The sequence below is a fragment of the Aspergillus novofumigatus genome (assembly GCF_002847465.1).
Source record: "Aspergillus novofumigatus IBT 16806 chromosome Unknown P174scaffold_8, whole genome shotgun sequence".
Taxonomy (NCBI): Eukaryota; Fungi; Ascomycota; class Eurotiomycetes; order Eurotiales; family Aspergillaceae; genus Aspergillus; species Aspergillus novofumigatus.
In genome coordinates, this window is record NW_020194281.1 from 651,303 (window position 1) to 868,615 (window position 217,313).

The 217,313-nt window shown below is 48.4% G+C and overlaps 83 protein-coding genes and 2 non-coding genes across 85 annotated transcripts; 45 read left to right on the forward strand and 40 right to left on the reverse strand.

The window, feature by feature from the left end:
- The first annotated feature begins 20,795 nt into the window (after positions 1–20,795).
- P174DRAFT_445117 (sulfurtransferase) lies at positions 20,796–21,644 on the forward strand. The gene is made up of 2 exons (XM_024828259.1): positions 20,796–21,342; positions 21,438–21,644. Exons 1-2 carry the CDS (start codon positions 20,818–20,820, stop codon positions 21,534–21,536), a joined length of 624 nt encoding a protein of 207 aa, XP_024678738.1. The 5' UTR covers positions 20,796–20,817; the 3' UTR covers positions 21,537–21,644.
- On the reverse strand, positions 21,561–22,711 carry P174DRAFT_377808 (alpha/beta hydrolase; the record flags this gene model as incomplete). The annotated part of the gene is made up of 2 exons (XM_024822784.1): positions 21,561–22,439; positions 22,487–22,711. 2 exons carry the CDS (start codon positions 22,709–22,711, stop codon positions 21,561–21,563), a joined length of 1,104 nt encoding a protein of 367 aa, XP_024678739.1.
- A 106-nt stretch (positions 22,712–22,817) lies between these two features.
- P174DRAFT_412878 (uncharacterized protein) lies at positions 22,818–24,407 on the reverse strand (the record flags this gene model as incomplete). The annotated part of the gene is made up of 1 exon (XM_024824326.1): positions 22,818–24,407. One exon carries the CDS (start codon positions 24,405–24,407, stop codon positions 22,887–22,889), a length of 1,521 nt encoding a protein of 506 aa, XP_024678740.1. The 3' UTR covers positions 22,818–22,886.
- A 664-nt stretch (positions 24,408–25,071) lies between these two features.
- P174DRAFT_515315 (Zn(II)2Cys6 transcription factor) lies at positions 25,072–26,726 on the forward strand. Its single transcript, XM_024832162.1, has 3 exons — positions 25,072–25,158; positions 25,208–25,858; positions 25,906–26,726. The coding sequence occupies exons 1-3, from the start codon at positions 25,099–25,101 to the stop codon at positions 26,683–26,685; spliced, it is 1,491 nt and encodes a 496-aa protein (XP_024678741.1). The 5' UTR covers positions 25,072–25,098; the 3' UTR covers positions 26,686–26,726.
- Positions 26,727–27,110: 384 nt separating this feature from the next.
- P174DRAFT_463608 (uncharacterized protein) lies at positions 27,111–28,109 on the forward strand (the record flags this gene model as incomplete). Its single annotated transcript, XM_024830288.1, has 5 exons — positions 27,111–27,182; positions 27,218–27,248; positions 27,303–27,441; positions 27,495–27,756; positions 27,810–28,109. The coding sequence occupies 5 exons, from the start codon at positions 27,111–27,113 to the stop codon at positions 28,107–28,109; spliced, it is 804 nt and encodes a 267-aa protein (XP_024678742.1).
- Positions 28,110–28,119: 10 nt separating this feature from the next.
- On the reverse strand, positions 28,120–30,094 carry P174DRAFT_445120 (inorganic phosphate transporter). The gene is made up of 3 exons (XM_024828260.1): positions 29,323–30,094; positions 28,955–29,293; positions 28,120–28,901 (listed from the first exon to the last, which is right to left on the reverse strand). Exons 1-3 carry the CDS (start codon positions 29,932–29,934, stop codon positions 28,209–28,211), a joined length of 1,644 nt encoding a protein of 547 aa, XP_024678743.1. The 5' UTR covers positions 29,935–30,094; the 3' UTR covers positions 28,120–28,208.
- Positions 30,095–30,927: 833 nt separating this feature from the next.
- Positions 30,928–32,154, reverse strand: P174DRAFT_289839 (NmrA-like family protein). The gene is made up of 2 exons (XM_024821590.1): positions 31,084–32,154; positions 30,928–31,015 (listed from the first exon to the last, which is right to left on the reverse strand). The coding sequence occupies exon 1, from the start codon at positions 32,032–32,034 to the stop codon at positions 31,090–31,092; it is 945 nt and encodes a 314-aa protein (XP_024678744.1). The 5' UTR covers positions 32,035–32,154; the 3' UTR covers positions 30,928–31,015; positions 31,084–31,089.
- Positions 32,155–32,400: 246 nt separating this feature from the next.
- P174DRAFT_454262 (cation:proton antiporter) lies at positions 32,401–34,409 on the reverse strand. Its single transcript, XM_024829224.1, has 7 exons — positions 34,346–34,409; positions 34,119–34,292; positions 33,914–34,039; positions 33,815–33,865; positions 33,644–33,764; positions 33,057–33,591; positions 32,401–32,999 (listed from the first exon to the last, which is right to left on the reverse strand). Exons 1-7 carry the CDS (start codon positions 34,380–34,382, stop codon positions 32,571–32,573), a joined length of 1,473 nt encoding a protein of 490 aa, XP_024678745.1. The 5' UTR covers positions 34,383–34,409; the 3' UTR covers positions 32,401–32,570.
- A 914-nt stretch (positions 34,410–35,323) lies between these two features.
- Positions 35,324–36,477, forward strand: P174DRAFT_424342 (uncharacterized protein; the record flags this gene model as incomplete). The annotated part of the gene is made up of 5 exons (XM_024825191.1): positions 35,324–35,524; positions 35,591–35,910; positions 35,963–36,181; positions 36,230–36,380; positions 36,433–36,477. The coding sequence occupies 5 exons, from the start codon at positions 35,324–35,326 to the stop codon at positions 36,475–36,477; spliced, it is 936 nt and encodes a 311-aa protein (XP_024678746.1).
- A 2,629-nt stretch (positions 36,478–39,106) lies between these two features.
- On the forward strand, positions 39,107–40,003 carry P174DRAFT_377369 (uncharacterized protein; the record flags this gene model as incomplete). Its single annotated transcript, XM_024822746.1, has 2 exons — positions 39,107–39,419; positions 39,486–40,003. 2 exons carry the CDS (start codon positions 39,107–39,109, stop codon positions 40,001–40,003), a joined length of 831 nt encoding a protein of 276 aa, XP_024678747.1.
- Positions 40,004–40,603: 600 nt separating this feature from the next.
- Positions 40,604–42,427, forward strand: P174DRAFT_506940 (putative histidine acid phosphatase; the record flags this gene model as incomplete). The annotated part of the gene is made up of 3 exons (XM_024831345.1): positions 40,604–41,255; positions 41,305–41,954; positions 42,160–42,427. Exons 1-3 carry the CDS (start codon positions 40,644–40,646, stop codon positions 42,425–42,427), a joined length of 1,530 nt encoding a protein of 509 aa, XP_024678748.1. The 5' UTR covers positions 40,604–40,643.
- A 1,535-nt stretch (positions 42,428–43,962) lies between these two features.
- On the forward strand, positions 43,963–45,001 carry P174DRAFT_463615 (uncharacterized protein; the record flags this gene model as incomplete). Its single annotated transcript, XM_024830289.1, has 4 exons — positions 43,963–44,033; positions 44,145–44,178; positions 44,676–44,832; positions 44,868–45,001. The coding sequence occupies 4 exons, from the start codon at positions 43,963–43,965 to the stop codon at positions 44,999–45,001; spliced, it is 396 nt and encodes a 131-aa protein (XP_024678749.1).
- Positions 45,002–47,367: 2,366 nt separating this feature from the next.
- Positions 47,368–48,954, reverse strand: P174DRAFT_463617 (class I SAM-dependent methyltransferase; the record flags this gene model as incomplete). The annotated part of the gene is made up of 10 exons (XM_024830290.1): positions 47,368–47,610; positions 47,663–48,017; positions 48,072–48,102; positions 48,166–48,191; positions 48,248–48,366; positions 48,436–48,471; positions 48,529–48,573; positions 48,690–48,743; positions 48,769–48,831; positions 48,886–48,954. 10 exons carry the CDS (start codon positions 48,952–48,954, stop codon positions 47,368–47,370), a joined length of 1,041 nt encoding a protein of 346 aa, XP_024678750.1.
- A 2,819-nt stretch (positions 48,955–51,773) lies between these two features.
- On the forward strand, positions 51,774–53,232 carry P174DRAFT_424346 (putative C6 finger domain protein; the record flags this gene model as incomplete). Its single annotated transcript, XM_024825192.1, has 2 exons — positions 51,774–51,830; positions 51,910–53,232. 2 exons carry the CDS (start codon positions 51,774–51,776, stop codon positions 53,230–53,232), a joined length of 1,380 nt encoding a protein of 459 aa, XP_024678751.1.
- Positions 53,233–54,116: 884 nt separating this feature from the next.
- P174DRAFT_463619 (uncharacterized protein) lies at positions 54,117–55,514 on the reverse strand (the record flags this gene model as incomplete). The annotated part of the gene is made up of 6 exons (XM_024830291.1): positions 54,117–54,384; positions 54,405–54,855; positions 54,905–55,002; positions 55,050–55,114; positions 55,161–55,372; positions 55,418–55,514. 6 exons carry the CDS (start codon positions 55,512–55,514, stop codon positions 54,117–54,119), a joined length of 1,191 nt encoding a protein of 396 aa, XP_024678752.1.
- Positions 55,515–56,941: 1,427 nt separating this feature from the next.
- Positions 56,942–58,537, forward strand: P174DRAFT_377050 (glycosyl hydrolase family 7 protein; the record flags this gene model as incomplete). The annotated part of the gene is made up of 1 exon (XM_024822725.1): positions 56,942–58,537. One exon carries the CDS (start codon positions 56,942–56,944, stop codon positions 58,535–58,537), a length of 1,596 nt encoding a protein of 531 aa, XP_024678753.1.
- Positions 58,538–58,853: 316 nt separating this feature from the next.
- On the forward strand, positions 58,854–59,921 carry P174DRAFT_463621 (uncharacterized protein; the record flags this gene model as incomplete). The annotated part of the gene is made up of 3 exons (XM_024830292.1): positions 58,854–59,096; positions 59,128–59,457; positions 59,829–59,921. The coding sequence occupies 3 exons, from the start codon at positions 58,854–58,856 to the stop codon at positions 59,919–59,921; spliced, it is 666 nt and encodes a 221-aa protein (XP_024678754.1).
- P174DRAFT_454268 (uncharacterized protein) lies at positions 59,804–62,745 on the forward strand. The gene is made up of 2 exons (XM_024829225.1): positions 59,804–61,589; positions 62,358–62,745. Exons 1-2 carry the CDS (start codon positions 60,058–60,060, stop codon positions 62,731–62,733), a joined length of 1,908 nt encoding a protein of 635 aa, XP_024678755.1. The 5' UTR covers positions 59,804–60,057; the 3' UTR covers positions 62,734–62,745.
- Positions 62,746–64,386: 1,641 nt separating this feature from the next.
- Positions 64,387–65,725, forward strand: P174DRAFT_395601 (glycoside hydrolase family 28 protein). The gene is made up of 2 exons (XM_024823692.1): positions 64,387–64,716; positions 64,771–65,725. The coding sequence occupies exons 1-2, from the start codon at positions 64,498–64,500 to the stop codon at positions 65,644–65,646; spliced, it is 1,095 nt and encodes a 364-aa protein (XP_024678756.1). The 5' UTR covers positions 64,387–64,497; the 3' UTR covers positions 65,647–65,725.
- A 437-nt stretch (positions 65,726–66,162) lies between these two features.
- On the forward strand, positions 66,163–67,251 carry P174DRAFT_463624 (uncharacterized protein; the record flags this gene model as incomplete). Its single annotated transcript, XM_024830293.1, has 1 exon — positions 66,163–67,251. The coding sequence occupies one exon, from the start codon at positions 66,163–66,165 to the stop codon at positions 67,249–67,251; it is 1,089 nt and encodes a 362-aa protein (XP_024678757.1).
- Positions 67,252–67,532: 281 nt separating this feature from the next.
- On the reverse strand, positions 67,533–68,106 carry P174DRAFT_463625 (uncharacterized protein; the record flags this gene model as incomplete). Its single annotated transcript, XM_024830294.1, has 2 exons — positions 67,533–67,765; positions 67,998–68,106. 2 exons carry the CDS (start codon positions 68,104–68,106, stop codon positions 67,533–67,535), a joined length of 342 nt encoding a protein of 113 aa, XP_024678758.1.
- A 247-nt stretch (positions 68,107–68,353) lies between these two features.
- On the reverse strand, positions 68,354–68,936 carry P174DRAFT_463626 (ankyrin repeat domain-containing protein; the record flags this gene model as incomplete). The annotated part of the gene is made up of 3 exons (XM_024830295.1): positions 68,354–68,424; positions 68,451–68,760; positions 68,823–68,936. The coding sequence occupies 3 exons, from the start codon at positions 68,934–68,936 to the stop codon at positions 68,354–68,356; spliced, it is 495 nt and encodes a 164-aa protein (XP_024678759.1).
- A 1,447-nt stretch (positions 68,937–70,383) lies between these two features.
- On the forward strand, positions 70,384–73,018 carry P174DRAFT_515329 (Zn(II)2Cys6 transcription factor; the record flags this gene model as incomplete). Its single annotated transcript, XM_024832163.1, has 6 exons — positions 70,384–70,518; positions 70,595–70,689; positions 70,762–72,083; positions 72,149–72,709; positions 72,781–72,922; positions 72,952–73,018. 6 exons carry the CDS (start codon positions 70,384–70,386, stop codon positions 73,016–73,018), a joined length of 2,322 nt encoding a protein of 773 aa, XP_024678760.1.
- Positions 73,019–73,094: 76 nt separating this feature from the next.
- P174DRAFT_395604 (NAD(P)-dependent alcohol dehydrogenase) lies at positions 73,095–74,335 on the reverse strand (the record flags this gene model as incomplete). Its single annotated transcript, XM_024823693.1, has 3 exons — positions 73,095–74,057; positions 74,130–74,258; positions 74,312–74,335. The coding sequence occupies 3 exons, from the start codon at positions 74,333–74,335 to the stop codon at positions 73,104–73,106; spliced, it is 1,107 nt and encodes a 368-aa protein (XP_024678761.1). The 3' UTR covers positions 73,095–73,103.
- Positions 74,336–75,340: 1,005 nt separating this feature from the next.
- Positions 75,341–77,148, forward strand: P174DRAFT_506947 (sugar porter family MFS transporter; the record flags this gene model as incomplete). Its single annotated transcript, XM_024831346.1, has 4 exons — positions 75,341–75,557; positions 75,612–76,309; positions 76,370–76,610; positions 76,667–77,148. The coding sequence occupies 4 exons, from the start codon at positions 75,341–75,343 to the stop codon at positions 77,128–77,130; spliced, it is 1,620 nt and encodes a 539-aa protein (XP_024678762.1). The 3' UTR covers positions 77,131–77,148.
- Positions 77,149–79,954: 2,806 nt separating this feature from the next.
- Positions 79,955–82,243, forward strand: P174DRAFT_424357 (glycosyltransferase family 2 protein; the record flags this gene model as incomplete). The annotated part of the gene is made up of 4 exons (XM_024825193.1): positions 79,955–80,688; positions 80,755–81,655; positions 81,707–81,898; positions 81,962–82,243. 4 exons carry the CDS (start codon positions 79,955–79,957, stop codon positions 82,241–82,243), a joined length of 2,109 nt encoding a protein of 702 aa, XP_024678763.1.
- A 203-nt stretch (positions 82,244–82,446) lies between these two features.
- Positions 82,447–83,589, reverse strand: P174DRAFT_506948 (uncharacterized protein; the record flags this gene model as incomplete). The annotated part of the gene is made up of 2 exons (XM_024831347.1): positions 82,447–83,388; positions 83,427–83,589. 2 exons carry the CDS (start codon positions 83,587–83,589, stop codon positions 82,532–82,534), a joined length of 1,020 nt encoding a protein of 339 aa, XP_024678764.1. The 3' UTR covers positions 82,447–82,531.
- Positions 83,590–84,736: 1,147 nt separating this feature from the next.
- och3 (glycosyltransferase family 32 protein) lies at positions 84,737–86,028 on the forward strand (the record flags this gene model as incomplete). The annotated part of the gene is made up of 5 exons (XM_024830296.1): positions 84,737–84,896; positions 84,948–85,327; positions 85,384–85,539; positions 85,590–85,800; positions 85,853–86,028. 5 exons carry the CDS (start codon positions 84,737–84,739, stop codon positions 86,026–86,028), a joined length of 1,083 nt encoding a protein of 360 aa, XP_024678765.1.
- P174DRAFT_445135 (glycosyltransferase family 69 protein) lies at positions 85,973–87,553 on the reverse strand. Its single transcript, XM_024828261.1, has 3 exons — positions 86,391–87,553; positions 86,205–86,322; positions 85,973–86,183 (listed from the first exon to the last, which is right to left on the reverse strand). Exons 1-3 carry the CDS (start codon positions 87,341–87,343, stop codon positions 86,046–86,048), a joined length of 1,209 nt encoding a protein of 402 aa, XP_024678766.1. The 5' UTR covers positions 87,344–87,553; the 3' UTR covers positions 85,973–86,045.
- Positions 87,485–89,066, forward strand: P174DRAFT_463634 (PIG-L family deacetylase; the record flags this gene model as incomplete). Its single annotated transcript, XM_024830297.1, is given in 4 exon segments — positions 87,485–87,490; positions 88,021–88,549; positions 88,599–88,708; positions 88,728–89,066. 4 exon segments carry the CDS (start codon positions 87,485–87,487, stop codon positions 89,064–89,066), a joined length of 984 nt encoding a protein of 327 aa, XP_024678767.1.
- Positions 89,063–90,517, reverse strand: P174DRAFT_445136 (glycosyltransferase family 32 protein). The gene is made up of 3 exons (XM_024828262.1): positions 89,818–90,517; positions 89,543–89,774; positions 89,063–89,495 (listed from the first exon to the last, which is right to left on the reverse strand). Exons 1-3 carry the CDS (start codon positions 90,284–90,286, stop codon positions 89,168–89,170), a joined length of 1,029 nt encoding a protein of 342 aa, XP_024678768.1. The 5' UTR covers positions 90,287–90,517; the 3' UTR covers positions 89,063–89,167.
- Positions 90,518–91,038: 521 nt separating this feature from the next.
- On the forward strand, positions 91,039–91,470 carry P174DRAFT_290283 (uncharacterized protein). The gene has a single exon (XM_024821591.1). It carries the CDS (start codon positions 91,151–91,153, stop codon positions 91,382–91,384), a length of 234 nt encoding a protein of 77 aa, XP_024678769.1. The 5' UTR covers positions 91,039–91,150; the 3' UTR covers positions 91,385–91,470.
- Positions 91,471–91,946: 476 nt separating this feature from the next.
- On the forward strand, positions 91,947–93,509 carry P174DRAFT_445137 (putative nucleotide-sugar transporter). The gene is made up of 4 exons (XM_024828263.1): positions 91,947–92,374; positions 92,423–92,452; positions 92,502–92,746; positions 92,815–93,509. The coding sequence occupies exons 1-4, from the start codon at positions 92,285–92,287 to the stop codon at positions 93,368–93,370; spliced, it is 921 nt and encodes a 306-aa protein (XP_024678770.1). The 5' UTR covers positions 91,947–92,284; the 3' UTR covers positions 93,371–93,509.
- Positions 93,510–93,661: 152 nt separating this feature from the next.
- P174DRAFT_395615 (beta-glucosidase) lies at positions 93,662–96,139 on the reverse strand (the record flags this gene model as incomplete). Its single annotated transcript, XM_024823694.1, has 2 exons — positions 93,662–95,946; positions 96,004–96,139. The coding sequence occupies 2 exons, from the start codon at positions 96,137–96,139 to the stop codon at positions 93,662–93,664; spliced, it is 2,421 nt and encodes an 806-aa protein (XP_024678771.1).
- Positions 96,140–99,412: 3,273 nt separating this feature from the next.
- P174DRAFT_340572 (lipopolysaccharide biosynthesis aminotransferase) lies at positions 99,413–100,534 on the forward strand (the record flags this gene model as incomplete). Its single annotated transcript, XM_024821703.1, has 1 exon — positions 99,413–100,534. A coding segment is annotated over one exon (1,122 nt), but the record flags the coding sequence as incomplete, so codon positions are not given.
- Positions 100,524–101,814, reverse strand: P174DRAFT_515339 (uncharacterized protein; the record flags this gene model as incomplete). Its single annotated transcript, XM_024832164.1, has 3 exons — positions 100,524–101,073; positions 101,136–101,229; positions 101,528–101,814. 3 exons carry the CDS (start codon positions 101,812–101,814, stop codon positions 100,912–100,914), a joined length of 543 nt encoding a protein of 180 aa, XP_024678773.1. The 3' UTR covers positions 100,524–100,911.
- A 1,070-nt stretch (positions 101,815–102,884) lies between these two features.
- P174DRAFT_515340 (uncharacterized protein) lies at positions 102,885–103,455 on the forward strand (the record flags this gene model as incomplete). Its single annotated transcript, XM_024832165.1, has 4 exons — positions 102,885–103,165; positions 103,220–103,297; positions 103,353–103,384; positions 103,423–103,455. The coding sequence occupies exons 1-4, from the start codon at positions 103,036–103,038 to the stop codon at positions 103,453–103,455; spliced, it is 273 nt and encodes a 90-aa protein (XP_024678774.1). The 5' UTR covers positions 102,885–103,035.
- Positions 103,456–104,702: 1,247 nt separating this feature from the next.
- On the forward strand, positions 104,703–106,503 carry P174DRAFT_463641 (glycoside hydrolase family 72 protein; the record flags this gene model as incomplete). The annotated part of the gene is made up of 6 exons (XM_024830298.1): positions 104,703–104,780; positions 104,827–104,864; positions 104,914–104,939; positions 104,987–105,748; positions 105,795–105,934; positions 105,955–106,503. 6 exons carry the CDS (start codon positions 104,703–104,705, stop codon positions 106,501–106,503), a joined length of 1,593 nt encoding a protein of 530 aa, XP_024678775.1.
- Positions 106,504–106,983: 480 nt separating this feature from the next.
- Positions 106,984–107,935, forward strand: P174DRAFT_290739 (uncharacterized protein). The gene is made up of 2 exons (XM_024821592.1): positions 106,984–107,304; positions 107,354–107,935. Exons 1-2 carry the CDS (start codon positions 107,248–107,250, stop codon positions 107,810–107,812), a joined length of 516 nt encoding a protein of 171 aa, XP_024678776.1. The 5' UTR covers positions 106,984–107,247; the 3' UTR covers positions 107,813–107,935.
- A 4,041-nt stretch (positions 107,936–111,976) lies between these two features.
- On the reverse strand, positions 111,977–112,461 carry P174DRAFT_496652 (uncharacterized protein; the record flags this gene model as incomplete). The annotated part of the gene is made up of 1 exon (XM_024830889.1): positions 111,977–112,461. The coding sequence occupies one exon, from the start codon at positions 112,459–112,461 to the stop codon at positions 112,108–112,110; it is 354 nt and encodes a 117-aa protein (XP_024678777.1). The 3' UTR covers positions 111,977–112,107.
- A 2,757-nt stretch (positions 112,462–115,218) lies between these two features.
- P174DRAFT_463644 (F-box domain protein) lies at positions 115,219–116,825 on the forward strand (the record flags this gene model as incomplete). Its single annotated transcript, XM_024830299.1, has 4 exons — positions 115,219–115,312; positions 115,404–116,129; positions 116,156–116,643; positions 116,697–116,825. 4 exons carry the CDS (start codon positions 115,219–115,221, stop codon positions 116,823–116,825), a joined length of 1,437 nt encoding a protein of 478 aa, XP_024678778.1.
- Positions 116,826–117,975: 1,150 nt separating this feature from the next.
- P174DRAFT_290752 (uncharacterized protein) lies at positions 117,976–119,521 on the forward strand. The gene is made up of 2 exons (XM_024821593.1): positions 117,976–118,270; positions 118,346–119,521. Exon 2 carries the CDS (start codon positions 118,365–118,367, stop codon positions 119,511–119,513), a length of 1,149 nt encoding a protein of 382 aa, XP_024678779.1. The 5' UTR covers positions 117,976–118,270; positions 118,346–118,364; the 3' UTR covers positions 119,514–119,521.
- Positions 119,522–119,978: 457 nt separating this feature from the next.
- P174DRAFT_424373 (GNAT family N-acetyltransferase) lies at positions 119,979–120,849 on the forward strand (the record flags this gene model as incomplete). Its single annotated transcript, XM_024825194.1, has 3 exons — positions 119,979–120,187; positions 120,267–120,442; positions 120,557–120,849. The coding sequence occupies 3 exons, from the start codon at positions 119,979–119,981 to the stop codon at positions 120,847–120,849; spliced, it is 678 nt and encodes a 225-aa protein (XP_024678780.1).
- Positions 120,850–121,543: 694 nt separating this feature from the next.
- P174DRAFT_395621 (oxidase ustYa family protein) lies at positions 121,544–122,424 on the reverse strand (the record flags this gene model as incomplete). Its single annotated transcript, XM_024823695.1, has 3 exons — positions 122,295–122,424; positions 122,014–122,232; positions 121,544–121,956 (listed from the first exon to the last, which is right to left on the reverse strand). The coding sequence occupies exons 1-3, from the start codon at positions 122,392–122,394 to the stop codon at positions 121,544–121,546; spliced, it is 732 nt and encodes a 243-aa protein (XP_024678781.1). The 5' UTR covers positions 122,395–122,424.
- Positions 122,425–124,078: 1,654 nt separating this feature from the next.
- On the forward strand, positions 124,079–124,270 carry P174DRAFT_377778 (uncharacterized protein; the record flags this gene model as incomplete). Its single annotated transcript, XM_024822782.1, has 1 exon — positions 124,079–124,270. A coding segment is annotated over one exon (192 nt), but the record flags the coding sequence as incomplete, so codon positions are not given.
- A 922-nt stretch (positions 124,271–125,192) lies between these two features.
- On the reverse strand, positions 125,193–126,885 carry P174DRAFT_496666 (neutral amino acid permease). The gene is made up of 6 exons (XM_024830890.1): positions 126,711–126,885; positions 126,230–126,648; positions 126,039–126,179; positions 125,774–125,988; positions 125,514–125,711; positions 125,193–125,464 (listed from the first exon to the last, which is right to left on the reverse strand). The coding sequence occupies exons 1-6, from the start codon at positions 126,848–126,850 to the stop codon at positions 125,294–125,296; spliced, it is 1,284 nt and encodes a 427-aa protein (XP_024678783.1). The 5' UTR covers positions 126,851–126,885; the 3' UTR covers positions 125,193–125,293.
- A 1,016-nt stretch (positions 126,886–127,901) lies between these two features.
- Positions 127,902–128,792, forward strand: P174DRAFT_377680 (dihydrodipicolinate synthase family protein; the record flags this gene model as incomplete). The annotated part of the gene is made up of 1 exon (XM_024822771.1): positions 127,902–128,792. One exon carries the CDS (start codon positions 127,902–127,904, stop codon positions 128,790–128,792), a length of 891 nt encoding a protein of 296 aa, XP_024678784.1.
- A 185-nt stretch (positions 128,793–128,977) lies between these two features.
- P174DRAFT_395624 (Zn(II)2Cys6 transcription factor) lies at positions 128,978–131,442 on the reverse strand (the record flags this gene model as incomplete). Its single annotated transcript, XM_024823696.1, has 3 exons — positions 131,152–131,442; positions 130,085–131,088; positions 128,978–130,024 (listed from the first exon to the last, which is right to left on the reverse strand). Exons 1-3 carry the CDS (start codon positions 131,384–131,386, stop codon positions 128,978–128,980), a joined length of 2,286 nt encoding a protein of 761 aa, XP_024678785.1. The 5' UTR covers positions 131,387–131,442.
- Positions 131,443–131,790: 348 nt separating this feature from the next.
- P174DRAFT_424379 (uncharacterized protein) lies at positions 131,791–133,027 on the reverse strand (the record flags this gene model as incomplete). The annotated part of the gene is made up of 5 exons (XM_024825195.1): positions 131,791–132,048; positions 132,113–132,567; positions 132,622–132,693; positions 132,741–132,946; positions 133,002–133,027. The coding sequence occupies 5 exons, from the start codon at positions 133,025–133,027 to the stop codon at positions 131,791–131,793; spliced, it is 1,017 nt and encodes a 338-aa protein (XP_024678786.1).
- A 383-nt stretch (positions 133,028–133,410) lies between these two features.
- Positions 133,411–134,866, forward strand: P174DRAFT_424380 (alpha-hydroxy acid oxidase; the record flags this gene model as incomplete). The annotated part of the gene is made up of 8 exons (XM_024825196.1): positions 133,411–133,504; positions 133,559–133,592; positions 133,642–133,979; positions 134,033–134,185; positions 134,239–134,313; positions 134,376–134,629; positions 134,681–134,757; positions 134,806–134,866. 8 exons carry the CDS (start codon positions 133,411–133,413, stop codon positions 134,864–134,866), a joined length of 1,086 nt encoding a protein of 361 aa, XP_024678787.1.
- Positions 134,867–135,454: 588 nt separating this feature from the next.
- On the forward strand, positions 135,455–137,077 carry P174DRAFT_515345 (aldehyde dehydrogenase ALDH; the record flags this gene model as incomplete). The annotated part of the gene is made up of 3 exons (XM_024832166.1): positions 135,455–135,582; positions 135,644–135,843; positions 135,891–137,077. The coding sequence occupies 3 exons, from the start codon at positions 135,455–135,457 to the stop codon at positions 137,075–137,077; spliced, it is 1,515 nt and encodes a 504-aa protein (XP_024678788.1).
- Positions 137,078–137,340: 263 nt separating this feature from the next.
- On the reverse strand, positions 137,341–138,428 carry P174DRAFT_515346 (SMP-30/gluconolactonase/LRE family protein; the record flags this gene model as incomplete). Its single annotated transcript, XM_024832167.1, has 2 exons — positions 137,341–137,570; positions 137,597–138,428. The coding sequence occupies 2 exons, from the start codon at positions 138,426–138,428 to the stop codon at positions 137,341–137,343; spliced, it is 1,062 nt and encodes a 353-aa protein (XP_024678789.1).
- A 521-nt stretch (positions 138,429–138,949) lies between these two features.
- Positions 138,950–140,692, forward strand: P174DRAFT_395631 (sugar porter family MFS transporter). Its single transcript, XM_024823697.1, has 4 exons — positions 138,950–139,066; positions 139,120–140,200; positions 140,259–140,463; positions 140,511–140,692. Exons 1-4 carry the CDS (start codon positions 138,996–138,998, stop codon positions 140,621–140,623), a joined length of 1,470 nt encoding a protein of 489 aa, XP_024678790.1. The 5' UTR covers positions 138,950–138,995; the 3' UTR covers positions 140,624–140,692.
- Positions 140,693–145,681: 4,989 nt separating this feature from the next.
- On the forward strand, positions 145,682–146,884 carry P174DRAFT_412935 (acyl-CoA thioesterase). The gene is made up of 2 exons (XM_024824327.1): positions 145,682–145,922; positions 145,974–146,884. Exons 1-2 carry the CDS (start codon positions 145,809–145,811, stop codon positions 146,748–146,750), a joined length of 891 nt encoding a protein of 296 aa, XP_024678791.1. The 5' UTR covers positions 145,682–145,808; the 3' UTR covers positions 146,751–146,884.
- Positions 146,885–147,361: 477 nt separating this feature from the next.
- On the reverse strand, positions 147,362–148,124 carry P174DRAFT_463655 (uncharacterized protein; the record flags this gene model as incomplete). The annotated part of the gene is given in 3 exon segments (XM_024830300.1): positions 147,362–147,646; positions 147,725–147,998; positions 148,018–148,124. The coding sequence occupies 3 exon segments, from the start codon at positions 148,122–148,124 to the stop codon at positions 147,362–147,364; spliced, it is 666 nt and encodes a 221-aa protein (XP_024678792.1).
- Positions 148,125–148,632: 508 nt separating this feature from the next.
- On the reverse strand, positions 148,633–149,681 carry P174DRAFT_515349 (uncharacterized protein; the record flags this gene model as incomplete). The annotated part of the gene is made up of 5 exons (XM_024832168.1): positions 148,633–148,974; positions 149,071–149,217; positions 149,247–149,342; positions 149,397–149,450; positions 149,526–149,681. 5 exons carry the CDS (start codon positions 149,679–149,681, stop codon positions 148,633–148,635), a joined length of 795 nt encoding a protein of 264 aa, XP_024678793.1.
- Positions 149,682–152,286: 2,605 nt separating this feature from the next.
- Positions 152,287–154,086, forward strand: P174DRAFT_376945 (glycosyltransferase family 2 protein; the record flags this gene model as incomplete). The annotated part of the gene is made up of 1 exon (XM_024822722.1): positions 152,287–154,086. One exon carries the CDS (start codon positions 152,287–152,289, stop codon positions 154,084–154,086), a length of 1,800 nt encoding a protein of 599 aa, XP_024678794.1.
- Positions 154,087–154,812: 726 nt separating this feature from the next.
- P174DRAFT_463658 (putative endoglucanase) lies at positions 154,813–157,260 on the forward strand (the record flags this gene model as incomplete). The annotated part of the gene is made up of 1 exon (XM_024830301.1): positions 154,813–157,260. The coding sequence occupies one exon, from the start codon at positions 154,813–154,815 to the stop codon at positions 157,258–157,260; it is 2,448 nt and encodes an 815-aa protein (XP_024678795.1).
- A 21-nt stretch (positions 157,261–157,281) lies between these two features.
- On the reverse strand, positions 157,282–159,429 carry P174DRAFT_424390 (uncharacterized protein; the record flags this gene model as incomplete). Its single annotated transcript, XM_024825197.1, has 4 exons — positions 157,282–157,799; positions 157,954–158,284; positions 158,986–159,095; positions 159,174–159,429. 4 exons carry the CDS (start codon positions 159,427–159,429, stop codon positions 157,282–157,284), a joined length of 1,215 nt encoding a protein of 404 aa, XP_024678796.1.
- Positions 159,430–164,450: 5,021 nt separating this feature from the next.
- Positions 164,451–170,030, forward strand: P174DRAFT_377165 (non-reducing polyketide synthase spyA; the record flags this gene model as incomplete). The annotated part of the gene is made up of 2 exons (XM_024822736.1): positions 164,451–165,080; positions 165,144–170,030. 2 exons carry the CDS (start codon positions 164,451–164,453, stop codon positions 170,028–170,030), a joined length of 5,517 nt encoding a protein of 1,838 aa, XP_024678797.1.
- A 368-nt stretch (positions 170,031–170,398) lies between these two features.
- P174DRAFT_463660 (acetyltransferase spyB) lies at positions 170,399–171,759 on the reverse strand (the record flags this gene model as incomplete). The annotated part of the gene is made up of 4 exons (XM_024830302.1): positions 170,399–170,660; positions 170,712–170,927; positions 170,983–171,537; positions 171,623–171,759. 4 exons carry the CDS (start codon positions 171,757–171,759, stop codon positions 170,399–170,401), a joined length of 1,170 nt encoding a protein of 389 aa, XP_024678798.1.
- An 801-nt stretch (positions 171,760–172,560) lies between these two features.
- P174DRAFT_424393 (FAD-dependent monooxygenase spyC) lies at positions 172,561–174,166 on the reverse strand (the record flags this gene model as incomplete). The annotated part of the gene is made up of 4 exons (XM_024825198.1): positions 172,561–173,046; positions 173,108–173,478; positions 173,542–173,816; positions 173,871–174,166. The coding sequence occupies 4 exons, from the start codon at positions 174,164–174,166 to the stop codon at positions 172,561–172,563; spliced, it is 1,428 nt and encodes a 475-aa protein (XP_024678799.1).
- Positions 174,167–175,182: 1,016 nt separating this feature from the next.
- P174DRAFT_377106 (terpene cyclase spyD) lies at positions 175,183–175,969 on the reverse strand (the record flags this gene model as incomplete). The annotated part of the gene is made up of 2 exons (XM_024822732.1): positions 175,183–175,384; positions 175,458–175,969. 2 exons carry the CDS (start codon positions 175,967–175,969, stop codon positions 175,183–175,185), a joined length of 714 nt encoding a protein of 237 aa, XP_024678800.1.
- An 894-nt stretch (positions 175,970–176,863) lies between these two features.
- P174DRAFT_377607 (geranylgeranyl pyrophosphate synthase spyE) lies at positions 176,864–178,099 on the forward strand (the record flags this gene model as incomplete). The annotated part of the gene is made up of 4 exons (XM_024822761.1): positions 176,864–177,070; positions 177,131–177,285; positions 177,339–177,665; positions 177,715–178,099. 4 exons carry the CDS (start codon positions 176,864–176,866, stop codon positions 178,097–178,099), a joined length of 1,074 nt encoding a protein of 357 aa, XP_024678801.1.
- Positions 178,100–179,353: 1,254 nt separating this feature from the next.
- Positions 179,354–180,476, forward strand: P174DRAFT_377497 (prenyltransferase spyF; the record flags this gene model as incomplete). The annotated part of the gene is made up of 3 exons (XM_024822753.1): positions 179,354–179,477; positions 179,531–179,825; positions 179,879–180,476. The coding sequence occupies 3 exons, from the start codon at positions 179,354–179,356 to the stop codon at positions 180,474–180,476; spliced, it is 1,017 nt and encodes a 338-aa protein (XP_024678802.1).
- An 853-nt stretch (positions 180,477–181,329) lies between these two features.
- P174DRAFT_t163 lies at positions 181,330–181,409 on the reverse strand. Its single transcript has one exon. It is a non-coding gene; the product is annotated as a tRNA-Arg (tRNA).
- A 110-nt stretch (positions 181,410–181,519) lies between these two features.
- Positions 181,520–182,423, forward strand: P174DRAFT_445145 (uncharacterized protein; the record flags this gene model as incomplete). The annotated part of the gene is made up of 3 exons (XM_024828264.1): positions 181,520–181,798; positions 181,851–182,065; positions 182,089–182,423. The coding sequence occupies exons 1-3, from the start codon at positions 181,600–181,602 to the stop codon at positions 182,419–182,421; spliced, it is 747 nt and encodes a 248-aa protein (XP_024678803.1). The 5' UTR covers positions 181,520–181,599.
- A 40-nt stretch (positions 182,424–182,463) lies between these two features.
- On the reverse strand, positions 182,464–183,759 carry P174DRAFT_445146 (NAD(P)-dependent alcohol dehydrogenase). The gene is made up of 4 exons (XM_024828265.1): positions 183,493–183,759; positions 183,175–183,436; positions 182,826–183,121; positions 182,464–182,768 (listed from the first exon to the last, which is right to left on the reverse strand). The coding sequence occupies exons 1-4, from the start codon at positions 183,667–183,669 to the stop codon at positions 182,472–182,474; spliced, it is 1,032 nt and encodes a 343-aa protein (XP_024678804.1). The 5' UTR covers positions 183,670–183,759; the 3' UTR covers positions 182,464–182,471.
- A 1,621-nt stretch (positions 183,760–185,380) lies between these two features.
- Positions 185,381–185,913, reverse strand: P174DRAFT_515352 (uncharacterized protein; the record flags this gene model as incomplete). The annotated part of the gene is made up of 2 exons (XM_024832169.1): positions 185,381–185,429; positions 185,450–185,913. The coding sequence occupies 2 exons, from the start codon at positions 185,911–185,913 to the stop codon at positions 185,381–185,383; spliced, it is 513 nt and encodes a 170-aa protein (XP_024678805.1).
- A 735-nt stretch (positions 185,914–186,648) lies between these two features.
- Positions 186,649–187,290, forward strand: P174DRAFT_445148 (uncharacterized protein). Its single transcript, XM_024828266.1, has 3 exons — positions 186,649–186,751; positions 186,806–186,876; positions 186,924–187,290. Exons 1-3 carry the CDS (start codon positions 186,701–186,703, stop codon positions 187,018–187,020), a joined length of 219 nt encoding a protein of 72 aa, XP_024678806.1. The 5' UTR covers positions 186,649–186,700; the 3' UTR covers positions 187,021–187,290.
- On the reverse strand, positions 187,284–188,545 carry P174DRAFT_454296 (sterol desaturase family protein; the record flags this gene model as incomplete). Its single annotated transcript, XM_024829226.1, has 3 exons — positions 187,284–187,613; positions 187,663–188,337; positions 188,392–188,545. 3 exons carry the CDS (start codon positions 188,543–188,545, stop codon positions 187,540–187,542), a joined length of 903 nt encoding a protein of 300 aa, XP_024678807.1. The 3' UTR covers positions 187,284–187,539.
- A 297-nt stretch (positions 188,546–188,842) lies between these two features.
- Positions 188,843–189,871, reverse strand: P174DRAFT_412943 (uncharacterized protein). Its single transcript, XM_024824328.1, has 2 exons — positions 189,750–189,871; positions 188,843–189,700 (listed from the first exon to the last, which is right to left on the reverse strand). The coding sequence occupies exons 1-2, from the start codon at positions 189,860–189,862 to the stop codon at positions 189,235–189,237; spliced, it is 579 nt and encodes a 192-aa protein (XP_024678808.1). The 5' UTR covers positions 189,863–189,871; the 3' UTR covers positions 188,843–189,234.
- Positions 189,872–190,882: 1,011 nt separating this feature from the next.
- P174DRAFT_463671 (putative MFS transporter) lies at positions 190,883–194,250 on the forward strand (the record flags this gene model as incomplete). Its single annotated transcript, XM_024830303.1, has 9 exons — positions 190,883–191,318; positions 191,363–191,495; positions 191,544–191,967; positions 192,021–192,382; positions 192,590–192,704; positions 193,035–193,236; positions 193,287–193,437; positions 193,489–193,720; positions 193,771–194,250. The coding sequence occupies 9 exons, from the start codon at positions 190,883–190,885 to the stop codon at positions 194,248–194,250; spliced, it is 2,535 nt and encodes an 844-aa protein (XP_024678809.1).
- A 1,093-nt stretch (positions 194,251–195,343) lies between these two features.
- Positions 195,344–196,661, forward strand: P174DRAFT_445151 (uncharacterized protein). The gene is made up of 4 exons (XM_024828267.1): positions 195,344–195,753; positions 195,807–196,054; positions 196,106–196,324; positions 196,380–196,661. The coding sequence occupies exons 1-3, from the start codon at positions 195,585–195,587 to the stop codon at positions 196,220–196,222; spliced, it is 534 nt and encodes a 177-aa protein (XP_024678810.1). The 5' UTR covers positions 195,344–195,584; the 3' UTR covers positions 196,223–196,324; positions 196,380–196,661.
- Positions 195,943–196,443, forward strand: P174DRAFT_445153 (uncharacterized protein). Its single transcript, XM_024828268.1, has one exon. The coding sequence runs from the start codon at positions 196,227–196,229 to the stop codon at positions 196,404–196,406; it is 180 nt and encodes a 59-aa protein (XP_024678811.1). The 5' UTR covers positions 195,943–196,226; the 3' UTR covers positions 196,407–196,443.
- Positions 196,662–197,608: 947 nt separating the features above from the next.
- P174DRAFT_359866 (uncharacterized protein) lies at positions 197,609–198,379 on the reverse strand (the record flags this gene model as incomplete). Its single annotated transcript, XM_024821745.1, has 1 exon — positions 197,609–198,379. A coding segment is annotated over one exon (771 nt), but the record flags the coding sequence as incomplete, so codon positions are not given.
- Positions 198,380–198,767: 388 nt separating this feature from the next.
- Positions 198,768–199,367, reverse strand: P174DRAFT_445155 (uncharacterized protein). The gene is made up of 2 exons (XM_024828269.1): positions 198,992–199,367; positions 198,768–198,934 (listed from the first exon to the last, which is right to left on the reverse strand). The coding sequence occupies exon 1, from the start codon at positions 199,280–199,282 to the stop codon at positions 199,112–199,114; it is 171 nt and encodes a 56-aa protein (XP_024678813.1). The 5' UTR covers positions 199,283–199,367; the 3' UTR covers positions 198,768–198,934; positions 198,992–199,111.
- Positions 199,368–199,694: 327 nt separating this feature from the next.
- Positions 199,695–200,291, reverse strand: P174DRAFT_412956 (uncharacterized protein; the record flags this gene model as incomplete). Its single annotated transcript, XM_024824329.1, has 1 exon — positions 199,695–200,291. A coding segment is annotated over one exon (597 nt), but the record flags the coding sequence as incomplete, so codon positions are not given.
- A 1,084-nt stretch (positions 200,292–201,375) lies between these two features.
- P174DRAFT_424406 (cytochrome P450) lies at positions 201,376–202,829 on the reverse strand (the record flags this gene model as incomplete). Its single annotated transcript, XM_024825199.1, has 7 exons — positions 201,376–201,562; positions 201,604–201,811; positions 201,868–201,949; positions 201,995–202,069; positions 202,131–202,191; positions 202,239–202,610; positions 202,669–202,829. The coding sequence occupies 7 exons, from the start codon at positions 202,827–202,829 to the stop codon at positions 201,376–201,378; spliced, it is 1,146 nt and encodes a 381-aa protein (XP_024678815.1).
- Positions 202,830–203,780: 951 nt separating this feature from the next.
- P174DRAFT_515359 (uncharacterized protein) lies at positions 203,781–204,575 on the forward strand (the record flags this gene model as incomplete). Its single annotated transcript, XM_024832170.1, has 2 exons — positions 203,781–204,096; positions 204,158–204,575. The coding sequence occupies exons 1-2, from the start codon at positions 203,789–203,791 to the stop codon at positions 204,573–204,575; spliced, it is 726 nt and encodes a 241-aa protein (XP_024678816.1). The 5' UTR covers positions 203,781–203,788.
- Positions 204,576–204,761: 186 nt separating this feature from the next.
- Positions 204,762–204,832, reverse strand: P174DRAFT_t162. The gene has a single exon. It is a non-coding gene; the product is annotated as a tRNA-Gly (tRNA).
- Positions 204,833–205,111: 279 nt separating this feature from the next.
- P174DRAFT_515360 (glutathione S-transferase) lies at positions 205,112–206,223 on the reverse strand (the record flags this gene model as incomplete). The annotated part of the gene is made up of 4 exons (XM_024832171.1): positions 205,112–205,487; positions 205,546–205,915; positions 205,979–206,107; positions 206,206–206,223. 4 exons carry the CDS (start codon positions 206,221–206,223, stop codon positions 205,138–205,140), a joined length of 867 nt encoding a protein of 288 aa, XP_024678817.1. The 3' UTR covers positions 205,112–205,137.
- A 2,123-nt stretch (positions 206,224–208,346) lies between these two features.
- On the forward strand, positions 208,347–210,317 carry P174DRAFT_395659 (glycosyl hydrolase family 43 protein; the record flags this gene model as incomplete). Its single annotated transcript, XM_024823698.1, has 10 exons — positions 208,347–208,415; positions 208,465–208,525; positions 208,581–208,672; positions 208,721–208,932; positions 208,994–209,081; positions 209,131–209,275; positions 209,379–209,514; positions 209,576–209,666; positions 209,734–210,142; positions 210,210–210,317. 10 exons carry the CDS (start codon positions 208,347–208,349, stop codon positions 210,245–210,247), a joined length of 1,341 nt encoding a protein of 446 aa, XP_024678818.1. The 3' UTR covers positions 210,248–210,317.
- A 394-nt stretch (positions 210,318–210,711) lies between these two features.
- Positions 210,712–212,680, reverse strand: P174DRAFT_515362 (sulfatase family protein; the record flags this gene model as incomplete). The annotated part of the gene is made up of 5 exons (XM_024832172.1): positions 212,326–212,680; positions 212,249–212,273; positions 211,870–212,195; positions 211,225–211,807; positions 210,712–211,175 (listed from the first exon to the last, which is right to left on the reverse strand). The coding sequence occupies exons 1-5, from the start codon at positions 212,614–212,616 to the stop codon at positions 210,712–210,714; spliced, it is 1,689 nt and encodes a 562-aa protein (XP_024678819.1). The 5' UTR covers positions 212,617–212,680.
- A 1,166-nt stretch (positions 212,681–213,846) lies between these two features.
- On the reverse strand, positions 213,847–215,538 carry P174DRAFT_434621 (putative extracellular lipase; the record flags this gene model as incomplete). Its single annotated transcript, XM_024825886.1, has 1 exon — positions 213,847–215,538. The coding sequence occupies one exon, from the start codon at positions 215,536–215,538 to the stop codon at positions 213,847–213,849; it is 1,692 nt and encodes a 563-aa protein (XP_024678820.1).
- Positions 215,539–217,313: the final 1,775 nt, after the last annotated feature.

Below are 217,313 nucleotides of genomic sequence, written 5' to 3' on the forward strand. Positions count from 1 at the left end.
AAGGCAGATATAGATGGACCTAGAGTGCATTGAGGTGTATAACTACCAATGGTAGATGATAGGCCAGTAGTAGATAGAGGAGAATCAACTAACATTAAATCTATAGAGAATGAAGACTGAGACATCTTATTAAAATAGATTTAAGATACCTCTACTCACTGCTCCTAAGTTGAACAGTTACCAAGCTTAAATAACCTTTTTCATTATAAAAGTAAATATAATACTCTTTAGGTCTGCTTTATTATCATAGAAAGAAAGTAATTTAGTCACTATAGAAATTATGATCTAACTCAAGTTAGATTATATTACATTCCAAATTCCAGCTCTCCATTATTGCGCTAACTAGTAATATTTTTTCTAGGCAAACCTCATTACACCACCAAGTCAAACTCCTTGCGCTAGTAGATATGAGGAATCTAACCAGAGTTAGATTCCATTTACATTCCAAATTCCAGCTCTCCATAAATGCGCCAGCTAATAACAGAATTCCAGGCTCTCATGGTTGCGCCAACTAGTAACATCTTTCCAGGCAAACCTCATTACACCACCAAGTCAACCTCCTTGCGCCAGCAGGTATAAGGAATCTAACCAGAGTTAGATTTTTGTCTCTTCTTGCCACCACCACCACCACCACCATTGTCATTCCTTAGTCTCTTGCGCGTAGCGTCTATATCACAATCACTATCCTCACTATCCTCACTCTCCTGACTCTCCTTATCTGTATCTTCTCTAGACATAGTTACAGCTACAGGAGTCACTGCAGGAGATAGTATAGGAGTTACTCTTAGAGTTAGTGCAGTAGATGTCTGGGCTGCAGCACCCTGGGGAGCACTAGTAATCTTCAGTGACTGTTTCTAAAAGTTCTGTAAAAGCTTCCGATTCCCCTTGTTAGGCATAAGGGTATCAGTGCTTTTTAGAAGAGCCTTAATGAATCCAGGGCGGCGCTTAATCTCCCTGTTCTAGTGGTTTTTAATATTTATTTGGAAGACTGATAAATCCTTATTTTGATCATCAAGGTTTGGGGTCCAGCCATGAGCATCCATTATCAGGGCATATTCATGTAAATAGTCCATGCACATTCTCCATTCATTCTGTAGATAGTTAGAATCTAATCTAACTTAAGTTAGAAATTACATACCTCATTGAGAATCAATGATTCACCACTTTTGGAACAAGTGGCTTATGAAGGGAACCCTTTATTAAGTGTATCCAACATAATTCTCTTCAGGTTGCGGTATGCAAAAATGGCTCTAAGCACATTTGCCTCTGCGCCAAAACTCTGCTTCAATGACTTATTGTTCAAAACATGTACCTGGCGGATCATTGGGTTTTGGTTCCAATTGACTTAGGCAGATAGATGTCCCCACGTAGTCCAGTTCACCAGGTCATTTTCCTAAAGCTATTAGTTAGCAGGTAGGTAAGTCTAGCCAAAGTTGTATTACATACCAGCCTTGTGAGGTCATTATAAATAGCCATCTTCCCAGCTAGAGCTGGGCCAGCATACTTAACAGCAATCTTGACCATTTTTGCCCAGTGTTTATACTTAAACTAAGCTGAGTATAAGATCTAATCTAGCGATGCCTCCGTATTCATTTTCTCATTTGGCAGGGTATTCAGCTATAATTAGTTAGTTTAAATCTAACTTAAGTTAGATTCCTTACTTACAGCTTTTACTAGCTCACTGTCTTTCCACAGCGGCTCATCTCAGACTTAGTCCCAAATTTCATGAACCAAGGAGTCAGCAATCTTGAATGTATCTGCGCTGCTGTCAAAGCTACGGACCCCTCCTGGAGCAAGAGTAGATTTCTCTAAGATCACTTCTTAGACCTCCTTAGTCTAGTTAAAGTATTGCAGGGCCTTCTTAGCCGCCTCAGGATACTTCCACTCAGGGTTAAACTAGTATGTTATGTGCTTAAGAACTTTCATAGTTGGCTCTAAAATATTACTAGTAATCATGCTCCATGACTGCCATGATAGGCACTTCAGATCTGGGTGGTTCTACAGATTCTTAAAGAGCTGGCAGAATTCCACATCTGAGAGCTCTTTAAAAAAGTTAGGTCTCTAGATCTTATATATCACACCACTCTTCTGGAAGGGAGTTATTAAAGGAAGACTCAAGGTTCCATTAGTGTATGCATCAGGAAGACTAAGCAGGTTCTGATTAAGTGTGCTATTAGTGTAGTCATCACTAGTAGGGAAAAATAATAGATAAAGAATGCTATGCTCCCTTGGTGTAGGGAGCAGCATTAGTATAGCCCAGTCTACCCCCAAAACTTTTGATGACAGGTCTCCAAAGATTATTACCTCAAAGTCAAAAAACTCATCTAAATGCTCAAACCAAATCTAACTCAAGTTAGATTTCTATATTAAGTATAGTATTAGATCACATACCTGATCGAGCTTGGATGAGGTAATTTTATTGGCAGTGGTGAAGTAGAAATAGAGAGCCCTATATAGAGTAGAGCAGTACTGCTTGAAATGTTTCTTAAACTCAGCATGCTTCAGGATGGGCAGAATGTGATTAACCCATAAGAGATCAATCCCTAGCATTTGCATGAGCCATTCTTTAAGATGAGTAGATGAGAGAAGACTTTTTTAGTCCGCAAGGGACTTACCCTTGAATACCTCAAGCATTCTAACCAGGAACACTCCATCAGAATCAGGATTATTGACCTCCTGCTAGTTGCTCTGTAGGACCATCCACATTTCCATATCAAATGCATCACTGCAGTAGACATCAACCGCCCAAAGGTAATCCTATATATATATGTCAGTAGTTGAAAATCTAACCTAGGTTAGATTTCACTTACTTGATCCGTGGGCATTGTTATAGCAGGAGGTGGGGTGCCATCATCAGTAGCAGGTGCTGGTGGTTTAGCAGCTGCAGCTGCTTGGTCCAATAACAGAGATTCAAGTGCAGCCTTTCGATGCTGGCCAGCATCAAGGATTATGTGAGGAATTTTATCCAGCTAATCAAAAATAACAATATCTCTGGCAGGAGAGGGGTTAACTATGGAATTCTGGATAATCTCCTAGAGTGTCTATATACTCTACTTCTTCACTTGCTTTCCTTTGTATGATGGGATAGGACTTGAATTTGCAGTTGAGTACTAAGCAACCAGATGCTTAAAGAGTTGATCAAAGTCTATCTGGCTTATATGTGCCTTCATACAGGTCTCTATGTTGAGCTAGTGAACTCCCAAGGCCATGCTCTAGCGGAGATTTTCAAGGTGGGCAGTATTAAGTTCTCAGTTCTTCCCATTGGGCCATGCAGGGTTTAGGAGGCGGACATTAATGATTAGCGTCCCCAGCAAGGCATCTCTGATCTTGTGGGATAATTAATCATTAACCACTAACGTGACAGTATCAAGGTTTTTCCTCTTAGACTTGCCAGATTTAGGCATTGTGGAATCTAACTCAAGTTAGATTGTAGATGGATGTAGTTAAAGAAATGAGGGAACACTGTACACTATCTAGGAGATCAAATCTAACCTGAGTTAGATTTGATTAAATTAATTAAGGCTAATCGTAGTGTTCTGTGCACACAGAAAAAGGGAAGACAGTGAGGCTCTGTACACAACAGGAGGTGTCTGTACACGAAGTAGGTGGTTTGTGCAGTAAACAGGGGGTCTGTACATGAATAAAAATAAATAAGAAGGAGAGTTTGATTGAGTATAAAGAATTATAAGATATTATTATATGTACATGCTTGCCTATTGTTCTATAACTACAGCTTATTCAAGGCTTGAAGTGAATAGAAGTGAATAATTTATAGGTAGTGGTGTGTTCTTTGTTTAACTTGGAGTCTTCAAGTTCAAGAAATATATACTTGATATTCACTATAAAGAACCAGCGATTCTAATGTATTCATCATAGATAAGGTTCCCCTCTGGAAACCTGCATGAAAATCTAACTTAGGTTAGACTTCTATACCTTATATATATTATACTACTTCATTGATGCTTTATAATAGAGGTTTAGCTCGATCAATATAATACTCATTTGTATGTTTATGTTTATTGAATATTGGTATGGTTTTACACGTTGAATATTACTTGGCGGGTTCGCGGGCCCAACCCAGCCCATACTAACTGGATTTAGTAGGCGGAGAATAACATCCTTGGCAGAATAGAACCCAGCGGGTTCTAGATAGTCAACCCGCCGGGTTATGGGCTGGGTTTAGGCCCTAGAAATCTACAACCCAAACCCGCCGGGTTGGGTTCAAAAGATGGCATAACCCGGCCCAACCCGCAAAAATAACAACCCTAATTAAGGGCATTAAAATGCTCTTTATTAGGATTGCTCATATACCTAGCACAGTAGGTAGTGCTGAAGGTAATATCAGGCCTAGTTTTAAGGGCAAGATATAGGATAGAACCTATTTGCTTTTGATATTCTTTGATATCATTCTTACTAGCTTGGCTAGTATTCTTTCTAAGCTTAATCCCAGGTTCACCAGGGATTAGAACAGGCTTATAAAGGTCATATATACTAAATTTCTTTAGAAGTTTTTTAGTATATGTGCCTTGGTGGATGAATAGTAATTTATCTTTATAGTTTATAGAGATATCATTCCCCAGAAAGGTTGCCACTGAACCAATTTCTTTTAGTTTCATATATTTTTGAGCCTTATTAGATATCTCTCTTATATAGGCTAGATTTTCATGTATTATAAGTATATCATCCACATGGCATATAATAATGCATATAGTGGCAGTATTTATAAATATTCCTTCATCATAAGGAAGGACATGAAAATCTAGTTCTTTTAGGACTTTAGTTAAATATTTATACCAAAGCCTTGGGGATTGTTTAAGACCATATATAGCCTTATTTAGATAGCAGACCTTGCCCCTATATTTAGGATCATTATAGACCCCTATAGGTAGTATAGTATAAATATCAGCATCAATATCAGCATGCACAAAGGCATTTTTAACATCATATTGCATAATATGCCATCCTTTATTAATAGCTATTATAAGGATTAGGTGCCAGGTTTCAGTTCTGCAGGTAGTAGAAAAAGTTTCTAAGAAATCAATTCCTAGCCTTTGATAGAAACCCTGAATCACCCATCTGGCTTTATATCTAATAGTTTTTTCACTATTAGTTATATAGTTATTATTTATAATAGCAGTATTAGTTATAGGCTTTTCTTTAAAAACCCATCTACCCTTTAGGGCAGTTTTCCCCTTAGGAAGATCAACTATATCATAGGTATGTTAGCTTTCCAGCTCATGAACCTCCTCTAAGCATGCCCTTAGCCATTCCTTAGAATTAGGGCTATTCATAGCTTCTAGGAAGGTATTAGGCTCATTTATAGTAGTAGTAGTTAGAAGAAAGTCTGCTATTTCTTCCTTCTTATTTAAAGAATTTAGATAATTCTTTAATGTAGTGTCACTAATAGTGAATAGGGCCCTATCTTCTCCTACTACAGAGAAGTTTATATTTTTATGTTCTTTTCTCTGGGGAATTTGAACTTCAATCCTATAATTAGGAATAGTTGATACATCCCTTATTTTAGACATAGTCATTGGTCTAGAATAATTAGGGCTAGCTGCTCTGGACTCCCTAATAGAAATATTATTCTTATTAGGGGTAGCTAAGCTAGACTCCTTTATAAGGCTATCATTAGCCTTTATATCAATATAGTCATATTGATTTGAATCCTTAGATATTAAGGATTTCTGGATTAGCTGAGGCTCTAGGAATTGATTTTCTAGGATAGTAACATCCCTAGACCATATAGCCTTATTCTTTTTCAGATCCCATAGTTTATAGTGATTATATTGGCTATAACCAATAATAATAGCTTTCTCCTTTCTGGGAGATAGCTTATCCTTAGGCATATTACTATGGTAGTATGCAATAGATCCCCAAGATCTAATATTCTGGATGTATGGCTTTTCCTTATGAAATATTTCATAAGGTGTTTTGAATCCTAAGGCATTATGGGGTGTTCTATTATATAGATAGGCACTAGCAACTAGTGCCTCACCCCATAGATATTTAGGAGCATTTGCCATTATTAGAAGGGATCTGACTTTACTAAGTAGAGTCAGCTTTATCCTTTCTATTAAGCCATTAGGCTCTTTAGTATAGATTGGGGTAGTATTATAAATAATACCATAGTTATTTAATGCCTTTTGGAAGCATTTATTAGTATATTCAGGCCCATTATCTGAAAAGAATTCTCTTATTCTTTTCTTATTATTATTATTCTCTGCCTTTTTTGCATAGTTTATAAAGGTCTGAAAGGCCTCATTTTTATGCCTTAGCAGGAATACCCATAGATACCTAGACTTCTTATCTAGGAAGGTTATATAGTACCTATATTTATCATAGGTGGGTGATAAGGGGCCTCCTATATCACTATAGATCCTTTCAAGGATATCATAATCCTTTTTATTCAGGGATTCTTTATTAATATATCTTTTATCCTTAGCAAGGATGCATGTAGGGCATTTATTACTTTTAAATTCTTCTAAGCCTTACTTAGATATAGCTATCCCCATATTGCCAAGTAGCAATCCTAGGGGTACAGCATTTATATGCCCTAATCTCATATGCCATTTCCTAAATTCAGATAATTCTGAATTAGTTAGGCAGGCATTGACATGTTCCTTAGGATATAAGATGGTGAATAGGATATGGTAAAGGCTGTTTTTCTTATTTCCAGCTATAATAGTCTAGTTTTTAAGATATAGGGATACTTTATCTTTAGTAAAGATAGTAGTTATCCCTAGTGCCTCAGATATTCTATCCACACTTATAAGGTTAATCCCTAATTCAGGGATGTAATAGACATCCTTTAGTATATTTATATATCCTGAGGGATATTTAATAAGAATATCACCCTGATATTTAGCCCTTAGGCTTTTTGCTTTGCCCCATGAAATTATTTTATTTATTTCTTTATATTTAAAGAAATATTCCATTCTGTAAACAGTATTTATAGTAGCAGCACTATCAATGATAAAATCCACTTTTGATCCTTTCTGAGGAAATAAGTGTTCTGGTATAACTAGATGATCTAGTTTATAAGAGTTATTAGTGACTGCCCTAGTAATAGGGGTTTTCAGAGGTGGACATACCTCATCTTCAGCTATATCAAATAGCTGATCATCAGGGATGTCCTTCATATTTAGCCATGGATCAGAATCCATAGTATGAAGGGTATATATTTCAGGATTCTTAGTCATATCTTGATCTGAATGATCAGATTCATGACTATTAGATGAATCATGATTTAGATGATTCATATTAGGAGAATCATTTAAGATATCAGAGTCTAGACTAGATAGGATTGCTTGAAAGGCATCCTTTTCTTTTAGTCCTTTCTGATTCTTTTGATTCTTCTGAACCTTTGAATACTTTTAATTCATCTTATTATTCTTATTCCCCTTTTTCCACCCTTTGGGTGCCTTATTAGGGAATAGGAAATAGCAGTTACTAATATCATGACTAGTAAGCTTGCAATGTTGGCAGTATTTGCCTAAGGAATGCCTTTTATAGGATTTACCCATAGCCTTAGTATATAATAGCCTATGGCTATCATTATGACCATTTTCCCTTCCTCTTGCCTCATCTGCAAGGCTAGAAAATAGGGATTCAATGGTGTAGGCTTTTAGGTCATTCCTTAAGGACTAGGTTATATTAGATATAAACCCTTCATATTCATGACCAAGGCTATTCAGTACCCAGGCTATAATAACCTGGTTAGGCAGAATGATATCTTTTTCCTTTAGGTTATCCACTAATCCCTTAACCTTATTAAGATATTCTTCCATCGTTTGGAAATCATCCAACGTGGTATTAAAGAAATCTTTTAGGGTGAGGTATTCAGTAGTGAATCCCTTAGGATTATAGAGATCTTGAAGCCTTATCCAGGCCTCCTTAGCCTTAGCTATATTATTTATGTGAAGAAGAGGTCCATCTTCACATAATAGTTTTATAATAGCTAGTGCTTTATCATTCTTTTTGCCCAGAACATCTTCCTCAATAGCAGAGGATAGATCTTCCTTTATAAGGGTGGCCTTAGTCCTAATAGACCAGGTTATATAGTTATCTGAGCCATGTAGCTTTGGCAAGCTAATCTTATCAATAGATGCCATATTAAATATAGCTTCTTTAGACTCAGAGTATCGATTGATAATCAATCAAGTACTAGGTTAGACCTAGTATATGGAAGGGTATTGATTAATGAATAATCAATAGTATAGATCCCTGGAAGAGATCTTGGTATAGGAGATTGCCTTAGAGCAAGGCCGGGCTCATAACCTGTGAATTGATAAGTAGTATGTAGTGTATAACTAACTAGTAGAGTTCACTAAAGCAAAGGGGAATAGATAGCTTGCCAAGGTAAGAAGGAAGAATAGTAGAAGGAAGTAGCTAAGGATATCTTAGCTGAATGTCTTAATTCCTTGATTTCTCTTGATTGCTTGATTGATTGTAAAACTAGGTGAGGAGTGACCTTGAGGACATATTTATAGGCAGTGGGTAGCTAGGTGATATCACTATGCTGTCATAGTGAGATCACTATTTGCCTCTTATTAAGGTTTAACCATACCATGGTTCTCACCAACAAGTTATCCCTCTACTACCTTTAAACTAATATCCTTTATCTATTCTATTTCTGTAATAAGGCATATAGTACTTAAGGTTATCTTTTATCTACTCTTTTAACTCTAGAAGCTTTATTTATTACTATTTCCTTTATTAGTTCTTAACTTATTGCTTTATTTCCTTAGGGATATCTAAACCTATATCTATTAGGGACCTTACCTATATTTTACTTATTCTTTTACTTTCCTTTCATGTTCTTATCACCAGGGGATTTAATGTCTTAGTACTAATAAGGGTGCTAGCTATAAACTAGGGGAAGAGAGGTATCTAAACTTAAACTTTAATTCTCCCTAAGATTATCTTTAGCCCTACTATACACTGGTAACTAAGAGCATGTGACTTTTATTATTTTAGATTATATAATCTTATTATTTAGTAGTAATATATTAAGTACTCCCTTAATTACTTCCTATAAGATATAAATTCTTACTTTTCCCTTCTATTCTTATACCTCTACAATTTCTCCTTCCTATTTTACTGAATTTCACTATTAATAGTATGTTATAAAGTTATATCTACTATAGATAATAGTTCCTATAAGTATAAGGTGCTGCCAGCTACTAAAAAAGGTAAGAAAGTAAAACAGACCTTAGGAGGCACCATAGACTAAGAAGTAGAGGAGGATATTATTTCTATTAAGGCTAGAGCCCTTCTATTAATAGGAAGCATCTGCACCTTAAGCTAGGTATTTATAAGAAACTAGTTCCTATATATAGATGAGGCCCTGCAGGAGTTCTAAGAGAAGGTAAACTAGTATAAGTTACCTAAGGAATAATATAAGCTATGCTATAATTTAGATGCATAAGTAATATTATAAAAGGAGGTGTTAGATACTTAGGTCTATATAGTATAGGAAACTATTAAAGGGGTTAATAGATTTAAATAGTATAAGATAAAGGATAAGGAGTTATAGGATAAGATTAAATATATTATAAAGATATTAGAGGTAATAGCTAAATAAATAAATAAGTACTAGAAGATAGTTAAGAACTATTAGGGCTAGGAGGTTATAAAATACCTATCTTATATTAGCATAGGACACTACTTTGCCTATATCTTAGCTAGACTTACTAAGAAGATTATAATTAAGATAACAGTATAGAGAGTGAATAGGTATGCCCTTAATAGGATTGTTAATATAAAGCAGGGCTCTAGAGGAGGAGTATATACTATATTATAGAATTTTAAGAAGGTAATTAAAAAGCCTCCTAAGGATACCAAGCTTACTAAAGAGGAACTTATAAAAATTAGAGTAAAACTAGATTAGTATAGCTTAATTATTCCTAGTAATAAGGCTAAAGAAATTCTGCTACTTTAGAATCTAACTAGCCTTACTATATTAGGTTAGTTTAATAAGCTACTGCTTCCTGTTATAGAATAGCTGCAGGTTTTAAATAATAATAAGCTAGAGGAAGTGCTAAATAAGCCTATAGTAAAGAAAATAATATAGTTAGGAAAGATATATAGGCAGCCTATATCTAGACTAGACACTACCTCCTTAGCAAGAAAAGTATTATAAAAGGCTCTTACAGATACAAGAGACAGAGTTACTATAAAACCCTATCTAACTACTAAAGAATGCATATATTAGGAGAAGCTAGATATACTTATAATAAGAATCCTGCACTATTTAGCTTCAGAATTAAATTAGAACCTTATAATAATATTCTTAAAGAAAGCTTAGGAAATAGAAGGCCTTTAGATATATATTAAATATCTTTAGCTTATTAGAGGTACTATAAAACTAAAGACTAATATACCTCTGGATATTTTATAAGCCTATATAAAGAGGTATATTAAATTAGGAGAGAATTATATAACCCTATATAAGACTATAGAATTATATAACTAGTTTATAGGGGCTAAGGCTCTAAAAAATATTAAAATAGGAATCTCTAAGAAGGAAGAAGTCTTTTATATCCCTACTACCTAAAGTATAAGTTTTAATCCCTCTACCATCACAAGGGAAAGGATCTACAAACTCTTATCTAACCTAGATAAGACCTTACTAGAGAACTTTAATACTACTAGGATTATTTATATTAGTAGGGTTTTTTAGTATTAGAAGTAGCACAAGGATGCTGAAGGGGAGAAGTTACTTAAGGATATTATAGTAAAAGAAGCAGCTATATATAACTTCTATACACCCTTAGATAGAGGTTAGGATGACAGCTGGCTAGATGCAATATAGTTTTTAATTATATAATAGGCCCTCTAAGTAGATCTTACTACTTATCTTATTACTCTAGCCCTATAAAATAATAAAGAATAGTAACTTATATCATTCCCTATACTAGCACATTACATTACTAGTTAGATGAGTCTAGATAGACTGGAAATACAAGGACATCCTAATAAATAATTTTATAAAGGTTAACCTACTCACAAGGCCTATACTATGTATTTAGTTGTAGAGACTCAGCATACTTAAGACTGGGGGCTCAGGAAGGGTCTTATAGTAGATTTAGGTAGTATATATAGCTAGTAGGATAAAGGTATGGAAGCAGGAGTAATTCATCTAGTGCTAAGTAACTAGGGTCCTAATGCAGATATAAGATTAGCACTAGCTTTAAAAGCTAAGGATTTTAAAAATATTAGATAATACCCTTTGCAACTTATTAGGTATATAACTATGACGCCTGAACTGCATATTAAATAGAACTAGATTAGGCTGGATCTCCCAGTCATATTCATGGCCACCAATGACAGTAAGAGAGATCTAGAAGTGCTATATATAGGCATAGTTGCAAAGCTATGTAAGCATCTATATTCCTTAATAAGTCTAGAGACTGTCACACCCTGGGATCCGTCTCTGCTGTTCTCTGCTAGTCAACTACTTTGGGAACGAGGTGATATAGTCCCTGGACTATATCTAATACTTGCCTAAGGCCTACCAACCAGGTAGCCTATTGATGCAATGATACAATGATCTGAACAGGATCAAGGACAACCAAAGGTAACATAAGAATAATAATAGTAGAGATAGAAGCAAGGCCTATTAAGTATGTATACTTAATAGTAAGAGAGTAACTAATAAATCAGACTAGTAAACTTATACTTAAGTGAATAACTTATATTAAACACAAGGAACTAAACTAAGAGTGCTAGATATAGTAATAATAAATATCCTTATATATCCATAGTTCCTCTCAATGGTATACCGAATGGTATATTCTGAGTATAAAGGTGGTAGATTATATACTCTTATTCTAAGGCCTTAGCATACCATTTATATACTACTTCATCATGTGCTCATAGTTATAGAATAACTGTTTAGTTATATCCTACTATATGGTTTTTCTATAAGAACTTATCTAGATTAAGCATTTCTCTAGATCACTCCGTGATCCTTCCTAGATTAATTAGTGATTAATAATCCCCTTTAATTCTACCTATCACATCTGCCTTGCACTAATATAGCTATGTTAGTATCATAATATCACCTCCCCTCTTCTAGCATTTCATCCTTAAAACTTGATTTAAAAGGCAGCACTTCCCCTAGGTAAGTAATGTCTTATTTCTATTTCTTTTTATTATATTCACCCATCATGCTAAAGCATTATGCTAATACCTCATCTAATAGTCCTTACAAGCTTCCCTATGATTATCCTGCTATTCATGCCAAGTAAGAGGAGTATATTTATTATAATAGGTTTATCTCATCTTCTTTATGTGAGTATTATTTATTATTAGGTCAGGAGTGCATGATGGATTAAACTTATTATTATTCTAAGTATACCACTTGTACTTGTCAGAGCTATTTATACAAAAAGGAATTTCATACTATAAAAGAGTAGGATATCTTAAAATAAGTAGAGGATAAGATAGCTAATAATATCACTAAGGCTAATACTACACTTAAGCTATTACAACCTAAGTTAGAGTAGCTTTAGGCTCGCCTAGCTAAGGTTTAATTAAAAATTATCATAACCTTAGCTTGTTATTCTTACCTCTGAAAACAGTAATGTTTTCTCAAAGAGCATGGTTTTAAAATATTAGAACATAATACTAAGCTGCTGCGGATCTTAGATAAAAAGAAGTCATCTAATCAGCCTAATCCTACTACTAAGGTTCAACAGCTGGCTGCAACTTCTGATAATCCTAATTTTAATTAGATAATAGTAGAGATTAATCAGATGCCCCCCTCCTTCTAGGAGAACTTTGATTTTCCTTTAAATAGTACTATTAAATAAGTTAGTGGCAGCCCATCAGGTTCTTAATAGGTTCCTATATATTTTCTAAGGTATTATAGTCTTTCTATTTTATAAGGTAGTATAGCTTCCTACTAACTTACTTATAGTTCAGGATTTATCTAACTTTATATTCTTATTCTATGTCATCGTCAATTTCCACATTTTTAGTAATTTTTATATTTTCTGGTGCTAGTTCTAATAATAAGATATAAAATACTAGATAAATTTTTAATATACTTTTTAGTAGTTATAGTTAATAGTTAACTAGTCCTAATTTTTCTTCAATAATAAATAGTCTAATTTTCTAATGATCTAATTTCTAGCTTAGTCTTTTAGTTTTAATATTTCTATATAGCAGATAAACTTTCTCCCCCCTTTTTAGGTCTAGAGCACTCCCATACTTCTTATTATAATAGATTACTATATAGAGATTTATAAATTTAATATCCCTCAAAAGTTAAGTCCTTAAATAATTAATAGTATCTACTATTTCTATAGCTTCTTCTATAGTAGGTACTTTGTTCCATAATTCTCTAATTAATATGGGGTTATATCCATAGTTTATAAAGAAAGGTATTTCCCCTATTATTAAATGAATAGTGTTATTATAGGTATATTATACTATTAGTAGGTAAACTACCTAATCATCTTATTAGTAATTCACATAGTGTTATAGGTATTATTTAACTATCTAATTTGTCCATTCAGTTTATCTATTAGCTTATAGATAATATATGGTTATAAGTCTTTGCTTAATTCCCATTAAATCTATCAATGATTGCTAAAATTTCAACATAAATAATTTATCTCTATCTAATATAATATATCACAGTATTCTATGATTAATAATTATATACCCTATGAGCAGACTCACTAGCTGTGATACTATTATGTTTATTATTATTAGAATCAAATGGATAAACTTTATAAGTCTATTAGTAACTATTATTAGGTAATTATACCCTTTTAACTTTAGTAGTGGCCTAATAAAGTTAATAGTAATCTATTCCTATAGTTATTTTAGTGCTTCTAGTGATTGCATTTTGCCATAAGGCTGGTGCCTAGTAGGTTTATCTCTAATATAAGTTTTACACTAATAGATATAGCCCTATACTTTCCTTCTTATATTTAGAAAGTAGTAATTCCTTAAAATTACTTTAGCTATTTTTTCCATGCCCATGTGACCATGCATTAGGTTATTATAGTATTTTATGATAATCTTAATTCTCATATACTTAGGTATATAGATAAGTCCTTAGAAATATATTATCCCTCTATTATCTGTGGTGAGGTGTTCATTATCTACTAAATTTTTAAGTATTTCCTAAATAATTTTATCTTTTTTGGTTGCTTTAATAATTTTCTGAATAAGTAGGTCCTCTTACAGCTTAATTATTACTATAAGAGTTTAGTAATTATATATTAGTAACCTATCCTCTTATTACTTTAATATTATTAGTTTAACTATTTTTCCTTGGAGTTTATAATCTAGTTATTAACTAAGTGTATTAGCTTGTCCATTTTTAGTTCCCTTATAGTAAACAATCTTAAAGTTATATTATAAGAGTATTTTAGCCTATCTAGCTTATCTTCTCATCAGTTCTTTTGTCATTATAAAGAATGTGAGATTTTTATAGTCTATTTTTATAGTAATAGTATGCTTAGCTCCTTCTAGGTAGACTCTCTAGACTTTAAATACTACTACTATAGCTAGCAGTTCTTTATTATAGATGTTATAGTTAAGTTCTGCTTAAATTAACTTTCTTAAGTAGAATATAACTAGTTATAGTTTCCTATCATCTCCTGGTTGAGTTATCCTCATCCTAATCACATAGTCTGATGCATCAGTCTTAATAGTAGTTAGCTTTTCTAGATTATATTACACTAGGATTAGTGCTTCTATAATTTATTTTTTTATATTAATAAAGGCTTCTTTATATCCTTTATCCTATTTAAACTCTTTCGCCTTCTTAAGTAGCATGAAGAGTAAATGTATAATGTTTATATAGCTAGTAATAAATTATTAATAATAGTTAATAAGTCTAATAAACTATTAGACTTCTTTAATATTCTTTAGTTAAGGCTATTTAATAATTACCTTAATTTTATTCTAGTCTATATAGATTCCTTCTGTAGAGATCTAGTGTCCTAAGAACTTAGTCTCTTAGATATGAAATTTATATTTTTTTAATTTTAGCTTAATATTTACTTCCTAAAGCTTCTTTAGTACTTAGCTAATATATTCTATATGTTCCTTCTCCTCCTTTAAGAAGATTAAGATATCATCTAAATAGGCTATTATAAAGAGATTCAGATACTCTTGTAATACCTTGTTGATGAATCTTTAGAATAATGCTAGTGTATTAGTAAGCCTAAATAGTATAACTAAATATTCATAGTAGCTAAACTTTATTCTAAATGCTATTTTCCATTCCTCACCTTCTGTGATCTGAATATGGTTATATATATCTGTGATATCTAACTTTATAAACTACTTAGCTCCTTAAATTTAATCTTAGATTTCATAGATTAATAGAAGTAGATAATGGTCTTTAATTATTATTATATTTAGTGGTTAATAGTCCATGTAAAGTTATAGACTTCTATCTTTTTTTAGTATAAAGAGTACACCATGCCCTGCTGGTAAGGCTGATAGTTATATCTTTCTAAGTTATAGTTATTTATTAATATATTCTTTTAGTATTACTGATTCTTTTTCTAATATTTAGTATATCTTTTTACATGCTAGTGACTTCCCTTCTTATAGTGGAATCTTATAGTCATGCTTGCCATATTCTAGTAATTTATAGTATTTAGGTTATTTAAATAATGTCCTGAATTTATTATATTCTTAGGGTAGAATTATTCCTATTTCTAATTTATTCCTAGTTTTAATATTCCTGGATTAACTATTCCTGGGAACAACTTTCCTGGAATTTTTATATTCCTAATTAGTTATTACTAAGAATAAGTAGGGTCCTAGGATAAAAGTATTCCTGGGAATACTTATCCTAGGATTATCTATTTCCCTGCTTTCTATTTCCTAAGTACCTTTATCATTACTTTCTAGCATTATAATATTAGTATAATTATTATCTTGCTCTAGTGCCCATCCTGGTAGCTCTATTATTATAGTTTATTATAATAGCTTTATTACTGCTAATACTGCTATTATCCTTTAGCTGGTTATTACTTCTTTCTTTAGTCCACTCTTTAACTACTTAGTATTATTATTATTATCATTCAACCTAATATGCTATAAGGCCCTAGTTTCCCCTTAAGTCCAGTCCTATTATAGGCATTTACAGTTAAACTAGATTTAATTTATATTCTAGTTAATTACTAGGTTATAATTCCTAAGCTATAGAATCCCTAACACCACATCATACTATCCTATTAGTATAATATTAAAATTAATTCTTTTAAAGTGTCCTAATATAACTATTAGAACTAGTCCTAACTTAGTTATAATTATAAGAGTTCCTAAGTTCTCTCTATTCAGACCTATAATTAGTTTAGGTACTGCCTTTATTTTTCTAAGAATCCCTAGCTTTCCTATAAATACTAGATTTATAAAGTTACCTATTACTCCTAAGTCAATCATCACTTTAGCTAATTAATTAAGAATGTTTATAACTATCTTTAAGTACTTCCTATATTATACTATTACTATAAGGTATTCCATTTCCCATTTTGGTGCCCTTATCATCAGAGGTGGCACAGGGAAATATCCTCCTGCTAATTTACCTTGGTAGTGCATTATATATTAGTCCTTAAAGCATGCTGTCTAATGCATTATATCATATTCTAGGTATTATCTATATCCTTTGCAAGAGCATTTAAGCTTCTAGCATGGACAAGTATCATTCTCCTTCACAATTACTAGTACTGATGGCCAATATTTTGCTATATACTTATTATTATAGTGGATACTATAATTATTACTATAACAGGTAATCCATAGCACCTATTCATATTATAGGTATCCTCAGAAATATTTATATAGATACTAGTTATAGTTATATTTCCTGTGAAATGGTCCTAGTAGTCTTTTTTCTAATATTCTCCTAAGTTTATAGTGATATTTATTCATCCACTGTCTACATCTTTAATAATAGACTGTGTGATTCCTATAGTGTGTTATATACTATTCCTAAGATTTAACTTAGGTCTAATACTCTAAGTTTTAATATGTGCATCCCTTTACTCCTTACTTAACTTTCTTAAGGATTTATGCATTTAGTTAGTACACTTCCAGTTCTGCTAACTATTTCCTATCTAGCTATTATAGCTATATAGGGTATTAATCCACTTCATCATTATTTTATAGGGAATTATCTCTAGGTATCTTAGGAATCTTATAGGGCTGCTCCTTATTAGGATTAAGGCCCACCTACTAAGTTCTATACTCTTTATTAAGTAGATTAATAGGTCAGTTAATCATGGCCTAGTCTATTGTGGGAAAATCCTCTTAATCTAGCTTATCCTAGTTAGTATTTTCTAAATCAGGGCCAATAACCTAATTAATCTTTTATAAGAGTACTATTAATTAATAAGTAACTCCTTTAGGTGTAATATCTTCTTATTTATTAGAGCTATACTTATTACTGATTAGTAATTCCTAATTAGTGGCTGTAAGTACATTTAAATTCTTTACAGGCTAATTATTATTTATACTTTTATAATTAGTAGAGTCTTCCTTCTTAAGTTCTATTTTAATTTCCTTATTACTCAAGCTTATATATTCCTTGTATAGTTTTTTAAGTCATTCATCAACCTTCTTTGGTTTAATAATACTAGTAGTATTATAATTATTTCTACTAATTATAGTACTAAGCTCCTTCATAGCTTATAATTATTTTCTATCTCCCTACTTACCCTTCCTAGGTGGTTATTTACAGGTTCTAGATATATGTCCTAGCTTCCCACACTAGAAATATAGTCTCTCTTTTCATTACCATTCTCTCTCTTTATTTAAGAGTGCTATATGTGTTACATCCAACTCTATTAGTTATAGTCTATAGGGGTCTGTATACCCTTAATTTCATGGCTAAGCTGGCCTCCTATCATTCACTTAATAGTTTATAGTATGCCTATTACTGAAGCTATTCTAATTACTTTACTCCCTTTTGCGCATGTTAAAGTCTTGTAGTTTATTATTAATCTTAACTACTTACTTAATTATCTTACTAAGTATATTAGGTCATTCTATCCAGATTAACTTTTCCTAAACTTCTAACTTTAACCCTTCTTTAAATTATGTAATATTCATGTCCTTATCCTAATTTAGATAGGATATGATCTATTAGAATCATAATGCATATTCCCTAATAGATCCTATCTACTTAAGTTACCATAGTTGTTACTTAGCATTTCTTTCTTTATTAATGTTACTAAAAGTTCTTTTAAGTTATTTCTTAAATTTAGCATAGCTAGCAAATATAGCTTACATCTCATCATCTTATAAGTCCACAGAGTGTTCTTAATAATCCCTAACAAAGGGTTTAAACCAGTCAAAGGCTAGTCCTATTAAGTAAGTAGTTATAAATAAAACTTTATCTGCCTTATTAGCTAGTTTCTCTCTATTCATCTGGATGTACATATCTAGTTATGTAAGAAATACTCACAACTTAGATTAATTTCTATTAAATGGTTCTAGTGGTCAGATCTTAATAAATTTAACTACTAGTTATCTACTTAGAGTTTCATTCTATTACTCCAGTTATTAGATGTGTTCTTAGAGCTATTCAATCATGCCTACTAGATCTTCTACTATGATCTGGGGCTGTGCAACTGCTTACTGCTATAGAGTTCCTACCTAACTAATATTTAAGCTAGTAGGGGTTGGTGCATTTCCTACCATAATATTTAATATTAAGAGTTAATCAAACTTCCTAAAGTAATTTATACTATACAGCATTCAATTTATTACACCCTAGGATCTGTCTCTACTATTCTCTACTAGTTAACTACTTTAGGAATAAGGTGATATAGTCCCTAGACTATATCCAATACTTGCCTAAGGCCTACCAACCAGGTAGCCTATTAATACAATAATACAATGATCTGAACAGGATTAAGGATAACCAAAGGTAACACAAGAATAATAATAGTAGAGATAGAAGCAAGGCCTATTAAGTATATATACTTAATAGTAAGAGAGTAACTAATGAATTAGACTAGTAAACTTATATTTAAGTAAATAACTTGTATTAAATATAAGGAACTAAACTAAGAGTGCTAGATATAGTAATAATAAATATCCTTATATATCCATAGTTCCTCTCAATGGTATACCGAATGGTATATTCTAAGTATAAAGGTGGTAGATCATATACTCTTATTCTAAGGCCTTAGCATACCATTCATATACCACTTCATCACGTGCTTGTGGTTGTAGAATAACTGTTTAGTTATATCCTACTGTGTGGTTTTTCTATAAGAACTTGTCCAGATTAAGCATTTCTCTAGATCACTCCGTGATCCTTCCTGGATTGATTAGTGATCGACGATCCCCTTCAATTCTGCCTGTCACATCCGCCTTGCGCTAATGCGGCTGTGTTGGTGTCGTAACAGAGACCTGGCCAGACAGACTTTCTATGTAATTTATTATAGCCAGCCCCTAGGGTCCCTTAGTATTTTTAATACTATGGATGCATCTGGCTGCTATACTCCTTGGATAGCTAGGATAGGATGACCCTGGTGTAATAAATAAGCTTAACCTCCTATTTAGTAGACCCCTGGAAGAGGTGAAAGGTTTTCTTAAGAAAGCTTCTCTAGATTTAATTACTAGCATGAATGAGGCAATGATGTGGTTTAAGAGTATAGAGTAAGAAATCTATAATTAGGATTTAGTCTTTGCCCTATTAGAAGTAGGGGTGAATAAGGTGGAATATATTATAGATATTAAGTAGAGGGTAATACTACTTATAATAATACCTTAGGCTAGGCAGTCCTTAACATGAACTTTAATAGTAATACTAAAGGTAAAGATTATATCTAAGGGGGATAGTAATACTAAAGTAACTCCTCCTTATAATACTATAGGAAGTGATACTAATAGATTAGGTATTATTATAATAGAGGCAGTACTAAGCATGGCAGTTATAAAGGAGGCAGCTTCTAGTGTTATAGATAATAATAATAGGAGTAGGTAGATCTTAGTAAGATCTAATAAAGGTGTTAGATGCTTCTTTAGGGGAGATAATATAGTAGAGGAACTTACTTATTCTTTCTTTTAGGTTAATTAGTTAAGCCTATCTTAGAGTGAAACCTCTAAGGTCTTAACATTACTATAGGGAGGAGATTATTCTCTTAGTTATTATTATCTTTACTATTATAAGAAGAATAGAATATTTATTTCCTAAAGCCTTATCTGCTCTTATATAAACTAATATCTACTCTAGACATAACTTATTATCTAACTCCTAGTTCCTAGAAGGGTTGACCTACTCTTCATAGTGCTATTTAATTCCCTGATTATAGTATAGATACACTATCTAATACATTGGTATGCTGCTATAGCAACTAAGGTTTACTATATTTAGGTAGGAGATTTGTGGAGGTAGTGGCAATAGGTAATACATGTGGGGAACAGTAAAAAAATCCAAAAGTTCCTTTTGTACAAATAGTCCGCCGTACTATTCCCAACTAAACTAGAGCAAATTGCGTGATTGATAGTGGATCCTTAATCATCCCCACTCCTCCGTCCTCGCAATAAATATAATCATGTACTCTAGTGACTAGTCCAGAACATCAAATTCATGCCAAACAACATCAAAGCATAATGGCAAGCCCTTTCTTGACTATGCTGGTCTCGCCGGCCGAATTCTACGCCGCCGTGAACTCACCCACAAACACCCGGCGAATCGTCCCCGTAGCCGCCGGCCGGCGCGCAGTACACACCCCCGCCTATCATGCCCAGCATATCCCCAACTCCGTGTATGTTCCACCTCAACCACCAGCGCCTTCACTCACTAACAAGCACAGCTTCTTCGACATGGATCTCATCAGAGATACCACCTCGCCATATCCCCAGATGCTCCCCACCGCCGCACACTTCGCCTCCTGCGTAGCAGACCTAGGCATCAAAAAGGACGACGTGCTAGTCATCTACGACGCCGTCGACGTGGGGATCTACAGCTCGCCGCGCGTGGCGTGGATGTTCCGCTTCTTCGGTCATGAGGCCGTGCATGTCTTGAATAATTTCCGGGTGTATGTGCGGCTGGGATACCCCGTTGCCAGTGGGGAGATGCGGCCTCTCCCGTCCGTGGACGAGTACCCTGTTTCTCCGCCGGACAGCGACCGGGTGATTTCGTTTGATGAGTTGAGGGAGCTGATTTTGGCTCGTGAGGACGGGTTCCAGATTGTGGATTCGCGGATTGCGGGGCGGTTTAGCGGGGAGGAAGACGAGGCGGTGGCTGGGTTGAGCTCGGGGCATATGCCGCGGGCGGTTAATGTGCCGTTGGCGGCGATGCTGGAGGAGGAGTCGAGCACGATTTTACCGGTGGAGAAGCTGAGGGGCGTGTTTGAGAGGGCGGGGTTGATGGGCGGGTGCCGTTGGTGTTGACGTGCAATTCGGGGGTGACGGCTGCGGCGCTGGATTTGGCGCTGGGGGAGACTGGATTTAAAAATCCAAGGCGGATCTACGATGGGAGTTGGATGGAGTGGGCGAGGAGGGTGGATCGGCCGGAGTTGATTGTTAAGGATGTGCATTGACTGGTAGACTGCATAGAAGCTATATCATGAAGATGTCGGATCCTCGATCCAATTGTGTATCGCTCGGACCACTTCGTCGCTGTTCTTCTCCAAGAACATCATATGCCCGTTGCCATGGATGCCGACCTTCTCGAGTTTCAGATGCGTTGTTGGCACTCCGGCTTGTTGCAGAAATCGAGCAGTGCACCAGTCGTGCGTGGCATGATACGATGCTTCGGCTGTAGCGACCAAGGTCCGAATTTTGGACAGGTTGGCGAGCCGTCGAGGGGGAGGGTTGTCAGCCTGGATCACGCAATCCGACGTTGCATTAGAGTTGGATGTGATCGTCTCTTTAACAAAGTCGGCGTCTGGGTTGGTCACCGCAGGTGAATATGTGATCGGGATATCAGTCAATCCATATGGACGGGCCGGTCCACTCCCAAAAACTGCATTCTGGAATGGCGGACCAGATGGTTCAATGGATACGATGGAATGCACCAGATCCGGTTTCCTATCTGCCATAACCCACGCCATCGCCCCTCCCTGGGAATGAGCGACAAGTATCGCCGGCTTGCCGATGGCGTCTAACAATGCAGCCCCAGCAAGCTGCATGGAGGCCTCTTGAGCAGCGTTTTCTGCAAGCGAAGGAACGGTGGATGCATAGTACGCATCGAAAAAGGAATCGCCCATAACACCAGACCCTGGCCACTGGGTGTGAAGACTCGCCTGCGGCCAGAGGTTGTATTTCGCCGTGTTAGTAAAGTACTTCTGCAGATGCTCGGCGCTGTATTTCCTCAGCTGCCCGTTTTTGATATCCCAAGGACTCCTGCCGCGGGAGGTGTGGTCGAGCAAGTAACATTCGTAGCCTTGCGAGAGAAAGTAAGACGCCCATCCTTCGTCTCCGTCGGGTTTGTTCAGCCAGTTCTGGTCGTGTTAGTGATGTGAGGCTTTCAGACAAGGAGCAATTGTACCGTTGCCGTCTGGTCGGCTCCGTGGATAAACACGATCGGATACTGTTTACGTGGGCCGTCAACAGGAGTAAGTCGTTCGACGTACATCTGGTTGGTGAAGATGTGTTCTCCATCATTGTTGAGAGTGTAGTTGCCTCCAACATAGAGGTATGTTCGGCGATGCGGTGTTTCGACGGCGGCAGCAAGCAGGCAAAATGCTATGGCTAGAAGATAAAGTTTGGCCATTATGAGGGTGGATGAAAGGGCGAAATATTGAATTGAGAGCCAGAAGAGGGGAGTTGTGCATGCTCAGCCCCGCACCTGCATGGATGTGATATCGCTGCGGCAACGGCTGATGTAGTACAAATTGCAGCTAATCTACCAAAGAGGTATAGATATGCGTTCATCTCACTATCCAACTTCATAAATCTTGATTGCCATGCTCGGCTAAAGATGCTTCATCCCGCTGTATCATTTCCTTTCCGTATTTGATTGCCCGTTCGTGGCTTTCTACCTCGTCCTCCACAAGCTTTTTGGCCTGTACAGCCTCGCCTGGTAATTGTAGGGCCCAATCTCTGAGGGCTTCAAGTTCGCGCTCCATCATGCTCATACTGGCTTTCCAATCCCGAATACTAGCGACTGTATCCGTTCTGCCGAGGGAGGCAATTCCGGTCGCAGATTGAAAGGTCCTCCCTGGACAAAGCCGTTCTGCGTCTGCTAGGGCCGCTTCGTATGCCTTTTGATAGATGGCAGCCTCCCTCTTCGCCTGCTGGAGGCCGATCTGATGGTATCGCGCACGGTCGGGGTCAGTATCAGCAGACTCGTTCGCCGAGTTCTGGTATGTTTCCACTTTCTCCCGCTTCCCCTTGTACTCTTGCCGAAGCTTTTCCAGTTCCCAGAGGGGGAGATCTTCCTTCCTCTGGCATACTCCCCCAGGACACAGCCTTTCTGCTTCTTGTTCAGCCTTGGTGAAATACTCATTGTTCCTCGCAGACCATAGCTCTTCTCTCCAGAGCTTGAAACGCGCCGCCCATTTCTCATCCGTAGACTTGGCCGCCGCAAGTTTAGCCTGATATACCGAAATGCGGCCCTCCGCATGCTTCTCCCAGGTCTTGAATCTTTCCAAGCTTCGCAATGGATGTTCAGCGGTGCTCTTGGCGATCGCTGCACAGTGCGCCCTCGCTTGGGCAACCTGAAAGCCGTCCCCGTCGAAATTATGCGGCCAGCCATACTCGCGGTACAGCTCCTTCAGGGGTATGTCATGCCGGCTCCATTCACCTGCGCAATTCTCGTCACCAGGTAGCTCGTCCAGTGAACGATACCAGCGGATAATATCGCGCAGAACATCCCCAGCGCGACGACTGGGTATAGACTCGAAGCTATTGCGGTTCTTACTTTTCTTGTTTTGTTCCTTCTCTTCTTTGTCCGAATCGTCGGAGTGAATGACTGGCCCATCCGCCAGCGCAGGATCAGTCGTTTTCCACAGTTCCTGATCAATAATCCAAATCCGATGCCGCCGCGCCTCGTAGATGATCACGCTCTGGTGATTCCCCAGCTGCGATAACGGGGTCACCCACGGCCGCATGTACGGTCCATTTTCATCCTCGTAGTCATCGCCAACAGGACAGCCGTAAAATGGATCCCGACCCTGCATCACGTCTTCCTCGCGACGGAAATCCGTGAATGCACCACCGTGAAAGAAATCTTCGTTCCCAGCCACATGACGATTCACATAAGGCAGGATGCTGTAGAGGTAGATGATGGCGGGATCAATCTTCAGCTTTTCGTACAATGGGCGCAGATGGTCAATGTTATGTGGGCCCGGTTCGATTCCTGCTGGGTCGAGATAGCGCATCTGCGCGAGGGTCTGGTAGATTTCCAGCATGAGGTCGGCAACCTCGTGCAGGCGCGCTTTCTGATCTTGGGGCAGTTGGTCGTCCATGTTGTTTGGAATCGGTAGCTGTGCATTTACCTTACGTGCAAGAGATTATATATATATCGTCCCGGGATATGTTGTGCGTGACAAGCAACAAGATTATGGGACCTAGGCATCAAGGCCCACAAGGCAGCCATTGTTGCCTGATCCTAGCCGGGTCCCACAATTCAGGAGTCTAGGGCGTCGAGGGAGACTCACATTGTCTGTTTGGGATGCAAGGAATCTTCTGAAATCCGTGTTATTGAGTACATATAAAATAATATGGCGGGATTTGGCAATGAGAGTATCATGTTTTCTGTACGCTGGCAGGATCCTGTGTGTCCATGAAGGGTGGCACAGGCTACCGTAATTATATATATTTCAGTCGGCTAGTCGTGGGCTGTTTAAGGAACCCAGTTTACCATCTTTCACCTCCAAATAATGCGATATGAGATAGCAATCAGACCAGTACATACGGAGAACCCTTAGGATTTTCATTATTGCTATTGACCAAGTATAGACGACACCATGTAAGTTTCCATCATGGCAGGTGGCTGTGTTGTGATTGATTGGGGGAGTTTCACTCCACCCGGGGATAAGCGCTGCTTGTTTGTTCTTAGCTTTCTCAGCTCCTGATCACTCTCGTAACCAGCCCAAATTCTTCTTTATATCCATCGCGTTCGAACATCACATCTCAACAAGTCCGAGAATTCCGAGAATGGGCGGCGTACGAGGAAAGTCTCAAGGCTGCGGAACCTGTCGAGCACGTAAAATCGCGGTGAGTTGAAATCCATCCATGTAACAATACACGGGATTAACAGACTCAGTGCGGACAAGAAAGACCCCGCTGCAGTCAATGCCTCAAATCCAACCGCCAATGCGCGGGCTACCAGCGCGACAAGGTATTTGTTATGGTTCAACCAGACACCAAAGAATCCGCCCGCACAACGCGCCAGGACATCGCAAAGACCACCCGAATTTCACTCGATCAAGGTCCCGGACATGAGATCATCATGAGCTGCAATATTCGCCAGCAACTCCTGGACGCCTTCATCGGGCGCTGTCTTCCTCACCAGCGGTTCCGCACACGCAGCTGGTACAGACCGTGGCTCTTTCTCCTCCCCGATATCCCCACCAGATCCAAGGCGCTGGAATTCTCAACCTTGGCGATTTCCTCGGCGGCCATTGGTCGGAGATTCAACGACAGCGCTCTCGTCCATCAGAGTCTAAGAGCGTATACGAGGGCGCTTCGTGAGATGCAAAAAGCGCTCTGGAGTGGCTCTCTGATACGCGAAGATGAGACGCTGGCGGCGTGCTTGGTTCTGAGCTTGTATGAGTTCATGGAGTGTCCGGATAACGGGGCGGACGCGTATCAGAACCACTGCAAGGGCTACCTTTCCCTGGTCAAGGCGCGTGGGATGGATGCTCATACGGATGGGATCGGGCATGATCTTTTCGTGGGCGTGAGAGTACAGGGGGTGGGTGCAATTCCCCTCTGCTGGGAAGCTATTACTGACACTGTAAGATCCTTCACGCAATTGGCGACCGGGTGCCGAATTTCGTTTGCGATCCTGCCTGGTGCCGGGATCCGTGGGCCTCGCGACCGAAACGAATGGCGGACCGCATTGCCGATTGTCTGGCTCGCATGCCGTCCATTCTCCAGCGCTATGACCAGTTGTCGTCTCTCCACCGGAAGGAGATTTTGGATTCAACATACGGGCTTGTGGAGGAATGTCTGAGGATCGATCAGACTTTACAAGACATCTACGAGGACCTTCGGCTTCAGGTAGAGGGTCCGTTGTACTGGCCTGTTCTCTCGCCGTCGTTTAAGGACAGTGTTCCCGGCCAAGGCTTGTTTCCTGTGATGTACGAATTTCCCGATCTGAAGACTGCAACGTTGTTGATGCTGTATTGGGCCTCGAGGGCTATGCTGTGGGCTACGCTGAGCAACCTATACGACGTCATTAAGCTACAGGGGGTGCATGGCATCACTGACCCCATCGTTGAAGTGACCAGTGAGAAGCACGACCCCAGTCTCAGCAACGAAGAAATCTCAACGGGACGAAATTCCCTAACACTGGGGGACGGACAAAGCTACTTAAGAATGGCACGCAACGTCTGCCAGTCCCTGGAGTACTGCCTGCAGGAAGACATGTCGCTTCTGGGCATACTTGCCGCGTCAGTACCTGTAATCATTACAGTATGGGCTATTCGGTATCGGCACAATGACGAAGCAGAGTTGGCCTGGTTGATGAACGCATCGCAGAAAATGCGTCAGGGGCTGCGAATGTGGACATACATCTGAGGAGACCACAAATGAAGCCCAACTTCGAGAATCTCCAAGCCACTAAGGGAACAATCTATTGAGTTGGCACAGCCTCAGGGGCGGAGTCACCGCTGGACAGCACAGCAAGAAAAGAATCTTGTCAGCCCTAAGCTTTTTAAGGCATAAGATGCATCCACCGCGCTAATCCTGTTTGGGTCAAAACCTGCGAGGCACGTGACTTGGTCTCAGCTGTGTATGAGAAGGTGCTGGCGATTGGATATTGAAGAAAATTTGGGTTGAAGAGGAAATGGGCTGCCTACGGTGGCTGAAAGAGGTGTGGAATCAGTGAACTATAAAGGTAGAGTGTTCTCCCCGAGTCTGCGTTGTCAATTCACTAGCTATCACTCCCACTTGCAATTCACCATCATTGTCTACTCCCATTTCAGCGATATCCTTCCTGCCCAATGCTTACAGATCATTCCAAGGTCGCCATTGCGCAGATTGTCTTCTATGTACCTGCCATAGTAGCCGCCGCAGTCCTTCTCTTCCACCGCCATGGCCGGCCCGGCAGGCCTGGATTATCCTCCAGGTCTTCTGCTTGAGTAAGTCCTTCGTTCCACCTGCTACATGTACAGGGAGCTGACGGTGATCGATAGTCCGAGAGGCCTGCGCTATTGTTACCATACTCTACGAGAACAACCCATCCAGCGTCGGCCTCTACATCGCCGCGCTGATCCTCCTCAACGCCGGACTGCTGCCGCTGATTGCAGCGACTATTGGTCTCCTGCGGATAATGTATGTGCACTTCCAGACAAACAGGTATATTAAGCATAATCTAACTCTTTTAGTATCGGTTACGAGTTCAAAAATAACAACAAGGGCCTTCACATGCCCATGAGCATATCTCGGTTCTTGTTCATTGTAGGGATTGCATTGATCATCGCCGGCGGCTCCTTGGCCGGGGATTACACGGACGCAGATTCGGTGAATACGGGTCGTACGCTCACCAAGGCGGGGTATATTGTTGTCGCAGTCTTTATGGCTGGCTTGGTGCTTATCCAGGGGCATTTCTGGAGACAGTATGACAGTCTGTCGCGGGCTAGTCGGACTGTTAGTTTTTCCTTCTGAGATATGGCCGCGAATGATGCTAATAGTGGCTACAGGTACTCAAGGGTATGGGTCTGGCTGTTCCATTTATCATCGTGCGGATCGCATGGCTCTTCCTATCGATCTATCATCCTGACGATAAGAGATGGAGTAACCTGAGTGGAGACATTGGAGCTTTCGTGGTCATGACGGCGCTGATGGAGTACATTGTCGTGTGCATATACATCGGAACAGGGTTTATGATTCCTGCTACTAAGGGCTTGACTCGTGCCGGCGACCAGGAGCTAGAGCAAAATGGGCCAGCAGGTGATGGGAGCAGCGAATACGGGAAGCTCCAATCTCTTGAGCGGGCGTGACTCGACAACGGACTAACAAGAACTTTTAATTGATACAAGGGTATATAGCACTTAGAACGAGAGACAATTATATACAATCTATACCTGTCATCACACCCCCTAAAAATGCGGCGTATTCAACGCCATCAAACACAACAACCCTCCCATCAACCCAGCAGAAGGCAACGTCAACACCCACCCACTGAAGATAAAACCAAGCTGCCTCCAATTCACCGCTCCCAGATCATAATTCATCAGCGCCACACCAGTAGCCGCACCAGTCAAACACTGCGTCGTGGAAACCGGCAACCCCAGCCTCGAGGCCAACAACACCGTAATCGCCGCGCCCAACTCCGTCGCAAACCCTCTGGTAGGCGACATCTGCGTGATCTTGTTACCCAAAGCTCGCACTATATGATACCCGTAGAACCAGGACCCAACACCCAGCAGCAACCCCGCAATAACAAGGAACCACACCGGCGTCGGCGCCTCCGTATCCACCTCTCCGGCATTGTACGTCGCATACACAGCCGCCCACGGGCCCACCGCATTCGCAACATCGTTGCTCCCATGCGCAATGGACATCATCATCGCAGAGACGACTTGGCAGTATGTCCAGAGGTGCTCGACGCGGTCGTCGTAGCGGCGCGCGCGCGAGTGGATGTCACGCAGCTGGGCGGAGTCGTGCGTGACCACGTCGCGGGTGACGCCCTGCAGGAGGCAGAACTTTATCCAGCCGAGCCATTTCCGGGGATGGGTCCAGGGGAGGTCAGCGACGGGGTGGAGGAAGCGTTCGTGGGGGCCGAGGTGTTTCTTGCGGGCTTGAGCTCGGGGGTTGACTGCGCGGAGGCGGCGGTGCGTTCAACGTCCTGCGTGGACTCGAGGAGTTTGGCGTCGGTGGGTTGGGATTGTTGCGGTTGTTTCTCACCGTTGTGGGCGTGGACGTGGGCTTTCGTGCCGGCGAGGACTTCGCCGTAGGCGTCTTCGTAGTAGTTGGTTACGAACTTGTCGCCTTTGCCGGGGAAGTAGAGCGGGCAGGTATCCTTTAAGAGCCAGGGGCCGAGGGGGAGGTGATAGAAGCGGACGCGGGCGTCTTGCTTGACGAGGCGGCGGTGGAAGTAAGGGAGGAAGAAGACGACGCCGATGAGGAGGCAGCCGAAGAAGACGCCCAGGACGATGCCGACGGCTTTGCCGGCGCCGAATTCCTCGAGGGAGGGGGCGGTGGGGCTTCGACGACGATGAAGAGGGCGAGGATGGCGCCAGTCGTGGCGAGGTAGACGGGGATCAGACGCATGGCCCACTTGAAGGGATCCTTGCGCTCGAGGACGGAGTATTTGAGAATGCCGAAGATGATGGCTGAGAAGCCGGCTGCAATGGCCGGGGCAATACCCCACGATGCAGCAATCTGGGAGACACTGCCCTTGGTCCATTCCCAGTGGATAGGTGCCTGAGCAGCAAAGCCGACACCGACCAGAGCACCGACAATCGTTTGAGTAGTAGAGACAGGCCAGCCCATACCGGTCGCCAGCATCAGCCAGGCAGCATTGCCCATTTCAGCGCAGCCCATTGCCAGCATGAGAGGGCCGGGCTGGTTCTCAAACCGGTCGATACTGATGATACCGGACTTGATGGTAGAGGTCACTCGGGCTCCTAGGGCAACGGCACCAATGAACTCGGTACACGCGGCCAGGATACCGACCTGCCACATGCTCAGCGTGCGAGCAGCGACGGAGGTGGCGTATGAATTCGCCACATCGTTGGCTCCATTACCAAAGGCACTGAAGACGAAGGTGATGGAGGTGAGGGCGAGGATCCAGTCGTACTTGGCAGTTGCGGCGGGGATCATCTTGACTTCAAGCTGCAATAGCTGCCTTGGTAGAGAGTGAGAAGAAAATTGATGGATGATCGGGAACTACAGACGCAGAGAAGTGAGGGGCGCTATATATCGAGCTCGGCAGAAGCAAGGATCTGTGCACTGCTCGCCAAGGGCAGCTCGTGTGCTTCGGGATACTTCTGAGACGACCTCAAGAGTTACCCAAGTTATCACACTCACGAACGTGAAGCCACAGCATATTCCCATTGGCTTGTTGCTTTGAATTTTCCGAGTGAGTCTTCCATGGCAGGAGAGCGGACTTGGCGCCAAGGTCCGCCGAGAGCTTCGGCGGACCACAACCACGAAAATCTCAGCAAATAACATTGCATTCCTCAGCACGTTCCTGAGCTGCTGGATATCGTTGAAAGCCAAGACAGTTGGTAAAAAACTGGCGTAATCTCCAGGCGATGTCCGTGTCGCCACTTTGGGTATCTCGGCGCGTGACTTGGCGGACTATTTCGAAGTCTGTTGCGTTCATTCTCAAATCACACCAGCTCGATCTGCATCCTACTCGTCGACGTCGGTGGCTAAGATGGAACACTTCCACCCGCAGCCATGGCGTCGCGCCCCGGTTGACAACACGAGGCTGCACGTGGGATATTTCTCAAATCGTACGGGTGCATGATGGAGGAGTTGCTTTGAAATCATTACGATGTTCAATGTTTCCTCGGCCATAAGGAGATTCTTCCTGCTGCAATCTTGAAACATGGAAGAGACGTTCTTATTCGGCAACGCGACTATCCAGACCTCGACGACATGCCTTGGAGGCAAAAGAAAAGAGAATGCGAGACTAGTCAGTTCTAGACAAACTTGGCAATAATTCGAAAGCAAGAAGATTTCACCTTTATTGAGGCTGGATATAGTGCCGATTACTTGGCCCTGAATGAAAGAATACTGCTCGTAGCCGCTGCATGCCCATGGCAACATGTGTGGTGTAGTGCCCTACAAGACATATACTTCTAAGGGTATACTCCATTGCATTAGTTGAGATCCTGAAATGTTAGCCAACTACATGCCTTCCATTCGAGTCATAGACCAATGTCTCCTTGATCAACTGTCAATCATGTACATAATGTCATTAGGGTAACTAGAATACTAGAATTAAATCCGAATGCAGCTCACTCTCAATCAAGCAAGGAACTTTTCCTTGTTCAGATCCACCCACTCATGGAAGCGCAATGACGGTCTCCCGGTATACCTTTGAACATTTCCCAATGCCTCCTCCGGTAGACCGAAGAACCCATCAGATTCCTCCTGCTTGCGGAGCTGAGCAAGTATGGCGTTCGCTACCGGCTCCGGCAACCCAGTCACCGTTATCATATCCTGCAGTGCCTCCTGCTCATCGACCTGGGTGACCTTGACTTCCTTGCCAACGGCCTTGCCAATCACACCAACCACCTCCCTTATCGTCATCTTCTCCGGCCCAACAAGCTCGACAGAATTCTTTTTGCTCCCGTCTTCACCAGCTGGCAACCCGTTCACCAAAAACGTCCCAGCGACACTCCCAATATCCTCGGGAGCGATATAATCATACACGGCCTCGGGATACGCCAGCTTGACCTCTCCGCCCAGAGCCCCACTCTTCCACCACAATGAATTACTAGCGAAAAACGCCGGCCGAACAGCCACATAGTCGTCACCAAAGACATCCCGCAAATTCACCTCCACCTGCGCATGCGAAAACGCAATAAAGTCACTCGGCGGGACGGCGTCGGCATCGCCATGGATGCTAACGCTAATACTGCTTAGAAACACGACCGTCTCGATCCCAGCGCCCTTGAGCGCCTCGATGCTCGCGCGCATCGCATCCGCCGTGCCGAAAGTGAGGTAGATGAAGGCGTGCTTGGCGCCGGTTTTTGTGACGGCGGCGTGGATGCTTTCAGGGGAAGTTAGGTCCGCTTGCACGCGCTCAAAGTTGCCGGTACTTTCTTGCTCAGAAGTGAGGCCCGGGATGGACTTGGTGGTGTCGCGCATGGCGAGGATGACTTTTGCGTTGTGCTTATGCGCGGTGAGGGCAGTCGCGGAGCCGACGCCGCCTGTTGGGCCGAAGACGATGACGGTTGGTTGTGACATTTTTGGTGGGCAATTGTCAATAAAAGTTGTTGGGTGAGATAGTGAGATTATGATGATGATGATGATGATGATGATGCTAGGGAGGGTTGGTTCAACTATTTATGTTGATATCGATATTAGTTTCATCAAGGCAGAGACATAAGATTACGAATATGTCGGTCTTTGCAATGTCCGACCGCCGGGCGCATTGGTGGGCCTGACGGTTGACCTTAGTGGGCACTTCGTATTCGCCCGGCTGACAGTGCGACAGCGTCGGTCAGCGTTGTCCAATCTCCGACATGCTTGACTGGACGTCAAGGAGCATGAGGTGCTGTCGAATATCATAGACGCATATTGATTACAAATAATCTCTCCGGACTTTTCTATCGATTCAACCGATGAGAGGATCAATGAGAAGTTAGCAGATTGACGACGATAGTCTCACTGCTTTGCTTCCGTCTATGAATACGAGACGCTCAGACTTGGTCCGTACTGAACTTCGCCAAGTATAGTATGTACAGTCGCAAGAACTCTGCCTTTCCCTGACTCAAGCATGGTTATGCCTCGCTCTGCCTGTGTTCATCGTTTGCCCCAGGTAGAGGCTCTGGCTCTTGCAGTCCCCATTCTCCCTCTCCAATCCTCTTCCCGTAGAATTTGACAAGCAGCCCAACCGCCATCGGTCCAATGATGGTGTTAAGAAGAATCGCCCAAACTCCAGTAATGAAGGCCTCCTCACTCACATAGGACGTCTCATTAAACCCTATCTCGATGATGAGTAGTCCAATCTCACCGCGCGCTACCATCGCTGAGCCCAAGAGCAGCCCAGACAACCAGGTACTGTTGGCATGCGCCCTTCCATTTTTCTCTCTCGATGAGTCGTTCTGAAGCTCCTGGTCATTATTCCCTTCCTTGGACAATTCCTTCCGCTTGGGAGGCCACAGAAGTGGAATGTATTTCCACAACGGCAGCCAGATACCGACCGCAAACTAGAAAAGTTCAGCACATGCTCACCTCTTGAACGCTGGAATGAGGTACATACATACCTTTGCAACGACCATCAGAAGGGAAAACACCACTCCCCTCCAAATCCTTTTCCCCGTCCAAAGCTGCACAAACGGAATAGCAAACCCTATACTAGCGAAGAAGAGCGGCTCCATCAGATAGGACTGCACGTCCAGGAGATACACCTCAAAGGTATGTACGAATGTGGGACTCTTATGGGCCTCGCGTTCCCCTTCCTCGCGACTCATAACCACAAACGGACCAGATGGATGTTTGCTGGGTATATAGGTCAAGAAAGTGCCGGCCAGAAATGCGCCGAAAAGGACAGAGGTACCCGCGTACGCTGCGATAGTAATAAACGCGCAGAGGACCAGCACCATAAGGATAATGTTGGAGACATGATCGAACTGCGCAAAAGCATGCTCGATATACCGTCGGAAGAGCCTCGCAAAAACGTGCTTCGTAAGTATTGGCGTGAGGACGGCCATGGCGACGGAGGCGACGATGGGTCGGCCGATGATCCAGCCCAGGTTGGCATTGCCTCCGCCGGAGAGTTTACCTAGATTGGCTATTATGCTGTTGATGATTAGTTTGGATCATGCTGTTCAAGGCAGCGGTGGTTTGATACCTCAGTTGGACGAGGCCAACGACATCGTCAATGACAGCGGCGCTCACGAGCACGGCGCCCACTCGTGTCTGTGCAAGGTCTATAGATCGAGCTGCGGATTTGATAACTGCAAATGTGGTGCCTATATAGCGTCAGAAGTGTAAACGGTGAAGGACAGGTGGGCAAAAATACCAAGAGAAGTTGCTGATAACGCCGCACCGACGATGAAGGTTTCTACGGGTCCTGCTTCGCTTTAGCCAGGCATACTCCTATAACAGCAGGATTGCATACCATATCCAAACCCCAGGTAAAGCAACAAATAGGAGAAAGCAATCGGGAAGAGAACCCCAACCGCAGCTCCCAGAAGACTGAGAATAAAATTCCTCTTGAGGAGATCAAGACGAGCACTAAGCCCTCCTACATACTGTCAGTTTTATTCCATGTGATCGAGTGCCAGACATGCCCTCAAAGATGATCAAAATCAGCCCGACATAACCTAGCACGCGGAATGTGTCCTGCCAGTGCTTTTCTAGGATATTTGCTAGAGGTAATCCATATATGATACCCACTGCAATCTGCCCGATAATTCCAGCTTGAATGACCCTCGCAGAAACCCATTCAGCCAGAGACAGGAAGAAGAAAAATGAGATTACAGTAAGAATCTGGACGACTGGATACTATTGTCAGTACAGATTATGCGATGACCGGGCATGTCTGCCTTACTGCTTGGCTCGTGATATGGCAGGAAACTGCCTGCCATGTCCTTTCTGTAGTTCTTCCGGAAAAACTGTAGAAGAAGCTATATCCTCAAGCCCAAGGAATATAGACATCTTGAATTTGAATGAAGAGATCCGCCGCAATTGGTATAAGTCACGTGCTGTAGCCACTGGTGACGTCGGCCCAGAGGAAGACATCCGGTTCAGCGTATTCTCGTCTCCATGTCCAAGATTGGTTGCACGAAGATCTAAGTTTGGAGAATCCACCATGAAGGAGTGGCTCATTTTCCCGAGGAATGAACGTGCTGCTGATACTCTGCGTTAATCCACCCTGGCCCCAGTAGAGCAGGGAAATTCCCCGCCAATGCTCTTGGCCTGCGGACGGTGCTTGGCGGAGATCTTGGCATGACGGTGAAGAATATGCGGTCATTTCTCGGACATGATAGAGTCTGTCGACTATATTACTCTGCTGATCTTTTTAGTACCATAATGAGCCGCTTTCCACACCTGTTTTCTGCTTACTAGGACTATATACCTCAGTTATTGTTAGCAACCTTAGCATAGGACACTTAGGTCGATGCATGCGGCATAGCACATCCATGTATCAAATGGTTGGACTCGAGAATGAATATACCACTGGCTCGCATAGTGGCTCAATTTGAAGATTTGCGAATGGCGGATCTTTAGAACATGGGAATTTAAGATATTTACAGTCACAGATACCCGGATCACTCATCGAGTGACTGTCTCGGATATTCACTCCGCAGACTTCTAATAGCTTGCCTTGGAAGCAAGACCTGTATTCACTGCAATCGGAGGGAATTATAATACTTTTCACTTTTGGGGTCCCCCAAATCTTTCCTTTCTTCATCTACTTCACTGTTCTCGTGTGGATCTATCTTCTCCAGGATCGCATAATCGAAGCTAGCGTTGATCAGCTTGCAGTTTTGCTTCTCCTGTCTTCTACTTTCTGTCCTGAGCACTCATGCTTGGAGTGAAGTGTGAGACCTTGGTTGAAAGGGGAATTCAGTGTGTTCTGGCCAAACCGTCGGAGGGACAAGCGGCGACCAAGGTGGTCTTCGGTGTTGACCCTGGAACTGGCATCGACGCCAGATATGTCGAACATATCGCTCGGCAACCGCCCGAGACTCCAAGACTGGAGCTGAGTATCCGTATCGGACGACTTGTATTTTATTGAGCACTGTCAGTTCTTAGGATCTGCATTAACATTGCTGACAAAACTAGGATGCAGGGGTGCAGCCGACTGACCTTTACAAAAGGAGGGTCCCAGAGTCGAAGATTCCCCCCTGTTGAGGCTGTTAAAGATGAACAGGACAACCACGAAGAAGCAGAAGAGCTCATCAAGATGCCGTTGGTCGTACTGCTCGAAAGAAGTCCGCTCTCGTCGTTTCGCCCTCAGTTGTTCCCGGTCCTGTGCCCGAGCATCCAATCTCAGAGCGGACACTCAAGTTCAACGCGTGGCCCAATCACACTATATTGCCAACACTGGACGAAGTGCATGCATTGTTTACGCACGTCTACGAGAAACTTCGACCCTCACGGCGGCGCTCCGTTCGCGATTGACTGCGATTTCGACGTGAAGAAGTCGATTTTGTGTTCAAAGTGCTCGCGTCACAACGCGACTTGTATCGCTGTATGTGCACTTCCTGGTTTTAGGAATGCTAGAAAACGCCCACGACCTCTCTGCGGTACTCCGTTGGTACGCTGCTTTCTTCGAAACCGATGATAATGATGCTCCTCTGTGGGATCCGGTGCTGTTTTCCGATATCCACGTGGCGGTGATAATCCTGTGCGAAGCCTTCGAACACGCTGAGCTGGTATCGTAAGCGACACGGACTGGCCAAGCAGGAAGAATATTGGGACATTGCAGTGCTGTCATGGGCCCTGGCCCAGGGCAAACGTCGTTGCCGTCACACAGCTCAAAAGCTGAGGTTGAAAGGATCTTCGGCCTCGCCAGGGGCATCAACGTCGACAGTGTCTTTCACAACCTACTCAATTGGACGTTGTCGCTGGCGACTTTTGTAAGACGATGCTCTAACAAAATGATGTTCACTGACCTAGGAACACTGCCAGCATGCTCCGCCGATACAGCAACTTCGTGAGAAATCAGCCAGATAACGAGCCTCTTTGCCGTTCCCGTCTGGACTTGGTACCCATAACTGCCATACATGTGGAGAAAACCCAGTACCAACAGTTCCTCAACGACACAACGTGGAATGTGGACCAGGACGAAACAAGTTGATAACATTTTCAGAACCAGCGCAATAACGGTTATGCACAATCAGAGTCCAGAACCAACTCCTTCACCATTATCATCAACGATGTGGTGCTATCCACAAGGATGAAAGCAATTCTGTCCATACTCAAGGTTAAGCTGGGTAGACATGTCAATGTAGTTCCTTTCCAGATGCAGGAAACAGCTGACGGTATTGAATTCCCTACCCAGGGATGATAGGTAGATTTTACATCACTATTGACATGATTTCTATGAAGGTATGGCTAACAGATCGGGCAGCTTGTGATGTATCGGGGTCATCACGAGCTATTCTGATCCCCGCCGTGGCACCAATGCCGCCTTAAGTTGATGTTAGCAATGATTACCAGCGTCAGGTGTGGCTTCCGTCGCCGTCCAATTATGACATTTTCTCAAGATACTGATTGGAATTCTATCATAGGGTGTATTGGGATGTGGGTCACAGCGATTGCGGCTATAGGGTTCTAGTTCAGCTCATCTGTTTCATTTACAGCGAGTATCAACAAATACGATAGCGCAGGGGACATACTGAATGAGGTTGCAGACAAACAGGGAAAGCATTTTAAAAAGGCGCAAGACATTACTCCGACAGCAGAATGCCGCTCCCCTTTCCTCCTGCGGGCGGAAGCAGAAAGCTTGTGCGCACTGTTTCAGCGGGAGTGCCTTTTTCAGGCACGTGGCCCACAGTTTTATCAATGGCCCATCCATCCAGGCTCCTAGTGGTTTACCAGAGTAATTACACATAGAGGTCAAGAGCACTCCCGTGCCTGCCCAATGGACTTCATCAACTCTGTTCCCCATGTCCAGAGACAGGTGGACTTGATATTCCAGTCTATGAAACGCTTTCTCCGGATTTACATTGATGACTTCATTCTCAGAAGCACCACCGCTTGTTTTGTACTTAGTGACCATCACCGATGTGTCGCTACGAAAGTGTTTTGGGTTTGAGGATGGCCCGCTGCGTCGGACATAGAGTCGCTCTTTATCCTCGGTTCGGGCATAACATGGTAAATCCGGTTGCCTTTTCCATCCTGAAGCACTGCTGACCAAGTAGGAAAAAGGTAACTAGTGAGTACCACCACCGGAGATAGTCGTTTCGATGTGTGGTCGAAACACCGTTGTATCTCAAGTATGGCGGATACGTTGTGTCCCGGGTCGATCTGCTCGATCATCCGCTCAAGGCACCTCAGCGAAAGCAGTTAACAGAAGCAAAACTATATGCGACCTTAAAATTATGGGGCGCAGCATGATCTGTCCAAGGTCGTCGAGAGCATAGACCTCTGTACGCTTGCTCTTTCTCGCCTGTCCCAACTGTTCCCTGTCAAGCAAAGACCATTCAAGAAAACGACGTGTGGGGCGGTTAGGCTATGAGCTTGAACTCCCTTCCTCACTGAAGACATACCCACTGGTCTCTTTTACTCATCTTGAACCATCATAGCCGACGCATATGTCAGGACCAACGTCTGAATACGAGACGCAGCTCCTTGAGCGTGTTGACGGAGAGAAAGAGCATGAGCTCGAACGCATTGTCAAGAGATCGCTGAGAAAGGCGGATAGATTTCGGAAAGGAAAATATTGGCCTGACTTGCGGCATAATCTCGGCCAAATCAGAGTGGACCTCCGATGTGCAAAGATCCAGCTAGAAGAAAAATTCAGGCCTCTAGTCACCGCTCTTGGATGCCTTTGCCACTGAGGAAATTTTGATTGCACCAAGAACGTACCCTGTAATTATTGTTGGGAGATAGCTAATGAAAGTGATTCACTGCTGTAATCCTTTGTTGGTATGTATGCCATAGCTACGGACGAATTGATGAACGGAGGCGTGGAAAGTGAGATAAGCGGCGCAATAAATCGCTGCAGATTCGAAGGACAATTCGGCCCCAAACAAGGGCCCATAAGTCCATTGTTGATTGGCTGACTTGTAATAGACCACAATTTAGGCTTGTTCTTGGCTCTGCACCGCCCACTGAACTCGACACCAGTCATCTCAGAGTCCAAGCGTTCACTTGTTCCAGTGTGGTCGGCATCATATCGAACCAGTTCGTTTCTGTGTGTTGGTTTTTGATTTGTCAGCTGACGTTCAATGCTCCAGTTGAGAGTCTGTACTCCCTCTCCAGGCAGCATTTGAAATCTTCAACATGCAAATCTGACTGTTGATTGGCGCATATGACGTGTCCGTAAACCGCAGTACGGAGTTCACAGCCAGCTGAACGATCGGCCCTTTTTCAAAAGCCCCAACCCATGCCCAGCGTTCCTACTGTCGGCCTCATGGCCCCTCATCCCAGCAGCTCATTTCTGCAACTCGACACTAGCACGACTCTCATCCAATGATTCCTAGCCAAGATGTTGGGTTTATGCCCCCTACCTGACCCATAAGACCCGTTCATGAATGATGACTGAATAAATTCCCACGACACCCTTGGTGCGCACGTAAGGCTGAGAAATTTTTCTCCTGCTGACATGACCCCCTGAACTGGGATCTCACTCGCCAAAATGCTCTTCTTATCGTCATCAGCGTCACTCGCCGTGGTGCTGCTGTTAACACAATGGATCCATTCCACGATCGCAGCACAATGCTACTACTCCGACGGCAGTAAAGCAGACAGCAGTTTTCAGCCATGCTTCCCGGATCAAGATAACAGCCCCTGCTGCGCGAATAACAAGCCCAAGAGCATGGCCAACGACATTTGTTTATCGAGTGGACTGTGTCTGGCACAGATGCAGGGCTTCGCCGGGCTGATATATCAGAATGCGTGTACCGATCCAACCGGGAAGAGCAGCCAGTGTCAGAAGATTTGTTCTGGCTGTAAGTGCGATAGACATACTCCTAGAGGTTAAAAGTTCGACTTTTAATGCATTGATTTGCGTATAGCTACATCGGGTGGAATCAACCTCCTGCCTTGCCCGGCCAAGGGTGTTGACCAGTGGTGCTGTAGCATCAACGGGACAAACTGCTGCGATAACGCGGGGACGGTCACCATCGGCACGATCTACGGATACACGAGCACATCGGCATCGTCGACATCAACATCAACAGCCACCGGGACCGGAACGATAGCTACAACGACGGTCACCACGACAGCCGCAGCCGGCAACGGTACGGAAGTCTGCTCCGATTCAAGCTCGAAAACGACCGCAGTCGGAGCGGGGGTCGGCGCTGGACTGGGTGCCTGTTTGGTTGCGACGCTATTTGCGCTCTGGTTCCAGCGACGGATGTATCAGAAGAAACTGCAGCAGACTGGCGGATACGCGGGATACAGTCCTGCCAACATGACATATGCGCAGTCTGGATATTCGAACCCGTCGAGTGGTGCTCAGCGGATTGTTTCTGAGTTGCAGTCCAACCAGGACGTCATCCACGAAGTGGATGGACGAGAGACGCGAAAATGATAGTCCCTTCGTGCAGACTGCTGTTTATATGGGCAAGGGAGGCCGACGCCAGCGAACTCCCCGTACGTGGATTAGAGAGGTTGAGGTGGCATGATGTTTGTTACACCAGCCTCCGACCGCAATTTCGAACAGGTTAAAGTGGCACATTGAAAGGTACTCCTTACTTTGGACAACTACGCAATCTTCAGCCCTCATAAAGGCCAAGTGTTGCTGCCTTGATTATGCGTGGATTTTGCAGGGAAAACCAGGCGACTGGCTTTTGAGCTATTTCGGGAGGTCCGTCGTAGGGCTGGAGTTAATTAATAGGCTCATTTGCTGAATTTTGGTTGCTGAAATAAGCTTCTGTCAAAATAGAGACTGGCGTTGTGGATAAGTAACAGATAATGGTTAATGCTAGTTGGGAGACGATGCGACGAGTCTCCATCCACTGCGTCATCGTCATGGCCGGTTACTTGGTCATCCATGCTCAAAGTGGATTGCGATCTGCACTGGTGACATCGATGGATAAACAATCTAACTCAAGTCTATAAATTAACTCTCCCGATTTGAGTAGTAGTAGTAATTCCTACTATCCGTTGAGTAAATTTGGTAAAAGTGTCCGTGGTGGACTTTAAGATAAGCCGTGGTTATATATATCAACATGCATCGGTTTCTTACACTCCTCGCTATAGGGGCCCTCACCCTGGCAGATACCAACACGAATAACTTCAATCCCCTCCACCATCTGGCCGGAATTTCCCCTTACTTTACACCCAATGATCCTCAACTCGACCCCTCGGTACCACAGGGCTGCAATGTCACCCGCGCAGCTTATCTTGCGCGTCATGCCGCCATCTACGCCAACGATTTTGACTATGAGAGCTATCTCGAGCCATTTATCCAGAAGCTGCAAAATACCACTCAAGATTGGTCCAAAGCAGGAAGCCTCTCGTTCCTGAGCGATTGGAAGGCGCCCATCACCGAGGCGCATCTCGAGAAAATCACCCGAGTCGGTCTACAGGAATCGATGATGTTTGGCATCAACATCCACGACAAGTATCCAAACTTCAAAACACCAAAGAATGTATGGACGTCAACAGCCGAGAGAACCGTCAAGACTGCACAGGGGTTTATCCTTGGATACACCGGCAATGAAACGACCCAAATCAACGTCACCCAGGTCGGGGAATACAAGCACGCCGCAGCCAACTCCTTAACCCCGTACCAAAGCTGCCCGGCATACAGCTCCAGCTACGGCTCCAAGCAGTCCAGCGTACGTACGTCCCTTTCAACTCAACCCAAACACTAGCTAACGACACCAGGAATTTGTCTCCCACTACACCAAACCCATCATCGCGCGCCTCCAAGCCCAAGCCCCCTCCTTCAACTTCACCGCCGACGACATCATCGCCATGTTCGAGTTCTGCGGCTACGAGACCGTCATCCGCGGCTCCTCGCCCTTCTGCTCCCTCGACCTCTTCACCGCAACCGAATGGCTCGCCTTCGAGTACGGGAACGACCTCATGTACTTCCACAACACAGGCTACGGCCGCGAGTTGTCCCCCGCCATCGGCTTCCCCTGGCTCAACGCAACGAGGACCATCCTAGCAGACGATTCGGCCGCTCAAGACCTCTACGTCTCGTTCACCCACCGTGAGCTCCCGCCAACTGTGCTCACCGCGCTGGGCCTATTCAATAACAGCGCCTACTCCGGCGCGGACGACGTCAACGCTACCATGCCCACGGACACGATCAACTACTTCCGTGCGTGGAAGAGCAGCCAGATCCTACCGTTCTTGACGAACATTGCGATTGAGAAGATGGCGTGTGATTCCTATGGGTACGACGATGGGGTGTACTACCGCGTCCTGGTCAACGAGGGTCCGCAGCCGCTTGTGGGGTGTCGCGATGGGCCGGGGGAGAGTTGCTCCGAGGAGGCGTTTGGGCGGTTTGTGCAGCAAAAGGGAGAGAGGTATGGGGATTTTTGGACGGCTTGTGGGGTGGATTATGCGAATTCGACGGATGTGTTGTCGATTTACCAGTAGCTGGGATTTGTATAATCTCTTGACCGAAAATATATATACATGCTTATCATACTCTAAAACGCAAAAGATTCATGTCCGAGAAAACTGATGCAACAAACACATATATTTGCCAATAGGCTAACTATCTACAAGCTCCAATCCCCCTACAAGCCTCATACGGCTCCCCGACAGCAATCATATACCTCTCTGCATCCCCCAGGAACCCCCTCCGAAAGTCCAAACATCGCTTATCCACAAACAACCCGCCCCGACAACTCACATCAACCGCATATCGGAAGAACTGCTTATTGCTGCGGACGTTCTCCGCGCCGCCCTCCTCCGCGTGCCGGATTTTGGCGTCCACGCTCATGGCGTAGTGCATGCAGTCTGCGCAGTAGGCGGTGGTGCTGTGGGTGGATGACTCGTGCCGGGCGTAGAGGTAGAGGGCTGTTTCATAGTGGTTAGCACTCCGTATCGGGGATTGGGGGTGGATGAGGGCTTACTGCATGTGAGGGTGAAGAGACAGATTACAGTTGGGATTACATGTGTTAGGGTGGGCTTTAGCTTTGTGATCATGTTCATTGTGATGGATATTTGACAGGGATTTGTGACAGTTAAGGCAGCAACAATCATGCAGGGAACGTGGTATATGCGGGGAATTATACATGGCGCTAGGCCTGATTGATTGATGTCAGGTCCAGATTAGGAATAGCTCGGTTATAAGTCGTGGAAGTATGATAAACTGAGAGTACGTACTTTGCTGAGCTAAATATAGGTTTATTCCCAAGTGATATGGAGCTCAGTCAGTCATCCTCTCAGCCATAGGAAATCTTCAAGGTACTAGAACTTGCGTTATATTGGTATAGTTCAAATGACCAGTGTGTATTCATCTTTAAATCTGGACTATCACATGAAGTGTCCAGTAGGGATCAGTTGCAGCAATTATAGCCAACTCCTCCTGATATGCAGATCATTCCTCGCATTGTCCAGGCGCCTCTGCCAAGATGTCGTCACGATATTTAAGGAAGACTCCCCAACCTTCGTTCAATGAATATAAGCAAGATTGAAACAGCTAAACCCATTATTACCTTTCAACCCCCGAATTACTCTATAGAATCTTGCTTTTGACTTGTTATCAACCTTCACAATCTGAAAAGTGTAACCATCAGTGGCAATCCCATATATCACACTGTTCTTTTCGCCTCCGTCCTTACGATTCCTATGCACTGTTCCTGTTTTCCCGGTTAACATCTCTTCAAGCTCAATGTCCCTCCATCTGAGAAAGATAAGCCGTCACTAATAAGCTTACCTATATAAGCCAATAGAGTATTGTAGACATCACTCCATCTTTCCTTTGCCACAACGACAGCAAGCAGATCTCTTCGCTTCTCCGCCGGGTTGGTGAAGGTGATGGTATGATAGGACGATGCGATCAATCGCCGTGTCTCCATCGCAAAAGGACCCGTTGAGGACTATCCGCGGAGGTCGGTGTCTCAGAAGGAAGAGAGAATGCATTAGAAGAGAAAGGCAATGCTTCTTCATGCCGGGAAGAGGATCAGACCGCATATAGATAAAGTAGGGTAGTGGTTGAGCAGTGATTTAAATTGGCTGACACCTGACACTCAGGGAAGGCTTTGTGTCTGTACATATGGTCGCACAGACAGGGTCTAATAAACTGGCTAAGATGATCATTCACCAATCTGCGTTGTCCATCAAGACAAACTCATTCACTGACAACAGCAAGCAACTAAAAATATTGACTGATAAATGTCTCAAAGACATGCAGCTGAAGTGAATAGCCACTATCATCTATGCTATATAATCCCTACAATCGCCCTCTCTCCCCATCTTTCCCATCATCCTCCATCAGTCATGCAAAACCTCTAATTCAGAAACCAAACCCACCTGCCTGTTTCCTCTGTCTGTCTATACCATATGATTGCAACTTTCCTCTCCATGTCATATCCCTTTTTCCTAGGCGGGATCAGGACGCCAAAAATCAAGCCGACAAAAGCGGACGCTGAGCAGTTACCGGGCCTCTAGCTTTAATATCGGTAAGGAGTCCTTACTTCCAAGGACCGGGGGCTACCTCTCCACCGGGGGATCCACGTGGCCCGAACTGGTAGGGACCTGCGCAGGAACCCGGTGGAGCAGTTCACTGAAGAGGAGAGAGTAAGTCCCTAGGCATATAGATCTGCTAATTACTAGACAGATGTTAACTTATATAGGCTGTCAAACACCATGCTCTGCAAATGAGCATGGACAACCCATTCGAGCTCGTCCGGCAGTATGCAGCTCGGGACGCCCAGCTCCACAGCCAGACGAGTGAGTTGACCAGGGTTGCTGCCGCTGAAGGAAACGACACTAAGCTAGATGAAGCCACCGCTGAGGCCGCAGAGACGGGGCTCCGGGTCCAGGGGCGCATGTCACTGTCATTAGTTTCCCTGCCTACACCGACGCCTGCTAGGCCTTGGCCCTGGATCTGGTTGCCCTGTTCTTGTTTGTCTGGAGCAATCTCAACCAAGCGGGCACTCGCCTGAAACCATGGCAGGTAACCGGAGCAGCCTGGATGCTGGAACAGGAGAGGAGCCCCGTCGGGGGCGGAATTCTAGCTGACGCTTATGGGCTGGATGATGCTCCCAACTTAGCAGGCGCATCCGGCCTCATAGAAACGCAGGGACGTCCTAGCGCTACTCGACAGCGACGAGGACGCAGATGACTTCGATGATGAAGATGACGACGGCAACCAGTCGGTAGCATCCGAGCACACGGATGTCGATGACTATATCGCACGTAAGAATGCCTCCATCAATGAGCATTATACTCGTATTGACCATGCATAGAGCGGAGAACGGGGAGAGGTTCTGCATCCGGGTTTCCGATACCGTTGGAACCTTCTTCTCTATTGCAACTGAAGCAGGTGATATCCCTGAGTCCGCCACCTTATTCAGGGCTCTTCAACAATATGATCAAGTCGAGCTATCACAGGAGGTGATTTTTCTCTTCCCTAAACGAGTTCGAATTCGTCTTACGGGATCCGGCCCCCGAAGACCAGGGCGGTGGGTCCCAGTATTGAAGATGTTAAGTCGCTGAGCGGCAGCCCGATCCTTGGCTACAGTCGAGATGGAAGACTTACCTGCGTCACGCAAGGTGGGAAGATTACGCAGATACAAAAAGGGTGCGGGCGATACGCATACCCTTTACTCGAAATTGGTTATTGGATTGGCGACGAGATCGGGACAATGGGAGCAGAGGCTGCTCAAATACCGGCGGAACAACAAGGACAGACGGGGTTGTGCTGCACTTCGCATCTGCTCGCTGGGAGCATATGTCCTGTTTTGTCTTGTTAACCCAAGGACTCGAGACGTCGAGCGCCCGTGTGTTGTGCTATTGCTGATTTACGCTGGCGTCCAAGTATGATACGTTAATGACATTCCATGACGAGTATCCGACGATCAGAGACCAAGACTATGAGGACTGCGTACCTGGCGTCTGAGGCTTAATGCTCAACTATTGTTTCAACCAAAGGAATGGTTTTGTCCACAGGACAGAGGACAAAGTCGAAGTCGGCTTCATTGTTATGCCCAACACAACCAGACGGGCGAGAACTCATTACCATCACACCTTGCAAACGGACTTCACGGGGTATTGATGAAGGATCCGGGGGGAGTCAATGACTAGCTGCGGAGTTACATGCGAGCACTGAACCCCTTCCCAAGATTGATGTCGGATCGGAAACAATGTCGGGACATTGGGAGAAGCGTCCTAGATTCAACCACGAGAGAGACGAATAAGGGTTTGTCCCATTTTCTCCAGGTTCCTTACCTGGCACCTCATCAAAGCTATAGCAATGTCGTCCCTTCTGCACAACGCAGACCAAACATGGTACAATCGGGGCCAGCTTCGGATGGGTTACTTCGGGGCTGGACTCTGTCACGCCCCAGACCAGACAATGGAAAGGACGAATGTCACCTCCCTCTCATCTTTCAGGTGAAATGGATCGACTGAAGTAAGCCAAGCATGCATCTGAAGAACAAGCGGTTACCGCATGCGAGTTCGGAGAGCACATGAGTTCCCTGAGCCAAGCAGAGACTGCCCTTTCTTCAGCGACAAATAATCAGGAAACTATCTCAATTGAAGAGCGCATGACGCAGAACGACCTCGACCCTGACACCAGCACTCAGGCCCTGAGAAGCCCAAAGAGCCCAACTTTGTCACCACGTAACCTAGTGGTGATTGAGGCCAAGAATGCAGAGACTCTTGAAGAGGCTAGAGCACAATTGCTACAATATGAGTATTCAGCTACCCTCCCTCGATGCGAAGCAGAACACCAGTGATCAGTAGCAGCCATGGTACAAAGAATGCGAAGGCCTGGAAACCTTCCTCGACCGACATTCGGGGACCAACCACCAGGGGATCTCTACAATGGCTTCCAACATCCGAAGCTCTGAGTGTTCCGCGAAGCACGGCAGCTTTTTCCGGCTCCTGACTTGAGCAGCTGCTTTCTGGTACTACATCATTTATGACATGATCGCCCGGGGGTATCGGTCAAGGGTTCTAAGCGACCAAGACCATGGCGGGCTCATCTTAAGTTCAAAGTATGTTACGTCCTCTTTACCTTCCTGCATATCTAACCAAGTATAGAAGCTCGGTGACAAAACCCCAACGCAGCAAATTTAAAAACGCAAAGGGATATATGTACCCAAACGCAAGTCCTCGTCCCTACTCAAGCAATATTTAACGCCATAGTTCACAAGATCCCGAAAATCAAAGAATTTAGTGAGCTGGCATAGGTGCTACCTTTCAAATCAACCGTGGACTGGTTGCCCGAGAAGGTACCTGAGTCACGAACACGAATATCATCCAACTGCAAAGAAGCGGGAATCCGTGTGTACATTTGCGAATGAAACCACCCTTCGTTAGGGCTAGCAGTTCAGTATCTGCCAGCTGATAGTGCGACATGATCTGACTTCTTTCACTGAAGCTGCATCATGGCTTATCGGCATGACTACGTCAAGACGAATTATCCCCGCGATCCACCGACGACGGCGATAGCATTATCGCTAGTATCGTCAATTGGTGGAAGGATACTGGCAAGAAGGCTCAATTTTGACGCATGCGACATTCAAAAGCCCCTAAGGATCCTCTGATTATGCCTATTGGAGATAATGCAGTGCGGGAACAATCATGGTCGTAACATCAGTCGTTTCAATTATTTAGTAATACGCTGTCATGGCTATGAACATAAAGGTGGGAATCAGATTCAACATGCTCAATAGCACAGACGATAAAAAGTAATCCGAGAGTAAAGGGACCATCAAGCATCGGTCAACTGAAGGTATATATCATGCCCGTATCGCATCAATCCGTTTCGGGCCGCTGGCCGTAAACCATACGGACCTTGGTGTAGAGATGGTATGTCTGGTAATCGCGCAGTTCCTTGCGCATACCCGCGACGAGGACCTCGATCTCGGGACGTGACCAGCCGAGATACCTCGTAAACAGGGCGAAGCAGTAGGGGCCGACGGCTTCGAACATGTTGACTTGGTGGTAGCGACCGAGTTCCTTGAGCTTCGGGTCCTTGGGCCAGGGGCTCTGGGGGAGCTGCAGGACCGTCAGTATGGGCTTTGACTAGGAACGTATGACATAGTAGTACCTTGTAGATGTCCTCGCGGACATTAATAAAACCTGCCTTCTCCATACTCTCTTTCCACTTTTCCGCCGTTGTAAAGCCTTTTCCGTGCTTCTTCGATGCTGCATGCATGTTCTTGATCCCCTCAACCATGTTAACGGCCTTGAGATGGGTGCCGTCGTCGGAATACGAGTTGACGTCCATGGAGGCCATTTCTAGCCAGCCACCTGGCCGCAGGTTCTCATATGCTTGTCTGAAGAGATTGTCATGGTCGCGAATGGCTCCTACGAGTTCGCGGCCGTGGATGTAATCGAACGGTTGGCTGTAGGACCAGGGTAATTCAAAGTCGTCGATCTCGAAACGGCAATTGGGAGGGATCCTGGGGGGGAAGTCAATGGGCTGTCCAACCAGAAAGATCAAGGGGAAGGTGTACCATGAGGGTTGGATGGGACTGAGATCGTTTCCTGATAGCAGCCACTCTGTTAGCCATCTGCAATCCATCCGCGCTACTGCAGTTTGACACATACCGATGACCTCTGACTCGGGGTGCTCGCTGTCGCACTACATTAGTTGATTGTCTCCATCGCAAATAATCCAAAGAGTTCTTACTCCGCAAAATCAATCGCCCATATTCCAGTACCGGTTCCGATATCCAATACTCGTCGGGGGTTCTTGATTGGCGCGGCGTGCAGTTCACCTTTGAGGAGGATGCGATAGATGTGGTGGCTCTAGTGGAGAGACGATCGATTAGCTAAGGACGGACCCCGGTCAAGGGGCAGAGTCGAGTCGGCACTAACCAGGTCCAGGCGGTCTTGTTCTTGCTCGTCATTGGGCTAAGCGGTCAGCTTCGCACATTATGAACCGTCGCAATCAAGGAAGGGGGTATATACCAGCACATATTCTCCCTCGTGGAAAGAATGATATCTGCGACCGTTCTAATGCGGGTTTAGCTTTATTGCCTGCGACAAACACAGCAGAGGTGGTACCTCATAGCTGTTTCGGCTAGATTAGTCGCTGCAAGTTAAAAACAGAGGAAGAGATCAATGCGTACGTGTAGTTCATCGCACTTGATGTGATACTGGTAGTGTAGCTGGCGTCTCCGAGACTGGTAGTGATGTTAGTCGGGGTACCGGAGATTGCGACAGAGAGGCGACTAACGAGCCATTGTAGGCGGAGTCGGCATCGCCAAAGTCCTACTCATCCGTTAACCCTGAAGCAGAGGTATATCTTGAGATGAGGCAACCAACATCAGGCTCGATGACACTTGGACTCTGCTGTTGTGGTTGTGTATTCGATTGTGGGGTTGGACTGGCCATGACGGCGGGTGGTGATGGTGATGGTGATGTGATTGATGATGGAGTGGTGGTAGAGTGGAGGACGATCCGAGGGATGGAAAGAGAACAAAGACCGGAGAAGTCAAAGGGAAAAAATAAGATTTCCTGGTCGGTATGGGGAAGAACCAGAAAAGAACAAATGTTGGTTAAGGTAAACTTGGGAAAGACACTTAAAAAACGGTAGTGTTGTTTAGTGCTGCTCGCAGAGAAGATCGAGAAATAATAATAAAGATTGTCAAGGAAGAATGTGACTTGTCAAACTGCCCTGCATTGCTCGATCCTTTTAAAGTACCTGACTGTCGGCCACTCGTGCAGCCTTCATTAGCGTCCACCATACAGATTATCTGCCACTCAGTTTGACTAGAGTCTAGACTTTTCCATACGGCAAGAAGCATTATCATCTACTGCTGTGTTTTCCGTCCTTTTGCCTGTGTTATTTCCCATAGATGAATGCTCGATTTTCAGCGCCCCTAGAAAGAACCGAAATTATGCATTGTACTTTGTGCACATCTGGGGCAGATCCCGAGTCGCCGACCGACTTCCTAACTTGACTAGGACGACAAGGTTACAAGGCCATATGGTCGATCGAGCGTATCATGATCCATTTTAGGACAGATACAGCGTTCGTTCAAGGGTAGCGGCTGTTAGACTCCGCTAGAGCGGTCCACAAGCGTTCAAGTGCAGCCGCGGGGCGTCGGATGTAGGTCTGGATGGGGAAGGTTATGGCCTAGGAGAGCCACTCAGACACGCGGGTCGTTTACAACGCCCGTCCTGAAGAATCACTGTGCTTTCTGACTGGTGGTACGGTGTACTAATGTGGGTACGGATGGGTACGGATTGAGTGGAGAGTACATGGATGTCTTGGATGTCTTTTGACTTGTGTCACAGTTGAGTAACTTGGTTTGGATTGAAAGTATATCCCTCTAGACTGGCCATTGACATCAGAGATCACAATGATATCGAAGCTTTATCAAAAGTCTGGCCGTTATCGAACATCGGGATGGGCAGGACTACGATGGATGCCTTGTCGCTAGGTACCTAACATTCAGTACAGCGTAAAGTACAGTGTAACACGTATACACAACAACATACAGAATTCACCTTGCTATGGCTCCTTTCTGACGTGAAATATTTCGTTTTGTATTGTAAACACTTTGTAATTAAATCACGTGGCAGACAATACCAGGCCAACATTACCCGGCCGCACTGTGGATATCTACAAGGAAAAAAATAGATGAAGTGCATCAACTATCAAGGCAGGGAAATTAATAAGGTATCATTAATGCTCACCATCTTCTACGTAATACCACCTGGTTATTTTGATGTTAGCTCATAACGGAACATAATTCCGTGTCTAGCTCCACTCCTTCTCTCCACCAAATACATACCACTCAGCTCAGACTGCCAGGTTTACACTCCACCAGATCCTCCTTGTTCATCTCATGGGCGGCGGCCCATCTATTGCCACGTCATATGTTCCACCTGACTTCGCTCGGCTCTTTGTGTGCACTCGATATCAATAGTTGAATTGCTCCGATTTAGGGTTCATATTATTTGAAAAATGAAACAGGTCTGATCCGCTTTGATTGCGCTGGATCAGCCCGGTTGCCTTGAGTCCGTCCATCAGCCCACACTGGCGTCCCATCTCTTTCTCTAAGGTCCTCTTTGCGGAGCCACTCGGATATCCAAGGCCGCCTGCAGCGTTAACACCGTCTAATTGACTGATTTCGACTGAAATCATGACAAGGCAAGTGGGACCGAGCTTGACTACCAAAGTCTATCAAGGAGTTGAGAAACAAAAGGACGGGAACGCCGGATGTTCCCGTGTGCGCCGTTTGTGGAGTATCAGCCCATGTGTAATTGGCACATCCTACGTGCCTTTTAGGATACGTGCAGTAAATCCATCCAAGAATTCGCTCGTCGCTCTCGAATTCAAGTTTCTTGCGTTTGTACCTCCGTACTTCTGTCGTGTAAGGTGCAGGATTTTCCGTCAGGATTGCGGAGGGCTCCGAATTTACACGAGAACAGAAAATGAAGGAAGGGCGAAAATCCTTCCCTATCTACGCGGTAGATACTGTTGATGCGCTATGACATGAACGGAAGAGTCTGGTTGCCTTTGGCGTAGCTGTGCAAGCCCGGAATGGAGTGCTCCATGGCATTTCCCCTCTAGTCGGTGCGGCAAACGTACTGTATACCAAACAGGTATTCTTTCCCCTCCTCTGGATACCGTCAATCATCTCAAGAGGCTCATCGACTATGAATAGTACGTGTGGGCTTCTTATCGACAAACACCTTCGACAGGATGGACAAGGAACAATCTCGACCTCTGCAGGCACCTCACCGACAGGGAATAAGTCATCCGCATCCACGAACCTACATATTATCTGCTTACCTACGCTCATACACGTGCTCCAATCTTGACTATGTTCATGCGGTCTAACTGCATTTCAAATGGGGGAGAGTCCGGAAAATAGATCCTGACATGTAGAGAGCTCTATAGGTGTACTATGCACCGCCACCAGGCCACCCCGATATTGCGATTGTTTATTATTGATTGTCCTTAGAGCGGGGTATGATGCTTGGCATCTAGACCTCATCTGTCCCTCTATTAGTTTTGTCGATGAGGCAGACACGGGACGGAGAAGCTTAGCGCCTCGTATTCTCCCCTTTTGGCCGCTTGGATCTGACCACGTTCATCATCACGGAATCGCTCCGCACCCCGCAATTTTGCGTCAGTTCATAGAGGCTCTTTCGGTGAGGCATATATATATAACTTGATACCGTCCCAGGAGTCATAACAGATGGTTGGGGTACCACGAAGCACTGGCTGTCGCACCTGCATCCAGCGGCGGATCAAGGTGGGTTCCCTACCTTAGCTGTATGGACTCAGCAACTGCAATAAATAACGTCCTAATATCTAATGCTCAACCCCTATAGTGTGATGAGGGCCGGCCGGAATGTCGTCGCTGTCGCGAGAGAAACGTCAAGTGTCCAGGCTATCAGCGCCGAGTGAAATTCTACCACCACACTCCTGCATCTCTTAGAAATCGGAAGCAGAAAGAGAGTCAACATGTCGCTGCGTCACCGGCTGTCCATGCGCTCATTCCTCGGGCGAGCATAGATGAGAAATTAGCACCCGGCCTGGCATCCGCAGCAACAGACACCCAGATGAAGGAAGTGTTCCAATACTTCGTCATGGCCACCTTTCCGGGCCTATTCTCCGCATGGCGGAACAGAGTCCAGCTAAACTGGCTAGACTTCGTTCGACATCATCTAGATACCTCGTCGCAGGCCCTGATCTGGAGCCTCCGCAGTCTGAGCGTATGGCACCTCGGTCGCGCGCATAACGACCAGGAGAAGATGCTCGCTAGTCGGCACCTCTACGGCCGCGGTCTGCAGCACTTGATTTCCTCACTTCGCAACCCCCGCACCGCCACCTCAAGCTTGACCCTCATGGCTGCCATCCATCTTGGAATATACGAAATGCTCGACGGGCTCGGCCAGAAATCCTGGCTCACTCATTCCCGGGGAATTGGCAAATTATTCCGACTCCGCGGCCCCGAGGCGCACCGCGACGGATTTGGTCGCACGCTGCTGGTGGCGTACCGCTCGTTTCTGGTGGCGGATGCGCTCGTCGCCCAGGAGCCGTGCTTTCTGGAGGAACCCGAATGGCGAGCCATGGTCCGGGACACAATCGCATTCGAACGCAGCGCTGGCAAAAGCTGTCCGCTGAGCGAGATCGTGGAGCTCGCTTTCAACGAGATTGTACTCTGTCCGGGGCTTTTTGTACAGACGCGCGACTTTGTTTCACAGACGGGGGTCAAGTCGGAGATACTCCGAGAATCGCTGGTTGCTGAGGTCACTCGTTGTCGGGATAGACTTGTCGAGTTTCAAGGCGAAATGGAACCATTGATCGTCAAGTATGATAAGACCAATGTAATCAAGTGCGAGGAAGATGCAGAAAGTCCCATTCCCAGCGAGTTTGGCAGAAAAGTAGCCCAATTCGCGTCCCGAGGCACGCGATCTGCTATTGCAGTACTCAACCAGCTGTTGGTTTTGATCGAAGCAGATAAAAATCGTTCGTCCTTTGATACAAAGTCACTCTCTTCGAGTACAATATGGAAGCCACCAGCAGGAAGCATTGCTTCGTCCGAGTCGCAAGAGAAGCAACTGATTTCACACGACGCACATGAAGATGACTCCCCGGATCGACTGGACCAGCTTGCATTGTCGATGGGAATGCTTGCGATCAGAACATGACGGCGTCCTTGACATACTATCCAGACCCGTCAGCTCCAGGGGCTAAGTGTCATTAAAAGACCGGACACCCGAGCATGACCGAGAGGCCGTCGGACCTAACCGTCGGGTCAACTTAAGAGCCGCAGACTCACCGGTACGCGTGATATTGATCTGTCAGGCTGTGCGCCTCACGCCGACGAAGATCAATCTTATGGGTCTTGGATTCCCTTGCTTCTGCCAGTCGGACTGCGAACAATCGAAAAAACGCTCACAACACATTTCCAAGGCAACAGTCCTGAAACATGGATTCTATCACCTGTCGCCCGGCGATAGTCTGACCAGCGCACTCGCTTATCTTCCTGGCAGATCCAACACATCGCCATCATGGCAAGGTTGCTGTCGGTAAACCGATGCCATATGGGGAGGTTTTCTGAACAGTCATGGTTCGTTTCACCGACCAATGAGCGCAGCAATGGAGGCGAGCAATTGAAAGGGAGCAAAGGGGAGACAAGGACTTACAAACAGTCTGCAGCGTGGTTTGAAGCGCACTGTTTCATGCAACCTTTCGATATGTCGACAAGGTCTGCATCGATTGAAGAATAGAGGGTATTCTACGTCTGGGTGGCATCATGGCCATTAGGCTACCGTTTGAATCATTCTACACTCCCAGCAACGATTTATGCTGATCACGATCGTTCGCTCAGTTCTAATAAAGTAGTCCATCTTTAGAGTAGCTTAGTCATTGTTGGCTTGAACATACTGGATGGAAAACACTGAACTACAATTCATTAGTTTTAAGAGTTCATTCTTGCTTATCTTGTAAGCGCAGATCTGAGTTGATTCTATACAACCCAGATTTGGGCTGCCAACACCTATCTACACTTCGAAATCACACCACCGACCACCTACAGACACTGCGAATAATAAGCATTCTGCACCTGGCACGTATACGGCGACACACAGGTCGTCGGCCCCGTCCACCCCTGACCACCACATTGTCCCCAATGCTGCGCAATGCCAGTCGACGTCTCCGTCACCGCTGTCGTCGTACTCGTAGCAGTCGCCGTAGCAGTCCCCGTGGCCGTCGAGGTCGCCATATAACTTCCACCAGGAAAATACGGCTCCAAATCCGACAGATAATACTCATACGCCGTCCCAGCCGTCGGCTCCATACTATAGATATAATCCCCCACCACGGCCCAGCAGCCCACCACTCCGCCCCAAGCCAAACATCCGCATTCGCCTCCATATAATCCAGCATGCCTGTCACCGCACTAACACAAACACTATTCGCACCTGCCGCAAACTCCCCCAGAAAGCCTTTCTTGGTGTTAGCAATCAGCCAAGATGTCGCGGACTCTAGGCGTTCTTGCCCGATTGTCGCGGAGACGCAGGTTTCGGAGGTCCCAGAGCCATCGCTGTCGAGGTACTGGTGCATTTCGTAGATGAGTTTGTTGGAGTCGGCGATGGGGTCGGTGAGGGTTTTTAGGTTGTCGTTGACGGAGGCCCAGGTCCAGGCGCCGGACCAGGAGTTGCCTTCTACGAAGATGTACTGCGATGTGGCGCCTGCGGCGCGGATGGCGTTGATGGCTGCTTGGTTGAGGTCTAGGACGGTGGTTTGGTCTTCGGTGTTGAATTCGTTGTCTGGTGGGTTAGCTAGAGCTTGAGGAAGGAGAGGGGTTTGAGAACCTACTGGTATCGAAGATGACGAGGTCATTGTCCTTGAATTGCGTCGCGACGGTGGTCCAGAAGGCGGCAAAGTCGCTGGTTGAGGCGATGATGTTGCCGTAGCTGGTTTTCTTAGTTGGTTCTTGGTTTCAGGGTAGGTGGAGACTTACTATCGGCCAAAGTTATGCGGGTCGACGATGGCGTGCGCGCCGGTGGACGTGATGTAGTTGATGGTCTGGCTCGTCAATAGCTGATCATGTCACTCGAAAGGATGAACGTACCGAGACCAGGTCAGCCATATACGTTGCATCAGGGCTTCCAGTCATGTTGCTGGGGACGAGACGCTCCATGAGAAATGGCACGCGGAAGATGTTCATCCCTGCTTCCCTCAAGATGCTAATGGCGGTCGTATTGGGCCAGATGTAATCTGTGCCCAGGACGCCAGGGATGTTGCCACTTCCAAACTCTGCTCCAGATTCATTGGAGCCAAACCCTGTACAAGTCAGTGAATGAACCGGCCATGCAGATGGGCCCTTACATTGGAAGGCCGAGGTTCTCTTGGTTCTGGACTTGGGGAGTGCAGCAAGAGCAATGCCTGCTACGCTGGCAGCGGTGAAGAGCTGTGTGAATCTCATTGTGGAACTTGATGTTGGGAATCGCTTTAGGAGTTGAGTTTTAGACTGGAGACACGCATTCGTTTATATGCAATGCTTGATCCAACAGGACACTGGTGAGATGGTGGATTCCAGAAGTATACCCGTCCCGTTTCGCCACGGAGAGATATCGAGCTCAGGCTACCTGTCCATAATTCTCGTGGACGCAATAATTCCTACAATGTAATTTCGTCTCAGTGTGCTTGCACCCACAACAAATTGATAGAGAGAATGGCAGTCAGAAAGATATCCTTCAAAGCGACGGCAGGACAGCCCGTGATTCTTCTGGAAATATTATTCCATAGAATGTTTCATATGAGCCTTCATCATATTACTCCGCATTATCACTCTTAGATGCATGGGAATACCACATCTGTGCGGGGAAATCATCACGCGTTATTAATTGCTGGAGCGGAAATGCCGGCAGCATCAAGCAATTCTGTCTCAGGTTTATGTCGACTTGGCTCGAGGCAAGTGCCGCGACTCCAGTTGGTCCACTCGATGATCCTTTCGCTTGCAGGGATTGATATTATAGTCCACATCCTCGCACACCCTCTGGTGTTGGACACGGAGGTCAAGAAGCAATGCACCCTGTATTCACGACTCTATGCCACATTATTGTACCCATAAACTACACCAGATCCTGAGTCTGATTTCTGCAGAGTTTACAAAGTGCGACGATGTCTGGGCATGTGAAGCGTCTCCAGGATTAGCCGGGCATGAGGCCGCGTCATCGGCGCAGAGAGCAATATCAGCTTAATCTATTCTTCCCCAGATGTCCGTATCTAAGTGAGGAGAAGGATTCAGTACTGCCACTTGGGAAAATTGTGCCTTACTCTCCGGATCCCGTTCAGGTACCGGAGTAGACCTGCAGAGATGCCACCAGTGAAGCAGGTTGGCCGCCCGGGCGTGGCTTGAGCAAATTGAGAGGCATCAAAAGGCACCCTAGATATTGTCTAACACATTCTTCAGATAATGTCGCCCGTTTTTGCACGAATCATGACACTGTCTTGACAAATTGCATCCATTTCTTACCGAGACTGCTTAGGCTGTGAAGAATTACCCCAGGATATCGCCCCGGATTCCCGTCGCTTGCCTGTTACGACAAGGGCAGATGTGCAGTGAGTCCTACTGCATGAAGTGATCGGCAATCGAGAGGACGAGATGCATTATGTTTGTGGCAGATAGAGAAGTACGAACATCTAACCGCTTCCATCACGGTGATAGCATCAAGATCAGCGATTACAGGCAGTTCTCAACGGACCAGCGGTCCTGTTAGCCGTATCAATAGATGCTCTTGCCATCCATGAAGCATTTACGGGGGAGGATTGAAAATATAAAAGGGTCGTCGAGATCTCGCAGTGACATGACTATCATCCCAGTCTGCCAAACAGCATAAAACCATTAAAATGGCCTCGGCAATTTCTTTCCATATCTACAGGAATGCATTGATCCTGTCTGCCTTTCTGTCGTCTGTTACGCATGCACAGCAGATCGGCACATACACCACTGAGACCCATCCCTCGATGACATGGCAGACCTGCACCAGCGGTGGAAGTTGTACCACCAACCAGGGCTCTGTCGTTATGGATGCGAACTGGCGATGGGTCCACCAGGTTGGCAGCACCACCAACTGCTATACCGGCAATACGTGGGACACCTCTATCTGCGACACCGACGAGACCTGTGCCACTGAATGTGCAGTTGACGGAGCAGACTATGAATCGACGTACGGAGTCACTACCAGCGGCAGCCAGATGCGCCTTAACTTCGTGACGCAGAACTCGAATGGCGCCAATGTCGGCTCCCGTCTCTACATGATGGCAGATAATACGCACTACCAGATGTTCAAGCTACTGAATCAGGAGTTCACGTTTGACGTGGACGTTTCCAACCTCCCCTGTGGCTTGAACGGGGCCCTCTACTTCGTGACCATGGATGAGGATGGAGGTGTCTCCAAATACCCTAATAACAAAGCCGGAGCCCAATACGGCGTGGGATATTGTGATTCTCAATGTCCGCGCGATCTTAAGTTTATCCAAGGCCAGGCCAACGTGGAAGGCTGGACTCCGTCGTCCAACAACGAAAACACTGGGTTGGGCAACCATGGATCTTGCTGCGCCGAGCTGGACATTTGGGAATCCAACAGCATCTCTCAGGCTCTGACACCTCATCCGTGTGATACTGCCACCAGCACCATCTGCACTGGCGATGCCTGCGGAGGTACATATAGCAGTGATCGATATGCCGGCACATGCGACCCGGATGGCTGTGATTTCAACCCCTACCGCATGGGCAATACCACGTTCTACGGCCCAGGGAAGACTATCGATACCAACTCGCCATTCACTGTCGTGACACAGTTCATCACGGATGACGGCACCGATACCGGTACCTTGTCTGAAATCCGCCGTTACTATGTCCAGAACGGTGTCACCTACGCCCAGCCCAACTCGGACATCAGCGGTATTACCGGCAACGCCATCAATGACGACTACTGCACCGCCGAGAACACTGTCTTCGACGGACCGGGTACCTTTGCCGAGCACGGCGGCTTCTCCGCCATGTCCGAGGCAATGTCCACCGGCATGGTACTGGTCATGTCGCTCTGGGACGACTACTACGCCGATATGCTTTGGCTCGACAGCACCTATCCCACTGATGCGTCTTCGTCGACCCCAGGTGCTGTCCGTGGCTCCTGCTCGACCGACTCCGGTGTCCCGGCCACCATCGAATCCGAGAGCCCTGATTCGTATGTGATCTATTCGAACATCAAAGTTGGTCCGATCGGATCAACCTTTAGCAGCAGTTCTGGCTCTGGAAGCTCCGGCTCGACTTCGACCTCGACCACCTCAACCAAGACGACCGCTACAGCGACGAGCGCTTCAACTGCCGTGGCGCAGCACTATGGTCAATGTGGTGGTCAGGGCTGGACTGGCCCGACTACTTGTGTCTCTCCTTATACTTGCCAGGTGCAGAATGCGTACTATTCTCAGTGCCTTTAGCTGGGATAAGATAGAGGATTCGATGCTCGTAGCCAGAAACGAGGGCACGGTGAACGTGGACGCTTTATTTCTTCTCTTTCTTCTTCTTCTGCCTGAAATTATGTATTTGATTTTTCAATTCTTTTTTGAATATAGTCTATAGCCTCTACAATGCAAATGTTGCGCGCATCGTATTCCCCATCGGCCGTTCTCCCGAGATTACTCCGTCCTCAGGCGTCAGACCCGTATTCACGCTTGGCATCTCTTCAGCTGACTATAACCTCATATTCCCTGAGAATGGATCTGTCCATCTACCCTACATCCCATGACAAAGATAATGGGCAGCCCTGCTATCACCCAACAACGCAGAATCTTCTACTGCTATGCAAGCACCTCCCGAAATGGGGAAAAGAAAGAAAACACCACCACGTTCGAGGCCAAGGACCCAGCGACAAACGAAACCAAGTATATAATGCAAGGCATCAAGCCCGACAAATCCCAGATCCCGAGCACAACTCTTCGCCGGGAGTCGTCTGCTCAGCACACCTGCATCCAGACGTTCATCTCACCCATTACCCCGGTAACCCAGACATAGACTCAATAACCGGCAGACCTCTAACCCACCGGTTATCATCAGGACTCTAACCCACCGGTTATCATCAGGCGCTGTGATCACCGAAGTGCCAGTGACAGGGTACTGGCGTCCTCGCAAATTCGAGTTCAAGGGGAGGAAGTATGTCTGGTTGAAGGAGGGGACGCAAACCAGGCTTTATGAGTACTCTTCGTCGAGGGCGGTGGAGAAGCGGAAATCCATAGTGACGGAGTTTGAGACTGTCAAGCCGGCTCTCGCGAGTGAGACGATGCCGTTTTGGGCTGGGCAGTTCATGAGTCGCTATCTTGAGGTCAGGGTTGGAGAAGGGGTGGAGGAGGCGTTGCTGGAGGTTATTCTCGCGGGGCCTTAACTGAGATTATGGTTACTTTGCGTGGACATTGAGTATGACTTGTTTATGAAAGCGGTGTTTCAATGGGTTTATGCTTATGCAGTCACTCCAGGCCAACTTCTTCTCTGAGGAAGTTATCATTCGTTGCAGCTAGTGGAGTCACTGTGATCTTAGTTGAAGTAACGATAAGTCTGCAACTTTCAACAAGGAATTCGCGCCAACGAGACATTGGGTAATGGAGACCAGATTGCCAGATATTTCCGAGACAATGGCATCTTGATATATGAGAAGATCGTCGGCAAATGACAAATGCTTATGCTGTTCATGCTACCGTGCCATTTGTCTGCTGGATGTTTTACCCGATTGGGCAGGTGGCCAAACTGCCGAGGTTATCCCGACGCGATAACAACGCACGAGATGCTTCGCTGCAGGTCAACATTGACTACTCCCTCTTCCTCCTTTAATTCTGACTCGCTGGGCGGTATTTCGGGCCGTTTTCCGACTAATCTACTCAGGCCTGCGCTTATATTATATGAGAACCAGATCCAGCACTTCGCCCTGTCGACTAGTGCTGTACATTGTACCTGTGCCTCCGCATAAATGTCCCAACAAACAGATCTTCAATGGCAACAAGTTAGCCCCGCTCGTTGGGAGCGTGGCATCGACGAGGTTGAACAGTTTTACACCTCCTTGGCGAAATCGTACGAAGGTAGCGGGCGCAATTTCTTTGCCATCACAGGCTTCGTGTCATTCTCTGTCAAGACAGATGACGGTGTTTCCGAAGAGGAAACAAGAAGAAAAGTCGAGGATGCACTGCGCAAGGCATGGGTGCATCTGCGTTTCGACCACCCGACCATTGCGTCCAGGGTAGAATGGGATTCCGACCGCAAGCCCTGCAGAAAGATATACGAATCTCCCGCCGGGCAAGATGCCCTTCAGTCGTGGCTGGAAACCACGTTTCTCACCATATCAAACGGCGTCTCCGGGCTCGAATGGTGCAATTCAGATCCTCCGGTGCCTAAACTACCGACTCTCTTTCTGATATGGCCGTCTCCTCGCGTTGAAGGACTCCTCCAGGGTGATCTTGTGCTCCGCGCGCATCACGACATCATCGACGGCGTTGGGACACTGATGTTATTCGACAATCTCTTTACCCATGCGGCGAGAGCCTACAAAAGAGGGTCGGATTATCCTCTCCCTTGTTTCGGTATAGAATACGCCAACTTGAGTCCCCCGTTCCGTGTAGCTGCGGGCCTGCAGCCAAGCATGTCTCCCGAGCAGAGGGAACGATTCGAGTCGGTCATGGCATACAACGCGTTCATGAAGCAGAATCGTATGGAGATTGCCAGCGTTCCCTTTAAGAGGGGAGAACACCTCCCTGGAAAACATCAGAGGGTCGCCATCAATCTTCCCATTCAGCAGACCACGGCCATTCTCAGCGCCTGCCGCCGGCTAGGCTTGAGTGTAACGCATGCATACCATGCAGCAATTGCGATAGCGGTGCGTGATCTTCAGGAACGCCGCGATAGCGTACGCCTAGTCAGGTATATTAATTACTGCCTGATAAACGAGCGGGGACATTGCTTGAGCCCGTACGATACTCTTCTCCATGCAGCGGCAGTCTACCACTCCGTTTCATGCAGGCTGCTCATTGTTGATACCACAGTCCCGAGTATAACCGACAGCTCGAGTCCGACAGAGGTGAGCAGAGAGGAGTTTCTAAGGGTCACGAAGACGGTCAGGGAGTTCTATCACCAAATGAGAAGGGACAAAGATCATATTCAAATGATACCATCGTGGTTTGCCAGCAACACTATTCCCTACCCGCATGATAATGCCACGTCCCCAGTCCCGGAACCAAATCAATCGCCGTCAGTTTCAATCTCCAGCCTGGGCGTGGTCGACAATGTGATCAGCCCTTCGCATGGGGCATTCGAGCTGGATACCCCTTGGGTGACTGGAGAGGAACTGGGGACGGGTCTCGGACTGTTCCTGGGGACCTGGAAGGGGGTGCTGACACTGAGTGCGGCATACAATGATGCGTGGCATGAGAAGGAAGAGGTAGTGAGGTTTATCGAGCGATGCAATGTTATTGTTGTCCAGGGATTGGGGTTGAGCAAGGATGACCTTATGTAAGTTGATATTGCTAGCAGCAGCATCATCATAAGCTCTGCACCCTGGCAGGGACGAGCACAGCCGATGATGCAATACAGAGTCGGAGATCCGCTTGTTTGACTGCCGTTGCCGACAACGGTGCGTATTTCCGCTGAGTCAGAGGTCAATCTCACAGATTGGTCCGGTCCTAGATCCATGGATCCATTCCCTACAGCTCTAATTCCCTAGAAACATGTCATAACTACTCCGTATATGTGACTCAGTATCAGAATACGAGCTGCACCCACAATTGAAGCATTTTGTATATTAGCTACGATAGAGGTTTTATTGGTTAGTCAGTCCTTGATGCGTACATGTTAGAGTCCCAGATTTCGCAGCAATTTGCCTGCATCAGCTTATACTCCTATTAATGTCAGGAAAACCTTCTGCAAGGCTTACCACTGGGATGCGGTGTACTCGGGCCCAACACATCGAGGGTTTTATGATTGGCTTTAGCAAGTTGAACGAATAGAAACGCGCACCCACGTCTGGAACGGAGCCAGGTACCCAGCCTTTGCAGGGTTCAGCCTACTTCAATATCCCTTACTCTGGTGGGAACGACGAGGTTGTCATACTATGCCCGGAGTGTGTTGAGTACGGCAGCGTCAGAGTGTCCCGGCCACACAAGTCATGAGATCAACGTCAAGACGACTGAGCAGGGCCCGCCGCGTCTTGGACAACGTCATCTCAACAACGATGTTGTTCATCCAGCAGTTCTTCTCCTGTGAACTGTGAAGTGTGAACAGTATCTCAGCTAAGGTCCACGTCTTGACGAAGCTCAGCCCCTCAACGGTCTGCTGCGCATGTGCCTCTTTCCTTGCTTACACGCTCACCGCGTCCCTGCAACCAGTTCGTGCGGTGCTAGATAGCGATGTAGCTGTACATGCGCGTCACTTTTTCATCGAGGGGTCATTACCGCGTTTGTCCCATGGAGTTTCTCTCGTTCTGTATACCAACATCGTCAGCACCATCAGTCCGTCCGAGCTGAGCCCGGCTTCTTCCCCCCGGCAGTACGCACTTCTCTCGCACGAGCTGTACAAGCCCTCGTGCTTATTCTCGCGGCGGATTGTCAGTTCTCAGCTGCGGTGTTTGCGAATCGTCACCGCTGTGAGATGGCAGTGAAGGCGATAGGAGGTTTGACAAGTAATCTGAGACTGAGAGAAAAAGGAGAATGAGAAGTGGATTGAGTAATCGATGAGAAGGATTTGGCGCTTGCCGTATTTCCGGCCGGGCCAGATCCGATCCGCAAAACCCGGTTGCCTAATACCGAGTTGATACTTATAAAGTGTCAACTAATATATTCGAATCGACTTTGCAATCCTGCGCCCACATTGCCCCCTCAATTCTGAAATTGCTCCAGGGGTTAATCAACAAATAAGCATGGCTTTTATGATGGGAGTACAAGTAGAATGTACGCATCTGAGGCATTTAGGCACCACGGCAGAAGGAACTGTGACCTCATATTTGGCGTCCAATAACCCCTGCTCATGCAGGATCAGAGAAAAGCCAGAGAAATACGAGGAGGGCTGCAGGCTATAGAAATATATCGAAGTCATCGGCTCTCATGCCAAGATTTGCCACGAGTTGAGGACTTGAGCTTATGAAAAATGCTTGGGCAAAGAATATGTGAGACAAGCGTGAGTCCAGGCAGGCAGTCAAGCGAAGTGCGCAATATACGCATCTCCTGAAGGGAAATGTCCTCGGCGCCATCCACCCCAGAATTAAGAGGAATGATGGTCTTGATTGGACGATTTACGGACCCTGAAGCCCCCTGCATAAGGGGACTTGTTGAAGTTGATGACCCGTCTATCGTCTTCTATGTCAAACCATTCGTCAAATATAGACAGCCCGCGAAAAGGGTTCCTGAAGAGAAGAGGACTATGGGTGAGAGTCAGAAAATTGTCCCTGCAACTACTCCGTAATGCCTTCGATGACTGAGGACCCCGTCCCAGAGGTGTCGGCTGAAATCACCCCGATGACTAGGGACCAATCACAATCTGTAGAGAGAGCTAAGAAAGCTAAGAGATATAGGGCTATTTCTTCTGTCGCAATATTACTGGGAATCCATGTGGCCTACGGAGCACCGCCGCAAACTGGAACAAGCGGAAGCAATGCAATATAATCCGCCTATCATCTTCTTCGCCCTGAGCATCATGCAACATGAATAACGGTGCACGGCCGGCTGAGAGCCAGATGGCTACGAATACGTAGCCACAATTGGTTGATTTTTAATCAACCGGTGTTCATCAAGCTGTTTATTTGCAACACTTGTGGCGTCCACGGTTGAAAGTAGCCAGCGTTAGCCCTAAAAGGAGAGTCTCAATACTCGTTCGGTTGATGCACTAAGACATTCTCAAACGACTGGCGGTCAAAAACAGTCCCTAATATGCTTAGAGGCTGCTAAATGTCTCGGCACGTTTCCGGATTCGTGGGGAAACTCCGGCGAAGCTTTTTGGTCCAAGTGGAGAGGTCCAAAAAAATCTATTTTCATTTGGTGCCAGCGTGCCAATGCTATAGGGGTCTATAGGGACCTCACGATTCAGTTCCCAACCAGGTGGGGTTCCTGCATAGGTCAGACGCCAATTTAGCTTGTCCTTTGCACTATGGTATACTTTCGCTTCCGTTCGATCCGTATTATCAGAGTTTCCCTGAAAGCCTCTAGGACGCCCCTGTCATCGCCCCGCTGGGCTATATCCGTACACCAGACCGACACCTATATAAAGCTTCAGATACCCTCACCATGAATCCATCCTTTTTTCTCCTCATCCGCGCTCCTTTCGTTTTTCGTATTCTATTGTATCTATCAGTTTTAGGGTATCTGTTGACCAGAACCTTGTCCGATCTTTCTCAACACAGTCCAACCACTCGACTATCCTCTTTTCCACCATGCATTTCTTCCAATCCTCCCTCGTGGCCGCGACCATGGGCGCTGCGCTGGTCGCTGCCGCACCTGCCGCTGATCTCGAGACTCGCGGCTCTTGCACTTTCACCTCTACGGCCGCGCTCAAGTCCGGCAAGGCCTCCTGCTCCACCATCACCCTGCACAACATCGCCGTGCCCGCCGGTGAGACCCTGGACCTGACTGGCCTGAAGGCCGGTACCACTGTAAGTCTTACATGATTGGTATGTTGGATGCCATCGACTAATGTGCTGCCAAAGGTCGTCTTCGACGGTACCACCAGCTTCGGCTACAAGGAATGGGAGGGCCCCCTGATCTCCGCGTCCGGAACCAGCATTACCATCAAGCAAAACCCTGGTGCTAAGATTGACTGTGATGGTGCTCGTTGGTGGGACGGCAAGGGAGGCAACGGCGGCAAGAAGAAGCCCAAGTTCTTCTCCGCCCACAAGCTGAACCAGTCGAACATCTCCGGTCTGAAGGTCTACAACACCCCCGTCCATGGCTTCAGCATCCAGTCCGACCACCTCACCATCAAGGACGTCCTGATCGATAACTCCGCCGGTACCAAGCTCGGCCACAACACCGATGCTTTCGACGTCGGCTCCAGCACCTACATCACCATTGACGGCGCCACCGTCTACAACCAGGACGATTGCCTGGCCGTCAACTCCGGTCAGCATATCACCTTTACCAACGGCTACTGCAATGGTGGTCACGGTCTCTCCATCGGCTCCGTCGGCGGCCGCAAGGACAACGTCGTCAACGACGTCACCATCTCCAACTCCCAGGTCATCAACTCCCAGAACGGCGCTCGTATCAAGACCGTCTACGGCGCGACTGGCTCCGTCACCGGCGTCAAGTTCCAGGATATCACCCTCAAGGGTATCACCAAGTACGGTATTATCGTCGAGCAGGACTACGAGAACGGCAAGCCCACTGGCAATCCCACCAACGGCGTCAAGGTCTCCGATATCACCTTCGAGAAGGTCACCGGTAGCGTCACCAGCTCCGCCACTGATATTTATATCCTCTGTGGATCCGGCAGCTGCACCAACTGGACGTGGTCTGGCAACAGCGTCACTGGCGGCAAGAAGAGCTCCAGCTGCAAGAACGTTCCTGCTGGCGCCTCTTGCTAGACTTGCTTCTAGAAACTGGCCGGTGGGTGCTGTCGAGAGTGTTCTGTTCGTGTCTCCATTTTTGGATACTTGTATTTAGACCATAATTCTATAATAAAAGACATATTCAAGACTAGGCCCGGAAGTTCCTCAATTAATCAGCAAGGCACTCCATCTGGCCGAGCTCTTTCGGCGTCGATCGGTCATATTCGCGATATGGCAGCAATACGTACAAGACCTTGCGTCCCGGTTTGATGCCACAATGTGATCTATCGTGCCGAAACCTCACCGTAAGCAAACCTACTACGGAGTATGCCTTGCATACTTCCGCGGGGGGTTAATTGAATTGATGCCGATCATTTTCTCTGAGGAATGTCTGCCCAGTTTCACCTCATACTTACGGTCAGGAATGCAAGGGGCTTTCCCATCAAGCAATGATCGGCCCAATGTTTTGATTATAAGCTGCTTAAATACATCCCGCAGATTCGCGATTGTTCTCCGTCACCTCCATCATCACCACCGTCTAGAAATCCCACCATGTATCTCACTCAGGGCCTCACCCTCGTGTCCCTCGCGGCATCCACCCTCGCATTCCAGATCCCCGACTCCAACCCATCCTCCACCGAGCACACCGACGACCAAACCACCCACCCCACCGTCCGCGACATCTTCCAATTCCCCGACAACGGCTCCTTCATCGACAACGTCGTCGTCCGCCCCGACGGCACCCTCCTCCTCACCCGCATCGACGTCCCCGAAGTCTGGTCCGTGGACCCGCAAACCGGCTCCGGGGCGCTAGCCTACTCCTTCGCCCAGCAAAGCAACGATATCACCGCCGTCTTCGGCATCACCGAAGTCGAGCATGACGTTTTCGCCGTCGTAGCGGGCAAGTTTCAACTGCAAGGCTTCGCCGCCGAGCAAGGGTCCTTCGCCGTCTGGAGAATGGACTTCAACGATGACGGCAACTATGATGTCCTCGAAGTGCCTTGGTGGGGCGATGGGGAGTATACCCCGACCAAGAACACGCCTAGCGAAGTCAGCAAGATAGTCGATATCCCCGAGGCGAAGGCGCTGGGCGCGAGTACCCTGTACAAACCCCGGCATGATGCGCGGTACCTGCTTATTGCGGATAGTCCTGACGGGATGGTCTGGCGGGTTGATCTGGATTCCGGGGAGTATGCGATTGCGCTGCAGGATGAGTCGATGCTGCCAGCGCCGAATGCGCCGCCGATGGGGGTGAATGGGATCCATGTTGTCGGGGAGTATCTGCATTATGTGAGCGTGACGAAGAAAGAGTATCGCCGGGTGAAGATCGATGAGATGGCGAATGCGGCCGGGCCGTTCGAGCTGATTACGGCGGAGATCAACCCGGATAGTTTTGATATTATGGACGATGGGACGGCGTATTTTGCGACGAATCCGGAGAACACAATTGTCAAGTATACCCCTGAGGGCAAGATTGTGGATTTTGCTGGAGGCAAGAATTCGACTGCGCTGCCTGGACCAACTTGCTGTGTGTTGGATAGAGAGGCACAGACGCTGTATGTTGGCACGAATGGGGGCTTTATGGCTCCGGTAGGTGGGACTTACAAGGAGCCTGGCAAGGTTGCCGCTATTTCGCTTTGAAGACAAGGCTGGATGAGTAAACGAGAGACCCTTTGTCGAGGAAGACCTTGATATTTTTAATGTAGTGCCTAATAACAGAGTGACAATGGATAACCTTCATAGTTGTGCTCTATCGCGCAGTTGGCTCTTCCTCATCAAGCATGTCTGTAGAGTGATTGGTGAATGAGATCCTAGCTATATAGACATTGCATAGTGGATAATGACATCTGTGAACATACATGAGCTAAGACATTTTGATGGACTCAAGCAAGGACGGAACAAATATATGATGCAATGGTACATCAAGCAGGCCCCAGCAATTCGACTACACCAGCCAGATAGTCGTCGTCATCAACATCCATGTCCTCGCATTTTTCCTTCGCACCGTGCTTCCGAAGAAGGTCAGCTACTTCAACGTGTCCTTTTGCAATGGCCAGTGATAGAACAGACGAAAAGGATCCTATGCGCATGTTGGGATCCGCCCCGTGACAGAGGAGAAGCTCGGCGACTTCCGCGTTGCCATCAGTCACGGCAACTGAGAGAGGCGTCTCGCCAGCATCACTCTTCTCATTCACGTCCGAACCCGCGATCAAGCATCTTGACGATCAACGTGCATTTCATGGATCGAGTGGTGTGGACCAAAGTGATATGTTGCTTCCTTCGGTAGATGGGGCGTAGACCAGCTCCATGGTCTATCAGAAGCTCCGCCTCGTCGTAAAACTGCTGGCTCATTGCGCATGCCAGAGGTGGCAGTAGCCAGCCCTTACGAGAATGTTTTCGAATGGACGGATGACCCTGCTGGAGGGCTTTTGAGTATGCATTGGGGTCAAGACCAAGTTCGAGAAGTTGCCTGAGCACGTCGATGCTCAAGTTCATGACGACCCAAAACAGCAGAGTCGGATCGTCGCCATGCCAGGTCTGGTCGGCGCCTTTTGTAAGGAGAGCTCTCGCTATTACTTCCTGGCCGAGCCTTGCCACGTAAGATAGGGGCAGTTCATCATCAATCTTGGAGTTCAGTTGGGCACCTCTGTTTAAGAGTTCCTCAACACAGTCCCAGTGTTTATTCCGCATTGCAAGCTGAAATGCATTCCCATAACTCATCATCCGGTCGTCGCCAGATCGATCAACGTAATCCAGAAGCATTTCCAAAACTCGACGGCGGCCATGTGCGGCGGCTATAGGTGTAGCAGAACCCTCGTTCTCGATGATAAGACTGGCACCTCGATCCAACAACACACTGACAGCCTCGACATGTCCGTGCGCCACCGCGTTGAAGATGGCGGTATAGCCCTCCGAGTCTTCGCCGTCTATTGAAACAGCCTTATCCAAGAGCAAGCTAAGGCCCTTGGCGTATCCGCGGGTGGCGCAGGAAACGAAGAAGTCTTGGTCTTCTGGAACTTTAGCCCCTTGCCCAAGCAAGTACGAGGCGATGTCAAAGTGGCCATATTCCACGGCCATTTTCACGGGCGTCGTTCCTCGAACCCGCACCATGTCTATATCAACCCCATGTTCCACTAGGAGCTTCACGCCCTCCACTTTACCGCGCATTATCATGTAATGAAGGCACGACCATGCTTCACCGGGGGTCTCACCAGGTGCGGTCTGATGAACATCAGCGCCTTCTTGGATAAGAAAGGCCATACATTCCACATTACCCGACCAAGCAGCATGAAGGATTGGTCCAGGTTCAACTCCGTCCCCCCCATGAATGTTCGCGCCTTTGCTAACGAGTAGTTTGGTCAAGTCCAGCATTCCCAAATGTGCAGCCAAGGTCAGCAGCGTTATCGAATTGCAACAGTGCTGCTCGACATCGGCGCCATACTCGTCGAGTAGAAGCTCGATCACTTGCGTTTGTTTATATCCTAGTGCGTAGCAAAGGGGAGTGTGGAGCGGTACGTCGCAGACCGGCGTGATCGAGCGGATTTTTGCATTGATATCGCCTGGCTTGGCAGCCAGTGATCGTCTGACGACATTTTCAAGTCCACGGCAAACACCAAAGGCAAGGGCGGTGTGTTGGTGGTAATCTGCGTTGTAGCGGTGAATGTATGGATTTACGACGCTGAAGATAAATCGGTTCGTGCGGGCGAATGTGTTAAGCCAAGCTTGATTCTGGAGATGCTTCGCTGTCTCTAGCATGAGCTCGTTGGGCAAGGACAGGAGATTCATTATTGAATGGCCTAAGTAAAACGTCAAGGTCAGGAGTGATAGTTGGAAGGGAAGAAAGATGGAAAAACCGTCAAGTGTGTGAGATGAGGGAGCATGGTCCGTTGAGTATTGTGGTAAACAAACAAGTATCTTTCGGACACGCCTGAGACGGAAGCCACTCACTTGTGTTGGTCAACTCTCATTCACTCGCTACTTCTGCATTTGATCATGAGGTCAGACAAGGTGGACTTCCTGGTTCTGTTGCATCAGCCGTGCCATGGCTTGAGATGTGTTTTGTAAACCGCTCATTTAATACTCACATATCTGGCATCTGGGCCTTTTCTGCGACAGTCAGAATGAATATTCAAATCAATCTCCGATATCACAAGTATACGGTCTCTCCATGGTCCGATCCCGTTAAGTGTAAGTGTGCATCTAACCAGAGTGTAAAGTCTGGTAGAATAAACAGGCTGCAGCAGGGTCTTTGAGTGCACAGTCTGAGTAGGACACAGTTTTGTCATAGTTGAAATCTCCTCTCGATCTCGTATGTGAAGAGGGTGGACGATGCAGATAGGGTAACGTTTGCCTAGCAGCATACTATCTGTTTGTGTATTCTCGCTTTCTGTAACTCTCAGATCTGCGCCACTTTATCCAGCCGGTACTCCATATATAGTTACTTCGGGAAAGACCTCTGTTGGACTCAAGCCGGCTTGATTACTCTTCTCAGCTCTCAAATATCTAGAATTGATTTTGGACCATAGACACTTGAAAAAAGGACATCTTAAACTGACATACTGTCTTGAAAAGTCATGAACCCTGAAGGTACACTGCTCGACGCAGAGTCACATGACCAGGAAGTGTCTTCTTGTGGCCATGCCTCAGGCTCCGAAATGGTGCGGAGAACCGACGCAAACTGGGGAAAAACGTGCGAATTTCCGCCGGATCCTGTTCCTCTCCATTCTGCGGTCCGCTACCGGCATCGGCTTTCCCCATGTCTAGATTCAAATCATGTCTGAACATCCATCGGAACAGCTTAGTGCAGATTATGGATTAGAGTCTGGCGGATACTTGCATTACACGCGCTCACCATTGCCGACGCGAGTCAGCAGTGCGTGCGAGAGATGCCGTCGCCACAAGACTCGGGTATGGATTTCCATCAGCCTGTTACAATGCTCTTTTCTGAAAGATTACTGACGTTGTACAATCTTTTCATCTGCAGTGTGATCCTTTCCGACCTTGCTCACTCTGCGCACGAGCAAAAGTGGATTGCCAACCACTTCCTGCTAGTCGGACCCGCAGGGATAGCACTCGGAAGTAAGTCCCTAGGGAGACGAGATCATTGTAGAGCTAATCTTCTCGTTTTGTTAATTTACTAACAAGTAGCAGAGCAAAGAGAACTCTGCGAAGTCATGAGCGACAGAGAACCGCATCAACAGCTGCCGCTGACCAGCCCTCAGAGAGCTTTGATGGCGCCAGCAATGGGGCTCCATCAGTCGGGGCTACTAATCATGACAGCCGCATAACTACAGACGGCCGTGTTACACATCCGGCAGTCGACTACGGTGAAGCTGAATCTACCATGGGAATTGTGCAAAAAATCTGCGAACTTGGTAGGCAGCATATTGATGAGCAAGCCACTTCTGCTATTCCTGGCTACCGAGCGAGCACCAGCGTTGCCAAGCGGCACGCAGCAACTGTCGGACAGCGGCTTCCCATTGCTTCAATACTAGGTCAGGATCTACCGCCGACGGATATGATGTATTCGTTGCTCGAGGACTACTTTGATGCAGTCCATTGGTTTTCTCTTGCTATTTATGAACCTACCTTTCGCAGGAAGCTCCTGTCCGTCGCTGATGGGCTTGCGTATCCCTCCCAGAAATCATTCTTGCTACTCCTTGCAGTCGTCCTGGGTATGGGGGCGTGGTATCGATCCCAAAGGAGGACAACTGATTTGACCGACAATGGCGATTGGCAACAATTGAGTGCAAACCTCTTGAAGATCGTCGAGTCGCATATTCTTGAGTTGATGGACCAACCTTCCGTCACAGCAGCCCAGATATGCATACTCTTCGGATCATACCACGTCTATCACGGACGTCCCAATCTGTCCTTCTCTTTACTCGGTGCGACTATCAAGATATCGCAGGCGGCAGGGTTGCACCGTGAACCTTCGAGGGGCAGCTTTGAGGATATTGAAGAAAGGAAACGCGTATGGTGGACCATTTACACTTGGGATAGATTTGCGTCGATCACATACGGCCGACCACTAGGAATCAACGACAAGGACTGCAATCTCAACATGCCAGCGGATATTTTTGAAAATCCCTACTTTGTTGCCCCGAGATCGGAGCAAGGATATACTGTCTGCTACTCCACGTATCAAAGGGAATTGAATCGTCTTTACCTCATGGCGTCCACTGCCCTGGAGGCAATTTTCGGCTCGCGGACGTCAGGCTCGTCCGAGGAACTAGCGGGGGACGCATACGTTGCGCTCGTCAAAGAAGCGACTCAAAACCTTCAGAGATGGCGGAATGAATTACCTGAGCATCTAGTCCTGGACCTGGAGAGGGATTTCCTGCCTGACAGTGGGCTCAGTGCGAGGGCACATGCCTTACAATCGTTGTCCCTGCAATTGACCTACGATAACATTCTCATTGTCCTCCACCGGCCTTTATTGGCAAGGCAAGTTGATCACCTATCGACAAATCGTCACGCTTCAAGCCGAAACGGCGGGATAGATTCCCCGGCTACCATCCGAGCGGGCCATCGCCAGCACAGAGAGACCCAGCATTGGATGCTGTATCACCGAATGCATCTGTTACAAGTCCTGTGCACTGGTGGAATGCCGCCTTGAGAACATCCCGAGTGACTGAGTTACCGGTCCTGGCTCAGCTTGCGACGGATAGTCATTTGGTTGCCTTCTTGGCAATAAACCTGTTCAACGCGGCAATTGTGCTGGCGGTCATGGCGCTGTCAGATCCCCTCTCCGACACAGCACAGGTCGTCAAGCGGACAATCACTCGTATCCTGCGTCTACAGGACCTTCTTGGAAAGCGCTCTGCATTATCGAAGCAAAGTACGACAGTTTTGAAGAATGTGGTCACATTGCTTCTCCGCCGTGAATCAGAGGCTATTCTGGCTCCAATCACGACGAACAATCAGCAAGAAGGTCACCAGTCTTTAGTAGACTCTGCACCAATGTCAGTGGAAGATACCCTCCGACTCCCTCTCGACGCGACAGTTGACTTTTTCGACGCCCCGGCGCGACGGCCGGCATGGCCTGACCAGAACAGGGCTCAGCGCCTCAACGAAAGTTTAGCATCAGTTCAATTCGGTGAGTGACTTTACGTCTCTCTGGCAAATAGTTCCACGACTGGAAATGCTGATCTGTGGCTTTATCTCTAGTCGTTCCCTCCGGCAATGATGCTCATTCCTTCAACTGGTATGCGAGTGGAGACACTCACCAAGCTCGCGGTACCATTCAGGACACGATACAGCCAGACCATACATGGCAGCAATCTGCCCCGAACGAATGGCATGACCCAGCGTTTCTCTTGGGACAATGGAGACCGCAAGCTACGGAACAGGTGAACGGGGGTTATACTGGCTATGGGATATGTCATGGAATGGAACGGAGTCATAAGCTTTATACATCGGCCTAACATATGACCGCTTCTAGGAAACGGAAGGAATGTCACATGAGTTACAGCAACGGTCGCAGATTCACGCTATGTCAATGTGGCTTTCGCTATATGCTCGTCTACACCAGGCCCGTAAATGACACTCTTGATCCCTGCTCGGCTGACGACATTCTTAAACGCGTCCTCTGCCTGAGTGAACGGAAACTCGTGGGTGACAAGACCATCTAGTCTAATCCGACGAGAGTGGAGCAGCTCGATTGCTGTCTGATAATCCCCAGGGCCATATCGGAAACTCCCTTTAAAGACGATCTCCTTGTCGCAAATCTGACCGACCGGAAGGGAGGGGTTCGGCTTCCCTAAACCAACCTGAACAAACGTTCCTCCAGAAGCGAGGATATGAATACCGCAGTTCATGCAAGGCTCCGCGCCAGTGGCATCCAGGACAACGTCGGCACCTGTCTCCAGTTCCACGGTATTGAAAATGCCCTCTGCATTCTGTTCCGGGGACTCAGGTGTCATCTGGTATGTGTGCGTGGCCCCGTATTTCAGCGCAGAGCCGAGTCTGCTGGGCACAACGTCCACGGTGAGCACAGTTGAGGCCCCAAACGCGCGCGCCACGGCCACACAGAGCAAGCCCACCGGACCTGCTCCGAAGACGACGACTGTTTTTCCCTGCATATCCCCTGCGAGTCGGCAACTGTGCACGGCCACACTCAGCGGCTCAATCAGGGTACCGTCCCGTAGCGAGACATGTGCGGGCAGTTTATAGCAGCACTCTGCTGGAACGAGATAATAAGTCGCAAGTGTCCCGTCATAGGGAGGTGTAGCGGCGAAGCGCATCTCTCGGCAGAGATTGTATCTGCCTGCACGGCAATGGCGGCAGGTATTGCACGCGACGCCGGGCTCCAGTGCGACACGATCCCCTACAGCAAAACCTGATTTGCTTCCGCATTCAACCACAATGCCGGACGATTCGTGACCCAGGATAATCGGGCCTTCGACGATATATCGTCCTATGCGGCCATGCTGCCAGTAATGTACCTATGTATCCGACAACGTTAGTTTCCAATGTTGGCAAGCGATCTCCAACCATCAAGGGAGTGATGCACCCACATCTGAACCGCATAAACCGGTTGCTACAACTCGGACAAGCACATCTCGATCTGAACCCAGGGTAGGTACAGCACGCTGCTCATAGTGAAATGAACCCCCGGGATACAAAACAAAGGCCTGGTTTACCGCCTGGGTGATTTGAGGTGAGCAGGAGGGACAGACTCGGCCAAGACTACACCAACCTGATTCGGTGTTGCAACAGTCATTTTTGCAATTGTGTGTTTGATGGAATAACGCTTTCATGCTTTCGTCCAGTCTTTAAATTCGTTCGGCACTCGGTTGGTGTATCCTACCCCAGACCCCATGACATATCGGTTCCGTGTACATCGGTTCCGGCGGATGTTGTCCCTGTTGGAGTCCGTCTAGTCGGGCCGATACCCACTCCAGATGTTTGTGTGCTCGTCCACTGTTCCGGTCTGAAGTCTGTCCTGACTAAATGGCGCGCGGTGCAGGCTGTGGTAGGGTAGAGTACATTGCTTCGTGGATGCGTGATAGATAGCAGCCGAAGTTGTCGTCTTTGCTGCCATTCTGCGGCCTGCCGAGAGGCGACATTCTAACAAAGCAACCGTTGTCTTTATGAACTTACTTTTCCTGAATCATAACCCCCAAACTCCGATGCTGTCATCGTTGATGATCAAAACTGCTATAACCCTTGCCTTTGTTGTTTTGTGCGCACGTGACTTGGCTGGTGTTACCGGAACCGAGTGGGACTCGGCGAGTCCAATTACTTTTCTGTGGGCACGGAACCGAAGCCACTCAATATCCCGGGTCTCTCGTCCATCGGAACCGGTAGGACTGAAGAAGTGATGGGACCAATCATTGCAGTTGACGTCTGAAGTCGACCTGTGCTTGAGCGTGCCTGCGGGTCATGGTTACATAATGATTGGCTGCTTCGAGTAAGTTTACATACAAGTCCCAAGCCTGAGAACTTTTCTCGGAAAGACTAATCGGCTCCGAGCCAGAGACACGAGATCTCTGACCAAGTACCACGATGAGACTCAATTGTGGAGTTTGGAGCAGACTTGAACATGGCGTTGTGGGACAGTTGCACGTCAGGTTACACCTTGACCTGGAGAAAAGTCTAACTTCCCCATGGGACCACACTCCGGGGTAGCAAAAGTAGAAATAGAGCCCTGCCACCCTGGTTGAGACTAATTGTCAATGACCAGCATCTAACAACTGCTTTGTATCTCTATTTCCTTCTCGAGGCCATGAGTGTCAGAAGAACCTCTGCGACGGCGCACAATGCGGCCATCAAAGACCGCTCGCAAGCTGTGGCCGCGCAGGTTGCAGAGCAACAAGGTTGGCTGGAGAGAAAACTCAGGCCCAACAAGGTCACCGCCAGATATCCATTCAAGGGAGCGCCGTTGCTTTATGCGACATGCGCCTTTGGGAGTCTGGGAGATGCGTTGTTCGGATACAACTCTGGTATGCCACCAACAAGCTGGACGGCAGGAGTGCTGCTAATGCTAATTGCAATAGGTATTATGTCCGGCTTGCTGGTCAATCCCGTCTTCGTATCTCGCTTCTTCAAAGACTATGGCGGTGCAGACGGCACCACGAATGCAGTCGATCCATCTATCACGGGCATTTCAGTCGCATGTCTCCAAGCATCAGCAGCCGTGGGTGCACTCATTGCAGGGCGTCTCGGCGACATCATCGGACGAAAGAAGTGCGTCCGCATCGGCGGCTTCATCTACTTCTTCAGTGCGTTCATTCAAATATTCGCTCCCGACTTCGCCACGTTTATCGCCGGCCGTACGATCCAGGGTCTGGGAGTGGGGTTTCTCTCCATGACCGTGCCTATTATTCAGACGGAGATCGCGGCCCCGCATCGCCGTGGTCTCATGGTGGGGATCGAGTATACATTCCTGATTGCAGGATACATGTTGTCGTGCTGGGTGGACTACGGTTTCAATTTCCTTTTACCGAGCCATATGTCCTGGCAAGGCCCGTTCATCGTGCAAATCATTCTTTCTTTTATCTTGTTGGCCATGTCCTTTTTCTTGCCCGAGACACCTCGTTGGCTGGCGAAGAACGGCTTCATGCAAGAGAGTTTGCAGACTGTTGCGGACTTGCATTCTGGAGGTGACACAGAGGCGGAGCATGTGCAGCAAGTCTTCCTCGAGATCCAAGAAGCAGTCATATATGAAACCAACCTAGGAAAGTCGAGTTGGAAGGTAGGCTGACAATCCTGTTATGACCTTGGTGAGTTTCAACCTGGCTAATGAGATGAACAGGAAATGTTCACCCGTTACCGCAAACGAACGATCGTTGGTATCACAGTCCAGATGTTCGCCCAGCTGAACGGAATCAACATCATCTCATTCTACCTTCCGAGCACCCTTGCATCAGCCGGATTTGACAATCGGAAATCGCTCCTGTACACGGCTGCGAATGCGCTTCCATATACAGCCGCGACAATCGTAACGTGGTGGTTGGCAGATAGATGGGGACGGAAGCCTTTGCTTATTCTCGGAGGTGAGCCTTCAGTACCTTCTCAAAGCCATATGTCAGCTAACTGTTTTATCAATCAGGCCTCGCCATGGCAATCCTGCTCGGTATCGTCTGCGCCTTCACCGAGGCCAACCTGGACATCACAGTCAAAGCCAATGGCCAATACGCCTTCGTCATGCTGTATAACATCGTCTATGGCTTTACCTGGGGCCCGATGCCCTGGCTTCTCCCGGCGGAGATCTTTCCCCTGCGCGGCCGCAGTAAGGGAATGGCGCTGGCTACGACGAGCAACTGGATCTTCAACTTTATCATTGGCATGGTGTCTCCAGATGCGTTTGCGGGTATTCACGGGTATTTCTACCTGGTGATTGCGGGATTCTGTCTCTTCTCCGCTGGTCTGGTTTACTTTTACTATGTGGAGACGGCGAATCATACTCTTGAGGAAATTGCGGTCTTGTTCGGGGACCAGGCGTTTGCAGATGGGGACGGGGAGGTCATGGAGGTTGCTGATGTTAGGACTGATCATGGCAAGGAGCTTGTTTGAGGTAGCCGGACTGTCAAGGAGATTTATACTGTGTTCCATGCTTGTATGGCAGCAGTTAGTACCAAGCACTAAGTTGCAGGGTACTAAGCCTACAGAATTCTCAATACACTGATAAAGAATGTTTGAAAGTGACTAGTAACTTTGTCCAATATGTTCTATAATTGAATTTCAAGAGGAACAGTACGTAAGTGGGATGCTCTATATGTAGTAGCCCAACCGCGAAAATATATATATATAACTGGACAGTGGTTACGACACCACGGCATCGCGAAATCATACATCCCATATTGAATACACAGTTAATAAATGAAGACAACTGATGTCCAGCCTCTAGAAATTAATTCTATAGAGGGAATATCTGCATCTTACCCATATGCTATCCAGAAGCAAAGCGCTATATCTTCTCCCCAGCAAGTCAACAAATTGACCATACACATAGAATCATTTAAAAGCCTACTAAACCCCATTCAAGCAATTCATCATCAGAATACCTGTCCGAAAGACGGATACTCTGACCAAACCCCGAGGAATGACGGAATGACTATACCCGTTTAATGCCGTGCAACAGGGATAACAGTGACCCATGGAATCAAACCGACGATCAAAAAGATCTAAAGGCAGACTAAGTATACTCTATCGACTGTCCTGTACGTTAATTTCAAGAAGCATAAAAGCGTATCGGTTCAGTCATTCCAACCCAGAACTGAGGATGAGATGAGAATATCCTGGATGGCTGTTCATGGATGGAAATGGTGTCGTGCCCTTGCGGGTGTATCCCTGCGGACTGCTGGAATGCGGGAACCTAATCTGTGGACATCGAATGGTTCTGCTCATTTCCGCGGAATGGAAGGGGCAGTGCCTCTTCCCTTCCTATGGCAGATCTGCATTTATCACTTTTTATTGCTTCTTGCTTGTGTTACTAATGCCACTATCCCCACGAATGTCAAACCACTTGTATATGAGGTTCGAATCCTCATAGTATATTAAAGTCTTCTATAACAAGGGTGGTATTAATATTATTTTCATATAATTGAGATAACGAGCATTAGGACACCTATATTAAATTATTATATAGTATTAATTTCGAGTATCATAAGTAAAGATATTGAATCCTTGTACAGAGGATGTTGGCTACCACCAAACTTGGATATATATACAGTAGTATATAAGTTTATAATAATCTAATATCCGTACTAAGTATTTGATAGTTGATATCTCTACTATACGATGTTTTAATATCTCCACTAAGCAATTAACATCCAAGTTACCATGGACACCCCTTCCTCAGCAATACTCAAGTTATTCAACGCCCTCCCTATACTGCAGTGGATGTGCGCCATGTGGATAAAAAACAACGCGTCTCCCTTGTAAATACTCCGCCGTTGGACGGAACGAGGTACCGACAGGCAGTACTGACACAAAGTACGTAGTTAAATGTCCATGACAACTGGAGCCGCGGGCCGACTCCTTTAAATCCCAGCCAATGAGCTAGAAGGATATTCAACGCATGAACAAAGGGACTGCTGCTAGGGTGCTCCACCCGCCAAGTCAAAATATTCCCCGGTTGGCGAGTTCAAACATGACATGCTGTACAGGCGCACAATCATTCCACTGCGGCGGGGCTGTTAGAAGAGCAGCAGGTGCCAAAGCGCAGGCCTGCACCCGTTAGAGTAAATGCATTCTTTGTCAGAGGATTGACAGTACTCAGTAGAGGAGGGTATGACAGGGCGCATTGTAGCGTACGGGGGAGTTCAATTCAGGGTGAAGAGTGTGGTTGTTGGCCCTCGTTGGTTACTGTTGGTATGATGTTGACGAAGTGCTATAGCAGTGATATCTGGCCAGTTTATTCTACTCTGCTGATATACGGGAGACTTCGGTGAGTGGAATCGTGGTGAGACGTTTAACCAGACAAAGGAGAACTGACATCAGTATACGGCGTTTAGAGGCTTACTTACCCTTTTCTTATGGTTAAAGCCTAATAACCAAATCCATAACTATGTGCGACTGTGAGTGGCATTGACATCGTCCCAACCAGTGGGAGGGCTTGTTTACGTTTATGCATAGTTGCGGCGCCATCGGAATGCTGGACCGAGACATCTCAGAGGTCCAATCGTTTGGCTGGGAATCCAAGCAGAGCCCTATTCCATAGACGCTGCCACTGCTGTTCTTTCTTTGTAATCCCATACTGAGCTTGTGGACGCCGTGTTATGGCTATCCCATTGCCAGCCTCTAGGATAGAGTGAAGCAAAGGTTGGCAGGAATGTTAGATTGGGATGCGAGACGGGAAGACGGAAGATAAATCCTCGCTGGAGCATATCGACTATTGGCGGCCCGAAGCTCCAGGGACTCCCCCTTGCATACTCTAAAGCATACTGTGAAACTGTGAGTGGCCCGCATCCTTAAGGAAAAAAACGGCCCCTGATTCCTCTGATTTGACATTTGCTTCCGCGGTTGGCCAGGGAGACTCGGAATGATATTGACTGCCCACCAATCCCATTCGTCCAGGCGTCCCAGGAGTAATTTAATATTTGCTATGCGGGCTCACCATGGAGCAGATCGGCGCACCGGTCATAGCTTTTTCTGTGCATACCTCACGGGCCGTAGGATAGTACAGAAATACCTTGGCCAGCGAATTCGGAAGATATGACACAATATTCCAAGGCTTGGTACTGGAGGAAGAAAAGCCCAGCCATACAAATAATGACAAGCCCTCGAAAGAAGGGCATGATGTCTTGCGTTCATATGACCTCCATCTTCCTCAGAGTGTTTCAAACCTGAATGATGCGGCTTTTGCGACGCCTTTTATATGAGCACCAAGGCAAAGATGCTCACAAGCGAAAATGGGTGCATGGGAGAAAGGATCTATGTTCCAGACAATCTGCTGGCATCTGTCTCAGCGACGGACGATCAGGGCCATTGCAATCATCAAAGCTTCTCCTCAGGCGAGGAGGATTATCCAGAGGGCGAGATCCATGTTCCCAAGAAGAGAGTGTCAACTATAAGCTGGTCGGACCGTGGAGGATATCAGCCCACGACACGATATGGTCGTCTCAGCCAGACATTCGCCATTGAAGAAGGAAGGGAAGACGTATCCCTCTCTGAAGACAGCAAGACGAATGACGGCCCATCCTGTCCTTCTAGCGGATCGATCTCTCGAGAAGACCCTGTTTATGTTTCATATGATGCAGCGTCGTCGCAGGAGGATCAGGGCTGTCAGTATACTCGAGCGTCTTTTCATCCACGGACACACAACAGGTTCAGCTATCGAAATTCGTTGCCGGTAGGCCAATCCTTACGGAGCACGCCGCGCGACATACGAAAAGGCAGCGTCCGGAGTCTGTATAACAGGGCCGCCCTGGTGAAGATCAAGCATCAACGAAGATACTGGCGTCGGGTGTTGTTTGAGTATGCAGTATACACTGTCCTTGTACTGTTTGTGTACTTCGTTCTCGTGGGGGTACCTCTGTGGAAAGGAGCAGTATGGTGGCTTCACTGGATCATGCAGAAGAAAACGGTCTTCCAGGGCGGCTGGGCCATTGTCATTGGTCTCCTCGTGTTGTAAGTCTTCATCAGATGCAAAAAGTGCGATTCAATAAGCAATGACTCACAGTCGGACAACGATAGCTATTCGTATACCCCCCTACTTACCACATTCGAGGACACCTCCCCTGGACCAGAGTTCTTCCACCAGCGCCGGATTACTCCAAACCCCACGGACACCGCGCTCCTGATCCCCTGCTACAGATCAGCCGCCATTATCGGTCGAACGCTCGAGGCCGCGCTGCAGATTTTCCCGGCATCGCATATCTACGTCGTTGCAAACGGGAACTCGTCCCTACCGCTGGACAACACCGAGGAGATCTGCCGCAGCTACGGGGTCAATCACATATGGTCACCAGTGGGGTCAAAGATCATTGCCATATTCATCGGCTGCTACGCTGTCAAAGACTTTCGGAACGTACTGTTGATCGACGACGATTGTATCCTCCCACCCAACTTTCCCGTTGTCGTGTCCCGACTCAACGAGGATGTCCGCTGCATCGGCTACACGATCAAATCCGTCGGACCAGATTCCTCTCGCGGATCGTATTGTCAACAAGCACAAGACCTGGAGTACAAACTGTCTGGCCTGACCCGGTCTTTCGCAGGGCGGATCGGCAGCGCGACATTCCCCCATGGCGCCATCTCATTGTGGGAACGGACGTTTCTGAAGCGGACCCTCCATAATCATCCCGGCTTTTCTATTAGCGAGGACTGGTTCCTGGGTGATAGCTGCCGGCGCTTAGGGGGCAGAATCCAGATGTGCAGTGCCGTCTTCGTGGAGACCACGACACCGGCTTCTGTGCTCTTTGGCGAGATCGACGAAGATCGAGGCGGATTCGGCGAGCCGACGGTCTTCAAGCAGCGGTTCCTGCGGTGGAACTTCTTTGTCGCCAACGGGTTGTGGTATAATCTCTCGTACCTTTTTACATCGTGGAAGTTGGGCCGGTGGGAATTCGCGACAAAGCTCTTGGTCATTCAAGAGGTATGCACGTTCGACCTTTACTCTGCTCTTGACTCGGTACTGACTAGACAGATATATGAGACGCTTCTGTACATCCTCACTCCATTTACGCTGCCAATATCGTTCATTGTGCGACCCGAATTCTGCATTGTCCTCATGATGTCAACACTAGGGCTCTATTTACTTCACGTCATCATATTCAACGAGGTTCATTTGCGTCTGAAGAACGAGCGGATTTGCTGGAAGGTTGTCCTGGGGTATTATGTACGTTGCTGTCGCCTTTTACTTTGACATTCTTCTCTGCATGGTACTGACTGGCTGGCGCAGATGCCATACAAACTCCTCATGACCTTGACCAACGTCGCCAGCTGTTACTGGTCGCTGGTCAAATATGCCCGATATTTTGCCCGACGACACCCGAAGCTTACCGAGGACCACAAGGCGGTTGGAATGGTGTTGAAATTGGAAGAAATGACGGACAGCCTAGGGGAAATGCCCAAGGGTCTGGGGAGGAGTATGACCGTGCGAACCGTCGACGTCGATGTGCCTGTACATAATAGAGATTTCCTTATTGCCGAGTTGCCAGCGGAGAGATATCCTTCTGGTTGACGGCCTGCATGCTCAGTCCATATATATGTCTAGACACTGCCGCCAGATCTGCACATCTTATGGTACTGGATAATATGTATATGCTACATAGGAACATACGCAAACGATCCTTTGTTCCGTCTTCATCTACATCCCAAACATCATCCGAGCTCGGCATTGTTGGTCCACGGAGATGATAGTGAGTATAGTCATATACCATCATTCTACCTCAGGATCCGAATATGTCTAAAAAGCTATGTATATGGATTAATAATCTCTAGTACCCTCGTAATCATGAATCGTCCATAATCAGCAGACAAACCGGGCAATCCACCCCATGAACATCAACTTCAACAGCCAGCTCACAGAGCCATAAATCATAGCCCCATTATCCACCCAAGACACCATAGGCTGAGTATCCTGCTTAATCGCCACAGCCCGAGTCGAGTTCCTGCTATCAAACGTCCCAGAGAAAGTGATATTGAACATCGCACGAGGAATCTCCCCAGTGGCAGAGGAGTAAGACCCGCTCCCCTCCCCAGCCATCCTCAACTCTAGAGTCGTATTTGTCAGAGACCCAGCCATATTGAGCACCTCCGCGTATCCAAGCGACAGCCGCGACGGTTGGTTGCAAGCCGACGCAGGCAAGAGAATCTCAACCGCGTATTTCGGCTCGGGCTTGAGATCCGGTACCAAGCTCCCATTGAACAGGACAGAATCCGGTCGCTCCGTGTCAGGCGCCAGGCCCAAATCAAAGACATCATGCGCGCGAGCCCGGTCCGCGCGCGGGATATCGGTACTAGCCTGGTAGTCCGTCCACCCATCGCTGGTCTGGACCTTGACGAGATCCGGCTCCGTGGGACAGTACAGCCCGTCATTGAGAAAGTCGTACGAGAAGGTGATGTTCTCGAGCGCCTCGTTGGTCTGCCACGCCTTGAACCCGATGATGAGCGGGTTCGTCGGGCCGGTGGGGTACGGCGGCTGCGGGCCAACCCATGCGTAGCCTAGCATTCGCACGCTGCCGGTGCCGTTGCGGCATTGCTTGCCTGCGGTGAATTGCCAATGCAGGAATGCCTCGCCCTGGAAGTAGGACCCGTCGTATGTGGTTGGGTTTCCGCCGACGGCGTTGCTCGTCCAGTTGTAGGCGTTGAGGGGACAAGATCGCTCTTGTATAGTACATCTGATGCGGCGGGGCAGCTTGAACTGCTGCCGCCAATGGTGCTGGTGCCTTCCGGGTCACTGGAGGAGGCGCCGTCGCCATCGCTAGACGTATCGGAGTCACCTCCACCTCCGCCTCTTCTGGCGGCGACGGCTGGGGGAACTGCTAATAGGACCAGTCCTGAAGCGAAGAGCCTTGGGAGGTGCATTCTCCAGATAATATCAAACCTGGTTGAGATTGTTGTGGAGGAGAGCGGTCTTGCTTCCCCAGAGGTGAAAGGAATTTTGAGTGCCCGCGGCGGGATTTTCGCCAAGGCCTATGCTCAGGCTAACCTCGTATTCGAGCTAAAACATTGAACGGTGCTCGTTCATTGGCAGGAATTGCCCCTGGATACGAAGCCAAGAACACCGGTTGGATGCCAAGCTGTGAATGGGCCTGATCTCTGCCGCTCGGACTTCGACTCTGTGACCAGCAATCATCATGGGACCTGGCGGGTCATGCAACCTCTGTGTCCATTTTCTAACTTCATTCTGTGAGGTGTGGAACGTTCAAGGTAGGGCAGGCTCGTACGCGGACCGGCGAATCAGTCATTGAGGCACAGAAATTCAGACACATTAGCCGGAATATGGGAGAAGTGCATGCTCCAAATCGCTGATCCTCTGCACGGCGGACTTTGGGAGAGCCTTCCCACTAGAATCAATGACCTGAAGGTAACTCTCTTGAGGTCAGCGGAAGTAATCAGGCCTTGCGTCTGACTCAAATCACATCGGTGTCTTAATCGTCTGTGATGTTATTGAATAGTTCATAAGCTTGCCGAACTGTAGACTATGGTTCTCTAGGATTGTGATGAGGTATAGATAGGCTTGCTTCGATAGTGGATCGCTGTGTTCTGTTCTATTGCTGGCCTGCTTAGCACTATTAGTTTAGTTAACTAATGCAACTCCTAAAGTCAGCCAGGATCTGGTTATGAAAGAATGCTTGGCAAGGCTTGAATATTTTGCTTGGTGAGGTAATGAGGTACTTATGCCTTCGTGTTATGATGGATTGGATACATATACCATAATTATACATTCCCACAACAGTCGATCATTGCCGATTAAAGTAAAGCTGGTAGGATTGGCGTAGGTTATCTATCTCACCCTCTGGCTGCTGTAGATTGTTTCATGGATAAAATTGATGTTTGCTGCCTAGACGGTGTGTGGCTGGTGCACCAAAGTAGAACCCTAAATGATTGGCCCTAGTTTTTCTATGAGCCCCCGGTAAACCGCTGCGTCCTTCACATCCCGCCGACTAGCTATGTGATTCCTGAATCTGCGACTATTCCTGTGGTACTGGTGTAGTCCGTTTGAATTGCAATGGGACCTCGGCGATTCAGGCGACAGGCTATTGTCGCGACTGTCCTGGTCGCCACGATCCTCTGGTTAATGCATTCTTTCGAATATGAGAATGCAGATCTGGCCAGTAATACGCCGTTGCTACTGAAATACATTCATCCGCCCAGTGAAAAAGGAGGTGGTAAGATACAGACACTCATTTCGCCGGGTCTCACCCCGCTAACAAAAGCAGTATGGTATATTCCTCCTTCATGGCTGGACAATGCTACGTCTAAACCAGAAAGTATTGTTAAAGCGGCCAAACTAGCTTCTGACAAAACACAAGCGCCTCAAAGGCAGATACCCCTCTCCAGCATTCCGATGATCGTCCATCAAACATGGAAGAATACTGATCTGCAGACCTGGCCTCAGCCAATCCGTCAGAGCACGGAGAAGTGGCTCCGAGCAGTTGAAGCTGATGAGATGGCCTACTTCCTCTGGGACGACGACGGGATCAACCAGTTTATCAAACACTTTGAGCCGGGACTGGAGACGCAGTTCTACGCGCTTGCCAGCAACGTCGAAAGGACTGATGTCTTTCGTGTTCTGGTTTCGAAGTGGATCGGTGGTGTTGTGCGTAATTTCTTCCTCTTCTTCCCCCGCTTAGGAATATTAATTAGTGTCTTCAGTATGGAGATATGGACACCGAACCTCTCCGCAAGCCCAAAGATTGGATAAACGCCTCGGACATCCAGTCCTGGCGGGACACGGAAACAGGCGACGTGTACAGGTCCACCAAACCTGTTCGCGCAGTCGTCGGCTTGGAGGCTGATTGTCCCCCGATAGTGATTTATATTGGCGGATGGGGTATACCTACCCCGTGCAATTAACTCAGTGGGCTTTTGCTTGGGCGCCGGGACATCCGATCCTCCAGATGTTTATTGATAGGTTTTCTGCGGCGATGCAGGAGATGCCGAGTGAGGCAGTCGATCCGCTGGTTATGACCGGCCCGGTTGCGTTCAGCGAGGCGGTGCAGAGTTGGTTGAGGGAGACTACAGGGCTACGGTGGAATGCGCTGACGGGATTGCATGATGGGGGAGGAGCAAGTTTGTGGAGGATGTCTTGGTTTTGCCGATTACGGGGTTCAGCCCGGCAGAGGCAAATATGGCAATATGGGCTCGAAGCCCCCGACAGACCCGTCTGCGCGACTACTCCATCGAGCGCAGGGCTCATGGAGGAAGTTTGATCTTGTAGTGGAGTACGGGAAGTTCTGTCGGACGGTGTTTGGTCGGTGCAGGGAGTGGACCAAAGTCCCTCATACATCTTCATTCTAAAAATCGTGTATATAATGTTATTGAGAAGGGAGAGTTACAGCTTCGAAACCATCCTGACCGGCTCTCCTATCCTCTACAACCACCTCCATACCCCGTCGGCCACAGAACCCATCATTCCCAGCAGTAACCCCGACCATCCGGAACGAGCCGCCACTCTGTAAACCCTCATCAGGCACCCAGACCTCCCGCTGCACCTGTGATCCAGGCACCTCCTTCCTCCGCGGACTATACCACGGCAGCCCAACAGCCCGGTTCAGCAGATCATGCACACGCACATACAACCGCTCAAACCGTCTCGTAGTCCCCAGCCATGCCAACGTCCCCGGCGTATACGCCACCCGCACAAACGGGTTCATATACACCCCGTGTCCTCAATCTCGTCTACATCCCCCGGCGCATCCTGCACATCCGCATGCACAAGACAACACTCCGACGCATCCCAGAATACCTCGTCATCAGCGCGGAACCGCACCGGATTTTCCTTCTGGAAATACCACGCATCGAACGCGACCATTCCGCCCCAGCAGCTGCGCACACGCACTGCGTCCCGGCCCGCTAGTACGTCTTCCCGACTCCGTCCGTGCCCTGCTGTTGTGAACCAGGGGAAGAACGGGAGGCCAATGCCGTAGCCTGCCAGGTCGCGGGTGGCATAGCTATCGTAGAACTTGAAGGGGTTGCTGAAGTCCACGGCGCAGGCGGCGCGGTAGGCGGGGGTCGTCCGCGGGGGATGAGCGTTTGTGCAGAAGAGGAGCTGGAGGGCTTCAACTGGGTTGAAGTAGACGTCGTTGAGGTAGAGGAGTATGTCGTACTTGATGTGGTTCTGCTCGTCGAGGGGGCGAAGAGCGCGGTTCCGTAGTGTAGCTAGGTAGTCGATCCGCTTGATGCGTTTCTCTCCGTTGGGGAGCGTGACGCGGGGGAAGGCGTCGAACGTGGAGTGCTCGTCGACGTCGACCACGATGGACTTGTTGCTTGGGATCCGCTGCGAGAGGGCCTCGAGGGCTTGCTGGCCCTTTTTCCCGCTGTTGTTTTCATACAGGCTGAGGAAGACGTTGTCTTGCCCGAGGAGGTCGATCAGCTGTACGAGTGCGTCGCCCCATTGGCCGCTGGCGAGCTCGCCGGTGCGGTCGTATAAGATTGCGGCAATGAATACCTTTTCATTGTGAGGGTTGCCTCGTCCGGGGGTGCCGGGGGTTGAGGCTATTCTCCTGAGGTTCTCATAGCACGGTGGAAGGTGCGTGTACGAAGGCCAGAAGATGGGTGTCAATATGATATTGCACAAAAGGACCGCAAGGGCTACCCGGACAAGCAGGGTCATACGGCGGCACGCGGTCCGCGGCCTCCGCGCAAAGGAGATTGCTCTGCCATGGCGAGATGCCCTGGGGAGGACGGAATACCCTGACGAGGGGAGGGGAGCAGCCTGGAGACCAGGAGCAGAAACTTGACGCGCAACCATGACATGGCGGTTGAACACGGAATATGCGCAATATCTTCACAGAAAAAAGATAAATATTGTCACATTTTTCAGGATATCATCTTAGCCTGCTTAGCTACTGCAGGGAAACCAAGACAGTCTGTTATGTGCCCCAACGCCATAAAGTCAAAATCCGCCGACACACCGACAGGTGGAGAATTCTCCTGCAGGACCACGGATTAACTTCACTAGAACTGTGCAAACAACAGGGTCCTGTAGGCAGACGGATTTTACGCAGCTGGATTGGCGCATCCAGAGACATTCGGAAACGCTAACTCAGAACTCATCAAGCTTTGCTAGAGCTAATATAGGTGCCAAACGCAAATCCAACTGTCCAGAGCAGCGTGTAATCGTATAACGTGTATTTCGTTGGTATTGTATGCAAACCGAAAAGGCTGAAGGGCAACAGTCTCGAACAAGCACTCATCCTGGCCTTGCAATGAATTTGTCTTTTTCAGGTCTGAATACAACTACAAAGTAAAAATCTAAGAGAAATCAATCTCATCTATTGCAACATGAAGCTCGTCTGGATAGCCCAGCGTCTCTGCCGCCACGGCCAACGACGCAAGTTAGCCCGGATAGCTTCATATCTCTTCTTCATAGTAGCCCTCACTGCCTTATGTCTCTATATCCTACTCGCATATTATCTGGCAAATGACCCGCGGCTGGTGCCCGTGGCGTTTCAGCACGCAAAGAGTATCCTTCTCGTAACCGCCCACCCGGACGACGAGACGCTCTTCTTCAGTCCGAGCATCACGTACCATCGCGATGATCGGCACGTGCAGCGGGCTTTGCTGGTGATATCCTCTGGTAGGTTGGACGTTCATTCGTATCCTCTGATGCTTACTCCTCTAGGAAATTACGAGGGAATAGGCGAGCGTCGCCGACAGGAAATCCACGACAGCTGCTCTCTGCTGGGCATCGTCCCGGATCGCTGCGTCGTACTGGACAATGCTGAGCTGCAGGATAATCCGAGGAAATGGTGGGATGAAGATCTGATTAAGGACCTTGTTACGTCGCATGTCCAGCAATGGAATGTTGATTTGGTATGTATGCCTTTGCCTTGCATTAACCTCTGGTACTCGCACTCACCTCCTAGATCATCACCTTCGACGATGGAGGCGTCTCGGGGCATATCAACCACAGAGCCGTCAGCGCAGGTGTCCGGTTAGTTTTCTGTCTTCGTCTATGCCTAATACAACTAATCAAGTAGAAAATACATCACAAGCACACCCACGCCCCGCCCGCATACACACTACAAAGCACCTTCGTCCTCCGCAAATACTCGTCGCTTATCGACCTCATCCCCACCGCTATCCCGTTCACGTGGCGCATCCTCAAAGCCATCCTTACCTCTCCCGCGACAAGTACGGCAGACGGCGTCCATGATCTTTCTCCGTTGGAAGCATACAACGACAAGGCCCTGTTGGTGAGTCCGTGGCGGACGTACCTCGTCTCGCGAGCGGCATTCAGCCAGCACGTGAGCCAGTACTCGTGGGATCGGTCGTTTTATTTGGTGCTCAGTCGGTATATGTGGTTTAACAACTTGAATAAACTAGTAGTTTGATGGTCGTCTAGAGGATTTATATCAACATGGTAGATGGCAGAAACCGCGCATTTTCCCCTATTCATAACTAAATACAAGACAGAATATGATAAAGACACTAGCTAAGCACTTTTCCTCAACGACTTCGAGACAGTCGTGCTCTGCTCCTCGTCCGAAGAGCGTCCGCGTCCATGAACACGATGCACACAGCACAGTATCATCGTCGTGCCAGCAAAGAGACTAAAAACCAACACCGCAAACAACGCCCGCTGATCCAGGTCCTTGAACAGTGATATCAGCCGCGCGTCGCGGTTATGCCAGGAGGACGAGCCCAGGTGGCGGAAGAGCGGGGTGTTGACCTGCCCGTTGAGCATGTGCATGCGCGGTGCGTCGGGCGGACCGGATAGGATGCGGAGAGAGGATCGGTTGGACTGGAGGGTGTAGATAGTTCTGTATGCATTAGACTGGCATTACAGTAAGTCTGAGGTAAAACGTACGAAGCGTAGTGGCAGCCCGTGCTGAACATAACCGTCACATAGGGGAGATATAGCCACCGCTGGTTGTACAGCGGGAGATTGTCGACCAGCGCCTTGACGTAAGAATTCCCGGGCGAGGAGAGCATCATGCCGATGGAGAGACCAGCGGGGTGGGCTGCTGGAGCGACAAAGTCGAATTGCCGCAGAGGCTCGAGAGATCGTTTACACGCCAGATCGTAGTCGAGGATCACGCCTGTCGAGTCAGCTTCGTCACCCTCCGCGGGTAGCAGACTTACCACCGTGTTTCTGTAGAATCATATAACGCAGTGCGTCAACCCGCTGGATCATATACGGATAGCTCTTCCACATCGAGTATAGATGAGTAAACTCCTCGCGTACCAGCGTCTCCGCTCTCTCCTCGGTCCAGATGAAGGCACTCCAGGACGCATGATGCTTGAGGCAGAGCTCGCGGGCCTCGAGCCACTCCGCTCGTGGCAGTCTGGAGCCCAGGTGAATGTGATGCAGTATGGGAGGTATCAGCGAGCCATTTCCCGCATCGGCAGTCGAGTAATTGGCCTCGTAAGCAGCAAATGTGACGTCGAATTGGTCATGTTCTTGCGTGATGACCGCAGCGGCGGAGGAGGCTCTCCAAACAAACGGGAGCCGAAGGAGGTAGTATAATCGCTGAAGCGAGGAGGAAAACAGGCCGGCGAGCGAAAGCACCAGAAGGAGGGTAAGAAGCAGTCGGGGACGATTGCGCGCCATGTTCTCTAGCCGCGGGCAATTTTCATGGCAATGAAGGTGATGGTCGCGATATCTACATGTATGCCCACGTTGAAAATACAGACGCTACAAACTACAGACTCTACTGCTGCCTGGAGAGGCTGGAGTTTACACCTCTGCGGGTCAGTCCAACCAGCTGCCAGGCTTGGTTGGGATGATTTCCAGTTTCGAGCTCGGGGGCCTTAACTGGCAACGCGCGGAGGCAGACGGGACGTTGTGGCGCTGTGCCCTGTATGGAGTCCCTGGCTTTGTATTTCCGTCATTGTTATAGTTCGTGACCTATATGCGTGTATACTATTCCATTATTCTTCTTTCCCTGTCTGGTACATCAATCTAACCAACTGGTCAAGGGGACAGGAAGGTATTATGACACTACTGTATTCCACAGGTAATAGAGGTTAGGGGCCCCTTGACTGCGGCGTAGATCACTATATCACGCGTACCACTGTGGGAGACTGTTTTCCTAAGCGACTTAACTTTCAACCAGTGCTGGTCATTGGCGTGTTCGGGTCCGCGGTCCCCGATGGATTATACGCTTAGCTGCTCATACAGGTTACCTACTGAAGGTTTAATCTGGGCGTGTTTAAGTTTGCTCCGTTGGACCCTCTTCCTCCGAAGGTCCAACGCCTTGAATCAGGCAACACCATGTACATCGATCCCGACTGGAGGACTCGTTGGTGGACGCACGATCTTGTGGTCAAATGCTAGCATTCGACGCATCATATTTCGGGTTGCCCATGCTCTCGTAGCCGCTCTAGCAAAAGAACATCAGGCTTGACGAGGGGTTGACCAGTCTATAATAGTGGTTGTATAGTCAACCATGGCAGGGAGGTAGCTGCCGGGGTTATGCCTCGCTACGGCTCTGCCCCGTCACAGTCTGACCCGATCTATAAAAAGACCTTGAACGGGCCAATGTACATATACATAGGTGTTGTGAATAGAGATAGGAATATTCCATGGTCCGCAAAGTTAGCAACAGGAAGGGGTAAGAGGTCAACAGCGTTGTTTAGGGCATATATCATATGTAACATTACTGTTGTGTATGTTACAGTACAGCGGTATACGGAACTGTTTTTTTAGTTTGGCCGGGGGGAGGGGTGGGGAGGCCTGAGCATTCAGTCATTCCATTCTACTTACTTGATATTCGTCCTGTAATCCCTGGCAATCCTGATTACTTGATCATGATCAAAGAGCCCCGCCTGGATTCTCTCGAGTCTTCAGCTTTTCCTTATCAATCTCACACTCACTGACTCACACACCAGGGGCTAGGCTACTACGTTTTAGACCCTTTCCAACAGTGGGCCTAAATGCAACAAGCTCTGTAGATCCACCGATAATTGAGCTTGGCGTATGGATCCTCCAATCATACAAGAACTGTCTCGCGTGCCAGGGTCTTTTAAGGAACATTTGGTGCATTGATTGGCTCCATGCCTGACATACTTTGGGCTAAAGTCAACCTAACACAAGACGCGGGAGAAGATAGGCCTGATTATCCGAGGGCATCCTGTCTATAGTTGGATACTGAGAATCCGGCTGCCTAGAATGATCTGTTGGCACTTATTTTGACTTTATTTTGCCTGCGCGTTGCCGACTTGGTTACGGTGCATATAGCCCTAACTGTGACTGTACCCCTCCATCGGATGCGCTAACTATGTTTGGATCATACACTAGTCCACTGTTTCACTATTGTTGACCTGAGAAGTCCTTTCCTAGTAACGCTCGATGCGATATTTTTCCGTAGAGTGGACTTGTAGAATCCATTCCAGACAAAAAGAGCGCAGCGGGAGACCAGCAATAACAGACCGACACTGTCCGTGTTCCGATGAGGCTGGCTTTTAGTCATCTATCCTGGCCCTTTTCCGCTTAGTTGAGGTTAACGCCTGGAAGAACAGGTGTGTAGCGGTAGCTGTATATCCTCAGTCATCGTTGCTTGTTGAGATGTTGGCATGGTAGTTGTTATTGATATGTAAGAGACAAACAATGTACATACTTCTGGTAGTGACAACTTCCAGGTTCAGCTTCATAGGACATAACAAAGTCCAAGGATCAACAATTGTCGCTCTTCTTCTGGTAGGCTCGCCATTCGCCATCACATCACACACTGTGCTAATTGACCAGCTCGTCCTACAAAATGCAGCATCAATCATTGTATGTGCCGGCGTCCTCCTTTCAAACCCATCGCTAAAGATGACAATAGCTACAACACAATATCCAGGCCCACAGCACCGAGAACAAGAACTTCGATCCACTGACAGGCATCCTCCTTTCCGAACTCCTCAAACTGGCCATCTCCCTCCTCTGCATCACCCAAACAGCAAAACAGCCCAAATCCCTCCTCACCACCCTCAAAGCAAACCACGAAGAAGCCATCCTCCCAGCCCTCCTCTACACCGCGGCCTCCTTCGCACAAAGCATCGGCGCCTCCTCCCTCGACCTCCTCCCGTACCTCGCCCTCTCCCAAACCAAACTCATCCTCACCCCCTCCTCGCAACCCTCCTTCTCAACCAAAGATTCACCGCGCAGCACTGGACCTCCACCCTCACAATGACAGCGGGAATCATCCTCGCCCAGACAGGCGCTAACGCCTCGGCTGAGAACCAGCACCGAACCACAGCCAAAACCCACCCGCATCCCCTCCCAGGCAGCCTCGCCATGCTTCTATCTGGTTCATACGTCGCACTCGGATCCCTCTACATCGAACGATCTCTCAAGCGCGCCGCAAACAACACCACAAATACAACCGCGAACGCCTTCTTCATCCGGAACGCCCAACTCGCCGCGCATAGTCTCCTGTTCGCACTGCTTTCATTTCTATGGAGGGAAAAGTGCAGAATAGATGGATCCAGTGTCTTGCAGGGTTTTAGCACCCTGGTCTGGGTGTTTGTGGTTTTACAAGCGTCCGGTGGGTTTCTGGTGGCGTGGTGTGTGAGGGTTACGAGTTCTGTGACGAAGAATTATGCGCAGGGGATGGGGTTTGCGATTGCGGTTGCGGGGCCGTTGGTTGTAGAGTCTAAGGATGTTGATCCGAAGGTGAGTAGAAGTAGTTGTTTGAGGGGGCATGGCTGATGTCGGTAGCTTCTTGTCGGGGTTGTGCTGGTGTTGGGTGCGGTTGTTGGGTCCGCGTTGGCGGGGCAGAGTATGAGGGTAACTAGTCCGATGGAGAAGAGGGAGGTGAAAGGCGTGGTGTAGTCGAGTGATGACAGGATATGTACGATAAGGTTATCTATCCACTGTCGCTATACTGATATATACAATATGGTCAAATGATGGACGGAGACATCACATCATAATTCATTATTTCACTGTCAACTGGGTATGAGATCTCATATATACAACGAATATACCACCAATTCAAAATCATATCTGCAAAGTACCAGTGAGCTGGATGTCCCGCACACTCTTACCCACATAAATGGGATAGCTTCCCGACTGCAACCCCCAGGTCTGCTTCTCAACATCCCAGGTGCTCAGATCGCGGCGGGTCAGGTCGAAGGTGAAGTGCTTCTTCTTGTGCGGCTTGATAGACTGCTTGTTGAAGCCTCGGAGCTGCTTGGCCGGGGCGCCAGGAATACCAACATACAGCTGGGCGACCTCGGCGGCCTCCACCGAGCCAGTGTTGGCCACTGTGCAGTTGACTGTCGCCACGACATCCCAGAGAGAGGGGAGGCCGCCCTCGGCGATGGCGGAGCCGGGAGGCAGGTAGTCAATACTCGCGCCGGGGACGACCTCGACTTCCAGCGCGGAGTAGGAGAAGTTGGTGTATGTGAGTCCGAAACCGAACTCGAACCGAGGCGCGATGTTCTGCGCCTCGAAGGCACGGTAGTCGATGTACACGCCCTCGGTGAAGTTGTCCTGCGGGTACCAGAGATCCCGATCGCCCTCGGGTACCACGGGGTGGAGCACGTTGCCGTAGTCGGAGGCCTCCTTGGCCACGGTGTAGGGAAGACGGCCGGAGGGGGACTGCTTGCCGTACATGATCTCGACCAGGGCGCCGCCGGTATCCTGGCCGGGGAGGTGAGCGTAGATGACCGCGGTGATGTTGTCGTTTTCGATCCAGCGGTCGACGAGGCGGACGCCTGCGTTGTGGATGACGACCATGGTGTTGCTGCATTGCGAGGCGACACTCTCGACAAGCTCGTCGGAGTATGGGTCTGCCAGGTAGGAACGATCCCAGCCTTCAGAGGCCAGCTCATTGACGAAGACGATGCAGGCCTCGCTGGCGGGGTTCACGATGGGCTTCTGCGAGGCAAAGTCCCATGCAAGGAAGGTGCCGTCTTCACGAGCCTGGCGCTGGAAGGCGTCAAACGGAGCGTCGATGTAGGAGGGCGTGGTGGCTCCAGAACCGCCGCCGGTGATCAGGGTGCCATTCAGGGCGACGCCGGGTCCCTCGGCTGTGGGGTCGTAGCTCGAAAGGAACATGTCCATTTGAGTCTTAGTATCGATGGCGCTGCCGTTGGGATAGTTCAGGGTGTTGGACAGTCCAAAGACCCAGCGGCCAAAGGTGACGTTGTCCATGGTGTTTCCGGTAGCGGCAATACCATCGTAGCCAAAGAGAGAGAGGAACTTGGGCTTGTGGAGTGGCAGAGCATTATTGGTGTTCTTCACCAGGACGTGTCCCTCCACGGCACTCTGGAAGATGGTGGACCGCGACTTGGGGTCGCGAGCGTCGGTTAACTCATGAGGTTTCCGGAGATCGACAGGCATTCCGTGTCCTGGCTGCTCAAATTCTGCATACTTATACCAAGAAGCGAGAATCCGCGTCGCCATATCGTCCAGACGGGTCTGGGCCAACGAGCCATTTCTGACGGCCAAAGCCAGGGTACCATTCTCCCAGTAGACGGAGTCAGGCATTACCATGTCCAGACCCGCGTCGGCAGCGGCGACCCCCGAGTGTTGGGCACCCCAGTCAGTGACGACGAAACCCTGGAAGCCCAACTCCCCCTTGAGCAGGCCATTGAGTGCCTTACTGTTCTGGCACCCGTAGCTGTTGTTGATCCGGTTGTAGCTGCACATGACGGATCCCGCGCCGGCCTTGATGGCGTCCTGGAAGGGCCACAGGTAGAGCTCATGCATGGTCTTGTCGTCCAGGTTCGACGAGACGGATTGGTTGTGGTAGCCCTCCAAAAGCATCGGAGGGTTACGGTTGGTCTCTTGCTCATTGCCGATAAAGTGCTTGACACAGGCAATGACTGACTCCTGTAGACCACGGATAGTCTCTCCGGTCAGGGAACCGGCCAAGTACGGGTCGTTGGAGAAGCCTTCCCAGTTACGGCCGCCACGCGCTGTCCGGCCAAGAGGTCCGACCACCGGGCCCAGAGCGACGTTGACACCCTTGCGCTTGAATTCCGCACCCATGTAGTGCGCACGTTCGTAGGCAAGATCGCGGTTCCATGCAGCTCCTACATGGACACCGGAGGCGTATCCGTTCACCATGTCAGTACCGCGGACACCATTTCCGGCATCCTGCAGGCACAGTCCAGGAAATCCAACACCAGGAGCACCTCCCGAGTTACCGGAACAGCCATTGGTGGTTGACGTGTACCCGTAAGTGAGGTTGTTCTTCTGCTCGTCAGTCATTTGAGCTACGAGAGCCTTGGCCTTGGCATATGCCTCTTTCCAGTCACCCAAGCCCTTGGTTTCAGCTGTTGAGCAACGTACTGTTAGTCATATAGGCCATCACGAGACTCAGTCACACTTACGGCTGGGGTAGACAGGCTCGGAACGGCCATACGACCAGAATTTTTCGAGATTGGCGGCGATGGCAGCATCGTCCTGCGCGGTAGCAATGCCTGCCAGCTGCAAGGCAGCAGCAAGAAGGGGAACCGTGATTTTCATCTTCAGGACCGAGGAGACAAGGGCAGAAGAGTCGATAGGTGTGATCTTCAGCTCAAGAATCCAGAGGATACACGACCTTGATATAGCTGCGACTCAAACTCGGGGTTCGGATATGTCGGCTATCGTAGCATGGTAACTTCGGATCGTAGTATTTCTCCATACTGCCCATCTCAATCTTCCTCTACCAGGCAAAGACCGGGATTGAACCAGCGCCCCCATACGGAGTACCCCTATGTTGCCGAGCTACTATCCACTTTCCGTGGCATTCGGGTCGTCTTCCTCCATTCTGAAGTCTAGAGGCTAATTCGACCAATGACGAAGCAATGAAGATAGTTTGGTTAGCCTCATTGTCCTTCATCTCCGTACTCCTTCATCAATAGCCCAAGCCACATGGCACAGTTGACTATGCGGGGTCTCCACATCCCCATCAAAAGCGGGGCTCCACGTTCTTGGCGGGCCTGCTGTATGGTTGTCTTGGGTCTATTGGCTGCTGCAGAACCCATAAACTGACCACGCTTCGGCTGAACTCCGGCTTTTCACTCAGTAACTATGCATGATCCATCCTTCGTATGGTAGTTGCCAAGAGCGACAGTCTCTTTTTAGTCCGAGTTCTTCAAGCGCTTAAGCCTTCAACCATGGATCACTGTGTCGTAGGCTCATTGTGTCCGGTGACTTGATTTCCCGGTAGTCATTTCTTGTCGTTCCTTTCTGCTGCTGGACTTGGCCGTTGGTACGGGTATTCGGCTCCTTCCCGTGTCGCATGAGTCGGTCGTCCTTGACAGAATGACAAAGCTCTTCTAAATATCGGTACTCACTTGGCGCGAGCCTACGCTAGTGCTTCTTGCAGCTTGAACATGTTGTGGTCGTGTGGGGAAGGCTACCCACCAACAACTTTTGCACCGACCGAGTATGTGGGGGTCGGCGCGGCATGCAGATTGCAGGGGAGTCCTTTTCCTCCGCCTGTAGCCGATCCTAATCTGCTTCCCCCCGGGTTCCTCATTGTGCATTGATCTCGGTATCATCCGTCTGGTGAAATATCTCCGCCAAATCAGCAGCATTTCAGCTGGACAACCTTCGTGGCCCCGTCAGATAAGTCGGCTTTCAAACTAAACTCACCGAACAAGGACATATGGAAACATGCGACTCGGCCCAACTTACATAAAAGCTCGATAATCGTCGAGTATACGCTTAATGATGTCCATCCCGCTCGCCTTCCCCGCACATCGACAACCGTGCTAACCACGTCTTCCTCTAGCCGTCATTGTCTAGCGTTGCCAGACCGAGTAGTGGTCAACTCGGAGGTCTCAAGACATGCATTATTCATGCGACGTTCCCCACAACCCCAGCTAAACTAGGGTTTCCCCGGAGAATAACCGACGGCACCACATCGTACACAGTAGACACCGTGCAAAAGAATCTTCCGGGGAGTACACGCTAACATACCCGGGTACCTATATCGGTAATTGGGCGCTTTGCAGTTGAAAGTTTAAGATTCTGACCTTGCTTCTCGTATTCTGCGCCGACGATTCTGGGCGCCGCGCGGGATGCAAGCGGGAGAACTCCGAAGTCAGCAGACGACGGAGGAAAGTGGACATGGGAATAGTTGCCAACGCCCTAGTCCCGGCCACAATGTTCGGATCAAAGAATGCTCGGCCGGTTTCCCCTCGTTCGTGTCTTTTTTGACAAACCCATTACCAATCGACGGCTATACCGAAGAAATGTGTGGGATGATGTATGGGCCGACGGGTGCACAGACGCAAACCGTGTCAGCCATGCCAGAGCCAATGTCTCCATGATTCACACCGTCAGCTACATTGGTGCCGGTGGAGGACGCTTTCCTCAAGTCTTTCAAAATTGGCGAATTCGACTCGAGACATGGTCGGAGCCTTCTCATCCGGCCGGCGCTGGATTCGGTGAGATCGAGCCAATTCCCGGTTTCACGGTATGTATGCGCCTCCTGTGATCTTGGCATTCAATGACGGTCTCCTTCTTCGTCCGACCCTCGGCATCAATCCAGCTTTCAGAGGATTGCATGTATGGTTCACCATACTTGCCGTTACGACGGCAATGCTGGACCGGGAATTCCGCGTAATGCATTGCCGCGCACCATGATGAATCTTAAGACTCGAATTTATTGTCTCACACCTTGGCCACTCTCGCACGGCCTTGTCCTAGATGTTCACCATGCTGAACATCGGTATCTGAGCTACTCTCGTTACTTGTTTTTGGCTTCGATCCTTTGTAGGCAGCGCGTATATGCGCGGATAGTCAGTCTGCATAGGAGGGAAGGTTGAGAATAGTTTAAGAATAGAACAGTCGCGTCCTTCAGTAAACAAATCCTACAGGGTTTAGTCAATAGCTTCGCCAATATCAAATAAGATCAACTGGTAGATCCTGACTCGGCTTTCGAACCACTTGTTGGAAGTTCCCGGCAGTGATCTGCAAAGCGTACACATATATATCTGTCAAACCAGCCAAAGCATACCATCTCACTCAACAGACATTATACCAGCGCTGTCGGTATTCGACAGTCATTGCCCGTTCATTGACTTAACGAAATCCAAATCGAATGATAATGTATTATTGCTCAGTCATTCACCAAAGTAGGTTACGTTCGGTAACCTTAGTTGTCTTCCTAGAAATTCCCCGGTAGCCCAATTGAAGAGAACAGCGTTGTCATACACCAACGAGAGAATATCTCCCGGAATAGATTGCATCCGGCCGATAGAAGTCTTCGAGAGTTTTGTCTGTTTCTTTTTGAGGCTGATGTAAGAGGGGTTGTCCTCTTGCATAAAGCCTCGATGGTATGGCGTATCAGCCACAATATACCCAGGAACCAGCCTACGAGTGCAACGCCTTGTTCCAGACGACAGCATTCAAAGCGAGACTTCACCGAGACGGTCGAAAGCATTTTGGCACTGAAAAATCGGGAACTTTTCCGTCATGGTTGGTCTTCCAGTATTGAGAATGGACAGACGAGGCTCAAGCAATCACATCGGCCTTGCACTGGCCTAAAGAAAAACAGTCAGCAGACCCCTCACAGTCTTGATCCTAGCTACCAGGGGGCCCTGCAGTGAATCCAAAGCGATGTGGCACATCACACTTTATAACAGTTAAGCTCTGGTCAACCATGGATCGCCTCCACCGCAGCACTCCGACTATGTTCAATTGACATCATCTCCTACAGAACAACAAACACACTCCCCCATCTGCTCAAAGCACAGGATACAACAACCAGCCATGTCCATCTTCAGCCCCCCAAAGCATCAGAAGCTCATCCCCTTCAACCTCCCCGCCGTCACCGGCCGCGAAATAGAGTATATCAACACTGCCATCAAAAACGGCACTCTCACCAACGGCAGATACACCCGTCAGTGCCAGTCATGGCTAGAACAACGCCTCTCCTGCAAGAAAGTCCTCCTGACACCCTCATGCACCGCAGCCCTCGACCTAGCCGCACTAACCCTCGACCTCAAACCCGGCGACGAAGTTATACTGCCGAGCTACACCCACCCATCCACCGCGAACGCGTTCCTCCTCCGCGGTGCCTCGCTGGTCTTCGTAGATATCGTCCCGGAGACGATGACTATCAACACCACACAGGTCCGCGAGGCAATAACCGATCGCACGCGCGCGGTAGTCCCAGTCTGCTACGCCGGTTTCGCGAGCGACATGGGCGAGATACTGGAAATCGCGCGCGAGCGCGGGATCTACGTCGTCGAGGACGCGGCACTGGGGCTCTTCTCCATGTACAGAGACCGTGCCGTCGGGACGATGGGACAGCTGGGGTGTATTAGTTTCCAGGAGGGGGAAAATATCACGGCTAGGGGTCAGGGCGGTGCTCTCCTTATTAACTACCCGGGGCTTATGGAGCGTGCGGAGATTATCTGGAATAAAGGCATGAACCACGACGTGGCGTTTCGGAGTACGGATGAGAGCGTGGATACGTGGCAGTTGGTCGGGGGGAGCTATGCGATTAGTGAGCTCCAGGCTGCATATCTATGGGGTCAGCTGGAGGGTGCAGAGGAAATTCAGATCCAGCGCCATCGGATTTGGAATCTCTATTGGAAGGAGTTGGAGCGGTTGGAGACGCAGGGGATCATACAGTTGCCAGCTTTGCCGCCGGGTCGGGAGCATAACGCTCGGATGTTCTGGATTAAGCTCCGGGATATGGCGGAACGGAGGGAGTTCATGGAATCGATGAAGGGGGTTGGGATTAGTGTGTTGCCTCACTATAGTTCTCTTCATAAGATAGGGCCTGGTATGAATCACCGGCATGTTATGGATGAAGATGTGGTGGCTAGGGAGAGTGAGCGCCTTGTACGCCTACCGATATACTATGCCATGACTTTGGACGATGCTCGATTTGTGATAGATCAAATTAGGCAGTTTTACTCTGCTGGCAAGATAGTCTCGACAGGTATATAAACGCCGATCATCAAGCCATCCTTGACATTCAGGGTTTCCATTTTCTTTCACAGTTCTGAGTGAAGAAATAGATATTCATAAATCGTTATGACCGGGCACTCGGTCATTCCCGAGGTTAGAATTATGGGAAAGAGGACGATAAACAAATGAGGCAGCTATCACGCCTAAGAGCAAAAGAACATTCAATCACTCCTCAATAATTCCAGGATAATCCAGCACAAGCGAGAAAGCCAAGAATCGAGTAACAAACCAGAGGAAGCCTTTTAAGGATCTCAAGCAACCAGGTCACCACAGCTTCGGTTTCTTTTTGATTTTTCCGAATCTGTATTACCTGCCAATGCCTCCTAGCCGGACTCTTCCTCGTCTACAATCTCATTGAGTACATCCATACCCCAGATATACGCCCGGAGCAATCGGCGAGCATACGTATTGTCTTTCTCGGCGAAGAAAGTTTCGAGCTTGTCCAGTTCCTCGTCATAGTCGTTGTCACCCGGTACCCCATGAGTCTGAACGCAACATGAACACGCCAAAGTACAGTGGCCCCTGTTAAACACCCGCGTGGTTGCACGCGGTTTCTCACAGCAGCCTCCGCGGCTGGCACATTCCCGCCGGAGCCAGTCGCATAAGTACCAATTCTGGATTTGATCTCCAGACCAAAAATGCTCGACGCAGGTGTCCCGATTGCATGTGTTCCTGTAGCTGCCACCCCTCGCGGCACAATCCGTGGTAATCATTGTTTGCATTCTCAAAGAAATCCTCTATCTCGCTTATGACCGATTCAAGCTCTGCAGGCTCCTCGGGCGAGACTCACAGCAGGAGCTCTTTCCTTCTAGAACGCAGGACTCCCTCCAAAAGGATTGACGCCTGACCGAAAAATCGGCTGATAATGTCATGTACAATCATTTCAGCGCACCGGCCCTTAACATTGCCACTGTGGTCCTTGTGGTGATATAGAAATACCATAGAAGACGAGTGAGTTCAGACTGTCCAGCAGGCTGACACTGACATCCTATCTTCTCGGCGTCATCGGGGTGCTGGAAGAGATGATATGGCAGACCCTTTCGAGTCGCTACCTTGTACAGGATTCTGGCTTTCCCGGCAAATTCGAGATTGGATAGTAGGAAAGGGAGGTGGTCCTGGGGGCACTTGGCTTTCTGCAGATTGTTTTCCCATTTCTCTACCGCGATGGTGAGGGGGTCGGTCGCTGACTCTCGCTTGCGCCATATGCAAATGCTAGTGAGCACCATTGTATCAGTTTAATCTTGGTCATTCGGGTAGATGCTTGATTCGCAGTTGAATCGCAGGACTGGTTTGTAGTTGGTTACGTAGAATCCCGTCATAGACCTGACGATCATGATTCATACCATGGATCTTTGAAATCTCACTCTATACAAATTAGCTCCCCTCTATTCATCCGATACTAGAGGTAGTCGTGCAGAATATCCAATAAGAGATGCAACAAGTGTCACCTTAGAAGCCATCATGATGGTCCTTTGACAGCCCGTCTGTACAGCAGGATCAGCTTTGCAACTGTCGCGACTTTGACGATTGATCATGTCTGCTCCACAGCTGCAATCGGATGATGATGAAACTTCCCAGATGTACAGGATCGGAAAATCACGTGCCCTTAAGAGTCAGCCTTCTTGGCAGCATCCGGCGATGCCGAAAGAAGTACATCACATGCACTGTCAAAGAACAACTACGCGTGGTGCTCTGAGACAGATACATGGGCCAAGAAAACAATCTCTTGTCTTCCATTAGTTCAGTTCCCCCTATCTAGATCTTTATTAGATCTTGTCAGGAACAGGAAGGAGACGAAATCTAATGCTGATGCCTACCGTGGGATCAGAGTCTGGCCGGTGGTCTCCGGCTGTTCCTGCAGTTTGCCACTGCCTCAGCCCCTCTGCTTACGTGGCCCCATTTTACTGTTTCTGGCATCTCTGTCATGTGATTGGCTGCATAGCTCTGTCAATCATCGATTGTGTCTTTCATTAGTGGAAGCTTGGCCTGATTGGGACCATTCACATTCTTCCATCACATTCCAGACCAAGTGAAACAGTTCCCCTCCTCGGACAATCGGACCAGACAACGTCATGGCCAGTACCGGGAATCGAGGCACATGTCATGCGCTTGTACTGGAAAATGAGCAAATCATTTCACCATCGGTGGTGCAAGAGCGTCACTGGCCATTCCGCTTCTAAAAATGGATTCGGTACCTGGTACCTGAGGCAGTCAGGCACAAGTGCCAGGATGGGCCCTGGCATTTATACGTGCGACGCCCGCCGGGTTTCTGAGGCCCTCAGCACCGACATACTTTAGCAATTTAGACCTCAGTAGCGCCATCAATTTGACACCTCTAGTTTTCGTTTCATCTCCACATTTCATCAAACTATCAATAACACTATCTTTTATTATCTATACCTTAGTCGCTTGTCAAACAGTGTCCAGTCTATTACTCCATACTCAATATGGGATTCTCTCGTTCCTCACGCGCCTCCAGCGACCGCAACGGATCCATCAGCTCGCGCGAGAGCTACAAGAAGGCTACTCTGTCTAGCAAAGCTGATCCCAATCAGGCTCTGACTGAAGCTCAACCAAGTCCGTTACCTTGTATCTGCCTGTGTTATATATATACTAACGCTTCCGAAAAAGTCAATCAAGCGGTATCCGGAAGTCCAATGTTCTCGCTTCGATCGATGCAGCACCGCGACAAAGATGGAAACGTCATCAGTTCGTCTTTTCCTGGCTTCATTGCATGCGAATCATCAATGCTAACGAGATCCAGCTGATCCCGACCGGTCCAATCCCACACGGCCCGTCTCGAGCGACCGCTAGATACCATCCGATCGTTCGAGGCCGCCATTGAGGCTCGCCGCCGAGAAATGTGAATTATGTGATATATTGGGATTGGGATTGGAATGGGATATATGGCGGTGCCTCTGGTATATGGCGGTGCCTCTGGTGTTTAGGATTGGTATATTGCGACATGAATTATGCAGGACGGACACGTGCGATGAATTGTTTCTAGCGAGATTGTACATTACAAGTCTTGGAGTCTACAGCTTGTCCATATCATGAAATCAACAGTGACATTCGATTCAACCGCAAGACATCAATTATGTTCTTCAATCAGACACGCATGGTACAGCATGTAACAACTGTATCCGATGCAAGGCCACTATTCCCTAACCTACCAGGAACTAAAAGTAGTTATATGTCGATCAAGTCTGCATTGGACTAGAACAATAAATCGAAATGAGCTACCATCAAACGGTTGCACATCCACAAAGCTTGAACTCGCCGGCGTATGTCCGGCACAGTTTAACATTAATGAGCACTTCTAGTTTGCAGCGAGTGTGTCGTAGTGTGCTCCACCGTAAGACCGGCAGTGGATGATTCTCGTTCGGGGATAAAGTCCTCCGACGGAACAGGCCCACAAGTTTGATCTCTGAACACTCACCACAGACCACTCGATACATGGTCAACCGTTGGTCAAAATTCGCTCAAATGATAGTCAAGGCGATGGAGGACAATTAAGAGTGAGTAAATCCGGATTCATTATGATATCCCTACTCTTGAATCGTGCATCCGCTAATGGTGGTAGCCACAGCTCCATCAGTCAGTCCATCATGACCCGCCACCATCACAATAGTGGCATCATCTCGATCAACTCTAATCTCTAGCTCGGATTTACGAACCAATACTGGACGATGGACGGAGCCGGACTGCTGTGTCGTCGCTTTTCATTTTGCCGGCGCCTCGCTTGACGACCGGACCAGGAGTGGCTTACTGCAGTGTTGACGCGTTCATTGCCCAAAGCGGGGCCGTTGATGGCATCGCAGAAGCAGCAAAAAAGTCGGCCGACTCGATGGGGGTGAAGAGTACACCCCCTTTGTGAGGCCGGCTGCTAATAATAATACTTCTGCGGAGGGATAGCTCACGATGTGTGTCTCGATGGCAATCTCCTGGTCGTTGTTATAGCTTTCTTTTTCCCGGGCTGTCAACCTACTGGACATATTCTGTGCCTCGTCGTTCGTTTTCTCTCCTACTGTCTTTGTTGTCATTCATTACTCGGTAGTAGAGTCTTTGATATCTACGACTGTTCCATTTCATTTGAGAGGATAGGTTCGACACCATGAAGTTTTCCCACGCTCTCCTTGGGGCTGGCCTCTTGGGCAGTGCTCTGGCTGATATTGACCCTATCATCATCAAGGTCTTTCTCTCCCATTCTCTTGAGGAATAAGTCTAACCGTCTGAAGGGGTCCAAGTTCTTCTACTCCAGCAACAACACTCAATTGTAAGGACTTTCCATCTATTTTTTTCTGGATTCGTGCTAAGTCTTTCAGCTACATTCGTGGTATTGCCTACCAACGTATGTGATCATCATCTAGATGCCTCACATGAAGCTAACGTCAACAGAGGACTACTCGAGCAATGGTACCACTGATGGCAGCAACACTTATATCGACCCCTTGTCGGACGCCACTCTGTGCAAGCGTGACATTCCCGTCTTCCAGGAGCTAAACACCAACACCATCCGTGTTTACGCCATCGATCCCACCGCCAACCACACGGAGTGCATGCAGATGTTGGCCGATGCTGGCATCTATGTCATCTCCGATCTCTCTGACCCGTCGGAGGCGATTGACCGCAGTGATCCCTCCTGGGAGACCACGCTCTACAGCCGCTACACCAGCGTGATTGACGCCCTGGCACCGTACAACAACACCCTCGGCTTCTTTGCCGGCAATGAAGTTTCTAACACCGTCGGTACCACCGATGCGAGTGCCTTCGTCAAGGCAGCGGTACGGGACATGAAGGCGTACATTAAAGAGAAGGGATACCGCTCGATGGGAGTCGGCTACGCGACCAACGATGACTCCACCATCCGCGTCAACATGGCCAACTACTTCGACTGCGAGTCAAGTGACGAGTCTATCGACTTCTGGGGATACAACATCTACTCCTGGTGCGGTGACTCTTCCTACAGCGAGTCCGGGTACAGCGTTCGCACGGAAGAGTTCCGCAACTACTCCGTGCCTGTCTTCTTCGCCGAGTATGGTTGCAACGAGGTCACTCCCCGCACGTTCACCGAAATCGAGACCTTGTTCGGAGACAAGATGAACGATGTCTGGTCTGGTGGTATCGTGTACATGTATTTCCAGGAGGACAACAACTATGGTAAGTCTCTTGAATCCAGTCATCTGGCCGTAACTGATCCGTCCAGGTCTCGTCTCCGCCGTCGACAGCACCAGTGTCAGCACCATGGCCGACTTCAAGTACTACTCTAGCCAGATCAACAACAACGCCAACCCATCCGGCACCAATAAGGCCTCCTACACCCCACCAACACGGCCCTGCAAAGCTGTCCGACCGTCAACAGCAAGTGGCTCGCCAGCGCCAGTCCCCTCCCTCCAACCCCCAACGAGCAGCTCTGCACCTGCATGAGCAACGCCGCCTCCTGTGTCGTCAAGGACTCCGTCAGCAGCGACGACTACAGCGACCTTTTCAGTCTTATCTGCGGCTACACCGACTGCACCGGCATTGCTCGCAACGCTACCACAGGCAGCTACGGCGCCTACGGCATGTGCACCCCCAAGCAGCAGCTCAACTTCCTCCTCAACAAGTACTACTCCGAGCAGAGCTCTGCGTCCTCCGCGTGCAGTTTTGGTGGCTCGGCCACTGTCACCTCCGCTACCAAGGCGACTGGTGCCTGCAGCTCTCTCATGAAGGAGGCCGGCACCGCGGGTACTGGCACCGTCACTTCCAAGCCTACCGGCACCGCTGACTCGTCCGGCTCGTCTGCTTCTTCGACTAGCTCGTCTGGTGCGGCTGTTGCTCTTACGCGCGGCACTGCAGTGACTGTTGGCTTCTTGGAGATTGGTGTGTACGCCATCACTGCGCTTCTGACTGCAGCCGGCATGGTCATGCTATAATCGGTAACTGTCTGGAGGATATGGAGCAGGTTTGCTTGAAGTGCATTGCTCTCGTTCGAGGGTGTAATCTTCATATATAGACTTCACTTCTGTCGCTCTTTGTGATATTTTGCACATGTCCAATTCTTTTCATTGTATTCCAGCTGGAGTCTATATGCTGTTCATAATCCATTGAACTCCGCTAATAGTAGTAGCATACATAGTTCAACGGAAAAGCAACAGATGTACCAAGGGACAGCCAGGTCCTGTGACACGAAGGGCGTCTACCTTCTATTAAGTCACTCTTAAATGAGGGGGGTGACATCAATATATAATTTATTAAACCGTTGATCCTGTTTATTCTATATTTATATATTTCTTGCTGTTGCCATCTGTCAATAGCTGGACAATGCCAAAGACGCTCTGACGATAACGTCGACATGACCGCTATATATAGACCCTCCGGGGAGTCTATCAACCAATGATTCTCCGTGCAGCAAATGAGATTCCCCAATGACTGACGGAGAACTAGAGCCTCAAATAGCCTTACCATTGTGACCACAGCCGCAATGTGGACAGTCCAATCATATGTTTTTCTATACGAGAAGGATCGACATTTGGTCTTGGACCGGTCACGTGGTTGCCAAGTTGGGATACGAGACCCCCCCCCCTCTTTACTCGATTTCTTCTCCTGAGGGATCTCTGTGAGAGGGCTGATAAGGGACATACGTTCTTGAGGAAGTGAAATTAACAAAGGATCTAGATATGGACCCGTTATTGATCGCGGGCAGCTCGACTGCCCTGAAAGCATCCTGCCACGAGGTACTATATCCGGCTAACATCTTCATGACTACACACTAATCCGCGGCAGATCATCTCATTCACGTCAGGAATTCTGCGTGATGACGTTCCAGATGGGGACATGACAATCTCAAACGCAGGTCATGACCTAAGTCGTATCTGTCTCGTCCTGGATGAGATCATCCCCACATGGAGGGCGCATTCCTCCATCCTGATGACGCACCCGTCTGCCAGTTTCGGGATGTGGACTTGCATGCAGACTAACTTAGACAACATCCGAGTCACGCTCCAGCGGCTACGGCAAGAGCTGGAACCTATTGTCAAGGGCGGGCAGAAGAAGCGCTCGCTGTTCAAGGTTTACGCCAAGGCGTGGATATTGGGCTTGCATAGCAGCGCGATTATTGCGTATCGCGGCCGCCTGGAACCACACCGTAAGGCTTTGAGGGTTGGCGCCACTATGATGAACATGTATGTGTTTTCATGGCAACGGAGTTTGAATATGGTTGGTATGGGTGCTGATTTCATCTGAGGTGTGTGCGGCTGCAACAAAATGCACCGGCCCAAGAGAAGCAATCGTCGCTTGTTGTCTTGGACATTGAGATTAAGGACCTCGAGGCGGCTGTACAATCTATGAAGAAGCTGTCTTTTGTGTCTAGTGGGGAGACAGCTGAAAAACAGGATATGATTGTCGCCATGGAAAGCCTAGTCAGTTCCGCAAAGTCATTTTATACGTTTGTGTCCATGGCACCATCGGCACCTGCCATGAATCACGAAGATGGCCATGATTCCGCACCCCCTCCTTCGTACGCACAGGCCGTGGCGTCTGAAGACGTGGCTGACTCCGAAGACGACGGCCCCTGGCCATCTCCGTTCAACGTGGCAGCCCGCGAGGGGGATTTTGAAGAGATCAAAAGGCTGGTCGCGGCTGGTGAGGACATTCTTGCCACCGGTGAGATCGGCCAGTCGCCTGCATATTCGGCTGCTGTCTCGGGAAACACGGAAATCCTAGAGTACCTGATCGAGCACGGTGCAGATTACACCTCTGGCAACGAGGACGGGTTTACCCCGCTCAACGCAGCCGCTACATTTGGTCATCCCGACGCGGTGCTTGCGCTCTTGCATCACGGAGCGGATCCAAACGTCCCATCTGTGGACGGGCAAAGCCCAATCTACTCCGCTGCAAAGCTGGGTCAGCTAGGCTCGGTAAAGGTGCTTGTCGAAAATGGAGTGAACATATCAGACACGACACATCCAAAGCAGTGGACCCCGCTGAACGTGGCGGCTCAGAGTGGACATCTCCATGTTGTAGAGTACTTGCTCGATCAAGGGGCGGACTTGAGCATACCTACTACGAGTGGATGGACACCACTAGCATCAGCCGCCTCTGAAGGCCATGCAGAAATTGTCCAGACTCTCATCAAGCGCGGCGCCGATGTCAACGCTAGCATTGGTGAAGTCGGCGCCACGGCGTTGTATTATGCCGCAAAGGACGGCCACACTGATGTGGTCCGCATTCTCCTGGACCACGGCGCGGACACCTCCCGAGTATCGGCGAATAAATGGACCCCCTCAACGCGGCAGCATCGGAGGGCCATCTAGCGGTTGTTGAACTGCTCCTTGCTAAAGGCGCAGATGTCACAATTCCCGATTCAACGGGCTGGGCGCCGTTGAACAGCGCGGCGGGCGAAGGGCACTTTGAGATCGCAGTTGCGCTGCTCAAGCATGGCGCAGATCACTCCGTCGCGGACTCGCGGGGCCACACCCCACTCTATTCAGCGGCACTGCACGGCCATCACGCTATCGTTGACCTCCTCCTCGAAGCTGGCGCAGGTATCAACGTGACGAACGAGGACAAATGGACGCCCTTGCATGCGGCGTCGGCCAGGGGACATCTTCAAGCAGTTCAGTCTCTTCTCGCCTGCGGGGCGCATTCCGCAACCCGTAACTCGGGTGGTTGGAGCCCTCTCAATTCCGCAGCGTGCAATGGCCATCTGGAGGTAGTTAAATTGCTGCTAAGACACGGCGCCGCTGTCGATAGCCGCAATGATGACGGCTGGAGTCCGCTAACCGCCGCTGCTGGAAATGGGCACACGGCCGTGGTCGAAGCCCTGCTGGATAGAAAGACGGATATCGAGACACGTAATGATGGCGGATGGACTTCCCTAGGAATTGCAGCGCGAGAGGGCTATCCAGAGACGGTAAAGGCTCTTCTAGCACGCGGTGCACACAAGAATGCCACGAACATCCACGGCTGGACGGCGTTGCATGGCGCAGTGGAAAGTGACCAACTCGAAATAGTTAAGCTTCTCCTTGGACAGGGGCTTGACATCTCTGCCAAGTCGGCAACTGGATGGACGCCGCTGAATATTGCTGCGAGCAACGGCCGGGCGACAATAGCCCAGTTCCTGCTTGCCTCCGGGGCTGATCCAAACATGGCGCAGGATGACGGATGGACTCCGCTGCATGTTGCCACGAATGAAAACCATATTGAAGTTGTGCGAGCCTTGCTGAGGGCAGGAGCAGATCATCGAATAAAGAACCAGAATGGAAGAACCGCTCTTGATCTGGCCAGTTCAACGGGGCATAGGGATATAGAAGAACTCCTGTTGGGTGCTGGAGTCAAACGTCTTGGCTTCTGATGATGGGTATTGTTTCTGTATATCTCAATTTCCATAAGATATGATTGATTATTGGCACGTGAAGGACATATCTGTAGACATATCTGTAGACATAACTGAAGTGGACTGGTCGTAGATTGGATATGGGTTGATCCACCAGACTTGTAACATCCATGCGGGTGGGATTGCGGATATGGATATACCCATATCCATGCGGATTGGGTGTGGTTAACCTATTTTGATATTTAAACTACCTTACCCTTATAAACCTCCACATTGATCTCCTCCTCTAGAGTAGGAATAGGGAGCCTAGATACTACTAATAATACTAAGGAGGTAGAAATTATTCCTATTTAAGGACTAGAAAAGATAGGTTATCTTGGACTCGCCTGGACTCGACCGAATGCAACTTGAAATACTATCAATTTATAGATATTTGCGAAGCAATACTCATATTCAGGTCTAGCCTCAAGTAGTCTTAGATTTCCCATATAGCTTGCTTTCCTTAACAATCCAGACATACACGAGATACTTTGTAGTAACCCCACCTGCTCTTAGTTGACTTAGCCTTCATTCATAGGAATAGACGCCGTCACACTTGAACCAAGTGTTGCGTAGCTGATTACAGCCAGAACCTGTAGGTCCGAGAACTTGACTCCAGCCGTCACACCTTCCTCCGGTACCTCTATCCGACGGCATCCAGACTGAAACTCAAACTCTTAAAGGCCGATTGTGCAAGTCTCAGCTTGATGCTGACCAAGCCAACCTGGGTACTGACTACTCATATGCCGATCTCCGGCCGAGAGATGATAAAAAGTAACAATCCGTTTAATCTCTCGATGAAGGTGTCGGAAAGTCAATCAAACGGGGTTACTAATCTACGCATTGCGGGCGTACACTCGGATGGCTGCGCTAGGATAGTCTCATTGCTCTGTGCTGGCCTTATGCAAAGAAGGATAAGACAGCATTTATGAAACCTCAACGTCGCTCAGAATTCTGCGGTTATCCAGATACTGCACGTCTTTACAGCTATGATGAGCTCCTCTGAGCATTCCAATAGCGAGTGGCTTCAAAAAGGGCCAAGTCCAGAGAAAGTGAAGCAAACATTGTGGAGCGCATTCTCGAGTACACCTTCGTCATCCTTTGTGTCATTGTCAGATGGCCATATCCATACACAGCTCCTCATGGTAGGCCCCCGAGCAAGCTGGACCGCATTGATCGCAGGCTTGTCAGCCTGCTGGGGGCCCGCCGAGGAGCATTCGCGAAAAGTCCTTCTACGTCATTGTTCTGAGAGTCAGAGCCAAGGGGAAAGTGAGGCATAGCGGGGCATCAGAGGTACGCTTGCTTCCTACAAAGGATTTGGCCCACAGAAGCTCACGTAGAGATGGATCCACTGTATCAAAAGTACCTTGGAGTACAACCGTGCGCAATTATCAATGAGACATCATGTCATGATGCATTCTACAGTGGTTTAGCTAGGGATCGCCATGCCTTTCGACCGAAGAGCGGGGATGCAATAGGTATGGACTATTAGGGCAATGACAAGCGATCAGCCTTTTGATGGGCTCCTAAGCACAATGGGGCACCGGAGGCGACGTCTCTCCACAATCGGTGGCCATTATTGCCAGGAGATGACGGCGGTAGGTGGACTCCCGCTTGAGGATTGATAATGGGGAGGAGAAAAGCAATCCTGACGATACATACAAGGATTAGAAATGGCGAAGACATATCTCATGTTGCCAATTGGGCTGCCTTCATGACTAATTCGCCAGGATGTACTACTGGAGGTGCGCTGATTGAGGTTCAAATGCAACTCTCCATCTGTAAGCAGAGTAGCACGTAGTATGGGCAGTGCCTGCTACATGCCTACCGAAACTTGAGATGTTATTCATATACATTGTGGGCTTGTATTGTCCTCCTATGACAGGACTGACATGTCTCGTCGTTTGTGATACTCCCCTTGTATCAAACTTACATCATCTTACAATACTTGCAACTCCTCCTTAGAAGAGAGCCAAGATACGTCAGAAAAGTCAGCCTCTATGATGGTGAAGTCACATCATGATGTTCGTGTCGACCATAGCGCCATTGAACTCCGAACTATTGCAAATCGCAAGTCATCAAAAACCAAATGACATCAGTCCCCATGGTCCAACCATTCACTCATCCCCATCTCAATATGTCTTCCCCCAACAACCTTAAGGCGCTATAGCTTCTGATCAGGCGGACGCGAGCCGATCGATTTTCTCTTCTCCCTTCGTAAGTTCCTCTCCGCTTCAAGAAGGTAGGACTGGATGCATTTGCTGCGGTCTGGGTTTTTTCTTACTCGTTGATCATTCAGCAGCGCCGTCAGGGTGGCCTTGATGCTGTTGTGGTACTCGCGGATCTGGATGTCAATGTTGCTGCCGGGGGAGACGTATTTAGCTGGAGAGGAGTCGTGGTCATGGTCGTTGGCTTGCGAAGTATAGGAGGCGGATCGTCTGTCGGCGATGGCCGAGTGCAGGGTAGGCAGCTGGTTGGCAGATGCTGCCGGCTGAGGGGATGGGTGAAGAGGGACCATTATGTGTGCTGTCGCTGTTGCTGCTAAAGATGTTGTCTTGAGAAGAAGTAATTGAATGAGCTTGAAGATAAACTGCGAATGTGTCCGTCTTATAGCTTAGTTCGTGAAGCTCAACGTCCATGTCCTCAAAAGGCTCAGACCTCAGAACGCATCGACCTCGTTACGCCACAGGTTACCTTAGTTTGTCTGTATACATAGCAGCCCTTGGCATTCGTAATCTGCGCCAATCGAAACAGGGTAGCGATCTGCTTGCAGCATCATATCCATGGCGCGGCCCCTCTTGCTGATCCTGGCTGTCTTTTCCTGCCAATGATGAGCTTGATGCCATCATGCCGCTGTCAGTCAGCGTCTCTACTCTCTTCAGGGTTTGGACGAGTCTGCCATGTTTCGTGATATCACACCTAATTCAAGTTACTCAAATTGTGCCTGGTCCTACTTTGAGATAAAGGGTACTTCTGATGGATGATCCCCGCGTCATGGTAATTCTTTATTGTTCATAGTGTCATTTGCCGCCGCTTATATCATTTCTGTCTGTGGATTTGTTGGATACATTCTGGATACTGGTCTATTGGCAGTTCGTTTCGCCTCCAGCCGACATCATGGCCTGTGCTCACTGTGGGTGTGGCTAGACTGAAGGCGAATAATCTCTCGTGTACGGCTTATGCCTATCATTCTTCAGGTTCGACTATTAGACCCTTCTTGGCCACCTGTGGGTCCGTCTCTCTGTGAACTACGACTTATGACAGAGGAGTTCCAGCCTCAATCCATAGATGTATGTGCGTTTTCACCCCTGGATATACCAGAGGAACAGTCTGGGTGTCCAACAACATGTTAGAAAATGACCTCACTGTATGCAGTTTCCTGGATACAACTTCAGACAGGTAGGATGCAGGGGCACGAACGTCAGGATGACTCAATTGTGTTGATCTCCACGTGGCAGCCTCGTCCCGATGAGTAACAAGAGGTATGCTGGTTACTTGTCATGGAGGGAGGAATGTGATACCAGTATCTCTTTAAGGGTTTGGTTTAAACTTGAGTAGGTGTTCAGATATGCATAACAACAACAGACTTAATTTTAGGGGATCTAGGGACATACTATGATGGTGCGTAGTTGAGGTGACCTCAATAGCCTCATACATACATCAAGGCCACACCCCTGACGTCATTGGTCGCTGGTCGCTGGTGCAACCGGGAAGCTTGGCATTATGCAAGTATATCATAGGAGACAAGTACTGAAGTACATATGACGGAGCAAAGCAAGCATTCTACAAGAGTAGTCTATCTAACCTTACCCATAATATCTTACCTAAGCATCCCCGCTCCATTACAAGCCCATCTAGCCAAGCATCCCAAACACCCCCACGTCATAAAACCGGCCCCCAGATCGCGGCCCCTTCAGCAGATTCCGACTCGCAGACAAATACAGGAACTCTCATACCTGATGGCTTGGCAGACCTTCGTAACAGAAAACCCACTGCCCAGACAGCTGTTGGTTGCTTCCCGAACGTCGGCCTGCAGATCAGCTCGGCTCGGCTCCGGCTCCGACATCGGTTCTCGGGGATCATAACTAGCTTTGATATGGTCTTGACAACGCCGAGGAGAGCGTGCGATCGATTGTGTCTAGACAGCTGATGGCATCGCCCTATAACATAAAAAGAAAAAAAATACAACAGCTGGGTTTGCTGGTGGTCACCCGCTCAACTACTAACCGGCCGGCGTGTGGCTTCTCTACAGTCAATAGGTGGCTAGGTGTCTCCTGGGTGAGTAAAGGGTGAGCACCACTTTACAGTTTACAACCAGGACGACCTAGGGTGAGTATGTGAGGTATAGGTTGTGTATCTCGACTCTTGCTGATGTCTCACCCTGATCATGTGACCGCATGCAATTAGATGCTTTGGCATCTGTCACACTACAAACTCGACAAGGTACACTCACTGCGATTTGAACCGTTTAGTAGTATTCAAGCCTTTCATAACCATTTACGTGAGGGCATGCAAATGCATCCGGATCTTGACCCGGAGATACAAGACCTCATCATCCAGCATCAGAGTAGCTGGCCGCTGAGTTTACGCACGGTGATCTTAGCAGCTTGAATATTCTAGCTCGTGGAGACCGGATTATCGGTATTATTGACTGGGAAACAGCTGAATGGTATCCGTCATATTGGCGACACACTACTGCTTGTTATGTAAACCCGCAGAACTATTTCTGGCGCGAGGAGATCGATAAATTTCTGGACCCAATGCCGAAGGAGCTAGCAATGGAACATATCTATACTCACGTCACGGCACAAGGATGGAACGACGATATCGCAGGAAAGACGGAAAAGAGACACGAAATGGAAAATTGGAAATGGACGCCTGTATTATAGATCTCAGCTTATGGTTAGTCAGCTATTGTTGTAGACATGTAGTTAAGTAGTATCCTGTTGATTTTGCAGCAGGTGACAAAGACTTATTATGTCCTACACACTCTTTTTCCTTCTAAAGTCACTCCTTTGTTTGAATTGAAATTGTGTATTGATCCTTGGGTGCATGCTCACCTAACATGGTGAATACAACCATGGTTCATGTACTCGTCGCCAAGGGCCTGACCAATATTGCGAAGATATGGGTTAGGCCCCTTGGTGACGAGTACATGTTGGCATAAACATTATGGTATTATTGCATCGGGTGGGCGGGGGAAGGTTATATCTATCGCGCTGAGCAGCCTCGGACAGTGGCTTATGGCTTTATCAAATTTCTCCACCAAACAACCATGTTCTCAGCAGGAAAGCTGCGTTCTCATCCCGAGCCAGCTTTTTGCATGGTTTGCGGCCTCAGGGAGGGGGAGGATAAGTGGCTCAAAGCAAGTGAGTCGATCACTGACTGTTCATCAGAAGCTTTATGTTAATAAGTACATTCAACTTGATTAAGTCTATTGCACACCGAGTGGGGTGAAAGTGACCAATCCCAGGCAGGACCCCTGGTATAGGTCGCTCGGGAGTGAGATACAGAATGGAACGGACGTGTATCTCTTTCATGAGCAGCCATGCTGGGATCATCTCTTGGAACATTTCGGCCCTGACAAACTTCATTTGGCCAGTCTCTTTGAGGCATTGGAGCGTTTACCACTCCCGAGAGACTATACCTTTCCTTCATATGCTTCATTACCAGGCAGGATAGGTCTATGTAAGTGGGTTGGAACGAAAGACGACCGACATGAATTCCCCATCCTCCCTGGCCGGTTTCCCCTTCCGAGTCTGGAAGAGCTGATGCGGTTCGCAAAAAGCCCTCCCAAGCCCTTGTCAATTATCGCGCAAAGGCCCGTCAGCCATCCAATAGATGGTTTCGGACACCTCTCATTTGACATTCTTGTGATTATATCAAGCGTGCTACAGACAAAGGAGGCTCTAGACCTACGGCGTGTGACACGAGCTGCAATCCCACTTTTTGCCAGCTCACAATTCTGGAGAACGCGATTTGCCATCGACGGAGAACGTGGCTTTCTCCGCCCCATAGTCCGGAGATTCTCCCCGCCGGAGGGCGATCATGGGATCGACTGGAGACTCCTGTACCATTGCACTGCCCGTTTGAACTGTAGTGATTGGTTTGAAATAGAGATTCGGGCCTGGGAAACCTTGCGCTGGCTTCGAGACACAGCTTCGGCTATACACCATGGGAGGCCACGTCCGCCCGACTTCCGGGGAGTCCAGCCCTGCAGCATTATCACAATACCACCCGTCGGAACACATTCATTGAGTCCGTCGAGATAACATCGTCGTTATGCAAGATTGCTATATCTGCGCTCCAAGAAGCAGGAGAAGTGAACATCACCGGGATCGAGTTTATCTTTGATGATGGTCGTCCCAGCGCCATGCTTGGCTACTCTACGCCTGGAGCGCAGCGGATGACACGCAAGAAATATGCACGAAAACAACGTAGAGGCCCTTTCGATGCCCATAAGCAGTGGCCATATCCAGGTGTTCGGGTGACGATGGATGTCGTCGGTCTACGTGGGATCGTGTACCTCAAAGATGCGAACGGGATCCACGGCGTTGCTATATACCATGGTGGAGAGGAGTTTGACGACATTGATGACACTCTCCATGTTGGTCTTGAGGCACATTACCAGGACGAACAAGAGCCGGTTGCATATTCTGTCTCCCTGGACAAGGTCGAAAAGGTCATTGCAGTAGTTGATGTGAGTCTGTGCTTATTTCCCTCGCCTTCTTGCCCTGCTTGACGCTCGCATAGAACCGCAAGATGATTGACCTGGGAATTTCCGGGACGACAACGAAGCGGTCTGAATACGTTGAGGATGAGTGGGATGATGTTGTGCAATGGTATAAACAAGATAATGCCTTCCTTCTCAAATCCATGTGATATCTGTGGGAGGGTGATTAGTTTATTTAGAATTTGGCGCGGTCTCCAGGAGATTGAGCCTACTATACCGGTTATGCTAGATAGCTCGAATTATATTAATCGCTGAATTGATCATGTGCGTCTGGATGCATAACCGACACGGACCTAACACCTCTCGCATCTTCATGTCGCTCTGTAGACCCATTGTGACTATTTGCTCGGGCAAGAGCTGGCGCTCCTTTGAGATTCATGTACTCGATATAAGATACTAACCCTGAGACAAGGCTACCGATTCTTCTCTAACAAGTGGGCCACGGACCGATTTATTCTTTTCCCTCGCACTGCCTCAGCCTCGACAAAGATCACTTCGTGCATACCGGAAGGGCGTATGTTGGTGATAGCAACCAGAGTCACTCATTCATCTTACTTTGTTTCTTTCTCAGCGCCCGCGCCATGGCTCCCTCGATCCGGTGGCTCTCTGTCGCCCTCTGTGCTCGGCTAGGACTAGCCGTTGCAGGATCAGGCTCGACAGACGTCGTCACTTGCAAGGAAGAAACTGATGTCTCAAGTAATCTCTTTGCAAATCCATCCTGGGAAAATGGCCTATCACCGTGGTCGTACAGCTTTCCGGCGCAGACGACGAACGCACGTGCAACTGATGGCACCTCTTCCCTGTATGGACATCCTAAACCAGGAGAACCAGGAGTAGCTAAAGCAAACTAACTGGGCTTCAGATCTCTTCCCAACCGGGGTATGGGTCCTGAGACATGAATCAAACCGTGCAGAATCTCGTCCCCAGTACCACGTACCAATTCTCCGTTGACCTCCTGCCTTGGGTCACAATTCAGATATAAAAGACCATTACCTAGATGTAGAAAGCTTGGTCAAAACTACGACAATGATCCAAAGAAGGCACAACAACCCGCGATAAGAAGAGTAAACAAATCAAATCGTATGAGATGACGATATCGGTTTTGGATGAAATACTTCTTACCGTAGACGTGGTGGGTTGTGATTTGGGCGTGCTGTGTGAAAGCATTAAGATTGTTTGCTGCATGCATGTATAGCTGCTACCAGGGAATCACATGTTGGCAGTACAGTTTACAGTCTCTCCAATCCCCGTCACGAAAGACAGCAGTGCGACGCTACCAGGCTGAGTCGGTTCAAGGGACCTGGTTTGCCTCTAAATTACATATCTACCTTCGATACGTTATTCTAGTCAACAGAGAATTACAAGAGATGCGCTGGTGAGCTTGTCTTCAGGTTAAGTTTTCCTTAAGTCCATAAGATGTCGTGTGGACGCGAATTATATCCGCTTAATATTGTCATGTGGATAATAGCGACCATTCTGCGCAGTCTGAGACTCTGAGGTGTGGCATCTTGCTGTACTGTACCAGGGAAGCCTTGTCACTTGCATGGTGAAATGCATACATGCATTGTCTGACAAACGACGCCGACTTAGCAATGTATTTCTCACCTTTTATTAGATTGGAATCGCCACCCACGCTTAAGCTTTCATTTCATCATTTGACGTCTACCAGGTCACTAGGCGATTAAGTTATGGCCTCTATCAAAATCGCTGAGATCTCTCGCACAGATCCCGAAAATCTCTTGGAGAGAGTATCAATCACTGACGTCAAACATCTATCCTCTTACAACTGGATTGAATCCTCTATACCTACGATCGCCATCCCCGGTAGCCCTGCCCTATGGACTCCGCCACAGTCCGCGCAGAGGCAGGTGAAGAAAGACTCCGGTCTCATCTACATAGCCCAGAACGCCGCTCGCCACGCAGAAAGTCCGCTTGAACCCTTGTTTCGGGCCTTGTATATCGCACACCCTACGTTCGATATCCGGTCCGTGGATCTAGTGACTGATCGAAACAATATGCGCAAGCTCTTGTCGTTTATCAACCCTAGCTTAGATAAGAGGGGATTGGAACCCTTTACTATTGAGGTTGAGGTCACGAACGATACCGCTATATTCTGTCGTGCGGAGACAAAGACGTTCGAGGTTATCGGACCACGTCAATGCAAGGGGTTTGGGCATGAGTTTGAGAAGGCGTATATAACGGTCCAGCTGGAGGGAAGTACGGGGCATCATAGGATTATCTCCTACCAGCTCGGTGGTATGAAACTGTTGGTGCGCTATGAGACGGACGGATACATTGCGAGACCTTCAAAGGCATCAACGGCATTGACTGATAGTAGGAAACTAATGCAAGACGGCGACGACATATCCAGCATGCTCAAATCACTGTCTCTTTCTCCTCCAAACCCTTCCTATGCGGCCTCGGACAAGTCAACCTTGAGGATCTTGGAAAAGGGCCAAGTCGTGCCGATCGAATCAACCCTCGAAATCAAAACACGCACCTCCAAGAGACATATTAAAATTGACGAAGTTCTTCCACAGCTGTGGGTATCTCAGACTCCGAATCTTGTCCGTGCCTACCACAGGAATGGTTTGTTTGAGCGACCAGAGGTTGAAGATGTTAGTGGTGAACTTAAGAGGTGGGAGGAAGATCACCATGCGGATCTCGGGAAATTAGTCATATTGATTAAAAATCTTATCTCTGTGGTCAAGGAAAGTGGTGCGAAGGCTGTTATCAGGTATGATGATCGATGCGACAAGTTGGTGGTTTGGAAGCGTGAGGGTGGGAGAAAAATGTTGCCTGACGACCTTTACTCCATGTTCAACGAAGGAAGATAATGAAGAAACTTGGGAGTTATTGTGTTAGCAAGTCAGTTTCTATCATACCTGGATTCAGTGTATTAATTGTGCAACTAGACATTAGTGAGAGCAAGAATAAGTAAGGGAACAAACAACGCAGAAGACAGGGCTGGTTTGCAGACCAGCATATACCCTCCCTACTGCTAAACATTACTAACAAAGAGAATCCCTTGCCTCAGGTAAAGGAGAAAACGCGCGCCTTCATAACCACCTCGGACAGGCTTTATTCTGATTTTATATAAATTAGGCCTGGTGTGAAGGTATCAGGTGTGAGTCCGATTCTGCAGCTCAACTTTGCAGTTCAGCTCCATTCTCATCTACAGGTGTGCAGCAGTTTATTTTTCCTAGCTATTGCTCGGTAATATTGGTCGCATATTTGGTATCATCATAAAGATACTTTGGAGATCCACTGCTGAGTCCATACAACGAGGTCAAGTACACACAATGCCTTTCGCCCTACGAGAAGCGTACTCAGAAGATGCTAGTGCAATGGCACAGGTCATGGTAGCCGCTTACCAAGACCATCCGATATGGAAACGGATGATGCACTGTGTACCGGTCCCCGAGCAGATTGACTTTGTGGAGGAGACACTCCAGGAACGTTTCGAATCAAGTGGTACTTTTTCATACACCGTCATTGAAGATGCGTATTCGTGAGTGAGGCCAGCTTATTGTCTTCCAGGGAAGGGCAGGAAGGAGCGGGTGGCTGACCTTTGAGGCCATGTATGCTAGGCGGGTTGTTGCGTGGGCTGGACTGAAGTACCCGAGCCAAGACTGTATCCTGGACAAAGAACGAAAGGCAGAGACTACCCTTCCGAACGGTGTTGACGAAACGGCGGCGAAGGACTTTTTCGAGGCGTTGTCGCCTCCACTCGAAAAGTACGGGTATAATCCAAAAGAGCATGGCGGTATGTGGGACTTATTAAAGCCAAGAATATGACAACTAGGGAGCTGCTCTCGAAAGCCGGGTGTGATTCTTTCACCATTTCTTTTTTCGCAGCTAATTTCTGGCTATTCTGCAGAATGGCGAGGCTTGGTAGTTCACCCGGCTTATCAACGACGTGGACTGGGAGGCCAATTGGCTGCTCACCGCAATGATATCGCTAAGCGTGCGGGTTTCGATGTGTATGGTGTTGCAAGGGCAACCTCGCGAGGTCTATTTATACACCATGGGGCAGTTGTTCTCGGCACTTATAGTGTCGACATGCAAAAGTATAATGGAAGCTGTCCGGCTCATGGCCAGGTTTATGTTATGCGACAGGGGCCTAATGTTGAGAATTGTCAGGAAACAGCAATAGCAAAGGGCGAGGACTGAAGGTCTGATTCAGGAGTGTTGATGATTTTACTTAGTCTCTATTCTTGCTCTGGATGTGGCTGTGGCTCCTCTGTAATAATCATGCACTATGCCTATTAGTGACGTCTCTTCTATATGTGACAGAGGCAGAAAGAGCTCTTTGTGTCGTATTACCTTCTGCAATAAACCATATTGGTTTACAGATATCTCCAATAAAAAGTCAAACGGATTCTTGTCTGATTGCTGTCGCCATCAATAATTTTCTCACATAGGGATCTTTATTAGCCTTTCATGATACTTATTATCAGATTCAACTCAAAACTGAGACCTAACTCTGGCGCAAAATTCTACACATGATCTCTTCATGTAATTGCAATTTCGTACAGAGGCCATTGCGATACCTACCCCTAAATGAGAGTAAAAACAGAGAGGTTGATTATGGAGTTAAAAAAGACAAGGTGAGGAATGCACGACTTACTGGGCAATCAGCCCAATGATCACATCAGCAATTCTTTTCAGTTTGGATGAGGACCCTCCTGCCCTCGAGCACTAGCGCAGACCCAAAAGGTGCCTGGAATATCCAGAGTGAAGCATTCCATACTGACGACCGGAATATTAGAAACGAAAACAAAAAGGAAAAGAAGTCATAGGAAATGCATGCTGAGTCCGAGCCTATTCTAGCCAACTACACTAGCCTCATAGCCTCCCTATTTGATTAACTTTCTTCCCACAGTTGTTCCATTCCGAGGGGACCATGCATGAACTGATTTGGATCGGTTGGCCGTGGAAGAATTTGTCCTTCTGTAACAACCTTGTTCTCAAGCTGCCAGCGAAGCCATTGTTCATGATCAATACATTGTCGTTGCGGCGTAAAGTCCGTAGCTGGAGTATTCCAACCATCCATCCAATTGAACGTAAGTGCATTGAATGAAGGCTGGCAGCGGAGGTCTTGTACAAGCACATAGAGGCAATGAGATAGATGGATACGGTCTAACTTTGGCGTGTCTTCAAAGCGGCTGTACTGCGGACGATAGAAATAGTCAAAGTAGGCATACTTGCGCACGAAGTTCAAGCAATGGATATTGTGCTGCATTTCAGTTTGCCAAATATAAGCATCGTGGCCGTAACCTAGAAGCCCCGTTAGCTGTAGGCTGAAACGAACATGCTAGATCAAGCGGTGCCTACCCCATGATGAAGGAAGCTTGACGACTTTTTCGGGGTCCTTGCCCATTTTGATGAGCTCATCTCTAGTCATGATCATGGGCCCCAGATGTGCTATCCGGTCCCATTCTGCATTAGATTCAGCAGAGGGTTCAGCTCGCAGAAGGGAATGAGTCACGTCAAACAGATAGCCATCCACAGTATAGTTATGTAGAGGCAGCTCGAGCCGTTCTAAGATCGGAGCTGTAGATAATACAATGTTAGAAGACCTTCCGCAATACTGCGTAACGCCCTGGTGATCATACAGTAGGCATTGACGGTTTTGAAGACTTGATTAGCTGTGAGGTGCCCAGTGGCGGACCGGGAATGGTACGCCAGCGTGATAACAGTCGAGACAGAAAACATTACGATATTTATGAGGCATAATATCCATAATACGTAGTGCCTGTGCTTTCGCACAGATGGTAGGACCTGCTTGGCTCCTCCTCGGTATCCTTGAATGAAATAAATGCATTAGACCACAATGGGGTCGACGATTGGATAATCATGGTTACTCAACTGAAAATGTTGTAGGTGGCAACAGGGAATACCTGGTCTCATCATCCTTCTTGAAAGGCGCCATTTGTTCAATCTAAGGAGATCAAGAGCGCGAGAAGAACAAATGATGTGAATAAGGCAAAGGTCGCAATCTTCCCGCTCTCCTAAAGGTTAGGTCCAAGAGAGAGTTAAATATAAAAGTGGTATGCTCCAAGCCCACTGCGTGTAAGATTTAGATATGGTCACTTAAAGCACCAAAGCATGCCGTCATGAATGCCCTTGGTGCTCGAAGCCTCCGTCGGTGTGTAAGAAATGCGTTAAACAGTGATACATATGCAGGGGATACCTTGGGTTCTACACCACTTAATGACTAAGCCGTGGTTTGCATCTCGATGTACGACAAAGTCAGGAGGAGCAAAGAAGGGTAACACAAAAACTCAAGCAGGGAAGCAGTCATTATCAAATCATTGGATTATCAACTGCGGTGCTATTCACTATGCTATGAGGCAAAAGCAACATCTATATTGAGACTGCACCATTGGACAACTCTCCATGTACATGGCCCCTTGATCTATTGGAGCTGGACGATCTTTCCCAGGAAGAGGGTGCTTGTTATGCACTGATGGCATCATCTAGGAGGACTTTTTCCCTTGCATACTATCTGTTGAGCGCTGAACGTGGTTGCTCGTGGGGTAGTGATATAAGACTGGTCAGTGCTACGATTTGTTGAAAGCCTGTGAGTTCCACTAAGGAATGACGTAAAAAACCCCAATCTAGTGTTATCGTATTGTAAGCCAGACTGTCCACCTTATAAAGCGTGCATACAAAGTAACCTGGCACAGGGGGAGCACTTAGCAATAAGGATGCTGCTTCCTTGCTTTTGTACTCCCAGGAGACCATGTGATCCTATGAGATGCAGTAGAAACAGACAATAATGAGAAGATCTGAGAATCATTGCCAGTTGTGACTTACACATCCAAGCACTCCCCATGACCAAACAAGGGGACGGGAGTCACCTCTAAGTTTAAGTATATGAGTTACCGATAGATACACGCAAATAACAGCAGAGAAATTAGTGATACTCATCTGGATAGAACAGAGGAACAAAATGAGGGACTTTAGTAATGCCAATGTAAGGGGCACACTCTACTGTAGAGATGCAGCGTAGAGCATTCCGCTTCGTTGAATTTTGGGTATGCTTCAGGAGTCCTTCCCCTTAAGGTATAGAAATCCCATCAAATAGATATAAATACCTTCACCTCCATTGCCCCATTTATGTTCACTACAGTAACGACACAGAAAGGGCAAATCTTCACACAGTCACTCCTCCAAGCTCAATTCTTTTTAGTAGTCACCCTTTCAAGTCTTTGAACCTGCTTAATTGCCAACATGAAGGTCGCTGCTCTGCTGTCCGCATCTGCCCTATGATTCTCCGCCCTGACGGTCACCGGTGAGTATCACAAAACTGATACTAGCTTTCCAAACTGCTCACTTACAGATAGCACCTCTCCCCGGCTCTATTGGAACCGTTGACGCGGCTGAAAGTGGCTCAAGTGACCACCCGGAATGGCCTGCAAACAATGCTATCCAGCCAGGCCAGCAGCCAAATGCCCAATCGGATGATACCAGCTTCCATTACTGGAAGCGTGCCGAGAGTCATCCCAACTGGCCTGCAAACAATGCTATCCAGCCCGGCCAGCAGCCAAATGCCCAATCGGATGATACCAGCTTCCATTACTGGTAAACAAACTGGGCCAATATTGCTTAGCGCCCAGCCTCGTGCTTCTAATGGCGCTCAAACAGAAGTTGGTTGTGGATGGTTATGCTTCCTGGAGAGTTTGTGCTTTAACCTTAAGGTATACACTCCTTATTTAGTTAGCTGATCAATATATTGCTTTCACCCCGGGGTAACTGCATTCACCAAAAAAAGAGAAAAAAGAAGAACCTTGTGTAATACTTTAAAGCGGCAGCTTCCTGGTGAGATTCAGGTGAGTGGAAATGCAGCTGTAAATGGCCTCACTAGCAGTCATATCAGGCTTTTCAGCCTTAGTTACACAGGTTCCCACATTCTATCTGCAGCCAACCAACGTTTCGTTAGCTCAGACTAGTCGCCTCTTCAGTGAAGTAAAGGGACTTCAATACCTGATCAAGTGAACACTGAAACAGGACTATCACAAATACCCTAAGTCAGAATATAACGAGATAACTAATATTGAGACTTAGCTAGTTGGCTTTCAAGTGCAGCTATCCCTCACTAAATACCAACCTTAATATCTCAATATAGAAGGTCTAGTATTCCCTAATAGTAGAGGTGGATTAGTTGTCATCTACGGTCTGTAGCAGACCAGAAATAGTATTTATTCACTATTTTCGTCTTACTCGGTGCAAGTACTTCTTATACTATAGTAATGTAAATCATAGACACTTATATACTATAACTACACCACATTCTAGATAAGTATCTTATTTATATATTATTCTATGATCCTTATAGTGTCCCACTCTGTCCTTAAGTATGCTGCTACAGTCACACACCATGAACTTTGTCATGTTCTCAAGCAAAATGAATGTTGATATACAAGGTACATCTGAGCTACTTATAGTCATCCCCGATGTTTGTCCTTTAGTTTCATCGTGTGTAATATCATAGAAAGAAGGCGAAATCAACTGCGAGCACCACATGAAAACACAGAGCCCGCCGGATTCTTATGAATCGAGACACCAGATGCATAAAGCCCAAGGGCACACTGATCAATTAGCCTAAGTATTATGTCCGAGCAAGGTATAGACTTACCACAACCAATCCAATACACACCGAAGACACGTTGACAATGGTCAAGAAAATCTTCCCCCGCGACAAGAACCACATCCCCTTGTTCATATATAGCCAGAATACCCCTGGCAGGCCAAAGGTAAACCAGCTCAGAAACAGTGAAGCCTAGTATGCGTTAGTTAAGCTGCAGGATGAACTCTGCGTGGTAACTGACAATCAACCCGATAAGGTCGTTAAACACTGGTATAGCCTCGGCGATGATCCAAGATATGGTCCAGAGGACTGCCATGATTCCTATCCATGAACCCACAGCAACCCAGTCTCGCTTGTGGATAAAATCATTCCCAGCAAACATGCGCAGATAGATGGCTTTGGCGGCGATGTGGCCGTTGATCACACCTGCAATGACAATCTGTGAGGGTCAGTCTCTATATCGCTGAGAAATGGAGGTCCGCGCGGGATTGAGATTCTTACAGTAGGCAAGGCAATGCCGTACGTAATCTTGGAGATCAATGGACCTGCTGACCCCAGAGCGGGTGATGTCACATCCTCGCCGGCAAAGTAGTATATAACGACCGCAGCAACGATATAGAGCGAGATATCAATGCTTTGGAGAAGGGCAAGTGCCTTGGGAAATTCCCTGGGGTCGCTGAGCTCCGCAATGAAAGTGAAGAAGGAATTATGGCTGGCTGTTGATTTGTCAGAACTAGCACTGAGTATATGGCAATATCCTGCTCACCGTAGGCGAAAACCATGTTCGTAACGGCACCAAAGCCAGTCACCAAATCCGTGTGCTTGGCGACTGCCCACGTCGAGGTTGGCTTGATGATCCCAATACTGACCATGGTGACCATCACCGCGGCGAAGACACTGACAAATGCTGCTGGAGGTTAATACCTAACCCGTACGGTCCACAGCAGCACGACTCACAAACAAGCGACAGCCACGAGACTTTCTCTAAAGTGCGAGGCAGCGAGAGCAGGCAGGAAATCACGGCTCCTACGACTCCGAAAATAATGGAGCAAGTAGCATGACCTGTAATGACATTAAATGCCACAGTGAATGTCAAAATATGACTTGCCATAATGAAGATCAACAGCAGTATCTGTGCTGCATTCAGGAGTTCCCTCCCAAACGGGCCCAGCAGGACTTCTCCCGCATCAGACATGCTGCTAATATGAGGATATCGCAGTTTTATTTGTCCAATAACGTAACCGTTGTAGCTGGCTAGGATGCCCATACTGATGAGGATGGCGAGGCCTGGTGCTAGTCCGACGGCTCCAACAGCCGCAGGAAGTGAGAGGATGCCCAAAGAGATAGTCTCGGCAACCATGAGCAGTCCTGCTTGCCTGTTGAAGAAGTTAGTAACCATCGCCTCCTGGGCATGTGAGCCAAAGATCGGAAAACGCACCACCACTTGAGAACCTTGTACTTGACCTCTGCAAACTCCTCGTCACCAAAGGCATCCTGACGGACAGGCGGCATTGGTTCCTCTTTCTTCTGGTCCCTATCCTCTGGCCTTGGAGGTTGTGTCTGACTTTCCGTGTCCATGTCGATTTTCGAATGATCAGGAGATAAAGAAACAATACGTGAGGTCATTTTGATAGCTCTGGCTTTCGTGAATGAGTCCCATTCTTGACAGTGGGGAGGGGAGCCTTCATATAATCCCCCTTATCATGTCAGTCTTGGTCGTAATCCGGGGTAAGTTAGGGAGAGCCACAGTGACCCGGAGAAGACCCCACTCAGATAGGCGACCTCTTCAGTCCCGCAGATGTTTCAAGCCCATCTGGGAAAGGAAATGGGTTACGGTTAATGTAATTGATAACGGACTTGCGCCTCTTTGATTTTGTGGCGTGTACCCCGGGAGGCGTGTCTGCCGCTGAAGACAGTCGAAGTCAGGCGAGTCCTACAGTAATTGAGTTTCGGGATGGCTTTCCTGATGGAGCGTCGAGAACTTGCCTATCTAACGAGATGCTTTGCACCATTGTAATCTGTCTTTGACTTGTTAGGAGATACGCACGGCATAGACCTCTTGATAGATAGGTAATATCAATGCAGACTCTTCACGGATATACATAGCATGTGCCTACCCAGGTGCTAATGACCGTTGTAGCGGTAGACTTACCGTAAGAGCGGCATTCAGTCGTGCAGTACTCTAGAAATGACCCGCTTAGTCGTAAAAGATACCTCGACTGTAAGAATACCGATATACTCCACTGCAAGCTTCTCACATCCAGTTCCAATCGTATACTGCATCTTCTCAGGATTGCCCGAACTGCCATATCTCGTGACACAAGACCCCGGGTATTATTTAGGTTCATGAAGTAATGGTCGGCTTCGTCGATAGCAACCTTCCGAGACAGTGATCTCTATACTTCCGCTATCAGTTTGGCGGATTATGGGACGGAAAGCCTTCCCCTTACCATCGGGCCAAGTTCCCAAATAGGCAGGTGATCCCTATCCCACACATCACGTCCATCTATATCCAGCACTCTTTGTGAGTTCCACAAAGAGATACAACCCGATTCCTTTGCCAACTCCTTAGATCTCTTTGACAAAACGCAATCCCTCTGTCTCGTCTACGACCAATACAAGCCCCAAAATGCCCCATCTACACGGTATCCTAGTCGCCCTCATCACCCCCTTCACAGACGACCAGAAACACATCGATGCAGCCCGTCTAAAAATACACATCGACCGCCTCGTCACAGCCGGCATCCACGGGCTCGTCCCCGGCGGCAGCACCGGCGAGTTCACCACCTTGACGACCGCAGAGCGCAAGGAACTCACCGAGCTATGCGTTAAGTTCGCCGCCGGCCGCGTCCCAGTCGTCGTCGGGACGGGAAGCACTTCCACGGCTGAGGCCCTTGAGCTAGCGACGCACGCAGCTTCCGCCGGTGCCGCAGCGCTGATGGTCGTGCCGCCGTTCTACGACCCTGTCAACCTGGAGCAGTTGACCGAGCTCATGTCGGAGATCCATAGCGCTTCGGGTCTGCCCATTATGTATTATAATATTCCTAGCGCTTCGGGTCTGACGCTCACTCCCGGCGAGATTGCCGGGTTGTCCAAAGTGGGCGTCAAGTACCTGAAGGATACGTCGGGAAATGCCCCCGCCTTCACCGAGTTGGTCTTTGGGCTTTCGGATAAGATTACGGCGTTCAATGGCTGGGATACACTGACCTTCTACGGTCTTGTGGCCGGTTGTCCCGGCGGAGTGTGGGGAGCGGCCAATTTCATTCCGGAGCTGGCGGTCGAGCTGTACGAGACTGTCTCGGTCAAGGGAGACTTGAAGCGAGGACGTGAGTTGTGGACGAAGATATGGCCCATCTGCAAGTTTTTGGAATCGCATAACTATGCAGCGGCTGTCAAGGCTGGGGTGGAGCTGACTGGACAAGCAACTGGGGGTCTCAGGAAGCCTTTCAAGTCACTTGGCCCTGAATTGCAGGCAGAGCTGAAGCAGTTGCTGATAGACGCGGGGTTAAGGACAGTATAAACGGCTAGATGATATCTACCGCAAAGCTTACGAAAGGCATAATGAACAATAAATAATGTTCCTTGACTGATAGTCCAATATACCACCTCCAGTAAGTTATTTTTGCCTGCAATTGAGGTACCGAGTAAAATAGTAGACATTGTTAACACATTTAGTAGCGGCTCAGGGTATCGTTTTATGAGTGATCAGCAAAAAAGAGGCCATAGATTCTTTTGTCTGACAATATTGATCCATGTTGGCATGGGGTCCCGTCTATTTGTCTCCAAATGCTGGTCCTGCTGGTTCCACACGTCTGTCAGAACTTCCCTGGCTGTTTTAAATATGGGAAATCGACAGATTGACTCGGCCCTGTTGAAAAAATGAAGGACAGCGTCCCGCTTAGAGGCTGTAAGTGCCTCACACCCCGCAATAAACATAGGCCAAGCCGTTGCAGGGCTCATGGGATGCTCTGCTGGTACAGCTTTCTGAAAGTCAGCCAGCGCCGTAATGACGTCGTCCACATGACCAGCTACGACAGCAGGATGGACTTGTCGAACCCGCCGATAAAAGAAAATTAGCAGAGCGCCGTTCAATGCTCGCAACATTGGCTGATGGGGTTTGGTTGAGTCTGGGTGCTTGGAGCGGACGCGGCGATTGTACCGCAGAACAAATGAGCAGATCATATTTTCCAGGTGCTCACTGCGGCGGTGGAGTGTTTCCCATGCCTCAAGAGAAACCTTCCTCTGCGATTGACGTGCAACTCGAAACGTCTCCATCACGTTGGCGAGCCTCGTGGTCTGGGATACAAGTGTAAGCCACGTCTCGGGGATGCCATAGATCTGCTTGTATAGGGTATCCGAAAAGTTGCGGGAGTCCTGCAGATGAATATCATGCAACCCGGCCTCCTGATCTTTAGGATCGTCGATGTTCAAGTCACTGTCCGAATGGTGTGCTTCGAGTCGCAAGAAGTCGTCGAGCTGCGGAACCTTCTGATCCGCTTCGCTTCTGACGTGATTACGTGGATCAGGTTGCCGAGGGCGAAAACCGGAATTAAGAGCCTCAATAAAAGAGGCGGAGGGCTGATAGTCATGAAGGACATAGGTACTCTCGCCTACAAGTCGCAGCCATGTATAAACATGGTGGAGAAGACGCGCCTTTGGCGAGATCCGTCGTTTCGGCAGGCCCCGCATGCGCAGAATATACTCAGCGTTGATAAGGAACCCACGAGCGTAGTGCTGTTGCCCAGACAAAATCTATCCACGTTAACTTCGCTGTCAGGAAGGGAACATTAGATTGGATGCTCATAAACTTACAGCGTACTCAGTCAAGCAACATATGGCCATTAGTTGATCCTTGTACTTGGCTCTCTTTGGCTCTTGAGTTTCATACTTTATCGAGAGTTGCATATGTTCCCTGGCCTGTTCGAACAAATTCTCGGCTGTTCCTTGCCAATGTTGGGCCGCACCCGACGAGGGTGCGCTTGGATACGTAGACAAATGGATAGCAGAACAGGCCAACAACCCGTATAGATTGGCCTGACGCGCGTGGTTGATATTCTGGGAACCAAGTATCGTCAGGTCGCTGTAAGTAACCATTGCGGCCGGTACATTCAGAATCTTCCATGGAGACTTCTTGCCCAGAGGCATAGGCATTGTTTGTGGAATCACATTATCATGAAAATGTTTGAAGAGGAAGGGCGCCTCTGCCAATGAAGCGGCATGTAGCAAGGTGGAGGCCATCTCTGTCGGTTCAATCATCTGCAAGGAGCCGTCCCCATCTGGGGCGTCTGAGAATGACCCGACATTTGCCGGTCCATTGAAAGGCATAGGATCCATTTCGAAATCGGAACCGAGCGCGGCTAAGTTTGTCCCTAGATTCATGTCGCTTGACAACGGTGCAGGGTTCCAGCCAAGAGCATCTGGACTGCATCCAAGCAGATCGGACCAGTGGAGGAAATCGTCAAAATGGCACACTGGGTCTGAGATAAAAGATGCTTGAGAGAATGTCGTCAGCTGACCGATAGCTTCGGAGCTGTCCTCGATGTTTGGCGGGCTGACCGGCTGGATAAGGTGTGCCTCGGACTCGACTGAAATCGAATCCGGTTCATCTTGTTCGGCCTGCTGATGTACCACATTATCTTCCCTTTGGGACTCAGGAGTAGGCAGCCCGAGAACTGCAAACGGGCCGACGACGATATCGCCTGTGGGAGGGTTGTCGATGTCTCTGGTTCTGAGGTCAATCTCAGCCAACGACGCATTGATTGAACCTGAGACCAGTCGCGAGCTTAGTGAGGATGTCATGGACAATCTAGACTGCTCTGTATCTGCATTAGCTGGCGATCATTATGCATGGATGTGTCTAAAATGGCTAGGGCGCTCACCTGTGTAAAGATGCCGGCGGGTTTCACGTTGGTCCTCTGCACTGTCGCCATTATTGGAATTGTGCATCCAGCGTACCTTACTTGGAGGACGCTCGCATGTGACACCAAGTGATCGACATGTACGACACGACGGACGCTTTTGGTCACACTTGACATGCCGACGTCTGCAGGTGCGACATGCTCCTAGCGCGTGAGTCCGGCGGGGGAGGATGAAAGTTGAAGTTATCGGAGTCATTGCTATGCAGAAACGGACCGGGATAGATCCGCGTCAACCAAGCTGCGAACAACCGCTCGACAGGAGATTACATCTTTGAAGTGATTGCTTGCTAGTCTCTGGGACGGAGGAGGTCGAACGAGATCGGAAGCACTTGCCTATTTGGGAGTTGAAGGTGAAATCATGCATTTGCCCCGCATTTGATAGCCGAAACCTTAAAATATACCGCACGACAATTGGGGATTGCTTTGAAGTAGTGTTATCTTTCAATCCCTTGAAGACGGTGTAGGCCAATTTCCAGCTTGAGCGAAGTAGCTTCGGCAGCTTGTAAGAGTAATTTTGATTCTTCCGGGGCAGTACTCATGTTACTACAAGCAGAGATACAAGTATCATATCAACACCTGCTATAGTTATTATAAGTTATATTATAGTTTCCCCAGTCGCTTTGCCTCCTCCTCCACTGTATCAGGAATATCACTCTCCAGACTCCTGCCATTTGGACACCATCCCAGCAATAGTCTCGCCCGCTGACTGTTCTGGCGAGCATTCGTGCCCCATAGAACTCCACCGTGAGGAGATAACTTGTCCGCCTCCACGTGGTCGATCCCCAAGACTAAAGGTGACTCTATCAAACCAAGACGGTGGGCTGTTTGAGCAAGCAACTCGGAAATCCCCTTGAAACTCTGGGTGCTCACATCAGCTTTTTGACACACAACAACGACAAATTCTCCAGAACGGTCAACTTACCAACATAGAGTTGCCGGGGAAGTACAGCCCCTGCTGATTCCACAGGTTTTCGTCTGTCTCCTTCTGCACAGCCTTCTCAACCAGTTTTACGAACAGATCGCTGATATCGGAGATATGGACGTTGCTCCAAGTGCTCTCAGCCTTGCCCACCTGGATCGCTCGTCCGGTTTCAATGGCGACTCTGGCAAGCTCGGGGATCTGAATACTCCGCTGCTTGATGATGCCTCGGCCTTGTCCGTAAATGATTGGTGGGAACACAACGGCTGTCTTGGGGCCGGTCAGGTTAAGAATGAAGTTGTCAACTACACGGCGAGTCGCATTCTGGCGAATGATGTTGCGGACCGCGTCGGCATCGTCGACATCACTAAAGACTTTGTCGGTTCCTTCCCCGTAGGTGCTGTTGATGATATCGGCAATCGACAGGACGCTTGCGCCTGAAATCTGAAGCCAGTAGCCTTGTAAAACGTCAGCATCTGCTATTGTACATGAAAATGACTGTATGACCTTACCGGGGTCACGGCGTTTAGCTAGACCGCGAGCAATAGCCTTGACACTTTCAATGTGGCTAGAACTCGCGGTATCTGCAGACTATCAGCGGTACTTCATTCTCTCGTGCTCAACGACTTACGAACGACCACATCGGCCTGACGAGCTTCCTCTTCGATCAGGGAAGTGGAATCGAGATCACCGCAGATGACTTGGGCGTTTGGATAGGCTTGAGACAGAAGCGCGGCCTTTTTGGGGTCCCTCACAAGAGTAGAAATGCTATACTCGGGATGAGTGGACCGTAGTGCGTGAAGGACATCGCCTCCAATGTAACCAGAGGCACCTGTGCTATAGTCCTGTCAGTGACCGAGGCCATGTAGTATATCGTTGGAAAGCCGCCTACAGGAAAATGCGAGTGCGGGTAGCCATTTCGCGGGGACTGAAGTTCAGAAGGAAAGGTCAATACTGTAAGATTGGCAACTTCCAATCTATGACCTTCAGAATGATATATGTTGGTAGTGGGTGAATCGGACAATATGGTACTTCTGGAAAGTTGTTCCGCAAGTTCATCATGCGATGCATGCAACAATGCAGAAGGGGTAACTGATTCCGCTGATTGATCTCTCAACCGAAACTCCGAGGTAGGTTTGCGCGACAAATCAAAAAGCACATTGTAATTGGCATAATAGGAAATTCAGATGGCTCGGTGCAGGCGTTTAAGCAAGGCGGATAGGTCCCTTTTCCTCAAGTAATTTCTCCATTGCATACCCAACATATTTCCGTCTACATCTCTACACAGGATCATTGTTACGATGGCTCACCGAGGAGAGACTCTACACAACGAGGTGTCCTGCATAGCAGACCTCAAAGCTCTAGGAAGCAGTAAGCTTCCGAAAATGGTCAGAGGTGAGTAAGTCCAAATCTGTCGTGGATTCTGCAATCCCTTACAGTTTACAATAGACTACTACAATGAAGGCGCAATGGACCTAATAACGTAGGTATCATCGCCCTTGTCGAGAATCAATGAACTGAATATTCTTCAGATTACGGGAGAATGAAACCGCCTTCGACCGCTACAAGATCCTTCCTCGCGTTCTGAGAAATGTCGATCACGTCGATACCACCACGGAAATCCTAGGGACCAAGGTTTCCGTCCCGTTTGGATTCAGCCCTGCCGCGTCGCAAAAACTAGCTCATCCGGATGGAGAACTGGCGGCATCGCGGGCCGCAGCAAAGTATGGTATCTGCATGGGACTCTCGTCGTACTCGAATTACTCCCTGGAGGATGTGGCTGCGCAGGGGAGTGGGAACCCATACGTGATGCAGATGTGTGTGTTGAGGGATCGTTCAATTACAATCCAGCTGCTGGAACGGGCTGAAAGTATGTCTGTCGCGTTCCTGGCTCACGTTGATGTACCTACTAACATGCAGCAGAGGCGGGATACAAGGCATTATTCCTCTCCGTCGATGTTCCTGTGCTCGGAAAGAGACTCAACGAATATCGGAATAGCTATACTCTTCCGGAAGATATGAACTGGCCCAACATCCTCAGTTGCGGTGCTGATACGTCGAACCGTACTGACTATGGTAAGCAACCCTACGGGAGCTTTGAGGGTTATCGCAGGAAATAACCAAACCAGATCCAAGTCTCGACTGGGAAAGCACAATCCCATGGCTCAGGAATCACACATCGTTGCAGATATGGCTTAAAGGGGGTAAGCCGCATTCCATTCCCCAGCGCGCTCGGCTTTGTTTTGACTGACACGATCCGGAACAGTTTGCTCCCCCGCAGATGTCGAACTGGCAATTCATTACGGCGTCGACGGAATTGTAATATCCAACCACGGCGGTCGCCAGCTTGACGGAATTCCCGCTACGCTAGACGCGCTGAGACTATGTGCTCCTATCGCACGGGGGCGAATCCCACTTGCAATTGACGGCGGCATCCGGCGAGGATCGGATATCTTTAAGGCTCTTGCACTTGGGGCCAGTTACTGTTTCGTGGGGAGAATTCCCATTTGGGGCCTTGCCGTAAGTCTTGTTCTCTTTTTTTCTATACCCAGGTAGGCTAATTGCATTCAGTATAATGGGCAGGAGGGCGTCGAGTTGGCAATCAGGATTCTGCGGCAAGAATTAAAAATTACCATGGCACTTGCAGGGTGAGTCCTAAAATGCCTTGACTCCTGTCCTTGACTAATGATTCGCAGCTGCACGTCTATTAGCGACATTAACGAGAGCTATCTGTCGGTTCTGCGATCGAACGGGTAGTTGGCAAGGCTGTAGGGCAAGACGGCTGAGGTCATTGAGCATTCCTAGCATTCTCTTCTAGCGATACTTGGTAGAAACCTTTTAGAATAGGCGATTCCTCATGTCAACTATTCTTCGAGTCCTTTCTTGAATCTGCTTGTAGTTGTAGCTATATTTACTGTTGTCATAGTTTAGGCCGTACTGCTCCCAAGCACCCTGACTTAGTAAAATAGATATTCACTTATTTAGCTCCCGGACTTTGCTGCTCCAACTGTTTGGTATCAAGGAACAAAAAAGCCCTTGCCATCATGCGTAAACACTGAGCTGTGAGCTCTGATTGTCCCTCATGGATTGATTTCAATCACCAATCAGAATACAGAATACTGAATTTCGGAAAGACCTTCCTGAAAGGAATTTGCACACATCCGCCCCAATAATGCATCCGGCATCACATTAGGCATGTCGATCCGTAGAACCCCCACCGTCCTTGTCTGAATCAGATACGAGATTAGATAGGGATGAAGAAGGCTTATATTAGACTCTAAGGGCCATAGACTGTGAATCTCATCCGTCCATCATACAATTACACACGTACAGGCAATCAGAACTATGGCAGATCTCTTTGTCAATATTACGACCCCAAATAATCACGCTTACCGACAGCCAACCGGTCTATTCATCGCCGGCGAATTCGTGGCCGCGTCGAGCGGGCAAACCATCACTTCCATTGACCCTGCGTATGTGTGGAGCATCCTATTTGGGCACACTTATATCAGTCAATTAACGGACACATATTAGCACTGATAAACCCATCGCCACAGTCCACGCAGCCAGCGCCGAGGATGTAGATCGAGCTGTGAGGGCCGCCCGGGCTGCGCTGGTGCATCCATACTGGAAACAGCTTCCCGCTACCGATCGGGGGATACTGATGGCCAAGCTGGCCGATCTAATGGAACAAAAACGGGAGTTGCTAGCGTCGATCGATGCATGGGATAATGGTATGCCGCCTCTTCCAAGTTCATGGGTCCGCAGCTGACCGAAATAGGGAAGCCATACCATGTAGCGCTGGAAGAGGACCTCACCGAGGCTATTACAACCATCCGTTACTATAGTGGCTGGGCTGATAAGATCGCGGGTCAGACCATCAGCATAACATCTAACAAATTCGCATATACGGTTCGTCAGCCTGTTGGTGTCGTTGGGCAGATCATCCCATGGAACTACCCCTTGTCCATGGCTACCTGGAAACTAGGCCCTGCATTAGCCTGTGGGAACACTGTCGTTCTGAAACCCGCTGAACAGACACCTCTCAGCGCCCTTATTCTTGCGGAGCTGATTAAGGAGGTTGGATTCCCTCCTGGTGTTGTTAATATTGTCAATGGGTACGGGAAAGAAGCTGGTGCCGCCCTGGCATCTCATCCTCTAGTCGATAAGATTGCTTTCACCGGCTCAACACAAACAGCAAGAGAGATCATGAAGATGGCAGCGGGCACGTTGAAAGATATCACACTCGAGACTGGCGGAAAATCACCACTGCTTGTATTCCCAGACGCCGACATGGAGCAGGCCGTCAAATGGTCGCATTTCGGCATCATGTCAAACCAAGGCCAGATCTGCACAGCTACTTCCCGCATCTACGTCCATCAGGACGTCTTCCATTCCTTTCTGGAGAAGTTCAAACGGGCGGTCGAGGCCACGTCCAAGATCGGTGACCAGTGGGATGAATCTACGTTTCAGGGCCCACAGGTAACTCGAACACAGTATGAGCGTGTCCTCTCGCATGTTGAGATGGCCAAGAAGGAGGGTGCAAAAGTCGTCATTGGTGGAGGTCAATATATTCCCAGCGGAGACAGAAACATGAATGGATATTTTATCCAGCCTACTGTTTTCACAGGTACCGCAGACTCCATGGCTATCGTGCGCGAGGAGGTCTTTGGCCCCGTGGTGATTATCGAACCGTTTGCAACGGAAGAAGAAGCCATCCGCCGGGCCAACGATACCATATATGGCCTTGGGGCAGCCGTGTTTACAAAAGATCTGGAACGGGCGCATAGGGTTGCCGCAGAGATTGACTCGGGGATGGTCTGGATCAATAGTAGCCAAGACTGTGATCCTCGAGTGCCGTTTGGGGGCGTCAAACAGAGCGGCATTGGGCGGGAGCTTGGTGAGGCTGGTCTGGCAGCCTATAGTCGGATCAAGGCCGTACATGTCAACATGGGAAATAGGCTGTGACTGTTTCTTGAGTAGATTTGCACATGAATGACGAACCATCTTTTATCCACGACACAACCATAAAATGTTCCGATGCATCTATCTGTGTACCTGTCACCTCGCGCAATCTGAAAAGGAATGCCTATCTAGAGCTGGACGCACTGTTACTATAACTCAAAAGAACACAACTGACTTACGAGTTCCCCTTACAACATGAAGCTTCTTTCATCTGCATCTACAGAGTGCACAAAGCAATTGATCCAAGCTATGATTGCTTGATTATCTCAGATACCTAAAAGAGCCCCCTTGGCACCTTCCCCGCCCAAATGTATTCTGAGCAATCTGGTCTCATTGCAAGCATATATGACTCCATTCTCACCGAAGCAGAAATTCGCGACACCACCAGCAATTTTAATCGTGCCGATAAGCACACCGCTAGGATTCCATACTTCAATCCCATCCCCGCATCCAGCGTAGACATTGCCCCGGGTGTCGCATTTGATTCCGTCAGGCGCTTTTCCGGGGCATACGCGAATACACGCCGGTTTACCAACATCGGCTCGGTCCGCCCTTTAGGGTAGACAATATCAAATGCGTAGATATGCGAGGGTCCTGCCGGATCATTTGGCACTGATGGTGAGCCATGGATTGCACCTGTATCTGTCACATAGAGTGTGTCGAGGCCAGGCGAGAAGCAGAGACCGTTTGGCCGTACGAAGCCGTCTGCGACAGCACGAATCGATCCGTTACGAGGGTCATAACGGTAGACTTGGTTAGGGAGCTGCGGTTGAGGTCTGATGCCCTGGTGGAAGCCGTACTGAGGATCTGTAAACCAGATGGAGGAGTCTAGTGAATGGACGACCACGTCGTTGACTGAATTAAATGGAATCCCGTGGAAAGACCCGATCACGATCTCTGATGTAGTGACACTGCTGCCCTCGGATGGAACCGCGACTTTGATGATACCTGACGGATCACTCGGGTCTTTTGATCCTTGAGCACAAAAGAGGATGCCATCAGCGGAATTCACACCGCCATTCAGCATAGCACCGTCGATTCGTGGAAAGGTGATGTCTTCGATTTTGGCGACATTTGATTCCGTGGGAGATCTTTGATACGTATCATAAACTCGGGAGAGCTTGATATGTTTATCTCCTGTTGCTAGGTTTTGTTGGTTGGGAGGATTTGGAATCTGGTTTGAGGTCACGAAGATGCTGCGTGTCGGTGCATGATAAACGCAGGCTTCATGATAGAGAGGAAATCCTGCAGAACTCTCGTCTGCGAGTATTGAAACGTGTGGATCGGGGCCCAGTATTGCGTCAAACTCCTCCTGATGTTCCACGAAAGCAACCTGGTCCTGGCTGCCGGCCATCGTGAATGAGATGGTAGACAGTTGTGCTCCAAGCGGCTGTTCTTACGTGCCCAGTATTCAGTGTGAATAGTCAAAAGCTTGTCCGGGGCGACTCATATGATTTGAGCATTACGTAGGCTGAACCAGACGAGGCTTTTAATGGCGTTTTGAAATCTTTGTTAGAACTCAAAATCGAGTTGCAGCAGCCGACCATGCCAAATGGGAAGATTCAATTGCCGATACCAGGCCTCTTTGACTCCTGGGTGGGCTATTCGACGAAAAGGAAAAAGTGTTATTGGAGGAGCGGGGGATCCTGATCCTGAAGGATCAGACAGAACTTTGAATCCCCACGGGCGCGGGTATTCTCATGTTACCCCACACGGGAACACCCAAGGGCCCTAGTCGGCATCAGGGGACGAGCACCCTTGCCTGCAAGGGAGCATTCATAACTGTTAATTGTTGCCGGGGAAGGATTTGAGATATATCTAGCCATGGTCACATATGGAAAGAAGAAGATGTTTACCATTCCACCCCTACGCCCGATTACTACTTCTCTTCGATTCGCCTCATAGTCCATAGCATATCATTATGAAGCTACAGGGGAACACCCTACTTGGAGCCGTGACGGCATTGACTGCTCTTGGTTTCATGCAAATAGGGTCAGCAAGCATGCGCTCATTGCACTCATTGAAAAGCATTTAACTAGGCATAGATATGACAACGGGGTCATGGGAGGTCTCGTGAACCAAACTGCTTTCAATGACACCTTCGACTCGCCCGGCTCTACAATGATCGGCGTTATTGTTTCTTTGATGGAGATTGGCGCATTCATAGGAAGCGTGAGCTCTGCTTTCTTCGGGGAACGAATCGGACGAAGAAAAAGCATCGCCGTTGGGGTCGTCATTTTGATCCTGGGAGCCTTGTTGCAAGCTACCGCGTACCATCGCTCTCATCTCATCGTCGGCCGGGTTGTCTCAGGAGTTGGTCTTGGAATAGTCAACTCGACAGTACCCGTGATGCAGGTGGAATTCTCGCCGAAGGCTACTAGAGGCTTATACGTCTGCATGCAACTCTCTACACTGAATTTCGGAATCCTCCTGGCTTATTGGATTGACTATGGTTTCTCTACGCACATAGGCAGCTATGCCTGGCGAGTTCCTGTGATTCTCCAGTGTGCTTTCCTATTCCCAATGCTTCTCCTCGTATTCCTTGTGGATGAAACTCCCCGATGGCTCGCAGCCCACGACCGCCAAGATCAGGCCCTGCAGGTCCTCCACCGGCTCTATACTGACAACATGCACGAGAGCGATATTACGGCCCTACATGAGGATATTCTTCGCACAGTTGCTCTCGAAAAAGCAGTGGGTGCAGGGTCGTGGAAAGATCTTCTGCGCAATGATGAGATCCAGAGCCAGCGGCGGTTTCTCATTGCTTGCGCGATACAGATTTTCCAACAGCTTGGCGGAATCAATGCAATTATATACTACTCTGCGACCCTGTTCGAAAAGTCGGTGGGATTCTCGAAACACATGTCGGCTTTGATGTCGGGCTTCCTGCAGACATGGTTCTTCGTCGCCTCTTTTATCCCTTGGTTCCTGATTGACCGCGTGGGTCGACGCCCACTGCTCCTATCTATGATCTCGACCATGGCTGCTGTCATGGCTGTACAGAGCGCTCTGATTTACCAGGTGCAGAATAACACTAGTATTGCCCACACGAGTGGCATCGCGGCGGCGGCTATGCTGTTTATCTTCCAAGGAGCTTTCACCATCGGGTTTCAAGCTACTGTCTGGGTACGTTTGCTGGAGACGCGATATATACGTTATAAAAATTCGCAGCTGATATTTTTAGGTATATCCATCGGAGATATTACCTCTCCGTCTCCGACAGCGTGGCTCGTCAATCAGTACAGCGTCCAATTGGATTTGCAACTACCTTGTTGTGCAGATTACTCCACCCGCCATTAGCAATATAGGCTGGAAGACCTACATTATCTTTGCTGTACTAAACGCCCTCTGGGTTCCCATTATCTATTTCTTCTTCCCGGAGACAAAAGGTTAGGGCTACCCAAGAAAGTCGTATTGCCGCGTTAACAGATGCTAGGTCTCCAACTTGAGGAGGTCGACAGGTTATTCGCTGATGGGATTGAACAATTCACGGGTCAGTCGTATACAACCAAAGATTGCGTGCGTCACGTTGAGGAGGCGAGGACTTAGGATGTAATCGAGCGTCCACTTTAGTCAAACTTCCCCCTGACTGCCTCTGCTGTTTTAGTAATATGCGGGAATATAAACAGGATCAATCCTTCACAATTTTCATAGTAGGAGAAATTTGCACTAGGCTAGAAGCAGGACTCTTTGTTAGTAAGACACCTGGGCTGCCACAACCACTACCCACCGTGTACACAGCCCAACCGAGCTACTCTGAAGTCTCATGTGACCTATACCCCAATATATGACTGCTAAGCTAATTACTCAGTAGCTTAATCTCGCATGACCTATTTAATACTTTACATTCATAGCTAGAATTTATTTTACCTTCACTTATTTTATCTTTATATAATAATATTTTCTTTAAGCACTTAGGAACTGGTTTTTAAGCAGTTTTTAAGATGGAACCTACTAAGCTAAGTATTTATATTAATAATAACCTCTTTAGATGGGATAATACTAATGAAGAAATAGAGGTATAATACTTTCTATAAGAAGTAGTTTTTAATTACTTACTAACTAGTTAGGAACTAACCATACCTATCCCTCTTACTAATATAAAGAACTCTCCTCTTATAATACTTAAACTTAAGTATATTAATAACCTTCTAGAGTATCTAACTAGTTATATCTATAGATATACATATGTTATTACAGCAGAGGGATGCTTATAGACTAAAATAGAGCAGATATTATATAAAGTAAGTATTAGCTAGTACTTTATAAGTACTTACTAACTGCTTAGGTTCAATATACTAAGAAGCAGAGCTATAGATAGAAACATCCTATTTATTATCCTTTCTTATCATGCTAGGTTAAAAAATAGACCTAGAAATACTCTAGTATTCTTACATGTAAATATCTTAGCCTAACTCTTTTATCTTACTATCATACATCTGTTGATAAGGCTATCTAGGAAAAAATTTAGGAATCTTAGCATCAGATCTAAATTCTTAAGTTAGATATTTATAAGCGGAATGCCTATAGGTAATATTAATATAACTAGTTAAGAACTAGTTTCTAACTACTTATAGCTACTACTGCTTAAAGATTACTCTTTTTAATAAAGGTTATACTTATCTTAACTAGCTCCTAACATGCAAGCTAGTCTTTAAAAGATACTTATAAGTAGTATATTTAAGTACTTCCTAACTACTTCTAAACTAGTTACTAACTACTTAAGAATGTACATGGAGAACATCCCCCCTATATTAGATATATTAATAAAATATATAATTTCTTAATAAAGTATTATTAAGGGTAGTTTAAGGTTATATAGCTATTAATCTTAAATTTCTAGAGGATCTTTTTAATAAAGATATCTTACTATTATCTAAAGAGTATAGTTCCTTTAAACCACTATCATCCTAATAAAAGTACTATAGTAAGTAGTTCCTAAGTAGTTTATAAGTAGTTATTAATTATTTTAGATTATAATTATCTATAGGGCTCTAGACACTTAAAGCATACCCTCTATAATATTATCTTTAATACTTTAATCCCTGTGGATATCTCTTAATATCTATATATCTTATTTATATCTTATAGTATCTATAAACATCCTCCACCCCTCTAACTAAACTACCTGAACAGATTCTGCAAGTAGTTAAGCAGATTATCTAGTAAATTCAGGACCTAAGTCTAATAACTGGTAAGTACTTATTAACTAGTTATTAACTAGTTACTAACTAATTAATATAGTATAGTTCCTTTAAAACCCCCAGCTTAAAGCCTTCTATCAGTAGTATAATACTTCTATATTAGTAGAGATTCATTCTAGCTTCTGTAATAAGGATAAAATTACTATAATTATTTAGAAATAACAGCTTCTTTCATATCTAAATGGTCAAGATATTAACAGGCTTATATTTCTATAAAGGATAGATAAATATATAAAGGTAAGTACTTGCTAAGTAGTTAGGAACTAGTTATTATATACTTATCTAAAGTCTAGAATTATATTCAGGAGGTGTTCCATAACTCTTAAGGCACTATAATTTTATATACCTATAAAGAGTAGATTTAGCTTCTAGCTAAGCTCTCTTTATTTAAGGTAGATATATCTTTTAAGTATATTTACTTAAAGGATATAAATAAGGTGCTCTTTACCACCTTTCTACCTAACTAATATAAAAGTAAGTATTTATAAACCACTTAATAACTAGTTACTAAGTAGTCTTTAAATAGTTATTATATAACTTTAAGTCTTCACAAGTCTGGATTCTGCTAAAGGGTATTATCTACTCTTTAAAAGAGTCTTTACTATAATTTAGAAGGTTCTATATTAGCTAGTCTTATTTAACCCTATTCATGGCTCTGGAATATATGGTATTATTATTAATATAGACTCTAAATAATACTTAGGTAAGTAGTTATTAAACACTCTTAAAGTAGTTACTAACTACTTAAGGCCTTAGCTACTATCTCTCTAAGATTAATCCTTAACACCAAGATATAATATAGTAGTTAGAATATATTATTCTATTCTACTATATTTATTTTTAGTAATTAATTTTAAAGATACTTAGAACTAGAAGCTAGGGAACCCCTCTTTAGAGCTAAATAATAAGTCTATTAGACTATAAATTAGAGGCTAAGTATAATAAATTACTTAAGCTACTAATTAGTATTTAACCCCTTACTAAGTACTTTCTAAGCACTTACTAACTACTTATTACAGTATAAAAATAAGAATGTTAGGAACTAGGCACAGCAGAAAAAGAGTTTAGTAATTAAAGTAGGCTTAAATAAAGTATGCTCTAAGATTCAACCTTATTATTTTAATTTATTATATAATTATACTAATGTAGTTAAGTAATTATATTAAAAGTTATATACCTCTAGAAAGTACTTAATATTACTTAAGGCAGTGAAGAAGTAAGTACTTTCTAACCACTTCCTAAGTACTTATATTAAGAAATACTAATATTTATAGTTCTACTAAACTAGATAAGGATGATATCTTATAATATTAAAACTTCCAGTAGTTAAATATTTATTATTCTTATTAGATATTAAATATAGAGGCAAATTACCTATGGCACATAAGTTAAGAAAGTAAGTAAATATCTAACTAGTTACTAAGTAGTTACTAACTAGTTACTTTAGGAGGCTATAAGTACTAATACTTAATATCTATAAGTACTTCTAAAGCTTAAAGTACTTTATAATTACTTAGAGGTAGTAAAAGACTAATTATCTTAAGGTCTTTCTCTTAAAGAGAAGATAATGAGTATATATCCCTAAGTGCTTAGGAAGTACTTCTTTAGTACTTACTAACTAATTAGATCTATATAATCTTTATAAGTGCTTTATTATGTTATTTTAATAAATGCACTTAATTTAGAGCAGAGATATTAGGAACTTAAGCTTTAAAAAATAGAAATAGAACTAAAAAAATAGGAGGAGGAAATTTGCCTGAAATAACTTAAGAATAAGAAGTTAGAACTAGATCTTATAGAGTAGTGAATTTAAATGCAGGAGTAATAGTTAAGTAGTTAATAACTAGTTAGTAACTACTTAGTATTATTACTCTTTAAATATATATATACTTTAATAGACTTACTCTTAGAGTTTACTCTTACTTTACTTTCACTAATAATATAAAGTAGCTATTTTCTAATTAGTTTTTAACTACTTAGTCCTTCTCTATAATCTGCTATTCTTTTAAGAAGTGACCCCTAATACTTATTAACTATAAAAAATAAAAAAGACTATTAACTACTTATAAATTAATTATAAACTAGTTTAGGCCTTAGCATCCTATTCCTCCTCTATCTCCACATGCAATGCAGGACTTAGGCAGACTAAACCATAATTAAAGAGAATAAAATAATTATATTTATTCACATCCTTATAGTAGTTATTATGCTTTCTATAAGAGTTATAAGGCACCTTATACCTAAGCTTAGCAACTTTCTTACGCATATTAGTTACATGAACCTAAGCAGTTAGTAACTGGTTTCTAAGTACTTTAGAAGTAGTTTAGAACTACTTATAGAACTATCCTTCTTCATAGGCAGGGTAGGAGTAGAAGAACTAGTATTTACAGTGCTAGAAGCACTACCCTCTACTACCTTCTAGGGTTCTGCACTAGTAAAAAGACTTTTATAAAACTCTAAGCAGTTCCTAATCAGTTCCTAAGTACTTTATAATTAGTTAGTATCATCTACTAATTACTTTATTAATTTCCTTCTATTTTATATGTCCACTAACCAGCCCCTCTTCTAGTTTAATGCCATCATGGGTGAGCAAATAGGTATAGAGATTATTAGTTAAGGTGTATTTTTTCTAAGCAGTTCCTAACTAGTTAGTAAGTACTTTGATAGACTGTAAATATACTTACCTAAGCTCTAACATAGTTAGGGATATAATAGAACAGCTCCCTATAGTAGATCTATAGCTTATCATTGTTGTTCTATAAGTAGTTTAGAACTAGTTAGAAATCAGTTAGAAAGTGCTTATTAGAGTAACACAAAGACTCACTATTTTATAGTCAGGCAGGACTAGCTTTCTACTCTTAACTTTATATAGATACTATTAGTACTACTTCTTTAGTAAATTATTAGCTTTCTCTCATCCTAATCACTATTTAATTAGTTAGTAAGTAATAATATTAATATTTAGGGCAAGAGTCGCCATGATGGCGATAGTTAATAGTAAAGGTAAGTAAGGGAAAAGTATAAAGGTTTTAAAAGGGGTGGTATGAGTTAAAAATAAAATTCTATAGTTATGTGAGAGTCACATAACTACTAAGAGCTTACTAAGCAGTTTCGACACGCCGGAGTGAATATCTTGACCAGAGCCAATCTGTAACCACCTACCCCTGTGGTGCAATTCCGCCGCCGGGAGAATCGCGGCGAGAATCAAGGCCGATTCCGATGTCTTGGCACCGGAGGACCTGAAGGGGCGGACTTGTTACTGTTTTGGGCTGATCCCGAGCCGAGGTATCTTCAACATCTTTTCCCAACACAACCTCCTCTCGTAGATGATTGGTTGAATTGCCAGTTTCGCTGGGATTTTTCTAAGAATTCAAGATCACAAATCGGATAAGATATGGGTCGATGAAAATTCACATCATTGAAGATATCTTCTTCCTCTTTCCTTTGCTCTTCTACCCGTATATATGTTTAACCTTTAATCTGCGCATTGTCACATCAAAAAGTGTAATCACTGGAGGGAGTTATATAAGATGGAATCCATACTATCATTAGCCAGCAAGCTGTGGCAGTCCCTCACATTCTGGAAAGCCGTCGCAATCGGCTTCGCATTGCTGAACCTCAAAACCCTGCCTTTCGTGTGGCATGTAAGACACTCACACCACCCTCTTGTTTCTGCATATACTAAAAAGACCCAGATCCGCGTCTACCGCTACTTCTTCCAAAATGGCTACCTCATGACCCCCGCCGTCGAGCAATCGCCAAAGCCCAGCGGCGACCTCATAAAACCAAAAAGCATCTTCACCCGCGCCCCAATCATGGAAATCGACATGAACATGCATAAGTCCAACTCGACGTACTTCTCCGACCTGGACGTCTCCCGAACAGCCCTCATGAGTTCCCTGGTAATGAAGGGCTCCGCATTCCTCGAGAAGCGCCTCCAGAAGCAGGGCAAGCGCGGCCCGCTCCACTTCGTTCTTGGCGGTGTCTACACGAGCTTCAAGCGCGAGATTCCGGCGTACATGAAGTATGAGGTTCAGTCGCATATTGCCTCCTATGATGAGAAGTGGATATATATTGTCACGTACTTCTTGCAGCCGCGCAAGGGAAAGAAGGCGTCGGCGGATACGGACGAGGTACGAAGGAAGAGGCTGCTTGCTGTTTCGATTAGCAAGTATGTGCTCAAGAAGGGGAGGTATACTGTTCCTCCTCATGATGCGTTTGAGGCGGCTGGGTATAGGCCTTTGAGTGCGCCTGCGGCAAATGGTACTGCTAATGGCACTGCGAGTGAGAATGGGTCGCTCACTCAGCGCAAGGAGATCAAGTCTGGCCGTGCTTGGGATGACAGCAGTGAGTGGGAGCAATTACATAACGAGCTTCGCAAAGGGAAGGAAATGGTTCAGCCGTTTGTGGACCAGGAGGAGAAGCTGTTGGATGATTACATGGAGAAGATGAAACTCCCTGCGTTTGCATAGACTGTGATCAACGGTCGAGATACAGTGAGCGTTGAATTTATGTTCCTTGGGACAGGATGTTATAGATTGTGTACCATATTTTGCATAGATATAGATCTCCTTTGACGAGTCTAATGGTTAAACTTGATTACAATTACATCCTTGGAAGTGCACCTACAAAATATATCTTATCAAAAAGGCAACCAAAAATCCTGGCCTCTGAAAACAACTCAAGCCTACTAAAAAAGAGCCGTCCCTGAAAGCAACACAAAAGGGACACATTGAAGAATCCTATATTAGGATATTGAATCACTATATTCTGGATATTACCTGTTTGTTGCTGTCTCTGCAGTCCTGGTGGAATGCGCAGCATGACTTGGGAAGCATAGAGTGCTTCATTTGCTATTGATTTAGTTGCAGACACCGCCAGCCTGATGGGCAGCCGTGGCAACATGCTGCCTCTAAAACGAGACTGAGATTAAAAAAGGTGTGGATCTCTCATACATCAAAACGCTTTGTAGACACCGGCAGATGGGTTATCATTAGTTAGATCGGTCTCTGACCAGCAGGACCTCATCAGCTGCTCTATACTATATCTCTAGACGTTGAACCACCCCAGGATGCGCCCTCTCTCACGCATTTACCCATTGTCTCAGCCTCCACTTTCTCCAGCTACACCACTTGGAATATTCCGCCATCAGATCCACCCCCGAAGCGATGGCGAGTCGCTGTCCTTCGCTCAGCGGAACATACTCTTCGCCGTAATAAGCTTGCCAGAGCCTCACCGCGTCCTCGGCGTCCTGTTTTCGTTTGTCGAGACAGGAACGCATACTGGAGTAATGGACCTTGTAGGCAAGAAGGTCCAACGGGTCCACAAAAGGCAGATGGTCTGGGCCCACGTCTTCCAGCGCCATTGCCTGCGCAGGCAGTTAGGGTGGCTGTCGTCGATCGCGTTAGTTTGACTTCATCTATCTGACCGGGGCACGCAAAAGTACCAAATAGCCTGGAATAATGTCCACCTGCACTAGGTACGAACATTTGGCCTTATGTCTGTTCTTAAGCTCGTCTGTATGTTTGTATTTGAAGAACATAGGCTCTGCGCGCTCCTTGAACAGACCTGAAAACCGGGAGACCAACTCCTTGCGCATCAATTGGTAGTTAATGGGACGGTCAGGCCTGAAAAGTAGAACATCCACATCCTGTATGCCCTCATTAGCACAATTTGGTAGAGCTGGTTCTTCAGTCCACTCACGTGGGTTCGCCGGTAGTCTGTCAAATGATGTCGGACTGCCATCCCTCCGACAATTGCAACCTTAGCTCCCTGCAGCTCTGGCATTGTCTGGAGGCACTGAATGAGCGTCTCTGCTGCATTTTTGAGTGCGGCGTCAAGGACATCGCCAGGCAAGTATGTTGTATTCATCTTGAGAGTTGTTTGTTTCCGGGATACTGCTTGTAAAGCAAGACTCAGAGACGGGATAAAATGAAGTTGATACTGACCGAGCCTGTGAAGAGGGAAATGGACACTGTTATTAATGGCCATCCGTCTAGTTCAAGAACAACTACATCTTGTGATGGGTGTTCATTTTGAAACAATATTTTTTTAATCCTTTATTAACGTTATATAGAGCATACCGTTTGTCTTAGTTATGGTGGACATGGGGAAGTGTTGTGAACCATCCTGATACAAGACATTATTGAAAGCATTCATTATGCCACAATCACTGAAGTTGGTGTCAGGCGAAACTTCTCTTAACATCACGGAACAAGGTAAAAAACATCATTGATTGACTTAAGGGATAAGCAAGTTGAACATACATATGCTCAGGATGTGGAAATCAGCAATAATCAGAAGATAAGTAAAGGACAGAAACAAAACAGCTGCAAAGCTCATTCATCATTTCAATCACGCATTCTGCTCCTCTTTCACCTCTTCTTCGTTCTTCCTCGTCTGCTCCTCCTCCTCCTTCTTCTTCTTTCTCCTCTCCTCTTCCTCCTCCTCCCACTGTTTAAGCTCTTCACGCCATCCAGGGGGCATTCTATGTTCTGACGGCCAGGGACTTTTTTCAGGCACCTCACCTGACTTCCTCATCTCCTCGCCAAACCTGTCATCGGCATCCCCATGCGTTCTTTCCCGTAGATTTTCGGTCAGAATTTTGAACCAGCTGCGAGTACGAGGCGGAAGGTCGCTTAGTGTAAAGAGGCGGTGTTTCTTCAGCACTACCTGCATGTCTATCAGCAAATAATCCTAGTAGCTCCCTCTGTAAGTCTCTTCCGGATAATTGTCCCGGAAGTACAGAAGGGTTAGTGACTCGGCGTAGCGCGCGGGTGAGAGGATCTTGACTGGATAATCCGCCTCAACCATGTGGCCTAGCTGGAATCCTCTAGGAACTTCTGGAAGACGCTCGTCATTGATCGTCCAGTAGTCTGGGTCATTTGGAGTAGGTGGGCTGAGTGGGATCTCAGGCGCTCCCCACAGCAGCTCAGACTTCTTATAGAGTTCCAGTGTGTGCCATTCACGGGGATTGGGCCATATAACTTAGGTTTATAGTAGCACTTGGGTCCATGGTCCACGATATTGAAGTGCGCGTATGGGATCCCATGGGGGGACTTGGGCTAGTCGAAGCTGCAATACTTCCCCAGCTGGCAGGGAGGAAAGCCGGCTTCCACCAGGAGGTCGTGTGCTTTGTCGATATGTTCATTGGGGATGACGAAGTAGATGCCCTATTGCAGTTGTTGTCTAGTGGTTAGCTCCTCCGACTGTAGTTTGTGGTGCCTCAGGGAAATTGGGGGACTTACGTCTGCCACAATGGGAATAAGAAACATATTCATCACAAGCTCTCCCCAGAGCACATTAGGAATCCCATGGGCATCCAGAAAGCGAGAGATCTTGCATGGGTAATTCCGCCATATCATGTAGATGCGGTCCTCTTTGCGGTATCGGAGGTCAGCCATCTTGAGCGTCCGAACCAGTTGTTCATGATGTTGAGACCAACGTGTCCTGGGGGACAAATGTCGCTATATATACGAAGACTTGAACCTTAGTCTCGTGTATTGACATTTGATGCACAATGATCTTCCGGACAAGAAGCAAGGGAATGTCTGTTTCAAGTTGGAGTAAAGGACCGGCTCCTTCAATCAATCCTCGAGGCGATTTCCTTCAGATCGATATCTCGAAACCATGGTTTACAAGCCAAGACCGTCTGGAAAATATGAAAAAGTGCTATAATTAGAAGATTCCTCAACCGTCAAGTCTTACTGTGTATACTCGATAACAAAGAAACGCCACGGCTGAGAAAACCACCCACTTTGATAAAGTTAAGAGAACTCTCCGCGCTTTGTCAGGGATCCGGCCGAAGAAAAAAAGGAGGATCAAACCTCGAAGAGAACGTGATGTAGGGCCATATCGTTCTTTGTCTTCAGATCAAGCGAGCTCCTCGAGAGCGGCCCGCCACTCGATGAGAAGGACCAGAAGATATAACCTTTCTTTATCCTCCTCCTTAATAACCGGGTTAAAGTTCGGCAAGGCCTTAGAAAAGTTTGACAAAGACTGGGAGGTCCTAGAATAACCTCAGAACCTTGCTGAACTGCATGCCACCTAATATCGGTGGGTGACTGAATGAATATCAGCAAAAAGTTCCAACCCCCCAAAATGCCTATTTCTTTGCCTATAACAGACCAGAGCGTAAACACTGGTTTCATGAGAGTTGAGAACTTAATGCCACAGTTATTGGCGTGTGATCTCTTTCTTTCTCATGTACAATGACCCTCAGGTAAGTCTACCACGGGCCACGGCAGCATGGCTGATTTTTTCTAATGAAAGAAATGGCTCGTTGAACCCGATTTGTGTCTGACTGGAGACTTACGGTCCTCACATTCAGCTGCACTCTGGAGCGGCGTGCGCCCCTCTGGGCTACTCCAATCTCCGGAAGGAATTCTAAAACTTCATACATATTAGGCGTGAAGCCTTGCAAAGCCCCTGTTCAAGAGGCGCCAATATCGTGAGGCATCGTCTTGCATACACCTGCGACCAAATCCATCGTCTTAGCATGGAACAAGAGGAGCCTACCTTTCACAATTTCGCCGAGACTTCTTTTACGCCCCTGGGGTGATCATTTTGTTACCAGCGTTGGCATGTTTGGAGGGACCTTAGCCGCTCCGTCATAGATAAAGACACGAGTGGAGCTGGCATATACAATGTCCCAAATGTCATTTAAAATGAGCCACTACACAATAGGTTCCCAGTGGCTGAACTTCGTTTGCATTCTCGTATGCACCTATCTCGGGTCTTCACAATCTGTATTGCAATGACCACCCTGAATCTCGAAGTTATCCAACAATGATACGTTTGTGTCCGAAGCTCGCTGTCCCAATGCTATATCGCTAGCTATTAGGAGGATTTAAGTATCCGTGCTCTATCTAGCCCAAGCCGGACATAAGTACCTCTCTTTCTTCTACGGCCTATCCCAGTGTTCTGGATAATCATGTACAATATTGGCTTTCCCTGTGTAGTTTGTCTTGCTCACTGAGACTTAGATAGAAAACTGCTGGGCATGACGAAGTCCACCGTCCGTCATCTCATCTCTCCGGCTGAGTACCAATCGGCACAATGGCTGCAGTCTCACAATTGCCCACTCCCGCATTACTTTTAATCGTATGTCGACTGGCGATCGAATTCCTCCCGAGCGAATCTGCAGGCGTATAGCTTGGAGGACGTCATTACTACCGTCAAAATATCAGCACTAGAGATGGAGCTTCACGGCCCTGTTCCAGTATAGACAATTCATCTGGACCATGAGCTGTCGAAGCTATCTGCAGGTCATTCAACCGATTGACATTGTTGGCATGCCTGAAACCCTCTTACAATGGCTATTCCTGAGATTTCCTTCTAATGCAATCGAACTTTGAAATCTAGATCGTCGGTATCATGGGTCAGTGTCGATACAAGAATGTATTGATCGACTGTTGGCTCATATCCTAATTTGGGTTTATGCTCGATACTCACACTCCCATGTTGTTTGACTTGAACCGTATCAGGATGCTCCTCTTGGGAAAAAGGAAGTGTTCTGTAGCTAATTGCTACCATGGGTCGCCTGAACGATGTGTTGCTTTGACCAAGGCCCCGAGACTTGTTCTTTTCGGCAGTTGAGGTTTTTGAAAGACATATCTTCTTTAGTTGTCTTTCCCTCTTTCCTTGGCTGAACAAAGCACATAATGCATTGTCTAGAATGTTTCATTATCGACTCTCTGTCTCTGGTACCTGTTAACCATCGTAATGCCCTTGGCAAAGGACTTGTAAGAAACTCCATATCCATTGTCTCTAAGCCTTTGTTCTGCAGAGAAACATCTCACTTCACCATGGGTCCATCAGAGATTGTCTTTCACAATAGTGAATATTGTCTCTCTGATCTGGTTCATTTGATGCCTCTTTGTTCATGTCTGGATTCAAATATCGTAAAAAATCCCGGAGACTACAGCTTCATCAACACCATCAAGTGCTACTCCAAGTTGAAGCAACACATCTCACTCCTCAGACAAACTTCCAATCAACGCTTCAACAATGTACGGACTCCTTGCCTTCATCACATTACCTTGGGTAATCGCTCACCCTCGGCTGTTCATGGTAGCAGCAGCAGCCGCTGCATACTTCATGCACTCGACCGGCCGGACCCTTCACGACGTACATGCGGACATAACCTCCCTGGTAGCTAGCATTCTACCCGAAGACCTTCGAAGAGATGACGTTCTCTACGACCGAATGACGGTCGTCTTTCTTCATCTGTTTGTCTTCCGGTATTTGCGTCTCATCGTCCATCTTATCTCCTTCTGGCTCTTCTACCGTCCTACCCCTGTCCCCAGAAACCCTACCCTTTCCCCATCTGACTGCACAATCATCCTCCCCACCGTTGATCCCGAGAACAGAGACTTTGACGAGTGTATCACCTCATGCCTTCGGAACAAACCAGGTGCAATCATCATTGTCACTGTTGGACCCCAACTGACGAAACTGACCAAAGACATTATCGCCCCCTACAAGCGGAGATTCCCGAATACCAAAATCTCCGTTAGAACCGCCGACGAAGCGAACAAGCGCCGGCAGGTCGCGCACGGCCTTCGGTATGTGAAGACCAAAATCACCGTCCTGCTCGATGACCATGTCTTCTGGCCCACCGAACGCTTCCTCCCGACCATCCTGGCGCCGTTCGAAGACCCAAAGGTGGGCATGGTCGGAACGAACAAGCGAGTCCGTCGTACGGACACGGGGTTCAACATCAGATCGTTCTGGAACATGCTTGGTGCGCTATACCTGGAACGACACAACTTCGAGATCCGTGCCACTAACGCGATTGATGGCGGCGTATTCGTCGTATCTGGCCGCACATCTGCGCATCGGTCCGAGATCCTCAAGGATCCCGAGTTCATCGCCGGATTCACGGACGAGAGATTCTTCTTCGGCTTGTTCGGTCCTCTGAACGCTGACGACGACAATTTCATCACCCGCTGGGATGTCCGGCACGGGTGGAAGGTCAAGATCCAGTACTGCCCCGACGCAATGATCGAGACGACCCTGGGTACGTATCCCAAGTTCCTCTCTCAGTGCCTGCGCTGGGTCAGAACGACCTGGCGCAGTAACTCGGCCAGCTTGTTCACTGACAGGACGGTCTGGTATACCCAGCCGTGGTGCGTGTACGCCGTCTACTGGACCTCGTTCGTCAATTTTGCCCTGTTCTACGACGGTGCGCTGGCTTATACCCTGCTCAGAAGCCCGCTCGGAACCGCGGATAACATGAAATATCTCGCGGCCTGGATCTTCTGCACCAAGATGGTCAAGCTAACGCCGTACTTTCTCCGCGAGCCCCAGGACCTCGTCATGCTGCCGGGATATTTTGTCTTTGCCTACTTCCACAGCTTGATTAAGTTGTATGCTGGGCTGACCTTTTGGGAGACTAACTGGGGAGGCAGGAACCTGTCGGCGATCAATAACCAACCTGGTGGCGGCAACGATGACGACGACGACGACGCTAACGACAGCAGCGACGATAGTGTCGACGGCGGCGTGCAGCTTCCGCCTACTCCGCCTTCATCACGCCGGAGAAACGCAGCCGGCGATTCCAGCTCGGGTAGTGGAGGTAATGCTTCGGGATCTAATCGCGTGCAGTATAGGACTTCTACCGTCGGCACCAAGGCACCACGGAAAACGCAGGCTCAACCGATGCCGAGATTGTCGTCCTCAAGCGCATCGAGCACCTCGAGCGGCACCTCGTCAAAATGGCAGCGGTGTCCCGGTTGTCGGAAGTTACACTCAGATTCTGGCAGTGCGACAGGAGGATGCACAGTCAGGGATGTATGGGGTCGATAACGAGGGGCTGACAGGAAGCTGGTGAGTCACTCAGTCCTCTCTTAACCGGAAAATGGCGCCATCTTGCTTTATTGTTGTTTTTAGCATGGAGTCACAAGAGGGTTGCATGATAGGTAAACTTGATATTTCCGCTTTTTCTTTAATGTGCATCAGCAATTGAGTGTCGCCGTCCCACCTAGAACGAAGATCCTCAGGCTAGGTATCAGCAGAAAATGTTGACATCGTAGGTGTGAAACTGGAAGCAAGACAATATGACCGCTCTAACCAGAGCCCTGTAAACAAACATGAAGACCTTAGGAGATGGATGGGAAAAATCCGCACAACTCCAGACAGGCGTGAGGAATCAATCCAATCGGCGCTGGTATCATCTCGCCTCTCTGCATTTAGCCGGGAATGAAGCTGCACTCTCATCCTTGTGTCAGTTTTGCCACCAATCACGGCGGATATGCGGGATAGCAGCAGTCTTCTCCGCATAAAACTCATTTAGTTCTGCGGGGGACCCCGTATTGCCCAGAAGCTAATCTGAAGAACAGTGTAGGCCCCGACGACGGTACCTTCTTCCTCGTGGATCAAGCCAGCACGGACAGGCGGACCGGAAGCCGCGTAATTTTGCGATGTGGGTGTCTCATCTAGTCAATTCCCGGCGGAGAGTGATCGGTCCATTGCATATATACACTGCGGTCTCTCCGCTATAATGCAATGTCAAGGGGTCGAGCTATCACCATCATGAAATACTGGCTCCAACAGCTAGGGCTGACGGTGCTCTGCGCATTGAGTGCCGCCGCACGCACTGCCGAACATGCATACGAGTTCAAATCCGTTGCGATAACTGGAGGAGGCTACATCACTGGCATTGTGGGCCACCCGACCGAAAAGAACCTGCTCTACGCCCGTACCGACATCGGTAGCACCTATCGCTGGGAACAGGGGCTGAACAAATGGATTCCACTCACCGATTTCCTCGGCCCCGAGGACGAGAATCTGCTTGGGACGGAAAGCGTGGCTATGGATCCGACTGATCCCAACCGCTTATATCTAGCGCAGGGCCGGTACCTGAGCTCCAATAACTCGGCCTTTTTCGTGTCGGACGACCGAGGAGCGACGTTTACGCGATACCGCGCGCCCTTCCCGATGGGTGCGAATGAGTTGGGGAGGAATAATGGGGAGAGACTGGCGGTTAACCCGTTCAAGCCGAATGAGCTGTGGATGGGGACTCGTAACGCGGGGTTGATGAGGAGTAGTGATCGCGCGAAGACGTGGACGAATGTGACGAACTTCCCTGATGCGGCGGCCAACGGGATTGGAATCACGTTCGTTATTTTCGATCCAAAGCATGAAGGGGCTATCTATGTAGGTGCTTCCATTCCCGGCGGATTGTACTATACGACCGATGGAGGAGAGAACTGGAAGTCCTTGCCAGGGCAGCCAATGCAGTGGGATCCGTCTTTGCTGGTCTATCCCAACGAGACGCAGCCGCAGAGCGCAGGGCCCCAGCCGATGAAGGCGGTATTGGCATCTAACGGCGTGTTGTACGTCACTTATGCGGATTACCCTGGACCATGGGGAGTGGCCTATGGCGCGGTGCATGTCTACAACACGACAGCATCCACCTGGATGGACATAACACCTAATGCTAACAATACATCCCCCAAACCGTATACCCCCCAGGCCTTCCCGGCAGGCGGATACTGCGGTCTGAGCGTTGCAGCGGACGACCCAGATACTGTCGTCGTGGTCTCTCTCGACCGCGATCCGGGCCCAGCGCTGGATAGCATGTACCTCTCCCGCGACGGAGGCAAGAGCTGGAAGGACGTCTCGCAGCTCTCCACTCCACCAGGGAGCGGAGGGTACTGGGGCCATCCCATCGCCGAAGCAGCGCTCGCCAACGGAACAAAAGTCCCCTGGCTGAGCTTCAACTGGGGACCTCAGTGGGGCGGATACGGCGCGCCCTCCCCCGTCAAGGGATTGACCAAGGTCGGCTGGTGGATGACCGCCGTGCTCATCGACCCGAGCAATCCCGACCATGTCCTGTATGGCACCGGCGCAACGATCTGGGCGACTGATACCATAGCCCAGGCTGACAAGAATTCCACGCCGAAATGGTATATCCAGGCACAAGGGATCGAGGAAACCGTCACCCTGGCAATGATCAGCCCACGGGAGGGCGCCCATCTCCTCAGCGGAGCGGGTGATATCAACGGATTCCGGCACGATGATCTCGACACCCCGCAGCCCATGTTCGGCCTCCCTGTGTTCTCGAATCTGAATACCCTCGACTGGGCGGGCCAGCGACCGGAGGTGATTGTGCGCGGTGGGCCATGCGGGCACCAGTATCCAGATGGATGCGGCCAGGCGGCTTATTCGACGGATGGAGGGAGCGAGTGGACCAAGTTCCAGACATGCATCAAGGGTGTGAACACGAGCTCCACCAACCCAGGCGTTATGGCTATCGATGCTTCTGGAAAGTACGTCGTCTGGACGTCGGCCATGTACGTCGTCTCGCCGTCTGTGCAGGCTGTTACTCCTGCAGCGAACGATTCCGGTCCGTACGCCTCGAACGACTGGGGCAAGACCTGGGCATCGCCCCGCGGGCTGACGGTGCAGACCCCATACATTAGCGCCGATCGTGTACAGCCGAAGACATTCTACGCTTTCTCTGGCGGTGTTTGGTATGTCAGCACGGACGGCGGCCTCTCATATGATGCTTTTAACGCAACAAAACTGGGATTGCCTGCCCACACCGGCGCTGTCCCCGTTGTGAGCGTCGACAGGGCAGGCGAGATCTGGCTCGCCCTCGGTAGCAATGGGGTCTATCATACTACCGACTTTGGGAAGCGCTGGAAACGCATCACGCACAAGGGAACAGTCGCCGACTTGATCACTGTGGGTGCAGCAACCCATGGGTCTAAGAAGCCGGCACTGTTCATTAGAGGCTCACAAGGTGATCCGAAGAAGAGTAATTATGGGATCTATCGGTCGGATGATAACGGGTCTACTTGGGACCGGGTTGATGATGATACACATCGTTATGGAGGGTTCAATCTCATCCAGGGAGACCCTCGAGTGTATGGGCGGGTGTATCTCGGTACAGGCGGTCGTGGCCTTCTCTACGCAGATATTGTACCGGAGCGATCGGACAAGGAGGGGAATGTACTGGGGACTGGAGGTATTTGATTAGCCTTGTTAGACAATGCTCTAAATGACATTAAACTCCTTTCTTCTTTCTCCCAGACTGATATCCGCCATGTCAAGGAAAACGTCCCTGTAGGTAAAAGCCTTGACCAGGGCATAGCTCGTAGTAACTATAGGCCCAACTCGTAAATGCGCAGAGGACGTCCCATTAAGGAACCTGAGGTCTCCGGTGAGGAAATCCACCTCGACGGTCTGAAACTGACAGTGTCTTGCGAGTGATGCTTTCATCTCCGTGTCCACCCGCCCAACGTTGAACGGGCAGAGGATTCTCCAGTTGTTTTTGAGTGTTCCTTGAATGAGGTCGATAATCCTTTGCTTCCCTTCTTCAAAGCCGACCACCAGGCCATGGTCGGGCGACATCGGAAACAGCGACGGTTGAAAACACAGATCGACGTTGACCATCTCTACGAACATGTCTGTAATGCCCCGTTCGTGGAGAAGGCCGGCGAGGTCATCCTTTGCTGGGCCGAGGTGACTTGGGTGATCGTCCGCGGCCAGTAGCATGACGCGGAGCAGATTGACTGCTAGTGAGGTTAGTGACGGCTTTATTTGCTTTCGCAATCGACTCTCGTATATCCCGTAGTACCCCGTAGCCGTTGCTGCACATATTGTGGTAAGGTTGGTTTGGGGTGGGGGAGCTGCGCGGTTTGTTTCATTGTAAGGTATATAAAGGACGCTTGTCTAGGTCTGCCGTATCACCGTAGTAGGATGCATTGAGTTCGCCATCGTCTCCTTTGCGCCGCTGCTGTTTCTCCCAGATACGGATTTTTGTCATCGTTTCGTCCTCGTGGACTGGCGAGAGTTTGCCTTGGTGGATTGTGTTGCCTCCCGGATAATGAGGCTTTTGAGCGATATACGGCAGGAATGGGACGCGTTCAGGAAACTCATGTGCTCTCAGAATTGCACTTATATCGTCTTTAAATAGCTCTCTAGAGCCAGCCAACGTCAACGGGTACAGCCAGAAGTTCGGCAAATCCGTGGAGCGATAAGGGTCACAGCTCGTGAGCTATTGTTCAATCTCCATCGTCCCCTCACTCCCCTCACTCCCCTCGGACTCTCGTAAAAGAGGGAGCAAATGCGAGAAGTGTGGGCGATATATTTCGCTAAGGATCGTCCAGTGACGAGGTGGGGAATGACGATGATGAAGGAAGTGCAGCTCATGTAGGTACTTAAGTAGCGACCAGCGAGCAACAATTGAGACAGAAGGGAACGTATAAAAAACAGTGAATGGAGAAAGGTAGTATACTATGTCATCCTTTCATATATGATTGATGTCTGACTCCCAGAAGAGTATAGTATGACTTAGACTACCACTGGTGAATACCACCTGCAGTGGTCTCTATTAATCTTCACAATCATATTTATGATTCATTGCTTGTCAACGCTGCTTTCAATAAATAGGGAGCCTCATTTAATCTTCAGAATTCCATGTATATTCCCCGCCTTCTGTCTGTGCAGACTAGGAGTAGTGATAGATTATATTCCTTGCTTTCAAGTCAAACTTCCCTATATATGGAAGAAATGCTCGACAATGCGTACATATGCTCCGTGCTCGCATGCATCCTGAGCAGCATATTGATTGAACTGGTATATAACTTTCACCCGGCGCCTGAGCCATAACAGCACCCACAACCCATCCCCCATGACTTCCCAGGCTTAAATCCCTTCCGTATGTTCCATTGTCGGCTTCTAGCAGTAGTCACGAACACAAGCAGCGTACTTGGCGTTGTAGCATGCAATATAGCAGCTAGGGCTCGCAGAGCAAGACTGGGAGCAGGAGCTCGACGCCACAGAGGCACAGCTGCTCTTGCACGAACCTGGGAGAGTGCTGTCAGCTCTATACTACAGACATAGAAGTCGACGTGGCAGTCGTGACTAAGATTGAGGCTGCTTACGTTCGACAAGTTCCGGTTCAGCGACAGGAGAAGCCGCAACAACGGCTGCAAGAGCGAGAGCAAGCAGAGCGGTGATCTTCATGTTGTAGAGAGATTGGATTTGAGCTTCCGAGGAGAGAGTCTTCTTTTTGCTGGGTACAGTTGCGTAGATCTTGAAATGCTGTTGATGGAAGATGTCTTTCCTGCTGGCTGTTGTGCTCGTTTTATATCTTTGGTCCAAATCTCCTTGACTCCTGAGAAGACGAGAGACGCTCATTGCTGACGGCAACCCGGGCCGATACTGAAGAGCAGAGATGGTGAGGATAAAGTAGGATAGTATGTATCCCCGCTGAGGATTCGCTATGCAAGCTCCTCACATGAGCGAATACGAGATATCAACTTAGTATTGGCCTCACCTCTCGCCTCCTCAGAGTAAGTCTCGTATCCAGAACTGAACGATATACGCCAAGGAAGCTCTATGCCAAATCTAAGACGGAACACAGCTGCATGCTCGTATTCATTGAGATATGACAATATACTTGAATGGCTATCAGGTTTGACTCGGGTAATCGAATCTGGACGCAAATCAATTTGCCTAAACAAGAACTGAGAGAAGACACTGCCACTTGTGTTTCAACATCGATACGGACACCAGAGACTGACAAGAGACCCAGTGATAACCAGTGATATGTCAGCGCTAGACATCTCCGAAGCAGAGGCCACAGGAAAGATGATTTCTAAAACTATCACGCAGACAAGGGTTAAACTCAGATGTGATACGGCTTGAGTGCCTCCGAATCATCGAAGCCAATGGAGTAGAGCCCTGCTGCTTGACAAGATCACAGTACTTCTGGAGGCGGCAGTGCATGGCGGTATAGCGGTGTTTTTTGAGCGTCATCCGACCATCGGCCAAGGTCCTTAATTGCAGCTGTACTTGTAGTTTTGCCTGCGAGCGAGCCTTTCGTGGACTGATCATAAGGTATCCTAGCGAGGAATCTGTAAGATCCTCGTCTCCTTGTGCATCGTCTTCCCCCTTCTCAGAGTCTAGCTGCGGCAGCTTGCCCCCGATTTTCTCTAACCCTGCCTTTTGACAGACTGAGAGGGGCGGCCATCTGCTTCCTCTTAATCGCTTTGTTTTGCGATGTGGCACCATCCGTTGGTCAGTCGAATGCAACTGCGTTTGTATTTTTGCCTCCTTCTTACGTTTGACGTACTCTGCACAGTGGAGGTGCCGGGTGCGCAGAGCTTGTCCTCGCCCATTATGTACATATCATGTTCACAAAACCCGTCCGATTAAATATGCGTGTCACGTAAACCCGAAAAGCCCCACCAGTCGCCGGGCTTATGTGCAGTGCGTATCCTTCTGAGGAACATTGGCTGGGTCGGAGATGTTGAAGACTCAGTGCTGCGTAGACCCGATCAGAAAAGTCTTTTATACCTCAGGGAGCTTTCCTTTTACTTACATGACCAAAGAGGAAGTCATAGAGGAGTTTTCACTTGCAGATTTCAGTATGCAGAAGAGATGCAGCATTCACACACAGGACCTGCCCATAGTGTAATGAGTAGTCTTTGATTGAAGCCTTCCATAGATCGACCATAGCAAAAAGTGATCTACATGACCATGCCCTTCATTATAGCCCCAAGGCGAAGTGCTTGTCGAGTTTCAGGTTTTTTCCTCGACTTCGTCCGGATCATGGTCTCAATGGTAGGGGTCTTGCGTTGGTGCTTCAGAGACGGGACGATAGGCTATCTCGAGGCTCTTGGGTAATAGGGAGGGGTAAGGAGTCGCGAAACGAAACGTTCTATTCACATATCAATATTGTGTCGAAAGGAGCCACTACCGCAAGACTTACCAGACCATTCCAATACGCATCTACCATTCTCTCTGTTGGGACCATCGTCACTTTGAAGGATTTCACCTTTAGGTCCAGTCCGAGTGTCCTCGTCCGACGCGTATAAACAGCGGGCCTAAGTCTGCGACATCCATAGGTTCCTACACTCACTAGCCTAACACAAATGGTAGCACCAGATGTCATGTAGATAAAGGGACATTAGCTAGCAACCCAGACGTACAACTGATACGGTAATATTGACACCAAATACTAAGCATGAGAGGCGAAGAAGAAGAGTATGTACACCGCAAACAAGAGAAATATGGTGTGACGTCGTGGTAGCACCTTGGTGCCGCCACGGAGATGGTTGGATTCTGTATCTAAGAAGCCCACTGTGCTGCGGAATATGTGCGTTTCGCTAGGCTGCGTGCTGACAAAGCAGTAGGATGAGTCTACGACCTGGTGCACTGAGCAAGAAGTGATTCAAGGCAGAAACCTCGAGGGAAAGGTTGTGACGGCTGACCGTCACAGACAAGTGGAGAACATACAGTTTGCTAACACACTGGACTACGCACAATCTCCAGAGACACATATAACTGTCGATGTGACTCTAAGGGAGTGGTTATTCCAATGTACTAAGTGGCATAATGAACGTGGTCATGGTCCATAAGAACCAGACTGGATAGCATAAGTTCGCGGCGTAAAGCAGCGGACAAATGAAACAACAATAAGGTATTGGTGAGGTCTTGCATTATACAGCTCCCTTGAGACATAGGAGGCGAAGTATCATCGAGTAGGTCGTATAAACCCGCTGCATACAAAGTGGGATGATCTGTAGTCTATCTAAAGTCAGGATCATTTAGAAATATCACTGGGGTTGGCAATCATCAACGCTCCATTGCTATTCCACTCGAGCCAAAGAAATGAAGCTTGTGCTTATAGGAAGGGCATATTCAACTTGAGGAACTACTTCAGCCATTCTCACCATACGCTCTGAAGCTGCAATTATTCGCTCTACGGACGATTCCGCTGAGTGTGCAAGGAACAATCCACTAACGCTCCAACGAAGAGGGAAAGCATGAACGAGATTCTTAGCTCCCAACTTGTTCGGACGGGTATAAATCCCTCAATTCACCTTGCATTGATACCTATCTGATTACCCGAAACAACCTGATAGAATCCCTCTAGCCAATTGTGCATCGCCATCAGCGTGAAGAGACAGTCCTGGTCACTGCGACCTATCCTTGACACTCGTGCGTGGCAAAACTCGCCTATAGTGCTCAAAAATATAGGAATAGTTAGCTTGCGAGGTGCTCGCATAGACTCTAGACCTCTCCCGTCTCGCAAAAGAGGTAAGACAGCATGCTTTAGTTGAATCCTAGACATGCATAGCAAAATTGCCAAGCCGACTTCTCTTCCCCGGAGCATGGTAGGCGCTTAATATCCGGCAATTCCGAATACTTCATACCTAAAACCATAATGGCTCGGCATGAATGTTTAGTCTGACTATGGGTACGATGCGTCACTGTTCAATGTAGGCGTGCCTGCTATCCCATTGTTCACATCTCCAGGAGGGAGCAGGAGGGCACAAATAGCTTAGTGCAGATAAGCACAACCTCAGAAAAGCAATATTTGACTCGTCAGGGAGATGCACTGTACATCGCGTATTCAGAGCGCTTTCTGTCCTGAAAAGCACATGCCAGGATGGTGGGAATTCTATGTCCTAATTGGGGGACGCAGAATACTATCCCAGATGAATGGTTGTAAATCCTGCTCACAGTGCAGATCGTGTCTGATAAGCGATGAACGATATCAGGCACAAATCGAATGCTTTCTCGGTCCGGTTCTAGATGAATCTAGACCTCGAATCTGCGCGTTATCAGGGTAGACCCTGCATGTCTGACATTGTCCATGCGGCATGGACAGCCCTTCTCTGACAAATATGATAGGGCTTTCCTACGGGAAGGATAGATAGATCCAAACTGGGTTTGCTCTCGTAACTGAGCTTCAGCATGCACAAACTGATTGCATGGTCATGCAGGTGGCCAGAATTGATATCCTCCGTGTACAAAACAATTACCTTGAGCACCGCCATTCATACCGGCTGTCATTCGGTTCCTGCCAATCCAGAGTTGCAGGACATCCACAGGGGTAACTGATGCAAGAGACAATTATGGATTTTAGTCGATATCAAAGCCATGACAGATAATCCGGCAGCATGCAAGCAGAGGAGACGCTGTGTTGGACCTTGGTCGATCAGTACGGAAGTTCGAATATCAGCCGCTGGTCCAGGTATGCTGTCAGTGACATGTGAACCAAAGAGCGACATTCCAATTTCAGCCAACGAATTTTGAACCGAGCCACGAGGCGCATGGGAACACGTCAAGTTATTGAGTCCGGAGATAGGTTGATAGGCCTGGCCAGCCTACAGGCTCTCTACAGTCTGATCTTTGTCCTGCAGGCCGCCGCTGGCGCGCGCTCAGCTCGTCAAGATGCGTAGTAGAAGGAAGCTAGGGCCTGAATTTTGGGCGCATGGCGATAGCTGAAGGTCTGCGGCGGTTTATGAGCACAAGCCACTTTAAAGCCATGACAGTTGCTGCACTTCAGACTCGGAGGAATGGCCCTTGGAGGATCCGCATTGCAAAGTCGCCCACATGGCTTGGCCAGGACCGCTTGACGCAATTGTAGGACAGACACAAAAGCCAAGGCTGCATTTCCCTTGCTGCACTCTCAATTGGATAACGAAACGGCCGACATAATATATCTTTGCACTTGGCAGGAACACCCCCAGGGAGGATGTGACATGGCTCCCTGGGCATGCGATATCGTCTTAGGCTAGCTTCTCATTCCATCAGCTCAAATTGTTGCCACGACCACTTAAGCTGTCCAGGACGAGGTCTTGGCTGACTCTCCGAGTGCCCTGGCCTTATTGAGGCGAGACGCATTGAATCGTCGAGAAAATAACATGCATGATTGTAACTACTTTGTTTCGCCTTTCGGAGGCATAGATTATCGGTTTGTCAAGTCACCCTTGCTTAGCACGCAGCACTTATGAATTCATATCCGGTCCCTGTTTAATGTTTGACGACTGGCAAACTTGACCGGCCTTCCTTGCTATCCGCCTGCAGATCCGGATGGCTCTGAGGATGCAAGGCACAAGAAGGCATGCGTGCTGGTTTGTGTCCGTCTGGTGGAGAATAAGAGCCTGTACCTTGACGGAGAATGGACAAATAGAGTTGCTGCGATAGTTCGAGTTTGATGTCAAGGTCGTCGACTACAATGATCACGGTCAATATCATTACGTCGGGCCGGATAATCACGACATCCTTCTATGGACGTCCTTGTGAGAATAATCGTCGATCCGGGTCAACAAGTCCTTCAATGAATGATAATGAACAGTCGACCCTGTAAAGCCCTGTGACGAGCAGGATATCGCTTCTCAATTGAGCAAAGAGTAAAGTTCTCCATGGACTCAGCACTTCCATCCACAGTTGTTTGCGGCTCACAGACCCATCCGCCCTCAAGAGAGTGCCTGAAGCGCATTCAATCAAATCTCAGAGACCCGAAGTTGAAAGAGCTTGCCAAGGCAGTGGATGACCTGCCACAGTTTTGGTCGCATTTGGTTGAGGTCAAGCCCGTCTTGAGCCAAGTCAGCGACGAACCTCTGAAGAGGTTGAAAGATTGGGCCAAGGATGAGTCCTTCTTGGAAATACCAGAAGGCTTGCCAAACATCCTATTAGCACCGCTCACAGTCATCATTCATCTGGTTCAATATCTCCGATTTGCGCACTCCTTTGATGCCGACGATTCCCAAAAAGACATACATCGGCGTATTCTGCAATCGACGTGTAAAGGCGGATTCCAGGGGCTTTGCACAGGCTTTCTCAGTGCTGCCGCTCTGGCATGCTCCAGGACAGAAAGAGACCTATGGTGCAACGCTACTGTCGCATTGAGATTAGCCACGTGCGTGGGTGCCTACGTTGACCTGGACAGGTTGACGTATGACAGCGCAGATGTCCACACCTGTATGATCATACATTGGGAGGATAACTGTGGAAAGGATCGAGTAACAGAAGTCCTGAAAGGGTATCCTGGGGTGCGTACCGAGACATGACGCGGCCACCCAATGTCAGCATGTCAAGCTAACAGCATCTAACAGGTGTACACATCTGTCGAGCTCGACGATAAAAGCGTCACCGTCACAGCTAAAGAATCGCAGGTGTCATCGCTGCGGGCCGACCTGGCAGCACGAGACGCTAAGCTGACGAAAATTCCCATCCACGGACGATACCATAGCAGAACTCACGCCGAGATTCTTCAAGATCTCCTTGACATCTGCAGTAACGAAGAGTCTCTACGTTTCCCCATCATCAACACACCTTTGGTCCCACTGAGAAATAACACCACCGGGGGCCTGATCATATCAGGGGAGAATCTGCATGAGCTTGCCTTGAAATGCGTGCTGACGGAACCAGCTGACTGGTACTCCACCATGGCAGAGACTGTTTCCAGTTTGATGTCGCGGCCTGAGACAAATGAGCAGCCGCTCATATTGGAGTTGGGCCTTGTGAGCTGTCTCCCACGATCCCTTACCGCATCTGCCAACCTTCGAGTTTTCACGCCGCCGTTGAACTCGACTGTTTTGCCGAAAGAACGAGGATCGTCAGCGAAGGATGAATATCACTTTGTCTACCCTGAGCACTCTATTGCTGTCATTGGAGCTGCTTGTAAATTCACCGGTGCAGAGACTATGCAGCAATTCTGGGAGCTCATTCGAGCAGGAGGCACAATGGTGGGAGAACTTCCTGAAGGCAGGATTGCGATAGACAAGTCGTTGCGGAAGGGACCATGGGAAGAACCTCTGAGGGGTAACTTCCTTTCCAGTGCAGGCCACTTTGACTACGGACTCTTCGGAATATCCCCACGGGAAGCTAAATACATGGATCCGCAACAACGCATTGCGCTGCAGGTGGCGTACCAAGCTGTTGAGTCGTCTGAATACTTCGGGAGCGGCATCAAAGATAAAAATATCGGCTGCTACGTTGGCGTCGGAGGTTCGGATTATGATCATAACGTCTGCTCTCATGCCCCGACGGCATTTTCTTTCACAGGCACTGCTCGAGCCTTTGTGAGCGGTCGCATATGTCACTACTTTGGCTGGACGGGTCCATCAATGACCATCGATACAGCGTGTTCCTCGTCAGCTGTGGCTATCCATCAGGCATGCAAGGACATCAGAATGGGCGAATGCCGTATGGCCTTAGCAGGAGGCGTTAACATAATTTCCTGTCCGAATATGCAACAGAACTTGGCGGCAGCCAGGTTTTTAAGTCCGACTGGCGGCCCTTGTCGTCCATTCGATGCTTCTGCTGATGGCTATTGCCGTGGAGAAGGATGTGGCTTTGTCATGTTGAAGAAGTTATCATGCGCCGTGGCCGACAATGATGATATTCTAGGCGTGATTGTGGGATCGGCAGCGAATCATTGCGATGGCAACGACGCAATCACTGTGCCAACATCGCACTCGCAGGTCAACCTCTATCGGAAGGCTCTGTCGCTGGCAGTCATGCAACCCAAGGACATCACCTACGTTGAGGCTCACGGCACTGGTACTCCGCGGGGAGATCCAGTGGAATGCAGAAGTATTCGACAAGTCTTTGGAGGGGCGAGACCCACGTTGCATTTCGGCTCTGTCAAAGCCAACATCGGACATACAGAAGCAGCTTCAGGAGTCGCAGGGCTCCTGAAAGTGCTGTTGATGATCGGAAACAAATGGATACCGCCACAGGCCAATTTCACCGCGTTGAATGCATCGATTCCGCCACTCGAACCGGGCAACTTGTCGGTTCCAACTAATGGACTCGAATGGAAGGCCAATTTCCGTGCTGCTTGCATCAACAATTATGGGGCAGCGGGGAACAACGCCGCAGTGATTGTTTGCGAGCCACCTCGGTCAGAGTCTAGTGCTGGCAATAATCACAGACTCTCTGGATACCCTTTTTTGATAACTGGGCAGTCGGAAAGAAGTCTCAAGATGTACTGCACTGCCCTTAGTGAGTGGTTGGAAAACACCCACGCCCCCTTGTCAGATATCGCGTTCAGTGTGGCTCGGAGCCAGAATCGGACTCTTCGACATCGCATCACCTTCGCTGCACCTTCGCTAAGTGATTTGAGAAGCACTCTTGGACAGAAGGCGAGACTTGAGCAACTGTCGTCGCCTTCAACAAAGCCCCAGCCGGTTGTTCTGGTCTTTGCAGGCCAGACAGGGAACATTGTCCACCTGCACAAAGACGCGTATGAAGGTTCAAGTCTGTTGCGGTCACACATTGATGAGTGCGACGGAATTCTCCGCAGAATGGGCCATCGTGGCCTGATCCCATTCTTGTTTGACCAACATCCCATACAGGATGTCGTGCTCCTTCATTGCCTGTTCTTCTCGCTGCAGTACGCTTGCGCTGCAGCTTGGCTTGATGTGGGCTTGCCCGTCCAGCGTGTCATAGGCCACAGCATTGGCCAGTTCACTGCAATGTGTATCTCGGGGGTTACGACGCTTGCCGATACACTCAAGCTAGTTGCAGGTCGAGCCAGGTTAATCCAGCAGAAATGGGGCAAAGAACGGGGCTGTATGCTTGCCGTTGAGGTAGACAGGCAGGGAGCTCTCGAACTTGCCCGCTCAGTCCCAGATCGTAAGGTAGAGATTGCATGCTTCAATGGGGCCAGGAACCACGTCCTGGTTGGTACTGAACTAGCCATCCAGACACTCGAAGCCCAGACATCCTGTAAGACTCGGAGGTTAAAGACTACTCACGGCTTTCATTCTGAGCTGGTTGACTGCTTGCTGGACGACTATATGGCTCTGGCACGGAGTATCACATTTGCGACGCCGAATATTCCAATCGAAACATGCTCCATGGGCGGCAGCTGGAAGGAGTTCACTCCCGAAATGGTTGTTCGTCATTCGCGCGAATCAGTATATTTCTTCGATGCTATTTCTCGAGTTGACGAAGAACTAGGACCTTGTACGTGGGTTGAAGGAGGCGCCGGATCCAGAGGCATAGCACTTGTGAAGTGCGCCCTCGGGACCGAGCGCAGCTCAGGGCATTCTTTCCATCGGTTGCAATTGGATTCATCAGAACCTTTGGAATCACTAACGGAAACCACGATGCAGATGTGGGATGAAGGCCTTGACGTGCAGTTCTGGCTGTATCATAACACAGAGAAGACAACATTTGACTCTTACGATGTTCCTGGTTACCAATTTGACGAGACAGCATTCTGGCTTTTACGTTCCGACAAAGCAGGCCGGAGCGACTCGGAGCGGGAGAGGATCATTTCTGACGAACACAAGCCACTGGTCTATTTGCTGCGGGACGAAGGGTTCAGAGAAGAACCGCGAAAATTGCATTTCGGAGTCAATCATTGTCATCCAGACTTTGGCAGGTACCTGAACGGACGCGAAGTCCTTGGGGAGGTTTTGTGTCCCGTGTCGGTGTTTGTCGAGCTGGCCGCTAAGGCCGCGTCCATTTGTGCCGGCCACGAATGCTCGATGGCGTCCGCTCATGTACGGGTTCTGAATCTGGAAATCCATAATCTGCTCGGGCACGCTCCAGGAGCTCGCGTTGGCCTGAGGCTCAAACACATCGGATCGTGCAATTGGGGATTCTCGATTATCAGTGAAAAAGACGCCCAGAGCATATGTCACGCGACAGGAACGGTTTCTCTCAAGCAGGAGCGACATGGCAAATCCGAAATGGGGCTCCAGTGGTCAGTGATCCAGAGAGTAATCGGATACAGCCATATCCAGGACATCCTTGATGACTCTTCGGCAATTTCCATGAAAGGACGCTTAATCTATAAAGTACTCGAGAAAGTGGCCGAGTACAAGCCTTGCTATAGGGGTATCAAAGCCATGACCATAAAAGACACCGCGGCAGTCACCCAGCTGGAGATGCCGGCAATTGGTGCTAACAGCTCGGAGATAGTAGTGTGTGATCCGCTTGTGATGGACCAGTTCGTATTGATCGCAGAAGTACTGGCGCTGTGCCGGGCTGATTGCAAGAGAGAGGATGTATTCATCTGCTCTGGCCTGAGTGAGTTGGTCACATTCAAGAATCTCCAATCAGAAATGGGACCATGGACTGTTTATACTCGACAAACACTCCGTGGGCCCAGGGAGCTCCTGAGTGACACGTTTGTATTTGATTCAACCAGTAAGCAATTGATTGTTGCCATCCTTGGCGCAAGGTTCGTTCGGATTACCACCAGTTCCCTCGGTGGAATCGTCAAGAGAGCCAGTCTCAACAGTCAGACTACGGAACTTTCAGTCGAGACAGAAGCGGTAAACCACCCAGTGAGTGAAGCTTGCCGACACTCGGATGACAGCGATGTCTCAAACATTCTCTCTATACTGAGGCGCCTGCTCCACGAGATAACTGCAATTCCTTCAAGCGAGATTTCCCCCAGCACACCTCTCATGGAAGCCGGCGTCGATTCCCTTGCCGCAACCGAGTTGGAGAATCGAATTCAAGAAGTATTTAATCTTCACAGACCGGTCTCCCTCTATGAAAGACAACTTGATGTTGGGACACTTTGCCGGGAAATTCAGACGCAGCGAGACGACTGGCTTGCTCGAGCTTCTCGAACTACGACTGCCACACGTAATACTTCATCCTCTCTCGACCGACGTACATCATCCACTGAATCACTATCTGATAATGCGGAGGCACGATCTATAAGTAATAGCGAGGCCATGCTTGCCCAGTTATCAAGGATGTTGTCGGAAAGCTTCAACATCACAGAGAGCATACTCCCTGGAACTGAGCTTCGAAGTCTGGGTTTGGACTCATTGGTCGCCGTTGAGCTCGAGTCCGACCTACAACAAGCATTTGGCTTGAAGGTGGATTTGATGCAACTAAGTCCCGAGCTTACGGTGGGTGGACTCGCTCGGCTTATTTTGGCGTCCAAGTCTCATACGTCTAGCCACATGGCGCCTTCCATGGTGGATTCTGGACAGACGACGGAACGAAAGAGCCAGTATCTCGGTTGATAAAGGCGTTGAAATTCCGGGCGATAATGTAGATTTGCGCATCTTTTGTGATGGTAGTTTCGTCTTTGCTCTCCTCGAGAGTGTGGTGGAAGCCTGGAAGGTGGATGTAGGAAGCAGAGGAAAGACGCGACAAAAAGGTGCAAGCCCTAAGATTGAGCCCTAATACCGGATTTATCTCCGGGCCACACGGCCAATCATTTGCGACTAATGTTGTTCTGTTCTGTCTATGTGCTTGGATACCTTAATGATCTCTCTCCGTTCCTCATAATACATTGTCGTTTAAGTCTTTGCACTTCGTTGTTTCCAAATTAGATGCTACTGAGAGCTGTAACCCTGTTGGCCCGCGTAGAATTCGTTGCGGTATTGCTCTAAAGCTCTCCGCGAAAAATACATTTCACCAAAAGACCTCCGCCAACAGTCATCGCAATAGCTGTGCGTGCACCAACAAGCTCCGGAATATTGACAAGAAACGAACTCTTTTCTTTTATCGTCTGCAAAGAGTACAGCCAGACCGGAGTCGTGAGGGTAAGCCAGATACACACCCAGATGAACCCCACAAGCTTACGCCAGCAAGGCACAGCACATCCATCACTGTCGACGGTGGATGCTCTTCCAGGACGATGGCTGTCACTGAGTCAAGTCCAAGCTGCCTGAACCGCATCTTCAATCATGATTCCTAACGCCATGGAGCAGAAAAAGACAAGAGAAGTCGACTGGCTCATAGAAATGCCCATGAATAGGTCGGACATGACATGCATCACGCCTGAAACGAGAAAGACAAAGAAGATGTTGGTATATCGTTCGAGCAACGACGGCCTAGGGAGAGCCATAAGCTCCCGGGCCAGGTAGTTGCTTGTCGCGGTGAACGGCCATCGGAACATCTGGTGCCAATATGTACTGAAAAATAGGCAAGTTAGCAGATCCCACTCACAGTTGTATGGTGACCACTCACCCCCAGAAATTACGGAGAGTGTAGGCTTGTTTTGCACGACCAAACAGCGGTGGCCAGTCCTCCGGAGCGTCTAGGCCTATGCCAACACTCAGAATAGACGCGGTGCGATAGTCAATATCCACAGCTGCCCGCAAGAACGCAAACCAGAACATCTGCGAGATCATAATTCGAGTTCGCCATTCCTCCATGGAAACGCGGAGGTATCCTAGGCCACAAATGGGCTTTGACAGTGGTGATAAGTTTCCATCAGCTAGATAGTTTGCGCAATTCAGGTATAAGTACAGCCACGCCACGATAGCAGCCTGTCTTATCAAGAATGCAGTGCGAGAGATTGGGGCTTTCGGCTGTCGTGCGAGGTATGCCGGGTGCGATGGGACCCCTTTCACCTGCCATGGTGTTCGCACGCCCCGCAAATACGTAAACAGACGAGCAACTTTGTATGTCTTTCGCGGGAAATCATCTCTCGGATGGATAATCTTTGTCTCAAGAAGTTCGTTCTTGTCCAGCGGGTTGATCAAGACAAGATTGAAGCCCTGGATGATCACCGTAAAAAAGCTGGACTCCCACCTTGGTGATGTATGTGCCACTCTCACCGTGCGATATCGGGATTTGAAGCCATCGATAGAAAATAAAGACGGACCAGAAAATCCACAAGTACCTGGGGACTGAGTTCTCTTCCGTCCTCAGGACCACAATGGCAGGCACTAAATTCTGGGCAAGAAGGAAAGGAATGGCATACAAAAGGGCCTCGAGGACCCTACGCTCTCTTCCATACATTCCTTTGAGGAGATCAGACAAATTGCTGCACACGGATAACTCACAGAAAGATGAAATAACGGGCTCGTTGCCAAAGTTACGTGCCTCAGAACCTCATATAATCACTGCTTGAGAACAGTCCAGTAGATCATGTGCCTGGAAGCTCTCTCCGAGGCCAGACAACCACAATAATTAGCACAAGCCCGAACAGATTATTATGACCCTAGATGATTGACAAACCCACTGAAAAAGCAAAGTAGTTCCTCTCTGCATGACCACGTCTACAGCTCCGTGCGCAGTCTCCCCGTCCGGCTATGGGTTTATTGAACAGGTCCCAATGGAAATCACCATCGGTACAAGAAGAAGGAAGCAGGTCTAGACTTTGCCATTTGAGAGCCAATGGTCCGATTCGAAATGATGTAACGTAGACTATTGACTTTATGGCGCAGCTGAGAGATTGGCGTTGGTCTTCCGAAGAGATTGCTTTGTGAGCCGAACTCTCGTATCTCTTCCAAATTGGCCTGCATTATCGGAATTGGCCCGAGTGACCTGCATGCGTCTCCAGGATAGCCAGTAGAGTGGCCTTCCAACGAGACGCTCCATACACAGACCAGCTAGCTATTGAGTAGACATAATTGCAATGTGAGAAACTGCACTGAAGTTTCGCGAAAGACGTATCACTTGCTCTGACAAAGTGAGAATTTGGCAAGGCTGACAACGTTTCAAGAGTCTATATTCGACGACTAAACTTTCATGCGAGATAGGTAATTGACTCTATACTAGTGTATCAAGTCTAGAGTACCATCCCTCCACCCCCAGCCCTTAAGCAAACACAACTCGATTCCGGACAAAATCATTCCCGATCCAAGCAAGGACACACAGCGAAAGGGCAACAACCGGATACAAGCACGGTATCAAGGCAGTTCCATTCATACCTGGCTTGAATTGATACCATCCGGCCGCTGACCGGGTAGCAAGCGGTAAGAAGTCCAGGTGCTCAGCTGAAGCGATTACCTTAGACGCCGCGTCCGCTGCGACCTCGCCCCGGTAGGGCAGGTAGTAGCGTCCGAGCAATTTAAGGAGCAGGTTCTGCCTTGCCTGCAATCTAACAACAATCCTGGATCCATGGTAGATTTCACGTACACGGCGAAATCGACTTCGATTGAATTCTTCCAGGAGGCCATCTATTTCAGTCGATGATAAGGTTGAACCGTCAGGCTTTGCTCTAAGAGCCCGGTGGAGGCGATTCACAAGGGCAGCGGCGTCTTCGATGGCGGAGTTGGCCCCTTGGCCGGTATTTGGGGCCATCTGGTCGAGGAAAGTCAGAATCAGAATCCCGAGTTTCATATCGCCGAAGACAGAAACCTACCTTGTGCATGCTGTCTCCAATGCAAACGATTCGTTCCCAATGCCATTTTTGAAACACATACTCCTCAAGCTTCACTAATGAGAACACCTCTCTACTCTTCCATAGGTCTCGAAAATACACTCCGTCCCAGATGTGGTCATCGGCAAACCGCTCAGCTATCTTCTCGGCGTCTGTGGAGGAGAACCGCGGAGCATTGGAGTAGGAGTATTTCCGGTCGAGCTTCAGCAGGAGGAACCAAAAGATTCTACCATTTTCCCCGGGAAACGTGAGGTACGACCTACCGTTGTTGAAGCTGGCCACTTGCTCGCCTGGTTTCAGCTTGGGGACGGAAGACGAGATCCCGAAAACGCAGGCATACTCAACCGTCATCGCTAGAGATTCAGATTGTAATCAGCCTTAGTCGACGCATCTTTCCTGAATATGATAGTACCCACAGCTCATTTCATGCTCAGGGAATGCACCCGGACTTTGCGAATTGGCCAGCCGCCACATTTCGGCGCGCACTCGACTGTGCACTCCATCCGCACCGACTACCAGATTGCCATGAAATACACTTCCATCGTGGGTCGTAGCCCTCATCAGGTCTGAATCCTCCCGCTCCACGGAAACGACAGCCTTGTCCACGAGAACTTCGGAGGAGTCCGGAAGCGTGTCATAAAGGACTCTAAGCATTCGTCTCCGCTCTAGAAAGCTGAGAGGCAGACCAAACCTATCAGCCAGATTAGCAGTGAATACAGGTCATATTACATAGATAACACAATACCGCTCATGAATAACCCGTGGGGCATTGGTGGTATGCGCAAAGCCATCAGGGAAGTACTGATGCGCCGTGTGCAATGGTTCAATCTGCTCCCCGACCAAATAGAATAGCCCCAACTGCTCCAGAATCCGGCCCCCATGGGGGAAAATACCGATAGACGCGCCCTCCCGCGGCGCAATCTGCTTGCGGTTCTCCAGAATGACGTAGTCGATGCCTGCTTTGCTGAGGCAGTGGGCCAGGGTGAGACCAGCGATCGATCCGCCCACTATGATAACTTTGAAGGGGGGCTTGGTCGTCATCATAGGCAATGTGCTTCAGTATGCTTCACTTCCGAGTCAGGTAAACAAGCAAAATAAAAAGTATATATACAGAATGAGTTCAGGGACTTCGTTCGCCAAGGTAGTCTCGTAGCTAGCAAATGGAGACTATTCGTGAAGCGGAGACCTTGCCATATGAGGAATCCCTTGTTTCAATGTTTTGCAGACACCCGCTAGTTTATGCCGAGGTAGAATCCTTCGATCCGGGTCAGAATTGGAAATCTACCTTATGTTGTTGTATTAGTTAAAGTCTAGCGGAAGGCAGGCAAAGCCCTCCCTCCCGAGACATGATGTGGGGTTATAGGGACGTGATAAGCTATGGAATTATGTACATAAAGATGAGTAGACATAGGAAGCAACCCAAGAGTCAATACTACTCCGTAGTCCGTACCTTATTTTGCATTAGATGTATGTTCGCTCACGGAGGGCCTCATCAATCCGCCGAATTGTCGGCGAGGCGATGTATTTCATCTTTTGTATACTTGTATATTGATATTCTGACCAATCGGCTTAGGGGGGTGCTCAATATCTTAGAAGACCTAATAAATATATAAGCGTCGCAGCTATTCGGTGGATAATGGACAATCTGCAGTCATCTGCATGTAGTGGTCAGTGTCGGTGGAAAGATACTTCGTTCTCAGCAAACTTGCCTTTCCAGGCAATTGATGGCTTCTACGTACCAATGAACCAACGTATCGATGTATATGATGACGAGCCTCGGAAAGCTATTGGAAACAGAACCAGCTGAATTTGCCATGGCGTCCACTTGAGATTGAGAAAGGAACTAACTGGGGTGGAAAAACCTTACGTTGGCAAAAACAGTTAGGAAGTATTTCGTTGATCCAAACATGGATTCCTTGTATGCAGAGAGCAAACATATCTAAGGTAACTATCATAATTCTATAAAGATACTCGTAATTGTGCAGGGAAGAGCAATAAATATGCTTATGTCCAGCGAATCGCTCCCGAGTCAGCGTGCATAAAACACGCAAGGCGACTCATGCCTTCTTTCCTCTGGCTGCGTTTTCAGTCTGCCCAATATACCAGAAGATACAGGCATACATGATATCCATGGTCACTGCCATGCCCGTACACCACCTCATCAGTGCATTGTCATACCAACCCCACTGCTGTGGCCAAAACCCAGACTTCAAGAATTCACCGGTGATTGCCGCATAGGAACCGAGAACGCGGGACATCCTGAACAATCCGACGGAGACCACTTGGTCAGCTTCCAGGATATTCTATTCGAGAGGGAGAAAAAGGCACCTACCACATTGCCCACGACGCCCCATGTGTACTTCCCCGTTGCAAAAGTTGACACAAACAGTCAGCGGCCATAACAAAGCAGGCAAACGTTCCTCCGCCGTGGATGGTCTTGGGAGTGCCAAAAGTTTTTGCGAGCGCAAAATAACCCGATATGCAGCCCAAGATTGCCAAGGGCACGATCAGAGGAAGATGCTTGTGCATCAGCGGCGAGGAAAGCTGCTTTTCCATGGAGACCTTGACCGAGCCGTACACAATGACCATATTGACCAACAGCCACATGGCAGAAAAGACCTCGAAAAGGAGATAAGGGCGCCGGTAGATAAGGACGACCGTGATTTCCCAGGCGATATTACAGCAGAGAGAGACCAGCGGTATCGCGCGCACCCTGTCCCTGAAGATCTGCCGTACTGTGACGATGTAGTTGATCAGCCACATCGTTCCAGCGGTGGCGACCAGCGCGTTGTAGATAGGTCTGACGGCCTCGAATTCGGCCGGAAATGAGGAATATGCGTCCATTGGGGTGGGCAGTAGGGACGTTGCCAATGTGATTCTGACTGAGATTGATCACGGTACAGTTCGGAGGATATCTTGATCCAACAATTGTTGCTTTCTAATGATGCCTGCTCCCTGTCAACTGAGGGTGACATGGTGATACGTGTTATATATTAAACAGCTCAGCCAGAACAGTGTCTAGACAACCGTCTCTGGCTAGTAGGGATGATAGCAGTCGCGTCAACACAGCAGGGATAGAACAATAGTCAAGAGGCAGTATGCGCCGTTGCCTTGGCTATCATTTCGGTGGATAACCCTGTGAGGACACAGTACTCCGCACCCAACTGGTCAGGCCTAGTTGAGTTTTGCTACATGTCTGCTCCAGGAAGGAATGGGAATCTGTGTGCATCGAGAATTATGAGCTGTTCCTTGCTGGTGGCCGGTCAGGATACAAACTCTCTAGGCCAGCTAGTGAAATGCCATGACAATCGGTTCAGTTAGCAATGCGGGAACAGGTGATATGCCAAGCTGACACCCTCGGAGCAGGGATGCAGCTCGTGAGTGACAATCTCCTCCTGGCTGCTCCTCTTCATTTCTTTCCACCTCGTTAGCGGTATCCTCCGAAATCAGGCCCACTGGCATGGTCATAGCATTCTTTGATCGTCGGCAGGCGTCGGAAGGTTACACTTCTATGCATACCTTAAAGTGAAGTTGACTCCGAACTGGTATCAAGCTTGTTATTGCGGCGTAGCTTCTTTTTCTGATTAGCTTCAACTGTGCCTCGGTTGTACAGTTCTATATATTACACTTTTCTAAGTGCACCTGCAAAAAGGCCAATTCATATCTCTCTGGCTAGCTACCACGAAGTTTTGCTAGCCTCTCGTAGTCTTCTGAATCTACTTCCCCATCTGCTGCAACATGGTATCAATCCCAGCAACGTCCCTCTACAACCTCGACCGTCAGCAGCCCTTCCAAGACCCGTCAAAGTCGCTGTGGACTCACTTAAACTTGTTCATGCCTCAGGAAGCCAGATCTCAGGCAGTAACTGGCACTCTGACCGAAACAGAATCAACAAGCTCTAATGTATCTGACCTCCAGGAACAGAGAAAGCTCACTGAAGAAAAGGTACGCGGTATATCTTGCCCTTTCATAATGTTCTCCACTTTAATAACTTTCTTTCACCAGATAATCTGGGCTCCTCTTGATTACCTTTGCAGCTTCCCAGGCAAAGACCTCAGAGGCAAGCTGATTTCGGCCTTCAACCAATGGCTCCAAATCCCAGAGGACAAACTCGAGGTCATCAAGCGGGTGGTTGGCCTGCTGCATTCGGCCTCGTTGCTGTATGCAGTTCCCTACACGTTTGCCAGCCGAATCTAAAGCTTACAATCCACAGAATTGACGATATCCAAGACTCGTCGAAACTAAGACGAGGATTCCCCGTCGCGCATAGCATTTTCGGTATCGCGCAGACCATCAACTCGGCCAATTTCGCCTACTTCTGGGCTCAACAGGAGCTGAAAAAGTTGGGCAAGCCTGAGGCTATGATCATCTTTACGGAAGAGATGTTGAGGCTTCACCGCGGCCAGGGCTTGGATCTCTACTGGCGAGATTCCCTGACCTGCCCCACGGAAGAGGAGTACCTTGACATGGTTGCCAACAAGACCGGTGGGCTATTCCGGCTTGCGATCAAGCTAATGCAGATGGAAAGTGAGAATACGAAGTAAGCTCCTCGCTTTACACAGCATGTATGGTAATTAATAGAGAGACAGGGATTGCGTGCCGCTCGTCGACCTTCTCGGAATCATCTTCCAAATCCGAGACGACTACCAGAACCTCCAGAGCGACTTGTATGCTAAGAACAAAGGGTTCGGTGAAGACATCACCGAGGGCAAATTCTCTTACCCCATTATCCACAGCATTCGCAGTGATCTGAGCAATTTTCAGTTGATGAACATCCTGAAGCAAAAGACTGAGGACGAAGATGTCAAGCGGTACGCTGTTCGCACCATCGAGTCTACTGGCAGCTTCGATTATTGCCGCAAGAAGCTGGCGAGTCTTACGGCAGAGGCGAGAGAAATTCTGAAGGACTTTGGTGATTTAGGCAACACAGAAGGGCTGAAGGGTATCCTGGACTTTCTGGAGCGGAAGGAGTAGCTGCTACTGGTTAGCACCTGCGTGTATATAATGAGCAAGATGGTCGCTAGTTATAACGAATTTGCAATTTGATTTTATTTTCTGTTGTCCCTTATGTTCAGGTCTTGTCAACAGGGTCGACATCAGCGGTAGATGTCTACACAGGGTGACAGGAGTGTATCTACAGTCTTAATGAGAGTTCATCTTCAGAACAAATTTAGAATGCAGAATCATGCTCGTAATATTGTAGATATTTCTGCATACAGTGGGTTCTCAGTTTATGATTATCCAAACGAGTAAGGATATAACCAGGACATACCTCATTCAAGGGATTAACTATCCGTTGAACTAGGGTGACTATGCCTATCCATACACTCAATATGGCAAATATGGAGATATAGAATTAACCGAATCAATCAAGTCTATAGACAAAACCGAATGATCGAGTATCTGCCAAGGGGGCATTGCTGAGTCAATGTAATCCATTGGAATTCGGTCAGCAAACTGTCACTACGCTGCTCCAGATGCACAATCAGCCGCAAGAGTAAGGCCATAGTGCAATAATTCAGACTATTATGTCACTAATCACTAAGATATCATAGGTCACGGAGCCAATAGCTGCCAACTTCCCTTGTGCAATAAGCTGATTGTCAGCCAGGAAGGGGCTGGGGTACCCCGGCTCCGGACCAAATTCATGCAAGGCAAGCCCGTCAACACCGCGCCAATCAGGTTACTTTCAACAGATGCTTTCGAGACCTAGTCCATGTGTCATGTCCTGATTGTGAATGAGGTATATTAGTTGCTTGGTGTGATAAGCTCTTGCAGTCGACCCTCGACTCTATCGAGGTACTTCTTCACGGTTCTCGGCTTATTGGACAGCTAAAGAACTCCTGTTGGCGTTCCGAGCAACACCCGATAATGCAGTCGTAGGATGGCTGATATGCTCAGTGGAGCAGTCCCTAGGCTTGTCAGCTGCTCCTTGGGCGATAACATGAGTTGGACTGTCGAGTCAGGCAGCAAGTGAAGCAGTGACGTGGGCTGAACTTTGATACAGTGCATCTCAATCAGTCAGTCCTAGTATGTAGCTGTCGGTGCTTTCAAACTGGCTTTTCCCTGTTTGTCAGCTACTCAATTAGCAAGGTAAGGCTGGGTATATTGAGCTAATATTTGCGATGTATATTACCCCCTTGAACATCATTCCCATTGATATACCAGCCGCTCGTTGACTTCTGCTTCGCTCTTCTCCACTCGCTGTTGGATAGAGACATGTGCAAAATGTATAAAGTCGTGGAAACTGATGCATCTCCCCGCCAGCGATCTGTCCTGCAGCTGGTGAAAGACCTGCTCATCCTATCCAGATTTCACAAGTACAACCCATGGCTTGCTGTATTCTCAGGAGGTGTGTCCCTTCCTCGTATACAATATTCATGCAGTTGACCTCGGACATCTCAGTTTGGGCATCGTTGCTTGCCGGTGCTAATGAAATTACCGCTCATCCGACCTCGATCTCAGCCAACCACATCATAAAACAAACCCTTCTGTGCTTGCTCTGCGGCTACATCTTCTGCGGTGCAGGCATGGTCTGGAATGACTGGATCGACCGCAACATCGACAAAAACGTAGCGCGCACCAAGAATCGGCCCCTGGCAGCGGGGAGGGTTACTGCAACCGAGGGCTTCATCTGGATGTTGGTCCAGTTCGCTGTCTCGTGGTGGCTGATGGATATTCTGCTGGAAGGTCACGACATGTATGAGAACCTCTCACAAGTCTCAAGAACATTGATAGCTAACCCAAAACCAGCGCGGCTGCTATGATCCCAGTTACTATCAGCACGATCCTCTATCCCTTCGGAAAGCGTCAACTCTGCCGACGACTATACATCTATCCCCAGTACTTCCTCGGCTTTACACTGGCCTGGCCCGGCGTCATCGGATGGATGGCAATCAAGGGCCGCCATATCCCATTCACGCAAAGCATCTCCGAGTCCCTGCCGCTTTCAATCACCGTCTTCGCCTGGACCCTGTATCTCAACACAGCATACAGTTACCAAGACGTCGTCGACGACTCCAAGATGAACGTGAACTCGGTGTACGTCGCCGCGGGGTCCCGCATCCACATGTTTCTGGTCATCCTGGCGGGTCTCGTGCTCGGCTCCCTCTATCTGCAGCTGCGGGCCCAGAATTCCGGCTGGCTGTGGGCCTCGTGGATGTGTGTCTGGGCTCTGTCGTTCGTGCATCAGCTGCTGAGATTCGATGCGAAGAAGCCGGAGAGCGGAGGCCCGCTTCACAAGGAGAACTTTGCTCTTGGGGTGTGGACTATCGTTGCCTGTGCTGCTGAGTTGGGCCTCTCGTCCGGAAAGGCGGATCAATTCTTGTTTAACCGGGTCTTCCGTCGTTAGCGGTTTATACTGTGGAGATGGCGCTGAGATCGAGGCACGAGTCAACCATTTTGCCTCAGTGAGGCAGTACAGCGTGCTGGTTGGCATGGATTCTGCTCCTGTTATGGGCTTTATTCTTGAGTGGCATGATGGATGATTGGGATGAATGACCAGGGTACGTTGCGTTTGTAGACTCTGGCCGAGGTGCGAGTATGACTGTCGTTGTAAGAAGCAGGATGGCTAAAACAATAACTATTCCCTTGCCTGCTCTGATTAATATTCCGGTCTCCGCTTCATCATCTTCGTAATCCATAATATATTCCCCAGTATAGGGCAGTAACTATTAGTAATGCCAGATACTAAGTAACAGTGATGATCTGATCACGTCTGGTATCACATACTTCGACCGCGGGCAGACAACGCAATCAGGCAATGTCTATGGAGCAGATATATGTCACATACTGGATCAATCTGGCACAGATATAGAAAGAGGCCAACACAGCAGAAACACCGCTGAAACGTCTTGGAGACACCGATCCCTTCCTCCTAAGTATAATCGACTGTTATTCCCGCGAGTTCAAACAGACTTTTGCAACAAAAGAAGATGAGATTATATTCTTGTCTCTATCTTTGATCCTAGAAGATCCCTCATTTCTCTTGTCGAATACTCTGTTGGATTATAGTAGAAATAATCCAATGCTGGAATGTCAACCGCTACAGAAATATATATTCTGACCACGGCAGGACCGACCCTGGACAGGATAGAATCGAGAAAAATCAAGACGCATATAAATCGAATAATAATCAAGACGACGAACCGTACCAACACAGAGAAATGTAAAAAGATGGCGAAGAAAAAATGAAAAATAAAGGTCGATCTACATGGGACTCGAACCCACAACCTCCTGTTTTCCAGCGTAGGAGACAGGTGCTCTACCATTGAGCCAATAGACCTTTGTAGCCCAAATTGTCTCATTTTAGCCTTATAGCCCAACTCAACATTACAAGTTATACGATCCTGTCTGCGGGGTAGTCCATATCAACGCGATGTGCTCACAACAAACAGCTAATTCAAAAAATAAACAACTGGACCACTCCATTCTCAATTAACCAATAACCTCTCAGACCGTCCGTCCACTCGAAAATGACCAGCCAAAGCAATAGCAGCAGCAGCCTCTCAACCCGAATCTCCCTCCGCTGGCTCCCCGACCCCGCCTTCGAAAACACCGACACCATCGTCCTCTCTCTACTGGGCTGGTACGTCGACCTCCGTGTCGACAAATCCACCGGTGAAATCGACTGGGCGATCGCCGGCCAACGCATCGTAGAAAGCCAAGAGCCTCGTATGTTACCTCGCACAATCCGTAACAAAACTACTAGCTGACTCAGGTACAGTGCGCGTGCTTTTCACACACGCCATTGACTCGCATAACGCGTTTGAGGCGGTCGATTGTGGGACTTTTACCCCGCTGCCGAACGGGGATGACCTTGAGATTGGGTCGATGCCGCGGTGGGATCTCCCAGGTAAGCCGGTTAGGGAGTATGAGGAGGTGTGGCGGGAGTTGCCCTTCCGGGAAGGTCCCGAGGGTCCGGGCAGGGGAGTTTCGTGGGTGTTGGAGGCGAGCGGGATGAGCGGGGGAGGAGTGGTCGGGATGGGAGTACGGTGACGAGGATGTTTATTGGGAGGATTTGGGGGACTTATGTTGCGTTGCGTCAGGAGCAGATGCACTATAGTGGAGATTCGAAGGCTGTGGTCAAGGATGGAAGGGAGGCTAGCGCTAGACGGGAGGAGTGGGATTCTGCGACTGGGTGGCAGGCGAAGTACGTCCTTGGCCCGGATGTCGACAAATTACCCTCCATGACGACGATTGGCACGGGAGACGGAGATTGGAGCATCGGCCGCGAAGTGGTGCTGAGCGGCCAAGCATACATTGTACGAGCGTTTGAAAGAATTGAACAAGAATGATCATGGATTAGTCTATACATCATGCAGCTATATACATTAGAGTCGTTATTTTACTGGTCGTTAACAAGGACATAGCGGTAGCGGGCCTTGCCAGCGTCCATGTCGACAACGGCCTGGTTGGCGTCCTTCATGGGTCTCTCCTGGATCCAGGGGTGAACACCCTTCTCAGCGGCAAGCTGGAGCATCTCCCGGATCTCACTAGGGCTGCCGATCAGGGAACCGCCCATCTTGACTCTGCGGCCGATCAGAGCGAATGCAGGGATCTGCAGAGCACCGTCCTCGGGAGCACCCATCTGGACGAAGGCACCGTCGGTGCGGAGAAGAGAGCAGTATTGCACGATGGGCATCTAGTGATGTCAGATATAGTCTCGCTAACCAGACATAAAAGGGGGTAAGGAGCATACCTTGGAGGAAGAAACAGTGGAAACGATCAGATCAAGGGAACGGTTGTGGGTCTTAGCCCAGTCAGGCTCGTCATCAGTCGCAATGTACTCATCAGCACCCAGCTTGAGAGCATCCTCCCTCTTGTTGGCCTTGCGGGAGATGGCGACGACCTTGTCAGCGCCCAAGGCCTTGGCGAACAGGATACCAAAGTGTCCCAATCCACCGACTCCTACAACTCCGACCTTCTTGCCGGGACCGCAGCCGTAGTGCTTCAGAGGAGAGTAAAGGGTGATACCACCGCACATCATGGGGCGGCCTCCGCAGAGGGGATGGCATCGGGGATCTTGAAGACGAAGTGAGAGGGAGCACGGTGGTACAGAGAGTAGCCACCGTACGACTTGTCGCCATTGTAGTGGACGCCATTGTATGTGCCAACCATTCCATGGCTACAGTACTGCTCCATACCGGAGGCACATTCCTCGCAGTCGCCCTTGCGGCCAAGGCAAGAGTCGTTCTGAGCACCAACACCGACACGGTCACCGACCTTGATGCCTCCCTCGGCCTTGGAACCAACGCGGACGGCGACACCGACGATCTCATGACCGACACAGCAGGGGTACATGGTGGGTCCCTACAGATAGGTTAGTCTCACTGTTTGATATACATGCCCGAAAAAAAACAACATACCCATCCGCTTCTCAGGGTGTGCAGATCAGAGCCGCAGATACCGGAGTGGGTGATCTTGATGTCGATATCGGTCTCCTCCCACGCCTTGGGAGTGAACTCCTTCCATACCATGTTGCCCTCGACGGCATTCTTGTCAAGGCCAAGCCAGCCCTCGAACTTGTAATCGGTAGCAGCCATTGTAACTTTTCGTTTTTGATTTAGTTTAGTTTAAGGTGGTGAGCGATACATCTGATTCTCCACGGGTCCTCATGACATCTTATATACACCAACAGCGCCGAGGGAAGATGGAAGATCTGCGGTGCTTAGAAATCGGGCAAGAAATTTCTGTACCCACTCACTCGCCTTGACTGCGGTAAGCGCCCACTTTAATCTCCATTATGTCCGGCAAGCCGCCACAGTGATCGGGGCGGTCTCTATCTTTTTGCTCTCCCAAAGATGATGGGATGCATTGGATAGTGGCTCGTATGACGTTTTGCAAGTCCTCGCATCGATAAGCTTCCTTATGGCGTAAGCTTACTGCTTGTTAAGGTGCTTACTGCTGGTTAAGGTGCTTACTCGGGGATAAGTTAATTCTTCAGACCAGGGGGGTGGAAATCATGGATGTTCGGGATGATTCCATGAGTGGGTCGCTCGGCCCCTCGTGGCTACTCTGCCGTATTTCCGGTTCACTCCCCCGATTCTGATTGGTGGCACAAATTTAGGCACGGGGCTAGATATGCAGGTCGCTTATGCCTTCGTCATTGTTCACAACTCCCATCTCCACAGTCGGCACGGATTATGTGAACTTGCTCGGCAACTTTCTGCCCAAGTTGGGCCGACTCCATGGCCGGCCAAGGGTTGTCTATTACTTTTAAAGCCATGGAGCAAGGTTCCGAGTTGATGACAATGACGCAGGTTTGCATTAGTTAAATCAGAGGTTTACAGCATTTGTCACATGCTTAGCAAGTGATAATTACTCGACCTTGTTCCCACCTCAGTACCAGGAATTGATTAATGATACTTCCAACTTCAACCCTCTTTCCAGATATTGATGATGCGTAGAAGTTAGAACCAAAGGCTCTATTAATAACGACCCTCATGGTTCTAAGGCTTCTCCAGGTTTTCACAGTTAACCCACACTTTTGAACGGGCGCTACCCAAGGATTGATCGAAAATGGACCCATTGGCTTCGCAAGGCGTCATATTTCGGCCGGGAGCTCTTGTTTCTTATTGGATAGATAAGGAACCGAGTCCTCAGCTTGGAGATATGTAATGCAATTCAGAGTCCCTGCAACATGAGGTCGGAGAAGGCCCCTCCGGCGTCTAGTATGCTCGAACGGTATGCAGTGATTTTGAGAGCACCGAAGATAGCATACAGTGGCGTGTCAAAAAGCTTGAATCCAATGCATTTACCGCTCGATTAGTCGACTTTGGCTCTTCTGAGGACTGCGAATAGCACTCTGGACATCTTTTGAGGGTGGAAAGTCTGCGATACGGAGGATGGGCTGCGACTTCTAGAGCAGTGTAAGGTCTATATGGTTGACATCTGCTCTTAGACTAGAAGGTTTCATGAAGCAGTACTCTCTAAGGAGAGACATATCCATTGCGGTTTTTACGTCATAGCCATGTCCTGTTTAATACCAAAACATATAAGCCAAAGCAAATAACTCCATATTCAATGTCAATGGTAGTCCAACTCCAAGCAGCATGAGAGAACAGTTAGCCAGGTGCAAATCACAAACAGATTAAGCTAACCCAGATCACTACTGTCACAACTTCCACCCACTATCTGCTCGTTGTTGAATGAAGCGCAAAGGTATCATAGTTTGCGGTGTCAGCCGCCGCAATACGCGAAGTGGCAGAGTTGTCTCCAATCTGGCAAAAAATCCAAGAGCAGGTCATCCAGAGGTCAATTCCACGGCTCTGAGTCTCCCTCCTGCACGTTCGCTAGCAACGTGCTCATCGGCACCCCAGTTACTCAATCTCAACGTCGAACTCCTCCAACCCCCACAAGTCTAGGCAGCGGCGAATCGAGTCACCGACAACACCCCAGACACCGTGCACACGAGGTTCTCTGACGATGACCTTAGCGACTGGGATAAAGCAGGCTTGTCCGTCGACGTGCGTTTCGACAAGTTCGTAGCGCAGCTCCTTGAACGTGATGTCGTATGCGGAAAGTATGAATTGTATCACCTCCTCGAGGCCACTTAGGTCGAGGAGCGGATACTGGGCTTGGCCAGGATCATCATCAATAAGCACGGGATCGGTAGTTTCCTCTTCCATGACGGTCTCGGTGTCCGTCGCGGGGAGTCCATGGCTGAGCTCCTGCACCATCCTCTCCAACTCGTTGGCGGGAGCGTCTGGCAGAGTATGGAATCTCTGAACCTGGCTAGTGGTGGGTAGCCCGTGGGGCAGCTCGGCTTGGTAGATATATGATGGCATCGTGAACTTTGAGGTGTTGTAAGACAGCGAACGACTTTACTGAGATATTATAATTGCGAGACTGAGCGGAGTGTGGGGAATACCGATGAGGGATGTATAAACTGAAGGGTGTTAGAGAAGAGACATTGCAACAATTGAAACGAAGTAAACAGGTGAGGATGCTGGCCTGCTCAGCAGGCTCGATTAGCATCAGGCGTCGTCATTGAGATGTGTAAGCACGACAAAGGCGATGATGAATGCCGTCGGCGTCATTGTGGTCGCTGAGAGTCTGTGACATGCCCAAGTTGGAGTCGGCTGTCTTCGCTAATCGAATCCACGGTACGTTGAAGTCAAACCAGGGTTTCATAAGAGAAACAGCTTCTTCCTAAGGGATGACCGTATCTAGATCCCAGTCTATTTCCTACTCTTCCACTTTGACTCAGACCGAAGTCAGATTTGAAGGTATTCAAACGTCCGAATGCTATCGAATATTCTGCCAAGGGTGGCAGTGCGGAGTCAATTCTTATACCTTTTGAATCGGGCAAGCAGTAATATAATTCAACAACACCTGTCACAAATGAAGTTGACAGCTCCAACGTTTCCCCCGCCAGAGAGCAATGTACGGTACCTGACGGATGATCCCGTCATTCACCGTGTCCTTTCCATAGACGAAGCTTTGTCTGCCCCGCTCCTCCCGTCTATTTATCGACGCGACTCCCCATTTCGCCATTCCCCCACTTCAACTCCTTCCTCCCTCCAGCTCTTCATCCTCTCCAACCTCTCGCCAACTGACTCAATCTGCAGCAACATGCCTCAGAACCAGGACTACACCTACAAGAGCTGCGGCACGAACAGCCAGGTGAGTCTTCCCCTTTCTCATCTCCATTCATGCTACAACTCTGGCTATCTACAGGGCAACCACTACTGCGCTCGGGACTACGGCTCAGGCGCCGCCAACTCCAACTCGTACCACTATTCCAACAGGTTTGTTGTTCTTTGGTCTCTGAGAGCTGTGCTAATGCCACGTCTAGAGATGGATCGTACTACTACTCCAACTCCAATGGCAGCTCCTACTACAATGATGGAAAGGGAAGCGCGAGCTACACTCCTCCTGGAGGAAAGAAATGAGTGATTGCTGAGGAGAAGGGTTCAATGACTGGCTTGTTGTTATGAGACCACATGGACTGCGTAGCTCTTAGTCTACGAACGTGCGGATGCGCACGATTAACAATTATGAGGAAAGGTTGAGATCTGAGGTAGTGATTCTAGGCTTTGGGAATATTATACCGCTCTGGGTGAAGAAGGGGTCCTCTTACTGCTTGCGTGGTGGATTTTCATGCTCTGTCTGAGCGATGTTGCTAACAGCCACGTTAATGCTTCTTCGCTGTGTCCATTTAGCCACGACTAATCTCCTCGTCCATCGACGTCGTATCGCCTAGGGAAGAGTGTTATACGACTGAATTGTACAGTAACAGCAATAAGAGACAACCTAGTGTTCACCTCGGCAACATAGGAAATCATTAAGTGATGGCATTATCTGCATGTTGGAAGCAGAGCACTTCCGATGTCCAACCAAGTTACTACATTACATTAAGAATATCGATACAATCAAAGATAATAATAATAGTTCCTCGCCAATCTGGACAATCAAGCCTGCCGCTTCTCTCGCTCCACGCGTCTCTTCTCCCTTGCTTCCGGACCAGCAACCGTACCCATCAACACTAGACTTCGTCAGCAGATATCCCACAAACAACAACAGAAGACACTTACCATCCCAATGCCTAAACGAACTGGAATAATTCCCCCAAAAATACCGATGGTGATCATCGTGCCAATCTGCCCCACCCCAGAACGGCATAATCCGCCTCAGACTCCACGGGAAATCGTACCCCGAGTGCGCATCGATAGCCTGAAACTGCCGCAGCGTCACCCACGCCAGCACCGTCACCAAATGCACGTTGCACTTCATTAGTCCCAGGAGCAATGGAGGCCCGATAGTGCCCAAGCCCAGCAGGAGGGTCTCCCAGGGGCTGGCGTACTCGGCTGTTAGCCCAAACGGCGCGGCGTATTGGTGGTGGATGCGGTGGATGGAGCGGTAGAGCGGGCCCCAGTGCATGGCGCGATGCAGCCAGTAGTGGTATGTGTCTTCGAGAAGGAAGAAAGTGATTATTTGCGCGGTGAGGCTGCGGAGGTCTGGGAAAGGGATGGTGAAGCCCAGGCCGCAGAGTTCCATCATTGGGTGGAAGAGGACAATGAGGGGGAGCTCGACGACGAAGTGGATGAGGAGGATATACTTTGTGCAGGCCCATTGCTCTGCTGCGGATGGAGGGGGTTTCTGATCCTGGATCTTGTATTTGAGGAAGATGCTGGGGAGGGCGTCGGCAATGATCCAGGGGAGACAGCGGCTGAAGTATATGATTTCGTGGGCGAGGAAGGTGATGATTCCTGTATTTGTTAGGATTGGGAACAAGACTGGTGGGTCGTCGTGGAATGGCTTACCAGTTGCGAGTATGTTATTGTCCCAGTAGGCATAATGCGCCCACCAGAGTCGCTCGAGGCCGGAGAGATGAGGCTGTTGCTGCGCGGCGAGGTCGAGAAGATCAGTATAGGTCGCCATGGCTGGCTGTGGATAAGTCGAATTGAGCGAGTCCATGGTGAATACCTTAGTCCTGGCTCAGTAAGAGGGAGAGGATGTCGGAAGCCAATTGATATTGTTGATGCTCTATATAGACCGCGCGGATAGGTCAAGTTACCCGGGATGGCATGATCCGAATGGCTGGACCAGGAACAGGCCACTCGGGAGGAAGGTGGATCCTACGATAGCAGCCATGCAGGGACAGGCGATCACGATCTCACCTTACTGTACCTCGATCGCTGATTTATTATTTTAGAGCGAAATACTCCGCTAATATCTTGGTGCCTATTATGGGCTCGTACGATGTCGGTCCGCGTCTGGTGGAGCCACCACCCGCTCAGTTCAAACGGCGTCAGGCGAATCCCGAGACGGTCTTTGAAATGTAGCATTATTGTGGTTAGATTCAATTTTAAGTGGCATTTGTCAACATCTGCATTTACCAGCGAAATCAATGTATCTTCACTCCGTCCTCTCATTTGCTTCTCTTCTCAAGCAATAATTATTTATTCAACCACACACTGTCAGACTCTCCTATCTATTATACAGCCACATTCTCACAACATGATACGAAACACATGGACAATGAACAGGTTCGTTTTAAGCTTGACTTTTCCCCAGAATCATGGACACGTACATAAATCGCGACGGCACCATCAATGGACCCTGATGAAAGATGGCACGCCATATCATCTCACCATGTTAATCCATCAAACGTGAAACGCCGCAGCGGCAACAGCCAAACCAACCGCCACAGTCAATTCGACGCTCAAAGAGCCAGCTCCACCCGTCTGCTGCGCTCCAGTGGCAGATGCTGTGGCAGATGAAGTAGTCGAGACCAAAGTGGAAGCGGACGCGTCGCTCCCGCTGGCAGAAGCACTGCCAGTCTCCCGGGGCCCATCGCAGTGCCAATGGTCGCCGTGCGGTTCGCATCCAACCGACTCCGTGGGACTAGGGACAGCCGGTGTCGCGTTGCTATCCTCGTCATCATGATCGTGGTCGTGGTCGTGGTCGTGGTCATCAGAAGGAGCCGTTGGCGTGGCCGTGGCGGAGGCGGGCCCGTCGCAGTGCCAGTGGTCCCCGTGGGGTTCGCATCCCACAGACTCAGTGGGACTTGGGGCGAGAGTTAGGCCGCTGGTAGTGGTAGCGGTTCCAGTTGCTGGACCATCACAGTGCCTGTACGCTATCAGCTTTACCGGGTTGATTGTTTTCGTTCGTATCATACCAGTGGTCGCCATGTGGCTCGCAGCCAACAGAGGCTGTAGGCGATGGGCCGGGATCTTGAGCCAAGGCCGAGGTAGAGGCCAAGGCCAGGAGAGCCAAGATGAAGCGCCTCATTGTGCTTAACGGCTATAACAGATTTCCAAGGGATGGAGGGAATGAGAGAATTGTTCCTGGCAGGAAAAGAAGGGTCCGCAGGGTTTATATGTGGCTGCTGGGGCCATGCTCGGTCCCTCTCCTAGTGCTCTTCCAAGATCGTCTTTGATTAATGGTCTGTTGGTCTGCGGTAATATGGCATCGCCAAGCAGAGTGGGAGACCTTGGCGTCTTCAAGGTTCTCACTTGGTTACTTTTGCAGTACCATGTCCTGCGCCTGCACCGGGGCTTTCCAATTGTGCAACATGCCATGTGGGAGGCGCGAGCGATGATTGGGTGTCCAGCAATCTTAATACTGGGGAATTATGTGCAGTTCCTGGACTGAACTCACCATGCTGGATTAATTCCTGTAGGTGCAATGCCAAGGGCCAAGTCCACTGAGCAGTGTGATGCCAAGGATGCTTGCGAGAACCTTGGGGACGATTTAGTCAAGCGTAAAGGGTTCGAACCGGTGATTTTATGCGTGGGTTTTGCCTTCTGATGTCTCATATGTCGAGGCTTAAGCATGTCATTTTGCGCATTGTAATCAAGGGTACTCTTGTGCGGCAGAATAGTCATGTCAGAATCAGATTGCTCTCTGTTCTGTGCTAATGGCATTCCAGCCATCACTTACTACATCAGCAAGATAACCACACAGAATGCAGTAGTATATGATGCAGTCAAGACATCATTGCTGACTGCTTTCCCTGACAACAACCCTGTCTCGATGCCTGTTTACCAGAATTCCGAATCGGAGTTCGGAATTGATTAATTTACCCCGACTGATAAGAATTTGGCCAATCAGAGCCACCCACGCTCCAGCTGGAAACAGCTTTAACCAATGAGCGTTGGTGGCTGCTCTACGGCGTCAAAGGTACCTGATCTGTACGGGCAGGGGATAACGGCCAGGCGTCCAGGCATCGACTTTTTCCCTCTAAATAGGCACGACCGTCATCATTTCTGACCCTTCTTCCTCCATGATCTCAACCACATCATCAACAGAATGTTGGACGAGTCCAGACATGATCAATCCGAGGAAACCCCCTTGCTAGGCCACAACCAGGCACTGGAGTCCGGCCGCTTCAGCCGCGCACGATGGGTCCTCATTATCTTAAGCCTGGCCATCATCACAGTGAACTTTGGCTCTTATCTGGCCATGGCTCCGCAGATACAAATATTCGAGTCAATCATCTGCCAAAAACTGCACCCCGAAATCGCACTTCTCACCACCCAGGAGCAGATCGACGTCACATGCAAGGCCGCTGATGTCCAGGGTGAGCTTGCGCTCGTCAATGGCTGGAAAGAGACGCTCGATACGCTGCCGGGGATCTTTCTGGCTCTTCCCTTTGGTCTGATGGCCGATCAAGCGGGACGGAAGAAGGTGCTGATGCTGAGTTTGATTGGCCTGATCATGGAAGAGGTGACGGTGCGGATTATTGGTAAGTGACTTGATCATAGACTGTTCCTTGCTGATGGCGGACAGCATGGTACAGCGCGTTTATTCCCCTGCGGACGGTGTGGTTCATGTCGTTATTCCAGATCTGCGGTGGTGGCTCCCAGATTGCCACATCTATGATTTTGACGATGATCACTGATGTGTTTCCGGTGGAGAAACGGTATGTCAATCAATCGGACGCTGGTATGCCAGATGGTAACGGTTGCAGGGCGAATATCTTCTTTATCATTGGTGCGTCAACGCAGGTGTCTGAGATTGTCGCAAGCCCTCTGAGTGCCTGGCTCATGTCCTGGACACCCTGGCTGCCGTACTGCCTGGGAGTACTTTTCATGCTTTCTGGCCAGTGTGCTTCCATAACTGTACCGGAGACGCTGCCCAAGTCGAGCAAACTGAGCGAGCCCGGCACTGAAGATGATGAGGCTGATGATGACGCTCCTCAGACGGTCTGTCATCGTCTAAAGGCCGTCTTGCATCACGCCAGGCATCAGATCATGCATCACAGCCGCTTCATCTTCACTGAACGCAACATTGTTTGTATCTCCATCGCCCTTCTGACGGCAAATGTGGCTATCCAGTCGCTTGTGATGACGCTACAATACGTCTCAAAGCGCTTCTCGTGGTCCATGGCAGAGGTACAGTCCTATAGTTCCATTCTCCACTAATTGTCTCTCCTGACATGAAACAGGCAAGCTTTCTCATCTCCCTGAAAGGAATAATGACCCTGTCCGCCCTACTCCTCATCCTCCCCGCCCTTTCCAAACTCCTGGACAGATTCCTTCCCTCGATACGCCGAGATCTGCGCATCTCCCTCGGCAGCGTCCTCACGATCGCGGGCGGACACGCCATCATGGCACTCGCAGCCAGCCCTACAGCCTTCGCTGTGGGTCTATCGATCTCCTCGCTGGGAGCGGGTTTCGTCCCCGCTCTACGCAGCGTTGCTACGGCATTGGTGGACGAGGCCAAGATAGGCCTTTTGGGGACGACAATTGCCCTGACCCAGAGTATTGGTGCAATCATCGCGGGGCCGATGCTGGCAGGAACGTTCAAGTTCAGTATGAGGCTGCACGGGATATGGCTTGGTCTTCCGTATATGACGGCGACTGCACTCATTCTGATCGCCTGTTGGGCCACCTTGATGATTAGACTACCTCGGTCGGTGTAGCATCGGATGGCATCAGAATGATCAACTGCCGACGAGCATTTTATTATCCTCATATATTGGAGCGTAGCGCATTTGTTTTTACTCACATTGAGCAAATCGGGAATGTTGACACCGATGTGGATGGATCGCCAGTCGAACCCACAACTACTTATGAGCCCCACGCAACCACAAGGTTCTCGGATCTCGCTCGGTACCGACTATCGTCACGTACGGAGTATGTGACCCTATCTACTCAGTAGGCTGCTTTCATTGTCCATGCAGATCAATGTGGGATGATCCCCGCCTAGCGTGTGGGAACAGCGATGGTGGCACCAGCAGCGCGGCATTTCATTTGCCAGCATCTCTATTCAAGGTGCGGGGAATGTTCTCCCCGGTATTCAGCTGAAGGCCGACATCCGAGAAAGAAATATGTTTACATGGTATCGTTTCTCGCTCGTTGACAAGCCTGAAATTTTAGATATTGGCATACACAGCGAAAAATATGGTAGGTTAGGAGTTAGGACCAGCCAGGCAGTCTTGGTACTGACATTTGGACAGTCCGAAACATCGCACACTGAGATCCGGCCATGTCACGGAGCTTCGGTCCCGGACGTGGTCGCTATCGGTGATGAACGAGAACCTTTGGCGAAGTGGAAGGAACGGTGTGGCATTAAGCCAGAGAATCTGATCAGATTGGTGAAGTTGGCGCATATGCGCTACCAGCATCCTGATCTTGATGCGATTACTGTCTTCCTCCAAGGTTAGTAGTCATCGTCCTGCTATCAGGAAGGGCCTGACTGAAGGGAATAGATTTTGGTATGAAAGTCGTCAAAAGGACAGATGAGGAAGTATGGTACCGAGGTTACGGGACGGATCAGTATGTTTACTATGCTCGCAGAGGGCCCAAGAAACAGTTTCTCGGAGGGACGTTTGAGGTGGAGTCGTACCACGATCTGGAAAGGTATTTACACTTTGTATGACGAAGACTTCAGGCTGCTAATAAGGTATGCAGGGCTGCCAATCTGCCCACAGGCAGCGCTATCCAAGAATTAAAAGACGCACCCGGAGGCGGCTTCATGGTCACCGTTAAAGATCCAGAAGGTTTCCCAATCAATCTCGTCTACGGTCAGTCACCAGCAGCACCAGGTGAATATCCTCCCAAGCTCGTCGTCAACTACGAGTCAGACAAGCCTCGCGTCCGCCACTTTCAGCGCTTCGTTCCCGGCCCTGCAGCCGTCCACAAGGTACATCTCTCCAGGTCAGGTCATTCTCATACAGTAACTGACAGATCCAGCTGGGTCACTTCGGCCTCTGCGTCCAAAACTTCCAGGAAATGGTTACCTTTTACACAACAACCTTCAACCTTGTACCGAGTGACTTCCTCTACGTTGAGAAAGACGGCAACAAGAAGAACGTTGCTCTCTTCGCGCACATCGATCGCGGCGCGGACTATGTCGACCACCACAGCTTCTTCATGAGCACGAATCCCACCTCGCATGTACACCATTGCTCGTTTGAAGTGCATGACTTTGATACGCAGAACCTGGGGCATCAGTGGCTGGCAAAGAAGGGGTATGAGTCTGTTTGGGGCGTGGGACGACACATCCTCGGGTCGCAGTTATTTGATTACTGGTGGGATACCACCGGGAATATGATTGAGCATTATGCGGATGGGGATTTGGTGAATGAGGAGACGCCGGTTGGGTATGGGCCTGCGGGCGATGAGTCGTTGGCTGTTTGGGGTCCGGAGGTTCCCAAGTGGTTTTTAGACTAGCCTGTCTTGCTCGATTATTCAAGCATTGACGTACTAGTTTAGTAGCGAATTAGGCTGTTTATTGCTTCCTTTCGTGCAAAATTCCTCCAACTGTCGTACTACCGCAAGAACTCGGTTCTCAGCATCCGCCAGCTCTTCGTCCGCATCCTGGACCTTCTCTTCCTCCTTCCACCACGACGCAATATACTCTTCTAGCTCGGCAAAGAGCCTAAGCTGCATCTATATGCTCTGTCTTTTAGGAGCAAGCGACATATAAGCACGCCTTTCGTCGAATCTTGCAAGAAATGCGTGATACCCGTTCGGAAAAGGATCATGCTCGTCGACAAAGACATCCAGAACAACTAAGCGCATGGATAATGGGAGAGAAAGGATGCGGCCTGGTCAAAGAGCCTTTCTGTCGGAAGGCCATTAGCGAAGATATGTACTCTCAACCGATGAATACCACAGCTGAACGAAGAAGTGTTGGCTAATAAATACTAGCATCAACGGCCGTCACCAGAACGCCACATATTCAGTGTAGGGTGTCCGTTAGTCCACCAGTATATTATTAGATATGTTGATTTCAGACAAAGTATAATATCAACTTGGATTTCTCTAGCTCTGGTTTTCCTTTTATCATGTTCGTCTCCACATAGAGCCAAGATGTTCTTGGCCAGAGGAAGTGTTCTTGGCCAGTCTGATAAGCCTTTAAATGATTGATACAAGCATATGACAGAACCGATCTTTGGTTCTGGTCTTGGTTAGCTTCCTGTCAACCATAAATCTCCGAATGAAAGACGTGCCTCGATCATCATACACTAGCGCCGTGAATATAGTAGTGCAATGATGCATTCAGCACTTTTTTACTTGGGTCATGATTTAGCTAGTCGATATAAGGATCTACTGTTATCTGTTAGAGTATACAGGACAGAAGACAATGGTGCTGTTTGTAGAATTGTACTCATGAGCATAGTGGCCATGTCATTGAAGATCTGCACTGATGACGTTTTGGCTTTTTTGGGGCTTGTTTGTTCGTTGACGTCACCCCGTCCATCACAAGAGTATTACCACCACCACCGCCATCCCATCAGCATCGTCAGTGTCAGAGCCACCAGGTGTTGCCAAATAGAAACAAGTTTCGGGCTCTGTGTAACATTATTAATTTGGCATGGCTCGACTTATATTAGTCAGTTATTCTCTCTAACTTAACGTTAGACATCTGAGCTGACAAAACTGTCAACCCTCCCCTTGTCTCCCCGTCTACCTACCTTTATCTATTACCTCGCCTCCATTTCTGAGCAGCAATAGCATCCATTTGCTTGAGATATATACTATCCTAACAATAGACTAATTCAATGGCCATCATATGGGGTCTCGACCTCCACGAGATACAATGGAACAAATTCAAAGGAGCGAGAATGTTCAACCGCGCGTACCATCTGCGTCGCACGAAGATGATAGTCTACCAGATGGCCATGATATTCTGCGTCATTTCTGAATCAGTTGGAACGGCCGCTTTATCAGGTACTCTACCCGTTGGCTACCGGGATAACCAATCTAACGCTGGTTGTGTCTAGATTATCTCGACCAACAAGATGCCATCCAGCAACAGCACCCCGAAGCCAAAGTCCACAACAACGACTTCATCGGCGCTGCCTCGTATAACATCTTCGTCGGAGTCTCCGTTGCAACCATCTTCGGCGCCGCGTTTTTCTTCGACCTGTTCTGGCCCGAAAGACACGAGAGTAAATCTGTTCGGTTGGCGTGGAAGATATCCGGGGTGCTGGTGTCCGTGATGATGCTCGCTTCGGCTCTGACCATGACTGTATGACCTTGACGTTCGGATTATTGCTGTGCAGACTGCTCATAAGACTAGATCATCACTGCCACGCATAGCGCCCGTATCGCCGGGACCGATGCCGCATCCGCTAGGAAATTCTGGGCGGAACCGGCCAAGAAGCCTGCTCTGCGTATGTGCCAACCATACTGCTAATGTCATGACGCTGGCTAAACATCATGGAGAATACCGGACAAACCCGAAAGCTATCACGTCTGTTGTCTTTGCCTGGCCTGGTTGGGTTGCGACTGTTGCAAGGTGTGTCATTTTCTTTGAAATTAGGGTGCAAGAGGAGATTGCTGACGCAGCACAGTACTGCCATTCTGTTCATGTCCCATAAGCATGATGACGAGCTGGGTCCGAGATCGAACTATGGACGCGAGACGGAGAGCGTTCCGGCGATCGAGGAGACAGAGGGGAAAACAACAACTGTATAGGATCATTGTACTTTGGATGATGTTATGACTTGTATGATACCATTATAGATTGCCATTGCTATTGCTATTGGATTATTACGAGCGGGAACCTCGAGCATCTTGATCGTAGTATTCGGCAAGGACTGGCGATCATCCGCTGGAGTGGTAATAGACTAATAGGCATAATTTACACAGCTTAAACCTGACATTCCCTAGTAATTATATCAGGCTAAAAGGCTAGAAGGAGTTTAAGTACACTAGAGTTAGGAATATGCAAGGCCAGCCACAATATTGCTATATAGGTAGTTCTGAAGCTAAGAGTATGGACGGTGATCAATAATCAGACACCACCAATCACACACGAATGGGAAGATTATAATGTCAAGACCCATCTTTCTGGGCTATTCAGTGTAATTTTAGCCAATACATGCGGGACTTGCCAAGGGTGAGTTTATAATGCAAGCTGAACAGGCAGCATTCTTCCAGCTTAGGTCAAAAAGTTTAGACACTATGGTTGGGCCATTATAACTCACTTGCCCGGAAATGGCCATTAGACACTGGGTTCTCTATTTCCATGCGGCGGCAAGATCCGGGATCAACCGATTGATTTCATAGGGATGTGATGATTCCACAGACAGAGTTTTAATCAATGGTGTGACACCATTAGAGGAAGGCGCACGACATGGGAAGATTTCCACTATGGGTACACTAGTAAGGTATATATCAGAGAAAGAGATCATACACCACAGGGCGATTGAAGCTGCAGCACCAAATAGCAAGAATGGAAGGGACATCACAAGACTGCTGCTTAAACAACACAGAGACCAGATTCAGATCACACAAGATGTGGCCACAGCTACAGAGAGGAATCAGAGCAGTGGTAAAGACATTATGGCCCTCCTCCTTGACCAAAAAGAGGACCAGATCCGCGTCACTGAAAATGCATCATTGACTATGCACAAGTTGTCCGACGAAACCATGACTACACTTCTGCTAGCTCGGCGAGGAAACCACACCCAGGTTGTTCAAGAGGTGATCAAGGCTGCAGCACAGAATTATAAGATCCAAAAAGTATTTGTCGTCGATATCCTTAAGTTTCTTTCGCCCACCGCTGGCGGGACAATCACTACAGAATCCCTCCACCACCCCTATTAGACGGGTCGTCTAGCCGCAGAGATAAATCTTTCAACTCTTCTAACAATAAATCCCGATTCTCGCACTTCTGTGCCGTGTCAAAGTCAATCAAAACAGCCTTCGATTGGCAAATCAGAAAGTTGAATCGATTTATATCACCGTGCCGGATTCCCAAATCATGCAGCCGAGACAATGTCTCCTGGCATGCCTCAAGATCCTGAGGGCCAGCATGCCGTTCAGCTGGGATACGGTCCATTAAGAACCCTATCACCCGGCCCTCTTCAGTCAAATGACCAAGAAACTGAGGCCCGATATCATAACCGCCAATCCACTGGTAAGCCGTAGTTTCGTTCTCCATGTACTGCACCTCCCAATCGAAGCGGGCGAATTTTGCAACGACAACCTTGTTGAATAATGGACAGCTAACCTCGTAGACGCCGGTTCGTAATTTCCTACCCACGACGATCTCTAGGTAGTCGATGAACGTGTTATGCCATGTATTCCTGACGCTGGCAAATGCCGTCCGAGTCGTGCGTGTAAACCGCGGATGACCATTTTCCCCCTCTCGAGCTACCAGTCCGTCGTTCCAATCTCCAGGAGGGAGTTCAGGAAGAAGGGAAGCTAGGGATGGGCCGACGCACATATCTTCCACACTGTAGATTCCGGGCTCGATGGTGATGTATTTGATGGCGCGTCCGTCTACCAGTAATCGGAAGAAACTTTGATCGTTTTCATCGGCTTCCGCTTGGAGCAACTCGATTTTCTTCTGTGGATTGTGCGACATCATAGGTATTGGCAGAGTAATGCCAGTAAAGGAAGACGCGTTCAGCAGAAGCGATAAATCAAGGGCGCAACGGCAAAGTTGGAATTGAGTGTTCCTCAAGGTACCGTAGGCGTGAAGGCGCCGATATCTTTATAGAACGATGCTCCAAGTAGTGATCGATGGAAAGAAAGGAATTTTCAGGAATCGTCGTCAACCAAGAGATCCGATCCAGCGAAGCAGTGAGCCTGCGCGTCTGCACAGTGGCGGCAAGTCAGCGCTTATAGAGCAGTTGAGATTGGTTGCGGCTGCTAGACAGAAGCGAGATAGAGATGAACTCTCCGGTGTATATATGATTTGCTACATTTCAACACCCTCATCAAGTTGCAAACTTTGGAGCTTTCTCCTCTGGAGCAGGGCTACTATCTATAAAAGCCATGTCGCCTCTGCTACACTGTCAAAATACTCTTTCGGGCCAAATATACCTCTACGTCTTCGATATTCTAGTTAAAAGCCGTTTCTCCCCCGAGCTGGCTCGATCGAAATCTCCAGTTTAAGGTAAGTACAGTCAACTTAAAAGTTGAGGGCAAATTGTGGAAATATTAACTCAATTAGAATGTGTAAGCAATATTACCAAATGTATACTTGCGGCTGTAAGAAACCGAAGGAATTCAAACAATGCGATGAGAGAATTTTGGCACAAACGTCAAATGCTCGCCGGTGAGCTGGGAACCATTAGATCCATCTATCCACATGTGTGCACGCCATATGGTGAAACCCGGGAAGGATGAGATGCGCCGGTGAACAAAGGTTCAGAATGAGAAATGTCGAAGGAGCGACAGCATTAATTGCTACTTCTGAGGCGAAACGGTTGGCGTGCAGGATTTCGTTATTCATGTCGGTCATTGTCGTCATTATCATTATGTAACTGTCTGTTGTGATGTCCATTTATTACCTCCCCACATTCCGAGATATGATCCTTGAAACTGTCTTTTGAAAACATCCGGGCCCAATGAAGAGGTTTATCATAAAGGTAGTGGGATTTGCAAGCGATACAGTGGAAACCCCATTCAATAGTTCGTAGGCGCCTATCTATGAGCGGTGCACGAACAACGCCCATGAAACGTTTGGGATTCGAAAATAAATCAAAGTCATCCTCCAACTTGGGCCAGCGCGTACGTTGCCTCTGCCGCGATTCATGTCCTGAGGCTCGAAGCTGATACCTCTCTAGTTTTCCAGATGCTAATTCTGCTGCATGATGCTCCATGGCACTGACAGACCCATGCAAGCGAATCCCAGCTTGTCGCGCAGAGTCATAATCAATGAGTGTAAGTCGCGTATTGCATTTGATCCCCCGTGGTGAGTAGCGGCCTGGAATACTTCTCATTCGAGGCAAATTCGCTAGGTGCTCCCGACGGAGTCCAAATTCCCGCATGGCATCCGTTCGGAGCAGTGGCAGATAAGCAGTCTTCTGCGAGAAGCAGAGATAACAAACACGGCGACATGTGATCAGGTATAAATAGCCGCCAAAATCACCGCAACCGTCGCACTCAGCCGTACATAGCCTTGCGTAGAGATTTTGACATGAGATCCAATCTCCTGTTTCGATGCTCAGGATTCCTCGGATGGTGGCAGGTGCGTGCTGGATAATCCTTCGGTATTGTGGAATCGAATCTACGACCCCTCTGGCTTGGCGATTGACGCGTCGAAAGTCGGTAAGTGACCGGATTCCAAGTTGTATGAGCACTATGTTAACAAGTTCCAAAGGGAGTTTGTCCAAAGCTCCCAATGTACTCCTCGGGGCATCATGTCGCTGTCCATTGTCGAGCGGACAGAGGCTTTCAATACTGTCCAGGGTATGGTCCCTCAAATCAACATAGTACGTCAATTCGCTCGCTTTGCGAATAATGGCCATAACTCTCCAAGCTGGAGTCTCGCTTTCAGTTCTTGTGGCCTGTGTAGGAAGGGAGTGAGGTAGGGAAATAGGAGAAGTAAGGCGCGAAATATCTTGATTGGTATGAGGTATCAGGCATGACACGGCCCAACGGGGCGTTTCCAGGATGGCAGCGCGTAGGCCCCACAGGGCGGAAGACGTGTCCTAACTGCTATTATAAGTGCCCCCTATGTTAACTAGAAAATAGGACACCGCTATGATTGCAGATATGAGACCCTATTCTGACTGGGATACAGGCCGGACACCCTTTTGGCCTAGTGGTATAATACTCTGATATCCTATTACAGGGCTAGCCACTGACCTATGTATTCCTGCGTCCTATTTATTACTAAAACAGTAGGTAAGGAAGATAATGTTATGATGGATAAATATAAGGCTACATAGAATTAAGCAGTACAATATTAGTGTAGATACTTGTAGTATCTGATGCAAGTATTACACCTTAACGTCTGCCAGTTTTCTGTCATTTTAAGGGAGGTCTTCTGTTCTGCTCATTGCCATGTTGAATCCTTCTTTTCTCCTTTTGTCCTTACTGAGTACCAACATATGACCGAGCCAGCGCATCTACGTTTGGGTCCTTAGTATATCATCCCCTCGCAAATATACTGAAATCCTCATCATGAATATATTTGCATGCAGAACAGATTTATGTGAGATTATAGGTATATCAGCTGAATATCTATAGGTTAGCAGGATTTGAGCTAAAGCTTTTATGACTAGGTGGAGCATACAGGACAGTAATCATATACGAGTTGAGAATGACCACGAGGTCTTGATGCGCATGAAGTAAGTACGCTTTAAAATAAGGTAAACATAACATGTAAGACACACCTTCAGTATGTCATTCTCTACGCTCCAACTGTGCTAATTGGTCAGATTGTCCCTCCTACTACCTACCTGGATCTTCTGGCTTACCTGGCCCTTGTATATGTGCACAATTTTTTCATCAGATACGTCGCCCCAGTGTTATCTACATTTCCCTTGCTTGTATACTGACCGTGCTTCATCTAAATATGGAAGCAAATCAACCTCAGATTCACACTTATCACAGACTATGCACCCTACTTGATGACACCGTAATCGTTATCCGAACGCTCAAGCTCCCCTTCGCAGGGTACGGCGTGCCAAAATCCCGAGCAAATTCAATGTTCTCCTTGGGCGTTTCATACAGCTCCAAATCAAACCGGTGTGCCAACGTCGCGATGATCAGGAACATCTCCGCATACGCCGGACTACATGGATTAGTAGTGGACAGCTGGTTGGAAGATATTACTCGTGCTTCATGCCAGTGCAGGTCCAGCTTCCCGTGCAGAAGTTCACCATGTACCGATCGAGCCGTTGTCGTTTTGCAGCGGCACGTATCCATCGTTCTGGGTCGAATTCGTGCGAGTCGGTGAAGATTTCGGGGTCCGCGAGGACAAAATAGCTTAAATTCGCTGACGGGGGTTTGTACTTGTTACGGAAAGCTTGCTTCTGCCTCTCTGTGGGGTTATTGTATTATACTGACCCCCGGCGGGATAGTATAGTCCTTGTATACCAACGCCTCCGTACGCGCGACTCTTATGGAGCGACTCGCCAGTCCAATACCTAGATGTAGGGGATTCAGCAATCACGCCGGACTGCTAGGGTTAGTGATGTAAAACTCCCTGGCCCACGATTCTCACCAAATAAGGTAACCCTTCAAGTTCCTTCCATGTCGCTCTTGAATCTGCCGAGGCATCACCTGCTTCAATCCTTCCCTGAGCTTAGCCAGAATATCTTTCCTGTTATGCGAATACCACGCGCAGATACCAAACGCACGAGCCATCGTTCTGCGCCACCAATCACCAGGGCAAATCCCTCGTTCATCAGCCGCTCCGGCCTGTGCATGTGCGCCGGTAGCGTCGGCGACACGAGCGCATCAAATACAGTCCCGCTGCCGCTGTCCTTGGATTCGAATGCGGTTTCTCCAGCGCGGCCGCGACCCGATGGTACAATTGATTCATCTGACCGGCGAGAACAAACGCGGGGGGATTGACCTTGCGCAAGACCGCCAGCGGCATCATGTTCACGATAGTCTGCAGGAGGGGGAAGAAGTAGCGGATGTGCGCCAGCTGGAAGAGCCTGTTGATGCTGTCTCTGACCTTGGCGTTGAACCCCTTCTTGTCGATATTAGCCGGGTTGAACCCGTACACATACCTGTGGATAACATCGGAGGTCAAGGCTGCGAATCCCGCGTCCAGACTGACCACCTGATGCGAGGCATGGGCTTCCTTGAAGTGGTAGACGAGTCTGTCGAGGCTTTCGTGGATTAGACCCTTCATTTTTCTCGATGGCCGCTTCGAAAAGATTCCCCGACGGGTGTGCGCCGCTGCCGACTGGATCAATGCTGGAGAAGCTGGAGCCGTCGAGGTCGAGCTGCTTGATTAGCACGGTGTCCTTCTCGCGCTTGCGAAGGCTGGATGCGCAGATAACATCGTAGTACTTCAAACAATTAAACCAATCTGGAACGATTTGCATCGGCTGTCCCGCAAAAATGTTCGTGTCTGGGTATAGGAGGAGCTGGCGAGCCTCCACAGCACCGTGCTTGAGGAAATCACTGAATCACTGATGTGCTTATGTTACAGAAGTAATGACTGCCTTTAGAAGTGCCCTAAGTTGTTGGGAAATGCGTAAGCTGTGTCTCTTCTTAGTCAGGCTAGCCTGCCCTAAGATTCCGTAAATATATTGATGAGAACAGAAACCATCTTGAATAGAGCAGCCATTCCTAGTTCGCTCAGATGCTGTCCTTGGATCCCTGAAGTGCTCATCCTCCGTTACTGAATATAAACAGTATTATTCTAGCAGTTTTTTTTAGAGCTGAACAGCTTTAGACGAGTCAGCTTCGCCTTTGACATGGCAAGGTGACATGGCTGTGGAGACATCCCTGATTCTCTTTCTAGAGGTGATCTACATCATTCTCCACAGCCATTGATAGTACGGACCCTGTGCTACTCGGATCGGCTTATCAATGGTCAGTACTCGGCACTAACTGCTAGTATAAACTCAATGTTTAATGATATGTCTTGACTCTCGGCTCTGGATTGATGTTTCCCTCTCATTTTCTCACACTCAGTGTTATTTGTTTATATAAGAGAGTACAGTAACATGAATCTGGCTCAATACTCCGATCCGTATCTTTAGGATATAGATATTTGCAATACCACTGTCGTTTTAGCTGCTTTCTCAGAATAGAACAACCGTCGTCCCAGCCTTGTCTAAGCCTAAGCCTAGTCAAAGACTAGCCGCAGAGCCAACCAACATAAAAACAACCCATTGGCTCACTATATTCGTTTAATCAACCCGAGAGGCTCATCCCATGCACACATTTCTTGGCCATCGGCCCAAGAGCCTTTTAAGCTCCACCGAAGCCCATGCGGCTGACATTTACTTTCGTCGAACAAAATGTCCTGATAACACAAAGCTCCGTGTTGCCCACGATGGAAACCAAGCAGACCGAGGAACCCAGGTCTCCCGAACAGCCTGGCCTTGAAGTGGTGATACCCGATGGGCTGATTCCGCAGTATGAGAGAGATGCACCCCTCTATTACGCCGGAGATGGATCCGAGGCCCCGATACCGGTCGATACAGAGGTTGGCCAAAGCCAAGAAGTCAAAAGTGTGGAGGATGCTCCGCGAACAATATGCGGGTTCCGGCGACGGTATTTCTGGATTGCAGTGCTGGTTGCTGTGGTTGTTATTGCTGCAGCGGCGGGTGTAGGGGGATCTTTTGCGATAAAGGACTCCGGGTGGGTAGAGAATGTATATGAAATGATTGAACAATGCCGATCGGGGTATCCAATGGAGCAGTACCCCCACCCCTACCTCAACCGCAAAAGCCGCCTCTACTTCGACTTCGGCTTCGTCTTCGGCAACCTCCAGCGCCTCAAGCTGTCCGACGAACGAGACGACAATCACCGTCCAGCAAAAGGACTATATCCGGTTATGCGACACGGATCTTTGCTCTGACACGGGTGGTTGTGCGAGCGTCACCATCTCCGACGACAATCTCGTAAACTTCAAGACCAGTTCCCTTGAACAGTGCATCCAGCGCTGTGTCAGTTATAATATCATCATCAAGGGAGCCCCATGCAAGGGAGTGAGCTGGGACGAAACAGCACCTTCATCCACCAACCGCACCCATCGCTGCTTCCTGAAGAATGAGACGAGTATCAGAAAGACGGCACCAAGTGGCTGGACCATTCTCAGTGCAGTCGCCAAGGAGTGAGTTGTTTCTTCTGTGGATGCACTTTTGCGATGTGATTGTTATAGACATATCAGAGGCTCTTCGTCAAATGAATGTGCCTGTACCAGGCAAGGTTGACCTAAACTGTGATTATTCACCGTCAAAGAGTTGTAGGACTCCAGAAGAGCCATGAATGGAGGGAAAAGAAAAGGGAAAAAAAGATTTCAATGCATCATCCGTGAATCGAACACGGGCCTCGTCGATGGCAACGACGAATTCTACCACTAGACCAATGATGCTGTTGCTTGGCGATTACCTCGCTATTTTGTTAAATATTCCACTCCACTCTGTATCAGGAAGGAAACAACATCTTTAGTTTATCCGTTGTCGATTGAGGTAATTAATGATTCATTGCATGGATTAGTTTTAGATTATTGTAAGGTAAAGTTTGTCATTGATCCATCTATAGCTGTACCTCCCCTTTGCATAAATCATGTGCATGCTCACCAGAACGACTGACTCAAGCATATAGTAGAACAACCTGTCTATAAGACAACCCACAAGAGGGCCTTGAATTCCCGCGCTGATGGCAAAGATGACAGTCTCATAGACTAGCCGTGAATGTCCCCTCAATTCTCTCAATCTGCGCTACGCCCCGTTTATAGCTCTCAATGGCCTGTAGCCGATCAGCATAGGCTGCTACTCCTGGATACTGACCCCGAAGGGATGCCAGTCTTGACAACGCCGCGATGACCGAGTAGCTCAGCTGAATATCAGCAGCTGTAATCTTATCTCCACAAAGATAAGGACCGCCCCCCGGCGCCGTCTTCAGCCGCTCTTCCAGGAAGCCAAGATGCGTGTGGATGTTGGGATTGATAAAGGCCCCTTCCACCTTGGACGCTATCATTCTAGTCACTGGCTTGATGAAGAATGGAACCGGCGCATTCCTCACACCTGAGAATTATCAGTACGTCGTCTACGATGAGAGATCTATTATGGAATATGGACATACCGTCGATAACCACCTTCATCACCAAAAACGGCGCTAGACTGCCCTCGGTATAGTGCATGAAATACTGGTATCGCATCCACGCGTCTGCCTCCCCGCCGATCTGGCCCTCTTTGCCTTCGGCATATCGCTGCGGGATGAGCTTCTGCCCGCCGAAGTGGGTGCAGAGATACTCGATGATCACTGCAGACTCGGCCAGAACTAGTGGCTCTGCGCAGTTGGGGGTGGTGATGGTGACGACGGGGGATTTACCCAGCGGGTGAATCTTTTTCAGCTCGTCGGGTGCTGTCATGTCGGCTTTGCGCTTGAAGGTCTTGATCTCGTAGGGGATGTTGAGCTCTTCCAGGAGCCAGACGATCCTCTGAGCACGGGACTTTTCCAGCCTGTTCCTGGTTAGTTATTTTCTGGCATTGCGCGCAGTAGAGTGCTGGGTTACCAGTATAGCGTGATTTTGGTATCTTGAGTATCTGTCATGGTGAGGAGCGGATAGTAGCTGGAGATCTGTTGACGAATGCGAGGTATAGTTATCACCGGTGAGTGCAATGAATTCAAGTCTCGTATAATTCTACATCGATTCACCTGCCAGACGGAAGGTTTGCTTATATATGTTGGGGAGTTAGCTGGAAATGAATATTGCGGAGGAATCCCGATCTCGGCTCAAACTTTCCTCCGTAACTTCATATTCAAGCCGTGCTATTCCCGCTCTTGGCAGATGGAGGCTCGTATTCGTTCTGCTCTGCATCTCTATTGGACCGCGAGGTTTTATATCGACTCGGATGACCCTGTCGGAGAAGAGTCAGTCCGCTTGGGATGAGTGGTACTGTGGTACTGCCCGCCACAGTTACCTGTAACTCAAACACAGCCCTGCTGTTGCTGTTGCCTGTCAACTAAGCTCCCTACTCCGAGGGAGCAAACAAATTTTTATTGATCTTCAATCAGTCTCCGATTTCCTGAATTAGAATTATCTTTATTTTTACTTCACATGCAGTATGTGGGCCAGTCCCTCCAGCATTGCTCAGCCATCTCCATCACTACTTCCATAGTTGTGGTACCCACTGGTGACAATATTGGGTCCACTCTTAATCACTACATCCTTTGCAGACCACCTGCCGAATCAATGGATCTTCTTCCCCAGAAGAATACAAGGATGCACAGCACACCCAAGGCATCCGTCCAGCCGGCAAAGTGCCAAAGGCGCCACCATATCCACGCGAGGCAAAAATGGGGCTGACAATAGCTCACTCCAAAGGAAATGATGCCCCTAAAGCGCAGATGATGACTAGCAACGATCCCGGTCAGGTAGGGTAGCTATCCAGCAGGTATATGATATCAACAATGTTTAAGCGTCGATTAACCTTAGAACCACGCGACCCGCCTGACTAGGCTGACGAGTCGTCATGTATTACTGTGAATGAGAGCTCAACTATTTGTGTTATGCTCAGACAATAGACTTCTACTCTTCAGGTTCGCTTTAAATTCATACATGACTCTCCTGAGGACATCGTGTATAACCCACGCTCTTATATCCCACTCCATCAATACAGATGAAACAGTGGACCGATCGGAGGATATTCTCTACTAGCTAGATTAGCAGGCAGCTCCCCCGCTGATTTCTAATATAAGGTTGATTAAGCTTACCTCTGGACTGACTTCGATAGGTACTGAGCTGGTGCTTTCGACCGAGTATAAGGCACATAGAATGGAGCACAGACTCCCGCAACCAAGGAAGTTCTCACGGCCGCTTTTAGGAGCATGGTTACTGTTTAGGATAGTTCATGGGGCTGGTGTTTGCACTGAGTCATGTTCATATTCTTTGTTCTGAGTATGGCAGGCTGTGAGCTTGTAGAACTATTAAGAAAGATGTACTCAGGCTGTGCAGCATTCCAGACATTTCAACTTGCTTCTGAAGGAATGCTTACAATTAGATGTGCACTGATTGGCTCTGAGCTGCATCAGGCCGCGAATGCAATGGTCATCTGAACCGGATGCGTGATTGCATGCAACAGAATCCAATGAGGAAGCCGATTCGCTCCGATGGAGGATTGGATCCATGCGGGGCCATCCCCACATGTACCCCGCGTTTGCCATTGTTGACACTTGGAGTTCCGGGGTATTGATTGAAGAATCGCCCTATATATGCTGGCTGCTGTGTCAATTGCAATTAGAGTGCGCCGGTCATAAGTTAATTATACCGTTTGAATTGACCCAAGTGCCGATGAGGCATGCCACACTGTAAAGCAACACCGCCAAAATGGACTGGCTGTCCGCTCTGAAGCAACCGCTGTCTGAGGGAAAACGTAAGACTGTGTCAACACGATGGGGACATTGTTTTAGTGGTTTAATGTGGAAGATCTATGGACTAGATGCTCTATTTCGATAATTCCCTTGGATATGGGTTGCATACAGGTCTGCCTTTGTTTATCTTGAACGTTTTCTACCCAAAATGGCATACACGTGCGATTATATTTCTCTGACAATACTGCCTGAACGGGCTATTCGTCGGATGCATTTCCCCCGGACCATGTTTCAGACCTTGTAGATCCCCCGTCCTTCGCCGCACCATATCTCCCTGCCGAACGCTGATTGTGGGGTTTTGTTTCTCCTGATGAATCTGCAGCGGCCGGCCGGCCGACAATATGTCCGGCTGCAGATAATATAGGCTAGATGCTCCGCAATTAAGCCCTGTTCCATACTCTGCCGACCCCGCTTTGGCTGTATATATACAATGGGTTAATGGCTTGCAGGATGGATTGCCCTATCTTGCATTATTGTAAAGAACTCTGGTGGAGTACGGGATTATCGCGATGTTGCTCATAAGTCGTCTGGTTGCTGCTCTGGCTCTGGCACGAGTAGCCATTGCTTCGCTGCAGATTGTTAGCCCCCCTAGGTGTTGAAGTGGGATATTTTGCTAATAATGACTAGATTCCCGGAGCTACATGGACCGCTAGCGGTACTAACCAGCACGTCCAAGCGCATGGTGGAGGTAAGCAGGCTTACTATTCCGGATGTTTAAGGTGATTAAAGACATGTGGCCACAGGAATCATCGAAATCGACTCGACCTACTACTGGATCGGTGAAAACAAGCTCAACGGGAGCGCGTTCCAGTCTATCAACTGTTACTCCAGCAAGGTACGTTCATACCATATACGTCCACCGGCCCAAGGTTAACGCCTGCAGAATCTGGTGGAATGGACATATGTAGGAGAACTCCTCTCTCGACAGAGCAGCGGTGATCTTGGTCCAAACCGCGTTGTCGAGCGGCCCAAGGTCCTTTACAACGAGGCCACCCGCAAATACGTCATGTGGATGCATATCGACGACAGTTCCTACAAGGAGGCGAAGACTGGAGTTGCGACTTCGTCGAGTGTTTGTGGGACGTACAGTTACCTGTAAGTCTGTGTGACTCCGCGATATGTGCAGTCAGCAGCTAGTGCCTAACTCGCTGGTTAGCGGCTCATTCCAGCCTTTGGGGCAGCAGTCGCGCGATATGGGCTTGTTCAAGGATGATGATGGGTCAGCGTATTTGCTCACTGAGGATGTAGGTCTACGCCATTCATCTATCTAGTGGACGGAGCTGACGTCAGTAGCGCCCGAATGGATTGAGGATTAACAGGTTGACGGACGACTATACCAATGTGACTTCTACTGTACACCTTTTTCCGGAGCATATCGAGTCACCTGCCATGTATAAGAAGAACGGGGTGTACTTTCTGTTTGGTTCTCAGTTAACTGGTACTATTCCCCCCAATCTCGCGATTTACTCTAACTAACTTCTGCAGGATGGTGTATGTGCCCCTTGTTTCGTTCTAGCACAGCTCTACTAAACGCCAGGTAGCAACCAACGACAACAGATATACCACATCCACGAGCCTCAGCGGTTCCTGGAGCTCATGGGCAAACTTTGCGCCCTCCGGCTCAAACACCTTCAACTCCCAGACCACCTTCATCCTCGGCGTCGGCGACACAGTAATGTAATACCCCTAACACTTCCTTTCCAGCAAAATAACGTACGAGTTTTTAAACTTCTGTCAGGTTCATGGGTGACCGATGGGTCCCCTCCAACCTCATGGCCTCAACCTACATCTGGCTCCCTCTAACCCTCAGCGGAACGACCGCCACACTGGTAACATCTCCCCCCCCCCCTTCCCGCTACCTCGTTACGACCACCACTAACAAAATGGCCACCCTAGCAAAACCAAGTAAACTGGATCCTCCCCTTGCAGGGAACCTGGACCCCCGGCCCCACAGAAACAACCCCCGAAGTCGAATCTTCCAGCAACGCCCTCTCCAACGGCGCCAAAATCGTCTCCTGCAGTGGCTGCTCCGGCACCCAAGCCGTCGGCTGGATCGGTGGACCTTCGGACGGGACGCTGCGGATTGTGGGGGTGGAGAGTAGCGCCTCGACGAGGAGTACGATCCGGGTTAAGTATGTGAATGGAGATTCGAGTCAGCGGTATGCGACTGTTAGTGTCAACGGGAAGACGCAGGTTTTGGCGTTTTTGCCGGCGGCGGGAACGCCCGCGAGTTCGACGTTGCATGTTGATCTGCTGAGTGGGAGTGGGAATACGGTTACCTTTAGTGCGTATGGACAGGGATATGGTAGGTTTCTTTCTTTTTTTTTTTCTCTCCCCCTCAGAGTTATTGATGCGGCTGCTGATGGATGTAGGACCGGATGTTGATCGGTTGATGGTTCCCCAGACGTAGGGGTTGGCTGGATAGGTTGATTTTTGGGTGATCGTGGTATATGCTTGAATCGGTCACTTCGGGTATTGATTGAGCAAGCTGAATACAATCGCTACAAGCAGTTCTGGAAGAGATGTTTTATGAATAAGTGTAGAACATGGTACGCAGTAGTATTCTTAGAGGTCGAGAGGACACCAGTCTGTTTGACTTCTGACGTTTCCGCTATATCGCCAGTTGGCTCGGCTTTAACATCTCTCCATAGCATCAATGGCGATATCTGACGTTTTCAATGCATGTTAGCGATATATTGATGTTCTAGAATGGCCTCTGGTTGACTATAGCCGAGCTCTACGAGACTCATCCGGGTCCATCCGGCAGACTAGATTGACGCAATTCGGAATGAACATCGAAAAGAGGCTACTTCAAGGCTTTTGGTCTGTTAATCGCTGTATATACAAACAGTCTATCGTCTAATAGGTGATCTATCAAGTCCAAGCCTCCCAGCTCAGTCCGTCCCGATAGACCAATCCATTCTGTGGTCCCTCCGAACTGATGATATACCCTCCTTCGCAGGCAGAGTACGAGACCTTGGGCTGCGCACGGTAGAAATGATCATACTTTGTGTTCAAAGCATCCCGCAGATCCTTGACCGAGCCATCCGGATGGATCACGTCCCACGGCTTGATGCAAGTATCGCCCTTGCATGATTTGAGAACCATCAGTAGTGCGTCCAGACGAGTGATGACGTTGGACAGATCGCGGCCGAGGAGACGGGGCGTTGTCGCATTGGCGTTGGTGTAGAGATTGTTGACTTGGTACGGGTCTCGGAGCATATCGTACAGCTCGTGGTCGTTGTTGCACCAGACCGAGTAGTACAGACTGTATCCGTTCCCAACGATGCGCGCGGATTTGTACGTGTTGTTGGGCATGGAGAACGAGCCACCAGGTGCTGCATATGGTCAGTTATGATTCGATAAGATGCTTTTTTGTTAACTCACCCAAGGCACCGTAGTCTCCCTCCAGGGGCGATTTACCCCAGAATTCGACAGCGACATGTTCGTGGGCGATAGCCTTTACCCCCTTTGCGACTGGCAGCGGAGTGCCGTCAAAGTCCTCTCGCAGAGGGATCCCCGCAAGCTGGAAGAAGGTCGGAGCTAGATCAATGTGTGTAGTGACCGAATCGTCGGTTTTCCCTTTGGGAATGCCGGGTCCGCGGATGTAGAACGGGACATGGATGTCCTCCTCGTAACCGGACGACTTACCAGGTGGCATCCGGTGCTGCCCAATGTGGAATCCATTGTCCGCCGTGTAGATAATATACGTGTTTTCGGCTTGACCACTTTCCTCTAGCCGCGTGATGAGAGTATCAACCATCTCATCCAGCGCCTGCAGCGAGCGCAATCGCTGACGGTAGAAGTGATCCTGGTAGTCAATGACGGTCTGATTAGCCAGCGGGAGGTGCTGCACCCAGCCGCCTCCGGTAGGCACCTTGGGGTTGAAATTCGCCGTCCGTGGCACCTTGGCATCTGGAAAGAGATCCTTGTGCCTCTCAGCGGGAATAGGAGCGGTCATCAGCGTGCCCTTTGCGCCCCGGTGCCCAGCCCACTAGGCTCAATGTTGGAATGCGGCGCAATAGGAGCGACAGCAAGGAAAAACGGCCCATCACTACTTAGAGCGTCGTTCAGAAAGCCCACGGCCTTTTCTGCGATGACGTCTGTCGTATATTGGCCCGCATAGCTCTTGGGTGGCTCACGATTCCGCTGGTAAGTGGAGTTGAGGTAGGAATATGTGTACGGATCAAGCAAAAAGTCCGATCCATTCCACCCTTTGGGGAAAGGGGAATTGTAGTTACTAGTCGTGTGGCCGTTCATGAGTTTGCCCGTGTAGTAGGTATTATAGCCGGCTTCCTGCAGCCACACAGGCAGCCAGGCCTCATTGAAACCCTGTGACACGAACTTGGAATACCCTCCTATTCTCCGTCAGCATCTACTCTTCCTGTTTCACAGCGAGAAGTCAGCTCACCCCATGGTGGAGAAACATCTGTAACCTGCGCATCGTCAGCAATCCTTTCGCCCTTGATGTCAAACGCCAATGCTTACATTGGTGTTGTGAGCCTGCCGTCCTGTCCACAAACTGACCCGCGACGGACAGCAGAGCGAAGTTGTCACAAAGTGATTGGTAAATTCAACGCCCTTGTCTCGGATATGTTTCTGGATATACGGTGTGAAGGCTGGGGAATTCAATTCCAGATCTTGATCGTCGGTCATGATAAACAGCACGTTCGGCTGCTTTGCCTGTTTCCTGGGCATGAGTAGGGTATCCTGGCCGAAGGATGCAGCCTCTGTGGCCGCTAGAAGCCCTGAAAGGGCTACCAAATCATGAATCCTCATGTTTCAAGAGAATTGAATAGCATAAGTGATAGAATGGATCATTTCACTGTGACTTCGTGACGGTGTTAGCAGCTTTTAAGAGACAGCAGTGTGATATAAAAAAAAAATATTGATTTTTAAGAAGCCGACAATTACCCAGACTTGTCGATGGGTCAGGATAGCCGGTCGGCAAAACAAGTCAATATTGATACTAGCTCGGAGACTAAAATCCCGAGCGACGACGATCAAGTCCATCCTTGGACGAGAAACGAATGTACACAACGGCCATAGGAGGAGGGCCGAGGGTGTGGAAAAAATTGCCGTTTTAGCGCTCTGTGGCACCATTTGCAGCCAATAATGCCGGCGCTTGGGCTAATCAGCTTTTGCAGCAAAATGCTTGTTTATATTGTCTAGACCAGGGATATGCAGATTATGTCGGCATAGATCCCCTGCAGTCTTACATCCATTTGGTCCATGCGAGTTTCCCCGAGTTTTCCGCTCAATTGTCGCGTATTAGTCCGTATATTCTTCATCGGATGAACAAGACGGCAGTTGAGCAAGTCCATAGATGATCATGTATACGGAGTATTCAAGTTTAGACAGTGAGGCCGCCAGTTGATTATACCAGGATCGAGTTAATCACTGTGGGTCAATGCAATTACGTGCTCCGCTTTAAGATGAGCTCATCTTGCAGCACAGTTATCAGCTTTAATCGACCCGGTATCTCTCCGCATGAAGTCTCTGCCAGTCATGACTGTCCTTGAGCCTTGACTCGTATGACTCTGATTGCCCGTAGCACCGTCCATATGTGTTACGGAGTAGAGTTGTCGCTTGAGAGTCGGCTGAAAAGCCTTCCTCTACCACAGACCCGCACTGGATTCCAATATGATGCAATTTAGTAGTACAAGATCGCGCACTTAACTTATATCACATAATCCAGCGATTGTTAGAACTCTTGCGTTAATTCCGTTAGATAGACCAGATGGCGCTAGGGAGGCGGGGTGTCGCTACGGTCTTAAAACATGTTCTAATCGAAGTTGAGGTCCAAGGATTGGGAACTTGCATGTAGCCTTCAGCTGTGCGATGGCATCGAAGAAGAAGCTTGGTGGAATAATTTTAAAAATCCTGCCAGTCATGCGAGGGCTACGGGACCAACTGTCGTGCAAGATGGATTATCGGCAAATCAACATTAATTCACTAATTCATCGCATTAAGCGGAGTCATAACTCATGTCGCAATTTATATACTAAACTAGATATGGAACGAATCCACATTCTCCAGAATAAAGTTGTACGTGTCATTGCGGAAATCATCGGCCAGCAAGGCCCCCTTATTGTTGAAGAACTGCATCAGCTGCTGGTCATCGTTCCACCGTGGCCATTCCATAAGACTACCCCGGCGAGAGTTCGGGTCGAGATCGTACACGAAGCTGAAATAGTAGGTGTGGAACGCGCGCGACGCGTAATTCGGCAGAATGCCATAAAATACCTGCAGGATATCACTGGCGTGGAAGGTACCCATAATGGGCGTCCCATAGTCATACGATGACAGGTATGACCAGCAGGGCAGGTCGGGTTTCAGCTGCGTCACGTACTTGAGATACGCTCGACGTGTCAGAGTGAAGGTGAGATCGCCAAGCAGGGCTGCCAATCGTTTGAACTGCGGATACCAGTTGTTGAAGATGCCCGTGCGGAAGGGTGAGCCGTCTGTGGTAACGTCCGGATAGGTGGCCACCAGCTCCTCGAGCTGGTCGCGCGTCGCCCCAAAGAAGTAATACTTGGCCAGGTAGTCCACCACCTGTTTGGTGGTGGTGATATTGGACTGGAAGAGCGCAAATAATGTCCCCTCATCCTCCTGGTCGCCGATAATGATTGGTACGGCCGCGTATTTGCCCGTTTTGACCAAAATGTCCGGGCTGGCAGTGATCGCCTTGCCGTCTGGTCGAGGCAGATATGACAAGGCCACTGAATGGTAGCTCAGGATGCCCGGCACCGCGTTGGCCGCATTCAGAAAGTCAGTATAGTCCAATCCGCGCAGACACTCCAGCGTGTCTGCCGCCGATGAGCAGCCGGCATAGTCCACAACCGCATCATACACCTGCTGCCCCTTGACCCCATCTACGGGATCAGCCGGGATCACGCTACCCGAGTTCATGATGCTGCCCCGGAACAGGGGCTTCCCCTTGTAGGTATTGTCGCCATCGTACAGGATCATGTGATCGAAGACCGAGATGGATCCTGCGGACTCACCCCAGATGGTCACCTTGTCCGGATCGCCGCCAAAGGCTGCGATGTTGTCCGCCACCCACTGCAGGGCCAGGCGTTGATCCAAGAGTCCCAGGTTGGCCGCGCCATCCGCGAGGATCTCCTTCCCGGGCATAAACCCAAATCCTCCCGTTCGATAGTTCATCGCGACAAAGACAATTGGCATGCCCAGGTCGATGGAGCTTGCCACCAGCGAAGTACCATCGTATGTGGCCGTGGAGCCCAGCTCGAAGCCGCCGCCGTAGATCCACACCAGGACGGGCAGCTTCGAGCCTGGCGTTGTGCCGGACGGACGGGCCACGTTCAGGGTCAGACAATCCTCTCCGGCATTCGTCACCGTCTGAAAGAGGGGAATGTTGGCCAAGAGGCCGGTGACGGACCCCGGAAACTCGCTGTTGTCCGTCGAGAAAAAGAACTGAGGACACGACTTGGCGCTCCCAGTGCCGTCAATAGTGCCCAGGGACTTCTGTATTGGCTGGGGAGGCTTCAGACGCAACGGACCCGTGGGTGGCTGGGCGAAGGGGATGGCATTGAACTTCTCTACCCTTCCGGACGACCCAACAATGGTGGCCGCAGGAGATGCGATCGTGACGGTAGGCGCAGATGGCTGGGCCGGAGCCGCCAGCACAGCGGGTGAAAGGGTCAGAAGCGGCAGAAGAACCCAGAGGAGGAGATGCATTTCGTCAGTCAGCCTGTTCAGCCTATAGGTCTGAAGACGACTGGAAACTGGGGCAGAGGGATATCCTTCTCAAGCAACACAGGGGGAAGACAAGGATCTATGCAGTATTTATCCTGCATTCATTTCCCAGCCATCACCCAATTCGGATCTGGATGCACATGGCTCCTCGGTCTGCACTTCTGCATTCTCGACATGTTTTCCATGGATGCCAGGGGCATACCCCGCCTGAAGGATTGTAAGAAGACCCATATTTACCGCTCGTCACTGACTTAAGCCCAGAAAACCAGAACTGACCCCTGTCAATCATCGCAGAGACGGAGACGAAGACCCGATTTGGCCGTAACCGAGGAAAGTCAGCCTGATATTTGGGCACACTGGGTCTCCGGTTACAAACTTAATCGCAAACAAAGAGCGAACATAGCGACAGGACCCAAAAATCAGCAATGGTAAACGCACATGAAGCTCAAAAGCCGAGGCTGGCATATCGTTCAATGGGCGGCGCGAGTCCCGGGGACGTCGTCGGAGGGTCAGCAGATCAGGTTCTGTGAGCTGACAATGATGGAATGGCGGTGGATGATTGAAGAAAATCGACGGGGATATTCCCCGCATTGCAAATCGCGGGGGTCGCCCGAGGCTGCTGATATCGCCGAGCAGGTATACAGCGATCCAATCTTGACCCAATCAACAAGTCGACTGGATCGTAAAATTGGCGCAATACCGGGAGACGATCGACCAGGACAAACCATAGGCCGCAGCCTCCCACCCGCAAGGCGATCCTTTCCTGATCACGCCCAACGCTCACATGGAACCAACAATGGTGATCGAATGAGAAGCGTTCGGAATATTCTAGTTTAGTAGTTAACTGCCTATCCTCACGAGACGTTGGCTAGTTGCTGACGCTAATAATGACTCGCTGTCACTTCCGGTATGCTGATCGTTGTGTCGGGTCGTCGCTTAAGTTAGTGCTCTCGTTTGGACGAGGTACATAGCAGCCTCTGCCCTGCCGAGAGGGAATTTACCGGCTCCCCTCGTATTTTCTATTTTCATATCCACCGTTTGAGTCTGGGACCCGTGGATCACAGGATGCACAGTTCCAGTCGGAGAAATCTCGCTTCCACCCGCCCCTCCATCTGGCAAGCAGCCTCATTAAGCCCTCCCACTGTCTTGAATGTCTAGATGCAAGCGACTCAAATGTTGGATCAGGTCACTATCTATGCTACTCAGGTCTAATAATAGACCAACATCCAACGCCTCCTGTAATAAGCGTAATCGGAAAGAGAATCCGGTGCAGAGGTGCTGCAAGACCGGCCAGCTACAACCTGCTTCCGTGCGCAGCCTCGATACGAGACACTGGTGATATTCATGCACGCAGCCGAGAAAACTCCGAATGGGCTGGGATCTAGTAGCTTGTTTTCACAGATCCGACGACAAGCAGCAGATTGAGGTTGGTGCAGAAGGTCATTGCAACTCTATCGGAGACTCGAGCGGCCAATGTAACAATGCTGGAAAAAAGCATGTGCGACGACGGTATAACAACTGATAGCGAACGAAAAACAAGCGGTAGACGATACGCATCCATTGTCCGTCATCATAAAAAGGCAAAGAGGCATCACAGCGGCCACCACCAGGGCACCAAAGACTTACTCACAATAACGGCACCGATGAAGCCGTAGAATGGCTGCTCGCATGAGCCATCCACCTGACAATAATCAGCTGGCAGATTTACGAGATCGGTGCCTGTTGCCGTCTCTTAGGTCGCATCGCGATAAAAAAAC

Bases quoted from the DNA above. Each gene is read 5' to 3' on its own strand.
- P174DRAFT_445117 (XM_024828259.1), top strand. From the start codon at position 20,818: ATGGATCTCATCAGAGATACCACCTCGCCATATCCCCAGATGCTCCCC. The intron at 21,343-21,437 runs GTGTTTGAGAGG...GCGCTGGGGGAG, and splicing joins CGGTGGAGAAGCTGAGGGGC to ACTGGATTTAAAAATCCAAG.
- P174DRAFT_515315 (XM_024832162.1), top strand. From the start codon at position 25,099: ATGGGCGGCGTACGAGGAAAGTCTCAAGGCTGCGGAACCTGTCGAGCA. The intron at 25,159-25,207 runs GTGAGTTGAAAT...TAACAGACTCAG, and splicing joins GTCGAGCACGTAAAATCGCG to TGCGGACAAGAAAGACCCCG. The intron at 25,859-25,905 runs GTGGGTGCAATT...TGACACTGTAAG, and splicing joins TGGGCGTGAGAGTACAGGGG to ATCCTTCACGCAATTGGCGA.
- P174DRAFT_445120 (XM_024828260.1), bottom strand. From the start codon at position 29,934: ATGATCCCCGCCGCAACTGCCAAGTACGACTGGATCCTCGCCCTCACC. The intron at 29,294-29,322 runs GTCGAAGCCCCA...CCCTCCCTCGAG, and splicing joins TCCTCGCCCTCTTCATCGTC to GAATTCGGCGCCGGCAAAGC. The intron at 28,902-28,954 runs GTTGAACGCACC...CAAGCCCGCAAG, and splicing joins TCCTCGAGTCCACGCAGGAC to AAACACCTCGGCCCCCACGA.
- P174DRAFT_289839 (XM_024821590.1), bottom strand. From the start codon at position 32,034: ATGTCACAACCAACCGTCATCGTCTTCGGCCCAACAGGCGGCGTCGGC.
- P174DRAFT_454262 (XM_024829224.1), bottom strand. From the start codon at position 34,382: ATGGCAGGCAGTTTCCTGCCATATCACGAGCCAAGCA. The intron at 33,866-33,913 runs GTATGCAATCCT...AAAGCGAAGCAG, and splicing joins TTACCTGGGGTTTGGATATG to GACCCGTAGAAACCTTCATC. The intron at 33,000-33,056 runs GTATGTATGTAC...GAACTTTTCTAG, and splicing joins TTCTGATGGTCGTTGCAAAG to TTTGCGGTCGGTATCTGGCT.
- P174DRAFT_454268 (XM_024829225.1), top strand. From the start codon at position 60,058: ATGTCCCAACAAACAGATCTTCAATGGCAACAAGTTAGCCCCGCTCGT. The intron at 61,590-62,357 runs GTAAGTTGATAT...AAGTGTGAACAG, and splicing joins TTGAGCAAGGATGACCTTAT to TATCTCAGCTAAGGTCCACG.
- P174DRAFT_395601 (XM_024823692.1), top strand. From the start codon at position 64,498: ATGCATTTCTTCCAATCCTCCCTCGTGGCCGCGACCATGGGCGCTGCG. The intron at 64,717-64,770 runs GTAAGTCTTACA...GTGCTGCCAAAG, and splicing joins GCCTGAAGGCCGGTACCACT to GTCGTCTTCGACGGTACCAC.
- P174DRAFT_445135 (XM_024828261.1), bottom strand. From the start codon at position 87,343: ATGACCCTGCTTGTCCGGGTAGCCCTTGCGGTCCTTTTGTGCAATATC. The intron at 86,323-86,390 runs GTGTATATGAAC...GGGGACTACGAG, and splicing joins GACGAGATTGAGGACACGGG to ACGGTTTGAGCGGTTGTATG.
- P174DRAFT_445136 (XM_024828262.1), bottom strand. From the start codon at position 90,286: ATGGCGCGCAATCGTCCCCGACTGCTTCTTACCCTCCTTCTGGTGCTT. The intron at 89,775-89,817 runs GTAAGTCTGCTA...CTGACTCGACAG, and splicing joins GATTCTACAGAAACACGGTG to GCGTGATCCTCGACTACGAT. The intron at 89,496-89,542 runs GTACGTTTTACC...TAATGCATACAG, and splicing joins ACGGGCTGCCACTACGCTTC to AACTATCTACACCCTCCAGT.
- P174DRAFT_290283 (XM_024821591.1), top strand. From the start codon at position 91,151: ATGCCTCGCTACGGCTCTGCCCCGTCACAGTCTGACCCGATCTATAAA.
- P174DRAFT_445137 (XM_024828263.1), top strand. From the start codon at position 92,285: ATGTACATACTTCTGGTAGTGACAACTTCCAGGTTCAGCTTCATAGGA. The intron at 92,375-92,422 runs GTAGGCTCGCCA...CTAATTGACCAG, and splicing joins CAATTGTCGCTCTTCTTCTG to CTCGTCCTACAAAATGCAGC. The intron at 92,453-92,501 runs GTATGTGCCGGC...AGATGACAATAG, and splicing joins AAAATGCAGCATCAATCATT to CTACAACACAATATCCAGGC.
- P174DRAFT_290739 (XM_024821592.1), top strand. From the start codon at position 107,248: ATGGACCCGTTATTGATCGCGGGCAGCTCGACTGCCCTGAAAGCATCC. The intron at 107,305-107,353 runs GTACTATATCCG...AATCCGCGGCAG, and splicing joins TGAAAGCATCCTGCCACGAG to ATCATCTCATTCACGTCAGG.
- P174DRAFT_290752 (XM_024821593.1), top strand. From the start codon at position 118,365: ATGGCCTCTATCAAAATCGCTGAGATCTCTCGCACAGATCCCGAAAAT.
- P174DRAFT_496666 (XM_024830890.1), bottom strand. From the start codon at position 126,850: ATGGACACGGAAAGTCAGACACAACCTCCAAGGCCAGAGGATAGGGAC. The intron at 126,649-126,710 runs GTGCGTTTTCCG...CTTCTTCAACAG, and splicing joins TACAAGGTTCTCAAGTGGTG to GCAAGCAGGACTGCTCATGG. The intron at 126,180-126,229 runs GTGAGTCGTGCT...AACCTCCAGCAG, and splicing joins CTCGTGGCTGTCGCTTGTTT to CATTTGTCAGTGTCTTCGCC.
- P174DRAFT_395631 (XM_024823697.1), top strand. From the start codon at position 138,996: ATGAAGCTACAGGGGAACACCCTACTTGGAGCCGTGACGGCATTGACT. The intron at 139,067-139,119 runs GTCAGCAAGCAT...AACTAGGCATAG, and splicing joins CTTGGTTTCATGCAAATAGG to ATATGACAACGGGGTCATGG. The intron at 140,464-140,510 runs GTTAGGGCTACC...AACAGATGCTAG, and splicing joins CTTCTTCCCGGAGACAAAAG to GTCTCCAACTTGAGGAGGTC.
- P174DRAFT_412935 (XM_024824327.1), top strand. From the start codon at position 145,809: ATGGAATCCATACTATCATTAGCCAGCAAGCTGTGGCAGTCCCTCACA. The intron at 145,923-145,973 runs GTAAGACACTCA...AAAAAGACCCAG, and splicing joins CCCTGCCTTTCGTGTGGCAT to ATCCGCGTCTACCGCTACTT.
- P174DRAFT_445146 (XM_024828265.1), bottom strand. From the start codon at position 183,669: ATGGCTGCTACCGATTACAAGTTCGAGGGCTGGCTTGGCCTTGACAAG. The intron at 183,122-183,174 runs GTGCTCCCTCTC...CCCTCTGCGGAG, and splicing joins TGGCTACTCTCTGTACCACC to GCCGCCCCATGATGTGCGGT. The intron at 182,769-182,825 runs GTATGCTCCTTA...TGACATCACTAG, and splicing joins CCACTGTTTCTTCCTCCAAG to ATGCCCATCGTGCAATACTG.
- P174DRAFT_445148 (XM_024828266.1), top strand. From the start codon at position 186,701: ATGCCTCAGAACCAGGACTACACCTACAAGAGCTGCGGCACGAACAGC. The intron at 186,752-186,805 runs GTGAGTCTTCCC...GGCTATCTACAG, and splicing joins GCTGCGGCACGAACAGCCAG to GGCAACCACTACTGCGCTCG. The intron at 186,877-186,923 runs GTTTGTTGTTCT...TGCCACGTCTAG, and splicing joins TCGTACCACTATTCCAACAG to AGATGGATCGTACTACTACT.
- P174DRAFT_412943 (XM_024824328.1), bottom strand. From the start codon at position 189,862: ATGAGGCGCTTCATCTTGGCTCTCCTGGCCTTGGCCTCTACCTCGGCC. The intron at 189,701-189,749 runs GTATGATACGAA...GATAGCGTACAG, and splicing joins GAGCCACATGGCGACCACTG to GCACTGTGATGGTCCAGCAA.
- P174DRAFT_445151 (XM_024828267.1), top strand. From the start codon at position 195,585: ATGGCCATCATATGGGGTCTCGACCTCCACGAGATACAATGGAACAAA. The intron at 195,754-195,806 runs GTACTCTACCCG...GGTTGTGTCTAG, and splicing joins TGGAACGGCCGCTTTATCAG to ATTATCTCGACCAACAAGAT. The intron at 196,055-196,105 runs GTATGACCTTGA...TCATAAGACTAG, and splicing joins CTTCGGCTCTGACCATGACT to ATCATCACTGCCACGCATAG.
- P174DRAFT_445153 (XM_024828268.1), top strand. From the start codon at position 196,227: ATGACGCTGGCTAAACATCATGGAGAATACCGGACAAACCCGAAAGCT.
- P174DRAFT_445155 (XM_024828269.1), bottom strand. From the start codon at position 199,282: ATGACCGACATGAATAACGAAATCCTGCACGCCAACCGTTTCGCCTCA.